The sequence below is a fragment of the Solea solea genome, chromosome 21 (assembly GCF_958295425.1).
Source record: "Solea solea chromosome 21, fSolSol10.1, whole genome shotgun sequence".
NCBI lineage: Eukaryota > Metazoa > Chordata > Actinopteri > Pleuronectiformes > Soleidae > Solea > Solea solea.
In genome coordinates, this window is record NC_081154.1 from 14,573,728 (window position 1) to 14,812,428 (window position 238,701).

The 238,701-nt window shown below is 39.9% G+C and overlaps 9 protein-coding genes, 1 long non-coding RNA gene and 1 other non-coding gene across 14 annotated transcripts; 7 read left to right on the forward strand and 4 right to left on the reverse strand.

Moving 5' to 3' along the window:
* Positions 1-30,433: 30,433 nt before the first annotated feature.
* On the forward strand, positions 30,434-31,327 carry LOC131448784 (uncharacterized). The gene is made up of 4 exons (XR_009234225.1): positions 30,434-30,537; positions 30,646-30,723; positions 30,900-31,010; positions 31,128-31,327. It is a non-coding gene; the product is annotated as an uncharacterized LOC131448784 (long non-coding RNA).
* A 3,415-nt stretch (positions 31,328-34,742) lies between these two features.
* On the forward strand, positions 34,743-40,762 carry LOC131448810 (ras-related protein Rab-5C-like). The gene is made up of 6 exons (XM_058621587.1): positions 34,743-34,897; positions 35,852-36,186; positions 36,971-37,122; positions 37,462-37,584; positions 37,705-37,798; positions 39,924-40,762. The coding sequence occupies exons 2-6, from the start codon at positions 36,018-36,020 to the stop codon at positions 40,049-40,051; spliced, it is 666 nt and encodes a 221-aa protein (XP_058477570.1). The 5' UTR covers positions 34,743-34,897; positions 35,852-36,017; the 3' UTR covers positions 40,052-40,762.
* Positions 40,763-47,406: 6,644 nt separating this feature from the next.
* Positions 47,407-116,529, forward strand: LOC131448976 (zinc finger protein 385C-like). 2 transcript variants are annotated; one of them, XM_058621824.1, is made up of 9 exons: positions 47,407-47,622; positions 75,282-75,560; positions 101,837-101,991; positions 105,226-105,333; positions 110,280-110,445; positions 112,740-113,231; positions 113,700-113,905; positions 114,071-114,169; positions 115,173-116,529. In XM_058621824.1, exons 1-9 carry the CDS (start codon positions 47,580-47,582, stop codon positions 115,401-115,403), a joined length of 1,779 nt encoding a protein of 592 aa, XP_058477807.1. In that variant the 5' UTR covers positions 47,407-47,579; the 3' UTR covers positions 115,404-116,529. The 2 variants fall into 2 exon arrangements, with proteins under 2 accessions (XP_058477807.1, XP_058477808.1); XM_058621825.1 differs by lacking the exons at positions 47,407-47,622; positions 75,282-75,560 and adding an exon at positions 85,770-86,234.
* Positions 116,530-117,905: 1,376 nt separating this feature from the next.
* On the forward strand, positions 117,906-128,430 carry LOC131448963 (dnaJ homolog subfamily C member 7-like). The gene is made up of 14 exons (XM_058621805.1): positions 117,906-118,005; positions 120,519-120,607; positions 121,702-121,826; positions 122,003-122,116; positions 122,454-122,528; positions 122,700-122,818; positions 123,976-124,129; positions 124,761-124,925; positions 125,070-125,161; positions 125,265-125,338; positions 125,433-125,579; positions 125,677-125,832; positions 126,912-126,986; positions 127,080-128,430. Exons 1-14 carry the CDS (start codon positions 117,935-117,937, stop codon positions 127,115-127,117), a joined length of 1,494 nt encoding a protein of 497 aa, XP_058477788.1. The 5' UTR covers positions 117,906-117,934; the 3' UTR covers positions 127,118-128,430.
* A 724-nt stretch (positions 128,431-129,154) lies between these two features.
* Positions 129,155-148,648, forward strand: aclyb (ATP citrate lyase b). 2 transcript variants are annotated; one of them, XM_058620690.1, is made up of 29 exons: positions 129,155-129,293; positions 132,882-133,063; positions 133,175-133,297; positions 133,833-133,895; positions 134,235-134,425; positions 134,874-134,953; positions 135,370-135,500; positions 136,334-136,452; positions 136,644-136,780; positions 137,102-137,163; positions 137,491-137,608; positions 137,870-138,024; positions 138,288-138,381; positions 138,622-138,678; positions 141,243-141,384; positions 141,910-142,078; positions 142,160-142,264; positions 142,842-143,038; positions 143,153-143,234; positions 143,813-143,923; positions 144,016-144,143; positions 144,235-144,328; positions 144,732-144,886; positions 145,010-145,160; positions 145,375-145,518; positions 145,681-145,794; positions 145,913-145,995; positions 146,489-146,565; positions 146,655-148,648. In XM_058620690.1, exons 2-29 carry the CDS (start codon positions 132,905-132,907, stop codon positions 146,747-146,749), a joined length of 3,336 nt encoding a protein of 1,111 aa, XP_058476673.1. In that variant the 5' UTR covers positions 129,155-129,293; positions 132,882-132,904; the 3' UTR covers positions 146,750-148,648. The 2 variants fall into 2 exon arrangements, with proteins under 2 accessions (XP_058476673.1, XP_058476674.1); XM_058620691.1 differs by lacking the exon at positions 138,622-138,678.
* A 137-nt stretch (positions 148,649-148,785) lies between these two features.
* Positions 148,786-156,307, forward strand: klhl11 (kelch-like family member 11). The gene is made up of 2 exons (XM_058620692.1): positions 148,786-151,085; positions 152,749-156,307. The coding sequence occupies exons 1-2, from the start codon at positions 150,514-150,516 to the stop codon at positions 154,331-154,333; spliced, it is 2,157 nt and encodes a 718-aa protein (XP_058476675.1). The 5' UTR covers positions 148,786-150,513; the 3' UTR covers positions 154,334-156,307.
* Positions 156,308-156,993: 686 nt separating this feature from the next.
* On the forward strand, positions 156,994-162,746 carry LOC131448699 (7-methylguanosine phosphate-specific 5'-nucleotidase-like). Its single transcript, XM_058621374.1, has 10 exons — positions 156,994-157,320; positions 157,566-157,640; positions 158,432-158,530; positions 158,918-158,987; positions 159,063-159,109; positions 159,277-159,362; positions 159,560-159,649; positions 159,821-159,983; positions 160,887-161,087; positions 161,176-162,746. Exons 1-10 carry the CDS (start codon positions 157,318-157,320, stop codon positions 161,293-161,295), a joined length of 954 nt encoding a protein of 317 aa, XP_058477357.1. The 5' UTR covers positions 156,994-157,317; the 3' UTR covers positions 161,296-162,746.
* fkbp10b (FKBP prolyl isomerase 10b) lies at positions 162,694-184,413 on the reverse strand. The gene is made up of 10 exons (XM_058621373.1): positions 184,041-184,413; positions 181,772-181,917; positions 180,740-180,929; positions 180,394-180,539; positions 179,375-179,564; positions 179,117-179,262; positions 177,643-177,832; positions 177,406-177,548; positions 164,311-164,474; positions 162,694-163,161 (listed from the first exon to the last, which is right to left on the reverse strand). The coding sequence occupies exons 1-10, from the start codon at positions 184,235-184,237 to the stop codon at positions 162,967-162,969; spliced, it is 1,707 nt and encodes a 568-aa protein (XP_058477356.1). The 5' UTR covers positions 184,238-184,413; the 3' UTR covers positions 162,694-162,966.
* A 1,642-nt stretch (positions 184,414-186,055) lies between these two features.
* LOC131448629 (disintegrin and metalloproteinase domain-containing protein 11-like) lies at positions 186,056-227,839 on the reverse strand. 2 transcript variants are annotated; one of them, XM_058621238.1, is made up of 27 exons: positions 227,416-227,839; positions 226,250-226,383; positions 220,910-220,986; positions 218,785-218,851; positions 208,784-208,866; positions 207,746-207,803; positions 206,480-206,543; positions 205,248-205,387; positions 203,810-203,884; positions 203,655-203,726; positions 200,784-200,950; positions 200,519-200,603; positions 199,423-199,513; positions 198,543-198,594; positions 198,343-198,442; positions 197,957-198,028; positions 197,126-197,218; positions 196,470-196,550; positions 196,341-196,391; positions 196,185-196,248; positions 195,552-195,657; positions 194,579-194,698; positions 193,580-193,748; positions 193,355-193,469; positions 192,565-192,655; positions 190,294-190,311; positions 186,056-189,561 (listed from the first exon to the last, which is right to left on the reverse strand). In XM_058621238.1, the coding sequence occupies exons 1-27, from the start codon at positions 227,459-227,461 to the stop codon at positions 189,552-189,554; spliced, it is 2,301 nt and encodes a 766-aa protein (XP_058477221.1). In that variant the 5' UTR covers positions 227,462-227,839; the 3' UTR covers positions 186,056-189,551. The 2 variants fall into 2 exon arrangements, with proteins under 2 accessions (XP_058477221.1, XP_058477220.1); XM_058621237.1 differs by lacking the exon at positions 186,056-189,561 and having other exon boundaries at positions 189,997-190,311.
* Positions 224,360-224,432, reverse strand: trnav-uac (transfer RNA valine (anticodon UAC)). The gene has a single exon. It is a non-coding gene; the product is annotated as a tRNA-Val (tRNA).
* Positions 227,840-229,909: 2,070 nt separating the features above from the next.
* Positions 229,910-237,241, reverse strand: dbf4b (DBF4 zinc finger B). Its single transcript, XM_058620157.1, has 12 exons — positions 237,098-237,241; positions 236,389-236,559; positions 235,598-235,795; positions 235,267-235,317; positions 235,107-235,176; positions 234,819-234,883; positions 234,588-234,627; positions 234,400-234,445; positions 233,089-233,220; positions 232,867-233,005; positions 232,637-232,770; positions 229,910-232,527 (listed from the first exon to the last, which is right to left on the reverse strand). The coding sequence occupies exons 2-12, from the start codon at positions 236,536-236,538 to the stop codon at positions 231,168-231,170; spliced, it is 2,385 nt and encodes a 794-aa protein (XP_058476140.1). The 5' UTR covers positions 236,539-236,559; positions 237,098-237,241; the 3' UTR covers positions 229,910-231,167.
* Positions 237,242-238,701: the final 1,460 nt, after the last annotated feature.

Here is a 238,701-nt window from a genome sequence, read left to right on the forward strand (position 1 = left end):
AGGGGCTTATCAGTCTCTCTCTGTATTATTCCATACAAAACTTTGACGTGTAACTCCTCCCACAGTTTTGAGAAAACCCCCACACATGTTATATCAAAACGTGCGTCTTGACCGGGACTTGTGTGCTATGACTATTTCAAAGTGTTTCAAGTAACCATGGCGACAACAATCGCAAAAAACTGCGATATAATACACATGAATGGGAAACTTTGAAAGGGTGACTCCACCAAAAAGTCCTTCCAAGGTGGATTGGATCCAAATAATGTTTCCCAATGACGACACATGCCGCAAGAACTGCAGGCACCCTCGAAATTTCGGCCACGGAATTGCCACTCTAGTGTTAACTTGTAATCCCCCCTCGCGAAAGTTTGGCACGCTTCTCCTCCCACAGTTTTGAGAAAACCCCCACACATGTTATATCAAAACGTGCGGCTTGGCCGGGAATGGTGTGCTATGATTTTTCTAAGCGCTTCGAGTTACCATGGCGACAAAAATGGCAGAAAACTGCCGAATCACTTCCACTCACACAATAATGGGAAATGTGTGTGTGCTGCCTCAGTGACAGACTCTGCTGAGATTCAGAAATAATCAGAGAAATCTCGAAACAAACTCTTCTCCTGGCCACAATTTCCAACCTACACTGACAATTTTTACATCAAAACGTTGCCACGGCCGTCCTATAACCCTGTATGTGTTTTCATGTTCATATGACTTGTAGTTTTTCTTAAAATCACCTCAAAGCGCAGAGAGTTATGGTCACACTCTGCATCCACCTCAATGTTAAAATGTCTGCTTTGGAGTTGTGGAAAAATCAAGACGAGGGTGATTTTAAAACTGTGATTTCTCTGTCAATTCAAGCCCGTTTGTCACAAATTTTGAGATGGGAGCAGCTGAAAGCCTCCTGACGCTCACAAACCAAAAATGATATCTCTATCATCAACCGTTCTTGAAATATGACAACTTTAAAACATGCTGTTTTCTCTGCTTTCTCTGCTGGTTTTGGAGAGATAGGGACAGGTGCGTGCGTGTGCGTGCGTGTTTGGTGTGTGCGTGTGTGTGCGTGCGTGTGTGTAAGGAGAAGAGGGGACTAGGGGAGGGGCTTATCAGTCTCTCTCTGTATTATTCCATACAAAACTTTGACGTGTAACTCCTCCCACAGTTTTGAGAAAACCCCCACACATGTTATATCAAAACGTGCGTCTTGACCGGGACTTGTGTGCTATGACTATTTCCAAGTGTTTCAAGTAACCATGGCGACAACAATCGCAAAAAACTGCGATATAATACACATGAATGGGAAACTTTATTTTATTATTAAATAAAGGGTGACTCCACCAAAAAGTCCTTCCAAGGTGGATTGGATCCAAATAATGTTTCCCAATGACGACACATGCCGCAAGAACTGCAGGCACCCTCGAAATTTCGGCCACGGAATTGCCACTCTAGTTCCGCTTGATATTCCTCATCCTTCCGTTTTTTGGCGCGCTACTCCTCCCGCAGCTTTGAGAAACCCCCAACACAAGTTATATCAAAACGTGCGCCTTGACCGGGAATGGTGTGCTATGACTTTTCTAAGACTTTCGCGTAACCATGGCGACAGAAATCGCGAAAATGTAAAATAATTTTCACTCATTTCCACTCACACAATAATGGGAAACCGAAAACAACCAAGCCCACTTTGGAGCATCACAGTGTCGTCATACTTTAACGTAGAAACGTGGTTGGAACTTTAAACGGGTCACAAGACTTGGGACTTTTCTGACCTAAGTCAAAGTTTTGATACATGTTACGGTTTTTAAACAATCGCAGTTTACGTTTTGTACTTTTTTTCGACGTTTTCAGATTTTATAATGGGTGTGTATTGCGTTGTGTAGGCGGCAGCTAGAGTGTGCCACTCTAGCGAGATCCAGCAAAATAATCACCAAAAATTCCTAAACAAACTCTTCTCCTGCCCACAATTCTCAACCTACACTGATAATTTTTACATCAAAATGTTGCCATGGGTGTCGTGTAACCCTGTGTGTGTTTTCATGTTCATATGACTTGTAGTTTTTCTTAAAATCACCTCAAAGCGCAGACAACTCTGGTCACACTCTCCATTCACTCCCATGTTAAAATGTCTGCTTTTGAGTTCTGGAAAAATCAAGACGAGGGTGATTTTAAAACTGTGATTTCTCTGTCAATTCTTGCCCGTTTGTCACAAATTTAAATGTGGGAGTTGCTGAAAGCCTCCTGACGCTCACAAACCAAAAATTGTATCTCTATCATCAACCGTTCTTGAAATATGACAACTTTAAAACATGCTGTTTTCTCTGTTCTCAGAGGTTTAGGAGAGATAGGGACAGGTGCGTGTGTGCGTGTGCGTGTGTGTGCGTGCGCGTGTGTAAGGAGAAGAGGGGACTTAGGGAGGGGCGTGTAAGTCTCTCTGTATTGAATTGCTATTCTTCCACACAAAACTTTGACGTGTAACTCCTCCCACAGTTTTGAGAAAACCCCCACACATGTTATATCAAAACGTGCGTCTTGGCCGGGACTTGTGTGCTATGACTATTTCCAAGTGTTTTAAGTAACCATGGCGACAACAATCGCAAAAAACTGCGATATAATACACATGAATGGGAAACTTTGAAAGGGTGACTCCACCAAAAAGTCCTTCCAAGGTGGATTGGATCCAAATAATGTTTCCCAATGACGACACATGCCGCAAGAACTGCAGGCACCCTCGAAATTTCGGCCACGGAATTGCCACTCTAGTTAGTGCCTGCAGCCGCAAGGCATACTAGTCAGAACTCCCTAGAGTTCTCACTAGAATGCATTGCTGCTGCAAGCATCTCTTGTAATCCTCCCGGCGTTTATTCCGCTTCTTCTTCTTCCGCCCGTTTTTCGGCGCGCTACTCCTCCCGCAGCTTTGAGAAACCCCCAACACATGTTATATCAAAACGTGCGCCTTGACCGGGAATGGTGTGCTATGACTTTTCTAAGCGTTTCGCGTAACCATGGCGACAAAAATCGCAAAAAACAGGCCAAAAATTAACATTGAAGTGGATGGGAGACCGAAAAAAACCAAGCCCACTTTGGAGCATCACAGTGTCGTCATACTTTAACGCAGAAACGTGGTTGGAACTTTAAACGGGTCACAAGACTTGGGACTTTTCTGACCTAAGTCGACATTTTGATCCATGTTACGGTTTTTAAACAATCGCAGTTTACGTTTTGTACTTTTTTTTTACGTTTTCAGATTTTATAATGATTGTGTGAGTGGTCTGTGAAGTGTGTAGGCGGCAGCTAGAGTGTGCCACTCTAGCGAGATCCAGCAAAATAATCACCAAAAATTCCTAAACAAACTCCTCTCCTGCCCACAATTTCCAACCTACACTGATAATTTTTACATCAAAACGTTGCCATGGGTGTCGTGTAACCCTGTGTGTGTTTTCATGTTCATATGACTTGTAGTTTTTCTTTAAATCACCTCAAAGCGCAGACAACTCTGGTCACACTCTCCATTCACTCCCATGTTAAAATGTCTGCTTTTGAGTTCTGGAAAAATCAAGACGAGGGTGATTTTAAAACTGTGATTTCTCAGTCAATTCAAGCCCGTTTGTCACAAATTTAAATGTGGGAGTTGCTGAAAGCCTCCTGACGCTCACAAACCAAAAATGGTATCTCTATCATCAACCGTTCTTGAAATATGACAACTTTAAAACATGCTGTTTTCTCTGCTTTCTCTGCTGGTTTTGGAGAGATAGGGACAGGTGCGTGCGTGTGCGTGTGTGTTTGGTGTGTGCGTGTGTGTGCGTGCGTGTGTGTAAGGAGAAGAGGGGACTAGGGGAGGGGCTTATCAGTCTCTCTCTGTATTATTCCACACAAAACTTTGACGTGTAACTCCTCCCACAGTTTTGAGAAAACCCCCACACATGTTATATCAAAACGTGCGTCTTGACCGGGACTTGTGTGCTATGACTATTTCAAAGTGTTTCAAGTAACCATGGCGACAACAATCGCAAAAAACTGCGATATAACTTCCACATACACATGAATGGGAAAATTTGAAAGGGTGACTCCACCGAAAAGTCCTTCCAAGGTGGATTGGATCCAAATAATGTTTCCCAATGACGACACATGCCGCAAGAACTGCAGGCACCCTCGAAATTTCGGCCACGGAATTGCCACTCTAGTGTTAACTTGTAATCCCCCCTCGCGAAAGTTTGGCACGCTTCTCCTCCCACAGCTTTGAGAAAACCCCCACACATGTTATATCAAAACGTGCGGCTTGGCCGGGAATGGTGTGCTATGACTTTTCTAAGCGTTTCGAGTTACCATGGCGACAAAAATCGCAGAAAACTGCCGAATAACTTCCACTCACACAATAATGGGAAATGTGTGTGCTGCATCAGTGACAGACTCTGCTGAGATTCAGAAATAATCAGAGAAATCTCGAAAACAAACTCTTCTCCTGCCCACAATTTTCAACCTACACTGATAATTTTTACATCAAAATGTTGCCATGGGTGTCGTGTAACCCTGTGTGTGTTTTCATGTTCATATGACTTGTAGTTTTTCTTAAAATCACCTCAAAGCGCAGACAACTCTGGTCACACTCTCCATTCACTCCCATGTTAAAATGTCTGCTTTGGAGTTGTGGAAAAATCAAGACGAGGGTGATTTTAAAACTGTGATTTCTCTGTCAATTCAAGCCCGTTTGTCACAAATTTAAATGTGGGAGTTGCCGAAAGCCTCCTGACGCTCACAAACCAAAAATTTTATCTCTATCATCAACCGTTCTTGAAATATGACAATTTTTAAACATGCTGTTTTCTCTGCTTTCTCTGCTGGTTTTGGAGAGATAGGGACAGGTGCGTGCGTGTGCGTGCGTGTTTGGTGTGTGCGTGTGTGTGCGTGCGTGTGTGTAAGGAGAAGAGGGGACTAGGGGAGGGGCTTATCAGTCTCTCTCTGTATTATTCCATACAAAACTTTGACGTGTAACTCCTCCCACAGTTTTGAGAAAACCCCCACACATGTTATATCAAAACGTGCGTCTTGACCGGGACTTGTGTGCTATGACTATTTCCAAGTGTTTCAAGTAACCATGGCGACAACAATCGCAAAAAACTGCGATATAATACACATGAATGGGAAACTTTATTTTATTATTAAATAAAGGGTGACTCCACCGAAAAGTCCTTCCAAGGTGGATTGGATCCAAATAATGTTTCCCAATGACGACACATGCCGCAAGAACTGCAGGCACCCTCGAAATTTCGGCCACGGAATTGCCACTCTAGTTAGGTGCCTGCAGCCACAAGGCATACTAGTGAGAACTCCTAGAGTTCTCACTAGAATGCATTGTGCTGCGAGCACATATTGTAATCCTGCGCGTTTATTCTGCTTCTTCTTCTCGCGCCCCCAAAAAGTTTGGCACGCTACTCCTCCCGCAGCTTTGAGAAAACCCCAACACAAGTTACATCAAAACGTGCGCCTTGACCGGGAATGGTGTGCTATGACTTTTCTAAGACTTTCGCGTAACCATGGCGACAGAAATCGCGAAAATGTAAAACAATTTCCACTCACACAATAATGGGAAACCGAAAAAAACCAAGCCCACTTTGGAGCATCACAGTGTCGTCATACTTTAACGTAGAAACGTGGTTGGAACTTTAAACGGGTCACAAGACTTGGGACTTTTCTGACCTAAGTCAAAGTTTTGATACATGTTACGGTTTTTAAACAATCGCAGTTTACGTTTTGTACTTTTTTTTTACGTTTTCAGATTTTATAATGATTGTGTGAGTGGTCTGTGAAGTGTGTGGGCGGATCGCTAGAGTGGCCCACTCTAGCGAGATCCAGCAAAATAATCACCAAAAATTCCTAAACAAACTCCTCTCCTGCCCACAATTTCCAACCTACACTGATAATTTTTACATCAAAACGTTGCCATGGGTGTCGTGTAACCCTGTGTGTGTTTTCATGTTCATATGACTTGTAGTTTTTCTTAAAATCACCTCAAAGCGCAGACAACTCCAGTCACACTCTACATTCACTCCCATGTTAAAATGTCTGCTTTTGAGTTCTGGGAAAATCAAGACGAGGGTGATTTTAAAACTGTGATTTCTCTGTCAATTCTTGCCCGTTTGTCACAAATTTAAATGTGGGAGTTGCCGAAAGCCTCCTGACGCTCACAAACCAAAAATTGTATCTCTATCATCAACCGTTCTTGAAATATGACAATTTTAAAACATGCTGTTTTCTCTGCTTTCTCTGCTGGTTTTGGAGAGATAGGGACAGGTGCGTGCGTGTGTGTGCGTGTTTGGTGTGTGCGTGTGTGTGCGTGCGTGTGTGTAAGGAGAAGAGGGGACTAGGGGAGGGGCTTATCAGTCTCTCTCTGTATTATTCCATACAAAACTTTGACGTGTAACTCCTCCCACAGTTTTGAGAAAACCCCCACACATGTTATATCAAAACGTGCGTCTTGACCGGGACTTGTGTGCTATGACTATTTCAAAGTGTTTCAAGTAACCATGGCGACAAAAATCGCAAAAAACTGCGATATAATACACATGAATGGGAAACTTTGAAAGGGTGACTCCACCAAAAAGTCCTTCCAAGGTGGATTGGATCCAAATAATGTTTCCCAATGACGACACATGCCGCAAGAACTGCAGGCACCCTCGAAATTTCGGCCACGGAATTGCCACTCTAGTTAGGTGCCTGCAGCCACAAGGCATACTAGTCAGAACTCCTAGAGTTCTCACTAGAATGCATTGTGCTGCGAGCACATCTTGTAATCCTGCGCGTTTATTCCGCTTCTTCTTATTATTCTCGCGGCCTTCCCAAAAGTTTGGCACGCTACTCCTCCCACAGTTTTGAGAAAACCCCAACACAAGTTACATCAAAACGTGCGCCTTGACCGGGAATCGTGTGCTATGACTTTTCTAAGACTTTCGCGTAACCATGGCGACAGAAATCGCGAAAATGTAAAATTATTTCCACTCACACAATAATGGGAAACCGAAAAAAACCAAGCCCACTTTGGAGCATCACAGTGTCGTCATACTTTAACGCAGAAACGTGGTTGGAACTTTAAACGGGTCACAAGACTTGGGACTTTTCTGACCTAAGTCAAAGTTTTGATACATGTTACGGTTTTTAAACAATCGCAGTTTACGTTTTGTACTTTTTTTTTACGTTTTCAGATTTTATAATGATTGTGTGAGTGGTCTGTGAAGTGTGTGGGCGGATCGCTAGAGTGGCCCACTCTAGCGAGATCCAGCAAAATAATCACCAAAAATTCCTAAACAAACTCCTCTCCTGCCCACAATTTCCAACCTACACTGATAATTTTTACATCAAAATGTTGCCATGGGTGTCGTGTAACCCTGTGTGTGTTTTCATGTTCATATGACTTGTAGTTTTTCTTTAAATCACCTCAAAGCGCAGAGAGTTATGGTCACAGTCTACATCCACCTCAATGTTAAAATGTCTGCTTTGGAGTTGTGGAAAAATCAACCCGAGGGTGATTTTAAAACTGTGATTTCTCAGTCAATTCAAGCCCGTTTGTCACAAATTTAAATGTGGGAGTTGCTGAAAGCCTCCTGACGCTCACAAACCAAAAATTGTATCTCTATCATCAACCGTTCTTGAAATATGACAACTTTAAAACATGCTGTTTTCTCTGCTTTCTCTGCTGGTTTTGGAGAGATAGGGACAGGTGCGTGCGTGCGTGTGTGTGCGTGTGTGTTTGGTGTGTGCGTGTGTGTGCGTGCGTGTGTGTAAGGAGAAGAGGGGACTAGGGGAGGGGCTTATCAGTCTCTCTCTGTATTATTCCATACAAAACTTTGACGTGTAACTCCTCCCACAGTTTTGAGAAAACCCCCACACATGTTATATCAAAACGTGCGTCTTGACCGGGACTTGTGTGCTATGACTATTTCCAAGTGTTTCAAGTAACCATGGCGACAAAAATCGCAAAAAACTGCGATATAATACACATGAATGGGAAACTTTATTTTATTATTAAATAAAGGGTGACTCCACCAAAAAGTCCTTCCAAGGTGGATTGGATCCAAATAATGTTTCCCAATGACGACACATGCCGCAAGAACTGCAGGCACCCTCGAAATTTCGGCCACGGAATTGCCACTCTAGTTAGGTGCCTGCAGCCACAAGGCATACTAGTCAGAACTCCCTAGAGTTCTCACTAGAATGCATTGTGCTGCGAGCACATCTTGTAATCCTGCGCGTTTATTCCGCTTATTATTCCCGCGCCCCGCCAAAAGTTTGGCACGCTACTCCTCCCGCAGTTTTGAGAAAACCCCAACACAAGTTATATCAAAACGTGCGCCTTGACCGGGAATCGTGTGCTATGACTTTTCTAAGACTTTCGCGTAACCATGGCGACAGAAATCGCGAAAATGTAAAATAATTTCCACTCACACAATAATGGGAAACCGAAAAAAACCAAGCCCACTTTGGAGCATCACAGTGTCGTCATACTTTAACGTAGAAACGTGGTTGGAACTTTAAACGGGTCACAAGACTTGGGACTTTTCTGACCTAAGTCAAAGTTTTGATACATGTTACGGTTTTTAAACAATCGCAGTTTACGTTTTGTACTTTTTTTTTACGTTTTCAGATTTTATAATGATTGTGTGAGTGGTCTGTGAAGTGTGTGGGCGGATCGCTAGAGTGGCCCACTCTAGCGAGATCCAGCAAAATAATCACCAAAAATTCCTAAACAAACTCCTCTCCTGCCCACAATTTCCAACCTACACTGATAATTTTTACATCAAAACGTTGCCATGGGTGTCGTGTAACCCTGTGTGTGTTTTCATGTTCATATGACTTGTAGTTTTTCTTAAAATCACCTCAAAGCGCAGACAACTCTGGTCACACTCTCCATTCACTCCCATGTTAAAATGTCTGCTTTTGAGTTCTGGAAAAATCAAGACGAGGGTGATTTTAAAACTGTGATTTCTCTGTCAATTCACGCCCGTTTGTCACAAATTTAAATGTGGGAGTTGCCGAAAGCCTCCTGACGCTCACAAACCAAAAATTTTATCTCTATCATCAACCGTTCTTGAAATATGACAATTTTAAAACATGCTGTTTTCTCAGCTTTCTCTGCTGGTTTAGGAGAGATAGGGACAGGTGCGTGTGTGTGCGTGTGCGTGCGTGTGTGTGCGTGAAAGGAGAGGGGACTTAGGGAGGGGCGTGTAAGTCTCTCTGTATTGAATTGCTATTCTTCCACACAAAACTTTGACGTGTAACTCCTCCCACAGTTTTGAGAAAACCCCCACACATGTCATATCAAAACGTGCGTCTTGACCGGGACTTGTGTGCTATGACTATTTCCAAGTGTTTCAAGTAACCATGGCGACAACAATCGCAAAAAACTGCGATATAATACACATGAATGGGAAACTTTGAAAGGGTGACTCCACCAAAAAGTCCTTCCAAGGTGGATTGGATCCAAATAATGTTTCCCAATGACGACACATGCCGCAAGAACTGCAGGCACCCTCGAAATTTCGGCCACGGAATTGCCACTCTAGTTAGGTGCCTGCAGCCACAAGGCATACTAGTCAGAACTCCTAGAGTTCTCACTAGAATGCATTGTGCTGCGAGCACATATTGTAATCCTGCGCGTTTATTCTGCTTGATATTATTCTCGCGCCCCCAAAAGTTTGGCACGCTACTCCTCCCGCAGTTTTGAGAAACCCCCAACACAAGTTATATCAAAACGTGCGCCTTGATCGGGAATGGTGTGCTATGATTTTTCTAAGACTTTTGCGTAACCATGGCGACAAAAATCGCAAAAAACAGGCCAAAAATTAACATGGAAGTGGATGGGAGACCGAAAAAAACCAAGCCCGCTTTGGAGCATCACAGTGTCGTCATACTTTAACGCAGAAACATGATTGTTACTTTAAACGGGTCACAAGACTTGGGAATTTTCTGACCTAAGTCGACATTTTGATCCATGTTACGGTTTTTAAACAATCGCAGTTTACGTTTTGTACTTTTTTTTTACGTTTTCAGATTTTATAATGATTGTGTGTGTGGTCTGGAAAGTGTGGGGGCGGATCGCTAGAGTGTGCCACTCTAGCGAGATCCAGCAAAATAATCACCAAAAATCTCTAAACAAACTCTTCTCCTGCCCACAATTTCCAACCTACACAGACAATTTTTACATCAAAATGTTGCCATGGCCGTCCTCTAACCCTGTATGTGTTTTCATGTTCATATGACTTGTAGTTTTTCTTTAAATCACCTCAAAGCGCAGAGAGTTATGGTCACAGTCTCCATTCACTCCCATGTTAAAATGTCTGCTTTGGAGTTGTGGAAAAATCAAGACGAGGGTGATTTTAAAACTGTGATTTCTCAGTCAATTCAAGCCCGTTTGTCACAAATTTAAATGTGGGAGTTGCTGAAAGCCTCCTGACGCTCACAAACCAAAAATTGTATCTCTATCATCAACCGTTCTTGAAATATGACAACTTTAAAACATGCTGTTTTCTCTGTTCTCAGAGGTTTAGGAGAGATAGGGACAGGTGCGTGTGTGTGCGTGTGCGTGCGTGTGTGTGCGTGAAAGGAGAGGGGACTTAGGGAGGGGCGTGTAAGTCTCTCTGTATTGAATTGCTATTCTTCCACACAAAACTTTGACGTGTAACTCCTCCCACAGTTTTGAGAAAACCCCCACACATGTTATATCAAAACGTGCGTCTTGACCGGGACTTGTGTGCTATGACTATTTCCAAGTGTTTCAAGTAACCATGGCGACAAAAATCGCAAAAAACTGCGATATAACTTCCACATACACATGAATGGGAAACTTTGAAAGGGTGACTCCACCAAAAAGTCCTTCCAAGGTGGATTGGATCCAAATAATGTTTCCCAATGACGACACATGCCGCAAGAACTGCAGGCACCCTCGAAATTTCGGCCACGGAATTGCCACTCTAGTTAGGTGCCTGCTGCTGCAAGGCATACTAGTCAGAACCCTAGGGTTCTCACTAGAATGCATTGCAAAGCAAGCATCTCTTGTAATCCTCCTTGCGTTTATTCTGCTTCTTCTTCTCGCGCCCCCAAAAAGTTTGGCACGCTACTCCTCCCGCAGCTTTGAGAAAACCCCAACACAAGTTATATCAAAACGTGCGCCTTGACCGGGAATGGTGTGCTATGACTTTTCTAAGACTTTCGCGTAACCATGGCGACAGAAATCGCGAAAATGTAAAATAATTTCCACTCACACAATAATGGGAAACCGAAAAAAACCAAGCCCACTTTGGAGCATCACAGTGTCGTCATACTTTAACGTAGAAACGTGGTTGGAACTTTAAACGGGTCACAAGACTTGGGACTTTTCTGACCTAAGTCAAAGTTTTGATACATGTTACGGTTTTTAAACAATCGCAGTTTACGTTTTGTACTTTTTTTTTACGTTTTCAGATTTTATAATGATTGTGTGAGTGGTCTGGAAAGTGTGGGGGCGGATCGCTAGAGTGGCCCACTCTAGCGAGATCCAGCAAAATAATCACCAAAAATTCCTAAACAAACTCCTCTCCTGCCCACAATTTCCAACCTACACTGATAATTTTTACATCAAAACGTTGCCATGGGTGTCGTGTAACCCTGTGTGTGTTTTCATGTTCATATGACTTGTAGTTTTTCTTAAAATCACCTCAAAGCGCAGAGAGTTATGGTCACACTCTGCATCCACCTCAATGTTAAAATGTCTGCTTTGGAGTTGTGGAAAAATCAAGACGAGGGTGATTTTAAAACTGTGATTTCTCTGTCAATTCAAGCCCGTTTGTCACAAATTTTGAGATGGGAGTTGCTGAAAGCCTCCTGACGCTCACAAACCAAAAATGATATCTCTATCATCAACCGTTCTTGAGATATGACAACTTTAAAACATGCTGTTTTCTCTGCTTTCTCTGCTGGTTTTGGAGAGATAGGGACAGGTGCGTGCGTGTGCGTGCGTGTTTGGTGTGTGCGTGTGTGTGCGTGCGTGTGTGTAAGGAGAAGAGGGGACTAGGGGAGGGGCTTATCAGTCTCTCTCTGTATTATTCCACACAAAACTTTGACGTGTAACTCCTCCCACAGTTTTGAGAAAACCCCCACACATGTTATATCAAAACGTGCGTCTTGACCGGGACTTGTGTGCTATGACTATTTCCAAGTGTTTCAAGTAACCATGGCGACAAAAATCGCAAAAAACTGCGATATAATACACATGAATGGGAAAATTTGAAAGGGTGACTCCACCAAAAAGTCCTTCCAAGGTGGATTGGATCCAAATAATGTTTCCCAATGACGACACATGCCGCAAGAACTGCAGGCACCCTCGAAATTTCGGCCACGGAATTGCCACTCTAGTGTTAACTTGTAATCCCCCCTCGCGAAAGTTTGGCACGCTTCTCCTCCCACAGCTTTGAGAAAACCCCCACACATGTTATATCAAAACGTGCGGCTTGGCCAGGAATGGTGTGCTATGACTTTTCTAAGCGTTTCGAGTTACCATGGCGACAAAAATGGCAGAAAACTGCCGAATAACTTCCACTCACACAACAATGGGAAATGTGTGTGCTGCACCAGTGACAGACTCTGCTGAGATTCAGAAATAATCAGAGAAATCTCGAAAACAAACTCTTCTCCTGCCCACAATTTTCAACCTACACTGACAATTTTTACATCAAAATGTTGCCATGGGTGTCGTGTAACCCTGTGTGTGTTTTCATGTTCATATGACTTGTAGTTTTTCTTAAAATCACCTCAAAGCGCAGAGAGTTATGGTCACACTCTGCATCCACCTCAATGTTAAAATGTCTGCTTTGGAGTTGTGGAAAAATCAAGACGAGGGTGATTTTAAAACTGTGATTTCTCTGTCAATTCAAGCCCGTTTGTCACAAATTTTGAGATGGGAGTTGCTGAAAGCCTCCTGACGCTCACAAACCAAAAATGATATCTCTATCATCAACCGTTCTTGAAATATGACAACTTTAAAACATGCTGTTTTCTCTGCTTTCTCTGCTGGTTTTGGAGAGATAGGGACAGGTGCGTGCGTGTGCGTGCGTGTTTGGTGTGTGCGTGTGTGTGCGTGCGTGTGTGTAAGGAGAAGAGGGGACTAGGGGAGGGGCTTATCAGTCTCTCTCTGTATTATTCCATACAAAACTTTGACGTGTAACTCCTCCCACAGTTTTGAGAAAACCCCCACACATGTTATATCAAAACGTGCGTCTTGACCGGGACTTGTGTGCTATGACTATTTCCAAGTGTTTCAAGTAACCATGGCGACAAAAATGGCAAAAAACTGCGATATAATACACATGAATGGGAAACTTTATTTTATTATTAAATAAAGGGTGACTCCACCAAAAAGTCCTTCCAAGGTGGATTGGATCCAAATAATGTTTCCCAATGACGACACATGCCGCAAGAACTGCAGGCACCCTCGAAATTTCGGCCACGGAATTGCCACTCTAGTTAGGTGCCTGCAGCCACAAGGCATACTAGTCAGAACTCCTAGAGTTCTCACTAGAATGCATTGTGCTGCGAGCACATCTTGTAATCCTGCGCGTTTATTCCGCTTGATATTCTCGCACCCCGCCAAAAGTTTGGCACGCTACTCCTCCCGCAGTTTTGAGAAAACCCCAACACAAGTTATATCAAAACGTGCGCCTTGACCGGGAATCGTGTGCTATGACTTTTCTAAGACTTTCGCGTAACCATGGCGACAGAAATCGCGAAAATGTAAAATAATTTCCACTCACACAATAATGGGAAACCGAAAAAAACCAAGCCACTTTGGAGCATCACAGTGTCGTCATACTTTAACGTAGAAACGTGGTTGGAACTTTAAACGGGTCACAAGTCTTGGGACTTTTCTGACCTAAGTCAAAGTTTTGATACATGTTACGGTTTTTAAACAATCGCAGTTTACGTTTTGTACTTTTTTTTTACGCTTTCAGATTTTATAATGGGTGTGTATTGCGTTGTGTAGGCGGCAGCTAGAGTGTGCCACTCTAGCGAGATCCAGCAAAATAATCACCAAAAATTTCTAAACAAACTCTTCTCCTGCCCACAATTTTCAACCTACACTGATAATTTTTACATCAAAATGTTGCCATGGGTGTCGTGTAACCCTGTGTGTGTTTTCATGTTCATATGACTTGTAGTTTTTCTTAAAATCACCTCAAAGCGCAGACAACTCTGGTCACACTCTGCATCCACCTCAATGTTAAAATGTCTGCTTTGGAGTTGTGGAAAAATCAAGACGAGGGTGATTTTAAAACTGTGATTTCTCAGTCAATTCAAGCCCGTTTGTCACAAATTTTGAGATGGGAGTTGCTGAAAGCCTCCTGACGCTCACAAACCGAAAATTGTATCTCTATCATCAACCGTTCTTGAAATATGACAACTTTAAAACATGCTGTTTTCTCTGCTTTCTCTGCTGGTTTTGGAGAGATAGGGACAGGTGCGTGCGTGTGCGTGCGTGTTTGGTGTGTGCGTGTGTGTGCGTGCATGTGTGTAAGGAGAAGAGGGGACTAGGGGAGGGGCTTATCAGTCTCTCTGTATTCTTCCACACAAAACTTTGACGTGTAACTCCTCCCACAGTTTTGAGAAAACCCCCACACATGTTATATCAAAACGTGCGTCTTGACCGGGACTTGTGTGCTATGACTATTTCAAAGTGTTTCAAGTAACCATGGCGACAAAAATCGCAAAAAACTGCGATATAACTTCCACATACACATGAATGGGAAACTTTATTTTATTATTAAATAAAGGGTGACTCCACCAAAAAGTCCTTCCAAGGTGGATTGGATCCAAATAATGTTTCCCAATGACGACACATGCCGCAAGAACTGCAGGCACCCTCGAAATTTCGGCCACGGAATTGCCACTCTAGTGTTAACTTGTAATCCCCCCTCGCGAAAGTTTGGCACGCTTCTCCTCCCACAGTTTTGAGAAAACCCCCACACATGTTATATCAAAACGTGCGGCTTGGCCGGGAATGGTGTGCTATGTCTTTTCTAAGCGTTTCGAGTTACCATGGCGACAAAAATCGCAGAAAACTGCCGAATCACTTCCACTCACACAATAATGGGAAATGTGTGTGTGCTGCATCAGTGACAGACTCTGCTGAGATTCAGAAATAATCAGAGAAATTTCTAAACAAACTCTTCTCCTGCCCACAGTTTCCAACCTACACTGACAATTTTTACATCAAAACGTTGCCATGGTTGTCCTCTAATCCTGTATGTGTTTTCATGTTCATATGACTTGTAGTTTTTCTTTAAATCACCTCAAAGCGCAGAGAGTTATGGTCACACTCTGCATCCACCTCAATGTTAAAATGTCTGCTTTGGAGTTCTGGAAAAATCAAGACGAGGGTGATTTTAAAACTGTGATTTCTCTGTCAATTCAAGCCCGTTTGTCACAAATTTAAATGTGGGAGTTGCCGAAAGCCTCCTGACGCTCACAAACCAAAAATTGTATCTCTATCATCAACCGTTCTTGAAATATGACAACTTTAAAACATGCTGTTTTCTCTGCTTTCTCTGCTGGTTTTGGAGAGATAGGGACAGGTGCGTGCGTGTGCGTGCGTGTTTGGTGTGTGCGTGTGTGTGCGTGCGTGTGTGTAAGGAGAAGAGGGGACTAGGGGAGGGGCTTATCAGTCTCTCTCTGTATTATTCCATACAAAACTTTGACGTGTAACTCCTCCCACAGTTTTGAGAAAAACCCCCACACATGTTATATCAAAACGTGCGTCTTGACCGGGACTTGTGTGCTATGACTATTTCAAAGTGTTTCAAGTAACCATGGCGACAAAAATCGCAAAAAACTGCGATATAATACACATGAATGGGAAACTTTATTTTATTATTAAATAAAGGGTGACTCCACCAAAAAGTCCTTCCAAGGTGGATTGGATCCAAATAATGTTTCCCAATGACGACACATGCCGCAAGAACTGCAGGCACCCTCGAAATTTCGGCCACGGAATTGCCACTCTAGTGTTAACTTGTAATCCCCCCTCGCGAAAGTTTGGCACGCTTCTCCTCCCACAGCTTTGAGAAAACCCCCACACATGTTATATCAAAACGTGCGGCTTGGCCGGGAATGGTGTGCTATGACTTTTCTAAGCGTTTCGAGTTACCATGGCGACAAAAATCGCAGAAAACTGCCGAATAACTTCCACTCACACAATAATGGGAAATGTGTGTGCTGCATCAGTGACAGACTCTGCTGAGATTCAGAAATAATCAGAGAAATCTCGAAAACAAACTCTTCTCCTGCCCACAATTTTCAACCTACACTGACAATTTTTACATCAAAATGTTGCCATGGGTGTCGTGTAACCCTGTGTGTGTTTTCATGTTCATATGACTTGTAGTTTTTCTTAAAATCACCTCAAAGCGCAGAGAGTTATGGTCACACTCTGCATCCACCTCAATGTTAAAATGTCTGCTTTGGAGTTGTGGAAAAATCAAGACGAGGGTGATTTTAAAACTGTGATTTCTCTGTCAATTCACGCCCGTTTGTCACAAATTTTGAGATGGGAGCAGCTGAAAGCCTCCTGACGCTCACAAACCAAAAATGATATCTCTATCATCAACCGTTCTTGAAATATGACAACTTTAAAACATGCTGTTTTCTCTGCTTTCTCTGCTGGTTTTGGAGAGATAGGGACAGGTGCGTGCGTGTGCGTGCGTGTTTGGTGTGTGCGTGTGTGTGCGTGCGTGTGTGTAAGGAGAAGAGGGGACTAGGGGAGGGGCTTATCAGTCTCTCTCTGTATTATTCCATACAAAACTTTGACGTGTAACTCCTCCCACAGTTTTGAGAAAACCCCCACACATGTTATATCAAAACGTGCGTCTTGACCGGGACTTGTGTGCTATGACTATTTCCAAGTGTTTCAAGTAACCATGGCGACAACAATCGCAAAAAACTGCGATATAATACACATGAATGGGAAACTTTATTTTATTATTAAATAAAGGGTGACTCCACCAAAAAGTCCTTCCAAGGTGGATTGGATCCAAATAATGTTTCCCAATGACGACACATGCCGCAAGAACTGCAGGCACCCTCGAAATTTCGGCCACGGAATTGCCACTCTAGTTCTGCTTCTTCTTCTCGCGCCCCCAAAAAGTTTGGCACGCTACTCCTCCCGCAGCTTTGAGAAAACCCCAACACAAGTTATATCAAAACGTGCGCCTTGACCGGGAATGGTGTGCTATGACTTTTCTAAGACTTTCGCGTAACCATGGCGACAGAAATCGCGAAAATGTAAAATAATTTCCACTCACACAATAATGGGAAACCGAAAAAAACCAAGCCCACTTTGGAGCATCACAGTGTCGTCATACTTTAACGTAGAAACGTGGTTGGAACTTTAAACGGGTCACAAGACTTGGGACTTTTCTGACCTAAGTCAAAGTTTTGATACATGTTACGGTTTTTAAACAATCGCAGTTTACGTTTTGTACTTTTTTTTTACGTTTTCAGATTTTATAATGATTGTGTGAGTGGTCTGGAAAGTGTGGGGGCGGATCGCTAGAGTGGCCCACTCTAGCGAGATCCAGCAAAATAATCACCAAAAATTCCTAAACAAACTCCTCTCCTGCCCACAATTTCCAACCTACACTGATAATTTTTACATCAAAACGTTGCCATGGGTGTCGTGTAACCCTGTGTGTGTTTTCATGTTCATATGACTTGTAGTTTTTCTTAAAATCACCTCAAAGCGCAGAGAGTTATGGTCACACTCTGCATCCACCTCAATGTTAAAATGTCTGCTTTGGAGTTGTGGAAAAATCAAGACGAGGGTGATTTTAAAACTGTGATTTCTCTGTCAATTCAAGCCCGTTTGTCACAAATTTTGAGATGGGAGTTGCTGAAAGCCTCCTGACGCTCACAAACCAAAAATGGTATCTCTATCATCAACCGTTCTTGAAATATGACAACTTTAAAACATGCTGTTTTCTCTGCTTTCTCTGCTGGTTTTGGAGAGATAGGGACAGGTGCGTGCGTGTGCGTGCGTGTTTGGTGTGTGCGTGTGTGTGCGTGCGTGTGTGTAAGGAGAAGAGGGGACTAGGGGAGGGGCTTATCAGTCTCTCTCTGTATTATTCCATACAAAACTTTGACGTGTAACTCCTCCCACAGTTTTGAGAAAACCCCCACACATGTTATATCAAAACGTGCGTCTTGACCGGGACTGGTGTGCTATGACTATTTCCAAGTGTTTCAAGTAACCATGGCGACAAAAATCGCAAAAAACTGCGATATAATACACATGAATGGGAAACTTTATTTTATTATTAAATAAAGGGTGACTCCACCAAAAAGTCCTTCCAAGGTGGATTGGATCCAAATAATGTTTCCCAATGACGACACATGCCGCAAGAACTGCAGGCACCCTCGAAATTTCGGCCACGGAATTGCCACTCTAGTTAGTGCCTGCAGCCGCAAGGCATACTAGTCAGAACTCCCTAGAGTTCTCACTAGAATGCATTGCTGCTGCAAGCATCTCTTGTAATCCTCCCGGCGTTTATTAGGTGCCTGCAGCCACAAGGCATACTAGTCAGAACTCCTAGAGTTCTCACTAGAATGCATTGTGCTGCGAGCACATCTTGTAATCCTACGCGTTTATTAGGTGCCTGCAGCCACAAGGCATACTAGTGAGAACCTAGAGTTCTCACTAGAATGCATTGTGCTGCGAGCACATCTTGTTATCCCAACGGCGTTTATTAGGTGCCTGCTGCTGCAAGGCATACTAGTCAGAACTCCCCAGAGTTCTCACTAGAATGCATTGCACAGCAAGCATCTCTTGTAATCCTGCGCGTTTATTCTTCTTGATATTATTCCTCTTCCGCCAAAAGTTTGCCGCGCTACTCCTCCCGCAGCTTTGAGAAAACCCCAACACAAGTAATATCAAAACGTGCGGCCTGATCGGGAATCGTGAGCTATGACTTTTCTAAGACTTTCGCGTTACCATGGCGACAAAAATCGCGAAAAACTGCGATTAATTTCCACTCACACAATAATGGGAAACCGAAAACAACCAAGCCCACTTTGGAGCATCACAGTGTCGTCATACTTTAACGTAGAAACGTGGTTGGAACTTTAAACGGGTCACAAGACTTGGGACTTTTCTGACCTAAGTCAAAGTTTTGATCCATGTTACGGTTTTTAAACAATCGCAGTTTACGTTTTGTACTTTTTTTCGACGTTTTCAGATTTTATAATGGGTGTGTATTGCGTTGTGTAGGCGGCAGCTAGAGTGTGCCACTCTAGCGAGATCCAGCAAAATAATCACCAAAAATTTCTAAACAAACTCTTCTCCTGCCCACAATTTTCAACCTACACTGATAATTTTTACATCAAAATGTTGCCATGGGTGTCGTGTAACCCTGTGTGTGTTTTCATGTTCATATGACTTGTAGTTTTTCTTAAAATCACCTCAAAGCGCAGACAACTCTGGTCACACTCTCCATTCACTCCCATGTTAAAATGTCTGCTTTTGAGTTCTGGAAAAATCAAGACGAGGGTGATTTTAAAACTGTGATTTCTCTGTCAATTCACGCCCGTTTGTCACAAATTTAAATGTGGGAGTTGCCGAAAGCCTCCTGACGCTCACAAACCAAAAATTGTATCTCTATCATCAACCGTTCTTGAAATATGACAATTTTAAAACATGCTGTTTTCTCAGCTTTCTCTGCTGGTTTAGGAGAGATAGGGACAGGTGCGTGTGTGTGCGTGTGCGTGCGTGTGTGTGCGTGAAAGGAGAGGGGACTTAGGGAGGGGCGTGTAAGTCTCTCTGTATTGAATTGCTATTCTTCCACACAAAACTTTGACGTGTAACTCCTCCCACAGTTTTGAGAAAACCCCCACACATGTTATATCAAAACGTGCGTCTTGACCGGGACTTGTGTGCTATGACTATTTCCAAGTGTTTCAAGTAACCATGGCGACAAAAATCGCAAAAAACTGCGATATAATACACATGAATGGGAAACTTTATTTTATTATTAAATAAAGGGTGACTCCACCAAAAAGTCCTTCCAAGGTGGATTGGATCCAAATAATGTTTCCCAATGACGACACATGCCGCAAGAACTGCAGGCACCCTCGAAATTTCGGCCACGGAATTGCCACTCTAGTTCTGCTTATTTTTCCTCATCCTCCCGTTTTTTGGCGCGCTACTCCTCCCGCAGCTTTGAGAAACCCCCAACACAAGTTACATCAAAACGTGCGCCTTGATCGGGAATGGTGTGCTATGACTTTTCTAAGACTTTTGCGTAACCATGGCGACAGAAATCGCGAAAATGTAAAATAATTTCCACTCACACAATAATGGGAAACTGAAAAAAACCAAGCCCGCTTTGGAGCATCACAGTGTCGTCATACTTTAACGCAGAAACATGATTGTTACTTTAATCGGGTCACAAGACTTGGGACTTTTCTGACCTAAGTCGACATTTTGATCCATGTTACGGTTTTTAAACAATCGCAGTTTACGTTTTGTACTTTTTTTTCGACGTGTTCAGATTTTATAATGGGTGTTTGAGTGGTGTGTGGGCGGATCGCTAGAGTGTGCCACTCTAGCAAATCCAGCAAAATAATCACCAAAAATCTCGAAACAAACTCTTCTCCTGCCCACAATTTCCAACCTACACAGACAATTTTTACATCAAAATGTTGCCATGGCTGTCGTGTAACCCTGTGTGTGTTTTCATGTTCATATGACTTGTAGTTTTTCTTAAAATCACCTCAAAGCGCAGAGAACTCCGGTCACACTCTCCATTCACTCCCATGTTAAAATGTCTGCTTTTGAGTTGTGGAAAAATCAACCCGAGGGTGATTTTAAAACTGTGATTTCTCAGTCAATTCAAGCCCGTTTGTCACAAATTTAAATGTGGGAGTTGCTGAAAGCCTCCTGACGCTCACAAACCAAAAATTTTATCTCTATCATCAACCGTTCTTGAAATATGACAACTTTAAAACATGCTGTTTTCTCTGCTTTCTCTGCTGGTTTTGGAGAGATAGGGACAGGTGCGTGCGTGTGCGTGTGCGTGCGTGTGTGTGCGTGAAAGGAGAGGGGACTTAGGGAGGGGCGTGTAAGTCTCTCTGTATTGAATTGCTATTCTTCCACACAAAACTTTGACGTGTAACTCCTCCCACAGTTTTGAGAAAACCCCCACACATGTTATATCAAAACGTGCGTCTTGACCGGGACTTGTGTGCTATGACTATTTCAAAGTGTTTCAAGTAACCATGGCGACAACAATCGCAAAAAACTGCGATATAATACACATGAATGGGAAACTTTGAAAGGGTGACTCCACCAAAAAGTCCTTCCAAGGTGGATTGGATCCAAATAATGTTTCCCAATGACGACACATGCCGCAAGAACTGCAGGCACCCTCGAAATTTCGGCCACGGAATTGCCACTCTAGTGTTAACTTGTAATCCCCCCTCGCGAAAGTTTGGCACGCTTCTCCTCCCACAGCTTTGAGAAAACCCCCACACATGTTATATCAAAACGTGCGGCTTGGCCGGGAATGGTGTGCTATGACTTTTCTAAGCGTTTCGAGTTACCATGGCGACAAAAATCGCAGAAAACTGCCGAATAACTTCCACTCACACAATAATGGGAAATGTGTGTGTGCTGCCTCAGTGACAGACTCTGCTGAGATTCAGAAATAATCAGAGAAATCTCGAAACAAACTCTTCTCCTGCCCACAATTTCCAACCTACACTGACCATTTTTACATCAAAACGTTATCATGGCCGTCCTCTAACCCTGTATGTGTTTTCATGTTCATATGACTTGTAGTTTTTCTTAAAATCACCTCAAAGCGCAGAGAGTTATGGTCACACTCTGCATCCACCTCAATGTTAAAATGTCTGCTTTGGAGTTGTGGAAAAATCAAGACGAGGGTGATTTTAAAACTGTGATTTCTCTGTCAATTCAAGCCCGTTTGTCACAAATTTTGAGATGGGAGCAGCTGAAAGCCTCCTGACGCTCACAAACCAAAAATTGTATCTCTATCATCAACCGTTCTTGAAATATGACAACTTTAAAACATGCTGTTTTCTCTGCTTTCTCTGCTGGTTTTGGAGAGATAGGGACAGGTGCGTGCGTGTGCGTGCGTGTTTGGTGTGTGCGTGTGTGTGCGTGCGTGTGTGTAAGGAGAAGAGGGGACTAGGGGAGGGGCTTATCAGTCTCTCTCTGTATTATTCCATACAAAACTTTGACGTCTAACTCCTCCCACAGTTTTGAGAAAACCCCCACACATGTTATATCAAAACGTGCGTCTTGACCGGGACTTGTGTGCTATGACTATTTCCAAGTGTTTTAAGTAACCATGGCGACAACAATCGCAAAAAACTGCGATATAACTTCCACATACACATGAATGGGAAAATTTGAAAGGATGACTCCACCAAAAAGTCCTTCCAAGGTGGATTGGATCCAAATAATGTTTCCCAATGACGACACATGCCGCAAGAACTGCAGGCACCCTCGAAATTTCGGCCACGGAATTGCCACTCTAGTTAGTGCCTGCAGCCGCAAGGCATACTAGTCAGAACTCCCTAGAGTTCTCACTAGAATGCATTGCTGCTGCAAGCATCTCTTGTAATCCTCCCGGCGTTTATTAGGTGCCTGCAGCCACAAGGCATACTAGTCAGAACTCTATAGAGTTCTCACTAGAATGCATTGTGCTGCGAGCACATCTTGTAATCCTACGCGTTTATTCTGCTCGATATTCCTCTTCCTCCCGTTTTTTGCCGCGCTACTCCTCCCGCAGCTTTGAGAAACCCCCAACACAAGTTATATCAAAACGTGCGCCTTGACCGGGAATCGTGAGCTATGACTTTTCTAAGACTTTCGCGTAACCATGGCGACAGAAATCGCGAAAATGTAAAATAATTTTCACTCATTTCCACTCACACAATAATGGGAAACCGAAAACAACCAAGCCCACTTTGGAGCATCACAGTGTCGTCATACTTTAACGTAGAAACGTGGTTGGAACTTTAAACGGGTCACAAGACTTGGGACTTTTCTGACCTAAGTCAAAGTTTTGATACATGTTACGGTTTTTAAACAATCGCAGTTTACGTTTTGTACTTTTTTTCGACGTTTTCAGATTTTATAATGGGTGTGTATTGCGTTGTGTGGGCGGCAGCTAGAGTGTGCCACTCTAGCGAGATCCAGCAAAATAATCACCAAAAATTTCTAAACAAACTCTTCTCCTGCCCACAATTTTCAACCTACACTGATAATTTTTACATCAAAATGTTGCCATGGGTGTCGTGTAACCCTGTGTGTGTTTTCATGTTCATATGACTTGTAGTTTTTCTTAAAATCACCTCAAAGCGCAGACAACTCTGGTCACACTCTCCATTCACTCCCATGTTAAAATGTCTGCTTTTGAGTTCTGGAAAAATCAAGACGAGGGTGATTTTAAAACTGTGATTTCTCTGTCAATTCAAGCCCGTTTGTCACAAATTTAAATGTGGGAGTTGCCGAAAGCCTCCTGACGCTCACAAACCAAAAATTTTATCTCTATCATCAACCGTTCTTGAAATATGACAACTTTAAAACATGCTGTTTTCTCTGCTTTCTCTGCTGGTTTTGGAGAGATAGGGACAGGTGCGTGTGTGTGCGTGTGCGTGCGTGTGTGTGCGTGAAAGGAGAGGGGACTTAGGGAGGGGCGTGTAAGTCTCTCTGTATTGAATTGCTATTCTTCCACACAAAACTTTGACGTGTAACTCCTCCCACAGTTTTGAGAAAACCCCCACACATGTTATATCAAAACGTGCGTCTTGACCGGGACTTGTGTGCTATGACTATTTCCAAGTGTTTTAAGTAACCATGGCGACAAAAATCGCAAAAAACTGCGATATAATACACATGAATGGGAAACTTTATTTTATTATTAAATAAAGGGTGACTCCACCAAAAAGTCCTTCCAAGGTGGATTGGATCCAAATAATGTTTCCCAATGACGACACATGCCGCAAGAACTGCAGGCACCCTCGAAATTTCGGCCACGGAATTGCCACTCTAGTTCCGCTTATTATTCCTCATCCTCCCGTTTTTCGCCGCGCTACTCCTCCCGCAGCTTTGAGAAAACCCCAACACAAGTTATATCAAAACGTGCGCCTTGACCGGGAATGGTGTGCTATGACTTTTCTAAGACTTTCGCGTAACCATGGCGACAGAAATCGCGAAAATGTAAAATAATTTCCACTCACACAATAATGGGAAACCGAAAACAACCAAGCCCACTTTGGAGCATCACAGTGTCGTCATACTTTAACGTAGAAACGTGGTTGGAACTTTAAACGGGTCACAAGACTTGGGACTTTTCTGACCTAAGTCAAAGTTTTGATACATGTTACGGTTTTTAAACAATCGCAGTTTACGTTTTGTACTTTTTTTCGACGTTTTCAGATTTTATAATGGGTGTGTATTGCGTTGTGTAGGCGGCAGCTAGAGTGTGCCACTCTAGCGAGATCCAGCAAAATAATCACCAAAAATTTCTAAACAAACTCTTCTCCTGCCCACAATTTTCAACCTACACTGATAATTTTTACATCAAAATGTTGCCATGGGTGTCGTGTAACTCTGTGTGTGTTTTCATGTTCATATGACTTGTAGTTTTTCTTAAAATCACCTCAAAGCGCAGACAACTCTGGTCACACTCTCCATTCACTCCCATGTTAAATGTCTGCTTTTGAGTTGTGGAAAAATCAAGACGAGGGTGATTTTAAAACTGTGATTTCTCTGTCAATTCAAGCCCGTTTGTCACAAATTTTGAGATGGGAGCAGCTGAAAGCCTCCTGACGCTCACAAACCAAAAATTGTATCTCTATCATCAACCGTTCTTGAAATATGACAACTTTAAAACATGCTGTTTTCTCTGCTTTCTCTGCTGGTTTTGGAGAGATAGGGACAGGTGCGTGCGTGTGCGTGTGTGTTTGGTGTGTGCGTGTGTGTGCGTGCGCGTCTGTAAGGAGAAGAGGGGACTAGGGGAGGGGCTTATCAGTCTCTCTCTGTATTATTCCATACAAAACTTTGACGTGTAACTCCTCCCACAGTTTTGAGAAAACCCCCACACATGTTATATCAAAACGTGCGTCTTGACCGGGACTTGTGTGCTATGACTATTTCAAAGTGTTTCAAGTAACCATGGCGACAACAATCGCAAAAAACTGCGATATAATACACATGAATGGGAAACTTTATTTTATTATTAAATAAAGGGTGACTCCACCGAAAAGTCCTTCCAAGGTGGATTGGATCCAAATAATGTTTCCCAATGACGACACATGCCGCAAGAACTGCAGGCACCCTCGAAATTTCGGCCACGGAATTGCCACTCTAGTGTTAACTTGTAATCCCCCCTCGCGAAAGTTTGGCACGCTTCTCCTCCCACAGCTTTGAGAAAACCCCCACACATGTTATATCAAAACGTGCGGCTTGGCCGGGAATGGTGTGCTATGACTTTTCTAAGCGTTTCGAGTTACCATGGCGACAAAAATCGCAGAAAACTGCCGAATAACTTCCACTCACACAATAATGGGAAATGTGTGTGCTGCATCAGTGACAGACTCTGCTGAGATTCAGAAATAATCAGAGAAATTTCTAAACAAACTCTTCTCCTGCCCACAATTTTCAACCTACACTGATAATTTTTACATCAAAATGTTGCCATGGGTGTCCTATAACCCTGTATGTGTTTTCATGTTCATATGACTTGTAGTTTTTCTTTAAATCACCTCAAAGCGCAGAGAGTTATGGTCACACTCTCCATTCACTCCCATGTTAAAATGTCTGCTTTGGAGTTGTGGAAAAATCAAGACGAGGGTGATTTTAAAACTGTGATTTCTCTTTCAATTCAAGCCCGTTTGTCACAAATTTAAATTTGGGAGTTGCTGAAAGCCTCCTGACGCTCACAAACCAAAAATTGTATCTCTAACATCAACCGTTCTTGAAATATGACAACTTTAAAACATGCTGTTTTCTCTGCTTTCTCTGCTGGTTTTGGAGAGATAGGGACAGGTGCGTGCGTGTGCGTGCGTGTTTGGTGTGTGCGTGTGTGTGCGTGCGTGTGTGTAAGGAGAAGAGGGGACTAGGGGAGGGGCTTATCAGTCTCTCTCTGTATTATTCCATACAAAACTTTGACGTGTAACTCCTCCCACAGTTTTGAGAAAACCCCCACACATGTTATATCAAAACGTGCGTCTTGACCGGGACTTGTGTGCTATGACTATTTCCAAGTGTTTCAAGTAACCATGGCGACAAAAATCGCAAAAAACTGCGATATAACTTCCAGATACACATGAATGGGAAACTTTATTTTATTATTAAATAAAGGGTGACTCCACCGAAAAGTCCTTCCAAGGTGGATTGGATCCAAATAATGTTTCCCAATGACGACACATGCCGCAAGAACTGCAGGCACCCTCGAAATTTCGGCCACGGAATTGCCACTCTAGTTCTGCTTTTTATTCTCGCGCCCTCCCGTTATTTCGGCACGCTACTCCTCCTGCATCTTTGAGAAACCCCCAACACAAGTTATATCAAAATGTGCGCCTTGACCGGGAATGGTGTGCTATGACTTTTCTAAGATTTTCATATAACCATTGGGATAATATTTACAAAAAACTGAACAAAAATTAACATTGAAGTGGATGGGAGACCGAAAAAAACCAAGCCCGCTTTGGAGCATCACAGTGTCGTCATACTTTAACGTAGAAACGTGGTTGGAAGTTTAAACGGGTCACAAGACTTGGGACTTTTCTGACCTAAGTCGACATTTTGATACATGTTACGGTTTTTGAACTATCGCAGTTTAAGTTTTGTACTTTTTTTCAAAGCTTTCTGATTTTATAATGGGTGTGTGTGTGGTCGTTAGGTGTGAGCTAGAGTGACACACTCTAGCAAGATCCAGCAAAATAATCAGAAAAACTTCTAAACAAACTCTTCTCCTGCCCACAATTTCCAACCTACAGAGACAATTTTTACATCAAAATGTTGCCATGGTTGTCGTCTAACCCTGTGTGTGTTTGTCATGTTCATATGACTTGTAGTTTTTCTTAAAATCACCTCAAAGCACAGAGAACTCTGGTCACAGTCTCAATTCACTCCCATGTTAAAATGTCTGCTTTGGAGTTGTGGAAAATCAAGATGAGGGTGATTTTAAAACTGTGATTTCTCTGTCAATTCACGCCCGTTTGTCACAAATTTTGAGATGGGAGCTGCTGAAAGCCTCCTGGCGCTCACAAACCAAAAATTTTATCTCTATCATCAACCGTTCTTGAGATATGACAACTTTAAAACATGCTGTTTTCTCTGTGAGAATGGGAAACAGAGGGAATTGTGAATCTCTCTCTCTCCCTCTCTCCTGTCACTCCAGCAGTTTGCCCCGCCCCCTCCTCTGCCGGCCCTGATTACACACACCTGCTGACAATTAAGCCATGTGGACTATAAAAACTCCCTGTTCCCCTGTTTCAGTGCCAGTGTGTTTTCGTCCATGCCTGATCACCCGAGCTCCTCGTCACAGCCACAGAATCCTCGTTTTTGATCCTCTTGGTGAGCGATGCTTTATTTTGTAAGTTTTCTTATCATAGCCTGTTAGCTGATACCTTAGTAAAGATTTATAGCTTTTGTTTTCCTCCTTGGGAGAGATTTTTTGTTTGTTAATTTTCACAGCCTTTTAGGAACTCCAATCACTAGGCTTGTGACTTACCTTTTATTAGTTAGATCCAATCATTTAGATTGCGTTTTGTTTTTTATCTCATTCTTAGTTGGTTAAGGATCGCCAATCATTAGGATTGTGCTTTTGAGTTAGCTTTTGTTTTGAAGTGTTTAGAGCCGTGTTTTCCTCCGTTTGGAGAGTTTTCTGTTTAAGTTTTACATGATAACCTTAGTCCGAGTATGTTTCCTCTTCGGAGTGATTTTTTTGTTCCGCGTTTATAGTTCCACAACGTTTCTCTTGTAGAGCGTTGCGCTCGCAATTTGTTATAGGTTTTCATAGCCACGCTTTTGTTTTTCCTCAGTAAAGAGGATCTGCCTTGAGAATTGTTTACGAGTGCCAATAAAGACAATTAAAAGGCCTCTGCGTCTGAGTCCTCTCTGATCCGTCTTGTTATCTCCTCTAAAACTTGGTGTTTTTAAAGGGTGAGTCCACCAAAATACCACTCTGTCTAAATGCTTTTAAAGGTTCAATCCACATTTTTAGATTTTATAACGCAGGTGTTCGGGAGGGGGAGGGGGCATCAGGGAGTGGGAGGGGTTTATGAGTTCTCTTTCAAAGGGTGATTCCACCAAAATACCACTCAATCCTTTACCAGCACAAGTCCTGCACGCGAAGACACATGCCGCAAGAACTGCAGGCACACTCGAAATTTCGGCACGGAATTGCGGAAATCTAGTTTTTATGTTGTCTTGCGAACACTATTTTATCTGGCCGACTGCTTCTCTCTGAGCCTACAAGCCGAGTTCAGCTGCTACACATCACAACAAACATTTGAATGAAAACATGGTGGACACGGTGCAGGTGGAGAGTGAGCAGTTGGTGGCTAAGGAAAAGAATAAAGAACAAAGAGCAAAGCGACGTGATTTGCAAACCGTGCATGAAAAAGGTTACGACAAAAGGTGGAAACACTACAAATCTCATCAGCCACCTGCAGCAGAACACCGACTGCTGTATGAAGAGAGTGTGAAACTACATGGTGCTGCTGTGGCCAAGGGCTCGCAGTCACAGCCTGTCTCTCTCCCTGCCGGTGAGGCCTGCACTACTGTGTACATATTTTTGTTTTTTTTTGCAGAGGTATGCCTGCCTATTACATCAGAATATAGGCTTATGTGTGTATGTTTTTGTTTTCATTTTTTGTTATTTGCACAATTATGCCTATAAGTGTAGGCTATTTGCACAGATTTTCTTTGTTTCCATAATATGTTACATGTTTCAAACAGGCAACACTATTGTTTATACCTGTTGTTATATGCACAGCTGTGCTTTGTTGAGCGAAAAAAACACAAAACTAAACCCAAATAAACGGTTGATGGTGATTAATTCTGGCGTGGAGTTAAAACTACACACTTTACATGTTTTGTTGAAAATATAGTTATAATGTCGTATAACGCCATTCGAACAAAAAATATCGAGATATGACTTTTGGTCCATATTGCCCAGCCCTACTCTCATCCAAGAGGCTTCTACAGTTCTGACTATCTAGTCAAGTCAAGTCGAGTGGGAAGAACCAGCTATTTAACCTCTGAGGCTGACACCGGTCTCGAGAGTCGTTAAGTTGGACAGGTCATTCACGATGGTGAAACCAAACAGCCACTGCATAAACACATGTCACAGCACCAGAAGAGGCAGCTCACCTGGACAGGACTCAGCTGTCCACCTACATCTGAAGGACAAGGGTCACTCTTTTGAGGACGTTCACTTTCTGGCCCGGGAAGACCGATGGTTTGAAAGTGGAGAGAAGGAAGCCATCTCTGTTCACCTGGAGAAACCATCACTCGACAGAGGAGGTGGACGAAGACACCATCCATCCCCCCCATCTATCCCCACTTTTACTCAGCTCATAGCAGAGGTGAGTCAGATGAGTTTCACAATGGAGTAAAACCTTCAGATTTTGTTTGTTTCAGAGAGTGAACTAGAATGTCCACCAAACAAGGAGCAGTGATATGTTTACAGAACCAACCTTTTTATTTACAAATGCTTGTTTTTCTTGCTCTTGGAACTATGAGGCCAATAATAATCATCATTTGTTGCAGTGAAAATTGAGTACTGTATACAATTTGTCTTCCATTTCCAAGTGAAGTTTACTTGTAGAGGCAAGACTTTTTGTTAAAGCTTTCTGGAAACCTGCGTTGGTTCAAACCGAGTTTTTGCCAGCTTTGCGTTAACTAGCATAAGTATTGGCTTCTAAATGGCAATGTTGTTCATCTAGTAAAAAAAAGAAATGTGAAAGAAAAAAACACATTTCATGGCCCAAATCAGAGTTGTGACTTTGCCTGAACACTTTAACAATTTGTCTAAGGAACCGTTCTGTTATTTTATTTCCATTTTGCATTTTTATGCATTTGATTGTGCAAAATTAATTAATTCTGGGTTAGGATCTGGTAGATGTTGCCACACTGACCTGTGCAACTGATAAAAGAACACCATGCAGCACATCTGCCAGTGAATGAATAATCCACTGCCTTTGTCCTAATAAAGATGATTCATTTGAAACCACAGTCCATGGGATGCTAACTTTGTATTTCCCCACTTCAACTCAGCAGGTAGAAGCAGTGATACATTTGTTCTTTTTACTCTTGAATAAACAGAAACATCTGGGTGATCAAAGGTGAGTCAGTTGTGAAACGGTGTGTTTCCCTAAGGTAATGAAACATGGGATTTGCATCAATTGTGCAACAAACACCAGATAAATAAGAGAATCCTGCAAAGTGGCAGCAAACATTTGAGGCATCACAACTCAAGAGGGATAATCAACCAGGTGAGATATGTTTGATTTCTTTTCTGACAGTGTGTATAATGAAAGCAAAGCTCTAATATGTGTTCAACACTGCAGAGTTTGATGTTGTCTTACTTTCTTCACACATAGACTGGTGTTAAGAGACGTGACTTGACAACATGAAGACTGTGATCGTGGCCCTTTTGGTAGTGCTGGTCGTCAGCCACAGTGAGTAAACCTTCACATTGACTTTGTTTCAGAGAGTGAACTCGATTTGTTCACCAAACAAGACAGCTGTGATGTGTTTACAGAACCAACCTTTTTATTTAGTTACAAATGGCAAATAATAATCTTTTGTTGCAGTGAAAATTCAGTACTGTATACAATTTGTCTTCCATCTCCAGGTGAAGCTTTAACGTGTAACTGTGGAGGCAGGACTAGTTGTCCAAGCTCTGGAACACAAACCTGCTCTGGTTCAAACAAAGTCTGTATCAACTTTCGGTTTGCTAACGCCAGTAAGTATTGGCTTCTCAATGGCAGCATTGTTAACAAAAAAATCATGACTTTGCCTGAACACTTGAACAAGTTGTCTAAGGAACCATTCTGTCATTTTTTCTTCCACATCGTCACAGATCTTGGCTACTTCAGGAGTTGCTACGGTGCATCTGATTGTTCAAGATTGGTTAGTTCTGATGTAGGATCTGGTAGATGCTGCAGCAGAGACCTGTGCAACTGATAAATGAACGCCATGCAGCACATCTGCTAATGAATGAATAATCCACTGCCATGCAGTGTTTACTGTAATGTCCTAATAAAGTTTATTCATTTCAAACATTTGTCCACATGCAATATTTTTCTTTTGAACTACATTCAATTGTTGTCACAAATGAGAATTACATTTATGACACTTTCAAGGTAAAAATGTGTTAAAAAAAAAAATATTTCTTGCCCTTCCCTTCCAATTGTGTTGAAGAACCTATGTAGCTTTCAGTGAGCATCCATTTTTTTTTTTGTCCATCTTGGGCTAAAAACATAGTGGTCCAAAATGACAGCCTCAGTAGTGCTGACACAGCTCCTTATATGAATATAAATGGCTCATTCTGGGCTAATGAAAATCACCAAATAATACAATCAGGTGAGATATATTAATAATAATATAGTTAATAATAATATTAACTGAGCACTGTACATAGAGATGATTCATATTTTGGAGGAGGGTAAAACAGAATGCAACATTTTCATCCATTCAACCACTATTTTGTTTTTTAATCATAGATTGTGTTGCCATCTTGTGGCCATGTACGATACACCACATATCACACCTGTACCTTGCCAACTTCATCCTCGTCTCACTCACTCTGCCTAATGATTGTGATATAGTGATATCGTGATTATGACACATTTGTCCTATTTAACAAGATATGAACTTCTTTTTTATTCACAGAGTGAGAGAGAGTAAACTATGCAAATGCAAATATTTTACACAAACTGAATAGTCAATTGTTTTCTCATATAATGCTTACATAAAAATATTATTGTATATATACAGTATATACACACCTATATAATATATATGTATATATATATATATATATACATATATACAGTACATATAATGTACAAAAGTACAAAAAGTAAAAAAGTTCAGTACAAAAGTCAGAATTTAAATTTCAGTTTGTGAGGTCATTTCACAATTTATATAGAGTTGGATCTCATTACAAAAGCATGTAAATATGGGTGGGGTCTGAATAAATGTTGCCTTGTGGATGAGAGATTTGGTCAAAATAACATTCATCATTAGGTCCAGTTTTGTGTCCTCTATTATTACACCAAAATAAGGTAATTGTTATTTATAGTAGTAACAACTTCAAGCCTGTATTTTTCATTTAACCATTCCATAAAGTGTTTACAGAACAATTGAGTATGAGAGCACAAGATGAAGAGATGTTCTGTTGTTTCAATAAAGCAATTTTTACCCCAAAAATCCAAAATCCAAATCTTACAAATTCACTGGAAGGATATTGTTCTGTTTGGATTTATTTTGTTTTTGTGGAACTGAATCTGTTTTTTGTAGGTCAAATAAGTTCATAATTAGTGCCTGCAGCTGCAAGGCATTCTAGTGAGAACCCTAGGGTTCTCACTAGAATGCCTTGCGCTGCAAGGCATCTCTTGTAATCGTGCGCGTTTATTCTGCTTTTTATTCTCGCGCCCTCCCGTTATTTCGGCACGCTACTCCTCCTGCATCTTTGAGAAACCCCCAACACAAGTTATATCAAAATGTGCGCCTTGACCGGGAATGGTGTGCTATGACTTTTCTAAGATTTTCATATAACCATTGGGATAATATTTACAAAAAACTGAACAAAAATTAACATTGAAGTGGATGGGAGACCGAAAAAAACCAAGCCCGCTTTGGAGCATCACAGTGTCGTCATACTTTAACGTAGAAACGTGGTTGGAAGTTTAAACGGGTCACAAGACTTGGGACTTTTCTGACCTAAGTCGACATTTTGATACATGTTACGGTTTTTGAACTATCGCAGTTTAAGTTTTGTACTTTTTTTCAAAGCTTTCTGATTTTATAATGGGTGTGTGTGTGGTCGTTAGGTGTGAGCTAGAGTGACACACTCTAGCAAGATCCAGCAAAATAATCAGAAAAACTTCTAAACAAACTCTTCTCCTGCCCACAATTTCCAACCTACAGAGACAATTTTTACATCAAAATGTTGCCATGGTTGTCGTCTAACCCTGTGTGTGTTTGTCATGTTCATATGACTTGTAGTTTTTCTTAAAATCACCTCAAAGCACAGAGAACTCTGGTCACAGTCTCAATTCACTCCCATGTTAAAATGTCTGCTTTGGAGTTGTGGAAAATCAAGATGAGGGTGATTTTAAAACTGTGATTTCTCTGTCAATTCACGCCCGTTTGTCACAAATTTTGAGATGGGAGCTGCTGAAAGCCTCCTGGCGCTCACAAACCAAAAATTTTATCTCTATCATCAACCGTTCTTGAGATATGACAACTTTAAAACATGCTGTTTTCTCTGTGAGAATGGGAAACAGAGGGGATTGTGAATCTCTCTCTCTCCCTCTCTCCTGTCACTCCAGCAGTTTGCCCCGCCCCCTCCTCTGCCGGCCCTGATTACACACACCTGCTGACAATTAAGCCATGTGGACTATAAAAACTCCCTGTTCCCCTGTTTCAGTGCCAGTGTGTTTTCGTCCATGCCTGATCACCATAGCGCCTCGTCACAGCCCCAGAATCCTCAAGTTTTTGATCCTCTTGGTGAGCGATGCTTTATTTTGTAAGTTTTCTTATCATAGCCTGTTAGCTGATACCTTAGTTAAGATTTATAGCTTTTGTTTTCCTCCTTGGGAGAGATTTTTTGTTTGTTAATTTTCACAGCCTTTTAGGAACTCCCATCTCTAGGCTTGTGACTTACCTTTTATTAGTTAGATCCAATCATTTAGATTGCGTTTTGTTTTTTATCTCATTCTTAGTTGGTTAAGGATCGCCAATCATTAGGATTGTGATTTTGAGTTAGCTTTTGTTTTGAAGTGTTTAGAGCCGTGTTTTCCTCCGTTTGGAGAGTTTTCTGTTTAAGTTTTACATGATAACCTTAGTCCGAGTATGTTTCCTCTTCGGAGTGATTTTTTTTGTTCCGCGTTTATAGTTCCACAACGTTTCTCTTGTAGAGCGTTGCGCTCGCAATTTGTTATAGGTTTTCATAGCCACGCTTTTGTTTTTCCTCAGTAAAGAGGACCTGCCTTGAGAATTGTTTACGAGTGCCAATAAAGACAATTAAAAGGCCTCTGCGTCTGAGTCCTCTCTGATCCGTCTTGTTATCTCCTCTAAAACTTGGTGTTTTTAAAGGGTGAGTCCACCAAAATACCACTCTGTCTAAATGCTTTTAAAGGTTCAATCCACATTTTTAGATTTTATAACGCAGGTGTTCGGAAGGGGGAGGGGGCATCAGGGAGTGGGAGGGGTTTATGAGTTATTCTCTTTCAAAGGGTGATTCCACCAAAATACCACTCAATCCTTTACCAGCACAAGTCCTGCACGCGAAGACACATGCCGCAAGAACTGCAGGCACACTCGAAATTTCGGCACGGAATTGCGGAAATCTAGTGTTATTCTGTTAGACTGAGCAGGCCAGGGTGTAAATCATTTGTGAACAGTGGCAGCGAGTAAGACTCTCGGCTCATTTGATTGGTTCCTACTTTGTGTCACATGACAGACGAATCCAGGAAGTGCTCTTGTCACACAAAGCGGAAGCACAATTTTTTAACTGAACCCCAAAAGTGTTTTGGCAGTCAAGAAGAAAAGAGCGTAAAAGAGGAACAACACTGATATAAGTCACAGTGCACCGCACGGAGAGGAGGTCGTCATTCGTCGCTGGTATGGATTCTAGCGTGATATTTGTCCACTTTCACTGTTTCTTCCTTATAATCCGACGTTAGCAAGGCTAGCTTAGCCTCGGGGCTAACTTCAAGTGGATTTGTTTTTGTCCGGTTACACGGTCAAAGTTGAGGCCTGGTCTGGAGCCAAATGTTGTTTTCATTCTAGTTTATCGTATTATATTATTTTAGTGGGTAACCCTGCCTGTTACATGACAATTTGACTCCCTGACGTTGTAGCTGTGGTTTTAAACGTTTGGACACTTTGAAGTGCCATGTTTCTAATGAACGCATAAGAACAGCTTGTGTGTTGGACGCGGTTGCGTATCAAACTCCTGTTTAAGTGATATAATCAAACACACACGGCATGTATTTGTACTCTTGTGCTGCAGTAAATCATTAAATCATTCTTTGTTTTTTTTTAATCTGGATCCAGCTTTTATAACGCAACACCTAAATGTAAGAGTTGTTGTTCAGACACCTAAAGCACAGTACACACATTACTTTGGACTTTAAATACTTTACCATAAAGTACTTAATCAATTAATCAAAATGAATGCTAGCCTGTTATATAGTTAGAGTTTGTTATAGTCCTTCTGTACTGCAACTATTTGTGTTTTGATGCAACAGTAGGGCTGGGCGATAGTACCAAAATGTTATCCTGTTGCAACAAAATATCTAGATAAATATGAGATGGTTAACCCAATTAATTTAGCTTCTTCTCTGCTTTTGTGGTTAAAAATTATGCACTTTTTTGCACAGAAAGGTATTGCTCAAATATGTATTGACTTGTAAAATATCCTAAATATGTAATAATCTTCAAATAATCAAAATTCCAGTCTGTCAGTTACATCCTCAGTAGCTTCAGAAAGATAGAGTTGAAGTCACAGTTTTTTCCTTATTCTTCTTTTATGTAAGTGGATTGACTGATTTCTCCATGTTTTTGTTCTTTAAGGTAAATTTGGTTACTCCACCACAAGCTGCCATATTTGCTTGTTCCCACTGGAAGACTGATCCTTGACCCCACTGACCACCAAGAGTACCAGTTTGTTCAGAGTTGGCACCTGTCCGTAACATCCTGTGAGCGCATAGTTTCCCTCAATATCAGTCTCTCTCTGTCAATGGCTGGTCGCAGTGCAACAACAACCAGGCCCAATGGCGCCACGGCAACAAACAAAATCTGCCAATTCAAACTGGTGCTGTTGGGGGAATCAGCAGTGGGCAAGTCCAGCTTAGTGCTGCGCTTTGTCAAAGGCCAGTTCCACGAATTCCAAGAGAGTACCATTGGAGGTAAGAGACGTTGGCGAAAGTGGCCTTTTTTCTTCTCTGTAAAAATATAACATCACTCTGTGCTAGTGTCCAAATAATTCCTTCATGTTCATGCTGACACCAAAATTGTGGTTTTGTTGATGACTCTCTACGTCAACAATAATGATAATTATTGTAAAATAGGAAAACAGTCATTAAAATAATGCCTTTGTGAATTTTAGGGGGCGGGATATCACTAATGTGCTCCTGAATCGATTTTGTTCCAATTCTACAAGGTCCTGATTCGATTCAGTAATAAATTATTTAGAGATATTTCAGTTTCATACCAGGTTTATTTTTGCAGAATTAATGCTGCAAATTGTATTACATTTTGATCTCTCTACCTGGTACATCATTAATTAAAAAGCAGCTCTACAGTACAGTTGAAGTTGATAGAAGATGAATGATGATGATTTTCACTCATATTCACTCACTCACTCATCTTCTACTACTTTATCCGCATGAGAGTTGCTGGTGCCAGTCTCAGCTGACATAGGGCAAAAGGCGTGGTACACCCTGGACAGGTCTATTTAGAGTGTCCAATATCCCAAATTCCGAAATCTGCATGTTTTTGTAGATGCACACACAGGGAGAACATACAAACTCCATGTATCCTTGTTCTGCCTGGGTTGCGAACCCGTATCTTCAGCTGACCCCTCCAAAGGCCAGGCTAATTTGAATTGCTACGATAACTTCACCTGAACAGTATCTTTGAGTGAAATGGACACCTTTTACTCTCCTAATATTTATTATCCTTTTCCCTCAGCTGCCTTTCTCACTCAGACAGTCTGTCTGGACGACACCACTGTGAAGTTTGAGATCTGGGACACAGCGGGTCAGGAGCGTTACCACAGCCTGGCTCCAATGTACTACAGAGGAGCACAGGCGGCCATTGTTGTCTATGACATTACCAACACAGTAGGTTTCAGACATATAGGGTAACAAAGAGGGGCAGAGTTTTAGTCATCAGTCATAAATAATACAATGAACTAAGATGGGTTGTTGCTTATATATCAGTTTGATAATGAGTTAGTTTTAACTTTATTGTTTTTTGTGTTTGTTGAAAACATTGTTGGCCATTGCTGTTAAATAGGCAGTGAAATCCTGAGGTAATTGTCCATTGTTGAATACTTAATACACGTGAGTTGTTTTTCTTTACTTAGAGATAAAAGAGACTTTCCCATTTTAACTTACAAGAGCAGTTTACCCCAGGGAAGCAGTTATGAGTTATAATAATAAGGTTACTTGCTTGATTAGGATACTTTTGCACGAGCAAAAAACTGGGTGAAGGAGCTGCAGAGACAAGCAAGTCCCAACATTGTGATCGCGCTGGCAGGCAATAAGGCAGACATTGCAAACAAGAGAGCTGTGGAGATTCAGGTAGGTTTAAGCATACATACAAATCAGTTTTTTACAGCACATTCATTTCATTATTCAAAGTGTCAATTTGTTATATTGTAAAAAAAAAAAAAAAAAACAATGTTGAAATAATGTTCTCAGGAGGCACAAGCATATGCGGATGAAAACAATCTACTCTTCATGGAGACCTCAGCCAAGACTTCCATGAATGTTAATGAAATTTTCATGGCTATTGGTAAGTGTGTTGTGTTACCCTGATGAGTCAAATGTTACTCCACTCTGACCCCACTCCCACAGATCAGTATTTTTAAACACCATGTAGGTTTTAATACGCTCACTTATTTTCCACTGAAAAGTAATATTACAACGAATTCTCACACACACAACAAAACAAAGGTGATTCAGGTTTCCTCACATATTTTGGGCATGTTTTAACAATAACAATAGAAAATACCCCGTTCATGGAGATAAATTTGTAGTATTTGCGCTGAAATAATTGTGCTCTTGATTAACATCGTCAAAGTATATCAATGATTATTTTTATATAGTGATAAAATGTTGCATATATTCAAGTGACATTTGTGAACTTAATATTCAAAGCAAAAGTTCATGGTTCAAAAACAGTAGTTTAAAACGATGTAAAGAATGTCTGTTCCATTTAACAATTGTCAAAATTGTCAAATTGTCATCGTATTAGCTCCACACTGCCGTGTGTTTCTCACTATAGTGGTGTTTAATCTGCGGTGTCGCCCAGTGACATTCCCATGCTGCATGCAGTAAGGGATTTGTTTCATGTCGAGACAGAGGCAGCAGAAACATGCGCTTGTGAAGGGAGATGACAGGAAACAGGTGGGGGTATGACTGAAAACACGAAGAAGCTCCCACGAAAACCTGCTCATAAAAACCTGTTGGGCCCACTCAATGCTGCAGTGCTACTGTGTGCACACAAGCACTCCTTCAGTCGGGTGTGCTAGTATTGCTTGAAAGAGCCTTATTTTCAGATGAAGGAACCAGCAAATGTTATGATTTTTCTGTTCACAAAGACCCAAAACAAAGGCAGAATAACAACAAACAACATAATCAACAACAAAGAAATGACCATAGGCTACACACTAGAGCTTTATTTTAACATCACTATCAACTACTGCTATAGAAATGGCATTCATTTGAGAGTAACAAAGTAAAAGGAAAGGAGGAAAAGGAAAAATTGTGTTGTAATGGCAATTCTTGACCACATTCAGACCTGCTATTAGCGTCTGTCCTGTGAGATGTGATGAGAAGATCATGTGTTCACACCTGGCTTTAAAATACTTCCTGCATCAGTCTCCTGTGACCACTTGTTATCAGATCTCACTTCCCCCACATTATATGCTGAAGCACACAGTCATTTATGTTTCTTCTGTGTGCGTGCGTGCATGCATGCACGATTAGCAAGTAGTGGTAGGCAGTGGAGGCTTCGAAAAGAAGTCCAGACAAAGGGTGTTCAAAATGAGCACTTTTACTGGCCGACATGCTGCACTCTACAAAAAGATAGGAATAGCACTTTGTGTTTGTCTGAGGTTTACATTGAAATCATTTTTCAAGCGTGTGTGAACACTGATTACTTCCTGGCACTTCAGAATAAAACCTATTTCAAAATAATGCATGTCCTCTAAACGCAGTGTATAGTGATTAGCTGAATTAAATCAGAATTTTCTCTCAATCTTAGTATTGTGAATGTATATAATGCTTTTCTAGTCTTGATGACCACTTAAAGCTGCTTTACACTACAGTTTTGCTGACAAAATGTCAGCTGTTAATGTTGCAGACCTTAAAATTGATTAATTACGGGGTTTCAGCGTGGTATAATATTCATTATATTTTGATGTAAAGGATTCAGTTAAATAGGCTATGAATTTATTTAACTTAATGACTGAGACTGCCGACCTTATCTGAGCACTTTTATTGGCGTAAGTATGTATATTTCTTTTCCTTTTAACTATTACATTTATTTAGAAAAACATTTTGAAGCATATTTTGGGTTTTCTAATTCTAATATTTTGTTTTTTGATGCAGCTGCACCAGGGCGCAGCAACAGTTGACCTGCATATCACAGTTATTGTCGTTTTAAATTGGTTCAAATTCAAACACAAATTCATCTTTTTAATTGACAGGTTAAAAAAAAGCCTGACCCGAGTCAGAGGTAATGATGTGGTAATTAAGGCTCTAGTATCAGCCATGAGAAGGACAGATTTAAGTACCAAGCCTGAACAGGTTCTATTATTCTCCCCTTAGCTGTCTTGTTGTCCTGTGAGGACTTACTTACCCATGAGCTTTGAATTTTACATTTGAATATGATTGTGTGCATCTTTTCCCTGCAGCTAAGAAGCTACCGAAGAACGATGCTCAGGGCGGAGCCGGGCAGAGCGGACGAACCCGGACAGGAGTGGATCTACAAGAACCCGCCCCTCAGGGTCGCAGCGGCCGTTGCTGTGGCAGCGGCAATTAGGCAGTACAGAGCAATGAACATTGTTTTAAGGACAACACGTAGCTAAGCCCAGAGAGGCAGGAGAGAGCAGAGCCCCTCGCCACTCCTGCACTTAAACTGAGATTACAGATGAGATTATCTGGATGCTCTTTGAATAAAGGAACATTCTTTTAAAAAGAATCATAAGCTAGAGGGAACTACCAGAATCCCTCATTACTTCTTTCCTGTCTTTCCCCTGTGTATCTCTACCTCCCTGTTACCCTTCACCCTTTCTACCAGCTGATTGAATTCTATCTTTTTGGGGTGATATTGAGGAATTTGTTTTATTGTATTCTTTTTTTCCACAATTTAAGGATGTGTTTTTATGGTCTGCATGTATGTAGCATATACACATACAGTATACATGTATGTGTGTGTGCGCGCGCATAAACACACATACATGCAGTTATTTTTTTTTCCTCTTCTGTCATGTCTTTATCATCATTATGAAAGATGTAAATGCCCCGCTATTAATTATAGCACCGCAATTCTTCTCTTTTGGGACCTGGACTTGACACAGTTAAAAGAAAAGCTGAGCGGCCACACGCTGCAGCTGTTTCTGAACTGTGCAACCGATGCAGTCGTTTAAATTAATTGTACATTGATATCTGTAACACCACAGTTGTTTGCCTTTTTTAAATGAAATGTGAGGGAGAAGTCTGCAAATCTAAATGTAATAAATAACGTACAAGACTTGTTTTGTTTTGAGTTGTTTCAGAATGTATGAAGACTTAACTTAACCAGGCTTACATCACTCTTTGTATTAAACGTGCATGTCGGTATAAACATTTAGGGTTTTTCATGACAACAGCTGTTGAAATTTTCACTCACAGTGTCACTGAATGGGAGCCATTTTAATTTAAAGGAGAATATTTGCTGATTCTGTGAGTGTTTCTATCCTCAGTCCAGTTATGTTAAGGACCGTTAAGAATCATTCATTATTTGGGGAAATGGGCACGTGAGGTAATCAGACGCGTAAAAATATGTGGCACCACTAGATGGCAGCATTACATTTTGATACAACAAGACAATTGAATGCATTTGATCCCATTGATTTACTTGAAAGCAATGTCTTCTAATAAGTCACAAAAGAAAGTGTGTAATAGGTGAAATGATTAATAGACGGACACTGGCACCTGACTGCATGAGGACATTTTTGCACACAGTCAAGTGTTTTCATGCGTGTCTGTGCGTCCATGTGTGAGAGTGGAAACTTTGTGAAATTCCACAGACGTCGTGTGTGCTTCATTTGGACTCACCTGATTATTCTGCAGCTCATTTTAACCTGGGCCTAACTCTGGGTTAGTGCTTTTAATGGAGGTGCTCTGTGTGCTAAGTTAAAGTTTGTGTAATATATACCTATATAGTTTGTGCTTGTGTGTGTACTTGTATTTTTCATGGCATAAACACTGACCATATCAAGACCAGTAGTACTCATAGAAACCAAACTTTGGTCCTAAAAGGCCTTATTTCTGAGGTGCTGGTTAAGTTTAGGGCAAAGATTTTAAATTGAGGTTAGGTTAAGGTCAGGGTCAGGCATTAACTTGTTATTGGGAAGGTTATGGATAACGCTATGTTTGGGCTGTTGATGTAAGACAACGAAAAGCTGCACAAACCATATATATAGTTAAAATTTGAATGTTCACACACACACACACACACACACATTTGAGTCACGCATCATCTGTGCCGAAAGCAGAAGGCTGCTCTATTCGCGCTTAATGATTTCTCATTTGCTGAGCTGTCAGTCAAGATGCATTCTGTCAAAGAGAAAAGAAGGCGAAAAAACAATGATTTCAAATTTGGCCTTTGTGAATAATAATGGCAGGAGAGCGAGACTTAGCCTGACTGTGAAGAAAAGTGCCCTGAAAGCACATTTCTACAGCTACAAACCTTTCACATGTTCACATTCAGTTCCAGTGAGTGTCATTTCTCGGGAAAATGATGTAGCCACTACACCAGGGATTTTCTGATGAGCTTAAAATGTGTAAACATACAGTATGTGTGCTCGAGGAAGCAATCACCCAGTTTATCACCCCGCAAAAAGACAGAAAACTGTCATATAATTCCAGTGGCTCACTCTGATGGATTCTCTCTATCTCCACAAACAGAAAGAAATGTCATTAAATACCAAGGGCAGAGGGACACGATAATCTGGATTACATTCTGCGGCGCAGTCTGCGATTTCTGCTGATAGCAGTAGTATATATGTGATGTGGTCCAATAATTGTCTGTTATCTAAAATGAAACATTGAACTGTGCCGCCAAAGAATGGGACGCTAGTGAGGACTGAGGCATGATAAACAGTTGCTGAAAGGTCATATTTTCTTATAAATATCAAACGGCGAGTTGCTTTTTATTTAACTTAAACGGTGCCAGCAGTGAAGTGAAGCAGTGATCATCGATTTTCACTTACACACATGATCACTTGCTTCCTAGTGCAGTCAAAACAAATCAAAGGAAGAGTTTATATATTAAAGTTATTGTATGAACACGTTTTGATGAGTTTGTCTTTATTACTGCAGGAACCACATTTGTACTAGCAACCCAAGACTGTTGTCCCTCATGATTTCACTGTTTTTTTTTTTTATTTCAATCACTCGACGGTGTCATTTAAAACAAACATGAGAGGTCTCTTTGGGACCTTTTCTGACATAAACACTGACCTCGTTAGGATCAGTAGTCCTCTTGGAGACCAAAACCTGGTTCCAATGAGGCAGAATTTAATTTCTGATCAAAGTTTAGGGCTAACATTCGAAGTGTGGTTAGGTTCATGTTGGGGTTAGACATTCACTGGTTATGGTTATAGTTAGGGACAAGGCTGTCCAAATGAATGGACGTCAATGAGAGTCCCTAAAACGATAGTGTGTGTGATCTTGTATCTTTGTGAGGACCAAACCGAAGGGACTGGGGACATTTTGGCTGGGCCTCATATTCTGTCATCACTTAAAATGACTTTTTGAGGGTTAAGACTTGGTGCTAACTGTTGTCAGTCAATAAACCCTACCTTATGTTAAATTCTGTGTTTTAACAATTTAAGGCACTTTGTCCGTCTTAACCCGGGGTACAAAGACCAGCCAGGGGAAGGTGGTGTCCAAGAAGATGGGAAAACTGATCCAGAAGCAAGCTGTTCAGGTTGATTTAAGGTAACGAGTATTGTCGTTGTGTTCTTTATACTGTATCTGTGTGTAGACAGTATTGAGTTGCCGTGTGTGATTGGTTGCTTGTCTCTGTATGTGGCCCTGCGATGGATGAATGAATGGATGAACGTATGTAGCCACTGTGTGCAGGCTATCCCTTGCCATTGTTACGAAAAAAATATGCTGAACTTGGAGTGAAGTACAAAAAATGTAATAACTTTGCATTTGTCAGTTGCTGAGAGTGTGATACACTGACTTTAATTAAAGCATTATTTTTGTAAAGGCATCTTTGGTCCCAATGCTAGCAATTTTAATTTTGGAACAAATATATAGTTTATCTTTTTTAAAGGATCTAAAACAACTTAGCAGTGTGATAATGAAGACCATACCCATACATATAAGGCCATACGTACTGTAATACCTTTCACAGCAATAAATAGTTTATGGAGATTACAGTCTGAACTTTTAAATAACAGTATAATGGGCGCTAAATTGCTCACAGTATTATACTGTAAAGTTCATATTGTACAGCACAGTACTGTAATATTATTTACAGTAATAGATTGTTGTTTGTGATTACAGTAGTGACACTGTAGATTGACTGAGTGCGTGTGTCTCAACACATATTAAATTATAAAATCACATTCGCTCCCCAGAACAAAACAAATCTACAGCTACGATTAAAGAGTCCGGCACAAATCAGTTGCCATAGGGATCTTAAATTGTTAGTCGCCAGCTTTTGTTCAACTAAAGATCAATACAGCCTTGATTGCCATGATTGATTCTTTCATAAACGTCCTGAAAAAAAGACTTACATTAGTGAAAGGATAAAAACCTTTTTTGAAATGTTCTTTTCACTTCCCAATCATTTCTCACATTCCCATGCCTAACAGCCAATAAATGTAGTTGTGGTCATCTTTTGTTATGCATGGATCAAAAAAAAAGAAAAAAAAAAAAGCCACATCCTGCAGCTGCTGTGGTGCACTGAACGTCACAATTAGGATGATGAAGCCACGCTCAAATACTGATTACACTTCACTTCAAAGAGAGAGAGAGGGAGAAAAAAGAAGAAGGTTGCCATGGTGATGAGGTCAAACTGAAACGTGCGCGCCTCTCAACCAAGTTCTGGATAATTCTGAGACCAGAGGAATAAAAATGGCCTTTAATGAAAGCACTCAAGATGATGATGGAGGCGAGTGCTGGTATTAACTTTGATGCTGGGAACATCGGACTTGAGCTTCACGGAACTGGAGTGAACCAAATAAACCATACGATGAACAACAGCAGTCTGATTCTCCTGTTGTGGGAGAATCCAGTCTGAGCCAGCTTTGTGTGTGTGTGTGTGTGTGTGTGTGTGGCTGTTGGCTCTGTCCACTGGTTTCTTTTGTATCAACACACACACACATGCACACGCGCACATAAGCAGGGCCATGAAGAGCACTTGATGAGCTGTGATATCTTACACCGCTGTCTCTACTTTCATGTGCACATGAGCACATGTGCCCCCTTTATTTTTAGGGTGGGTTGCCTTGTGGTAGGGTCAAGCAGTGTACCAAAAGGACTTCAACGTGAAGGACATAGCTCAAAGTCCAAGTATGTTTCCACCGTGCATCCATCACCATGCAGCTGACAGCTGAGCTGAACGCACACACACACACACACACACACACACACACACACCACCGTGTTGGCCGCAGCACACATGCGCCCATGCCACCGTGCTGCTGAATTCATCCGCAGGCATCTGCTTTTGAACGCAGCCCAACAATGTTAATGAAGGGAGGGGGGGGGATGCAGATGACTGGACACAAACGGGGGCCTAAATGCGAAGAGGATTTGACGTGTCAAAGTGAGTCAACATTTTCCTTTGACTCCTCAACCAGTTTTTCTTAGAGGCCGCTCTGTGGGAGGAAGCTTTAATAGAACTGTTCACAGATATGCTTTATACGCCCGTCCATCTCTCCCTGAGCACACCATTCAATTTCAATTCACGATACGTACTTTTTGGCATCATATCCACTCATAAAGACCTAACAGAGGCAGAATAATCATATTGAATCACGTTGAATCGTTCCTGAATAAAAAAAAACTCTGCAGGGTTTTATTTCAGTCAAGATTCAGAGTGACGCCGAAACTCACAGAATTCTCAGAACCTCACTAACGGATGCCAGTCATTGGATGACCCGTGCCGGCAGTCACAAGGTCTCACTGCACTCCGATCCAATCCAATCCAGCGCCCACCATAACAAAGAAACAGGAGCATCTGACATACAGGAGCCAGGACATGTCAACGTAATGCCATATTTAATGGGCCTTAACTCAGAATGTGAACTCTGCTCATCCCATTAAGTCCTGTAGTGAAACTATACACACACTGTCTTTAATTATGTTGGGGGGGATAGGGTTCACATTTCCTCAGCTTCTTTTTTCATGTATGATTGAGTCTGAGGTGTGTGCATGTGTATCTGTGTGTGTGTGTGTACAAATCTATCATTGTGAGGACATTTTGACCTTGTGGGGATATTTTGTCTGTGCTCCACAACTTCACCGGGCTTTGGTTTTAGGGTTAGAAGTTAGGTTCAGGGTTATGGTTATGCTCTTTGTTGTGATGGTTAAGGTTAGGGTAAGGGGCTAGGGAATGAATTACGATGTCTACGACGTGTCCTCACTGAGATTTAAAAATGTAAAAGCGTGCGTGTGTGTGTGTGTGAAGCGTGAGTGTTACATCTTATTTGTATAAAAAGTGAAACACAAATAAAGACGCATTGATTGGTCATTGGTCATTTAAACCGTGTTAATAAATCAACTGCAGAAATAAATCAAAAGCAACTGCTGCAAGAGCAAGGGTCACACATTTAATTTGTATTAATATAAGTTAAATAATAATAAGAAGAATTGTTTGTTTTTTACGTCTTCGTCTACAAGGAAAATATACTGGTGTAAAAAGTAAATTTTTAATTTATATTTTAAAGGACCAGCATGTAATACTTCGGGGTTGGGGGAGGGGCTGTGTGTTCAAAATCACTTAACAATAAAAACAATTTAGTTTTCATAGCCTTAGAATACTTTTTTTATATATACTCTAGGCAGGGTCCTGTTTTATGGATGCATGTTTCAGCATCCTGACTAGAACAGAACAGAAACTTTTATTGTCATTACTTAATTACAACAAAACTGCAAGTGCTCTCACAAAAGCTTGTTTCAAGGAAGAATATGTCTGCGTCATGTAATATAAATAGAAAATAGAAAATATAAATGCATGTGAGCATGTGTGTGTGTGTGTTTAGAGTTTTGAAACAGAAACTAGCCTTAAAAAATATAGATTTCTAGTGTGTGAATGCAGCCGTGTGTTTATGTGTTTATTGACACACACACACACACACACACACACACAGGATAAATGAAGGGGTTGGTGAAAATCCTCCATCTGTCCATCCAATGCCAATCCCAGCTGACATAGGGCGAAAGGCTGGGGAACATCCTGGACAGGTCACCAGTCTATCACAGGGCCAATATATAGAGATGAACACTCTAGGTCCAGTCCGGGATGTGAACCAGCAACCATCTTGCTGTGTGGCAACAGTGCCAGCCACATGTGCCATTGTGTGGCCCTAATTGACATTAATCGTTCAATTAACTCTATCAATGGGGAGCAATGGGAATTAGGTACTCCAAAACTTGACCTGTTTGGATTTGAACTGTCAACCTCCTGGTTACAATCCATGCTCCCTTTCCACTTGGCAGTCCTCCTTTTGTTATAATTTGCAGTCCTACCATTAGAGGTCACTATTTCTACTGTGGACCTTTACTTGAGCGTGAAGAAGGAGAATTTTCTCAAGAAGTACATCAATGATTTGTTTGTTTGTTTTTAATCATTTGTTGTGTTCTTCAGCTGACTTTGGGGTTGTGGGACGTGTGTGTAGCTGACCACCATGTTCCCTGGTTGATGGTGCAGTCCGACGTGTGTTGAACACACTGAAAACCACAAGTTCACATTTATTTAGAACAAAAAAGACACAGAAATGTATACAAACTATATTTTGTAGATGTTTGAAAGTTTTTATTTTTTTTATTTTTTTAATTGCTGATGACGCATCGGCCTCTACAGCAGACGTCAAACTTTTGTGTGCGTTGAAAAAGTCATTAGCTGTTGCTGCACTGCTGTGTCTTCAGACAGACACACTCCTCATCCTCGCACGCGGTCATTCGGCGTCTTCCGACGCCGACGCAGGAGGATTCGGCAGTGGCACACGCGGCAAACGCGGCACAGGCGCGCGCGCATTGGCCGCGTGCTTCTGTCTTTTCTTGACTCTCTCGCGGGACCGAAAAGCCCGCAGCTGAGCTCGCCTCCTAATCAGTGACAGCTGGAAATGGAAAGCAGCGACGGAGGAGTCGTGGACCCGTGTCAGGCAGGTAGGAAACACGCTCTCTGACTTCTGTGTCGCCGAGGCTGTTTGTGCGCAAATCTGTGGACACGAGTGGGCAGCGCGTGCCTCAGCGTTTCCACGCTGTGTGGCTTTGTTATGAGGTGAAATGCAGTTGTTTTTTGGCTAAAGGTGTCACAGCATTAGCACTCACGTGCGACTGCAGGTGTAAACTTCTTACTTTTTGAATGTTGTCATTGTTAATGTTGCGCCACGGCTGTGTTTTTAATCTAAAAAACACCGGTAGTGTGCTTGTGTGTGTGTGCGCGCGCGCATGTGCGTGTTTAAAGACCAAATATTTGAGGGTGCAAACACAAACGCCCTTCTTTTTTTTCCTTAACCCCAAGCCAGAACATCTTTAATTTAATTTTTTTGTCCTCCAGTTGTATTTTTTGTTTTAAATATTTGTGCACACATTTATAAGAATCATACATTTAAAACAGTGTTTGATTTGTCAACACTGTAAATAGTGACTTTCAGAGAAATACACTTGAACATGTGTTTGTGTATTTAAAAAAAAAAGAAAAGGAAAATGTGATGTTGCCAAATGAGATTATTTCTCAGCAGATGTGATTCTGTTAATGGAGGTCAAAGGTAGTTAATTGACTGACTGGGTTAATGAAGGGACTAATTATTTAAACCTAAAAGGCTTTAAGGCGTGTGTTGGCTGTGCCCACACGTCAGGCTGTGATTGCGTGTGTGTGCGATGATTTTTGCATTAGCTGAATGTAGAATTCAGAGGGAGGGTCAGAACAATCAGGGGCAGCTTTAACTGGAGACGCCACATAAGATGCAGCAGAGTCATTTTCATTGAATCCAACCGAGTCTTCTTCTAGTGTTAATGTCAGGATTTAATTTTTATTTAGTCTTCTCACTTTAGACTTTCCCTTTTGGACCTGAATTCTTCTGTTATTTGGACTTTTGGAGCTTCCTATTGGGACACTGACTTGTATGTGTTGTAATATTTTTTCACATTGTTTATTTTTACCTAATTTAGGGGTAATGCTTTATGAAGCGTGTATTTAAATAAACCCATGATTTTGGAATTTGGAACCATTTCATCAAGTTCTAATCCTTGAATTATAGTTAATAGATGGTTTCCTATGTGAATTTACTCTTTCACACTTCAACACAGTGAGTACTGAAATTAACCTTGACTTAAAAATACATCAGGCATTTTCTCCAAAACATTTGGCCGTAGTTTGTCGTAAAACAAGAGCTGCAACTAACGATTATTTTCATATTCGATTAATGTTTTGACTATTTTCTCGGTTAAAACGAGTATTTGTGTGGTCCATCAGAAAATGTTGGAAAATTGTCGATTGGTGTTTCCCAAACCTTGAAATGATGTCCTCCCATTTCTTCTTTTGTCCACAAACCAAAATATTCCAGTTTTAATGGTTTCTAACAAGAAAATATTCACATTAAAGAAGCTGACAATTAAGAAATCTTCTTTTAATTATTAAAAAAAAAAAAAAAACATCTAAAACCAAATAATCGATGATAATAATAGTTATAGTGATAATTGAATAATTGTCGTAGGCCTAGATTCCATTTAGGTAAATCTTAATAAATAAATAATTTATTTATTCCTCTACTATACTTTTGAGGCAGGGTCATTAAATGTCCTCAGTCCAGGGACTTATTAATCATCTTTGAGCAGGACTATAATGAATGTGTTTAAAATGGCCTCCAGAGAGGGAAAACTGAGCTCTTTCCTGTATGTAATTCAACTAAAATGTGCCAGTGCCGTCTGTAACGTTGCATTCAGTCCGTCCACCTATGCCATAGATGTGTGTGTTACACACGGTCATCATTATGAGTGTCAACATATACTGAGCTCAGCCTCTAATCAGTAGACCCACTTAAACACCCAGCGTCGGCCACATCATCATCACTGAACGACCTTGCTCGCCTCCGTCCCCCTCCGTGTCAGCTCGAAACCTAAATGGCTCTAAATGACGCCCGTCCGCCTGCCAAGCACTGCTGCACCACCAAAGAGATGTTCTTTCCAACAGCGCGCATGCAGTCATTTGCGCTGCGAACAAAAGGTCCTTGATTCATCAAATCCCACGCCTCCCACTGCCCACTCCCCAGAGCGATGCTGTCATTTTCACCAGCACTCCCCCAGAGTGTGGCTGTGGGAGTTTGAAGATTTTTTTTTTGTACCTTTTATTCTGCTGGCCTCTTAGGTGCATACACAGCTGGACCAGACTCACACTCTCCAAAAATTCACGAGAATTGCTGACTTAAGATGGGTAAACTATTTATAGAGCATATTTCGTGCACAAGATGCTCACTGTTCAAGATGCGACAGGAATAAACTGACAATATTTAAAAAAAATTATACATTTAATGCATTTTTTTTTCCAGCAAAGGTGATTGACTCCGACTACCGAGTCGTGCTTGACGTCACTAACACAAACTGTGATCGACCGACGTGCAACACACAACCGCAAAAAAAGTACAGAGAGCAGTGGCAATGTTCCAGTGGTTACACTTAGATATATTTCCCATCAGTGCCTCTTTCAAACGCTGGTCACGGCGCATCGCAACGTCACACTGGAAAATGTGCAGACTGCATGACTAGACTGTGAAAATTAAGGAGTAGATTGAGAAATGTACCTGGGTGTCATGTTTACATTACTGCTGATTGGAGCTGAAAATGGACAACAACTTGAATCTCTTTGCAGTAAATAAATGCCAATTGTGTCTTTTTCTCACTGCAGACAAATGCTGCATGTTGCACGAGGCATGAACGATCTCCTCTAGGTGGTGTGTGCCCCATGAGCAGCCATGGAGGCATTTATGGTCGGTGCACAATGAGCGGCAACATCCTCCTTTTATACGGCTGTTGCATAACAAGGTCAGCTGAACCTGCAGTGCCAAGTTCATAGTGAAAGGTGCTTTGAGGTCAATGTTTGACAAATAAAAATGGTGATCTGTAGAGTCAAAAGTAAGATTGCATTAGTCATCATCTTCATCCTGCACATTATAGTTTGTCCTAACCCTGGCCCCTGTAATGGTGAACTAATTATTTTTAGGTGGTAAAATGGTTCAAGGTCACCGTGACCTCACAAAATATTGTTTCTTCACCAAAACTCAAAAATACAAAGGATGCAAGGAGGGCGTGTAATAACCGAAAGGTTAAAGGCCAAGGTAAAGACTCAAGGTGAAAATGTTAAAATTGTGTAGATCTTCTCTGCTGCCAGATTAAAAAGACATTCTCAATACACATAGTTTTGGACAGATATAGACGATAGCTGCTACTTGGTTGCAGGCAGTAATTCCGGTTCGCTCTCAGTTCTTCAGCTTATATTATGGCCCGCAGGCTTGTATAAAATCTCACAGTGGCCTACATCTCCCTCCCCCTCCTGCACCTGGCAGCAGGTCACATTCACACGTTACCTCTATCCCAAACATTGTTGATGGAGTTGAGTGACCAGCCTTACTTTCTTTTTTTTTTTTTTATTTCTTCTTCTTCTAACTTTCTCTCCCACCTCAGAACCTTCTTTGCTGTAGTTTGGCATTTGGCTGCCGCCGTCTGTCTCGGTGAAAACCATCAGCTGTGAAATTGAGGATAATCATGTGGAACGAGATTGGGATGGGAGCAGCTTGAGCTCCAGCCTTTCACCATCAGTGGACCCGTGGCTCCTGCTAAAGAAGTCCACCAAGGACTGAACAATGGTCCACGATGCATTTTTTTTTTGTTGACGCATGAGGGATATTGCTTTTTGTCATTGGTATGACAGTGTCACGCTGTGTGTCTGCCGTTGGCTCCAACTGAGACAATCGTCTCCATACATTTGGACGTGGTGATGGGATTTTGCTGCTCCGCCTATAATAATTAATCCGACTACTCTCTTTGCTTCTGTCGTGATTACAAATAATTACGAGACGAGCAACGGGCAGTTTATTTCTTAAATTTTACAGCTGTTTCTCAGATCTGTGTCTAGTATCTTGTAAACAGCCACAGATGGGGTATCTCATTAGCCCTTTCAAATACCCTCAGGCTCCTCACAGTGTTTTAAAAGCTCTGTGTCTACAACCTGGCCCCATAAAAATCTTATACGCAGTCATAACATCAAACTCTTTCAATTCACCTAATAGACCTTATCTAAGTGAGAGTCATAGACCATCGGAGGATTGATGATTGAGATTTCTACACCTCTACTCTGCATGTTTTTTTCTTGGACTAAAGGCCTGTGCACACCAGACGTATTTTGTGTGATTTATTCTAGTTGGGAACAATTAATCGTATTTTTTTTTTTTTAAATCGCAATACGTCCTGCTGAAATTTTTCTTTTCTCCTGCTTTTCTATTTCTTAAAGCCAAAATGTGTATCACATGACCGTTTATTACATGCATCCTATTCTCCAGGCTGACGAAAACGTCTTTGTTTCTCACAGATCTGCACAAATATCACACTGGAATCATTTTTAAATATGTTCATCAAATGAAAGTGCAAATAATTATGTCAAAATGACCACACTCTCTCAGATTGCAAATCATATTGCAGTCTCAACTTAAATAAAAAATAATTGCAATTAGATATGTATTCAAAATCATCCAGCCCTAATTTATTCTCATATTAATACTGGTTTTAGAACCTGTATTCAGTTAAAAAAATTTTTAAAAAATCCTCAAATTGTCTGACAGATCCTGAAGGCAAAAATGACTGCAAACAGGCTTTCAGTCAAGCCTTTTGTCTTGTACTTTTAATAATCTATTCCCTTTTTATCGCATCATGCTCTATGTGAATAGTGACATGGCACATCGATCCTGTTTATTTGTCATCTTGTGCCATTTATTCACATTACCATTGATGTGCATCAAGAAAACCTGAATGAAACGGCAGTTAAAATGTCAACGCTGCTCACCTGAGACCCATTTATTCCTTTTTCCAATTTGACACCGGGTTTGCACAACAGACATGATTTGAAATCATATGTCAGTTGGGATGCAAGTTGTTATTTTCCCAGCTTTTTGATGAATATATGATCTGTGGAACTGCTATTTTTATTTAATCACCTATTCAAATAGCTGCAAATTATTTATATATATAAAATTATCTTTGGCAGATGAATCGTTTTTTGGAAAAACCTTTTCATATATACGAGAGTGCAGTGGAATAAAATGTTGGCATGGCTGTGGTCACGTGCTCAGTGTTGCTCTTCACAACCGCCATTTTCTGCCGAGGATTTTTGTCGCCACGCCTCCTCCTCCTCCTCCTCCTCCTCCTCCTCCTCCTCCCCCGTGTTCAACGTGCGTTGTCCGACAGACAAAAAACTGTGTCTGCAAGAAGACAAACGTTTTCTGTCGTCTGTCCGTATTTACCATCGAAAGTCTTTTGAGATGGACTGCAGACAGAGAAATTACAAATCACAGTCATCCTTAGAAGAAGACTTGGGCAGTAAATTGCATGTGCAGCGTGTACCTTATCACAACAGACTCCCAATAGATTGCACCCCCCCACCCCCACCCCCCCGTCCGAGCCTCTCTCTCTTCAGACACACTGAAATGGATTTCAGATTAAGTCCCCCATCATAGCTGTAATGGTTCTCGGGCTGTGTCATTACAAGTCAGATGTCGGTCTCCGTCACACAGCTTAGACCTGCCTCTAGACTGATAACTGTGGACTTTATTTGGCTCCCCGGAGGTGAAGACGGGGTAAAGCCCACCTCCCCACCGCTCCCTGACCTCCTCCCTCCTCAGTGCAGCTTCTGTGAGCTGGAGTTTAGGCGAAAAAAAAAAAACAATCCCAAGAAACATCAATTCAGAGATCGATAAATGACATGTAATGACACAATTCTATCTGGTCAATACTCGGCTGTAATAAACTGAATACTGACGAGAGTCTCTTCTGTCTGTGTGACTCAGTCGGTGTTTACATACACTTTTGTCCCTGTGTGAATACTGACTGTATAAACTTGTACGTATTCATGTGTGCTGGTCCCTGCAAGGCAATTTGTGTGAGGAAGGATAAGAGAAGACGTGTCGTCTTCTCTTATCCTTCCTCACACAAATTGTAGTATAAAATGGCTTCAGCATGTATTGATTAACCAGTTAATAATCTATACGGCTAAATCAATTACCAATTTTTGTGGTCATCAGAAAGATGATTTGATTTTTTTCCTCCTCCCCTCTCTGATTTCAGCTTCTTAAATGTGACATGTGGGAAAACATTTGGTCATCACCTTTTATTTCTTTAATATTTTCTTTTACGTTTTCTGGAAAATAATTTTCCAGTTGTAGCTCTAGAAACTACAAGGTGTGTTAAAATTACGGAGCTATAGAAACGCTATAGTAAACGTGTGTTTTATAATAATATCTCTATTTATACAGCACCTTTCAGACTAATAAATAAATAAACCAAACAGCAAATTGATTGAGAGAATAATTTTATTTACTTTAGCTCTGGGTAGTACATGGTTATTGGGTTTCTGTGTCTCGCCTCCTTTGTTGTTTTTGAAATCTAACGTGACATTGTGTGTCACATGCCGCAGACACATTAATGCTGTTGTCTAGCGTATCACATTTTAACCGCCATTTAGAAACGCTGCTCGGTTCCTGCATGTTTGTGTGTGTGTGTGTGTGTGACACACAGCAGCTCTAATGCACTGTAGTTCTTCTGAGTCCTCGTCATCTGTTGAGAGGGACACGAAGGCGCGTCCCGGTCTGTGTGAGAAGTTGAATTTGTGCACGGTCCATTACCTCTCTCCATTCCTCTGTGGCTGGATTGCAGGTGCCGTTTGAACGCGGCAGGCAACTGTGTGAAAATGCATCTCTGCGTGTCGCACATAGGTGTGTGTACGCCCACGTGTGTGTGTGTGTGTGTGTGTACGCCCACGTGTGTGTGTGTGTGTGTGTAGCTGGTCATGGACACATTCTTTTGTGTGCATTTGTGCAGATGCATGGTTCCAACCTGGCAACATAGAAAATGTAATTTATAATGGATATGAAAAGCATAAATATAGCTGCTGCTAAACAATTGGAGTGGAGACTTGATGCTTTTACAAAATACCAATATTATTTTATTATCTCTGTGAGCAGCTCAACTAAATTATTTTTTTTCAAATCATTCACCTTGTAAGAGAGGGCTGAGCTAATGGAACTGAATCCTTAACTCTTAGGTCTGAATATCTTTGAGAGGGTCACAGGTATATTGCAATTCTTGATGTGGTAATCCAACTCGGACTCTATTTGAAACCACGTTGTAATTCTTTGGGTGTAAGAAGAGGCTGTTTTAACACTCCAAACTGAAATACAATATGAAGTATTACAGCAGGTTGTACAAGTGAAACTCTGTTGTCTTTTGAGCAAATGCTACATTGGCAGCTCCATGATAGGGGACGCTAGGGTACCACCTCATATGTAGAAGAATCACCGGCTTTCTTTGATTTTGAATGTTTGAATGAGCAAGATTAATATTAAACAGTTGGTGAGTAAAATGTATAATCTGCAGTAAAAATATGTAGATTTCTACATTGTTGCTACGAGATGATGAACTTCCTGTCTCAGGGCACAGAAATCTTTGGTCTTTGTGGACTGTACATGCACAGTTCACTCCTCAGGAGCTCGTGAGGATAACATCTATACATTAAGTCGCGTGAGACACAGAAGCAAGAGAGAGTTAGAGGTGCCTTTTATCTGAGAGAGAGAAAGAGCTGTGCAGGACAGAAGGAAGATGGAGAAAGAAAACTCAATTACTGTTAGTCACTAAAAACATGAGAGGAGAACACTGCAGAAAAAAGCTACGAGTGAAAGAACTCTGGACATCAAACATCTGCTGTTTCCAACTTTTTAATTATCAGATTTAGCTTTTTCCTTTGTCATATTTCAGTCATTGCTAGAGACTGGGTCAGGACCCACAGATGGAGATAATATTTAATACATTACTTATACTTTTACTTCATATACTAAAGATATTTGGTTGCACAGTCTGTAAAAGCAGTCTCTGGGAAAACACTTTCATATAGAATTGTAAATAAATGAATCTGTAGGTTTTGGACTGACAGTTTGTCACTTTGGGCTCGAATGGCATATGTTTCAGTTTTTAGTCATTTCCATTTTAATGTAGACGTTATTATTTAAATGTAGGCAAATACAGTGGTGTGATGGACCAGCAGGTGTTTTGCACATACCACTGGTGAAGGTACCATCACATCTGAAAACTGACTTTCACACACTAACCCAACCCTGAGCTGCATACCCTCAGTGTGAGCTAGGGCTCCAAGTTTTTAATCGATTACTAAATTAATTGCAAACTATTTAGTTTTTTTTTACTTTAATAAAATAAAATGTTATCCGACTTCAGCTTTATAAATGTAAATAGTTTCTGTGATGGTAAACTGAATATCATGTTTCTGGACATAGCAAGACATTACATCACACCAGTTCTGCATTTTATTGACCAACAAATAACCAATTGATTTAAAATAGTTACCGTATTTATCAAAAATGAATAAACTTGTTATTTGTAGCCTTTGTGTGAGCGTATGTGGCCATTAATAAAATGCTGCACCAGTGCTGGTGACTCCTCCCTCATTTTCCAGTGGAGGAAAATGTTGCTTTTGATGAAGCCGGTGTATTTATCCTTCCTGCTGACATGCATACTAGGATGAGCTCTTATCTGAATATATAGCCTGACACACTGCAGGCTTTAGATAATGGTGTTAATGAGGAAATGTATTAAAGGTGCGGTGAGGAAACAGTCTTTATGGTCAAATTCTGCCGCATTGTCCAGCTGATGAAACTGAAACAGTTTACAATATTGTTTCCGTCCTCTCCGCTTTTTTCTTTGGATCAAATAACTTTGCCCCTCACTTGATTTTTCATGCAGCCTTTCACTCGGTGAATTTTCTTGCTTTGTTCCGACATTAAATGGTGCGTTCTATTCTCTCTAATGGCCATCACTGCCGAACACAAAGACCAGTCAAGTGAGCTACATTAAATGGTCGTTAATTGAAGGAGCCATTATAGTGCGGCTCTGCTGCTTGCATAGCGCGGTCTGTTTCAATCGCGACTGAGTCACAGGACGCTGATGGATGCTCCAGCCTCTGGACTCCTCTGCCCTGACAATTTATGATATCATCGTCAGTCATCTGTTATTTCTCTGTCATGTAAGGATTTCAGTGATCATATGTCAAGAAGTTTGTTTAGAACAGTTTGTCTGCGACCGTGTGTAGTCTGCTGTTGAGGATTTCAAGCCAATGGTTAAAGTGGAAATGGACAACATTTTGTCTTAAAGATGTCTTTATTAGGTTTAAATTATGACTGCAGTGCTATGGCAATAAAAAACAAGACTGTCCACATTTTTAATTATCCTCTGTAATCTAAGTTTTATTATGGTTGTTTTGTTTTTTTGCTGAAAATTACAACATTTTGACACAACACAAAACAGAATTTGAGTGAAAGTGTTTTTACCTGCATCTTTACATCAGTGAACAGGAACCAAGAGGGGCACGGAAGTCATGTGTTGCCTTGTTGACTAACAATCTACTATTTTAACTTGCCATCCATTGGCTCCACCTTTTTTTATATACAACTAGTAATCTCAGGTCCTTCAGAAATCAAGGGGAGACGAGAGTGGTATACCCACTGGTCTTGTAACCAAATCTATACCCTTGGTAATGTTGCCAGACTCTTACAATAACAATCCGAGCCATTTATTGGTGAAAACAATGGTGGTCACCCCCGCAGCGATCTACTGGACCAATTATGAACTTTTTTGTAAGTGCTCTTCACATACACACCCACATTTATAAACATAGGGATTCCCCTTTAACATCCGTCAGTAAAACTATTGAGACCACTACTTTTGTTTTGTCATAATGATAAATGTTAGTGTTCTTGGATATACCCGATGGCTTTAAAGGCCTCAAAGTCTTTTCTTCTACAGGCTGGTAAGATTTTGATTCCAACTGATTAAACTGACTGATTAATTTGCTTGAAAAGCCACGCAGGTGCTGCTTCACCACCATGAATGAGATAATTAAGGCAATTAAAGCCATTTCACCTGGGGAGTGCACCTAATTAAAAGTCAATCCAATTTAGCCTGTCAGGTTTCCAATAAGAGTTAGCACAGATAAGAAGTTGGGGGATGGATGATTAGGGGAAGTGGAGTGGGAATAAGCAGTGATCTTATCTGCAGTCACCTGTCAATGTTGGTGATGATTTGCTCTGGAAATAAAACACCATTGAATTTCTTCACCTCGTGATTACACACCTCAGCAGTTCTCGCAGCAGTGAAAAGTAATTTAATCTCAAGTTTGTTTAGATAATTACTAATGTAGGTAGCCAATAATCTGCATAATAGCAGAACTTTTAGACTACAGCCAAAGTTGGGAGGCTATCTGTGATTGTGCACTGCCCCTGTTGCTCCTCTTACAGGGTGTACCACATACTAAGACTAAGTCCTTACAGCAGCAGCCCAGGAGTGAGTCTGACCTGGTCCCCTTTGCTGCGTGTCATGTCTATCTTCTCTGTTTTTTAAGGGGATTTTCAGATGGTACATGAGTCTGTCTCATTGTTGTGAACACACCATCTCAGGTGCCCTAAATACCTCTCTTACACATCCACATTAGTCATCCCTTCCTCCATGCTTCCCTCCTCCCACCTCCTGCTATCACTTTTCATTGACGGCGCACGTTTGCCATCCAAGTGGAAGGGTGTTTCGGGTTGTCATGCCATCATTTAACAAACTAATATTAAGTTACACATGACTGATGAGGTGCATGTGTCTGTTACTTGAACGTCACAAGTCCCTGCTTCAGTTTGTATGATCAGGGTCTTGCAGTTGTTGATGTGAGAGCTGTCAGGAGCACAAAGCCCAAAGGGGAAAAGGGTCAGAATGTGGCTTAACCCTGCTCGGCCCAGGAGTCCTTTCCAAATGTAAACATGTGTTCACGCCTCTGTGTCAGTGCCAGGAGAGATGAGTAGCCTTTGACCTTCACGGTTGTTTTTAAATTCAAGGTTATTTTCAGAATTTATATCACGATGTATAATAATGAACCCATCGACCTTGACAGTTGGACATATGCATTTAGCAAGAAGGCATCTGTACTAGCAATGAGTTTTAATTTAAGTAGGTGAAATAACTATTTATAAATGTATACTTCTGATGGAGGAAGGTGGGAGCAGGTGGATCCTGTGAAGACGGCTCCACAGTGACTCACTTGAATCTGTTTCACGTTGTCTCGAAAGATATTTGCTCACTGTTTTCTGTTGAAATGGCTTTAAGTTGAATTCTTAAAGTAGGTCTTACCAGTGACGTGCGGTGAGGTTCATGGCTGATGAGGCGCTGACTCATTCAGGGTCAGGTTTACTGATATGAGAACCCAAAAAGTAGCTTATTCAATTGACAGCATGTTTCGTATCTCATCAGCATTCTTTACACACACACACACACACACACACACACACACACACACACACACACACACACACACACACACACACACACACGCACACGCACGCGCGCGCACACACACACACACACATAGGTGAGGCACATATTTGGCTGAGAAAGAATGTTATATTCATAGCATCGAGAGGGAGAGGGAGTGTACCCTCCAAGAACAGCAGCAACAAGCACCTGTTGGACTCATGTGTCCCTGTCAGCGTTAGCAAGGTACTCGCTGCCTCACCTTGCGCCTTTTCACTGCACTTTTATGTCCCATCAGCAAGACTACATACGTTCTTTAAAGGTAATGGCCAGACTGTGGAAAGTCTGGGTGTATAATAAAAGTGTCTGCAAACATTATATTGGCGACAGAGAGAAAATGATTGGAATCATACAGAAAATAAATTCTATTGAACAAACAAGTGGACTTATTTATTTTATGTTATCATTATTAGTTTTTTTTACTTTTCATGGTGCCATCCCTGACTGCATATCCCTGGGTCAAAGGTCGTTTTCACACCTAATAGTCCGCTAGACTCGATATGATTGGGGACTTTTGTTGAATTGGTGATTGCAACATTCAGCCCTGTCTGATGTTGCTTTCACACCTTTGCACTTTAGTGAAACAAACCAAACCTTTTGAATAACGTTTTCCCCTCCTCGCCTGAGGCGGCGCTGCATCAATAATTACTGAAGGAGAAGACGAGACAAAACTCGCTCATCTGTTGGTTAATGCAGGGCAACCTCTGTTTCCTCCGCATTAGAGCAAAACATGGAGCTGCATTAAATCCTGTCTATCTTGTTTCTTTTTTGTTTTGGTTGTGTTTACCCACAATGCCCTGCGTTGTCATCCACTTCCGGCATTTGATTCGCTTGAGGCGAACCAAGACTTGTGTTTTTAGGCCGACCAGAGTTCGCTTCTTTGGTGCACGTCAGAGTTCTGTTCCCAAACTGACTCCGAGCAAACGAACTAGGATTTGATTAAGGACTGGTGTGAATGCGCCCAACACACCTCGTGCTCTATTAGCTTAAAGAACTGAATATTGTGAAGTTCATGGATGGGAGTAACTCTCAATATGCTACACAACTAGGAATGAAAAGGTTCTTTGTTGTCATCGTACATCTTAAATTGCACAACAAAATGACATGGTCAGATGGAGGGTTGATCAGAGTCGCTGTAACTGAGCATGCCGCCACTGTGGACCAATCTAAACAAATGCGTCTCACATGGTGGGAGGAAACGGATGCAGACTCCACACAGAAAGATCCCAGACTGGGTATCAAAGTTATTCTTATCTCAACTTATTTCTAGAGCACCTTTTAAAAGGACAGCGGTCGACCAAAGTGCTGTACAGAAGGGGGCACAGGTTACATACGAAAATACATAAATAGATGAGAATAAAAAACAATAAAATTGCAGTAATCGGTAAAAACAATAAAACGTCAAATTTGCATTGCTCCTTTATGAAACGCCAGAGAGAAGAAGTGGGTTTTAAGGGAGGATTTAAAAGTCTCTAGGGTCTGGGAGTCACCTTGTTGCTGTGAGGCGACAGTGGTAACCACTAAGCCACTGTAGTCACAGTAAGCCAACAGCGCTGCATGCTCAACCGGAAACTGTCTACTCACAACTTGACTTACTTACTTGACTTAACTGTGCATGAAAACATACCGAGTTAGGTGAGGAAAAATAAAAAATAAGGTCTGTTCTGTGTGTCCATGAAAAAGGTCCTTAACACTAACTTGTGTCAATTGTCAAGAGAAATATGGAATATTGCCCGATAACAATATAGAAAAGGATGAAATCGAAATTGATGACAATAAGTTCAACTAAATAAAACAGATACATTTAACCGTATGAATTAAATGAACTGCAAGTGTGTTTATTTCCCTATCACCAACAGAATAGCCTATTTTCATCAACAGTTACCATCAGTCTTTCCAAATCTATCAAGGAGAGTTGAGTTACTTTAGTTACGTCTCACTTTAAGCCTGGAAGGAAGGAAGCAGAGGATTATATCTGACTTCAGGCCGAACCTTTCAACAGTCCACATGTTTCTGTCAGGAAAAAACAGAACAAGACAGTTGCCCAGTCTAATCCATCACATTGTAATCACCACTCCCTCCCCATATTTGGATGTCCCTCAGACTGCCCAGGCAGGATCTTTGAAACTAGTCGTAATTGATGTGTTTTTTATTTTGTTTATGTGGCAGTTGGTGCTAATACTTGTAGGGAACCTTTGTCTTCCCTCATTCTTACCTTTTTTTTCTAAATTCTCCGCTGTGATCCGTGTTCTTAGGCGTACGATACAAAGATTTCATTTGACCTTTTTTTCTTTTCTTTGCATATGACTTTAGGCGCATGTAAGTGTCCCGACAACGCTGCCGTCATTCATGTATAGGTCACATTTGCTTTCGTGCCCGCAGCAGCTTCAGGCCTCTCCCAGATGGCATGACAGATGCCCACAATTGCTGTTGCCCTTGGTTGGAGAGTTGTTCCATCCTCCAGTCAAGTAGAAAAAAACAAAACAAAAACAAGCCTCTTGAAATTCCCCTTCACGTCCCAGTTCATCCTCATTTTTACTTTCCATAGTTTTATTTTTTTGTCTATTTTGTGTCTCTGCCTCAACTTTGCATATGTATAAAAATAGCTCAAGTTAATTGGGTCCTTTGTCCCATTTTAGTTTTTCAACAACCTCTCCTCTCCCGTCTTCTCCGTCCTCACCAGTCTTTGTTCTTGGCTTGAACCCGTGCCCTTTGCTCCACCTTTTTTTTTAATCTCAGAGCTGAATGCTTACCAAGGGTTTTAGCCACAATTAGCTGTGTCCTTATTGTCCTGTTACTGGGTAACGAGTACACTTTAAAAAAAAGAACCTCTCGGGAGGGACATAATCACTAGCTTTTTTTGACTAATCATGAATTACTTGGTTCAGGCCAATAAGGTTGCATTAACATGGTAGGTTTCTCTCTCTCTGTCTCTCTGTCTCTCTCTCTCTCTCTCCCTACAAACATATATATACAGTTCAGTCACATGGCCTCATGATGCTAGATGACAGAGACTCCACCTGGTTGAAGGAGATTACATTTAGTCAGTCTCGGCAGATCTCATGCGGAGCTTAAAATGACCTCACTGTGAATGTGTCGAGGTTCTCTCGCTGAAAGGAGACTAAATGCACTTCTTTAAATGACATGGTGACTGGGGTTATGCTCAAATGTGACCTGTATTTAATACGAATAGTGATGAGGACAAAAGTGGCCACGCGGTAGTGCGGTGGTTAGCACTGTGGCCTCTCACAGCACGGTCACAGTCAAAATCCTATGTTTCTTTCTACCAGGTTGTACGCTGCCTCTTATTTCAGTGTCTTGAAATCCTCACGGGTAAGATTAATTTGTTTTTTGATTCATATAAAGCTAATATTAAATACCAGTGTTTTTTTTTTTTTTTTAAATAGATAAATTATGGTATTAGTTATACCTTTTGATAAAAAATAATAATAAAATAAGTAATAAGCATTTATTGAAGCACCAAAAGTGGATTCTATGCTGCTGCTGTATACACACAAACGCTCCCTCTGCCAGTTCTGCTAATGCTTGACAGAGCCTGTTTTCAGATGAAGAAGAATGCAGCATACAGGACAAGTCATGTTCCACAATTTCTGGTCGACTCCTGCCAGGAAGCGGTGAACACAGCTTTGTTGTGGCTTCACTTTGATTGTCGACCTTTCAGAAAGTACTAACCGAAGGTTTAAAAAGAAGTGATAAGCTGCCTTGTCCTGCAGAGAAGGTGACAGCTGATGAGCTGTTTCTCCCTTTTATCCTTTATTATCAGTCCCACCATCCCACCGTGATGAAAACTGAACAGACACAAACATTTATTTACAGTGTTTGTGTTGTTTATTTGTTTATTGTCCTTTTAATTTAGCTCATGTTATGTGTGCGGGTTTGTCAGTGTGACTAAAATGTGAGTTGCAGTTAGGTTAATGTAAGGGTTATGAGTGTGTGTGTGTGTGTGTGTGTGGTATCTTAGTCCTCAGATACCAGTGGTCTAATTAAAGAGCCAGTGTATCAGAAACCTGCTCTGCCTCTTTGTTTAACATTGTGTCTAATCTCCTGCTACAGAGTGGTTAGTGTGTGTGTGTGTGTTTTTGTCTGTGTGTGTGTGTGTGTGTGTGTGTGTGTGTGTGTGTGTGTGTGTGTGATAGAGAGAGAGAGGCTTATCTCGTGAATGCAGTGAGGTGTCTACAAGATGGATGCCAGCCCAGTACAGACAGTAGTTGGGAACCCAGCCAAGCTACCCCAGGGGGTGTGTATGTGTTTATTAGTGTTTGTTATCTTGTGAGGACCTTTTCTAGCATAAACACTCACCTTGTCAGGACCGCGTGTGTGTGCTTTGAGTCTGCTTCAGCATCTCAGTCAAACATTTTCTTTCTTTATGATGGAAACCCACTAATGGATGATACTCAGTTTTATTTTTGTGAGCTCTACTCGGTAAAGTACCAGGGAAGCCCTATTATTTCCCAGTGCGTCCCGTATTAAATCAATTGAACTTTAAATGACCCAGAGGCTACTGTGTGTTCTTTAATAACATTCAATATTGAACATATGTATTCAGTACCTAATGTTATTTTTCTGTATTAAGTAAAAATCTTGATACAGTTTCTTTAGTAAGATTGAGAGGAATAGTGTAAATTCAAATTCTGTTGTTTTCCAGCATATTAAGATCTTACTTTTGTGCAATATATCAATGCTTTTCCATTATACAGTTCATGCACTGCTCAACTCGACCATTAGGAATAGTACCTAGTGTTTTTTTTGGACCTGCCCTGACGAGGTTCCAAGCGAGCTGAGCCGATACTACGACGTCTGACACATGCAACAAATCAGTTTAAAAAGACTTAAAAATCCTGAAAACATGTGTTATTCTCCAACATTTAGCAAGGAAATCTCAAAAATCTCAATATTTAACAGAGGAGCCTGATGTATTTAGTGACAGCCCTGCTGAAAGCCTTGAGCCAAATCGCGACCTGTTCATGCAGGAAGTACTAAACGATTCGGTGAACTAATCTTTTGAATAAAGTGATTCTAATGATTCCGTGCACGGAGTATTGCAAGAACTGTATAATAGAAAAGTGCCATACGTTAATGCCACAAGACAACAGCATATCGTTCAGTAGATCGAGTATAGCCGTGTCTATTTAACGGCCTTCATGTTTGCGTACAGCCACAGACTGAGTTTGCAGACTGTGGCTTTGCCCCATGTTCCCAGTGTGAGCTGAGTGCAAGGGAAATGTACAGACTAAAAATATGCACCCTGTTAGCAGCTCCCACTCACTTACCTAACCGAGTGAATCACTGCATTATATCTGAGGAACATTTGCAAATGACCTTGTCATGGAGATCTGACACACAAACGACCACTTACGCTGTGCCAAGATGACGTGTGCCAACAGAACCGATATAGCGTTACACTTACACTTGAGTGTCAGCCATTGAATATTATTAATATCTTGAATACACCTGTGTATCTTTTCCAGCCACATGGGATTGAGCCACACAGGTGAGTCATGCTTCTCTGTGATCCACTTAATTACAGTAAGAGATGGTCCTTTTATTTGCACTTCAGAGGAGCTCAAACTGATTTTTTTTAATGAATTAATTTGACAAAAAAGCACACCTGCTTCTCATGGCCACAGCAAACAAATTATACAAACATTTAATCGCGAGTTATTCTAATAATCATTGATGTCAGCAAATTAAGTAAATGCACTTTATGAGTTTTAATTGTCATTTGTTTAAGAGAAGAAGAATACATTGTTATTCTGTGCAGCCAGAGGATTTTTTTTTATTACTTTTTATTCAACACTCTTATTATATTATTTTGAACTTGGAATGTAAAGCTAATGTTCAAACTGTAACGTCCGGCTTTGAATGCCTGCGTGCTGCCATCTATTCTCTGATCTACTTCAACAACTCGTAACAGCACACGACATACAATTGTTATCAGGCTGCGCCTCACAGTGCTATTGTCAGAGTTCAGTCACCTGCAGCTCTCTGAATACTTAGTTTTGTGTTTGTCTTCATCATCCATTGACTATCCTGTAAGGTGTCATTTTGTCCATTGATTTTTCCCTTCCTACACAAATTGCAGCGTCAATGTGCTGCAATTTGTATGGAAGAGGGTCAAATGTATCTTCACATGGGATGCACAAGGTTGCCGAGTGACACAGTTGTAAGTGACTTGAAGACTGTAAAAAAACTGTATAGTTGCAGGTGTTGTTTTGTGTCACAAGTTTTTTTTTTTTTTTGCACTTGGAAAAAGTTATTATTCAGAGCAGTGGTTCTCAAACTTTTACGTAAAGTACCACCTTTGGAAAAGCCATCGTTTCATCAGTTTGAAGCTTTTTTCATCATTAAAAAAACAAGATTTCAGCTTCTTAAATGTGAAAATATTCTTCATTTCTTTGCTCCAGATAACAAAGAAATCATTAAAAGTGAATCATTTCGGTTTGTGGACAGAACAAGACATTTAACAACGTCATCCTTTCCAGGTTTGACAAACACTGATCAACATTTTTTTTATGTTTTCTGACATTTTATGGACTGAATGATTACTCGATTGATCGTGAAAATAATCAACACATTAATCGATTGATTATTATTATTTCCTTTTAAATACATTCCTCAGCCCCACTCTCAAGTACCACCAGAGGAAACTGGTGGTACATGTACCACAGTTTGAGAACTGTGGATTGAGGGAAAACATCCTACTACCAACAACACACTACGTCCACCCCACTGTCCAGATTTTCCATGCCATGACGGACGCGTCACTTGCTGTCAGCGTAATGGAACAGCGATGACAGGTGTGGCAGCAGCGACGTGACTCGTCTTGGCCTGAGCGGCTGGAGCAGAGCCACGCTTGAAAGAGCATACGCCAAAACATCCCATTAACAGCTGCCTTTCATGTAAACGCTGTAGACCCGGTTAGACCCGGGTTGACCTGTTAACACATCTGGATTAGACGTGATCTTTTTCAAGGAAGTTTCCCAGATCACATAACCGAACGTTCACAGGAGCCCAGGTGAATTTAATAACCCGAAGAGGAGTTGAGTTTTCTCAGTCATAATCTTTAACAGCCTGGTCTGATCAGAGGACGTGGCTTCTGCGATGTGTATTCTTAGGCTTCCCTGTAGTCGCATGCGAGTAATACGACTGATAATAATACACCAGGCAGATGTCAGATTGTGTAATTAAAGAACAGAAAAAAAACAAACAAACATTACAGCGAACGTCGCCTTTATAGTGTCATCGAGCCTATACGCTTTCAGGGAATTAAGAGCAGCTATATTTAGTGACGTTCCACGGTGTACTGTGTCCCCTTGAGGAAATATAGGACAAAGATCCACATGTTGACATGCAATGTAATGTTATCTTGTAATTGAGGCGATGTAAAAAGGGAACGAGAGTTTTTGCATAAAAGTCAAAGTTGAAAGTTTCAAAATGTGTTTGTTAATCTAAGAAAAGTAGGATTGAGTAATTTGGGATTACAATTTAGTTTGTATTTATTTATTTTAATTATATAGAATATGGAACAATAATTATATTTACTGCTTGTGCGATATGCAGAAACCTTGATATTGATTGATTTAATGAACTGTTCAGCCCTATTAAAGAGTCGTTTTCTTCTTTTGAATTCTTAATAGTGCGCAGCATGTGAGGACATTATTACTTAATTCATCAATTAACAGGTTATTGATAAGTAAATTTTTGGACTAATGGTTTTCCTAGTCAAAACAAAATACTCTTTCATCTGCAAATGACGTGTTGTGTCTGCAGCGGTTTCACACCTGTCCCTGGAGAACGCCTGACCTTTCTAAAGCTGTTTGAGAGTATATATTTTTCTACAAAATAACTCTTTTGGAATTCACAGTACCAAAGCTTTTAAAGCTGACAATCCCTCATTTGAGTAGCCTCGGGGTAATGGAGCTAAAACAGCTAAAACAGGTTTCACAGCTTTCATGTGGATATAACTGCTGCTAATGCAGTTTGTGTTTGCTTCAATCATCACCACGTTTTGATGAAGCTGCATTAATGCTGATATAATACATGATACAAATTAGCTACTGCATTTAAACCTTTACACTTCAATGATAATTCTTTTTCTCTTTTTATCAACACTGAAAAACTGGGCTTTAGATTTATTCTCCTAACAGCACTGATGTGACTAAGCAACATTGACCCTATAACACCAAGCGTGTCGCACAAGCGTACTTTGCATTACCCCAATTACTGGAGCTGCAACTAACGGTTATTAATTAATCTGTCGATTATTTTCACGATTGATGGAGTAACTCACTTGGTCCATAAATGTCAGAAAATGTGTTTGTCAAACCTGGAAATGATGACGTTGAATGTCTTGTTTTGTCCACAAACCAAAATGATTCAGTTTTTAATGATTTCTTTGTTTTACGTGGATCAAAGAAACCAGAAAATATTCAAGCTGAAAAAAATCTGAGATCTTGTTTTAATCACGAAAATAGCTTCAAACTGGTAAATGGTAAACGCCTGTACATAGTTTACATTTTTGTGGCCTCAAACAAATATTATTATATATATTGTAGTATTATAGTAATGTTTTATGCTTTTCAAATGTCAAATTGAATACGCAAAATCTGGTGTTTTTTTTTGAATAAAACATTTGAAATTATTAAAACAGTATGTTAACATGCAGTAAATTGTAAATAACTGCCAGATATTGTTGCCAGATAAGTTATTCTGGAAAAATGAGCATAAACACTTACTCACCGGACATTTTGTGGCCCTTTTATGGTTAAAATAAGCACACAAAAAAAGTTCAGACGCACATTTTGATGCTTCGGTGTCAACATTTCACTTATTCATACATTTTCAGCATTGCACACGTTTAATTTTTCAGTCAAATGACTAATCATTTATCATTATAATAGAATGCCCCATTGTTGCTGTTATATAATCATTTATATACTTTATTGCAAATAGTAATGTATATTAAATAATGTTAAGCCACAGCCTTTCTTCCACACTAGAGTCACTGTGTAGGTGTCCACGTGGAGAACACTACACTGCAGCAGGTTAGTGCTTTGATATAATATTTTATAAAGTTGACAGGTCATTTCCACGCAGCTGTCTCAGGCTATAAAGGAAATATGTCGAGCATGCAGTCGGTGTGGAAAGTATAAGTGGCATCATAAACAAAGGGATGACACGTGAAGGCAGGTGAATGATATAATAATGTGTGTTTTTTTTTTTTATTCATCCGCTGTCTTTATGGTTTAGCTTGTGACAAGGAGCTTGAGTAGAGATATTTATTTTACAAGGTGTGGTTTTGGACACTTTCCACTTGGCAGAGTTGTGACACTGTGATGAGAAATGTGGTGAATGTCATTGCTGGTTCTCAGGTGGAGAAGGAAGGTGACGACAGAAGCTGGGAGGTCAAGTGTTTTAAACAAACACTGACATGTTTTAAGAATATTAAAGCGCTTTAGAAGTTCATATGGTAAGCAGGCGGTGGCCTGCTTGTATGTTCGGCAGTCATCGAGCAACATTAGCATTCACTGGGAGTCATAGTCTGGTCATCGTGTGAGTGAAAGTCCAATATTCTCTCTCCTTTGTCTCTGTCAACTCCCGATCACAATATTTGAACTATAAATCATTCCGAACTGCTTCAGTGTAGAAAGACAATTTCCCTTGCCTTTTACATGGGTGGACCTATTTTTATCATATTTTCAGATATCGACGTGAAACAGCGGATCAGTCATGCTGTCAAGTGTGTTGACAGATTTGCTTTTATTTACATTTTGTGAAGAATTAACTCTTGTTTTTCTCCTGCCAGAGAGTAAACACATCCCATATCAATATACAGACAATAGGTGACTTTCAGTAGTGGTTCACTTGTAAGCCTTTGTTTTCATAATCATTAGAAGATGATTTAAAGGACCAATTTGTAGAACTGTGGCAGTATACCGTATATATCCTGGTCTAATTTGTCCATTATATGTACTGTCATATTTGTACAGTAGCCCAGTATCCTCTCAAGGGCTCATTCTAAGTGAACAAACAGCAGTTTTAAAACATATATATATATATATATACATACACATATATATACACACACATACACACACGCTGGGGGTGTGTGTTTATAGGTCACATATTCAGGCTTTAAAAAATTCGTTTTCTTTTTTTTTTTTTCCATCTCCTTATGTGTTGTTGAGTCAAAGTTATGATGCATTTTATATCGCATTTTTAGTAGTGATATAAAGTAGCAATAATTGTGCAGACGTTTTATTTTTGTTCATAAAAAGTGAACTTTGAACAGTTACGTGTTTCCAAATTTCACAAATTCAATCCGATTTAAAACATTTTGAGCACTTTTTGCTCAGGTGTGTATATGTTTTTAAAATTGCATTGGTTGTGCTGAAAACTAAGGATATAAGACACTCTATATTGCACATTCTTATAGCCTTAGCCATAGTAATGGAAAAAAGGCTTGGTGTTCGCAGATGCATCTGGCAACGTTTTCGGCAGTGTGGCTCGTGTGAGCTGCGGTCGTTTCGAGAATAAAATCTCTCACCTCCCACTCCTCGTCTATGAAGTGTGCGGTGACTGTCACATAGGCCTCTGTGACAACTCTGTCGGTGATGGTCGCGCCAGGTCTGGCTGAACGTGAGATTTATTGTTCTGCATGGGTCGTACAGTACGTGACCAAAGCGTTTTGTTTTTCACACGTGGATAGGAAAGAGGGCGGGGCTTGAGTCGCCACGTTTTAACACGTGTATATAAAAAAAAAATAATAATAATAATACTACACATTCTGTAAACAACAGAAACACAAATCACTGATTTGAACACATTACTACGTAGTGCTTTTTGTGCAATGGGATGTAAGGGTGTCTGGTCAAAGAGGCATATTCTAACATGTAGTATGCTGTTAATTTGTTTATGATCATAACCACATAAGAGGCATCAGGTCATGTTGTAGTCTCTCCTTTTCCTGGACACACACACACACACAGAGACACACGCAGACTGATGAGTGCTATGTTGAGCTGCTGTGACAAGATCCAGTCGCCGTCGTTGCCAACAGGACGGCACAACATACACTGCGGTTACAGATGAAGGAAACCTATCGAGTTTCTAATGCTTGAGCTCCTCAGAGCTTTCCGTTTCGTGAAATAGTTGAACAACAAAAAAAATAAAGATCCTGCCATTAGCCTGAGATCATGTATCCTGCATGGACATACCAGGCAAGTTTTCCTCTCTGACTCTCTGCATTATTCATAGAATAAGTGATATGTATGCTGTGTAAGTATCCGTGCGTTAGTGTTTTATCCTCTTTAAGTCAAGTGTCATGGACGGGATGTGATGCATTATTCTGTGTTAACTGTGTTTAGTTGTAATGTCCTTTTGTAGATGTAATACAGTTGGTATACGACATGAAAAAGAAATGCCTCTTATTGTTAAACCAGGTCAATTATTGAAGTTTGTCAGTGGAGATTTTGATATTTTTTGAAGCCTAGATTTGTGATCACCTACTGGCTCCTATTGGACGAGACCAGCTGTCAATCACACTGGTGTCCACTCACATGTGTCGTACTGAACACTGAAACAATGACATCATGTTCTGTTGAAGAAGAATACGCGATTAAAACATCAGGTAAAATGTTAAGTGGCATTATAAATCAAAAGGGAAGCTCATATTCCCATCCACTGCCATTCAAACGGAGTTCTTTTTGGAACCAGTTGCCCCCTAGTGACTGCATGCTATAGCTTCCATGCCTTCCTTGTATGTAAGACACTACACACACTGGTTGACTTTGGTTTATAAGGCTCTTCTTGGCTCTTCTTGGCTCTTCTTCCTGCTTATTTATGCACTTATCTTCAGAGAACCAAGAGCCATTATGCCTTAATTGTCTTGAAATGTTGTACTTGAAGTACAAGTAAAAGTACTAGTCTACTACTACTACTAAATGTACTCAAGTTAAAGTAAAAAAGAAAAGTTCTTTCTTGTGACACAAATGGGACACAAATCTCACAGTTGTTGAGTTGTTTTTAATTAAAAAAAAAAGTGGAAAAAAAAAAGTGACAAAATAAAATATGTAAACACATAATGTATCAGAATGGGTCAAAGGTCACAAAGGCTTTAACTTTCTCCTTAATTAGCACCGATTCACCTGTCCTCATCATTCACTGCCAAAGTTTCCAGTGCATGATTTTTATTTATTTATTTGATTTATACATGCATCCCAGTATGAAGATTAAAATCAGTTGAAAAAGCAGCTGCTCTAATCTGCGCGTTAAGAGTTTTCATTCAGACTCGTGACTAAACGGGCGTTCAGCTGCAGACTGCAGGTGCCACAGTCTTCTCATGCGGCACCAGTCACTTAAGCCATTTAGCGAGTGGCACCTAAGTGAGCTGCTCCCAGCTGCCCACTCAGGTGCCAAATGGGCAGAGTTGTCCTGGCTTTGGTGCACAATCACCGTTGGACACGTGCAGCTGCTACTGTTTGAAGTCGTCCTGTAATGTGCCGCCGTCAGCTGCTGACTCGGCCGACCGCGAGAGGATGAGTGAGAAGAGCAAGAGCTGCTGTTTGGGACAGAGGGTTTAGAGACGTGTGGACAGTATGAGCCTCCATGAGCAGTCTGAGCAGTGCTTGACTCGGACTTCCTCCACTCACAGATAAATAGCATTCAGAGGGCTGTTTATTATCAAACCATTTCTCCCCAAGAGAAGGAGAGGGCAGTACATTCATGTTTCACACTGAACTGTTATAATTTCAGAAATAACAAGTGTTGCATAAAAGCAAAGTTTATTTGCCATCCAGGGAGATATTTCCTCCATTATGGGATGGATGGACGAACTTACGCCATAAAAGAACCCATAATGCCTCTGGCTATATGACTACGACTGAGTATTAGGGCCAAACTTGGGAATTTTGAAGAATAAAGTTGTAATGTTGTGAGAATAAGTCGTAATCTCTCGAGAATAAAGTCTTATTGGAATAAAGTCCTAATGTTATGAGAATAAAGTCATGATATTATGAGAATAAAGTTGTGATGTTATGTGAATAAAGTCGTGATATTATGAGAATAATGTCGTGATATTATGAGAGTAAAGTTGCGATGTTATGAGAATAAAGTTGCCATATGAGAATAAAGTCATGATATTATGAGAATAAAGTTGTGATATGAGAATAAAGTCGCGATATTCTGGACAATAAAGTCACGATATTATGAAAATAAAGTCGCGATATTATGAGAATAAAGTTGCGATATTCTGGACAAAGTCACGATATTATGAGAATAAAGTCGTAATATTCTGGACATTAAAGTCATAATCTATAGAGAATAAAGTTGTAATATTATTGGACAATAAAGTCGTAATCCTACAAGAATAAAGTCGTAATATTATTGGAATAAAGTTGTGATATTATGAAAATAAAGTTGTGATATTACGAGAATAAAGTCGTAACATATTCTCATAATATTATGACTTTATTATTGAATTTTATGTTTTTTTTCTCTTCAGTTTGGCATTAATACTCGTATCACTCATCAGTCATATGACTGATGCTGCTTCAAAGGCACAAAATATGAGTAATCTGACTTCCTATTGTTTCATCCATCTATTTCATCCGTGAACAGAGAGAACCTTTCACTGCAAACCACCACAGAGTGAATAAGAAGGCCCACACCTCACGTCGCTCTGACTGACCCTGTCTGCTGCCTCAACATCAGTGCTGTTGTGATGGCAGATCATTTAGTGACCAAAGAGTTTGGAGCTGAGGGTAAAAAGTCTGAGCGCTTATCCAGCAGCTGCCTGACAGAACCGTGGCACTGAGTGTCACCTCAGAAAGTCTGACAGCAGAATCATTTTTCTGCCTCACACCTGGAGCTTGTTCTGACAGGAAAACAATCATGAAAAATGAAGCTTGCAGCTACGTCCAATGGTGACGCATCGATATTAGCAGCAGTACTGGCTCAAGTAATGCTGAGATATGTTTTCTATTAATTGTTCAAATGTGTTTTTCTCTGTTTGAAATGGCATTAAAACAACAATATTTCACAATTTTTACTGTTTCTGTCAAAATAATCAAATTCTTATTTATAGGCATCATCATGGTCAAATATTTATGTTATGAGTAGATGTGATAGCTAGTTGTAAAGGGGTTTTTAGTAAATAAAAGTGGTATTGAACATATTGAAATGTTGTGAAATTGTGAAATGAAAACAATACAAATCAAACTTAATATACTGTTGAAATTAAGAGTGAATATTTGTGTGTTTTTGACCTGGTTTCAATTGAACTTAACTGTTAATGATCATAGGAAAAAAAACATTTTTTTTTTCCAAAAATGCTTTTTTGAACCATACATATCATTGTGCATCAAGAGATGTATAAAGAATATGGAATATACTGTTATTCATTTGAACATAAAAAACACAGCATTACCACCTTGTGACCTGTCATACACATTAACATTCGCCCTTTATGTCACAAAAAACCCAAACATAATTCGATCAGCAAATCTATTTGCTATAGCAAAGGATTTTTTTTTTTTTTTTTTTTTTTGCCTTCGCATCAACTGAACATGCTCTTCACATTTGCCTGCGTGCCATTTATATGTAAATTCTATAGTGAAAAGAAATTAGGGCGTAACAACCCTGCCAGAGTTTGTGGAGCATTCATGATGTGTTTGACTGCTTCTCTGCAGGCTCTGCATTTATGCACCACTAGCTTTTGGAAACCGTCCTAGGTGTGTGTTTGTGTTTGTTGTGGTCAGTGTTAGGATTAACACCTTGTTGTATTGAAATCCTCTTTTATTCCCTCACCATCTTCACCAGTAGTTACTCACCCAACGGCAGAATTTTTTTTTTCTCCCCCCCTCAAATAATTGCGTTGATGGGCTGCAGCTTTGAAGTCCGTGTTGCTGGTTGGAGGCAGATTGATTCCAGCGAGCACCATTTTCCATTACACTTTCATCTTTCCACCAGTCAAATTGAATTTTTATGACAGCAAAGATTTTTACAAATAATGGTATCTGTTGGCGGCGGCAACCGCAGCAGTTGTGGTGGTGGGAACATTCAGCGAGGCAGAGGATGAAATGTACAACACAATGAGGACTTAATTGATGCCATTATCATATGAACAGCACCAAAAGCAAAAGAATCCAGTCAGACTTTGGGTGACATTTCCACATTCACAGTGAGGCCTGATTCATGCTGTCAATCTGCCATAACTGCTCAGCCATTACAGGTATTAAGGCGACACGTGCTCACAAAGAAAAACGTCGCCGTGTGTGTACCCCGGGAATCAGCTTTTATTATCTGATAAATAGAAAGACACTGGAAGCAGATACTTATCCGCACACTGCTGTGATGCTGTGTTTGCCGCAGCGAGACAGGTCATTCTTTTCAGCTAATGGATGTCTCATTCAGGCCTTTTAATGGGGATGTCACCGATTTCTTTTTTTAAATACATGCATTTGGACACACTGAAGTGTGAATGTGCCGACAGTTAACACCGTGGACAAATTATACACGAGTGACAAACGTCCTTTTGTGTGGCTTTTGAATTCTCTGTGTTCGGTTCTGTGGGAAATCGGTGGCTTTTCAATTGTAGTGCAGATACAGTAAAATTGCAGTGAGTTGGAAAAAAAAAAAAGGGCAGTTCTACTCGTCTTTGAATGGATGCTGCTCTATTGCCCCCCTGTGGCGGCATCAGGAACATACATACAATACACTGGCTTAAATGATTACTTATCATTGCCTCGATTAACATTGATTTCTCAACATAACCTTTTATTTAATCAATTATAAATCCTCTAATTTATGCTCTCTAGAGCTGCAACTCACGATTATTTTCATAATCGATTAATCGGTCGATTATTTTCTCGATTAATCGATTAATCATTTGGTCCATAAAATATCAGAAAAAAAAAAAATATTGATCGGTGTTTGTCAAACCTGGAAATGATGATTTTCTCAAATGTCTTGTTCTTTGTTATCCAGAGCAAAGAAATGAAGAAAATACTCACATTTAAGAAGCTTAAACAATCAGGAATCTTGTTTTAATAATGAAAAAAGCTTTGAACTGATTAATCGATTATAGAAATAGTTGTTGATCATTTAGTAATCGATTAATAAACGATGAATCCATTAATTGTTTCAGCTCTAATGCTCTCCGCAACCCACTTTTCTGCCTGCAGATATGAAACGCCCCAAAAGCCCTGACCTGCTGGACAGCAGCCCTCCCCACAAGACTCAGGAGGTGAAGGAGGAGGAGGAGGAGGAAGAGAATGGGGAGGATGGAAGGAAAGTGGGGACCGGGCACAGAGCCAAGCGGGAGCGACGTCACAGCACCGCCAGCGCCACCATGTGCCAGATTTGCAACATACAGCTCAACTCCAGTGCTCAGGCCCAGATTCACTACAGAGGGAAGACACACCAGAGGAGGCTGCGGCGACTTGCAAAGGCCGTCAGTGCAGGTAGGGACACACTGGTTTTCAATGAGAGGCCACACAGTGGTGCCTCACAGTAAGTGTACGTGTCCACCAGTGAAGGTTTGAGGTAGAAGGGTTTGCTGTGCTTCCCAACTGTGGAAAGCCTCTGTGTGGTGTCCGATAGATGATTGACAGGTGCCTCCTACAACCAAAACACTGGCTGCACCTGCACAGGAGGAGGGCTTTCACTCGTGCACAGCTGCTTGCTGCCAGTTTATAAGCCAGACCATAATGGCAGCCCCTTTCTGGAAACTTGCCGTTTGGTTCACTGAACTATGTTTTCGATGGAATCAGTCTGTTGCTGCTTTTGTTTTATTTTGAAAAACCAGTAGTTTAGACTGAAGTCTGATTTGCATAAAGTCGCCCGGGTTTCAATTCATGCAAATGAGCAGCGGCCAAAGAGACACCCCCATATGTCACAATGCACTGAACGGCTGTTTACGTAGACAGTGAATGGAAAGAGTGCAAATCACTGGACTGGTGGTGTGAAGCCATTTGGACAAACCACAGACAGAAAATCAGATGTGATTCATCACTTTAATGATGGCTGTGTTCCGTTTTAGCTTTTCTCAGTTCCACGGAGCATGTGGGTCCACTTGTCTCAGGCCTCAAGCCCAAAAGTGGATTTTTAAGCATATCCAGATTGTATCTAACTTGATTTTTCTGGCAGTCTGGACAGCTAAAAAAGAAAACACGAGATCCGACTCGAACGGCAATAACGTTAATTGGAGGCGCGTTAAACGGTTCGATGCAGTGGAAGACAATAGCCGCGGCTCTACATGACCATTTGGAACAGAAACAGGCACAGATTTCTGTCGTCCATTTTGTTTAAACTACAGGTTTTTCTGGGGCGTGGCCTGTATCTATAGAAATCCACGTGGAACAGCACACGAGACATTGTCAATATGGACACACACAGATCAGATCTGATCTCTTACAATATATGATGTGCACAGTTGGTCAGGAAGATCAGATTCTGATGAGGTTTGCTTACATATCTGATAATAACCAGGCCTCAGTGTCCTGAATTACATGAACTGCAGCATTGTTTATGTGATCACTAACACTTGCACTTGGCAGCTGTGTAAAGAGCCCATTTGCAGCCGTTGATGTTACTCATCTCACTTGTGTTATGACACATTAAAATATGCATTGATTTTACATTTCTCCTCAATTCTGACAACAATTGATATTTGCTCGCTGCACAGTTTAATGACTGACCCTGAACAAAAACAGCATGTACAGTTCAACACATTGACACTGATAGATGGGCTGCTGCTTGTCAGTGGTACTTTTTTATTTAATGATCCAAAGTATTGATGTTTTAGTAGTACTTATTTTTCCCCCTCGTCAAATGTGAAAGAAAAAAGGCTGCAAGACACTATTAGCTGCAAGAGAAGCTCCTGTTTTCTTCTTGGCAATTATTGATAAGAATTGAATCAACATGCAGATAAAAGTGGATAACTGCGATAGCATTTAGGGCGCAAAGAAACACCAGGGTAGTGTTGACATCAGGACTAACCGGAGCAGAATAAATGCATTGTTAAACAAATTAGAGTCGTGTGGACGCAGCGTCACTCTCACGGAACACATGGGAGCCAGCGGGGACACAAGGAAAACAGATTTTATCCCCTTGACAAAAAGGCTTACCTACTTCTAAATCTGCTCCTGATTAACTATGTAACTAAGTTATCTAAAGAGTATATTATTAGTTTAGCACTTTATCTCACTGTGATGCTGTCTCAGCATTTATAAGTCACAGGGACATGGGAGCTGCTGCTGCTGCTGCTGCCTCGTTTGGTAGGTTTATGTTTTTTATGGTAAATCCAAATGAAGGACTTATGTCACAAAAACGTACAGCAGTGGATAAACAACTCCTGTGAGCCGTGATGATAAAATGAGTGAATTTCTCAATGGATTTTGGTGTTTATAGTTTATAGCCTTCATTTCCTGTCTATTGGTGATGTATAGAGGTGAAGGATTTTGTAGTACTAAGCAGGTATACATTCAATAGGTGACAATTTTTTGAAGTTTTTTTAAAGTAAAGTTGAGTAATTATAATAATAAAAATAATTATTATGAGTGTGAGTGCTTGGGCCCTAATAATAATATATATTTATAAAGTCCCTTTCACAAAACCTAAGGTCGCTGTACAGTTGAAAACCCAAACGGCATAGACACAAATAGAAAAAATAGAAAAGCGGCGACATACACACCAGCGTCCTCACACACCGGAAGCTACTAGTAAAATCAGTTTTTTCTCCCACTGTCAGCCATGTCTGTGTCAGGAAGGTTCTTGGCACAAGGAGTGCTCACGTTGCTAACTGTGGGACAATACCTACTTCAACCACACTTAAAAAAAACCTTAACTATCACTTTAAGGTACCATCCAATGACAAATTCCATCCATCCATCTTCTACCGCTTCATCCTCCATATGAGAGTCGTGGGGGTGCTCCATCACAGGACCACATGTAGAGGCAAGCAACCATTCAACAACCAATTTGCCTAATCCCGGAGAAAACCCATGCACACATGGGGAGAACATACAAACTCCATGCAGAAAGGCCCTTGTTCCAACCAGGACGCAAACCCAGGTCTTCTTGCTGCAAATGCAAGAGTGCTAACCACTACACCAACCCTCCAATGACAAAGTCATCGTTTCTGAAATTGTCAACCAAACACGTCACAACTCGGGAACGTCAGAGGTCACAAACTCTACACACAAAACCGAACAAAACCCCATTGACCGGACAAAAACTAGACCCAACACCGGTGTTTCTTCATGGTGACACGTTTTCTCTGTGTCGCGATCTCTTGTCCACATACGCAAACAACGCGGAGGGGGAAATTCTTATAGAGTACGTTTATTCCACACAAGTCCCTCGCGGTTTCCAGGCGTTTTCTGCACACCTGTTTGGACACGGGTCCATTAATCACCCTCGCTCTCCACCACCTGTCACTACTCTGCCACACTGACCAGCTTGATCAGTCACAACGGAGAGAAAAGTGCCACTAATTGACGACCGGGCCAATTAGATGGCACTTTTTAATGCTGATTTATGAGCCTGTCACTCTCTGTAAGCAAACCACACATATTTCAGCTTTACCAACACACAAATTCAGTCAACACTGTGCCCACTGTTCCTGATTTCAGCCTCATTTTGTTATCATCAGAATGTTATTGACTTTTTCAGTGTGTCAGATAATGGCCTTTGCAGATCATCACTCATGTTTAAAAGTGTAAAATTATATTTTTGAATGTACTTATGTGGGTCAGCGGTGAACTGGTTGAACACAAGTGCAGGCGTTACCTCTATTTTAACAGATGAAAAGACGCAGCTGGTGAGTCTAAAGTGGAGGAGTGGAGGAGTACTAGTTTTGTAGAATGGAAAGAAACAATAGAGTGTTTAGTGTGTGTGAGTGTATGTATATGAATGAGGGTTTTTGTTGAGTCATAACAGAAATAACAGTATGTCGGGGTTTTTTTAAGGTAACCTCCATTTTGTTCCAGTTCCAGTGAAGACAAGTAACATTATCTTCTGTCAGATGAGTTATTATGTTAAAACCTACAGTATATACAGAGGCTATAACTCTATAAACACAACTGAGCAAAAAGTACTCAAAATGTTCAAAATTGGATTGAATTTGTGAAATTTGTGAAATACGTCACAGTTCAAAGTTCACTTGGCTCGTTTTTATGAACAGAAAGAAAAGAGAAACGGTCTAAATTGTGTGATTTCTGCACAATTATTGCAACTTTATATCACTACTATAAAATGAATCATAACTTTGACTCAACAACACACAAGAAGATGAAAAAAAAAGCATTTTTTAAAGCCTGAATATGTGACCTATAAACACACCTACAGGATGTCCATATAAGGAGTGTGTATTATTCCCACAGGTGCACATCTGGTACAGATCTGTGCCCCGTGAGCACTAAGGGTTAAACAAATGAATGTCTATAAATGTAAATATTATACATCACTACAACCATTCATTTGTGTATTTCCTCTTTATTGCATGTTGATTTTAATAACCACTCCCCAAGATTTGATGTATACATCATTGACGTCAGTGCCCACCACCTGCAGTCCGCGCTGTCAAACCATCTCATCCGTTAAGTGTTAGTTAAGACGGGACTGGCTCACTGGTCACTTGTGTCAGTCCTTCACGGTGAAGAGCCTCTCATTTCCTCACACAGTGATTTAACACCCGCCTTTGTAAGCCAGTTAAATGAACCCTGCAGGATTTGACCCCTTTTGTTTGGGTTGTTTGTGAAACTGTCGCTAAATATCACAGCCAAACGGAGCAGAACTGCAAACAAGTGCCTCCACTAAATTTAGCTATAAATTGGTTTATTTAGAGCGAGAGAGAGAGGGAGAGAAAAAAAAAACCCAAGCAAATTGACCGATAGGAAAATAAACTGTAAAGTGTATTTTGAAGATGCAGATTTCCTTTAAAATGACATATTCAGGGCTCTCAATGCATTTATTTCTCTCATCAGTGATTATTCCTCAACTTTCCTGTTGAGTAAGTGTTCAGTCTATGTTTTCTGAAAGCTCAGAGTCCAGTATTTTAAAGCCAGCTGAATGTGACCCTGTGGTTTTACTACTGTACGTTCAGAGAAAGCCCTTCTTTATCCAGACAGTGGCCGTTATATTCAGTTAATGAATAAACTAATCGCTTTAATTTTGAAATATAAATGCTACAGTCTAAAAGGACACACAAAGGATATCTGGAACCCATGGGATCTTTTACATTAATTTTTCTAGACATTGTGTGTATTCTAAAACACTAGAGATCATTTTTTGCATTGAATAAAACTCTTCCTGTTTGCATTCAGACATTCGTTAAATAATCCTGGTAAATTATAATTATTTTAATTCCCTTCTCATGATGTGTGTCAGTTTTGGGCGTAAAGTTATGTAACGAACTCCGATGACAATAATGATGGAGTTAAATTGTGTAAAACTCTATTTTGGGGTTCAAAAAATTTGAATTTGAGTTTGAATTGTAAAATAATTACAGCTTACAATGTGAATTGAAAGCCTAGGACTATGATTGTAAGTGCAATGGTTTTTTACAGGCTATTCCTTTTTCAGTCATTGGCATATTTGTGTTGAATGTTTACTTTTTATATGAATGTAACCGAAATAAAGATATGCATTCATTTACATATAACGACATAATTATAAATATTTTAGTAAACCTACATAACCATGTATTTATGATTATGTTTGGCAGCTGCAAATGTTAGCTAAGAAAACAAAAAGATTAATATTTTATGTTTATTTAATGTCGGGTTTAACTTGTTTGTAAAGACATTTATAATGAAATATAACATGTATAGGATCAGTGTGCAGTATTTTTTTAGAATTGTATTATCATAATCTGGAGCGTTTATTCAATCTGTAATTCAACACTTCTGTGAGATTACAGGGTCAGGAGTTGTGTGGCCGCTTTGCAAATGGCAACATTTTACATGGGCAGTAAACGCTCTGGTCGCGTGATTTTCAAGGGCAATTTCAGATGCTTCAAGAGCACTAACACATATTTGGATAAACCCTGAAAACAAACAAGAGGGGGAGTTATAATATTAGAGAATACAGTTTATTCTGGTTGAAAATGTCACAGTGGAGGAAAAGGAGGAAGAGCCAAGTTGATTAAGGTGACTGTGAGTGTAAACCAGACTATTAATACACGTCCCCTTCACACAGCTGAGCTAACTGTTTATTTTTCTTACATGAAATGAACGCTCAAATGAAAAGTGGGTGCTCCTGACTGGGGACCTTTTGGGAGAAGAAGAAGAAAAAAAAAAGAAAAGAATAGAGAAAAGCACTTACCATTCCTGTAGTTTCTGTTCTGGGGTTGTGCCTTTTTTCATTATTGGTTTGATGTGTGACATTTCTGTTTAATCTATGAAGGTGGCATTTTTCCGTTGGCATTAGATATGGTGACATTCTGCCTCAATTCATGATACAAGCCTCTCTCAGACATGCACTCCAGCATGGCTCTCTAATGTTAGCACTTGGGTCACGCTCTTTTTTTACAGCGTGTTTGTACAAACACACTCACCTAATGCAACATCTCAAGAGTGTGTTTGCCACTTTATCTCACCATAACACAGCCTTTTCTGAAAGTCTGAAGATGCTCACTCTCCTCCACCAAAGTCCATAGAGAAAATCATTGTGTCTAGCTCATTTGGACACAGGAGCTGCTGGTCTGCCACCTCCTCATTTAGTCACTTTGGGGCACTGAGGTGAATCCAAACAGAGGATTTAGAACACCAAAATCACACAATAAAACATCCAAACTTATTTACTGGAGGCAGCAGTGAATCAACAACTCCTGTGTGCTTGGATGTAAAATCGTAGATTTTCTCTATGGACTTTGGTGCAGGGAGTGAGCTGTTTACAAAGCAACAGTGAAAGCCACAGATTAAATCAAAGACTGTAACATGATTGTTTGCATACTTATGCTTATACTTATTTTAGTACCTGCTCTGATAAGGTTCCAATCGAGTTCCAAAGCGAACAATGCCGAACTGTAGATCAATGAAAAAAACTGAAAAATCCTGAAAATGTGCGCTAATCTCGAACATTTAGCACGTAAATATCTAAAAATTGGTGCACAGAAATTAATTTGTTCACAAAGCATAAATTGGATTTTTCAGTACCGTTTCAGTACAATTTCCCCAATTAATATTTCTAAGGGAGACACCATAGTAATTGTCCCAAGGGGAAATTAAGCATTTTATTTCCTCCTGGAACAAACATTCTCCTCACTAGTGTAACGTCTTAAAAGTTCTCATTTGAGCTTGATTATAGAATGTCCTTGCTTGAGGGTAGACTTGTTCTTTGTCCTGAATGCCAACACACAGGAGAAAGATAAAAATGGCCACATTACATGGGCATTTTTATGTTTTGTTTTTAGTTTTTTCCCCCTCAGCCTAATTTTATACACTTTTTTTAGACATTTTTACATCGACATAAGAGTCTGAAGGCATCCTGGAAAAAAATGTAGTCTGGAAACAGAGACGCAGGGACAGAATAAAAGTAGGATGATGGCGGCCATTGTCACTCTGCTGACTCATAATGACGGCAAAACCCTTAAGGACTCAAAGCCTTTTTTTTTTTTTTTTATGCAGACACTTTTGTGTTCCCAAACAGCTGTGTCATCTAAACGGGTCAAAACTTTCCCTGTGAGCTGTACCTGGATTTTAGACTGGAATAAAACACAGAGAGAGTTCCTCCTTTAGTATTCCAGTGAGTGCACTGAGGTTGTGTCATTATCCTGCATGTGAAACAGGGTCACATGGCTGAGCAGTCACTGAATATATTTGCTGAAAACATGTTGCTCGATTTATCTTGGCACGATCACTTGTGAGATTTTTACCGAGATAAAATTTAGGAAGTTACGTGATTATTTCAATAATAAGACAATTTCTTCTTCTGGGTCTGTAGGCTCGGCTTTGAAATAAATAGTATCTTCCCTCACATCGTGATTTACATAAGTAGCGCGGCATGTCGTGTACACACTCAGAGTCTACGTGTGTTGAGGTATGTACGGCCAATGTTTGGTTGGTTTCTCAGCGTTGTGCTCGAGGCCGTCTCCCTGCTCTTTCATTTGAATGCAGCAGCCTGAAATCAAGTGTAAAACTGTCAGGACTGGTCAGCGTTGTGTTTCTACGCCACGCTTATTCGAGTGGACAAGGAGTCAGAGGGAAGAGCACACAGGGTCGACACTCACTCTGTGTGTGTGTGTGTGTGCGCGCGCTCTTGTATGTGTCGCTTTGTGAGGACCAAACAAAACGTACAAACCATTGGGAGTGAGGACATTTTGTCTTGTTTTCACAACTTTAAAAGGCATTTATGGGTTAGGTTAAGGGTTTGGTTTGTTTGTGATGGTAAGGGTAAGTGGATAGGGGATCAGTGTCCTCAGTAAGAACGCTGTGTGAGAGTGTGTGTGTGTGTGCGACATTCAAGACCTGGTTTTCAGAGTACAGACTGAGATATTTGTTGTTATTTGAAGTGATTACAGTGACTGTGCGGTGAATAACAATGCAGGCCTGCGCTTCTCAGTGGTGCACACAAGTGCCTCTGTGTCCACTTTACAAATCTCAAACAATGCGATTCAGGATTGGGCGCAGTTTGCACGTCCAGTTAAAATCTAACTTGCCCAAAAAAAGCAGTCAGTTTTGATGCAGATGTGATGGAAATGTACACGTATAACAATAAGCAATACAAATCCTGTAAAGTAAAATGTGTTAATAGTCAAATGTCCTTGTCTCCACCTTAAAATACATTATATTTTAACAGTATTGCTATTATTCTCTGGTGCATTACACATAATGAATTCAAAATATATCAGCATTGTATTTCATGGTCACTGTCAGGCTTCGTAGAGCACATACAAGGCTTTATGTAGCTTTATGAGTCAGTGAGTGAGCTGGAAATGAGGGAGAACGACCTCCAGTAACACACAACAGACCCAAACTCAAACCACGGACGTGATGATTCAGAGTTGACACTTTTTATCCCACGGGTGCAAGAACACACTGTGCAGCAACATGTTTTCATCGTGCAAGGCAACCGTTGAAGGTGCACTGTGGAGTTTTCTGGTAAACAAACATCATTTCTATTATTATATATAATTTAAGATACATATTTTCCACGACTTTATTGTCTTGTGCTGAAAGCAATTTCCCCCTTGAGATGTAACCGTCTCATTTTTGAGAGCACATCACAAAACCAATGTGACAAATGTGGCGAGACGTAAACATAATACACACAGAAAAATAATAGAGACATGATCAGTTTTGTGGTGTCGTAATAGACACGTGCGGTGCATCCTTCATGAAGAAGGCAGGACATTGTTATGAGTGAAGTTTTTTAAATGTACTTGTATTCAAATCCGTTGTCAAGTAAGTTCACACAATTCTGAATAATCCTATCGGCTCTAAATGCCTCTGTTGCTTTGCTCAGTATATTTACAGTAGATGTAGATATTGTGTCGCCCGGTGACATTCCTGCACAACATCCTGCAAAGGAAGTGATGTTGTTTCATGCCAAGACAAATGGAGACAACTTGCGCTAGTTAAAGGGCCACTTTAGCCACAAAATATACAGGTTTTTTGTTTTTACCAATTTCCAGAGATAAATGTGTTCTTCGATCATCAGACAATCATGTCTCATTCACACAACAGCAGAGGAACATTTTAAATTAAATTGACAAAAGGTCGACGTCAAAATTCAAAGAAAATAAAAGCTCTTCACTGAGTTTCAGTCAAGTTTTATGAGTAAAAGTAATAGAATGTGATTTAAACAAACACAGCAGCATCAGAATGATTTTAAGTTTATTCATCGTTTGACTAAGTGGGAAAAAAATGGGTGAAATAGCCCTTTAAGTGAATTCTACTGCTCAGGTTGACTTCTTCAAAAAGGAAAGTGGTTAATTAAGGTGAATTGTGAAGACAGTCATGTGTTTTTTTCCCCTTAAATGCAGTGGTTCTTTACCCTAACCCAGTGTTGATTCTGACAATGAAAAGCAGTTAAGGTCATCTTCTTTATGACACAATAAATATGGCATTTGAAAGACAAATCTAAAGAGAGCACCAAAAAATCATAATCTGATATTTTTTTTAGTTTCTTTAAGGAGCAGTTTATTGTCTATCAGCCAGTTTTGTAGAGTGTAAAAAAGAACACTGTGTAAAGCTGACTGAATTTGAACGCGCATGCAGAAATAATTGTTCACCACCAAAATAACCTCGCCGGCAATTATCACAAACACTGAACAGCACTTTGAATCACAACAACATCCAAGCCCAACATACAAGGTGTTGCCGCGTGTCATTTTGACGCTGGATTCAAAGCTTTTAAACGTTCTTGACGATTTTAATTCTTTTTTTCTTCTTTTTATTTTGCCCTTAAACGCCGCGATGTTGAGGAAAACACAGCTGGCGGCGGCGCAGCTGCATTTTAAGCAGAAATGTAAGCAGAATGGAAACGGACTGATAAATGGTGCCTATTGTTGTCATGACAGGAAGGAAATTACATCTGAGTGTCCTTAAGGGAGCAGGCAGGTGTGAACCCTGAATTGGAAACAGTGCTGGGAAGAAGGAGGAGAAGTGGGAGATGTGGGATGTTCATGTTGTTAATAGCCAGCACTTTGCCTGCTCTCTCTCTCTCTCTCCCTCTCTCTCCCTCTCTGTCGCTCTCAGTCTCACTCTTCTCCCTCATTCTCTCACACACTCTCCTACATGCGCGTATACACACATACTTGCTCTTCAGACTCTCTCAGCCTCTTTCCCCCCCTCTCTTCTTTTCTCTTGTGCGTCTCGTTCGTGGAGGGGGGAGCGGCGGCGTGATCAGCGGAGCATAAGGCTTTTAATCGAAGCACATATGTGTCATTCTTCAGCTGCAGCAGTTTGGATCGTGGCCAGCATGTGTCACTGACTGACAGAGGGCGGCCCGCTTCACCTCGCTCACAGAGTCAAAGCAGTGGAAAGAGAGACGTGGAGATGATGTGCGAGGCGTCACTTTGTTGGTTTTTGTCAAACTTCTCTGATGGGAGATAAACTGGCAGGAGGCGACTGAGTCCGACACGCAAGACAGCTGCAAGCAGAGGAATCACAAACACGTGGAGATGCTCTTCGGTGAGACTCTGTAGCTGCTGTTTTATTATGTTTTATTCAGATGTAACGTTTGTGTGTGTGTGTGTGTGTGTGTGTGGCTGCGTCTACTAAATGCATGTGCGCTGATGTGATGCTGTGTGACTTCTTATCATTGCTCAAGGGCAGACAACCATCTGGCCCCTCTTTCACTTCCTCTGCATCCAAAAACGTGTCCACGGCCCTGTTTGTTTTTCTAATTGACCCCTTTTGATGAAGCCAAGTGTGGAGTTGGTATCAGTGCAACGCCGTCCCGTCCCATTGAGTCCCAGATGTGTCAGGCCCCATTTTTAATGCCCCTCAAGAACAGCGCGGATATCATTGTGTAGATTGCCCGCAATTATGTCTCCACCTCCCGAGGGAAATATGCCCAGATTAGCTTCTATAATTGGAGCCTGTTTGAGGTAAAAGCAATGCTGGGATTTTTAGTCATTTGTGTATGTCTCTGTCTGTGTGTGTGTGTGTGTGTGTGTGTGTGTGTGTGTGTGTGTGTGTGTGTCTTTGTATTTAGGGTTTTTAACTTACAAAACCACATATATGGATATATGTGGAATGGAAATGATCAAACAAGTGTGATAGGGATTAATCATCACAAAATGTGAGATTTTCGTACTTCTAATCTTCTTTTGAAAACCATCTTTGGCCTCTCGGCGGTTGCAATAAGCCATTTTTATTGTTTTCTGACATTTTCACGAAGCGCAAAAAAAAAAACCCAGAGAAAATGAGCAGAACAATAATTGTTGTCGAATTTAATCCTCGGCAGAAATTGGCACTTCTCATTTTATAGATTTAAAGGTTTGAAGTAGGCCACTGTATGTGCTATATATGCATTTTGTGAGAGGCTTATGGACACACACACACACACAGTGTACGATGTGAGCCTGGATAGAAAGCCTAAGAAGAGTCTGTGCAGCAGCTGCGGATGCTTCTTTCTTTAAACGGCAGATTATGGAGATCAAAGGAAATCAGTTGGAGAGGAGATAAGTGTAGAGTTTTGCCTGGTGGCCATGCTGCAGATGTCCTCACCCCTCCGCCCCTTTGCCAAGAACACTGTGCCGAAGCGGCCATGACAGACAACACACACCATCATTCTCCAGTCAGTATCGTAAGAGATGTGACTCTGAAAAATTCCTCTGAAGAAGCCCTTTTCTCAGCTGCGAGATACATTTTTTTTGTCTCTCTGGCCTTTTTTAAAGAAGTCGAATAGAATAACACGAAGCTGGAGGAAGAAGGAATTGGTCTACTAAAGCAAATTGGTGAAAATCATTATAATAGATCACAACGGGAGCACAATAGTGTAATATACACACTGGGGGCCCTGTCTCCATGTGTTATGCCTCATGCAGCAAAATAGCAGTCGCCTCACCTACAGCACGACACGGCGACTGGTTTTGGTAATTACGTGATCCGAACAATTGGCCCACCCCAGTTGGAAATTAACTGCGTTCAGCGGCGTGAGACACCACGTCGACGCCACTGCGGGGTCTGGCTGGAGGTCTCTGTGAAAATATTTGTAGAGCTCTCATTACAAAGAGAGAGAGAGAGAGAGAGAATGTGATGAAACGTAAATAAGCATGTGATAAGCCAGGTAACACAACACAGGATCCTAAAAGCATGAAAGGAGAGTTAATTAGATTTTTAAAGGGAGAAAAAAAAAAGAATCCCCAAATAATATCAAGAGGACACACCAAAAAAATGGCTCAAAAATAATGAATAACCCTTTTATCAAGATTTAAAACGTCAAAAGATTTTCCAACACAAAATTAATTTATTCAGACCTGGCAGAATAATGTATTCCAAAGCTTTTGTGTGTGTGTGTGTGTGTGCGCAAATTGTCTCATGAGTGTATTTGGCTTGAAATGGGTTGTAATGGGGTTTAATATGTTCACATCATTTTGTGACACAGACTGACTTGAGTGGCGCAAACTCTGCTCTTTTCTTTCCCCTGAAGCAGAATTCACAGTGAACTTATGTCGTGGTTGTGTTCGTGCAAAGCTCTGCGTTGTAAAATCATAAAATCCTGAAATGCAAATTACCACCCACACACACACACACACACACATACCTATTTACTTTATATCAGAGGTTGGAAACACCAGAGAATTTCATTTACCACAAATGATAGTTGTCTGATCAGCCTCAAAATAACAGTCTGCAAGTCACAAATGACCTCAATGATTGTTGTTTCCTGCTTTGTTTGTCTTTCAGGAAAATCTCATTTTGCCTTGTACCAGCCACAAATGCAACACATTTTCTGATATTATCCAAAGTGGTTTCATATTTTGGGTGGGAACACACAAGTCAAACATTTACAACACAGTCTATCTCAGTTAAGGCGAAATGCCAGCCCACCCTGACATATAACCCACAGGGTTGTGAAGTTCTTTTTTTAATCAGTTAAGTATTTCGACCAGAGCAATAATATTGGTGTTTTGAAATTAGAAGAAACCATGGAGGACAGTAGCTCAGTCTTTCAACTCGAATGTTGTGGGTTCGGGTCCCGGCTCCGCTATAGTCTACATGCCGATGTGTCCTTGGGCGAGACACTTAATCCCACGTTGCAGCGTGTGAGTGGGTATGAAAGATGAGTGATTAAAAATTTAAAAATGAGTGTTTTTGAAAGTGTGAGTGAATGGCAAAACTGTAGTGTAAAGCAGCTTTGAGTGGTAAAAAAGCTATATAAATACAATATAAATACAAACATTTACCATATTTGGACTGACTCACAGCTCACCCACTAAATATCCGTCTACTCCTGCAACCGAACACCTATTGAACCTATTGTTCCAATACTTTATATCTATTTGACCTGAAATGGGACAATCATTTACAAAGTAGATATCATGATGTATTAAAGAACACCTGAAACTAGTGATAGAGACCACTACATGCCAGATGGACATATTTTAGACTTGATATAAGCCCCTTTTCCACCGCAGGAACTTTTTGAAAAACCGTGGCGCGTTTCCACCGAAAATTACCCAAAAAGAAGTACCTGCTCACGAATAGGCACTTTTCCCATTACCAGGAGGTGTAGAGGGTTGTGGTTGTGTGCTAAAGGTGTAACACATTTTTCAGAAGACCTTTAAAAAGAAGAAGGAGAGCAAAAGAAATGGACGTACGATAAGTGGCTCTTTGGAGCATATTTGCAGAGGATGAGGTTCAGCGGGACTTCCAGTTGGAGATGTAGTTGAGTTTCTTATACCACTCCCCCGTATGAATACATTTTCCAGAACTTTGAGGTGCGATGGAATACCCTGAATTCTGTTCCCCAGGTAAATAAGTTCCTGGTAATAAAAGTTCCTGGAAATGTTGGTGGAAAAGGGGCTTATTTTACGTTGCGGCCTGACTACAAATCCTCTCCCTGTTGGGGCCATGTCAGTGAAGAATTAAACTAAAGTTCATACAACGGTTAAAGTATATCTACTGTACTTAGTTTTAGTTTTTACGGTTTTAAAAACAAAATGAATCTATATCTACTTAGGAAAGAACATGATAAAGAATCTTACAGAAGTTGAAGTCATGCAAATCACTTTGACTTCAGAATAATGTGAAATAGTGGCTATGAGACAGTGACAACTGGTCTGCTGGAGCCTTGTTATTGGCAGGAGGAGCATGTGTGCTGCTGTGGGCCTGAATCAAAAGCAAGGCTTCCCAAGACTCCGACGCTTTGCACACTCATCCAGCGTAGTGCACTGTGGAGTTAGAGAGACTCTTGTTTTTATGCCGTGTTATTGAAAATGCTTTCTTTAAAAAAAAAAATGTTTCCAGAGCCAGAAGTTAATGAATCAGTTTAATGGATCCATTAATTTTACGTCAGGGGCTCATATTCACTATCCACCAGTGTTAATGAGTCATTATTTTAATCACGGGGTAATGAATACGGCACAGTATGATTTTAATTGCAATACGTATAGTGCAGGTTATCTCGGAGTAAATTAAATGAGTCTGCTGTATTGTGACTCAGTCGGTGAGAGAGAACCTCAGTCAAGTTTTTAAAAAAACATCATGATGACTTGACATTGACAATTTTTTTGTTTTGTTTAGTTTTTTACCAACCCCTTGAGAGAATGAACCAGCCTGTCTGTAAGTGACAACATATGCTAATTGAGCACTTTTGTCAGTGGTAATACTCAATTATTTACTTAAGAGATAGTTTTAGATTTTTTGTTGTTTTTTTGTGTGTTTGTTTTTCCGAGTGTCCCTACTTTTTTATTATTTCCAGGTCACGGGGTGGGAACTGTAGCACATGTCCACGCAGTACAACTAAATCTTTACATGCAGTAGTAGCTCAACTCCCTATTGGATTGTCTGGGTGTGAAATTTGATTTAGGTCAATTCCAGTTGCACTAACATGTTTTACATTTTCCCCTGTGGAAGGCAGGGGAAAACACCCACACACACACATGGAACTGTCCCTTTAAGGTATTCAAAGTGTATACAGAAATGTAAATGATAACACATTATAATTGTGTGACAGTAATTACAGTCTGACACATTCTCCAGGAGAAACTACCAGACGTGCAGGTGTTTTTAAAGCTAGTAAAAATAGCTCTGGCTGATACGAGGGGTACATTTGGCTCATTGATGAATGAATGAATAACAACCATGCATGAATTGTGAATTAAACCCCCCCTAAAATCTAATTTTACAGGTGTTTACAGAGACTGACAACCCCAATCAGTCACTGTGAAATGTTGACTGTGATTGTCCTGAATAGTAATGACTGGGACACACGTGCACCTTTGTGTCTTAACCTTAAAGTGATTATTCTGGTTTTATGAAGTGTTGTTTGTATGCGGTGGTGACACATACTGTATATCCCATTCCCACTCATCAAAAAAACCCCAATGGAATTCCAGGTTTAAATTAAAGTGTGTCCATTACTGTTGTGTTTAATCGGCAAACATACTATTGTTGTTGTTTTCTTCTTACATTGACTCCTTTTTCCAGAACGTCCGTAACATCACAATCACGCACTGGTAGTTGAAGTGGTGTTCTTCACCTTTTATTTAGCAGCTTCACCTGGGTTTAAAAGTCTCAAAAGTGTTTTAGTGTGAAAGAGGCTATAGTGGCTGCACTGTATCCACGCTTTTCCACTAAACAGTCCTGGCACGGCACGACACGGCACGGCACGGCAAGACTCCATGCTTGTTTTGTTGGCTTTTCCATTAGCTCCTGTGAGGTTCCAGGTGAGCTGAGCCGATGCCAGACTTGCCATCGCCAGACTGCCGTCCACTGATTGGTCAGAGTGTCGTCACTCATGAGGCGTGAAGCTGAAGTTTGCACACCGCTCACTCTCATGCACCAAAGTCCGTGCAGCAAATCAGTGTTTTTGGTTAGTTTGTGTCACTTGGAAACATCAAAATCAAGAATTTTACAGGCACTTTCCAGGTTCTGTCAGGCTGCTTTCTCAGTGGAGTGGCCACGCAGAGATCCATCCCCTGTATGTGTCATGCAACTGTGCTTCAAAAACCTTGCACTGGCCCTTTAACCTTCAGCTACAAGATCAATTTGTGAATTTTGCGATCGTCCCTATTTTCAACTTTCAACGTTAGAAACATTTTATTTAAAATGTGCTTTGTGTGACCCATAATTGAGCTTCAAGACCTCAAAATATTGGAACTTGTGCAATGAAATCATTTCGGAGTTCATGTTCTCATGTCCTGCATCAAAATGGTTTATCTGAGCTGTATGCTCAATGACTTACTACATTAGGCCATTTTAATGATTTAGACACATGCCATGGATTTGTGTCATATTCTGGATTTGCCAAGAGCTCATGCAGCCTTAAGATATCAGATGACCAGGGATCTGCTGCAGTCCAGCATCAGACTATTCTGAACCAGGGACTGTGAGAAGCTGATCTCATGGCTATGTTGAGGCCACATGGATCCTCAGAGAGGAGAGTAAAGACTTCTTTACATCACCTGCTCTGGGGCCTTTATGATTCAACTAAAATCTGATTATTTTATGGTTTCAAAAAAATAGCCCTTTGAATCAGGGCCATTAGAAACATATTAGAGAAGATATTTCAGAGTAGATATGTAGAAATAATTTTCTGACTATCAGAGAAACACGGGGGAAAGATTAGGACAAGGCAAACTGATTAAACCTGTTTTTCATCCTCTGTGGATCCTAATAGGAACGTCTCTATCGCCGAGACGCCTCAGATTTGACCACTTCATACCTTCCCTCGCTGCTGACAGTCCGTCCATCACTCCAGAGCTCAGTCATCCGGCCCATTATGCCCCATGATGTGGTTTCCCACAGCGCAAGAAACCATTAACATGTGTCAAAGAGGCTAAAACAAGACGACACAGCCTTCCAAATACCTGGGGATGCAAATCGAAGCTGACAAGTTTAATGTCAGAGAGCAATAACTGCGTACCGTTCTGGCATAATCCAAGGGATCTTTCTCACCAACATCAACCTGATGTGACTCTTTTTTTGCTTTTCCTATGCACTGACAATTCACACGTGATGGCTTAATATTAACACACACACATACAAGATCAGCATGGAGATTGTGCCCCTTATGTGATCACTAATAAGTGAAATGAGCTGTCTGTGTTTAAATATTAAGTAAGTTTACATCTTACCAGATGTAAACTGTGGATAGAAACTGTTTCCTTCCCTTCAGCTTCAGGCTTGTTGCTCTTGTTAAAATCCCCTCAGTGGTGGGAAAAACAGTTGCCACTGAGCTAATGGTCATGGCTGACAATGCCATTCTCATTCAGATTTGGACTTTGTATTTGATTTGACTTGTATTAGTAGTATGTAGTAGTAAGTATTAGCTATATGTAATCATAGAGAGTATTGGTGTCCCACCCCTTCACTTTTAAATAAAAATGTATTTAGCAGGATAAAAGTTTGTTTTTTTTCCTTGCCGGACTTTTATAGTCATAGATGTTTCTGAATTTTTGTTAACCAACTGTATGCTGAAGGATATTTAACGCAATACAATGCATATGACATGTAACTGATGGCTCCATTATGCTTAAAGAAGTAAGCAAGCAAGTGGAAAGATAAAATCGTCTCTCTCGCAGCTTGATAATGAACGTATAATACGCGATTGAAGCACTGCTTTTTGTTTGACTTTCACTCAGTCATAACAAGGACTTTGTTTTCTACCATAGCTACACAAACCAATGTTAGTGTCTGGGTCAGAGCTGAGGCCTGGTTCACACTGGATGCTTGGCATTTGTCGCGTCTGTAGTCTATTTCTGAGTTCAGACGTCGCGCCTATTTTGTCGTGAGTGACGCTCGCGGTTTCAAGCAAATAAATACACGGAGAGAAGATCTGTCGTTAATGAAATTGACTTTACGCCATGCACGATTACACAAAACTGACACTCGCTGCAGTTTTAAATAGGGTTATAGGGTATTATCGGTTATCGATCTGGCAATTTATTTTCTTTAATGAAAAAAATTAGATTTAATAATAATGTGCTGCGTCATAGAGTATGAAGATAGTATGTTAATTCCACTACAAAAGAGTTTACTGCAGTTGGGCACAGGAAAAAACCTTTCTATATACTCTCTCTCTCTCTCTCTCTCTCTCTCTCTCTCTCTCTCTCTCTCTCTCTGTGTATATATATATATATATATATATATATATATATATATATATATATATATACATACAGATACATGTATGTATATATCAAATATCGTGCAGGACATAGCCAGAGGGTTATCACTTATATTTATCAAAGGTACAGTGTGTAAGATTTAGCAATTTCACTAGGTGAAGGAGCCTTTAATCTTTCCTTCCAAGCATGTGGGAGAACTTCAGTTATGATCGGTCGTCTTTCAACTGGAGGGTTGTGTGTTTGATTCCAGTTTCTGCTCGTCTGCATGTCCTGGGGCAAGATACTTCTCCCAGCGTTGCTCGTGACAGCTGCGCCGACAGCGTGTGAATGCGTACGAAAGATGTGTGATAGAAAATGTGCTGCACATAGAGCATGGATCACAATGAGCTTTGGTCTGGTATTGGGTAAACGGGTGAGTTAACGTACTAATATTGCAACCCAAATAAAGAGTACACTTCTTTCTCCTGTGCTCTTTTGGTTTTGCTGAACATTTTCTCCAAACTATTAAAAATGCATAACTTTGTCATGGAGAAGAGCCAAAGCTCAACCCGTCTGTCAGTTGTTAAACTCTTTTTCCCCCCCCCATCACAAGAGCCTTGAAAACTCTACACAATCTTTTATAAACAGGTTCAACCAAAAGAGCACTTTGATAATCTATGACTGCTCGTTGCTCTTCAGTGATGAAGCGACTGCTAAACATCTCTCGAGACACACCGGTAAGCAGATACCCTGCGACTGTCATCTGTGAAAGCCACTAATGTGTGATCCTTCAGTCTCCCCAGGCAGCCGCGGCGTCTCTGAAGCTCGGAGAGGCGCGATGAGACATAAAGCCGCTAATTACTAAGTTCATGAGGCAAATAAAGATGCACTCAGACTCCACATATCGATACATATTCTGCACATCTGCTGCCTGCCATTCAGCTGGTCTGATAGGGGTCGTGCTTATCTTAATTCAAGCAGATGGCGGCGGTTTATTTTAAGTGTGTTTGATACAGACGTGCAGAGAGTAATAGATAAGGGCAGGGAGTTTGTACAGGAAACGGCTCTGTGTCTGCAGCACTGTGCTCATTTCCCTGCCCATCACTTTTATCTTTATAGTGTTTGTTTATTTACAGACAAACATTTTGAATCACTCCAAAACTATTGTTTTGTACATAAAATCTTCTGTTTCTGTCCTTTGGTCTTTAATTTTATGAATCCCCCTTTCATTTCCAATCGTTCCTTTGCAATAAAAGCTTAAACATGTTGTTGATTGTTAATTGTTGGCGTTCAAGAGTGTTGGAGAACGGTTCCTTAAAGAGAACGGAAAAATTAGGAAAAACCAAATAATCCCATTGACTTTTGGAGCATATCAAATTAAAGGATGTGTACAGAAATCTTTTGCCCTGCCTTTAATGTCGCTTTTTGACATTTTATCCATCCAGACTTTATCTCTCTCGTTCATTCGTTCAAAATACACTCTGGCCTTTCAATAAAGGCAATAAAGAAAATAAAGAACAGAAATAAGTGTTATGTTTGTAGGGAAAAGGCTAAGTGGGGGTTGTTGGTCACAGCAGTGTTGGCGAGGGCGTGCTGACCACCTCCTGTAAAGGTCAAATTAATTAGAGCGTTACATTAGCCGGCTGATCCACTGTTCTTTGCCCCCTCTGTGGAAGAAAATGTCCAGTTTGGACATTAAAAGCTGCCACTTTTCATGTCTTTTACACAACAGTCACACTTTTCTTTATTTTTTCTTTTTTTTTTTCTTTGACCCAAAGACGCCAGTCCTGGATTTCAAGCTGAACCAATTCAATTGAAGTTTATGGATCCTGAGGTGAAAATGTTGAAAGTAGGACACATTACCGTAGGGAGTCTGATCTGGGCTGGATGGTGCCCCGCAGGTACAAATGATCACAAAGCTGTCGGCTCCGTCCAGCTGCGGCTGTACGAGTTTAAATAGACGAGGCAGTCAGTGGGAGAATTTGCTTGTTGGTTGCCACCCGTGGCCTCAGTGTACTTTGTCACAATAAAGATGATTTATTTAAAGACCACACAGTGCAAGGTGGGGGCAGTGATTCAAGCCACTGTGAAAATGTGGCTCTCCGGTCTTTCGTTTCCAATAGAGAAAGCTTAGTGCAGCGGTCAGTGGCCTTTGATGGAGGCTAATTCATCCACCAGAGCTCATCATAAATGCTTATCTCAATGCCTCTAGTGTAAAGTAATGAATTGGATCATCATTAGTGCAAATGCAGTGATGCACTAAACACTAATGTTTTATTACGCAGAAAAGGGGTGTGTGTGTGTGTTTAATGCACTTGTGGTATGGAAAACATTCTGTTCAGTTTTACTAAGTGTGTTGTGCGGGATTAACAGAAAGAAGGATTTTTAAATGCGTTTTTAAGCATTCATCGGCTTTCATCCTCTCGCCTATTTGATTAACCCGTCTGTTTTGATTGAGTTCACTGTGCAGCAGGGATTCGAGTGTCTTTATATCATCTTTAAATAAAAACTCCTTCAGTGTGTGTTGTCGAGGGTGGTTTTTCAAGTTCTGCAGTCACTGCTAATGTCATTCGTTTTACGCTATATGACCCAGAATCAGCCACCAGGTGAAATAAAAACAGGCCTGTTCCTCCCACATGTCTTAACACATGCAGAAGTTAATTGGACACTCTAAATGAACCAAAGGTGCAAGTGAGTCAAGCCAAATCAAAGGCTTGAAAAAAACATTCAATTATCCATAAATGTGTTGTCATAAACCTGAAATAATGATTGTAATTATTTTAACATGCATAAATATGTCCTATTTAAAGAGAAATTACAAAAATATAGTTTTTATAATGTAAAATTACATCAACTGGGGGAAAAGTGATCTGTTCTATATCCTGCAGTTTCTGTTCTTCGTGAGAGTACATCTTGCTGTAGAATCAGCGATACCACACATTCCCACTAAATGTGCTCCCTTCATTAAATCAGTCACCAGAGGGGAAGCATTCATCCATTTTTTTTTTGTTTTTGTTTTTTTTGATTTTTTATGGTAATATTGCAGAAAACCATTTGGATGTTAAAAGCCCAGTTAATCGGTGGAAACTGTTTTAATGTCACACAGAGACGACTCACTGGGGAACAGTGGCAGCATGCCTCCATATCACGTCGCCGTGATTTTGTTCAGATTGAAGAAGGAGAAACTGGCTCAGACAGATGATACTGTGAAATACATTCACCATGAAATGAGCCAAAGCAGCTTTCCCTCTGATGCTTTCTGATTCACTGCTATAAAAGCTCCTCACCCCCCACCCCCCCCATTTTCCACGCTTTGTGGAAAGATGCCATTTCTCTTCCTCTTTGATTGCTATGATGTTGAGTCACCCAGAGACTAATCCTAGACACAATAGCGATTAAGCCCCCCAGTTATTTTTATTTTCAAGGTGCTATAATTTCTCCAGCTCATCATCTTTTATCCATTTTCAATGCAGAAAGGCTGGTTCCTGTGACCTATACACTCCCAGCCACTGAGAAAAATCCATCTTCCTGCACGGAACAAAGAGAGTGAATAAAGATTAGAGAGCAGGAATTGGCTCACTTTAAGTGTGAGAAACTGCTCACATGAAGTGGAGGGAAATGAGCAGCGATACAAGCGAGTGTTCTTGTCTGCTCCAAACCTGGAATCATTATCATATGAAAACTATCTATATTGATACCTACGACCAGAACCAAGCCTCAGATCCATGCAGGGCCAAGTTCCTTTTGTCCACAAATAGACGAGATATAAGCAAATTTAGAACTTAATCATTTTTGAAAACGGGCGCAATGAAAATTCATACATTACAAGCAAAACAATGGAAGGAGGAGTGAGTCCCCGGGTCCTTCAGTCCAATTGTTTAATGGAGCTTTTTCCATTATACAGTTCTAACACTATTCGGCTCTACTCTACTCAGTTTGGTTTGAGTCGTTTGCCAAAGTGTGTGTGTGTGTGTGTGAGGGACTGGGAAGAAAAACTAGGTCAACTCAGGACCGCAGTGTTGTGGTTATTACTCAGAGGTCCACAGGGGGCGACAGTGGTTCCCACACTGGAACTTTTATATGTAAATCAGCTCAGTCACACTTCTAGTAGTCGCTCCTGCCACGGCCAACTGTCCTCCTCTATCTCATAATTGTCACCATCCTAGTTTGTTAAGAAGCATAGTGCGACTACCTACGTACTTTAACTACCTACGTGTAGGTGATGCAGGGCAATGCGGTGATCGATCGTTTTTCTGAAAATCTAAAACAATGAAGTGATTATAATTAATTCAAAGTTACAGTTGTGCTCATAAGGTTACAAACCCTGGCAGAGTCGTTTGGCCGTTTCTCTGAGAATACGAATGATAATACAAAAGCCTTTCTTTCACTCGTGCATTTGTGTCTATACTTAAACAGTTCACTTATGTCGTGTAGGGTTCAAGCTGAACCCAATAATCCTCTCGTCTGGTACTCATGATGGTTCACTGTTGTGTGCATGATGTAAGGCGAGTGCACAATGTGGACACTCAAAAGAACGCTTGTCTGCTGCTCACCCGCTTTCCTTCTGCACACAGATCCAGCTCCTCTTGAGAGGAGCATTCTTTACAAATCCTCCATTACCAAAACAAACCCACCGAGGCATCGTTGAAAGACTGCACTCTGATTGGCTTGTCACGTGCTGCTCCTTAAACCTATGACTAAGAAACAGAATAATTATAAACCTTGCACCTGGTGTTACAGTTGTTGCACTGATATACTTTAAGTCAGTGAAGGATGGGGAGATTTTCACAGGAGGTGGCAGTGGTGCAGTAAAGTGCTGGGCGATATGACCTAAAAATAAAATCTCAGATTTTCATAACACCAAATTAGAGTCAAGATTTTTTTTCTTTCTTAAAAACAAATTATACAAATGACAAAGAAATGAAATTATATTTCATATTTCCCTTTAAATTTCCCTTGGGTTCACAGTGGACACAGTGGTTGACTCAGTCTCTGCAAAACTAAACCAGGTCTTTGCTTCTTAGGGAAGTAAATCTTCTGAGGAGAATTTGAATTTCAGTGAAAACAAATCTTTGTAAATCATTCATTTGAATTCATTGATTAAATTCTGAGAAGTCAGTTTTCAGATGCCAGGTAACCATGTATCACACCATGTGTATTTACGCCAATTTAAATTTAAATGCTCTGCTTGGAACAGTGTTTGTCTGATCTTGCTTTTCCATAGAAATTAATTCATCTTCATTCATTAAACTTTTTATTCAGGCACCCAGTTTCTTTTAACATGACATGAACTGTCTGACCCAATTAAAACACCTGATATCATAGGTAAACCAGACATTTTAAAGAGATTCATTGTCGAAAATTGTATTCCATGCACATGTTATTCAATAAATCTTAAGTAAGAATTCAATACAGCATACAGAAGCAGCAAAATCTCATTTAAGAAGATGTTTGTAGCTTTTCCCTGTTGCTCTCCAACTCTCTCCTGCCTCTGTCTCTGACCAAATATTTCTGCGCCCCAGACAGGAAGTACATCACCTGTCAGCGACTTTAAACAACTACAACATTTTAGATCGATGTATGTATTGCCGATTATACATTCCAATCGAAACAATATATCTCAAAAATATTTTCAAAGTCAACAAAAGTGATTCCTCTCAATGTGAGACTGCCACTCGTCTAATTGGAGCACACAGTGTGGATGCAGCCGAGACGCGGAGTTTGAAAGGGAAGAGCCGCAGCGCGTTCCTCTTCTCACCTGACAATGAACACACTTCCCCGCAGACAATGTCAGCGACTCGTTTGCTCGGTGAAAACTGCAGTTGATTAAACCCTGCTGTGCTTTGTGAGAATGTGCGTCAGAGATGAATGAGATCAATTTCAGATTTGTGTAGGACAGGGAATCAATGTTCCCAAAAGTCATACTGACAGGCAGATTAAATACATTAGCTCAGCGACACAGTCGCTGTTACTTTCTCTCAACTCAAGTCGTTCACTGTGTTTTCAATATAAAGCAATTAAATATTCCTAATTGCCTTCAGGGGAACGTGAGCAGTCCTGGTGGGACGTTTAAACGAAAATAGAATTCATCAAAAACAAATTCTGTCAGTAAACACACGCAAATTTGTATGTTCTCCAGTGGGATGTGAAAATTACAAACGCAGGATGAAATGTAATAATAATTAGAATCACAGAATCATTCAAATTTCTCATCTAAATACTGACAGAGCTACACAGTGGTGGCTTTACATCGCTTGAGTCAATAACATGTGGACTGTTTTGAAATGATAATGTAATGCATGCTCAAATTTGACACTTTTTGGCACTTTGTGTTCATCTTTTGTCTTCCTGAGCCGTTGCACAGTTGTTCTTCTTCTCCTCTGACTGCTTATCAGTCTCCTCTCTGCAGTGAAAAGACAAGTCTCACACGTAAACGTAGACTAATGTGAGCTGTGTCCTTCAAATGGATCAGTTAAAACACTTGGTACTGTGTTGTTTATTAAGGTGTTCGTTAACACCTAAGCTTTTTGGAGATGAGTTCAAGTGTCCTTGACTCTTTGGATTGAAATGTCCATAAAGTAGATGATTATGTATGTGAATGAGATACTAATACTACTACTACTACTGCAGTGCTGCCTTCTTGCTCTAGTAGCACAACCAACCAGAGCCTGTGGTTTCTTAAATATCTAGTAGATGATAGGATTCCCCTTTTTAAAAGTCAGTTCAAACCCAGGCAAACCCCGGCCCGCCGGCCTATCACGGCCCTCGTGAGATGTTGTATGGCCCGCAGCTCCAGTGTTATGATGTATTATTTATGGCCAGGGACGGATTTGGACAAAAAAAATCAAGAGTCCCGAGTTCAAAAACTCACCTGTGACAGACGGATATATGCACTCATCTCATATTATGTTATTTGACTCTAGATGTGGAAAGAAAGGCAAATTTTCTTTTCATTTTTTCACTCCTGCGTGGCTTAGATTTGGTTACATTTCCATTTAGAAATGATAATAGTAACAATGACAAATACATTTTGTATGTGCATTTGTATGTAAATGTTACTGTTAAAAAAAAGTGGTTACATACTGACAATTTATATTCCGACTGCTGCCCGTCTTGCACCTCAATTAAAATCCCTTCCCTGTTTATCTTGAGTGACCCATTTGGAGGAAGAACGAAACCGCACAACTGCGCACGCCGGTGCTGTGTTTAAAGGCCAGAGACATTTGTCAAAATAAACGATGGACATGTGAAGTGAGGAAAAGGCCACACTGAGGCTCTCACCATTTATCCCCAGTTATTACTGCAGTCATTAAAGCTTCACTGAGTGAATCATTCACTGCAGGGATTGGTGTTGAGCGCATATGTTATCTGCCGTCTTTGTCTGCGTGGAAGGATGTGTAGCTTGTAAAAAAAAAAAAACAGGTTCCCACTCTTAAAACAGGTTCTTGAAGAGTGGGAATGTGTTTTTAGTGGCTTCACTCGGGGTTATTTCACTAATATTTAGTGTGAAAAAGGCTTTAGAGCCCACAGGCTGGATGCAGCCCACCACATAATATCATCTTATAATGAAAACATGGCACGCAACCTCCTCTTCCTTGTAAACACAGCACGTGTGGCTGAGGCACAGCTCCCAGTCACGTGATAGAATATAAACAAAATAACAATAATAATAACAATAATACTTACACTAAGACATAGTGTATTACACACTTTTTCTTCATTATTATTTACATATTTTTCTATCCATTTTGCATTATAAATATGTTTTTATTGTGTACATCTTTCCATATCAAAACAAGCACTTTTACTTTTGAGATTCTGTGAAATATTATCATGTATACCTTTATTGTGATATCATGGTGGAATACTGTGTTGTGTTTTTCCCCACTTATTTTTCTGGACTGACCTCCTCTTGACCAGACTAGACGCTCATTGGTCATTTGAGTTTGACACCACTGCTTTTACAGTAGTTGCAGCGATGTGTTAACGTACATGTGATCTTCTCTGCTTAAGGTGTACTGTCCCAGAGTCAAGTCCACCCGCTCCTGGGATCCCTGCCTCTGCCGGGTCGACCCCTCCCGTCACCGAGTCACACCCAGCTGGAGCACTTCCTGCCGCTCAGGGTCAACGGCTCGTCACCGCTCAGCCTCTTCCCCAACTTCAACACGGTGAGATACGACCTCACATTTCACTAGAAGGTGGTACAGTGTTTCTAGCCCCAAAAGGTACTGATATATTCAGCTGACCATGTGACTGTGCTCTGGGCGACAGATAGATGAGATAAGATATTCTTTTATTTATCCCGCAGTGTGGAAATGTACATTGTTATAGCAGCAAAGACAGTAAAGATAAAGATAGTAAATAATAAATGTGCATTACCAAAAAATGAACAATATGTATAGATATTAACACTAAGACTATAAAAAAATGAGTTAAAATAGAACATAGAATGTACATTATAGACGGTTTGCAGAATGTACACAGTATGGACTTGATATATACAGTATAAATAAACAAAGGTTGAACATGGGAAATTATATAAGTATAAGCATAAGTATACAGGCGCAAGCTCAGTGAAAACATGCCTGACATCAGAAAAAAAAAAAGATTTTGGATTTTGTTTTTGTTTTTCAAATAAAATCTACTAAGTGTGCGCTATCTTAAGAATTACTGCTTTGTAAACCACTCACTCTCCTGCACCAAAGTTCATAAAGATAATCAGCGTTTTTAGCAGTTGGTCTGTTGCTGCCTTGTTTTTGTAAGTTTGTGTCACTAAAGTAAACCAGAACAACTCATTTGAACTCAACCCACATGTGCTGTGATGTAAACATCTTTGGACTTTGGTGTGAAGGAATGAGCAGTAAAATGAGTAAGATAGAGCAGCACACATAGTCATATGGCAGTGTATAATAATAATAAGTCTGTGTTGAGTTTATTGTTTTTTTTTTGTAGCTAAAATCATTTTTTTCTGACGTCCCAGTTGGAAACTCTGATCCAGTTTGATGTTGACACTGCTGACAGATAATCATCACTTGTGATTTTCTCCTCGTCATAGCTTCATGCCAAGTAGAGAGAACATGAAGTGCTGACTCCTCCCCTTTGTTGCTCTTTGTTTACTGTGCCACGTTCTTCTTCTTTGTGGAATTTATTGGCAAGGTGCACTGTGTCACGCTGGTACGACATTACGCTATTTACGCAGCTGACACTGGCTCCCGATTAATCTCGGAATTCAATTCAAACTCTACGCCTTCAAGGCCGTCCACAAACTCGCCCCTCCGTATCTCTCTGACCTTCTCCACATCGCCACCTCCTCCCGCTCCCTCAGATCCTCCTCCATGTACCCTCCGCCCACATCAGCATCTCTGGAATTCACTCCCGCCTGATGTCCGGAACTCTCCCTGTAATTTTTACTGTTCCATTCTGTTTACTTTACACAGACAAACAATCAAAGATTGTTCTTTAGTGTTTGGAAGGTGCACATTTGTCCCACTGACCCTGTGGGGAAAATGCAATTCAGATCAGGGTGTATGTTCCAAACCCCACTGCTTAGTGGATATGAGGTATATGTTTTCACTGAGCCTGTGTCTGAGTCCTGGATTGAAGAATTTATGTGCAGGTACTTCAGAGAAACAAATTATCTATTGAATGAGAAGCTGTTTTAAATTTTAAAACAAAGTTTTTAATTAGACAATGCAAGAACCAGATTAGCCTCTTGTGAGTTTCCTGGTAATAGTTCCCTTGAACAAGATTTTGCACAACACAAAATGACAATAGGCATGACATGTTTTTTTTATTTTTAATTTGTAAATATTTAGGGCTTGTTTCATTTTGAAATTATGTTGTTCAAGTCTTCTGATTTGTACTGTAAAAAAAATCATGAACTTTATTTAAGTGTGCAATTTGAAGTCATTTTATATTGTAAAATAAAGCATTTTATGGCTGCATTGGCAGGTTCCCATATTACCCAACTCCACTCAGTTGTGAGCATATGCTCAAGACATCCCACATGTAACACGTCTCTCTCTCACAGACACACACACACACACACACGCGTCCAGTACGTAGGTTTGCTGTGGCAGAGACTTACATATGGTCTACATTTATTTTTAACCCCTAATGAGACAAATAAGAGGAGTGAGCTAAATGTAGGGCTGTGGGAGGGTGTGGGAAGATTCCTGTCTAACACCTAGAGGATAAAAATATGAATCTACTCACACGGCTGCACTGTTGGGATTTACACTGTGAATAGAATTCATCAGAAAGGGTTATTTAAAAGTGTAAATTGAACTGTGCTTTATTCTAACACTATATTTATGTGTATGTGTGTGTGTACCTGGAATTCCTTATGTTGTGGGGACCTACATCTGTTTACACAGTCATATTATGGGGACTTTTCTTCCTTATGGAGACAAATTCAAGCCCTTGTAATGTTAATAACTACAGTTTAAGGTGAAGACGTGTTTTAAAGTTAGGGTTAGGGTTAGGATTAAGGCAGTAGTAGTTATGGTTAAGGTTAGAGTTAGTCTCCAGGAAATGAATGTACGTCAATGTAATTTCCGCTGAAGTTATGGAAACCAGTGTTTGTGTGTGTGCGTGACAAGCCTTCCCTTCATCAGAGAGAGCATTACTTGACAAACTAATAATCATAATCCGTTCAGTCTCGGGATTAGTTATATTTAGCCAGGCAAATTACACACACGTCACCACTGTCAAACTGTTTGTCACTGACCTGAGATGTGTTGACCGTAGTGTGGATAATTATATCTGGGCCCATTCAAGGGTAACTCATCATCCGGAAGATACAAAAGATATTTATGCAATTCCACATTGAACAAAACAGATAGATTTTTAGTATCTCACATTCATTTTCCCTTAAATTCTACATGTTTAACATTATATATGAATGCAGTTTTTCTTATGATGTGTGTAGTTGTTCCTCCCACAGTCCAAAAACATGCAATATGGGGATTAGGTCAATTGGACACTCTAAATTGGTTGTTTGTCTCTATATGTGAACCCTGCCTGTCGCTCTATGTCAGCTGAGATTGGCACAGCACGCCGTGACCCTTCTGTGGAGGATAAAGCGCTAGAAAATGGATGGATGTGTGTAGTTGTATGAAAAAGCAAGGTTCAGTTATCTGTTTCTGAGACACATTTTATCTTTATGTAATAAACACGACAGAACATTTAATTCATTCATCCATCCACAGACTGACTTCTGAGGTTTTTGAGCAGAGATTTCAGGAGGAGGCCAACAGGGGGGGGTGCTTCTATAGAGGCTTCTGTTGACCTATATTTAACTGCTTATTTTGAACCAAAATGTGCCACACTCTTGATTCTTATTGTATTTAAGGGTCAGTAATAGAAAACATGATAACATGGTTGTGTGTTTCTCCTGCTAGATGGACCCGGTGCAGAAGGCAGTGATCAACCACACCTTTGGAGTGGCCCCGCCCAAGAAGAAACCCATCATCTCCTGTAATATCTGTCACCTGCGCTTCAATTCCACTGTAAGTCAGACAACCGTCCACACTGCCGTTGCATATTCAATCTAAATTTAAAAAGTTGAAACGTTAAAAAAACAATTTAGTCTGAACAGGCAGAAATCCAGACCATTTTAAACAATAACGCAGTGAAGCGGATTTGATTATAAACTCCTAAAAGCCCCATTAACACTTACTTTCACCTTTGACTTCACCTTATTAAACCTAATTAAAGAATCCCCTGCACATTTGAAATTAGATAGGTTTGCTGAGTCATCATCATTCCCAATTCTGTTTTCCTGTTTTCTTAAGTATTAGTCAGGAACGCCGCGTCATCAGTGGTTGAGATGACTCACCGTTCCCAACTGCATTTTCTGAGGAGTCAGTAGTACTTCCTGAAACTCCTTAGTCCTGAAACTAAGTAAACAAATTTCTGTTTACACTGGCATGTACTGTAGATGTCTGCCGCACCTGAATGGTCACATGATAGACTGCATATCTTTAAGCGGATAAGAGTGAAAACTGTTCTTATCTAAAAACACAGGTTTCGTTATGAAAACCAAACCAAATCAGCCTGCGAGGCATTTCTCTGCGACAAGATGAAAGGACTGCTAAACCAACTGCATCTCTCTTCCAATCATAAAACATTTCAACACTCTCCAAATTGTCTCCAAACTATTATCTTGATTTTTTCATCTATGCAGATGAAAAAATCAAGATAATAGTTTCACATTTAATGCTTTTACATCCTAGTGGTTTAAAAACAGCTTTTTTATCAGTCCAATCTTAAAGCTTCTTTATTTTCTTTTTTTTCCATGAAGCGCGGGGTTCTTAAAAAGCCAACCAGTCAGATAATTCTGTGGCTTTTTTTTTTTTCTTCTTCTTATCTCTCCTCTCTCTTTGACTTCATTTGGCTTCCATTCCTATGGAGTTTATTTAGACATATTAGCATTTATATTGTCAGGAGCAACCTGGCAGAATGACAATAACTCTTCTTTGTGTGAATTCTGAAATGTCCAGGAAGTGGGACACTGATGTGGGACCACCTTCACTTCCTCATCTGTCTCTCTCCTCCTCCTCCTCCTCCTCCTCCTCTTTGTGTTACCTGCAGCTAACCTGAAAGTGCTGGAGAGGTGGATGCCAGGGTGCAGGCAGGTACCAGGTCCCAACACTTAGTGGCTGGAATCTGCAAAAAGAGATTTGATTAAAGGAATAGTTCAGAATGTTTGAGGTCTACTTGTATTTTATTGTCTTGGTAGATAAGGAAGAAGGTTTTATAACGCTTTTTCCACTACATAGTACTGCCTTGCCTTGCTTGGCACGGCACAGCTCAACTCTACGCGGTTTGGTTGGTTTTCCATCACAATATAGTACCTACCTCCTCAACGTGGGTGGGGTCGTCACAGCATGGCTGCATGAAACTGCTGTGACTTTATACGCGACACACACAAACTAGTGCCTTGTAAAGCAGCTGTTTTCAGTGTACTCAATCAGTAGAATCAGTACTTCCTTCATGATCGGCGCTTGCGATCACCGGCTTTCGGCACTGCTATCGCTAAATAGACTCCTCTGTTCAATACTGAGATTTTATTTTCAGTGCTCAATTTTGGCGAGTTTTCTGGATTGTTAAGTCTTTTTAACTGATCTACAGGTTTGATTCTTGTGTTGGACGTCTTGTTCATGACTCTTCCAGTCAGGAAACTAAAAAAACGTGCCGTGCTGAGGCGAGGCGAGGGACTATGTAGTGGAAAAGCACCATTAGTGTCATTGACATCAAACCTTGAACATGCAGCTTCAGCTTGCCAAGGCTGGAAAAAAAAAAGCTTTCATGGATGAGCAAAATTTCACTTAACAACAATCTGTTATGCTTGTTTTATGTGGTCATTTAGGTTGATTGATGTTTTTATTTGGTACATCATTACAAATTACTGGTAGGAATTAATTATTAAGTTCTTTTTATCAATTTTCTATGTACAAGAGTCAAAAGCAAGTACTTTCTTGTAACAGCTTCACAATAAACTGTCAATTTAGAAGCAGGTGTTATGAAAGACTGCTTTACATTTTTTACGCTGAGGTTCAAAACAAGAAGCAAAAACATCCGAGAAGGTCTGAGATCCTACACAAAGCCATACCAAAGAATGGAATGATGGAACGCTGATCCCTGTGGGATCAACATAATCTGGCAACTATGCAAGCACTAAATACTAAAGAGAGGTTGGTACAGCTGAAACTGATAAGGTAACTAAGTGAAATAGAAAAGCAAGAAGTTTAAGAGACAAATTGAGTTAATTTAGTTAAGAGACAAACTAAACTATAGGAAAAAGCAATATTAACACAATCCAACTTTTCAAAGGTCCTAATAGACAAACCTCAAAGTCCAAAGAATCTTAAAAGCCTTAAATAACTCCAGCACGCAGTGGAGCAATGCAAGCAGATCTTTTATTGCTATATATAGTTGGTGGAGGCTAGAGCAGGTCAGAAAGGGGGAGTCTTCAAATGTAATCGGCTGGATGTCACAAAGGTGTTAGAAATAACAACTATTTATGGCTTTAATACAGTGTGTCAGTGTTGCATTCACTGCTTGCTGCACTAAAATTAACAATGAGAAATTGCCGTCATGTCCTGTTAGCCGTGGCTGGGTAGAAGAGGGTATTTAAAGGGGAATATTAAAATGAAAAGCTGAAGCTGTTCGTTCAGTGTAAAGACAAACCTTGTTGAATTGATGGCACGTATACAATATAGTAGAATACAGGTTTCTCTCTGATATCTTAAAGGTTCAGTGTGTAACTATTTATTGGCTGAAGTGTATAATCGCTTCAAAATACAGCAATTGTATGAATGGACAAACAAGCCAGAGGATGCATTTCTATGCAAATGAAGAAGAGGAACATTCTTTTTGGTATGAGAAAAGCCACCATAGTTCCGTGATGTGCTTGGGAAAGGGAGGGGGTGAGTGTATGTGTCGCTGCGCTGGGATACTCATTACACAAAGTTACTATGGTGGAACATAGTGAACCCATACTACGCTGGCATGCCGGATAGTTTGGTAGTATGCAGATGATGAGAGCAGCTTCATCCCTCTGACTCAGTCGATTATGTCGCCGAATGCTTTCGTGTGCGCTGACATTCAGCGGAGCCAAAGGGGTCGTATGCCCTTTGCTCCACCGCACACTCTGAGTCACGGTGGTGCCCTTTCTGTCCGTGTTGCATGCTGAGCTTTATGCAAAGTTAAAACCTGCGCCACTTCTACTTCTACTCTATGCACACTTAACTTAAAAAATTGAGCATGGTCAAATTATCATAACAGCCTTGTATGAAGCCAGACACGTAAAGTCCTGTTGATCCATGTTGATTTAGGTGAGCAGAAAGATACTAGTGTTGCAGAAGTGTTCTTGTTTGTATTAAAGTCACATATGGCTGAAGTGGAAAAAAAATCTTCTTTAAGCAGAGCTCAACAACTGAAAGCTGAAACGAGTAAATGGACAGTTTATTGACAGAAGGAAAAGTGAAGTGTGTCGCGTCACCTGCCTTATGTCCTTTAAGACTGCTGCTTGTTCTGTGAACTCGATGTTGTGAACGGTGTCAGATGCTGAAGCGATTGAAACGTTTCCCCTTTCGGCAGATGTAGTTTGACATGGCATTTTAGTACAACTAACACTTGAGCTTTTCCTCAATCAACTCAAATCAGTTATAGTCATGTAGCCCAAATATCAGTTTGTCTCCATGGGCTTCACAATCTGTACACAAAGCTCTTACTCCAACTTCACCAACCACTTTTGACTGGGTTTTCATCTGCCTCCGACCTCATCAGTACATAGAAATTGCTAGATTGATATGGAGATTTGCATGTTGCAATGATTCTAGGAGCTCAGTTGTTGGGGGATTTGTGCCCCTGGTAGGGTTACTGATGGTAAACAGGTCCAAGGTGAGGGACCGGCCAAAGAGCGGTTCAAAATGACCTCTTACGAAGAAAAACAAAAATGGACCACACTCTCCCTTGCCTGGATGCGGGTCACTGGGGCTCGGCCGGGCATAGCCTGAAGAGGCCATTTGCCTCCGTTGTTGAGGTGGCTGACCAGTGCTGTGGTCATAAGCGAGAGATAACGTGACTCTAATAATTATTTATTTTACTTTTATTTATTTTTTTGTTATTTGTTTCATTTTCTATGCACTCCAGACCAAATTCCTCCAAGCTCTACTCTATTATCTCTACTATTTCTGATTTTCCTCCAAGTACCACCAGAGGAAGCTCACGTACCATGGGTGGTACACGTGCCACAGTTTGAGAACCATGGGTGTAGCTCATAGTGTATGTTGTGGTGAATTATTTGTGGTCCATAAAGACAATTCAAAATGTATAGATTTGAAACCGTGTTGATTGATTGGATTACAATATAACTGTGTTTTGTTTGTTTCTTTTCAGCTGTTGTGTTTCAGTGCCGGTGCACTTGTGTTTGCTGCTCGCTGTTGTCCCTCTGTAGAGTGCATACTTACTTCATCTACAGCCATTCACAGCCATTTTGGGATCCCAAATCTGCATGCATCTGTTGTCACGCTGCCACAAAATGTGTTTGCGCTCGCTGCACACGGCACAGAAGTCATTTTGTGTCGCGGCAGAACGGACACGGGCCATTCTGTGTCAGAACAAATCAGTGGAAAGATGAGCCAGTGGGCTCAGAGGATGGTCACGGGTCCAAGCAATGCTCATTTGAGCGCAGCCATGATGATGATGATGATGATGGAAATGGCGACGTGACTCTTCCTTTGAGTCAAATCAATCACATATGATTTGCTTCAACCCCACAGAAGCATGTAAAGCCAGGGAACTGGAAGAGATGGAATATTTACAGTTTACTGATTTCATGATGGCCTTTTAATCACTTTGTCAGTGATTCAGTGCATATGCAGTCCTGTACAATGGCTTTTACTCTGTGCTTGTTTAAATGTACATATTTTTGTATGTGTGTGTTCAGAACCAGGCAGAGGCGCACTACAAAGGTCACAAGCACACTCGCAAGCTAAAAGCCCTGGAGACCCAGAGGAACCGGCACAGGAATGGACACAGTGCGTCCACTGCAGCAAAAGACAGAGAGAAGAGGTTGATGGGAGGAGCAATGGTGCCCTCATCAGACAAACAAGGTATATGTTTTTCTTTTATCTTTTTTTTTTTTTTTTTTTAAAAAGCACATTCTCATCATCCTAGGAGTAATTAGTGATGTAATTGGAATGACAAAAGCACTAAGGCTTGGTTGCTGTCACTCAGCCGGCTAATTTGCAACTATTACCTATACGACTATCATTGGCCCTGTCAGATAGGTAATTACTCTCATCAAGCTCAGACAGTTTGCGGGATGAGAAACCTTAAAGCACTTAAAAGGGAAGCGCTGGTGGCTGCATTCTGACGAAGACTGCGATAGAGTTATTTTCCTTGATATTGATTTGTGTTGGTGAATAAACAGATCCTCGTTGAGTTGTTACTTTACTGTCAAGGGGAGTAGGGATGAACATTAGCATGGCTCCAGCGTTGAAGGGAGGCCGTTTCACAAACAAAATAAAGTTTTCAAGGCTGATGGCCGCAGCAGCTGTTAACAGGGGCGTTTCAAAGTAGGTCCATGCGGGTCTGCTCAGACCCCACACAGACAAACACAAGCACACCTCCAATCTGAGTCCACGGGTCCACTAAGCATACTACAGAGGGAGGGTGCTGTAGCACAACTCTTTGCAGTCCAGTTTCTGGGGCGCCGTTGTTCTTGGTCTAAAGAAACAACAAAGAATGTGGTAACCATGGAAACTTGCTTTAAGTCATGTGAAGAGGTCTGCCACTACCTACACATGTACGAGTCAGCGCTCCAAAAAAATACAGGGACATAGTACAAAAAGAGGGTGATCTCCTGCTGAGTAATCACATGATTGGAAAGCCGTCGTTGCACATGTGGAGTGGTTCTCCACGGACGCCGATCATGGTAAATGGGACCGGGCCCTAAAAGCTCCCCTTAAGTCTGAAGGCCTTATTTAAATACATCATACATTTTCCAATCCTTTTGAGCCCAGTGCAGTTATTATATGCACAAACGCAAAGAAGCACTTTGATTTCCCTCTCAGACCGTATCATGTTTGTAGATTGTGCCCAAAAAAGAAAAAAAAAGACGTTAAAAGTTAATGATGTCACAACAGCTTTTTCTGCTTCTCACCTACAAAAGAGCATCTTTTAGAATTGTCAGTGATTTGTCTCCCTGCATCTCATTCTGCCCGGGCTGAAAAAACTGATGTCACCCTCCATCCAGCGCTCCTCTTCATTATTGATCTCCCGCACCCATTTTCCCTCAGCGCCTATCAATTTCCCTCTAACCACATAATGATAAGCTTGTTACATTCAGCCGTTGCCATGGTTGTTGATTGATGGTGACAGAGGGAGCTTCGGAAGAGGGAGAGAATAAATGACAGAGAGGCAGAGAGATAAGGGAAGGAAGATTTAGATGGCTGGAGAAAAAGGGGGGGGGGGTAACAATGGGAACAGTAAAGAGGGATGAGGACAATGAAGATTAGAAAAAGTATTTTTTTTTAACAAGGTCATTTGAAAGAAATACAACAAAGAATGAAACGACCGGTCAGTCATACAAAATGATAACAGAGAGGAAAATTTGTGTCGCTTTACACAAGAATCTGTATTTATACTTTGTGTAGAATTAACGTATAGTCCTCGTGTTATCAAATGACCTTCACGAGTGACATTTCCTCATGTTCCTCAGCTCATACATTACATTTTCAATTCAAATCAACTTCATTTATGCTTTTCCAGCCATGGACTCTATGTGATACATGCCGCTGTGTACTAGGGCTGTCACAATTATTCGAGTAATCGATTTCTAAATTAGTTGTCAACTATTTTGGTAATCAACTATTGGGTTTTAGTAATAATTAAATCAAGCTTTCAGATCTTTCAGCTTCTTTAATGTGAACGTCTTCTGGTTTGTCGATCCATATGACAAAGAACTCATTAAAACTGAAACATTTGGCTTTGTGGACAAAAGAAGACGCCTGAGAACATCATCATTTCCAGGTTTAGGAAAAAAACATTTTCTGACTGTTTTATGGACCATTAATTAAGAAAATAATCATCGATTATGAAAATAATCATGTATGTTGCAGTAGGTCAAAAGGTAATATTCAGTAGATAAAGAAGAAAGATACTCTCTTAGTGCTGTTGTGTTATGACATGATACACACCCTTGTGTGAAGATATTTGGTGAATGCTGTTCTCTTCATATTTGGGTACAGAATTAAGTAAATAAATAATAATAATAATAGCAAAAGGAGTCGCTTAAGCAGCTGGTTAAGTCAGTACATTTGGTGATATATGAAAATGGCCTCTGTCTATTCATTTAGCTGCGATTGAGACTCGCATCATATCATAACTTGTGTTTGTCTTTCAGGCCCGAGTGCCTCCTCTCAACCTGCACAGCAGCTGCAAACTGAAACCATCCAGGGCAGTTCACTGGTAGCCACCAACTCTTCACAGCCTTCACCTATGGATTCCTCACTCCGCTCTCCTCAGTTGTCCCCACAGGTCTGCCATGGCTCTCAGGGTTGTGATAAAGCCTCAGAGAGTTCACCTGTGGACGGCTGCAGCCTGACCACCAGTTCAGACACACCCTGTGACGTTCAGGGAGGCTCCGGCCTTCAGGGAGGCTCCGGTCTTCAGGGAGGCTCCGGCCTTCAGGGAGGCTCCGGTCTTCAGGGAGGCTCCGGTCTTCAGGGAGGCTTCGACCTTCAGGGAGGTTCCACAGGAGGCGAGGAGGGGGTGGTCAAGGCAGAGGAGGTGGTCACGGCAGAGGAGGCTAACGGCAACAAAAAACTTCAGCTCCACTGTCGTACCTGCAAAGTGACAGTCAATTCCAGCTCCCAGTTGGAGGCTCATTGTAGCGGTATGTACTATACCGTATCAAAGCGATTCTTCTAAAGCTGTGTTTCCATCATGGTACGGTTCAGTTTGGTACAGTTTGGAATGGTAAAGCCTTTCCACTCGGCTTTAGTGTGCGACATGATTGAAAGGTTATCATAACGCAACAAATAGAGAGGTTTTAAATTTCAATTTACTGTGAGATATTAATAGTAAAACTGTTGATTTGGTGTGAAATTATGTTTATGAATAATTTCAAATTAATTATAAATAAAATGTATTTATAGAACTGCTTTGTTTTGTAACGTAGATATGCATAGGCCTGATTCCAAAAAATATTTTTACCAGATACCATAGCTTGTCAGTTGATCATATTTAAGGTTGTCGTGAGCTTCAGAAGATTTTCAGATTTCAAAATGTGACATTTAATACTAAGTGTGAGTGCTCTATCCATACTACCCCCCCCCCCTTCTCTTCTGTGTGGCTGTATCAGGAATTAAGCACAAACAGATGCTAAACGGTCACAACAGCAGCCAATCACAGCGCAGGCTCAAGACCACGTCATTGCCCAGACCCGCCTGCCGCATAAAGCAGCGAATGGCCAGCAAGACCCGAGCGGTTGTTCAGCGTGTGACTAGCCAGCCATTCCACTGTGAGCTGTGCCAGGTGTCTGTCAACTCAGAGACACAGCTGAAGCAGGTATGTGGCTGATCCAAGTGTAATGATTTGAATGCGGCTAATTTTACTACTACGTGAAGCAGCGACGATTAAAAAGGCGATGCCGTCGATGTGCTGGCTCTTTGCCCTGTTAGTCGGATTTGTTCTGGCTGAATCACCGCTCTGTGTATGTTTATCCCCTTTTAGCACATGAACAGCAGGAGACACAAAGAGCGTTTGGCTGGGAAGCATGTCAAGGCAAAGTTCACCCCCTATAATAAACTACAGACTAGTGCTGTCTTAGCGGTAAGAATCTGTCCCACACACACACACACACACACAGCTAAAACAAAGCCTTATTCCTAACCTCAGCCATAACCAGTTCACGTCTAACCCTAACTTTAACACAATACAACAAATCTTAGACCTAAACTTAACCAGTTCCTCAGAAATGAGGTTCTGCCTCATTAGGACCAGGTTTTAGTCTCCATGAGGACTCCTGGTCCTGACAAGGTCAATGTTTGTGCCAGAAAAGGTCCAAAAATTGCACACACACACGCACACACACTTTTATTTTGGCACATGTTGTAAACGGGCAATAAAGAACAGTATATACAGTACTAAAGTACACACACACACACACACAGCAAATGCAAATAGTCAAGATGTACTTATTTTTATTATATATTTTTATTGCCAGGCATTGAGAATTTTCTCAAAGTTGTGATTTAGACTATTTATTGGTACATATTTGTCGATAAAAAGTCAATAACTGCTTTTACAGTTAAAAAACGTCACTTCTTTTGTGTCACTTGTTTATTTGTATAAATGTAGCTTCCCGTGCAGCTCTTCCTGTTTGCCGGAATGGCAATCATGGCTTCATGCTCTGATTGTAATCCACATGCATCCACTATGAAGCGTCGTGGAACCACTTCCTATTCACATTAAATAAATATACATTCAAATCTCAATAATCATTATGCAGCACATCAGATCCTGGGTTTGTTTCCAGAGAGGTTTTAATATTGTTAATAATATTTTATTCTTACTTTCTTTATCTTAGTTAAATGTATGTTTACATTGCATTAGAATACAGAGTCCTCAGATCTATTAGAGAGTGATTATTTAAAATGAAGTTTGACCAAAAGAAAATCACGTATAAAATCATATTTTATATCAATATTTGTCAGAAAAGCAATTACGTATTTTCCCAAAAATCATTTAGCCCCAGTGTACACATTGTTTGGTTTAGGAAATGTTGCAGAATTTCAAATGTGACATCTTATAGTTCTTTTGTCTTGTGTGTCAGACTAAACTGGCTCTGCAGAAGCATCTGTCTAAGACCCTGCCAGCAGGTTTCCTGACAAGCCCCCTCAGTTCGGCCGCCTTGTGCACCATGGCACCCGGACCTTTGGCGCTGAGGCTGCCGCCCGGTCCCGCCACCATCATACAGGGTCCCCTGATCAGCCCCACGCTCTTCAGGCCCGCCCCGGGACCTTTGAGGGCCACACACACACCCATCCTCTTCTCTCCTTACTAGCCATGAGCCAAACTTTGCTGGAGGACCGACAAAGCAGGGGGAGAATCCACGGTGTGAACAGGACACTACGCAGCAACAGCAAGTGCACATGTCACCATGTTCAACTGGGCAGGTCCAAGTCATGAGGAGAGTATGCACAATCCCCTGGTGCAGGTCAAGATATCAGCGCTGACTGACCAGTGTTACCTCTTTAAGACAGAGGGACCATCACTCGGCTGTTTCCCTTTCAACAAACTGCTGAATGCATGTTCACTGCGGTCAGGGGAACATGGAAGCCATAACAACAGACATCTTTTACTTTTACAATTACATTATAAAGGGGGGTGTAAAATGTTAGTGAGTATTTATTGCCAACTTTTTTGTCAGGAGAACAAGTACAGTACTTAATCCTGGTTTCATAACCAAATCAAGATGAAGAAAATTATGATTTTATTACTCTCTCATTTTAATTTACTTCACCCATGAGATGACAAAGGACAGAGTGCCTTTGGATTCTGTATCTCATCAAGTTAAGAGACATTATTTCTTTATTTGGATGCTTTTCATTGTATTATTTATGTATTCAATTATGTATTTATTTATTCTTTCATTTATTTATTTGTATTGTCTTTCCCTCTTGCTCTCTGTGTTATGAGATGACAATCAACCACCACAATGATGATGACGATGCCAAGTCTACTTGCTATATGTGAAAAAAAAACAAGACCACACCTGATGCACACAATGAGATGGTTACATTTAAAGCTACAGAGTTTGACGTTGATCATGTCCGACATGTCATGCTGTTACCACAAGCTCTTCAGGTGATGGTTGGACGAATACGACTCTGCAACAGCTTGATGCTGTTTGTGCAATATGAAGAGTTTAGCCAAATCTGTTTGACAATATTAAATGTTTTTGGTTTTTTTGTGTAGAGTTGTATTTATTAAAAAAAGAAACTGTCATTTCATTTTAGAATTCTCTCTCTCTTACTTGACTGTGCTGAATCATCCTAAGCAATATGTATTTTTAAAGTGTCCCCTTACTTGTATAAAATACTGACTAGTGTAAATGCATCAAGTGCAATAATGTAAATTATGTGTTAAAAAATGTCAATACTGTATTCTATATAAAGTTATGAATAGTACTGTTTTTTTTTTCTTCTTCATGAGTCTGTTTTCATGAATCATTACAGGTCCACAAAACATATACAATACTTAAGTTAATATACTTGTTGACGGTCATATCTATTCAATACACATTATGAGGTCACACAATGATTATTTTAAATTGAGAAATGTACTTTTAATGTGAATCAGCAGGTGACAAACAGCAAGGTGCTGAAAATATGACATAAGTCATAAGTTACATAAAGGTGATGGACTTGTACATGTGAGAAATGACTAACCTATTTTAAAACCTGTGGACCAATAATAACCACCAGCAGAAATACAAGAAAGTCACACATTAATCCTTTCGCCAGAGTCAAAACACTCTGCGTGCTTGAGCTTGCTTATATTTAATGGTGCTACACTGCCCTCTAGTGGAATATAACAAATTTGAATGGTAGTTGTCTTATGGTATACATCAGCTGTTATCACAATTATAAAGGTGTGTCTATGTGTGAGTGAGTGGTTGACTTTGACTTAAAAACCACACAAAGAGAGGACATTTTGGGAAAATTAGAATATTTTACCTGGTCCTCAGGTTTAAAAGACCTGTTTCTAGGTTAGGACCTGGTTTTAGGGTTGTAGATCAAATAAGGGGTAAGATTAATAAGGTTTTAGGTTTAGTGTCCTTTAGTGTTCTTTATTTACAACATCACTTCATTAATCCACAACCCTTATTATAATATTTTACTATAAATTAAGATTTAACTGTACTTTATTTTACATTGACAATAATCATTTATGTTAATTTGTTGACAAAAAAGCTCTGTGCGAAACATTCTTGAACTGATTTACAATCAATATAGCATATTTAATAATGTTTACCATTATATCACATGTTTTTATCACATGTTTCAAAAACATGGTAATAATATAATTAACACGGTTAACTGTTCTTTATAAAACACTCAGAGGAACACAAACCTGAGGTCAAGCAGTTACACACTGCTTAAATTAATAAATACATACAGTTCATATTATATTTATATAGATACTGTACTGTATTTTCTTGCTTTTTTGTGTTATATTATTCATGATTGAATTATAGCCCATCCTTATTATTAACTATGAGTATAAGACATATGCACAGTAATATAGTATATATTTTTGAAAAAAAGATAAGATAGTGTCTCATTATTATGAGGTAGTATATCATAATTATGACTTAGTATCTCAATTATGAGATACTTTCTCATTATTATGAATTAGTATATCATTCTTTTGACTCAATAGCTAATTTTTATGACTTACTTATATTTATATGTATTTTTCAAGTGGCGAAAATGGCCTTTCATGCTCATGACCTCAATTTATATAAAACAATAAATAAATAAATAATGTTCCGGAAGTGACGTACGTTCTTGTTCGTCCTTTCCAGAAAAAATGGCAGCTGTTGACATGGACGTGCCGGTGGAGCCAGAGTCCCATATTCCCATGGAGGAAGACCTGGAGCGGTAACTAACCAATTTCATAGTTTCCTTTAATTGTGCTGTGTGTGTAAGTCGAATAATAGCCCGACTGAATTCAAGCTTTCACTCGCAGGCGAGGTTCAGACGCCTGAGCCCGGAGACGAGCTAACAAGGCTAGCATGCCGAGAGTCAGACGGCAGCAGCGTGTTTTTCCAGAAATCTTAATTGTGTCGGTTTCTGTTCAATGACAGGCGATTAATTAATTCTCTTTCTTGATTATCTATGTATGAAATGTATACACCATGCTTTAGACTACAAACGTTTTCTGACGTAAGAGTTGCCGACCGGCCCCTCATGACAGTATTGTCGAGATCATTTTCTAGCTGTTGCCGACATCCAGAAACAATTATGTTTTGACGTTAATTGAGGTAACTGTAGGCTAAATAACCTTTAAATAACGTTTTGAAAATAAATGTTGAAAATGCTAACATTGCTCCCTTAAAGTGTCTAGCTGCAGTTTGTAGCGCCAAGTCCGGTTTCGATTTTCGAGAAATATCGATATGAATGTAGTTGGGGGGCCTAGCGGCGAGCTAACTCAACTAAAAATTAAATCGCAAAGATTAATAACTTCCCCAGACATATGTAATCGTCACCTTGTTAAAGAAGTTGTCTTAAGACACCAGAGTTCAGAATTTAGAAAGGTTGTGTATAGTACACTATCATAAGATGGTGTCAGTTTTTAAAAACACTAAATGTACTATACTTGAAAAGAGAATAATGGTATTGCTGTTCTAAGTACAAACTGAAATTGTTCAGTGTTTACCATGTGACCCAATGTTATACATCTTTTTTCCCTCTTTTGACATTTAAAAACTTCACCATGTCAGACCTGAGATAAGGTCTTGTGTCGCGGAATTGAACATTTACACAGTAAAGAGCTTCGTTGAGTAATTTGTCAATGAAACAATCCTTGGAACCAGAATGGGGAGTTGTAACTTCTTCGACACATACATACATAGTATGGCAAGCGGTTTTAACATTTAATCTGTAGACAGGATATTCACTACTGATATCTGCAACGTCACTCTTACTAGTCAAAACTAAGGTTACAGATAAACGTAATTCAGTTTTTACTAGTTAGAATTATATACATTTTGGCCATTCATGTGTGTGTGGTTTGTCATTGTAGATATCTCTAATTCCAGTTTCAGACTGATTACATCACAGATATCACAATGAAATTACAACTAGTCAAAATGACATAACATATATGTAATGGTAATTCCAGATTCTGAATGTTAAAAATGTCAGAAATGTTATAAATGTGTGCTATAATCATAGTGCTACTGAGTTGAGCAAGAAAATAAGGCTGTTGCCAAGACAACATGCAAATCCTCTAGCAATTCTTCAAATTACAGATGTAGCATTTTGCAAAAAGCAAGTATGAATGTAACAAGCACTTATATAATTATAAACAACACCACTGTGTGTAGAATAGATATTAGGTGAATTATGTTATCTGCAGTGTTTTTAGTATAGAATAATGTCGTTCCATTGTATCATAAATCGATTTGCCTCTTTTAGGCAAAACATGTGATCCCATTGATCAAGAGAATAAATATAAATGCAGATGTTTGCATTATTTACCATCAGTGTGTTAAAATTTAAAACAAAAATCAATAGGTTGTCTCCTCCGGCTTTGAAATAATCTATGAATTGTTAGACTATATCAATATCAAATACACAATGTGAAATAAAACCTGTTGAACATGGACAGAGTGACACATTTATTCTTTTAAATACATCCGGGCTGTTGAGATGATTCAGAGAATCTGCTGTAGCTTTATAGAACACCACATTACTTTATTATAACACAATTACCAGTTTCCATAGGACAGACCAGAATTAGAATCTCACTACTACATTTCTCTAGTGATCTTTAAATTAGCTTTTTATCCTTGTGCTACAGGTTCACAATTACAATAACATTCTGTGCTTCAAAAGCTCTGAATACAGAGCCCTTTCCATTAGACAAATTGTGTGAATCTTTCACATAAATGACTTGAAAATACTGTCAGCATAACTGTGACATAAAGTTTTCATATCGTCCCATGCCTACTCCTGAACTGTCCTTTTGCACCCAGCCTTGTTAAGTGACGTGTTATAAGCTGAAGGGAAAAACCTGCTGTGATGACCACAATAGGAGGCCTGAATTTTAACTTCCTGATGCACATCAGTGTTGACTTACCTTTTAGCACCTGGTGTGTCTTGACTAACCTGCCTCAGACAAATTTTACTGCTATGTTTAGTTCTGAAGCTGTCGAGACTGCGAGTACCCCACTTTGCTGTCCCAGTTCCTGGTGGAACCTCTTAGTTTAGTCCTCTCAGACAAACTCAATGTCTGCCCTACACACCAGAAGTTACCCAGTAGATGAAAATAACAAATCAGCTGGTTTTGTGCAGAGTAGTTTGTGGGGTTTATGCCTTTAGTTGTTTGTTTTATGTTTGTAAAGTACTCCGTCCACCTTGACCTTTGCTTCTGTTTCTCCTCTCTCCAGTCAAGCTGAATGCTTCAAAGAGCAAGGAAATGCACTCTACAGCAGGAAAGACTACTCTGAGGCTTTCAACTACTATACCAAAGCCATTGGTGAGCAGCAAGAAATCAGTTTTTACAGGGGTTGGGTTAAAGGCTAGTAAGACACATTAGCTAAAAGAAATGGTATCTATGCCTATTTCTGTGGGAGGTCCAGGGATTGGGCTGGCCACTCCATAACTTTAATTTTGTTGGTCTGGACCCAAGATGTTGCTCGCTTGCTGGTGTGTTTGGGGTCATTGTCTTGTTGAAACACCCATTTCAAGGGCATTTCCTCTTCAGCATAAGGCAACATGACCTCTTCAAGTATTTTGATGTAGGCAAACTGATCCATGATCCCTGGAATGCAATAAATGGGCCTGACACCATAGTATAGTAGTATTTATCGCATACCAGGATTTTGTGCTTTATTCACATTTTTAAACACTGCTATTATTTTGAACACAACTGTACATCACCAAATATTTAGCTGAATAGCAGGAACCACCAAAATTTAGGCTTGAACACAAATAGACGGACCTGATCCTCAAATTAGTAAGTTTAGCCAACAACATTTGCATTTTCGACAAGAAGACCACAGTGTGTAAGCTATGTTATGTGCGTGAAGCAAAGCACAGGACATCTTCACGTGCATCATAAGGACATAGACGTGACACAGGCAACTCTTCTGTCCTCATTTGGAGCAAAACGTCCTCAAAATTCAACTTGTGCTAAAGCCATAACTAGCACTATATACTTGTTGTAGCATCAGACATGTGACCTTACTCAGTGGTGGAAAACCCTGGATTTGACAATAAGGCCTTAGTGTGGTACATTGCAAACAAATGGACATTATATCACAATGAACAAAAAAAAAAGGGCTTACTAATGATCTTAGACTAAACTAGACAAGTCTAAAAATGGCAGACCCATCTGCACTAAAAGAGAGAATAAAGATTGAGAGTCAAATCAAATTGTGACCTTAAAACTTAAATTTGCCACAAATAATGCTTTCTTGCGTCTTGCGTATTTTGGGTCTAATATGTTCACCATGCAAAACGTAGTGTTAGTCTGTCAATAGTATTGTCTGGTCATTTAAGGAACGTTTGAATAAAGTTGTCATTGCCCTCCATGTGTTTTTTGTTTTTATTTATTTTTTTAATTTTCAGATGCTTGCCCCAGAAATGCAAGTTATTATGGCAACAGAGCGGCCACCCTCATGATGCTCTTCCGTTTTCGAGAGGCCCTCGAAGATTCCCAGCAGGCTGTACGACTGGATGACTGCTTCATGAAGGTCAGGTTGAACAGCCTCTTAAATCAAGGAGGTCTGCAATCTCAGCTTTTAACACGTCTTCAGACTTTGTTTGCACTTGAATGACGGAGTTCCATATGTAGATTTGTATTTATTTATTTATTTATTTATTTACGTATTTTATATTGACATACAAATTTGCCCATCTTGTCACACAGGGTCATCTACGTGAGGGAAAGTGTCACCTGTCGTTGGGAAATGCCATGGCAGCCAGTCGCTGCTTTCAGAAGGTTCTAGAGTTGGAGCCCAGCAACAGAGAGGCCCATCAGGAGGTGGGCATCGCAACGTTTCTCACAAATGTCAAAATGTGTGTTTTGTCGTATAGTTGTATTGCAGAGCTGTGTGCAGCTCGTTCAGTAACATATTGACCCATTTGTCATAGCCTCGGCATACTCTGCATAATGTTGTATCTGCTTTAGCTGTGTAGTTGCCTTTGATGAACATGCAGTTCTGAGCAGACGGGCACGCCTCAGCATTGGGCTTGTTCTCTCTCTAAGTCATTTAGGTGAACATGGCTGCTGCCAGGAAGAATCTACTTTTGTGAGAATTACTGTATCCTCACGCTCATCTTGGCAGAGACATTACTGATAGATATCTGTTTTATTTTAGAATAAGAACGCAGGGACTCTCCTCGAGTATGAGCGAATGGCTGAGTTTGGCTTTGAGAAGGGGGATTTCAGAAAGGTACTTCACACACATTCTCCAACTGTTTCCTTTTTTTAAATGGCAAATTATATAATCATAAATTTGACTTTGGTATGTATGAATAAATTATTTCAAGACATCCTACCTCAAGATCCTACCTTTTATCAGTTGAAAAAGATATATATAGTTTGTTTTTTTGCTCTGATTCAGGTGGTGTACTGTATGGATCGGGCTTTAGCTATGGCTACTGCCTGCCACCGCTTCAAAATCTTCAAGGCTGAGTGTCTGGCTCTGCTAGGACGCTATCCAGAAGCTCAGTCTGTAGCAAGGTGGGAATAATCAAGCTTTTATTATGAATGAAATGGTATTGCACTCCCTACTTTCTAGAACTAGCTTCTCATCTTCATAAAGTGTTTTAAAGCAACACAATGTAGTTCCTTTTAATATCATTTTGATGGTGCGCAAACTTGCATATAGATTTATATGAGTATGTCATGATCACATTGCTCCTTAAACATCTGGTTTTCAAATATGTAATGCGGGAGTATTATGTAGAAACTCTTTGCCGCTTTGCAGCAAAGTTGCACACCAGCGGGCGGAGTTAACAGCTAGCTGTGAGGAAAAACTAGTTTGTTCTTTTCTGTGTGGACACCAAGCCAGATCATTACCAGTCCTAACCCCTAACCTTCATTATCAGTCAACATGTTACTTTGCAAAACTTGTGCTTATAACATTGATACCATTAAGTATCTGGGTATTGATTAAACATTTTCATAGGATATTGATGAACCATTTCCTGAACAATACATTTTTCCATTCCAATTCTTTGATCGAAAAATTACAGGCGTTCTTTAGTTTCAGTCGGCACAGTCTTCTTTTCACAAACGCAGACCAACTTTCTGCTCTCACATTTATTCCATGAACTATCCAGTGTCTAATTAAATTTGTAGTGTCACTCATTCATTGAACAATCACAAACCTTTCAAAACACAACAAAGCTTCACAGGGAATGAGCTCTGTCTCCAGTCGTAACTTCCCACATACCCCAAGACGACCAATTACACACACCGCTATATCTCATTCAAACAGCATGCTGCATGCTTATTGGCTCACTGACACATATTAGATTATCTTCTAATATGTGGCAGCAGAAGGACACCCAAACACTTAAATAGATAAAAGAAACACATGTATACCACAATTCCTTTATGTATGTACAGTTAGTTAGTGCTGGGCGGTATGGCCAAAAATGTACATTATGGTCTTTTACCAATTATTAACCGTTTGCACCGCATACGACTGTATTTTTTTTTTTTATGCATGAGAGAGATAGCAGTGAATCTGAGTGTGTGTGTGTGTGTACGCTTAGTGCAGCAGCTGAGTGTGTTTGTGTAGATGTGAAGCTGAGAGCAAATATTACATATTGTTTATTTTTTTACATATTAGAACAATGTGTGTGGACTTAAAACAAAACCTTCTGTTACAGTGACATCCTGCGAATGGATTCAACGAACGCAGACGCACTATACGTTCGAGGTCTATGTCTTTACTATGAGGACTGCATTGACAAAGCTGTACAGTTCTTCATCCAGGCTCTGCGGATGGCACCTGATCATGAGAAGGCCCGGCTTGCCTGCAAGGTAGAACCCTCATTTTTGTAGGTTTGTTGTGATAAACAAGGGTTTTCATCATCTACTGCTTTATCCTCCACATGAGGGTGGCAGGGCCACTGGTGTCAATCCCAGCTGACAAGGGGCAAAAGGCAGGGTACACCCTGGACAGGTTGCCAGTCCATCGCAGGGCCACACAGAGACAAACATGCATTCACTCTCACACTCATGGTCAATTTAGAATGTCCACTTAACCTGCATGTTTTTGTACTGTGAGGAAACTGGGTTATTTTAATTAGTTTTGATTTAAAACAGATTATTCTCCAGTGGACCATAGCATCTATTAATTGTGAAGTGTGCATTAACTGGTTAACAAATTTAAAAAGCCATCTAGCTTTTTGACTTGATAAGTTGTGTGGTCATCCTCCATAATTTATGTGGAATGAAATGCATGTAATATAAGCTGAACTGTTTTTTTGGGGGGTTTTTTTTCAAGAGAACTCCACAGACAACACTGTAAAATCTGAAATCTGATTAATTTAGTAGACAAGTGAACAAGGGAATATGGAACAAAAATCAAAGGGGACAGACAAATGGTTAATATAGATATCTTATATTTCAAGTGCAATTAAATACTTGTTTTTCTCTCTTTCTACATTAGAATGCCAAAGCACTGAAAGCCAAGAAGGAAGAAGGCAATCAGGCATTCAAGAACTACAACTATGACGCTGCGTACCAGCTGTATACTGAGGCCCTGGCGATAGACCCCAACAATATCAAGACAAATGCTAAACTGTACTCCAACAGAGCCACAGCAGGGACAAAGGTAAATGCAACGAGACCTTCAAAAAATGGTGCAACATATTTGTGGTCCTGAATAGCGCTGTGCATTTGTGATTTGATCTCTGAGGGTGGATGTTAACTCTGTGTCTTATCACTTTACTGTCCATTAATATTTCCTCATCAACAGCTGAAGAAACTAAATCAAGCTATTGAAGACTGCACCAGTGCGATCAAACTCGATGACACATACATCAAGGCCTACTTAAGAAGAGCTCAGTGGTATGTTATACATTCAACATGAGTTTGTTTTTTAGCATTTTTTTGTCCTGCTGTCAAGTATTGTGCAGTTTTGATTGACTTTGACTTTGTGTGTGACCTGTAGTTACATGAACACAGAGCAGTATGATGAAGCTGTCCGTGACTATGAAAAAGTTTACCAAACAGAAAAAACGTCAGGTCAGTGGCTGTTTACTTGTCTGAAACGATTCTCGGGCTTGTCCTGTGCACACACACACACTCATGTGGTCCGATGTGTATTTTCTTACTGTAGAGCATAAGCATCTACTGAAGACAGCACAGCTGGAGCTGAAAAAGAGCAAGAGGAAAGATTACTACAAGGTACTCGGGGTCGGCAAGAACGCCACAGAGGACGAGCTCAAAAAGGCTTATCGCAAACGAGCCCTTATGCACCACCCAGGTAACCCATTGTCTCTAAAACATGCATTCAGAGTGTGCATTTAGATTTAATTTAATGTTATACATGGTTCCTGCTGTATTATATCAATATCTTGCAGACCGCCACAGTTCAGCGACTCCAGAGGTTCAAAAGGAGGAGGAAAAGAAATTCAAGGAGGTCGGTGAAGCCTTCACTGTGCTCTCCGACCCAAAGAAGAAGGTCCGCTATGACAGTGGACACGACCTGGATGAAGACAACAGCTTTGATGGTGGAGGTAGATACTTAAGATTGTTGCTTTTCTTTGGCTGAATTTACATTCAACCTACAGGTCAGTATTTGGATGGAAGAGAACTGAGTTTAATACAAAGGATAAACACCTCAGTTTGATCTATTGCAATGTTAACAGTTGCGACAGATGTGCAACCGAGAATTCTCAGTCATTGACGGCTATTTTTCTACCATGACGGATAAATCTGAAGGCTGTCTGTAATTGTGACAGATTGAACACGGAGGTCACTCTAATGTAACTTGAAATAATTCACACACAGCACCGCCAATAACCGTTATGGTGCCGGCAGCACCATGCTGCGGGATTTCCTCCTGCTCAAGCGAGTGCCTGCAGGATCGGGAAATCCCACATTTAGAGAGTCATGCCGACTTGTTATTACTTCTCTTGGAGAAATGTTCCTGGACTTCAAGACTGTGGCCGAAGTGGCGCTGGTAATACCAGTATTGATTGCGGCATTCTCCCTTGATGCGTTTGATTCCGCTGAAGTGAGCACAATGTTAAAAGCAGGGGGAAGTTCATTTAGGACACTGAGGGCAGGCTACAGATGGTCAGTTGAGTACACTTGTAAATTGTTGACTCACTTTGACTTTTAATTGTGATCGTCTAATTCTGTATGCATTATTCTTTGCTGAGACATTGCGCTGCACTGTTTTCGTGGCCTCCCTCAAAAATTAAATAGAATAAAGTTCTGTGCCTAAAAACACCCTGTTGTGGACGGGATTATTTTTGAAAATGAAATATTATTAAATGGGCTATATTTAAAAAAAAATAATAATAATAATATGAGCGAGTAACGTTAAGCAAGAGAGCAAATTACCTGATCTCTGGCTCACCAAAGAAAATTAGAAAGACAGTCTTGCCCAAGATCCTAAGGACAATCACTTGACCAAATGCAGTTGGTCAATTGATTGCAGTGCAAGTGGTAAAATGTGAGAAAATATTTTACCACTAGTAAAGCACTATTGTGTTAAATTCAGGTACTTTTGGTACTTTTTGATACTTTTTCCTCCTCCTCCTTGAAAGTCATCACCTTCTAACCCCATATTTTCTTTTGCTTTCTCTAGATTTTGATGCAAACAATATCTTCAGAGCTTTCTTTGGGGGCCATGGTGGAGGCTTTAGTTATGATAACAATCAAGGTTTGTTTGTTTGTTTATTTGTTTCCTGGTAAGGTTTATTGAGAAACACTCTGCAGAGGGACATCTCATTGACAAGTTCCTTTCTGATTTCAGACTCTGGACCTGGAAATTTCTTCTTCCAGTTTGGCTAAAGTTAAAGCAGCATGTGGGAAGATGCAGCCTGGCTGAGGACAAAACCAATTTGGACCAGGTCACCCTGTGATGCTCTTACTCCTGAGTGTCACTGTTTTAAGAGTTTTCTGATTATTGCATTCACTTCTTAATTGACTCGTTACATTGACGTTAACATCCATAGGGAAGGATAATTCAGAGACTCTAGATGTGAATTAAGACTGACAATAAATAAGTACAAAAGAAACCTTTAGAGGAAATTTGGGTCATCTGATTCAGAGCATGTCACTATTGCCAAAATCGCATTTAGTAAAATGTAATCATGTGAATCTGCCTCAACTTTCTTAAAGGTGAGTAGTAATAAGGAATGATTTAAATATAAGGTTTTAGATAACATGACATACATTTTTAAGGTTCTACTGGGTCAGCAGGTCTGTACTGAGTCAATGTACTGTATGAAGTTAAATATCAAAATTGACCTCAGGAAAGACTTAAGGACATCACTGGTCTTGTGTGTCCGGGTTTTATTGGCTCTTGCCAAATGTAGAATTGCCTCGCTGGGTTTTTTGTTTCTTCACCTCTTTTCCATTCTGCATTATAACTTTGACTTGAATGTAAAGCGATTAATGTCAGTTTCTTTTTCTTTAATCTTCTCTCGACCTGTTTATATTTATTGTAATGTGAATTCTAACCCATATGCAGCAGAATGCCATTGTCTCCCCCCTTTTGTAAGAGACGTGTATAAATGTTTTTATATCATAATCGTCTTTCTCAGATTGTGCAAACCTTTTTTTTTTTTTTTTTTGAACAGTCCAAAATCAGCACACACACACCCCTGCAGGTTGTCCTCTGTTCAAAGCACCAGTCACACGTGTTGTACTGCAAATTCAAGTGGTGCCTTACCAGATCAATTAACCTCACATAAACCTACATGAGACACTGTTCAGACAACATCCTATTTGCAACAAGGTCATATTTGTACAGCACATGTTTTTGGTTTTTTTCTTATGTTTGTGGTCTTTCATAGAAAAAGCAGTTTTTCTTTCCGTTTAGCTAAATTTTGCTGGTAAATTACTCATCTTGCTAAAACTCGAAGGAAGTTGATTTTCACGTTGCTGTCCTGGTTACACCCAGCTGACTTGCACCTACGCTCATGCATGTTCAGTCAGTGCAGCCCTTACCCTACTTGTTCCACCTGTTTAAAGGGATGCTGAAATTTGGTTGGGAGCTTCAGTTAATTGTTTTGTCACTGATCCATGAATCATTTGTAAAAAACAGTATTAAGAACACATGCTTTTCTTATTGCATAAATAAAGGCTCATCTTTTACTGTACTTTTGGTCTCCTAAATTTATTTGAACAACTCTCTTCTCTTTACCAGCCACAGAACGTATTTGTGAAATGTAACTTATTTAAATGTTTGCTCTGTAAATAATACAATAGCACCATCTTTAGGCAATTGACAAATGTTTCTATTTGTATGTCTGGAGGGAGTTCTTTCAGCCATCAATTTACTTTAACATTTTATATAGCTTTCTTTATTTGTCATAAAACTAACCAGTTTCACAAGAGCTAATTTGTGCGTTTACTATTTTTTGGTAAACACATTTACATGTTATTTAAAGTGTAAACACACACACATCTTGTGTACAAATCTGTAAAAAAAAAAAAAAGCAAATTTGTGAGTCTTGACAAATGTACCAGGTAGTAAAATGTAAAGTAATTAAGTTGGAATTCCATGTGTTTGTTACTCTTTAAATTTAAGCGAAGTTTTAAACTGAGATTTAGACACTATTCATAGACAATTTTGTTCAAAACAGCAATATTTCAACTTGATCACAACCAATTGATTACATTTTTGTGTTTCAGCATTTTTATTTGTTTCTTTTTTACTTGGAAAAACAGAATCAGTATGAATTTAAAATAATAAAACAATATTTTTTTTGTCAGTTTATTAACACACTGGTGCTTTCTTCTGTGTGGCCTCTCGGGGCGTTACGAATTGTTACGCGTGACCTTTTCCAACCAATCAGGATCTTGTAGTGACGTGTATCCATGGTCAGATAATGGTGTGACGGGTTGACGGCTGGCAGTAGCAGACTCCCGGTTAGACAAGAGGACGTGACTCCGCTGCCGTGTCATTTGTCACCAGGACACCACTCCCGTCTTTCGACAAGGCGTAACGTTCATTTATAAGGTAACTGTTTTTGTTCAGGTATTTTAACACAAGACGTAATGTTTGTAACTGTATAGCAGTTAGCTAGGCTCCGGCGGTTAGCTTGTCAGTTAGTGAGGAGTCCAGTTCAGCGAGTATGAGATGCTGCGAGGTTTCACAGATAAAGCTGAACACAGTATCATCTTGTTAGAGACAAAGATGTTTTATATATATCCTCCATTTTATCATACGTAGATCGTGGCCTTTAAAAGGCTTTACATTTAAATGTCAGTGATGTAGTTACCCCGCGGAGTTTTTGTTAATCAAGCTAACTCATTAACCTGACAATAGTTAGCAGCTCCTGCCTCACCGCGTGTCTCATTCTGTAGGTTTTGCTCATTGTCCCCGTGTAGGAAGTTGTGATTCACAGCTGGGTACTAGCACAGCTGAATTTACCGTAAAGCTGGTCTTCAGGAGTGGGTGTGGTAGTTGCCACAAGGGGGTTCATTCATTTTATTACTGGCCTGACGCAGACGATCATGGTCGAACTGAAGCACTTTCCTCTGGTTCTTGCTACTGCCCCCAAATTCTTCATCTCATGAAACCGTGGACTGTGACACATTTCACCATTCAAACATTGGACTTGACCCCGTGGTTTAGAGAAACAATGGGACGTCTACTCATCTGCTTAAAGACGTTTTTGGTGAAATAAAATAAAAATGGCTTGTGTTCCGGGAGCTGTAATAAACTCATGAGATACCATTGTTTTTACTGAGGCACATAAGATACGATTCATGTTATCAAGGCTCACTGCTTATCACTGTTTGGTTTATGGTGGAGAAAGTAGGTGCGATTCATAAAAGGTGATGCCATGCAACCTGCTGGTGTTCAGCATGTCTCTGAATTGGCACTGAACCAAGACAAGCATGACCTGCACTTTGACATACCTTTGCAAATAGCTATGGTGTGCAACCTGCAGAGTAACGATGAAGATGAAGGAGGCACATGTACATACTTATGAATGCCAGCTGCTGTAAAGTTAAAAAATAGGAAAGGAAACATGCACATTGAAATGTTTTTGCTCCTGTCAGCTTAGGTGACATTGGCAATGATGGGTTGGTTGAGCAGGTTGAACAACATTGTGTGATCACTGTGATGTCTTGAAATGGGAATATCAGGACCATTGATGCAGTGTGTCACATTTGTGTTGGCTCATCATCACCTCCTTTATGTCTGATAACTTTCACAGACATGTTGGATGTCATAGCATTTTTCACCCTGTTTTTTTGCATCACCGCTTGATTTTGTTAATAACTTTGGCTTAAATGTGAGTGACTTGTTTATGTTCTATAGTTAGAAGTTACGTGCGTTTTTTTTTATTGTTTAATCTGCCAATTATTGTTTCAGAGGCCATGTCTTCAGTGTTTGCTTTGCTCCACAAGAAATTCCTATCATTATGGATTATTATTATGAAACGGAACACTGTTCACTGGAACCAAATATGAATAAAATAATTGCTGATCCTAAAAAATGTTTGCCATTTAGCGTTGAGCAGTTTTTGCATCTTTGCTCTGCAGGGCAAATATCAACTGGCACTTAAAAAAATAATTTTAGGGTTTGAAATAGTTACATATATTAAAATATTATTCACTAGATACATTGAATACATGCAGGCATGTCTTAATTATACATAATTATAATATTATTATTTTGATGATTGATTAATCAGTTTTAATGTTTGTTATATCATTTATAAAACATCAAATTTGTAGCCTCTTAAATGTGAATGTTTTCTGGTTTCTTTGCTCCATATAACAAATAAATAATTTAAACTGAATCATTTTGGTTTGTGGACAACACAAGACATTTGAAAAACACTTTCTGACAAAGATTATTTGATTAATCGATAAAATAAGGGACAGATTAATCGAGTATGAAAATAATGGTTAGTTGCAGATCTAGTATTAACAGTCAGGTATTGGATATTGGGTTAAAAGAAATGGCTGCTTCTCTGGTCTTCATGAACTGACCTAGTACAGACTCATTTTAATGACCTCTAGCTTCTCTATTAACTTTCCTGCCAGTTAGTCTGCTAATTTAGCATCTTTAAATATTGATGGCATAATAAAGATTTTTTGGCTATTGATAATTCCACAATCAAAATACCTTGCTTTCTGGTTTGTTAAACAGTCTACTAAATATAGAAGTTTACAAAATCTCCAAGCCTCTATGCAGTTTATATTCAAAGTTTGACTTAACACCAACTTGTCTCTGTCTGTGGATTGTGAGATACTGTGGTGTTGTGAGGGTTATGAGGCCACATTGCCAAAATCTTCATAAATAGGGAAGTGTACATTTCAGCCTGAGAAAAATGTATTTAGTGGCTGGTTAATTTGTGCAATTCAACAAGTTTTTAAGAGTCTTAAATTTGACCTGCAATGTCTGGTTTGCTCTTGTTTGGCGAGTGAATTTTGTGGAGTTCAGTTAAATGTTTGCTCTCAATTAAAAGCCATGAGGTGGGGGGATCTGACAAGCTCAAATAGTGGTTGTTTGTTGATTCCACACTTAATCCTCTACTGAAGTGACATATGTGATGATCAGTTTTCAGTTTGTAAACATGAGTTTGTCACACAAACGCACACACATACAGTAAACCGAGTCACAAACGAACGAGCTGTGGATGTTCAGTGCAGCTGACTGTGTGTGGAACAATCACTGATCTGTTTTGTTTATTCAAGTAAAAATAGGTTTTGTTTTCTCGTCTTTATTTTACAATTCAACACTTTTTTTTTTACCCCTTGTGTGAAATCTCTAAAGACAGGATGTGTTCTAATGATAACAGTATCTAGCATCTAGTATCTTTTCAACCTGACGTTGGTTACTATTCATATACACTGTCACGATCTCCAAACACAAGACAATGAATGACAGCGCAACTACTGATTATATTCATAATCGATTAATCGAGTTTGTAAAATATCGATCAGACCAAACCTGGAATTGATGATTTCTCGTAAAATTGTTTTGTCCACAAACCAAAATTATTCAGTTTTAATTAATTCTTTGTTATATGGAGCAAAGAAACCAGAAAACATTCACATTGAAGAGTAAAAATGAGAGCCTGTTTCAATTATTGAAAAAACACTTTCATTAATTAATGGATTATCAAAAATAGATTATCAAAATAGTTGACAAATAATTTAGTAATTGATTAATAATTGAATAATTGTTGCAGCCCTAATCATGATCATTGTGAATCTTGGATTTTTAGGTTTGGACAGATTGTCCCTAGATGATTAATATGCACATTTCCCCTCGGCTAACAAAGGTATCACTTACATTTAAATAGTCAGTCAAGGGCTATGTGGGTGTTAGCAAATGCTTTTATAGTTTATCTCAGTTCGGCACTTTGTATGAAGAGATTTGTCACTGTTAAAATCTTATACCCAGATATTTATTGCTGGCAAGTAATCAGATATCTGAAAAAGGCTGCTGTTCTTAAGGGTAGTCGATCTTAATTTGTCTAACGTTACTGTGTGATTGTAATTATTTAAGTGAGGCACATTTAATCATGTTATGATATCCTAACTGTGGAGTTGCATTTGTCTCTTTTCCTCTCTCCCCCAAAAGTTACTGTGCTAACGAATGCTGAAATGTCAGCGAAAGCCATCTCAGAGCAGACGGGAAAAGAATTCTTGTACAAGTACATCTGCACCTCGGCCGCTGTTCAGAACCGCTTCTTCTATTCCAGAGTCACCACTGAGACTGACTGGAACCGCCTCACTCAGGAGCACCCATGGCTGCTGACAGAGGTAAGACTGCTGTACTGCTATTCAAGTTGACTTCAAAACTCGCGTCCTATCAGGGTAAATGGCTTTTGTGTACTTTGTGGTTTATCTGTCTTCCCCTTGCTCTTCCTGTAGCGGCTGGTGGTGAAACCAGATCAGCTGATCAAGCGGCGTGGGAAGCTAGGGCTTGTGGGCATCGACCTGGACCTGCAGGGAGTCAAGGAGTGGCTGAAAGACCGCTTCATGAAAGAGACCACTGTAAGCTGACTGTCATCTTTCTGTCTGTCTGTGAAATGATTTACTAAACTCTAAACACTATTATTTAAAAGTGAGCTCATAAGCATAAATGCAACCTGAGATCCTCTTCTTGTCAAGTGCTGCAAACTTATTTTAATAAGCACCATGTCAACTTTTAGTAGTAGAACTAGTGGTAGTAGTAGTAGTAGTGGCCCAGTGTATGTTGTGGCCACATGCTTATGTTTAGATCTGCCAGGTCAGAGGTGATTTGGATGGTGGAGGAGGGCAATCTATTCTGGTCAAACATATGTACAGATATTCTCTTACCCTTCAGTCAGACAGAACCACATGAGAGAGGAAACTTGCTTTTCTACTCGTACTCATTTGTTTTTCTTTTTTTCTTAAATATTTTGTCTTTAAGATGAGATTGTTACTGTCCTTGACACCACATTTGTGTTGTGTTCACCTATGCACGGAGTTATTTTCCAGTCTAAAGTATAACTAGGTTAAACTTACATGCTTGAGATTTGTGACATTGAGTGTTTGTCTTGAATAGGTGGGCAAGGCAAAGGGTGTGCTGAAGAATTTCCTCATTGAGCCATTTGTTCCACACACACAGGTAATGTATTCCATTTTTCCAATGGCCTTTTCCTCCATATGCCCCACAGCAACAAAGAAAATGAACTCTCGGTCCATTCAGCAGGGCAATAAAACCACTCATTGAGAATTTGTTTAGGGTGGTAAATTACTTTATATCTTTGAAGCAGACACACCGGGGGTAAATTATGCTGCTGTGTTGTGTATCAGTGGAAAAGTTCAAATTTCATGTTAAGAAAACCTAGATGTTCAACCTAGAGTTCTACAACTCATAAATCAGTAATAACACACTCTGCTGTTTGCAAACTAAATCTATGGAAACATCTTTGAGTGTTTTTTTGTTTTGTTTTTTTGTCTGCAGGAGGAGGAGTTCTATGTGTGCATCTACGCCACACGTGAGGGCGATCATGTGCTTTTCCACCATGAGGGAGGAGTGGAGGTGGGCGATGTGGATGCCAAGGCCCAGAGGCTGATGGTTGCAGTAAATGAAAAGCTGACTGAGGACCAAGTCAAAGAGCATCTCCTCACAAATGTTTCTGAAGATAAGAAAGGGTATGGCTGCAAATGTTGTTCTTTTTTTTTTCATATAAACATAGGCATCTATAGCACTAAAACTAGGGTGGCACGATAACACTTTTGTTCTTTGTCCGATACCATAAACTCGAGTATCTGGTGATACAGTTGGTACCACCACCAACTGTCATGGGGGAAACTGTTTATGGTAGATGTTGCCAGTTGAATAGGCACTTTTTTCTTTCTTTTTTTGTATTTCTTGTATCTGTTACTGTTGTGTGGCCTTGCATTTTGTTCCCTCCCTTTTCTAAACAGCATCAGAGAACATAGTGTTCTCTCTTTTATACTGTCTGATTTAACTATGTGGGACTAGTTTAACCTTCGAGGGAAAGTACACCACTGAGAACTCTGTTTTGCTATAATATTTTAATTTGAGATTTAAGATTTGACTTTGTCCTCCCTTTTTCTCTTGTTTTTCTCCCTAAAGAGTCCTGTCTAATTTTATTGTGGGCCTCTTCAACTTGTATGAAGACCTCTACTTCACCTACCTCGAGATCAACCCTCTTGGTAATTTTTTTATGTCTTTACAGTGAAATGTATTTAACTCAGTTTCTAGAAACAAGATCCAATATTAACTTTTAGAATAATTTTTCTTTTGTAATAGCAACTTGTGCTCATACTCAATATTTATAATTAGAATTGGTTATTTTTGCACACACACACACAAATTAGTGATAGTGAATTTGACCTCTGCATGTAACCCATCATTATCACACACCAGTACTGAACACACACAAGCCAGGCGCAGTAGAAGATTGAATGCCTTGCTCAGGGGCACCCCAGCTCTTGGCCTATCCTGAGATTGAACTAGCAGCCTCCCAGTTATGAGCCCCATTTCTTTACTACTTGTTTTAGAAAATCTCAAACTAATGATGGCTCTGTTTTTTTGTTTTTTTTGTTTTTTTATTTCTTCTATCTACCAGTTGTTACTGAAGGTGGAGTGTACGTACTTGACATGGCTGCTAAGATCGATGCCACAGCGGATTACATCTGCAAGGCTAAATGGGGGGATGTGGAGTTTCCACCACCTTTTGGTAGAGAGGCGTATCCAGAGGTGAGACCTGAACCGCAATGCATTCTGGATTGTTTCTATTAAGACAAATTATCTTATGATGTTCTCATTTGCAGTATATTCATAGACGATACATGGTTACAGTTTTGTACAGCAGAAGCTTTTCATATATATATTTTTTTATCTGTATTAGTCAAAATCTGCCACAGATTTTTCTTTTCTATAGTTTCATCTCTGACACACTTATGTACACACTCAGGTACACACTTATCAGAATTGTTGCTTTACAAACAAATAGGACCTTCCTCAGATCTTCCCACTGTCTGACAGACATCCTAAAGTCGGTTCAGAATTAGTGAAGTGACTAGGTTTAGGTTCCTGATCAAGAAAACCTGCTTCTGTTACAGTGTTGGCTGTACCCTGGCATTTTTTTGTTTTTATGGAAATGACTAAGCACCAGCTTATCACTAGATGCTGACTCAACCCATTTCCTTCTGCAATTGTTTTTCTTTTCTGATTAGATTTGCACCACCCTTAATGCACACAAAGAGATGATTTGTAGATGATTAAATGTTTGTCGTCGATGTACAAAGGCCTGTAGACTTCACAGATTAATTTTGTTTAAGAACTGCATACGTCTCAAGTCATTTAAATTTTAAATAATTCCAGAGCTATATCAGATTTTATCATATCCTTACTTAAAATGCAATGGTAGCAAACATTTACTGATAATCATCAATAAAATTAAAACATAAATGCATTTATGCCTGACATTGTGCATCATTCACCAGACAGTATATGTTTCCCTGTTATGATATCCATGGTAGCAAACTACCCCTTGGGGAGTAATAAAGTGAATCCTATTTGTCTTACAGGAGGCATACATTGCAGATCTGGACGCAAAGAGTGGTGCCAGTTTAAAGTTGACATTGCTAAACCCTCGTGGCCGAATCTGGACCATGGTGGCTGGAGGAGGGGCTTCAGTTGTCTACAGGTAGGTTCCATGTTTGATTTCTCAGCAAACGGGAACCAACCACTTGCTTTGCTTCATGCCTTAGACCTAATATTTGCCTTCAGTACATGACTGTTTTTATATTTGGTTTGGAGCACTGACGAATAAGCAAATGTTCAGTCGTCACACTGCGATCAGGAAATACTTGACTGTCCATCTTCTGTCTTGCTCAGTGACACCATCTGTGACCTGGGCGGAGTGGATGAGCTGGCAAACTATGGAGAATATTCCGGTGCTCCCAGTGAGCAGCAGACGTACGACTACGCAAAAACCATCCTATCTCTCATGACACGTGAAAAACACCCTGAAGGTGAGTGCAGCCACATCACTTCAGTGCATATTTCTCCCACTCCAAAAAAAAACATAGGCCAAAGGTTAAATGCTGGAAAGAGGAATTTACCTTCAGTCTTGACTGCTTTGAAAGACTTGGACATGTTTTTGCATTTTAAAGTGTTTTTTTAAATGTTCTCTAATGTGGCCTTTGTTTTTCCTTCAGTGTGTCTCAAGGTTAATATTCTCGATGCATATGTTGCCAGCAATAAATAGACTTCACGGCTGTCACTTTAACTTTGTCATTGGGTGTCACATTTCACTCATGGCGGTATCACCCCCCCATTTCTTCGTCCTGCAGGGAAAGTGCTGATCATCGGAGGAAGTATTGCCAACTTCACCAATGTAGCAGCCACATTCAAGGTGAAAAGCATTCATGTGTTTATCTCAAACACCGTGAAGATTAAAATATCAACACTGTCACATTTCCACGTAGTACAAGTTTGTGAGGAAGTGAAAAGCCACCTCCTAATCTGAAAGCATTTACTTTGTTTCCAAACCTAAGAAAGAAGACACTGTCTGTATTTCTAACATGTCAGTAGAGGCTAATCAAATTGTTAAATTAGGTTAATTACGTATACCCACAGTGGCTTACCATATGTCATTGAGCAACACACACAAGAATGTAGTTTATTTTTCAACAGTCTGCAGTGTGTTCCACATAGCTGACCTGCCTGTGTTCCCCCCCAGGGCATTGTCAGGGCCATCAAAGACTACCAGGGTCCTCTGAAGGAACACGAGGTCACCATCTTTGTACGACGTGGTGGACCGAACTACCAGGAGGGCCTAAGGGTGATGGGGGAAGTTGGTGAGTGAGATGAAGCAGATGGGTATCAAGAAAAAACTCAAATTTTAATATTTGGATTCATACAATGGAAATAGTTGTGCATTAAGCAATTTTTAGAAACTCTTGAAACTGTAACTATTATTTATTTTGTTAAATGTTGCAGGATGTAATTGATTCATTTATGTTTTTCAAAGTGTGCACAAGTGGAGAATACGCGTGCATGTTTTCACTTGAAACCTCTGTAGTGGTGTTTTAATAAAGTTTGACTGTTTTCCTCTGAAGGTAAGACCACGGGCATTCCTATCCACGTGTTTGGTACTGAAACCCATATGACGGCCATTGTCGGTATGGCCCTGGGCCACCGACCAATCCCTAACCAGCCCCCAATGGACGCACATACTGCCAACTTCCTCCTTAATGCCAGCAGTAGTGCAAAGGTTTGTATTTTTCCCATTAACTTACACTTCCATTAACTTTGATTGGATCTCAAATGCATCCTCACCCCGATCTGTGAAACATCCTCTGACCCACTTCTGGTTCAAATTGTCAGTGTTTACCATGGAGTGATTTACTTGTGACCACGGCCATTGTCAATACTGGCCACATCTTCTTTTTGTTCCTGCTATTTAAAAATAGTAATATCAAATTTCATTGTTATTAAATATCCTTCTGGAAAATGTTACTTTCTTATCTGCACCAGACTCCAGCTTCCACAAGGACAGCTTCCTTCTCTGAACCCAGGTCACCCACTGACGCAACTCCAGCAAAAAAGTGTAAAGCAGGTCTTCCAGCAGGTAACCAAAGCTTATATACTCACAGCTCCTTTTATCTTGTCAACAACACTTCACGTACTCATACACTTATGCCTTTTAATTTTTCTCACTCTCACTACCTTTTATTTCTCCCTCCCTGATGCTGTCACTGCTGCATTTTCTTTTGACTTCTCCCCTTCCGTTACATCCTCTCCTTTTTTCTTTTAATTTGCTGCACACACTATCCTCACCCTCTGTCTTTTTCATGCTTGTTTTTCTAAGACTATCTTCATACTATACTGTGGCCTCTGAAGAATGTGGTCACAGCAGATTGGAAAGGTAAGTGATAGGTTTGCCCTGCACTGTGTTCACCTGCACCCCCCCAAACACACTGCATTGTTTTGCTTGTTTTTCCCTTTTACCTCTCACATTCTTAATCTTCACAGAATGGAGTGTGCTTGTGTGTTACACTTACATGTACAGCTGTGTGACGTGACCAAATTCTTGTATGCATACAGGTTGTTTCATATTCTGACACATCTCACTATTCTTGCCTTTTTCTGTTCCATGTAAATTAAGGATATGTATTTGCAGATGTGAGATGGCAGCAGCAGCTGTTTTCTCCATCTTCATGATTCTGTCTATGTGTTGCCTCTTGCAATTTGAGTGTTTTTTTATCTTTGTTTATTTTTATATCTCTCGGCTATGTATGTGGCTCTCTCGGTGGAGGTTAATACACACCTCGGCTCCAAAAAAAGATGCTAGAATATTATAGCTGATTATGGTACACATTTAAATGCGACTTTGACAGTTGCTGATCTATACCTCTTGCTGCTTTGTACGGCAGCAAATCAAATGCTCTTTAGCCGCTCAGCTTTGCATGTTCCTTCCTCTACCAGGCTTTTTGTTTCAGAGAAGAGAAGGACGTAGTTGCCACAATGCATTGACGTGTGTTCAATGAAAAGAATAAGGTTCAGATGAACTCCTTTTCTCTTTTTGTGCTCATTTCATATCTTGTGTTTCCATCCCATGGGGGTCACAAAAGCACAAGCTTCTTCAGCCTGCAGTGGAGGTATGGAAGGGTGTGAAAACCTGTCCTCCTGTCCTCTCGGTCCTCTCTCCGCTTCCCTCTGCCTTCCCATTGTTGTCCACTCTGTGAGATGTTTTGGCAGTCTGTCTTTTTCACATATTTATGATGCTGTATTTAAAGCGCGCTGCTTTTATATCACAGAATTTAAATTTAATCAAACTCAGTACGTTTACATGAGATTAGAAAGAAATAAACAAGTAATTGTGTTGACTTTAAACACTCAAAGTCAGACTATGACATACCCAGATAATGTAATTGGAAGTCAAACTACTCCTGAATGTCTTCAGTCAGTCCAGAGTCAGACTCGAGCAGGACTGGGTGCTCTTTCACCCTGGCTTTAAAACTGGACATAATGGAGGAAGCCGCCGGCATACAGAAGAATAAGACAACAGCCACAAAAAACATCATGAAATTCAGTCTGGTACATTTCTTTGAGTGTGGAGGAGACTGATTTGAAAGACTTAAAAGTTCATGGATGGTAGGAAGACTCAAGATGGCACTCAAAATGCTAACCACTAGCTTCCAGCTAAACCAGAAACGGAGGCAGACACAGTGCAGGACAGCAGTCCAATTCTAGTCGAGCTACAATCATAGCTTGACTTAATTGTGCATGGAAACGTACTGACTGATGCGTAGAGTTTTCTTAATTTTGTTCGATTAACTTGGGAAATGCTCTAAAATCTTACCAGGGCAATGTAACATGGAATTATACTTAAAGACAAAACGATGAGTTTTTCACGGTTTGTACAAATTGATTATTTCAAATCGCAATATGTGATTTCACTAGCTTCTTCCTGAAACATGACTCTTTCTTGGTTGAGGTTCACTCTGTTTAGAGTGCAGTGAACAGTGAATGATCAGATATTAAAACAGGGAAGTCTATAACAAATGTGTGAAAACATGGTGACAAACAACAACGTGCTTCAAGCCACGTTCTGACAATCTGCTTTCAAAATAGAGCAATTGAATTTAGAAGAGATTGAATAGAAGTAGTTTTACTATGCCTGACCTCAGTGGACAATACATCCAATTGTAACCCTTCACATATGAGTTCATATTACTACCAGGTAGCTGCAGTATTGGCCCTGAAGATTTTGAAATGTATGACTTCTACATTAAGTAAGGCTGTGTCACTGTCAGTGTTATGTCTTCCGGATAGATTTACATGGTGTTCCAGATGGATAATGCAGGTATTTTCTTCTAACTTACAGAAGAAAATCTTTGCACAGTTTATTCCTAAAGAACTGAAGTAAATCCATTATTGGAATTAAATATTGAAAAAAATATCTATTTTATGAGAAAAAAATAGTAGTTGTACTTTGCATGCAAGAATACAAAGTTTGTCCCCTCAGTTTCCTTAATACAAATTCAAAAAACATTATGAAGCTCCAAAAGAAGGATTTTATTTTTTAACAGTGTGACCTAGAGGGGGTGGACAAAATAGTGCACCAAGTAACTTGATTGCACGTTTTTTAAATGGCTAATTAGCAGCATATGTTTGTTCACATGACAAAACATTTATACTCCGATTTATAATGCCCATATCAAATAAACCCATGGTATTTTAAGCAGGGATTATGACAATCTACAGTACATCCGTTATAGCAGTGTTTTGTCTTTAATCATAAAGGGTTATTTTCTCTACCTCCTGTCTCTCTCATCATAACGAGCTTATTCTGTACTCTGCTTGTTACCATCCCCATTCCTGGTGTTTTCCTGAGCCAGACCTCCTCCTCCTCTAGATAGTGAATTTTATTTTTTCCTTGCTCCCCTCTGACTTTAATATCTCTTTCTTTCTGCCTTCTTCTTTCAGCCAAAGCCACTACACTCTTCAGAAAAAACACCAAGTCCATTGTGTGGGGGATGCAGACGCGCGCCGTGCAGGGCATGCTGGACTTTGACTACGTGTGCTCCCGGGAAGAACCTTCTGTGGCAGCTATGGTCTATCCCTTTACGTAGGTTCCTCAAAGCTCCAGCTCTGATGTGGGAAATTTAAAAGGGTTGATACTCAATGTTGTTTCTATTGAAAACCGTTTCTATTCATTCAGACGTATGGTTTGACCTGTTGGTGTATGTTTTCCACAAACACATACTGACAAGGTTTCTACTATGTGTGAAATGACTGTTGGTTAAACATATTTTCCTTCAAAGTTGCAGTTGTTGCCAAGAATTTTTAAGTTTTTACAAATATCCTGTTTTAATATACTATTTTCTTGATTAAATGTGCTGTGTTTTTTCCACAGATTTCGGTTGTAGTTGGTTCAACTTTGATATTTTAAGTAGAAAACGAGTACTAAAGATCTAAGGGCATGGAAATAATTGTACTATCTTACTTGCAAACAATAAATATACAGTTGAAGCAGTTGGTTACATTGGTGAAAACCCAAATCAATATTGTTCTATAGGTTAGTAAAATGCTTTTGTGAAGTTCTCCTGAAATAACACTTGGCTCTATTGTTTTTTGTTCCTGTTGTGTCCAGTGGAGATCACAAGCAGAAGTTCTATTGGGGCCACAAAGAAATCCTGCTGCCAGTCTACAAGAGCATGGCTGATGCCACAAAGAAGCACCCGGAGGTGGACGTCATGATCAGTTTTGCGTCGCTGCGCTCAGCCTTCGACAGCACAGTGGAGGCCATGCAGTACCCACAGGTAGAAGGTCATTCTGTATGTCCTGTAGAAAACATGCAAGTCAGACAAAGTTTAATTTCTTCAATTAAATTGTGCTTCCAGATTCACACCATTGCCATTATAGCCGAGGGCATCCCTGAAGCACAGACAAGGAAGTTGATCAAGATGGCGGACGAGAAAGGTGTCACAATCATTGGTCCTGCCACGGTATGCAGCTGCATCACACACAGACAATCACAGTACTCATTCATTCACCCTAATTTAGTCGTCATCACCAGGTCTCTAGTGTTTCCTCAAACATTGTTTACATGTGTTGCGACAGAATCAGCAATTACGTTTTTTTTTAAAACACAACGCATCGTTTCATACGTTGTGTTTTTCATTTCCCTGCCCAGCCATTCATTTTGTTTATTGTGTGTTTGTATGCTGCTTTATATTCATATAACCTCCAGGAAACCGTCAGGGTTTTCCCTGTTTATCTAACCAGGCTTTTAATGGTTGTGTTTGTTTATGTGTACACACACTGTATGTACATAGCACAAAGCAGTTGAAGACAAACGTTTACCTACACCGTATTCTTGTTTTCTTGTTTATTCTTGTTCACAACCATTTACATACGTGTGAATGTATATGGGAAATGACAGAAAGGCAGCCCTTAAAATTGTGGCGCATTGGAAAAATTTGGTGTGCACCTAAACGAAAAGGTTAGGTGCAATCAATGCATCAAAGTTGGTACAATCACAAGTCACTAATGGATTTGATACCCATTATGTGTGTGTCCCAGGTCGGTGGCATCAAGCCAGGCTGTTTTAAAATTGGAAACACCGGTGGTATGCTGGATAACATCCTGGCTTCCAAACTGTACCGTCCAGGCAGCGTGGCCTATGTGTCACGCTCTGGAGGCATGTCCAACGAGCTGAACAACATCATCTCCCGCACCACAGACGGCGTCTATGAAGGTGTCGCCATTGGAGGAGACAGGTATAAGAAAGGAACTTGTTGAAAATGTTAAGATTTTATCTTTGCTTCTCACAAATGTTTTGTTTATTGAAGAACTTTCTCATGGGAGTACTACTAATTTTATTCTTTGCGCAGATATCCAGGCTCGACCTTCATGGATCACGTTCTTCGTTACCAGGACACTCCAGGCATTCAGATGATAGTGGTGCTGGGAGAGGTAAGATCACTGTTCATCACTGTTTTAGCTTTAATACGTGGCTGTCCAAACATTTTTCATAGAGGGCCAATGATCCATTCAGACATTATTTTTAACAGTAAAAGTTACATTCAAAGGCACTATTTTATATGATTTTTAAATGGCAACGTCAGCAGAAGTGATCAAATGAAATAAAAATAAATAACAATTCTGCCTTTCTTTCAAATCTGAAGTCAGACAACATAGTAACAAAGTAATATCTACAGGTATATAATAATATATAATATTTGTAACAATTTTGCTGTTGGTGAATGCATATATCCATCTGTCACGGCTATGATGCAAACCCTGATATCGCGGCTCCTTACTGGCATGTAGTGGACTTGTCTGGGCCAATTTTCTGTCCCAGTCCGTCCCTGGCCATAAATAAAACATTATTAAACTAAAAGCTGTAGGCTGTATAAAATCTCAGGGCTGGACTTTAGACATTCCTGCTTTAATGTATTAAACTTGGTGGATTTATGTGTAATTAATTAAAATTGTGTTTTGGTAAAAGATGTTTCTCTTTTTTTAATCTCTCTTTTAATCTGACCATCTAGATTGGAGGCACAGAGGAGTACAAAATCTGCCAAGGCATCCAAGAGGGCAGGATAACCAAGCCTGTAGTGTGCTGGTGTATTGGAACCTGTGCCACCATGTTTACTTCAGAGGTTTGTTATGAAGAGAAAAATGCTTTGAACTCAAAATCCCTGACCCCTCACCGTTACAATATTATACAGAGTGTGACTCTTGTCATCTTCAGGTTCAGTTCGGCCATGCAGGGGCCTGCGCCAACCAGGCTTCAGAAACAGCGATGGCCAAGAACCAGGCTCTGAGGGACGCCGGGGCTTATGTTCCCAAGAGCTTTGACGAGCTGGGAGATGTCATCAGGTTAAATGATTTTCACTTAATCATGTTTGTCGCTGATTTTGTTTTCGGAATGTTTCACTCATAACACATTTGCATATACATATTGAAACAGGACTGTTTATGATGAGCTGGTGGCCGATGGTACCATCGTTCCTGCCCAGGAGGTTCCTCCTCCAACTGTACCTATGGATTATTCTTGGGCTAGGGTAAGAAAAGATTTAGGGTCCATTCTCATTTATTATTTCAAAGATTGTTTGACATACACATATATCAATACAGTCTATAGATAAAGATACAGTATGTGAGTGAGTATAGTATTTTGGCCTAAATAAAGAAATGTTTATGATGTGGAGTCCTTCAGTTTAAGTGTTGTGACTGTGGTATTTTTTAAGCTAAACATTTATAGTCAAAATATAAACTTGTTGGTGCTCTCTTGTGGACAAAACATGTAATGACACTGCTTCTCTTTTTTTTCTTTTTTTTGGCACTGCAGTTTAACCTACTTTATGGATTTCAATACACTTGGATACCAATCTTTGCTTCACACCACACTGTGTCCACTTACCAGTGTTTAACTCCATCTCTTTGTCACTGTTGGATTTCCTCCAGGAGTTGGGACTGATCCGTAAACCAGCGTCGTTCATGACCAGCATCTGTGACGAACGAGGCCAGGAGCTCATCTATGCCGGCATGTCCATCACCGAAGTCTTTAAAGAGGAGATGGGCATTGGAGGCGTGCTGGGTTTGCTCTGGTTCCAGCGCAGGTGAGTCTGTTAGTGAGAGATACTGCTGTGGATCACTTGCTGTGAGGATAAACAATTGCTCATATATCTTATTATAAATGTATTTCTTACTGTTAATATTAATATAGTGGTTATTTTGTTTAGGTTGCCCCGCTACGCCTGCCAGTTCATTGAAATGTGTCTGATGGTGACGGCAGACCACGGGCCCGCTGTCTCTGGTGCACACAACACCATTGTCTGTGCTCGTGCAGGCAAAGACCTGGTGTCAAGCCTCACCTCTGGCCTGCTCACTATCGTTAGTATTAATGACTCACACACAAGCACAATTAACACTGTCTGCATCGAGAGAAAAACACACACATCCAAAACACTTTTGAGAAGAAACTGTCCCGTACCCTTTTGTTTTTCTACTTGCAATTTTATATGTGGTCCAGGACAAAATGTTGATGGATGATCTCATTTCTTTCTCTTCTTTCTGGACTGAAACATGATTTCTTCATAAATTGCAGGGTGACCGTTTCGGAGGTGCTCTGGATGCAGCTGCAAAGCAGTTCAGTAAGGCCTTCGACAGCGGCATGCTGCCCATGGAATTTGTCAACAAGATGAAGAAGGACGGGAAGCTGATCATGGGCATCGGCCACAGGGTCAAATCGGTACGCAAGGACTCCACTTCTCTCATTCCCCACAAGTTACAATTATCATGTGGCCTTTTTTAAATGAAAGCAGGAAGTTGATAAGATTATCTCTTGTGAGTCACTGAGTTAACTCATTTATTCACGCCCGTGTAAACAGGATATTTTGTCTTATGTTTACAGATCAACAACCCAGACATGCGGGTGCAGATCCTGAAGGACTTTGTGAAGCAACATTTCCCTTCCAGCCAACTACTCGACTACGCCCTGGATGTCGAGAAAATCACCACTTCTAAGGTATTTATCAGAATTAGCTATGGTTTAGGTATTTATGGTTTAGGTATTTACATCTTTGATGAACATGCAGAATCTTTTCTCCTGTATTGACAATATTTTACTGAAATGTATTTTTCAGAAACCCAACCTAATCCTCAACGTAGACGGTTTTATTGGTGTTGCCTTTGTGGACCTGCTCAGAACGTGTGGCGGCTTCACACGGTAAGAATATCGGCTTTGAGGAGATGCATTTTATCATCTGTGCATATTATAGAGTGGTTACTAAACAGAAAAAAAACACCTACACCAATACATATTAATTTGTTACTGACTTGAGCTTTTCATTCAATATTAAGATTAAAAAGGGAGTCAGCTCATTTTTAGTAGATTATTTTGCAAATAAAACAGTCTCTGATGCAATGCATAAAAACGTCACCACTCATTTAACAGTGCTACATTTAGCCTTTATTTTACAGGAAGTAGCAATGTGATTCAAATCTGTTTGTTTAGTTTAAAAGAAATTTAGTTTAATTAAACTGTCCCACAGACACTGTAAGTATAAATAATATTGCTAGAATAGATTAGTAGTTACTAAGTAGGTATTATAAGTGTTAATCTTGTATACATTAAAGTGCATGATCTGTTGCTCTGTGCACTGTTGGCAAACTGACCAGTATTGTTTTTTTTCCCCACATGAATGTTGAACTGATTCCAGAGATGAGGCTGACGAGTTTGTGGAGATCGGTGCACTAAATGGCATCTTTGTCCTCGGCCGGAGTATGGGCTTCATCGGTGAGTCTAATTCAGTGTGACTATGTGACACCAACTATGTGCAAAATGTAGTTAAGTTATCTAAATTGTGTCCCATCTTGCATCAATAGGCCATTACCTGGACCAGAAGCGGCTGAAACAGGGACTGTACCGTCACCCCTGGGACGATATCTCCTATGTGCTTCCTGAACACATGTCCATGTAAACAAAAACCACGTCCCAGACTGGGACACCCTCGTTTCACTCCACATACATTTACTCTCTGGTTATGACAATAGCTGTCTCTTGGGAAACAAAGGGCAGGATGACTCTGGAAAGTAGAAGTATCATCTGGTTTAGGGATCTGGGTAAAGTTTTTTTCGATCTAGTTTTTACGGAGACAAAGGGGAGTATATTTTTAGATTTAGTTTTTGACAAATAATTTAAAAAGTCTGAGATGTAACTTATTCAGTTTTGAAGAAAGAGCCAAACCAATGCAAACTCACCCGGTACTTCAAAGGTGCAAAATCCAAAACTGAGCGCCAGCATGTCGGACCACAACAAGTATACTATCGTGATTGTGCACACATAGTACATGCATGTGTCGGCCATGTTGTCAGGAAAACGGACACCTAACACTTGTGACCTGTAAGGGAGGAGGGCTCGACTGAGCAGCTCTTCTAGTGCTGTGTTTAAGTGTAACACGCACACTCGAAATTGTGTAAACAACATCTCCATCTGAGTTTTTAGATAACTTTGAACTTAATGCACATCATTAATATGATGGGAACATTAAAGCTAAGAAAACATCGGTACTGACTACATGTTTACGTAAATGATATTTGTTTCCTGACATCGCGTGAGGCCAAATGCTGCAAATTGCACCTTTTTTATTAAAAAAAAATTATTAATAATAATAATAATAATAATAATAATGAAGGCTTGTGTTACATAGTTGGCTTAAAGCACATTTAAAATCTGACTCCTGATTTTTATGGGGTCTGATGAAAATGCAGGAGCAGCTGCTGCTGGGAAATGTGTTCACCAATACACTCGTATTGTCTTCTTTGTTCTGTTTGCAAACAATATTTCTGATTTATTTGAACATGCATCTGCCTGTTCCAGTCCACAACAAAGTGTGCTTAAGTATACTTCCTTCAGTCTTGCACCTTAGTTTTAACACTAGTAAATGTAGACCTACTGTGGGTTTTCTAATTTATTTCTGACTTTCACTCCTATTAAGAAAGATATAGATAATATTAAACCAAATTGGTAGATATAAACCAGTAGTAGCTATGACAGGGTGTATCTAGATCTAACATTTTGAGAATGAGGCATTAACAGATTAAGCAAAGACACATACCCAGGATCTAAAGCCTCACTTCCGTTAAGCAGTACAGTGCAATTTGTCATGATAACCCTGCGCTGGTTTGCGTTTCCACTACAGGTTAAAGTTGTACAGACTGCAGTGTGTTTAGCTCCATCCCTAAGGAGCCGGACCGCTGTGCTTGATACCCCAACATTAGTGTGCCAAACACTGGGTCACTTGTCTTGGTGCTCAACTTAATGTTTGACAGTGAAAACACAAATAATTGAGTAACACTGAAGTGAACCGGACTGTGCCACTTTGTGGAAACAGGGATTTATCAGTAACATTGACTTTCTGTTTACAACCCCTGTTGTAGACAAGTAATTGAAATTCATCTACTACTGTAAATTTGATGCAGTTTATTTTACACTACTCAAATTAATTTACTTGTGCTGCAGTTCAGAATATCTATTAGGAAATGGGAGAATGTCGAAGCAGGACAGAGGAAACGCTTCATGAATGAGCCCTATGAGTCTTGGAAGCATCTATAGTGAGGGACCATGAAAGCACTTCACTTTATTCTGGGATGTTATTCTTGTAAAATGGGAGAGATGTTGACTCGGAAAAATAATCGTTCACTAAAAAAAAAAAAAACTTGACACCAACTCAAAGACCTTTGTAACTACCCGCTCTGCAGCCTGTTGTGTTTGGTCCTTGTTTTGCTGTTTTTATTTAACTATGAAAGAAATGTTTGTTTTTGTACTATGCTGTCATATAGTATAATAATAATAATAAAGGGCGTATTGTTTTACTTTTCATGTTAGCTGTGTCCGTTAATTCTGTGCTAGAGCGAGCTGACGCAGAGTAGAACAATGATTTCAATGACCCTACTTAAATAATTACAAATGGCTTTGTGATATCAGGGTCCTCACTTTGGTGAAATTTAATCAAAGAGTAAAAATGGCATAGAGCTTGAAGCTATTCCAAAGAAATGATGAGGTGAAAGCTAAACAGTGTTTTACTTACAAATATGGTATGAAAGGAAAGACGCCCAAAGCTGTTCCCCTGTGACTTCAGTAGCATTTGGTTGTTTTCTTTGTTCACTCATCTGTTATATACATGATCTTCAATTTATGGATTGCAGACTAAAAATTATAAACCGTTACAAATTTAAAGAGTCTGTCGAGCTGTGTGCATCACTAAAAATAGAATAAATAAAATACTACAGTACATTTTAAATATTGATGGTAAAAAAAAAAAAAGTGTTCTGCCTGTTTACACAAAAAACAACTTCCAACACCTTGTAAACGAGATGTTTTGTCTATGTTTTCAGATCAACAACCCAGACATGCGGGTGCAGATCCTGAAGGACTTTATTTCATAACAATACAGTTATCAATCATAGTGCATTTCAATACATTCACTGCTATTTTCTAAGCCACCTGCATACATTGATAAACCATAAACACATGTTCACTAAACTAACAACTCTGCAGAGAAAGGCCACTTAATATCATGTTATAATGAAAACATGACCTGTGGCCTCCCCCTCACTTTAAAAACAGCTAAGACACTTGGTTGTAATGATCACATTATTAATTGTATTACACTCAACATTAAATTATATATTATATGTGCATAAGCTTGTTAAGTGTTTTAATTACAGTTCACTTTTTTTTTTTTTACATTCTTCCATAGCAAAACAAACACTTTTACTTTGAAATTCTGTGAAATGTGTTTTAAATTTTAAATCCCCCCGACCCCTCCAGGTCATTTGAGTTTGACACCCCTGTTATAGGAAATTTGTTTTCACAGTCTTGCATGTATATTGCCTCACACCAGCTTTTAACAGAAAAAAATGCTTGAGGTGACACACAAGTGTCAGTCAAAAGTGTTGGACACACCTGTATTGTTTTCTACTTTGTGGCAAATGCTACAGACATCAAAACACACATGGAATCATGTAATACACAAAAAAAGTGTTAAACAAACCAGAATATGTTTTAGATTTTTTGTGTTTCTGTGTTTTTGGCAAAACTGCTTCTGTGTGTGTTAGAGTTTATGAAGGACAGTCTTATCTCATCAGTTGTGTCAAACAGAGTTGTGTACAGTAAATAACACTAGTTGACTACTGTGTTAATCATGGCAAGAACTAATCAACTTCACATGATATCATGGTTCTTGTGGGAAATGTTATAGGAGAGAAAATCCTTATCATGAGTCCACTGATATCTAGGGGCAGGGATCACAATCTGGCAACCCAAAGGAACTGATCAACTATGTTAATATTAATATCTGTAAATAATAAATCATCATTACTGGCATTGGCAATTTATTTCATCCGTGTTACCGTGACAGTCTGACCAGTTGTAGTTATTACACAGCTGATAACAGGCACTCAGTGTAACTGATGACTAACTGATAACTCTGATTTGTGCAATAACCAACTAGCACGTAGATAAATCCCTACACGCATGCGCTATAACGACGCATCCCTTTAACTAAGTTACATTTAGTGAATGTTGGGTTATTGTGTTGTTAACTATTGAAATAACACCTTAGACTCCTTGTTATCTGCGTCAGACCTGTGAACCTCAGAGCCTCCCACTGACACGCGGAAACACACGGAAGTGAGAGCTCCAGTTTTTCCGCTCACTCGGGACTGAAAACGCGTCGCATGCATGTCAGTGTTTGACTGTCTGTTCACGTGTGTGTTGTATGCTTATGAGTTCTTCCCGCAGATAACTCAGAGCTTTCGTTTGCCTCTGAGACCAGCGTCCAACTCCCCCTGCGTCATGGCAGCGGCAGCGGAGGAGACGGAGGAGTGCGGCCGGAGAGGCGGCGGCGGAGCAGCGGCACAGGCAGTAACAGGTGATGGAGACTCGGAGGAGGCCGAGGAGTTCACCTGCTCGGCCTACTGCTCAGAGCTCTCCCGGCGGCAGAACGAGCAGAGGAAGACGGGGTTGTTCTGCGACGTGACGCTGGCGTTTTGCTCCGGAGGAGCTTCCAGCGCGGAGAGGGTCCAGACCCTGTCCGCACACCGCACGGTTTTATCCGCGGCGTCTCACTATTTCACGCTGCTGCTGGGCGGACACTTTTCCGAGTCTCAGTCTGCGCGCGTGGAGCTGAAAGCGTGGACATGTGAGGACGGACTGGACCCAGAGACTGTGAGGAGTGTCGTTCAGTTCATGTACACGGGAGAAATCACAGTCACCACTGCTAATGTGCACCAAGTGCTGGAACTTGCTGACAGGTGATATGAAAACAACAACAACACACAGTACATTCAGTGTGGAGCGGAATTAAAAACGTGTCACTTCCTTAGATAAGAGAGGTCTTTGTTTGTAGCGGTAAATAAACCACACCTTTGTCTGGATCCACATTAGATCCGCAGGTGTGATCACCTGTGGAACCTGACTTACCGTGACCCTTAAGTCAGGTTACAGAGGGGAAAGCACAGTAGAATGAAGTAAATACTTACTGGCTGAGTCCCATTTAGTTTACTCAGTTTAAGGGCACATGGAAGCTCACTGTCACACTCTCCTGACTTATTAAACTGAACAAAGCCATCATAGGAATACTAACAACACCTGTGCATGTCAAAGTGTCTGTTGTGATTAAGGTTTGTTTCCTATTCTATCAAGTCTACTTTATTTTACAGAGAAAAATAGTCAGCAAATTGTATTTAACAGAGAAATTAATTAATTAATTAATTAGAAAAGATCATTATTTGACACTAAAATCCTTTTAAAAGTCAACGGCCACACATCACAGAGCTGCTGTTTGTGGTCATGTTGTGTTTACATTCACCTGTTGGTGATGGTTTTGTTGTTTTGCATCTGTTTGTACCTGCGTTTGTTTTGCTCAGTGATTATTTTTGCATCTGTGGTTGCTTTGCATCTCTTGCTGCCATTTTGTGTGTGTTTTTGTGGCTCTTTTTCCCCTCCTCGTTCATCTCTGTTACATTTCCTTTTGTCTTGTTCGAAGGTCTCTCTGGGGTTACTTTGCAGTTTGTCTTTGTTGTTTTGGGGTCACTGTGCGTGGGTGCAGTACAGCTCTTCAGTAATCCACCAATGCGGTTAATCTAGGGCTACAATTAGCTTTTTGTATATTTAAAATGTATAAAATACAGAACTTTGTGTTCATATTGACTTAAAAATGTTCTTTGTCAAATACAAAGATCGTAGGAGTGATTCTGCTGGGAGTATGTGAAACTTTAGTGTCTCATACATGATGTTTATTTACCATACACGTCCATGTTGGACCCACTTTCCATTTTGCTTACAGTGTAAACAATGCACTGGAAGGACAACTCTATTGTTCTGCTGCACATGTTTGGGGCGTTGTGTGTCTTACGCTTGTGCTTTTTTATCATTACATAGACGTTTTTGACATCATATAATTGTTAACGTTATTATTATTACTGCTGCACCTAACTTGAGTAGTAAGCACAGATGTTCATGTTGGCTATATTTCATTTAGCTGCTTGAGTTAAATGACCATGTTGTCCTGGGACACTTATGTCATTAGCAATTTCACATGTTTTTCTTTCCGTGACAAGTCATAGACGGTGACATTTAATTACACGAGTAATGCAAATTAAAGGGCATTTTTAAGTAGTAGTTTGAGATGATTTATGTTCATGCAAGTCCAAGAAAGTACAAGCAAACACTTAGAGAAGGTTATAACCCATCAAGGTAGGGAATTCATGTGCTATGCATGTGTTATTACAGCTGTTTATCCTCTTTTGGATGTTAATGTTTCAGTGTTGTGTATTCATCCATTCTTAAAGTGAATGAAATTGCAGAAATTGTTAAGTGTGACACTTTTACTATGTGCCACTGACACATCGTCCAATCTTTCCCTCTCATACATCCCTGGTAACCATGATAACTTTGGCTTTTTGTCACTTCTAGGTTCCTCCTGGTGCAGCTGAAGACCTTCTGTGGAGACTTTCTAATGAAGAAGCTGAACTTGTCCAACTGTGTAGCCGTGCACAGCCTTGCTCACATGTACACCCTGGACCAGCTGGCCCTGGGAGCCGCCAAAACGATTAGGATGAACTTCCACAAAGTTATCCACAATGACGAATTTTACACACTGCCATTTCACCTGCTGCGAGACTGGCTGTCGGACTCAGAAATCACAGTGGATTCTGAACAGGAGTTGTTCGAGGCCATCGTAGGATGGGTGCACCAAAACACAGAGGAACGAGAGAAGCACTTTGAAGAGCTCTTTAGGCTTTTAAGGCTCTCCCAGATAGCTCCTACTGTCCTGACATGGGTGGTGAGAAAGGAGCCTTTAGTGGAAAATAATGCCTCTTGTCAGAAGCTGGTGTCTGACACCCTTGAGGCTCACGCTCTTCACTTGGAGGGCCTCAAGTCAGCGGATTTGGAGCTCTGTGCTTCCTACATGGCGGCGAACCAGCCACGTTTTGGCCAGATCATGGATGTAATCATGGTAGTGGGTGGTGTTTCAGAAGGTGGAGAGTACGTGAGTGAGTGTGTCGGCTACTTTGTTGCTGAGGACCGTTGGGTCAACCTGCCACACATTCACAACCACCTTGATGGACACGCCATCGCGGTCACGGACAACCATGTTTATGTGGCAGGCTCCATGGAGCCAGGCTTTGCCAAGATCATGGAGCGCTACAACCCAAACCTCAACAGCTGGGAGCAGGTCTGCAGCCTCAGCTCTCGCAAGCACTCCTTCGGCTTCACATGTGTCAAAGACGTATTGTACAGCATTGGTGGTCATGGAAACTTCAGTCCGGGCTTTAGAGATATTACAGTTTATGAGCCTGAGCTGGACAAGTGGCACAGTCTTGAGCCAGCGCCAAAGATACTTCGAGATGTAAAAACAGTAAGTGTGGAGGATCGCTACGTGTATGTAATGGCCAGGACCCCTGTGGACATGGACCACGAGGATGGACTGAGCACCGTGACCACTTGCTATGATACAGAAAGTCTCAAGTGGCAGGAAGTGGACTCCTTGCCGCTCATCGACAACTACTGTATTTTTCAAATGGCTGTCGCCTCTACTAACTTCTACCACACCGCTTCCTGTTGCCCCAAGAACTACAAGGTAACAGAACAGGCCGCTCAGCAGAAAACAAGCAGGAACATTTCCGATGATATCCTCGACAGCCTCCCTCCAGAGGTGCTTGGTATGGAAGGTGCTGCCATTTGCTACCTGGATGAAGACGTGTTTATCATTGGCGGCTGGAGGAACAGCAACAACATGGACAAGCAGTACCGCAAGGAGGTCTACCGTTACTGTGCTAAGAAGAAGCGCTGGATGCTGCTGCCACCGTTACCTCAGCCTCGCTGTCGAGCAGCAGCCTGCCACATTCGCATCCCGTACCAGTATCTGCGCGGCTGCCAGCACTACCCCATGCCCCTGAACCTGGCTCGTCAGCGGGACCGGATGCAGCAGATGCAGCAGCTCCATCGACGCACCCTTACTCTGCGGAGACAGCTACAGTCTCAGATCGAATGTTGAATCGGATGCTGTGCTTGGTCTGTGTGGTCTTGCCTTGTCTAGCACTTCATCCGCTGTTAGATGTGTTGTAATTTTACCCACATAATTATTCGTGTCGTGCTGTTTGCATTTACTGGGGTGAGGCCTTCACGTTCCTGTCGGGGATGTTTCAACAGGTTAGGCAAAGAGGGCAGTTACTCCGGGGCTGAGCGGTGCCTCCCAAGGATGTTAGCATCATAATTTCAGAGCAGAGCAGAATGAACCACAAAATGTCATTATGCTTCAGGGAGTCCAAACAAACACAAAAGAAAACAGTGAAGGCAAGAGGAGGAGGAGGAGGACGTGGAGAAAAACTGCTGTGCCAAATATTTAATTTGCTGCTGCTGCAGAAAAATGTGTTGGATATCAAGTTAAGGCAAACAACAGCAGGTGTGTCTGTTGGCAGGTACATCTTAAATGCTGTTTATTTCAGTTTAGTATCTTGACTTTTTTTGTTGAAGTCCCTTGAAATACCCAAGCTTGTTGGTTTACCAGGGTCTGAACCATAACATTATATTGAAAAAATGGACACAGCCTTGCTGTTTGTAGATGTGGATGTTTGTAGACAAATCACAAAGTAAGAATATAATAAATAACCACTAGTGGGCGACTCTGTTGACTGCAAAAAGAACTATGTTCGAATGGAAGTTCACGGAGATATGAGCCTAATTCTCACATGATTTACACTATCACTAAACATTTCCCTGACAAGTTAATGGTCTCAATCAGTAGTTTCAGGTGTTCTTCAAGCCTTGGTGTCAGTATAGTTAATCATGTTCTCATTTCATGGGCAAGGACGCATATCATGAGGCTACAAAGCGGGAGGTCAGTTTCTTATGGATTCGTATTACCACTTACCACTGTTCAAAAATGGCTAACTAAGTTTTTAGTTTAAAATTATCCTTATCATTTAGATCTCCATATTGCAGCATGATTTTACCCATTTTTACTTCACATCTTTAGTTTTAAATCTGTGGTTGATTGTGTCAAGATTCTCTGACATAGCTAAAAAAAAATGTATTGAGAAAAGCACACACATACTGTAGACCAGTATATTTTGTGATATGTCACATCCTAAGTCACTTTTAAACCTGCATTTTACATTCATTTTTGCACTAAAAATAGATTGCAACAATTCCACTGAATGTGGTTCAATTGAGTATGAATTTCTTCAATACTTCTACAAAACATTTTTGATTTCCCAGGTCATTGCATGATGTTTTAGTATATAGACTAAACAGAAACAAATATGTACAGAAGTAATTTTTCCTGTTGGCTTATGAATTTAATTGCCGATATTCTGTTAAATGTCAAAACAGCAACCAAAGACAGTGGCTTTGTTGAGTTTTTTTGTTAGATTAATATTGTTGTGTTTGTTCTGTATCTTCCTTTGACTAAGGGACAAAGAGTGCATGTTCGCACGTGGATAATGAACTGAGGAATAACTATGCAAGGTGTTTACTATGTTAAACCAGGAGGTTGTCATTGTTGCCAGCTGTAACTTGCAGTCAATTTGATTGCATTTCCTGCACCAAAGGAACCTGGATATTAACTTCCAGTGATTGTTTTGTAATCCACTTTGTTGCATAGTGTTGTGTGGACTGCAGTGTTACACTGTTACTGCTGAAATTGCTAGTGCCTGTGGCAATGCCAGCCAAATTTACTATAACTACGATCTAATTTTGTGATGTTAGTGAGCCTAACATATTGTGCATTATGTGACAATGTACCATTGTATGTATGGAGGTTTTTCAATAACATGAGCACAGACATATGCAGATATTGGCAGTTATATCACATGTGTGGCTCAGATTCAAATTCATATTTTTTTATTTGACATGACAATACATTAGATTCCATGTGGCCAAATATACTGTACATACTGTTTGACATGTCATGCATTTATATGTAAGAGCTGCAAGTGTGAAGACACTGCAATAAAAACAATGAAATACAGTTTGTCATCTCTGAATTAACTACTAGTAACACACACACACACATATGTATATATATATATATACTTACATACAGCCACAGCCAAACTGTTGGCAATTTTTTAATTCTTGCTTACATCATTGTATTTATCAGTTGAATTGTGATTTTTCTTAGTCTCTTGGCAGATGTCTTGTCACAACGAAAGACCTCAAATACTTTTATTTACAATACATTTTCTAAATAATAATTGAGAAAAAATTTAAATATCCAGAAAACAATGTAATAAGGCAGAATTAGAAACTTGTCTGGTGATTATTTATTTATTTATTTATTTATTCATTAGTATCAAAATCGGTGGATACGGGTGTTTTACCTTCATTTTCTAATTTAAAGTTTCTTGTAAAAGTTAATTCAAGAACAGACCTAACATTTTTGCAAAGCAAATACTAAAAAAATAAAAAATAAAAATAAAATAAAAATAGACATCCTCATATGATAAATGGGTGTTTGAGCTCAAGTGAGTTGGAGTTGAAGTTCAAATCAGGTAGTGCCATAATCACTTTAGAAAATATGACCAATCACTGTCTCATAGTTGCCGTTCTGGACATAATGGGATTGTTTGTATTATTTTAGTTTAAGGTTGTACAATTAAAATCTTATTGTATTATGGGAACCGTAATCCCAGAACCATTTTAGCATTTAATTATTTTGAATTATAATGGTAAGATTAATTGAAATACAGGCTGCCTGCAGTGTATTTGTAGTCATTTGTGCCATTACTTTCGGGTAGGAACTTATTTACCTCGGAACCTTGTGCGTGCTACAAGGATGAGCGGGGACGCTGCGAGTCCGTCGAACGCGTGGAATGTAAACAAACGACTTGGACTACGCTGGGTTTCCCCCCAATACACTTTAAACATTTTAAATATCAATGTATGTTAATAATATACGTTTAAAAAAACGAATGGGCTTTTAACGGTGCACAGCCGCACTCCACTCTGCAGCTCGCCGACTCATTTTTCTGATTAAAAATGGTAAGTTGCTGTCAGTCAAATTTACTATAAAACTTCAAACATTTTCAGATTTTTGTTAAAGTAAGTTAAATTAAGCTAATAATAATAGTACTATAGAGATTTGGATACAGTGGGTGAGGAAATATAATGTATTTTACAGTTTAATTGTGGAACTGAATTGAATAATTCAGTTATTTTGGGCATTACAACTATGAAATAAATAATTTCTGAAATGAGGTTTCTGCTTGTTTCTGCTTGTCATGTAGATACACCAGATTCCCTGGATCTACACACCTGTGCGGACGGTCCTGGCCTTCTGGCAGCAGCTCACCAAAACCCAGGTAAACTAAGCTGAATACATTTTTACACAGAAATGTGTTATTGTGAGCTAAAAAAGAGAGTTTACCTTCCTGGCTAAAAATGTTATTATAATAATAATGCAGGTCTTCACACATGAACATTACACTTGTGTTAGAATGTATTAATGTGTAATCTCCTAAAGAAAGACACATCTTCTCCACATGTAAGAAAAACAAATGGATTCTTCTGTCCGTCCATCCATCTTCTACCGCCACTTTATCCTCCCCACAAGGGTCTGAACTTGATATAATTATCCAAAGACCTGAGGGCAGCAGCACATATTGATTTTTAAAAAAAAAAAGCAAATTGAAGACCTTTTTTAACCTCATTTACTTGTCAATTTAATTGAACCTAAAGTTTAGTTTGTTTCGCTGTTTGAGTCATATTTTTAGTTTTAATTACAATTTTAGTTCATTTTACTTAATCAATACACCCTTTTTATTTTATAGTAATCTATTTACTGTATTGCCATTATTATTTTCCTTTTTAATTATGCTTCAGATTCTTCAGATTTTTGTTCAGTGTTTATCGTCTCATTGCTGATTGTTGAGATTTATAATGGCTTTTGCATAATTTGCTTTGTATGTAGATAGGAGTATGTATTTTCTGTTATTGTAAAAAAAAAAAGCGCTGATTAATGACTGATGAATTAATTAAGCCTCCTGGTATTCTATCTTTGCCACTGTCCATCTCCCTTTCTCTGCTCTCTGTATTCCTATAGGACTGTGTGTGGATAAATGTGCATTTTAAAACAAAACTCTCCTTTGTTCAGATCCCAGAGCTGACCAGTTGCTCGGTGCTGATGAGGGAGCGCAGCCGAGTGGAGGAGACCATCTACGCCATGCAGCGGGCAGGTGCAGGCAGCCTGCAGGTGAGAGCATCGAGTAGAGGGATAGTCATCCCAAAACACAAGGCACTTAACTGTCATCATGATGTCCACATGTACTGTATATAGAGCATCAAAGCTCACTAACTCCATGCCCCTTATGTTAACACAGTGGTGTACACTGTTTCACTAAAGTTACACTGACTAGAAGAGAAAATTGATCAATTACTGAAATAATATCTGAGAGTTGTGAGCCTTTATGGATAAGGAGTGTTTAGTAAGAGTCTGACAATGTTACTGAAGCACTAGTGTCCCTGGCGTCGAGGTGTTGCAGGAAGAGGCAGCAGCCAAATGTGCTGCACATTTGTTTTGATCATGAAGTTGGAATGATTCATGAGTTGAAGACTTTTATTTTCAAATCATTTTTCCCAGGTAATCTCGGACTTTGACATGACACTGAGCAGATTTGCCCACAATGGGAAGAGAGTGCCCACCACCCACAGTAAGCACATGTGAATACTCTGTATCACACTGTTGTGAAACTGTTACAAACAAACCTGTTTTCCTTGCCTCGCAGACATCTTGGATAGCCGGTTGTTGATTGATAAAGACTGCACTAGAAAGGTAAGTGTGTCATATGTCATCAAGGCATTAATTAGTCTATTTTACACCGATGTTGTTGTTCCCAATGCAGTTGCTTTTCATTTTTGTACAATATCATGGACATTTCACTTCACATGTGGAAACACTGTGTTTTCTACTCTATAATGCTGCATGACACTCCTTTATAGATGAGGGAGCTGCTGAACATCTACTATCCCATAGAGATTGATGCAGGCCGCAGTGCTGAAGAGAAGCTGCCTCTTATGGTAGAATGGTGAGAATCTGTTTCATTATATGTGCAGTGGTCTTGGAAGGTTTGTGGAGGCTTTGAAATCTTTTCGTCGTGTGTGTAGAGAAATATCAAACACTTGAAAAATACTCTTTTAAAACTCACAGTTTGCTTAACAAAGTTGATTCCAGGGCTGGGTCCTTCCAATGTTGAAGTCTTGAAGTGTGTGTTGCTCTCTACAGGTGGACAAAAGTTCATGATCTACTGATTCAGCAGAGGATTAGAAAGGACATGCTCGCACGGGCTGTCATGGAATCAGACGCTATGCTCAGGTACAAGCAGCTCTAATGACATTAAACATTTTCTCATTCCACATTATCATTTCAGTTTGATGAGCAGTTATGCACAAAACATATCCTTACTGATGGTTTATTTATGTATCATATTATTTTAATCTTATTTCTTGTTTATTTTACTGTATATCTTTTTGTGTATGTCTTTAGGGATGGCTACAAAGGGTTTTTCGAACATCTGGCTGAGCACCAGGTTCCTCTGCTGATCCTCTCGGCCGGTGTTGGAGACGTGCTGGAGGAGGTGATCCGACAGAACAACGTTTTCTATCCCAATGTCCACATCATTTCCAACTACATGGACTTTGACCAGACTGTGAGTAAATTACACCACTCCATCTTCCCATTGGTTCACTGATTTCATTGCATTTAATGTTAATTAGATCAATGCAGACTGGACTGTAACAATTCTCACGTTTATCAAATTAATGAAAAAGAACACTTGAGTTACTCAGGAAGTGGAAAAATATTACTTATTACTTGGTATCAAAAGTAATAGGTTACATTACTCATTATATTGCTGTATTACTTTTGTAAAAGCAGTAGGGCTGCAACAATTATTCCCTTAATCGAGTATTAATCAACTATTTTGATAATTAATCAATTTGAGTGTGTTTTTTTTTTAAATAATTAAAACAACTTTTCCGATTTTTCAGCTTTTTAAATGTGAATATTTTCTGGTTTCTCTGCTCCATTTGACAAAGAAATCATTAAAACTGAATTCTGTTTGGTTTGTGGACAAAACAAGACATTTGACAACATCATAATATCCAGGTTTGAAAAACTGACATTTTATGGACCAAACAAGTTGATTAATTGAGAAAATAATCGATAGATGGGTCAATTATGAAAATAATCATTAGTTGCAGCCCTAAAATGCAGTCAACAAGTGATTAAAAAAAGAACTGTATCCACTGTACTGGTAAAAAAATAATTTAATAAATGCAGTCAGACTGTAAAACTGCAAACACTGCAGCCTCAGAGTTAAAAAAAAAAATATCACTCTTTCCCAACTTCAGAGGGAATGGTGAGGTGAGCGATATTCACCTGCAATATGCAGATTCACCAGTAGATGTTGCTAAATCCTGCACTCTGTACCTTTAAAAGTGCAATTCTTTCAGATTTAAGACCAAGCAAAGACTCTTGATGTTGTTACTCCAATAACTTCAGTCTCTATATAACAGTGTGTTTTACTGTTTATTGTTGTTTTGTTGATTAGGGCATCCTGCAAGCCTTTAAAGGCCAACTCCTCCACACTTTTAACAAGAGAGAAGGCGCTCTGTCACACGCTGTCAACCTCCAGGAGCTGCAGGGTCGACCCAACGTGCTGCTGCTGGGAGACTCGTTGGGAGACCTAACCATGGCCGACGGGGTGACTGATCCCCAGAACGTCCTGACCATTGGCTTCCTGAATGACCAGGTCAGACCACTGGTGTGTGGTGCTGGGATTCCTCACATCCGAGTTGAGGATGCCGAGTTTCTCACTGTGATTTTTGTGTGTCTCTCAGGTAGAAGAAAGGAAGGAGTCGTACGTCAACTCCTACGACATCGTGCTGGTGAAAGACGAGACTCTGGACGTCCCAAACATCATCCTTAGATACATTACCTCATCATCAAGAGTCAAGTAAAACACCCACACATACATGCATGCCGGGACTTGTGCACTCCACTGACAGTGTTGATTATTATCACTTACCTTAAACAAGAACTCCAGACTGGGTTTTTTGTGAGTAGAAGTGGTTTATTAAGTGAATCAAAGATGAGAATCGACTGTATTTTATTCATTTCACTCACATTTTTCTTGATTCATTTCTAAGGCAAAGTCAACAGGATTTTAGTATTTTTGACTTATTTCAGCCTTGCAGCCAAACACACTACTGCTGTTATTTGAGGCTACACTTGTTTGTGTTTAACTTTAATATCAGTTTGAATTGTATTTTTTCATAAGTACCTGCAGCCGTTAACCGTCTTTATTAAATTATTTTATTTCCTCTCCTCTTCTTAAGATGGAATAAAGACCTTTTGGTTTTAATTTGTTATTATGATATTAAAAGTAATTACACAGTTAAATGGTGAAAAGTGTCTAAAGTACATTATCTACCAGCGTGTTTCTACTGCTGCGGCTGTACAACAGTGACCAAACAGGACCCAGGGAAGTTTGTCTTCTCTTTGTTTTATTCATTTTTAGGTCAAACACTTTTTTTTTTAACTTTGCTGTTTAACTGTACAAAGATGCATAATATGATCATGAATGGAAAAAAAGATAAAAACACATGTGTTTATTAATCTGTGTCATGTTCACTTCGGGTGTATTTTGTGTATACTGTATTATACTCTGTGTACTTTGCAAGTACTCGATGTTCAGCCACTACACATGCACATGCACTGTCTTTGGTTCTTCTACTGTGATAATAAAGTTCAATACAGAAACACCAGCACAACACATGGTACTGCACAGTCCGGCTGTATCTGGTGTGTGTAAGCTTGTTGTACTTTATTATAGGTGTAATATTTAAGCAAAGGAAATGTGAATATGGAAAAGCTTGTGATGAATGTGCTCTCTTAAGTGTTGGATGTAGTCCATGTTTAAAAAAAAAAAAAAAATGTATTTAAACAATGTTCTCCAGGTAAAACAGATGCGATCCACTGAAATCCTTTTTGTTTTTCTAATAACCCATGATTTTAGTCGCTACATTTGATTTCACTGATCCAAGTTTCACAGAATCATGAATAATATACCAATAAGTGACACAGATATTACCTTTGTTTGTTTTGCACTGTGAGGTGTTTTTGTTTGTTTTATCTTCTCTGTCAAAACCTGGCATCTACATTACCCACAATGCAACTCCAACTGCTGACAGTTAAGTCAGAGTGTTATAGGTGTATTTCCCCTTTCAGTGTGACATTGACACGTTTTTTAACTGTGTGACGCAAAGGCAGCTTTATCTTTTGTCATCGCTGCATATTTTCGACCTCTTTTTTTATTTTCTGTCGTGATGCATGTTGTGGGAAAAATTGGAACCATGTTCGTTTTCTGACATTTTAATGACTTCAGGGACAAATAAAAAGGTGCTCCGTCGATTGTCTGAAAAACAACTGTCCAACTCAAACACTCACACAACACAAAAGCTACGCAAGAAGATTCTCCACACTATTTTCTTGTCATATCAAAACATGTGCAATATTAAAACATTGACGCCTTGAAGGAAAAGTCTCTCGTTGCTTGTTTTTTTTTTTTTAAGGTGTTGGGGTTCATCCCTGAGAGAGAGCGAGAGCGTGTAAAAGCCTCAGTCACCTCATCACAACTCCTCGTGCCTCATCTCTTCCCGTTCCTTGTCCTCTTCTACCTTTAGTTTGAGCTCGTCCGCCGTTATCAAGCCGTCTTTGTTCCGGTCCTGGTTTTCGAACATGTCGACGACAACCTGCTCCATCGTCAGGTCGGGCTTGATGCGACCTTTGCCCTCTGCCACCTGCCGCTTGATGAACTCTTCGAACTGCACAAGGTCAAAGAGGTCAATTGTCATTTTTTTGCTAACAACTGTTACAATTGTCATTATACACTTAAATACAACATAACTAAACAAAGATGCTTCACAAACAGTGTGTTCGATCATAAAAAGAAAGCAGGGGAGAGTATGTCAGAATTATATGAACATAAAGAATATAATTATTATTTGTTTTCAACTTTACACTCGGGATGGGATGTTTGACACTGAGCCTGTTTCGCTCTATTGAAGCAAACTGGTTGGAAACGCTATGTCGAGGCTTGTATTAACATCTCCCGTGATCATGTGACCAATGGTGTTTGAGGCTTTATGCGTAACAGTGAAACACTGGTAGTGAGGTGACTGATTGGAATCTTTGGCACTGTTTCATTTGTCAAGGAGAGGTGGAATGCTTGGTGTTGAATTGGAAATATAATTATGAGTCCTAACAGGGCAACACATTTAAACATTTTATTGGTAAATTTCCATTTCAAAATGTTGTAACACCATTTATTGATTTTGTGTTGGAACAGGAAGTTTGTGGCTGCTATAATTGCAGCTGACCACTAGATGTCACTGGTAGGGTCTGTCTTTGAGGCTTTGAAGCTTCAACTCTTTTTTTCAGTACAATCAGGAAGAAGCCTCACAAGGCTTCATCAACCTATCTCTATGTTATACAATGGTAATTACCACATTTAGTTCATATGAACCATTTTCTAATGAAAGTATTACACTGTTGGCAGCCTGTAGTGATTCTAATGACCAAGCTATCACCTGCTCATTACAATAGAAAGAAGAGGGTATCAGCATAATATTACCTCCCTATCACTCTAGTATTATGTTACTAATCAACTGACTGACCACTTAACACATGGAAGCAACAACATTTCAATTGACCTACCTGAAAGCAAATATGTCATAAGTGAAGCTACTGACATTTAGAGAAGAGCAAAAATGGATTCCCAAAAAAAAGGTTATAATCGCACTAATTGAGCCAATAAAATGTGACACAGTGGTTTCTTGTGTATGAAATGTCTATGGTTATAGTCACTGAAGTCTTTTAGTGTTTATCTCCCTGTTGTTGCCGTTACGTGATCTGTACCTCTGTGTCTGATATCAAGTGAATGGATGGACTGATTGTGAGCAGCAGTAACTCACCTCCTCCTGTGTGACCTCGTTGTCCTTGTTTGTGTCCATGACTTCAAACAGGTTTGTAGGAGAATCCTCGAGCCACACAAACAGGTAACCAGGGGGGACGCCCTTCTGGAAGCTCAGCATCTCGATGTCAAACACCAACACGGCACTACTGGGCACACCAGTGGCTAATGGACAGATAATAACATGGTTAGAGTTTAAATTTTCCTTAACCTACTATAGTATGACTTATTTGACTGACTTTGGACGACATGCTATACTAGGACTTTTTTGACTGATTTTGGACGACATGCTATACTATGACTTTTTTGACCGATTTTGGACGACATGCTATACTATGACTTTTTTGACCGATTTTGGACGACATGCTATACTATGACTTTTTCGATCGATTTTGGACGACATGCTATACTATGACTTTTTCGACCGATTTTGGACGACATGCTATACTATGACTTTTTTGACCGATTTTGGACGACATGCTTTACTATGACTTATTGACCGATTTTGGACGACATGCTATACTATGACTTTTTCGACCGTTTTTTGGACGACATGCTATATACTATGACTTTTTCGATCGATTTTGGATGACATGCTATACTATGACTTTTTCGATCGATTTTGGACGACATGCTATACTATGACTTTTTCGACCGATTTTGGACGACATGCTATACTATGACTTTTTTGACCGATTTTGGACGACATGCTATACTATGACTTTTTTGACCGATTTTGGACGACATGCTATACTATGACTTTTTTGACCGATTTTGGACGACATGCTATACTATGACTTTTTCGACCGATTTTGGACGACATGCTATACTATGACGTTTTTGACTGATTTTGGACAACATGCTGTAGTATGACTTTTTTGGGTTGTTTCGGATGACATGCAATACTATGGGGTTTTGCTGTCATTTAGGACAACATACTATAGCTTGTGTCTACAAGGTTGGTGTAGTGGTTAGTACTCTTGCCTTTGAAACAAAAGATCAGGGTTCAAACCCTGGTGGGAACAAGTACTCTGCAAGCCCGAGATGAATTGGTGTTACTTAGGACGACATGCTATACTATGACTATTTTGGACGACATGCTATACTATGACTTTTTTGACCGATTTTGGACAACATGCTATGCTATGACTTTTTTGACCGATTTTGGAGCGATACTATGACTTTTATGACCGATTTTGGACGACATGCTATAGTATGACTTTTTTGACCGATTTGGGACAACATGCTATACTACGACTTTTTCGACCGATTTTGGACGACATGCTATTCTATGACGTTTTTGACTGATTTTGGACAACATGCTGTAGTATGACTTTTTTGGGTTGTTTCGGATGACAGGCAATACTATGGGGTTTTGCTGTCATTTAGGACAACATACTATAGCTTGTGTCTACAAGGTTGGTGTAGTGGTTAGTACTCTTGCCTTTGAAACAAAAGATCAGGGTTCAAACCCTGGTGGGAACAAGTACTCTGCAAGCCCGAGATGAATTGGTGTTACTTAGGACGACATGCTATACTATGACTATTTTGGACGACATGCTATACTATGACTTTTTTGACCGATTTTGGAGCGATACTATGACTTTTATGACCGATTTTGGACGACATGCTATAGTATGACTTTTTTGACCGATTTGGGACAACATGCTATACTATGACTTTTTCGACCGATTTTGGACGACATGCTATACTATGACTTTTCGACCAATTTTGGACGACATGCTATACTATGACTTTTTCGACCGATTTTGGACGACATGCTATACTATGACTTTTTCGACCGATTTTGGACGACATGCTATACTATGACTTTTTCAACCGATTTTTGGACGACATGCTATACTATGACTTTTTTGACCGATTTTGGACGACATGCTATACTATGACTTTTTCGACCGATTTTGGACGACATGCTATACTATGACGTTTTTGACTGATTTTGGACAACATGCTGTAGTATGACTTTTTTGGGTTGTTTCGGATGACATGCAATACTATGGGGTTTTGCTGTCATTTAGGACAACATACTATAGCTTGTGTCTATAAGGTTGGTGTAGTGGTTAGTACTCTTGCCTTTGAAACAAAAGATCAGGGTTCAAACCCTGGTGGGAACAAGTACTCTGCAAGCCCGAGATGAATTGGTGTTACTTAGGACGACATGCTATACTATGACTATTTTGGACGACATGCTATACTATGACTTTTTTGACCGATTTTGGACAACATGCTATGCTATGACTTTTTTGACCGATTTTGGAGCGATACTATGACTTTTATGACCGATTTTGGACGACATGCTATAGTATGACTTTTTTGACCGATTTGGGACAACATGCTATACTATGACTTTTTCGACCGATTTTGGAGGACATGCTATACTATGACTTTTTTGACCGATTTTGGACGACATGCTATACTATGACTTTTTTGACCGATTTTGGACGACATGCTTTACTATGACTTTTTTGACCGATTTTGGACGACATGCTATACTATGACTTTTTCGACCGTTTTTTGGACGACATGCTATACTATGACTTTTTCGACCGATTTTGGATGACATGCTATACTATGACTTTTTTGACCGATTTGGGACAACATGCTATACTATGACTTTTTCGACCGATTTTGGACGACATGCTATACTATGGCTTTTTTGACCGATTTTGGACGACATGCTTTACTATGACTTTTTTGACCGATTTTGGACGACATGCTATACTATCACTTTTTTGACCGATTTTGGACGACATGCTATACTATGACTTTTTTGACCGATTTTGGACGACATGCTATACTATGACTTTTTCGATCGATTTTGGACGACATACTATACTATGACTTTTTCGACCGATTTTGGACGACATGCTATACTATTACTTTTTTGACCGATTTTGGACGACATGCTATACTATCACTTTTTCGACCGATTTTGGACGACATGCTATACGATGACTTTTTTTGACCGATTTTGGATGACATGCTTTACTATGACTTTTTTGACCGATCTTGGACGACATGCTATACTATGACTTTTCGACCAATTTTGGACGACATGCTATACTATGACCTTTTCGACCGATTTTGGACGACATGCTATAGTATGACTTTTACGACCGATTTTGGACGACATGCTATACTATGACTTTTTTGACCGATTTTGGACGACATGCTATAGTATGACTTTTTTGACCGATTTTGGACGACATGCTATACTATGACTTTTTTGACCGATTTTGGACGACATGCTATACTATGACTTTTTCGATCGATTTTGGACGACATACTATACTATGACTTTTTCGACCGATTTTGGACGACATGCTATACTATTACTTTTTTGACCGATTTTGGACGACATGCTATACTATCACTTTTTCGACCGATTTTGGACGACATGCTATACGATGACTTTTTTTGACCGATTTTGGATGACATGCTTTACTATGACTTTTTTGACCGATCTTGGACGACATGCTATACTATGACTTTTCGACCAATTTTGGACGACATGCTATACTATGACCTTTTCGACCGATTTTGGACGACATGCTATAGTATGACTTTTACGACCGATTTTGGACGACATGCTATACTATGACTTTTTTGACCGATTTTGGACGACATGCTATACTATGACTTTTTTGACCGATTTCGGACAACATGCTATGCTATGACTTTTTTGACCGATTTTGGAGCGATACTATGACTTTTATGACCGATTTTGGACGACATGCTATAGTATGACTTTTTTGACCGATTTGGGACAACATGCTATACTATGACTTTTTCGACCGATTTTGGACGACATGCTATAGTATGACTTTTTCGACAGATTTTGGACGACATGCTATATATACTATGACTTTCTTGACCAATTTTGGACGACATGCTATACTATGACTTTTTCAACCGATTTTTGGACGACATGCTATACTATGACTTTTCGACCAATTTTGGACGACATGCTATACTATGACTTTTTTGACCGATTTTGGACGACATGCTATACTATGACTTTTTCGACCGATTTTGGACGACATGCTATACTATGACGTTTTTGACTGATTTTGGACAACATGCTATAGTATGACTTTTTTGGGTTGTTTCGGATGACATGCAATACTATGGGGTTTTGCTGTCATTTAGGACAACATACTATAGCTTTTGTCTACATGGTTGGTGTAGTGGTTAGTACTCTTGCCTTTGAAACAAAAGATCAGGGTTCAAGCCCTGGTGGGAACAAGTACTCTGCAAGCCCGAGATGAATTGGTGTTACTTTGGACGACATGCTATACTATGACTTTTTTGACCGATTTTGGACGACATGCTATACTATGACTTTTTCGATCGATTTTGGACGACATACTATACTATGACTTTTTCGACCGATTTTGGACGACATGCTATACTATCACTTTTTTGACCGATTTTGGACGACATGCTATACTATGACTTTTTCGACCGATTTTGGACGACATGCTATACGATGACTTTTTTTGACTGATTTTGGATGACATGCTATACTATGACTTTTTTGACCGATCTTGGACGACATGCTATACTATGACTTTTTGACCAATTTTGGACGACATGCTATACTATGACCTTTTCGACCGATTTTGGACGACATGCTTTAGTATGACTTTTACGACCGATTTTGGACGACATGCTATACTATGACTTTTTTGACCGATTTTGGACGACATGCTATACTATGACTTTTTTGACCGATTTCGGACAACATGCTATGCTATGACTTTTTTGACCGATTTTGGAGCGATACTATGACTTTTATGACTGATTTTGGACGACATGCTATAGTATGACTTTTTTGACCGATTTGGGACAACATGCTATACTATGACTTTTTCGACAGATTTTGGACGACATGCTATACTATGACTTTCTTGACCAATTTTGGACGACATGCTATACTATGACTTTTTCAACCGATTTTTGGACGACATGCTATACTATGACTTTTCGACCAATTTTGGACGACATGCTATACTATGACTTTTTGACCGATTTTGGACGACATGCTATACTATGACTTTTTCGACCGATTTTGGACGACATGCTATACTATGACGTTTTTGACTGATTTTGGACAACATGCTATAGTATGACTTTTTTGGGTTGTTTCGGATGACATGCAATACTATGGGGTTTTGCTGTCATTCAGGACAACATACTATAGCTTTTGTCTACATGGTTGGTGTAGTGGTTAGTACTCTTGCCTTTGAAACAAAAGATCAGGGTTCAAGCCCTGGTGGGAACAAGTACTCTGCAAGCCCGAGATGAATTGGTGTTACTTAGGACTACATGCTATACTATGACTTTCTTGACAAATTTTGGACGACATACTATACTATGACTTTTTCGACCGATTTTGGACGACATGCTATACTATCACTTTTTTGACCGATTTTGGACGACATGCTATACTATCACTTTTTCGACCGATTTTGGACGACATGCTATACGATGACTTTTTTTGACTGATTTTGGATGACATGCTATACTATGACTTTTTTGACCGATCTTGGACGACATGCTATACTATGACTTTTCGACCAATTTTGGACGACATGCTATACTATGACCTTTTCGACCGATTTTGGACGACATGCTATAGTATGACTTTTTCGACAGATTTTGGACGACATGCTATACTATGACTTTCTTGACCAATTTTGGACGACATGCTATACTATGACTTTTTCAACCGATTTTTGGACGACATGCTATACTATGACTTTTCGACCAATTTTGGACGACATGCTATACTATGACTTTTTTGACCGATTTTGGACGACATGCTATACTATGACTTTTTCGACCGATTTTGGACGACATGCTATACTATGACGTTTTTGACTGATTTTGGACAACATGCTATAGTATGACTTTTTTGGGTTGTTTCGGATGACATGCAATACTATGGGGTTTTGATGTCATTTAGGACAACATACTATAGCTTTTGTCTACATGGTTGGTGTAGTGGTTAGTACTCTTGCCTTTGAAACAAAAGATCAGGGTTCAAGCCCTGGTGGGAACAAGTACTCTGCAAGCCCGAGATGAATTGGTGTTACTTAGGACTACATGCTATACTATGACTTTCTTGACAAATTTTGGACGACATGCTATACTATGACTTTTCGACCAATTTTGGACGACATGCTATGCTATGACTTTTTTGACCGATTGTGGACGACATGCTATACTATGACTTTTTCGACCGATTTTGGACGACATGCTATACTATGACTTTTCGACCAATTTTGGAGGACATGCTATACTATGACCTTTTCGACCGATTTTGGACGACATGCTATAGTATGACTTTTACGACCGATTTTGGACGACATGCTATACTATGACTTTTTTGACCGATTTTGGACAACATGCTATGCTATGACTTTTTTGACCGATTTTGGAGCGATACTAGGACTTTTATGACCGATTTTGGACGACATGCTATAGTATGACGTTTTTGACCGATTTGGGACAACATGCTATACTATGACTTTTTCGACCGATTTTGGACGACATGCTATACTATGACTTTTTTGACCGATTTTGGATGACATGCTATACTATGACTTTTTCGACCGATTTTGGACGACATGCTATACTATGACTTTTTTGACAGATTTTGGACGACATGCTATACTATCACTTTTTCGACCGATTTTGGACGACATGCTATACTATGACTTTTTTTGACTGATTTTGGATGACATGCTATAGTATGACTTTTTTGACTGATTTTGGACGACATGCTATAGTATGACTTTTTTGACCAATTTTGGACGACATGCTATAGTATGACTTTTTTGACTGATTTTGGAAGACATAGTATAGTATGACTTTTTTGACCAATTTTGGACAACATGCTATACTATGACGTTTTTGACTGATTTTGGACAACATGCTATAGTATGACTTTTTTGGGTTGTTTCGGATGACATGCAATACTATGGGGTTTTGCTGTCATTTAGGACAACATACTATAGCTTGTGTCTACAAGGTTGGTGTAGTGGATAGTACTCTTGCCTTTGAAACAAAAGATCAGGGTTCAAGCCCTGGTGGGAACAAGTACTTTGCAAGCCCGAGATGAATTGGTGTTACTTAGGACGACATGCTATACTATGACTTTCTTGACAAATTTTGGACGACATGCTATACTATGACTTTTCGACCAATTTTGGACGACATGCTATACTATGACTTTTTTGACCGATTGTGGACGACATGCTATACTATGACTTTTTCGACCGATTTTGGACGACATGCTATACTATGACTTTTCGACCAATTTTGGACGACATGCTATAGTATGACCTTTACGACCGATTTTGGACGACATGCTATACTATGACTTTTTTGACCGATTTTGGACAACATTCTATGCTATGACTTTTTTGACCGATTTTGGAGCGATACTATGACTTTTATGACCGATTTTGGACGACATGCTATAGTATGACGTTTTTGACCGATTTGGGACAACATGCTATACTATGACTTTTTCGACCGATTTTGGACAACATGCTATACTATGACTTTTTTGACCGATTTTGGACGACATGCTTTACTATGACTTTTTTGACCGATTTTGGACGACATGCTATACTATGACTTTTTTGACCGATTTTGGATGACATTCTATACTATGACTTTTTCGACCGATTTTGGACGACATGCTATACTATGACTTTTTTGACCGATTTTGGACGACATGCTATACTACGACTTTTTCGACCGATTTTGGACGACATGCTTTACTATGACGTTTTTGACAGATTTTGGACGACATGCTATACTATGACTTTCTTGACAAATTTTGGACGACATGCTATACTATGACTTTTCGACCAATTTTGGACGACATGCTATACTATGACTTTTTCGACCGATTTTGGACGACATGCTATACTATGACTTTTTTGACCGATTTTGGACGACATGCTATACTATGACTTTTTCGACCGATTTTGGACGACATGCTATACTATAACTTTTTTTGACTGATTTTGGATGACATGCTATAGTATGACTTTTTTGACTGCTTTTGGACGACATGCTATAGTATGACTTTTTTGACCAATTTTTTTGTTCGACTTGCTATACTATGACTTTTTTGACCGATTTTGGACGACATGCTATACTATGACTTTTCGACCAATTTTGGACGACATGCTATACTATGACCTTTTCGACCGATTTTGGACGACATGCTATACTATGACTTTTACGACCGATTTTGGACGACATGCTATACTATGACTTTTACGACCGATTTTGGACGACATGCTATACTATGACTTTTTTGACCGATTTTGGACAACATGCTATGCTATGACTTTTTTGACCGATTTTGGAGCGATACTATGACTTTTATGACCGATTTTGGACAACATGCTATAGTATGACTTTTTTGACCGATTTGGGACAACATGCTATACTATGACTTTTTTGACCGATTTTGGAAGACATGCTATACTATGACTTTTTTGACAAATTTTGGACGACATGCTTTACTATGACTTTTTTGACTGATTTTGGACGACATGCTATACTATGACTTTTTTGACCGATTTTGGACGACATGCTATACTATGACTTTTTCGACCGATTTTGGACGACATGCTAAACTATGACTTTTTTGACCGATTTTGGACGACATGCTATACTATCACTTTTTCGGCCGATTTTGGACGACATGCTAAACTATGACTTTTTTTGACTGATTTTGGATGACATGCTGTACTATGACTTTTTTGACCGATTTTGGATGACATGCTATACTATGACTTTTTCGACCGATTTTGGACGACATGCTATACTATCACTTTTTTGACCGATTTTGGACGACATGCTATACTATGACTTTTTTTGACTGATTTTGGATGACATGCTTTAGTATGACTTTTTTGACTGATTTGGACGACATGCTATAGTATGACTTTTTTTGACAGATTTTGGATGACATGCTATAGTATGACTTTTTTGACCGATTTTGGACAACATGCTATACTATGACTTTTTTTGACTGATTTTGGATGACATGCTATAGTATGACTTTTTTGACTGATTTTGGAAGACATAGTATAGTATGACTTTTTTGACCAATTTTGGACAACATGCTATACTATGACGTTTTTGACTGATTTTGGACAACATGCTATAGTATGACTTTTTTGGGTTGTTTCGGATGACATGCAATACTATGGGGTTTTGCTGTCATTTAGGACAACATACTATAGCTGGGAATAAGTACTCTGCAAGTCCGAGATGAATTGCTGTTACTTAGGATGACATCCAATACTATGACTTTTTTGGACGACATGCTATACTATGACTTTTTCGATCGATTTTGGACGACATGCTATACTATGACTTTTTTGACTGATTTTGGACAACATGCTATACTATGACTTTTTTGACCGATTTTGGACGACATGCTATACAATGACTTTTCGACCAATTTTGGACGACATGCTATACTATGACGTTTTTGATTGATTTTGGACAACATGCTATAGTATGACTTTTTTGGGTTGTTTCGGATGACATGCAATACTATGGGGTTTTGCTGTCATTTAGGACAACATACTATAGCTTGTGTCTACAAGGTTGGTGTAGTGGTTAGTACTCTTGCCTTCGAAACAAAAGATCAGGGTTCGACCCCTGGTGGGAACAAGTACTCTGCAAGACTGAGATGAATAGGTGTGACTTAGGACAACATACAATACTATAACCTTTTTGGACGACATGCTATACTATGACTTTTTCGACCGATTTTGGACGACATGCTATACTATGACTTTTTCGACCGATTTTGGACGACATGCTATACTATGACTTTTTTGACCGATTTTGGACGACATGCTATACTATGACTTTTTTGACCGATTTTGGACGACATGCTATAGTATGACTTTTTCGACAGATTTTGGACGACATGCTATACTATGACTTTTTCGATCGATTTTGGACGACATGCTATACTATGACTTTTTTGACCGATTTTGGACGACATGCTATACTATGACTTTTTCGACCGATTTTGGACGACATGCTATACTATGACGTTTTTGACTGATTTTGGACAACATGCTATAGTATGACTTTTTTGGGTTGTTTCGGATGACATGCAATACTATGGGGTTTTGCTGTCATTTAGGACAACATACTATAGCCTCTGTCTACAAGGTTGGTGTAGTGGTTAGTACTCTTGCCTTTGAAACAAAAGATCAGGGTTCAAGCTCTGGTGGGAACAAGTACCCTGCAGGCCCGAGATGAATTGGTGTTACTTAGGACGACATGCTATACTATGACTTTCTTGACAAATTTTGGACGACATGCTATAGTATGGCTTTTTCGACCAATTTTGGACGACATGCTATACTATGACGTTTTTGATCGATTTTGGACAACATGCTATAGTATGACTTTTTTGGGTTGTTTCGGATGACATGCAATACTATGGGGTTTTGCTGTCATTTAGGACAACATACTATAGCTTGCGTCTACAAGGTTGGTGTAGTGGTTAGTACTCTTGCCTTCGAAACAAAAGATCAGGGTTCGACCCCTGGTGGGAACAAGTACTCTGCAAGACTGAGATGAATAGGTGTGACTTAGGAAAACATACAATACTATAACCTTTTTGGACGACATGCTATACTATGACTTTTTCGACCGATTTTGGACGACATGCTATACTATGACTTTTTCGACCGATTTTGGACGACATGCTATACTATGACTTTTTCGACCGATTTTGGACGACATGCTATACTATGACTTTTTTGACCGATTTTGGACGACATGCTATACTATGACTTTTTTGACCGATTTTGGACGACATGCTATAGTATGACTTTTTCGACAGATTTTGGACGACATGCTATACTATTACTTTTTCGATCGATTTTGGACGACATGCTATACTATGACTTTTTTGACCGATTTTGGACGACATGCTATAGTATGACTTTTTTGGGTTGTTTCGGATGACATGCAATACTATGGGGTTTTGCTGTCATTTAGGACAACATACTATAGCCTGTGTCTACAAGGTTGGTGTAGTGGTTAGTACTCTTGCCTTTGAAACAAAAGATCAGGGTTCAAGCTCTGGTGGGAACAAGTACTCTGCAAGCCCGAGATGAATTGGTGTTACTTAGGACGACATGCTATACTATGACTTTCTTGACAAATTTTGGACGACATGCTATAGTATGGCTTTTTCGACCGATTTTGGACGACATGCTATACTATGACTTTTTTGACCGATTTTGGACGACATGCTTTACTATGACTTTTTTGACCGATTTTGGACGACATGCTATACTATGACTTTTTTGACCGATTTTGGACGACATGCTATACTATGACTTTTTCGACCAATTTTGGACGACATGCTATACTATGACTTTTTCGACCGATTTTGGACGACATGCTATACTATGACTTTTTTGACCGATTTTGGACGACATGCTATAGTATGACTTTTTCGATCGATTTTGGACGACATGCTATACTATGACTTTTTTGACCGATTTTGGACGACATGCTATACTATGACTTTTTTTGACCGATTTTGGACAACATGCTATACTATGACTTTTTTGACCGATTTTGGACGACATGCTATACTATGACTTTTTCGATCGATTTTGGACGACATGCTATACCATGACTTTTTTGACCGATTTGGACGACATGCTATACTATGACTTTTCGACCAATTTTGGACGACATGCTATACTATGACTTTTTTGACCGATTTTGGACGACATGCTATATACTATGACTTTTTCGACCGATTTTGGACGACATACTATACTATGACTTTTTTGACCGATTTTGGACAACATGCTATACTATGACTTTTTTGGGTGTTTTTTGTCGACATACTACACTATGACTCTTTTGGGTGATTTTGGATGACATACTATACTATGACATTTTTGTCACATTTTGGACGACATACTATACTATGACTTTTTTGGGTGTTTTTTGTTGATATACTATAGTATGACGTTTATGTCTTATTTTTGGACAACATTTGGCGACCCTCTGGTGGAGGATAAAGCGGTAGATGATGGATGGATGGATGGATGGGGATTAGGTAAATTGGACACCCTAAATTGACCATAGGTGTGAGTGTGAGATGGACACACTGCCCTGCGATGGACTGGCGAACTGTCCAGGGTGTACCCCGCCTATCGCCCTATGTCAGCTGATATTGGCACAGCCCCCCCCGTGACCCTCTGGTGGAGGATAAAGTGGTGGATGATGGATGGACTATACTATGACGTTTTTGTCACATTTTGGACGACATACTATACTATGACTTTTTGTCACGTTTTGGACGACGCATAGTACTTATTCAGCTTGCTTGGAACCCTGCCAGAGCAGGTACTATGCTAGTGGAAATGCAACTTAACCGTGCTGAGGTGAGGCGAGTAGAGCTAGTGGAAACATGCCTTACTGTATGTTATGAGAGTTTTAGGTTTAGTGTGACCTGCTTAATAGTCAGAGTGATAAGCTTTTATACTAATTTATATAATGACTTTTTTTCACTATCATTTAATCAGTCAGTTATTTCCTTGATTAACTGATTAGTTTTTACAACCAAAAAATGCAGAAAATAGTGTGACATTTATTTAAAAATGTCAATGTCAAAAAGAAGACAGCCTCAAATGAAAACAAGATATTCAGTTTACTGTCATGATGATGCAAAATATATTCAAATTTAAGAAGCTGTAATCAGAGAACCAGATATAGTTTTATTTGAAATACCCAAACCAACTATCACATTGGCAATAAATTTATTTAGTAATCGATAACTAGGGCTGCAAGGAGTAATCAACTAATAAGTTGCCACTGTGCTACAGTCCAACCCTCCTAAATTCTACACACTGGAACCTTTAAGACACAGAAATCTACATTTACGACATCAAACAAGCGTCTCCAGTGTCCTGGATGTGTCCCTTGTTGAATACTATTGAAACCTGATTAATAATGCAGTGTGTGAAGTTTGTCGGGGCTGAAGTCTCACCTCCTTTTTCTCCGTGGCCCAGATGTGGAGGCACCGTCACCAGCCTCCTCTCTCCGACACACATTCCCCTCAAACCCACGTCCAGCCCGTCGATGACTTTGTCTGCCCCCAGCACAGCGTCCTGGATGTTCTCATAGTCGTGTCTGAACACAAAGAGTTCAAATGAATAGGGACATGGCAATACATGTTAACGTTGATCTAAATGTACGACGTCTGAGGGACGAGAGAGCGACTTACGAGGAGAAGAGCAGCGTGCCATCCATAAGCGAGCAGTTGTAGTGATAGTGGACGCGGTCGTGCTCCGCGGTGGTCTCGTTGCACACTTCTGGTTTGTGGGTGACCTGGATGCCCACGGTGTCGTTGGGGTTGTGGAAGTCGATGATGTGAACGTCGAAGACGAGCACGGTTGAGGGAGGGATGACGTCACCTGTGATGATGATGATGATGATGATGTCACAGACACAGGTTTCATCTCTTTGGCCACTTGTGACGCTTTTACTAAAACTACGTTACAAGTCCATTACAGTGTTTTTCAGCTCAACAAAATAAGCTCAATAAAAGTAATGTTTGTTATCCAACAAAACCATCAGATCCAATATAACAGTTTATAACAGATATAATAACAAATGATACACAAATACTTGACTTAAACCCTTACAGGTCTGTGTGCATTAGCATGTGAATATGCTGCAGTGCATATATTTATATACATATATATAAAAAAATATACATTTATATATTTTTAATAAAACAAATATACAGACTGAATGCATAAAACAGGTCATCAAAAAACAAGGCAAGTCAACTTTTTTGAAAAAAATGTGTCTGTTAATGTTAATGTGCAGCATTTATCAAGTCAAGAACAACAATGTGTGAACTAACAGCTGATTAATTAAATAATAATGATGAAAAGTGGCAGAAATCGGCCCAACCAATTAATCAGCACTTTATACAAACAGTTAACCTTGGCTCAGTTACTGCACATTTATGAACTGCTCCACAGTGAGTTCTATGTGTATTCATATCATAGTATCTTGTGTCCTGTTGTCAGTAGTAATAACAATAATCAAATTAAAAGACTTAATTTATAGAGCTCTATTCCTAATAATGCTCCAGAGAGCTTAACCAAGTCAATTAAATACGAAAATGATCATGTATAAATACACAATATTGTGTGTGTCACCTGCTAAGGGATTTAAATTAACAGCTCGTGTATACTGATGTTCAAATATCTTCATTAATATGTGCTGTCCCCCTGAAATAAACATTAAATAAAACATTTTTTTTAAAAATAAATAAAAAAATGGTCTACCTCTAACCATAATGACAGGCAGCAAATGTTTGGTATTTGCTCAACAAAACTTCTGATGATGATAATTGATTCATTTTAGGAAGTTATTTTAGTAATTTTACCAAAAAAAATACAATTAAAAGACCTGATATAGACAATGTAGTTGCTGTACAGTATAGTTATAAACCACTTCATTTTACACTATGAAAGGTGGAATTATTAGATCAATAACACCAAAAATATTTTGCCTACTGTAACTTTAAAGCCAGTTTGAGGTTTTTATTAATCACAATTCTAGGTTATTCACATTCACAAGGGGATAGTGCGAGATGGAGGCAGATGATCCGCTGTGGCGACTCCTAAAGGAAGAAGCTGAAAGAAAAAGGAGAAGACGACTCTCTGGATTTCACAATAACTCACCTGCTCCTTGTTCTCCATAGGCCAGGTGAGGAGGGATGATGACTCGTCTTCTCTCCCCAACACAGACTCCGAGCAGAGCCTGGTCCATGCCCGAGATCACATACCCCATTCCGATGTAGGTGTTGTACGTGCTGTTCCTCTTGTAGCTGTGGACAGTCACACAAACAAAACTTCATTTTAAAAGCCAAACGCACAACAAATTCAAAAAAGTTATAGAGTTATACAATAATCTTCTCCTTCAGCAGGACCTGAGCTCACCTGGAGTCAAAGGCTTCTCCGTTGAGGAAGGTGCCGTTGTAGTGGTACCTCATGTAATCCCCAACAACCGACGTGCGAGTACACGACTCAGGCACCACCTGGTTCTCAATGGTGATGTTGTCCTTTGGGTTATGAATGTCCACCAACAGGACGTTGTACACCAGGGTGGCCTGGGAGGGAATCTCTGTGCCTGGAGAACAGGGAGCGGAGAAACACACAGACATGTACAGAAAGGTCACAGGTTTGATACAGTAGGAGTTTTATTTTTGGTAAGTTAATTCATTTATAACTGTTGTTGCCAAATAAAAGCAATGCTAATTACTTTAGCCAATTATGGCCTTGTCCTACAGTCAGGAAATAGTTTAACACATTAAAGGTATGAATAAGGTTATTTAAAAAAGGACTGATTTTAGCCACTTAAAAAAGGGTCACCTAACAAAATCTATGCCTAGTTTTAAGTCTAAGATATCTTAAGAATAAGTTTGCTGCTGTATGTCACTGTTGTTCAGCTTTTTCTGACTGGGAACACAAGTTTTATAACCTCCCACTTTCCCGCACCAAAGTCCATAGAGATAATCTGCGTTTCTAGCTTGCAGGGACACAAGAGCTGCTGGTCTACTGTTGCCTTGTTTAGTAAATTTGTGTCACTTTAGTGAATCTGAAGAAAGGATTTCAGAAGTCAACACAGAAGTCACACATTAATACATCTGAACTTGCCGACAGAGGCAGCAAAGTATCGACAACTCCTGTGTGCCGTGTTGTAAAATCGATGATTTTCTCTATTTGGCTTTGGTGCAAGGAGTGAGTGTGGGTTTAAAAAGTGGCAAAAACTTTAGTTTCCATTCAAAAAAGGCTGCTTAACAGTGAGATAAAGAGGCAAACATATTCTTAAGATTTAAGGAGGGGTATTATTGAGCAGATTTATTTTTGCTAAGTAAATAAAATCATTTTTTTCTTTGTTTCCATGAAAAAAACATAATTCTATGTCTTCTTTCTCATCTCCTGTCATTTGTACTCACCTGATCCCTTCTCCCCGTAAGCCTTGAAGGGCGGGATGACGATATGTCTCGTCTCTCCCACGCACATGCCCAGCAAACCTTCATCCATGCCCTTGATCAGCCAACCCTCACCCACTAAGGAGTCTTGGGTCTGCTTCCGGGTGTAGCTACGTAGGGCTCATACAAGCTCAAAGTCAAACACAAGGTCACACAGACAACATACCTGGGTGACACAGTACAAAACACACAAAGCTGTCATTCAGATGGTGCTTTGTCACACACACAACACACACACACAACACTGTGTATGCTTTGTGTTTCATTAACAGATCATTCAGTTCTTACACTCAGACAAACCAGAAGTCACCTGGAGTCAAAGACGGTGCCGTCGAGCAGGGTGCCGTTGAATCGGTAGCGCACAAAGTCTGTGCGCATCACGGACCGTTTGCAGTCTTTGGGCGTGTTGATGGTTTTGGTGACAACAAGGTCGGCTTTGTTCCACAGATCCACCAGAAGGATGTCGAACACCAGAGTGGCATCTGGAGGAACCACATCACCTGAAAACAATTGGATAACAATAATAATAATACATCAATTACAGACCAAAAAAAAAACTAAATTCTGTACAATATTGATCACTAGCTTAGGAAACAATGGTGAAAATTTGGATCACAAATTGTGTGTGTGTAAATGCCTCACTGTTATGGCTACACTGTTTGAATTTGAGTTTTCCTTTCAAATTATATCTCTATAACTTTATGTTTTTAAGTGTGTGTTTCCCTTCCAAGTAAAGTATGGATCAAGTTTTCTCTAGGATTTGAATGATCTTAAGTTGCTTTTATTCACTTTATAGCATTTTATTCAACTTTATTTTATTTTTATCGGGTACTTTCCTTTTAAATTGACCTCAAACCTGTAGTCAATACAGATCATCAAAATTAATCAAAATCCGGATATAAAAGTATAAAAAACTTTAATTTTAACTTTTAATTTAAACTGTGCTGGTGCTTCTGAAGGCGAGATACAGACTAGAATCTTAAGTTCACATCATGAGATAAATCAAAACTATGAATTATGAGCTTATAAATAAAATTATGAGATAAAAGATAAAGATATAAAGGACAGAAAGTCATAATTATGTTCAAATGAAATATTCACAATTATGAGATACAAGGTAAAAAATCATAAGATAAATGGTCAAAAATATGAAATTAAAGTAATAATTATGATAGAATGTCTCAATATTCTCATATGTTTTATTCTTTTATGGTCATTTCCCTGGTTGACAAAGCAGCCATAATGAGAAGAGTCTCAAATAATAACAAACCCACATTTTTAAAATGTACCTTAAACCTGCTGTCAATAAACAATTCCCTCTCTTTATGACGTTATTTTTTACCTGCACCGGTGCTTCCATAGGCCAGGTGAGGGGGGACGGTGACTGTCCTGCGCTCATTCACACACATGCCCTGCAGACCTTTGTTCATGCCCGCGATGAGACGACCCTCGCCGATGAGAGCGACCTTAGCGTCGCCTCTCTGATGACTGTGGAGGAAAACAAGAGGATGTGACAAAGTGACGAGCCAGTGGATCTGCAGCTGTAGAGCTGACACTATCAGGGACGTTTGAAAGGACTTTAGGGCCCCGGGCAAGAGACCTTGATGTGGGGGGGGGGGGGGCTGCACTGACTGTCTTTTATTAACTATATTATGTATTAATCTGTTACCCTTATTAATTCATACTTTATATTTCAAAGGTTGAGTGCATAGTATTTTGGTGAAATCTTTTAATTTGTACAACCACCTGATTGTATGATTTGATTTTCCCAGAATGAGCCTTTTATATTTATATCAGAACCATGTCAGCTCTAAAGAGTCTGCCATTTTGGACTGCAGTGTTTTTACAGTAGCACTAATGCTAACTGAACTTTTACAAACGGACAAAATACAGGCTATAGTGGCTCTAAAGGTCCAGTGTGTAACATTTGGGGGGGGGGGGGGGGGGGGGGGGGGGGGGTATTGGTGGAAATTAAAAATATAATGATAATATCCATAATTATGTTAGTATAAATGTATATTCACGTTAAAATTAAAACATTTGTTTTTCGTAGCCTAAGAAGAAACTTAAGGTCCTCGCTTTTTTTTCAGAGGATGCCATCTTGTGATGCCATGTTTCTACTAGATCTGCTCAATGTGGTTAAAAATAAAATAAATAAATATTATGCATAGTGATTTTTTTCATTTTTGGCTTCTGTCAACTCCAGTTTAATTTAAAGAACAAGATTTCGGTGCCAGCAACATAGAATAGAATTCAATCATAATGCTGTGGTTATTTGTTTTACATAATTTATATCGACACAGATCTGGATATTGCACTTGGTCATTATATTATTTTGATTATTTTGCAATTAATTGTGCAGCCCTTGTATCTAAAGCAGCACAAATGAGCAAACCAGCCACAGCTTGTTTTTCCATCAAAGTAGGAGTTGACAATGCATACAAAGAAGAATGCCATCTTCTCTGGAATGTGGTGGCCACTGTAGATCTCTACTTGTGAAAGAGAGGGGGTTTATCACCGTTAGGTGTCGCTAAGCACTCACTGCATTCCGCATCTGCAACGAGCTGCTTTGTGTCTCTGCATGTGCGTACAAGCCGGCGGTTCAATTCATTCTCAAGGGTCTGTCACTCCACACATGCACACGCAGTCTTATAATCTGACTCTAGAGCTGTGATTTCCCACCAGGGGTTCACCCTCATTTGCATGTCCTCATATTCTTTGGGTGTTGACTTGTACACGTGTGGCACCTACTCATAATCTCCATGGTTACCGACCGTCTTCTTCGTTGTCTCTTTTGGCCAAGAACACGCCAAAATGACTAGAATAGGAGGCTTGAAAAGCTGCTACCGTCTTGACTTTTACGATAGCGCCCCCTACAGGTATTATTTTTTGATGCTTATTCATTTTGCACAATAGAATAGATATGCTATATCCACATCTGCTGCAACATATGTAAAATATTATGATATTATGACATACAGAGGAGACTTAATGGCAAAAAGAAAGACATATATATATATTTAGTAGTATTGGTTATCGGCCTAAGCACTCCATATATATCGGCATATCGGATATCGTCAAAAAGTCAATTATCGTGCATCCTTACCACAAACCACAATGATTCAGTTTGAATGATTTCTTTGTCACATGGAGCAAAGAAACTAGAAAATATTCCCATTTAAGAAGTTGGAAAATCAGAGAACTTGTTTTAACTATTAAAAAAAAACAGGAACAACATATAACAGTCAATAAGAACATAATAACTGATGGGATTTAAAACTATAAAAGTCATTTTGGAGGTTTGAGAGGGGTGGAGGTCCCCCCCCCCTCTCAGTTTGGGGCCCCAGGGCAAATGCCTGCCCTATAAAATGTAGGACGCCCCTGTCCACAGTGGCCTCTACTACACACTATAAACTTGTTATAACGTGCAAACTCCTCATCTGAGGGTTTTTACATAACTGTGCACAACAGAAGGCAGGCCTGTGTGTGTGTGTGTGTGTGTGTGTTTGTGGGCAACACTGAGCTCTAAATAAACTACGGTTAAATAAATCAAAGTGTGATAAATAAAAAGTGTGATACATTTGAGATGATAAAGCGAAAATCAAGCTCACCTGGAGTCAAAGGCTTTGCCGTCGACAAACGTGGCGTTGTAGTGATAGCGGACAAAGTCTCCGTCCTTGGTTTCTCTGCCGCATTCAGCAGGGATGAAGACTCTGTCCACGACTACATCTCCTAACACTGGACTGGGATTACAGTCCACGCAGCAGCGAACACAGAGCAGGAAAACGAGCAGACAGCAGGAAAACATCTTTACACACTCACAAGTCACTAAAAAGGAGAGTTAACGATAAACAGTGCAACAGTTTTTCACGAAGAAACGCAGAGTGCTGACGCCGGGGCCGGGACTGCAGCTGAGGGGCAGAGAAGCGGAGACTGAAGCTGTAAACGTGGACAATCTCCAGGCTCGTCAGTGGTGGGAGACTTTTTTTTCACCTTTTTCCTTTCTTTTTTTTTTTTGGGGGGGGGGGGGGGGCTGGAAGGGGGGTGCGCCTTCTTCAAAAACTCACCACAATAAGAAACGAGAAACACTTCCGGTTGGAAAAGTAAGAGAAGCAAAGGAGCTCAAATCAAGTATGTGACTGTTGGAAAAAGTCAAAGTGATTTACACACACACACACACACACACACACTGGAATAATCTATGGAAGCCCATAGGTGCAAGTCAAGGAAAGCATAATAATAAAACACTTGATTGAAACATAATAATCATATAATCGAGATTCAAACTTCTAACTGATGCGACAAAGTCATTCTTATGAGATAAAATATCAAAAACGATTATGATACAACATTGTCTAAGTCACATGATAAGACATAATTATAAAGTGACATTATGAGAAAAAAATCGATATTTTTAAAGTAAAACGTCGAAATTAAGTCAAAATGATGAAAGCAGAAATTGGGGTAAATCACGATCATGAGATAAAAAAGGATAATTGAAATATTAAAATGTCAAAATTGAGATTAAAGCACATTATATATGAGTATGATTAAAAAAAATTGTGATAAAACAACAAAGTAATGGAAAAAGTGCTGCATGACCTCTTGATTTGTCATCTCTCCATTTTTCCACTTTTGTTTTGAAAGGGCAATAGTAGCACAGCTGTGCACATCTGCAGGAAGCAGCAGAGACTGACTGTCAGTCTGGATCAGCCTCAGTCTGAGGCCTCCACACTCTGAGCTTTAACATTAACGTATTGTATCATTAATGTGTTTGTGACATACAGTATGCATGAATAAACAGTTTAAATAAAGTTCTGTCCTGTCTTTCATTTATGCCAAGAGATTCTGCTTTACGTGAAATAAAAGTCAAGCAGCTCAACCTCAACAAGTACCTTAAAGGGAAACTTGAGTAAAAGAAAAATGACCAGAAAATACATTGGTAGAAGTTGAAGTCACTTTTTTATAATATTACTGAAGTAAAAGTTGTAAAGTCTATGACATTTACTGTACTTAAGTATCAAAAGTCATTTTCTGATATAATATGTACTTAGTAAAGGTATTAAAAAAATAAAATAAAATAAGAAGTGAGGAGTAAGAATTGAGCCATGGTGGCTCAGTGGTCTTTCAACTGGAAGGGTGTGGGTTAAATTCCTGGCTCTGCTAGTCCTATGTGTCCTTGAGCAAGACACTTAACCCCATGTTGAAGCATGTGAATGGGTGAAAACTATAGAGTAAAGCTGCTCATCAAGACTAAGAAAGCTCTACAGACCAACTCTTCTTCTTCTGATTTTATTTGGTAGTAACAAAGATAGCTAGAGGAAATGTAGTAGAATATAAGTAAAAGTTGCTAGAATTATAAATAGCAAAAAAGTACAGATGTGTGATTTTTATACTTAAGCACAGTGTTAAATTGCAACACTTACCATCTTGACGCGATACAAATGGATAGTATGATAGTATTACTTTACTGTTTTTGCTGAAACACTAAACTGTCATCAACCAAAACCTTATTCAGTCTCTCACACACACATATCCCACAATATTTTTTTAAGAAAAAGCAACAAAAACTGAAGAATAAATAGAGGAAAAAAAAAAAACCTACATAGAATGGACCACAAAGTCATTGGTATTCCGATATCTTTAATGTATTTGTCACTGTACAGTTTTATAAGTATTTACAGTAAATGTTAAACCTTCTTTTTTTACACCAGACAATGTTGCGTCCCATACTGTGAAAGGTAAATGTTTCCAAAGTCCTTTGAGGAGCGACGATGACAAAATGCAGTGGATCCTGAGCGTTCAGCCGAGTCTGTCCTTGAGTTTTATTGTTTTATTTTTTTATTTTCAACACAGTGTTCAGTTTGATCAAAGTGACACATCATGGCAGACATTTAGTGAGTGCTGTCAAATTCTGATCATTGGAATGTCAGTGATGTACCTGACCTTCACTGAAGACGTCTGTCTGTGTCTGTGTCAACATGTTCCTCTGATGCTCCTGAAGTTTGACTGGCAGTGTAAGTTGGGTTTTATCTCGTCTGGCACCTGTGCTTTTGTGCAGCTCGTCAAAAGTGGTGAAACAAAGATTCTCAAGCTCTCTCGTGCCGTATAATCCTCTGACATAAGACCTGATAGATACACGGAGACAGTGATGCACATTAAGGCTGCAGAATTTGACATAAAGGAGACCAGATATCAACTGATTTTCTTTTACATATGTCTCGCTATGTATTGGACCAGATTTTTTTCAGGTTTTCAAGAGCATTATTAGACGAACGTAAAATGCTAATATTGTGAAATGTAAGCACAAGTGTGAGTACATGAGACGTTTGTATAAACTTTGGGTAAGAATTTTGCAGTGTAGTCCTAATCAGCGTTGTTCCCTAAAACCTGCAAAGCTTTAAAATTCACACTCACTAATTAAATCTTTCAAATGAGCAGTTTGAAGCTGAGAGGCAGGACGTGTTCCGTTTTTGTTTCTTTTCTCGTTCTTTTTGTGCTTCCATTCAGAGCAAATCGATCGACCCTATATGATACACTATGTACATCAGCACCCGTGTGGAGCACACCTGTATGCATATTGTTCCTATATGGATTACATAAAAACATTCAGTGTGTGCACAGTCCGTGCAACTGTGGACCAGGATTTGGCGGCGGCAAAGTACAAAGTGCTCTGATGTCATCAGCAGCGAGTTAAGCTTTCCTATCGTACATTCATACATTGATGCATATTATGTGTGAGCGTTGATTCAGGGCGGGCGTGTTAATGGAAGATGACACAGGAGGAGAAATGGTGGCTGTTACTGTGGAATGTTATGTCCTTAAAGCACGCAAAAAAAATAACTCGGAACATCAACATTCACTATTGATTATATTGAGACGCTTCTGCTGCAGTATTACAGTCACACTCCTGAGGAGAGCTGGTTGTGTCCTCTATGAGGTTATTAAATCAGAAAAACTATTTTTTAATAAAAGGCTTCTTGGTACCACGTTATAATAAGACTACACTTATGAATAATTTATTCATAATTACATGTAACAATTCACATATCTGTACTTTACTTGGTTATTTATATTTCTAGCAACTTTGTTACTTGTTACTACCAAATACAGTCCGAAGAAGAAGAGTTGGTATTATGGTCTGTATTTATATAGAGCTTTTCTAGGCTTGATGAGCTGCTTACACTATAGTTTTCACCCATTCACATGCTGCAACATGGGGTTCAGTGTCTTGCTCAAGGACAAATATAGGACTAGCAGAGCCAGGAATTGAACCCGCAACCTTCCAGTTGAAAGACCACTGACCCACCATGGCTCAATCCTAACTCCTCACTTTTTTTAAACTTTTACTTCTAAAACTTATGTACATTTTATATCAGACAATTACCGTTGATACTTAAGTACAGTAAATGTACTTTAAGACTTTACCTTAAGTGTTATTATAAAAAGTGACTTCACCTTCCACCAAAGTCATTTTCTGGTAAAGATACTTGAACTTTTACTCAAGTATCCCTTTAAGGTATTTTATACAAGACTGAAATGTAGTCACTTGGCAGATGTTTGTATCCAAAGTGACATACAAGTGATCAACATACAGGTACTACGGTTAAAATGTCAGCAGAAACATTCAATGTTCATAGACAATATTAATTAAAAACTACAATTTATTAGAGCTGCAGCTCAGTGAGAGAGCATCAGGAGGAAAGACATGTGGTAAGACAACTGGTGGTGAGAGATTTTAGAGAGGAGGCAGCGAGTTTTCTCAAGGACAGAGAGAGTCTGCGGCTCTGATAGCAGATTAAGGAGCTCGCTCCACCAACATGGAACCACAAACGAGAGCAATCTGGACTGAGATTGGGACGGAGAAACGCAGTGGTCGAGACGGAGCATATGCATCATAGTCTGTGGGCACATAAGTGCCAGACACAGAAGTGTAACCCTTTAACTAAGAAGTAGCTTTTGGGCTGCAGTGGAGGTCGATGAGCAGTGACATGTGCTCTTTTAGGTTGTTAAATGATCTTTTACAGTGTCTTACACAGGCCTTATTTTCCTGATGTTGTGCAGTGTGAAGCGACACGACCAGGTGACATGGAGAGCTGCTGTGACACCTACGTTTATTCCAACCTTGGTTAAGGTGAGGAAAAAATAGTTTTATAAATCATGAATATGGTTTGATTACACATTTGACTGTGGTTTATTGCTTTCTATAATATTGAGCCCATATTATACCTGTGAGCCTGATCAAATGTATGAAGCTACAATCATTTAAAACCGCTTCTGTGTAAAATATATAAACAGTAATAGTCTGCCCTTCCTGTTTATAAACAGTACTTTATACGACCATATCACATGTGTGAAAACTGACGGCTTAACAGCTTAGGGACAAAGCACATTTGTTATTTGCTGCTATAATATTATGAATAATCCAGCGGTCAATGAGGTCGTCCTGACAGAACAGAACAAGAACAAAGAACTGCAGGACTGCTTCAAATCAAATTCTTATTATATTATGTTTACACTACACTGTTTAATTTATATTAATTTAAGGAGAAAATTTCTTTCAACGTGTCTCTTTTCTTTATATTGTCTTTTGCAAAGCATTTTATATTTTTTTGTAAACCTTGAATTGCCAACGGTTTAGTTTCTCCTTGTAACTATAGTTAGACATGAACAAGGTTGTTTACAATAACTAATTACAGTATAAATCCTTTATAAGGTTGGTCTTATCATAACGTGGCACTCAGTACAATTAGCCTTTTCCAGTGAAATCACTAAAGAACAATAACAGTCGATATGGCAGAAGATCAGCTGTAACCTGTGGTTAAAGAAGAACTAATGACACTTCTGTGTCCGGGACACAAACGTCCTTTCAGGTCACAGCAACGTGGACGTTTGTGGACATTTGTGTCTCCTGTTTTCTGTATCACACTTTAAAAATGAACAAAAACAGTCTTTTCAGAGGGAGAGAACATTAGCTGAAGAGAGAGAGAGAGAGAGAGAGAGAACATCAGGAAAAGCCAAACAGGGTGGAAAGAAAAGCAGGTGGAAGACAAGTCTTTTTTTGTCTCCTCAGAGTGGACTGGACACAGTGTGAGGAAGACAGGACAGATCAACAGTCAAACTCATGAAGATCTGGAAAGAGAAGAGGAAAAAAGAAGTGGAGAAGAAACTCAGCATCGAGCATAAACCAAGTAAGACAGACGTAGATTAAGGCAACAATAAATAATTATCTTATCTTAAAGAATTTCTTTTTTTTTATATAAGTTATATCAACAATCTTAAACATTACAAATGTCCACCACAAGGTCCTAGTGCCATTATGTGTCGTTTTGTCCAAAAATAAATGTTCCACACTTTGCATGACCATAAATGTTGTTGCTGAAAAGTAGTTGCTGGTTTATTTTTTACCTTAAAAAAAATCAAACAAGGAAGAATTGTCTGATCACTAAAGCTCTAAAGTAGAAAGATAATAAAAAAGTAAAAATAACTGAAATAAATGAAAAATAACACCATAAAGCCAATATTTCAAAAAAAAAAAAAACACAAATGAGGAAAACTAACATGCACTGAAATGTTTCCATTAGCATTTATTATGTTTGGTATTTTCAACATACAAGAATTATATGTAGCGTATATTAATGTGATATGTGGCAGCGCCTCATTCAACTGTTTACTATGCAAATAAACATGAAATCAAATGTGTGAGAAATGACATAAAAAAGAGACTGGGTGAGCCAGAGATATAGTGTGTGTGTGATCAGAGGATTATTATAAAACAAACGGCGTTAATGTATGTGGACCCAAAGGCTGCTCATTCATGACTGACAGTGTGTTACGGATCAGGACTGAAACGCTGGATCATACCTTCCTCTTCGGATGTTTCTGGATCCGCAGTGAGGGAAAAGAACAAAAAAAAGACAGAGGACAAGTGAAGTAGAAAGACAAGTTAGAGCGTCAAGTTTTCTGCTTATATCAGAGTCAATGTGTGAGCCAGTGTGAGTAAACATACAGCAAACGCAAGGCCTTAAAAGCAAAGCAGTAAACAACAATCGTCTCCTTTTTTAAAGTTGAGGGTTTTTGAAGTTTGGCTGCATTCATGCACGAATGCGTTTGCTGCTTCATCGCACAAGCTTTTTTCCCACTGGAAACTGAAGTTAGTATTGTTTGTAAACGGCTCACTCCCCCACACCAAAGTCTGTGGAGAAAATCAGTGATCATCACAGTACTCAGGAGTTATTGATCCACTGCTGCCTCCATCAGTAAATTTAAATGTGTTATTTTGTGCATTCAGTGTTCAAAATCTGTCCTTCAGATTCACCTCAGTGACACAAACTTATCAAATAATACAGCAGTCGAACCCCCATGAGAAAAAATTGCATATTTTTTCAATGGACTTTGGTGCAGTCGAGTGAGGGGTTTACAACCATCAGTTTCCAGCTGAAAAATCTTGTCTAACAATTAAATAAAGCAGTAAACATATTCTTAAGATATCATACAATTAAGCCGTCTTAGATTTTATCAGATGAGCCTTTTGTTAAATGGCTAAAATCAATTTTTACTTGCATCCCTGATAACACTCATGTTTTGTGTCCTGGGCTGGATCCACACAGGAGGTGAACACACGGCACAGTCAGTATAACCACATGAACTATAACTTTAAACTTAAATTGCCAGGCTCTTGTCAGGCAGATCAGATGATGCTATCTTACCAGCTACAGTCAAACGATACCAGGCAGAGAGTTTGCATTTTTGTTTGTAAGGCATGCTTCAGGCATGCCACAGCAAAGCCAACATGAAGCCAAAACAGCCTTGTTGAGTGTGGGAAAAAGATAAGAAAAGCAACCAGGAGTCAAATCCAGCTGCACAGAGGAGACAATTTTACTGTGGGAAATCTGCCCTTTGACCTGGACATGAAATCTGGTCATATTCCCAAAGAAAGCTGTTTGATGAGGTTGCATGTGCGAAAACTATAGAGGTTTGCCAGTTGAAACTATAACCAGGAAGTAAGAATAAAATAACTCTATTTGAATGGAAGGCAACGGGAAAGTGAGCTTCTACTTGATTTATATATTATCAGTAAACATTCTTTGCTCTCCAATCACTAGTTTCAGGTCTTCTTTAATAGAACATGATGCCAGTTTTGTAAGTTATGTTCCCGTTTAATGTAGAAAAAGACGATACAGTAGCACATACGAGTGGACGCCAGTGTGATTGACAGCTGGTATCGTCCAATAGGAGCCTGGTTTTAGGTCATGCTTTGTGTTTCCTGATGCAAAATGTCAACATGGCGCTGGTCAAACTGTAGAACTGGAGGTCAGATTGTCATGGGTGATGTCTGTGACCACTTGGTGAGAACGCAAACGTCTGCATATTTCGACCCAGATATTTTCCTGGAACTTTTTCTACAAGCAAGAGTGTTCTGCTTCCAGCATGCACCGAATCTGACCCAGACAACCTCCTGCTGCAAATGTTGGGACCACAACTTCCAAACATTTATGTCTGAAAATGACTCCAGATTATCATACTCGCGATGGAAAGTTCCAAAAGCAGAACCTTAAACCATGTCACAATCTACTTTTTCCCACTAGGACCTACATTACCCACAATGCCACTTCACCCCTGACTGAGATTTTGAATTGTTACACTAATAATAATAATTATAATTTATAGAGTGATTTTAAAGAATTTTATAGATCCTTTATAGTTAATATCACAAGATTAACATCACCTGGTACAGACCTAACTGACACAGTGAATCAAGTAAATACATAAATACTGTCTATTAGTTAGAATGATACCTGTGACAATAGCAAAAATTTCTTACAAAAAACAAACAAAGTAGGGTACCACTCATATCATGCCATTTCTGAAATTTCATTCAGAAACGAAGCAGCCAGAAGAAACAGTGAAGGTTTAATGATCATGCTTTCCTCCGCCAACCAAACCTCCACCTGTGAAAATCATTCAAAACGAGCAAGAAATCCATACACGTGAGTGAGTTTATGGATCAGCCAAGCAGAGCAGCGTTCAGCAGCGAGCCGCAGGCATGTGTGTGTGTGTGTGAGAGTGTGTGTGTGTTAGCCGTTAGAGGAACACAGCAGGCGCACACAGACGGAGGCACGACGCAGCTCTTACTTAAATCCCCAGCCTGTTCCCCCCAGGATGATGGCTGCCACCAGAATTGCACCAGCAACCGAACCTATTATGATATTGGTGCCACTGGGACCTGTTGGAGTGAAGAGGACAGACAAACAGCATCTCATATTAAGTATATAAGTATTTTTCAATGAGTGTATTAGAATAAATCTACAAAATATATTTGCTGCACACACTGTAAAATATGATATATATATATGGGTTTGGTTTTTTTTGTTGCATTTTTTCCCCAGTTACTTCTATCTAGAGGTCGGCTAATGTGGGTTTTTCTATGGCTGAAGCTGATATTGAGCTTTAGAAATCAGGGATGCCAATATTTTTGGTGCATATGTTCATTTCTTTCCGCCATCTGATAAGGAAATGATGCACACACTCTCTCCAGCCTGATTGTGATTGCACTGCTAAAAAATAGTGAAGAAATTAAAGTTGAAATACATGAAATCAATATATAATCCAAAAACAGAAAGATTTAGAGACTCGGCATTGGCATTTATTAAGTTTCTGAGAACAAAATGTAACTTATATAAATAGGTAATAAAGTAACAATTCTAATACGCCGACATGATTATTAAAAAAGGTAAACTTCCATTACAGCTCCAGCTCAGTGTTTCATACATATTCCAGGGTATGTACAGAAAATATCATATCAATACTTTTTATTATAAGACAATTTTTTCTCTGCAGGTTGCATATAATCCTTCTTTCCTTTTACAAAGAGTAAAACAGTGACAGTACTGTGGTGGAAAAGTAAGAGAAGTAAGAGAAAGACCTTTGTGCTTTTCTGGACCGTCTGGTGCGGTTGGGATGGGGATTGGGTCAAAGACGCTACAGTCTTTCCCGGTGAAGTCTGGATCACAGATACACTTCATCTCATTACTGCATGTCTGAGGCACAGAGAAACTGAATTGAAATGTACGACCACCAAGCTGAACGGCAGTGGAGGTTACATATAAAACAACAACATCTGGAGAGGGGACAGCAGGGTCAGACTCACCCCGTGGTGAGAGCAGATACGGGAGGACGATGAACCCGGGCAGGTGCTGAGGTTGAACGTGTTCACGGCGCTGCAGCGGCGCTCCGTGCACATCATGTTTGGCCCACATGGCGTCCCGTCCTCCACGTAGCCAAGGTCTAAACCATCATCCAGTACAGCATGGCCTCCCCTGCCACATAAAATAATTATTTCGCTCTCTTTTCCATTTGCTTTTAAATTGACTTCTAAATCCAACAAATGAACCATTATCTCTTTGCTCAATTTATTCACAGGATGCCAAATATTTCCCTCCCTCTGACATACTCTCATAAAAAGTCTACTTGAAGGAAAACTGAAGTGGTTTTTCAAAATATTGTACAGTATTAAACAGGGGGAAAAAACACTTCTACAGGTTAAAGTGTCAAATATTTAATGTGACCTACCCTTACATTTAAAAATCACTCAACCCTGGCTCTCTTAAACCGGGAGTGGAGGACTAATTAATGTTATTGGTGCTGTGAAAAAGGTCTGTTACGTTAAGTTTAGTCAAGACATGCCTGAGCTTCTCATCGTGGGGCTGCACTGTATTAATATTTTTTTTCAAATATAAAAAGGTACAAAGACAAAAGCGGTCCAAACATGGTTGAAAAACTCTGTGGCTTCCCAAGGTGTGACCTTCTTTGACCTTTTGCTTTTGGGCCTTGCACATGTACTGTAGGTAAGTGCAGCTGCAGTGAATACAACCTGTGCCCCCTAGTGCACAACCTGTGTAACTGCAGCAGAGTCCACACAGCTCACCACACACACAGTACATTTTAAATTTGGCAAATTTAACAGTGTAAGCACTGTTTACATATAATTTTCCACTGTTGTTTAGTTGGTTGTTTAGTTTTACTTTTAAGTTTGTATTTTAAATATATAACTGAATATCGTTCCCTCTTCCTTGCTGATGACCAGAACAAAAACACAAGATCCACAAGACAAAACGTCCTCAAAAGGATGTGGTAAACACTGCCTCACCTGCAGTCCAGGTATCTGTTCTGATGGTGGATGGTCAGACTCGTGAGCTTCCCGATCAGCTCGCCAAACCTGGGCTTCTCTGTCAGATTAGTGCACAGCAGCAGACCACACAGAACGTCTCTGAAGGAGGCAAGTGAGAGGAGATACAGCCATGAAGAGATAATAAAGTCATAACGTCATAATACAAAGAATTATAGTAATTCAAATAAATAAAAAATGAATACAGAACAACATCATGAGAAAACCTGAAACAAAACTATATATAAAATGTAAAAAATGAAAACACGACAACACATCGAGCAGCACTGAGCACATACTTAACATAACATATGTTACACATGTAAAGATAATGTGTAAATATAAAAGATACTCTCATAAAAAAGATGGAATGAACTCACACATAATAAGTGTAAATATTGAAATGTATGTAATGGTTGTAAAGCAAGTGCAGCAATTGAGGAGGATTGGCATAATACAACATAAAAAGTGATATAAAAGTACAGTAAATGTAGCATGAATTGATGAATCGATGAATCGATTAAATCGATTCAATCGATTAAATCGATTCAATCGATTATTAATCGATTCAATCGATTATTAATCGATTACTAATCGATTACTAAATTAATGGACAACTATTTTGATAATCGATGAATCGGTTTGTAGCTCTTTTCATGATTAAAACAAGATTTACGATTGTTTAAGCTTCATAAATGTGAATATTTTCTTAATTTCTTTGCTCTGGATAACAAAGAAATCATTAAAAGTGAATGATTTTGGTTTGTGGACAAAACAAGACGTTTGAGAACATCATCATTTCCAGGTTTGACGAACACCGATCAACATTTTTTAAGGTTTTCTGATATTTTATGGACCAAACGATTAATCGATTAAACGAGAAAGTAATCGACAGATTAATCGATTATGAAAATAATCGTTAGTTGCAGCTCTATAGCTGATACTCTTTACTCACTGCTTGTTGCACGGCATCCATCCCTGACCGGAGGAGTCCGGGCCACAGTTTCCTTTCTCTGTGCCCTCAGAGTTCAGCTTCTCATAGCAGAACCTGTCCGCGGAGTCTGAGACGAGAGAAGAACAGACTCGCTCAGTTAACTCACTGCAACCTGTGGCTTTGTGCTCTAATCCTGACAGAGGAAGTCTAAAGGTTAGTAGTTGTCAGAATATTTCACTCTGCAAATTCAAATAAATCAATAAAACACAAAATTATAAAACCGTGAGGAGGTGGAAAAACATGCTTTTTCAGCAGTTTGACAGTTTAATCCCTTCTTGTCTCCGCCCGCCCCTGCACTGCCACTGTATACACACACAAACGCTCCCTCACTCAGGTCTGATAGTATTGCCTGACAGAGCCAGTAATCAGGTGAAAGACACAGCGTATAAATAATGTTCCATCATCTCTGTTCATGAAGAAGAAAAATCACCAAAACCTTTACAGTGCAGCTTTAAAAAGACTTTAAACCCCTGTAAATCTAAATGGTTTCTCCTTAGGTGTTCTTGAGATATCATGTTCCAAACAACAGGATGGACAGTTTCAGTTTAAAGCCTCAGAATGTCAGTGTAAACTCAGTATCTAATGCAAACCTACTGTAGCCCCACAGAGTCCTGCACTGGCTGTCTCTGGTCTTACAGCGACCTCCATAACAACGACCCTGAGGAGGAAAGAGGAGAGGGAGTCAAGACATGATGATGATGAGAAGACGTTTTCTTTAAGGTGAACAAAAGGAGACAAACGTGACTGTACCTGGCCAGCATCGCACGTGTAGCCGTCCAGTTTGTGGACATTATGAGGACACTGAAAGAAGCAGAGGGTCACAGTTGCTTTTTCATGTTTACAGGTGTCTAACAGATGAGTTTGGGGAGCTTCTTCTACCTGACTGGAGTCTCCTGTGCAGGTCTCAGGGATGTCACAGTCATTGACGGTTTCTCGGCACGTCACGCCTCTCAGCTCGTACTATCACGTGATCACAGCAAAAGAATGTTCATCATATTCTAATTAGACTTTTTAATCTATACAGTATTCATAACAACAAAACAACACCCTACAATTCTAACCACAAACCATAAATACAATATACATCTAACAAAAAACAGAGAGCTCAATTCCTCTTGAATTTGGTTTAATTTTTTTTCTCCAGAGCAACAATTCTGGAGGTAATCCAGTTCCATGGATAGCTCGCCCTTAAAATGTATTTACTTTTGCTCGCCATAGTTTTCTATCAGACCAAACGTTCTGTATTTGACTGCATTCAGAAGGTGCATGACATATTGACTGCTGAGTTCTACATATAAGATACAGTATATATAGGATGCTCTGTATCTTGTGCAGTAGGTAAGAAAGTTTATTTCTATAGCACATTTTAAAACTACGTGCTGCCAACTATACAAACACAAACAAAGGCAAAATAACAGAAGACAAGTAAGAAGACAAGAGAAGACATCATTGAGAACAGATAAGGCAAAACATTGGAATGGAAAGTTTTGATGATGAAGGCATTTAAAGGAGTTATTAAAATAAAAGCAGTTTACCTTACAGTCCCTGCAGCAGAGTCCGTTACTGCACATGGCATTGTGGGTAAGTGTACACTTTTTACAGCAGTTGGCTCCACTGCGAGCACAATCCTACAAGACGGGGAGGGTTTATAATACATAAGATATTATAATAGGAACATATATGATATTATTATTGTATAATAATAAAAGTGTGTTTCAATATGACTTTACAGATGACTATGAGGTCAGCGCTGATTACAGTACGTTTCAGTACCTGTCACACTTTACTAAACTTGAACTATACTTTTAATCTGTTAAAAAATGTAAGTAATCATTTTGTAATAGGCAGTAAAATCATGGTAATACTTACCTATCTTATTTCCAATACAATTACGATGTGCAGAATAACTATGGTCATAGTGTAGTAATCATGAGATAATTATTACAGTAATACAATGTTGAAGTAATATCCAGGTGAAAATTACCTGAGTCCACAATACGTTCAAATAAAATGTCTGATAATATCGCAGTATTATAAAATTAAAAATAAGATGGTACCATGATATGATGTACTTTTATTTTATTATTTCTATACTATTACCTTGGTGTTACTGTGCTGTGAGTTACTAAATCTCATCTTAACCAACCATTAGAGCTGGAGGATGTGGATAAAAACATGATCATAACTGTTATTAAATTGACCTCAATAATTATAAACATAAATTAATAACATCTGTGGGCATAAAACAGTCAAACTTATCACATATAAGAGGTGAAATATTCATAGCAATTGTGTGTTATGTCTCATTTGTACCTGCTCTTAAATTCTCATGTTTCAGTGAGTCATTAGTTTTTTAATTTACTCACCACTAGTGATCCACAGTCACACTCCTCTCCCAGCTCAACATATCCATTACCACACTCTGGTGGGTCAAAGAGCTGCGGACAAAACAGGTTAAAGTTATAGAAAAAAGCTTATAATGTAAACATAACGTGCAAACAATGCAGCACTTTAAATATACTAAACTGTGGCTTCCTTTTACTTATTTCTTACAGTTCAAATAGGAATGTTTTACCAATGCAGAATAGGTTTTACTGGTGAATTTTTATGAATTTATTATCAGACAAAATGAAAAATAAAAACAAATCATCAGCAATTTGGAATGAAAAAGCACTCACAATAATTAATTTCCATGATAATAATTGTAGTGAAGGGCCACAACATGGTAAATATGACCGGGTCAATGTCTCACCTTGCTGGGCTTGTTGAAGAGACAGCTGCCTCCTCCCTGCTGGAGGAAGCGCAGGTACTCGTCTATACTGCAGCGAGAAAACTTCCGAGGCAGGTAGTAACTGAGGGAGAAACAGCAACAGCAGCAAAACACAGTTCACCGACTGAAATATGACCACATCTATGGTCAGTGAGTGAGTGAGTGAGTGAGTGAGTGAATACCCTGTATCCTCCATGATGCAGCCCAGCCAGGGATCTGGACACCTGCAGTCTCCTGGACACACGGGCAAAGACACATACACACGTTTTAACAGGTGATGAGGTAATGCTGACTTCTCACCACTGGAGGGCACTGTCAGTACAGTAATGGTGGCAATGTTCAACATAATCGACACATTCTCAGATGTAGAAAAATGTTATAATGACAGGTTTGCAGTTGATGTTGTTGGTGAAGCTGTTTCACATCAAAAAAAAAAGTATTTAATTGAACATGAAACATCTATGAGTGTGTTCAGTTTATAAGATTAAGCTTTTATGATGAGTTTACTTGAGTCCAACGCTGTACTGAGCCAGAGACTTTGTAATTGACAGTGCATATTCATAATAACTATTTCTAAAAATAGGCCAGAGAATTATTAAACTGTAACAGCAATAAAAATGACTTTGTAGGACCTGCACCACAAGAAAGAGATAAAAGAACAACAAGACAACAATCAACAACTATGAAAAAAGCTAATCTTTGTCCTTTTCGGCCATTAAAGATCGATAAGTCCATGATAACCTTTTAGGATAATGCAAATAAAGTGATGAAATAAAGCAATCTGAGAGAGAATGACTCTTCTAAAATCCCTCTCCTAGCACTATGGCAGGCTTTGAACAGTTTCAGGTGCTCTTAAAAAAGAGTCTAAAAGAGAGTTGGACAAGAAATGCAATAAAAAACGTGTCAGTATCAGCAGAGAGTTTCAGAGATGTACAGACTGAGTCATTTATCCAGGCAAAAAAAAACTACATTTGGTTATTTTAATAATTCCAAATGAAACTCAACAAATACAGATTTTTCCACCAATCTTGCCCACTGCAGCTTTAAATGCAGATTAGTTACCTGCAGCTGGTCGCTCCTTATTCCTCAGCATGCCGATGTTCTGACCAAGACTCTGACACAATGTGATGGCCATGGGACCCACACTGCCAAACTGAAGATGTGTTTAAAAAATCAAAACAAGTTAAAGGTAGATTACGCAGCATTTTCCTACAAAACAAAGTATAGATTAAACCAAAAGTAACCCCTGTCAATCATCCTTAGAAGTATGTGGTGGTAGTGTTATGCCGTGTTGCCATTATGGTATGGTTTGGTTTGGTACAGTACAGTTTGGAAAGGTAAATCCCTGAGTCAGGCTTGGATTTGGACTGAGAACATCACTTTTACTTCTAACTGACGGATGCGTTGGAACAACTCTTTTTTTTCCCCTGCTCAGTTTGAGGCCACTTGTCTCAACAAGACGTCAGATTTTCTATTAAAAGAGACTGCAGGTGTTGAAGAAACACAGATCGCAAGGAAGTTACATTTTTCTGTTACCCAATCAGCTGACTGAGCAGGTCTAGCGCCACCGAAACTGTACCGTTCCATTTTACTCTGGTACCCCAAGGGAAGGGTGCCAAAATTGGAACGGTTGGGGCCGATTATTCTGGTACTCTTCCTCATGGAGACTCGAAAAATACGTACCATACCAAACCGAACTCCTCCACTCAGTGGAAACACGGCCATATATGCAGAGTCATTGCCGTCTGTTGTTATGTTTACAAACATTTACAGGATGTTTCTGGACAGCAATGTTTGGCCAGTATGTTTAAATGTGTGCAGTGTGCAGCTTTGAATCATAATGAGCCACCACTGCAGCTAACTGTGTCTGGGTCTGAGCTGGTGTGACCAATCTAAGCTGCTTACATGCACATCCATGAAAAGCCATTCCAGGCATAGTGCCACTGTGTGCACATGTGGCCTGTGAGGCCCAGATGTTTGTTAGTCTATTATCTGAGCTACTGGTAGCGAGCAAGGGGAGGAGGGGCCAACATGCACATGTCCAGCCTTTAATGAAAACTAGAAGCAGAACATAAGAACATGATTGTAAAAGTTTTTTGGGGGGAAAAACATGGTGTTTTGTCACCAGTCTCTCAGATCCAAACAACTAAGGTCTCACCTCATTAATGCCTCCCCCCCTGCTGAGTGAGCAGATGCCCCCGATGAAGGCGGCCTCACTGCGGCTGCTCATGAACGTCCTCCCACTGTAGGAAAGACGGGCAGAGTCTTAGACTAACAGCAGCGGGAGGAGGAGGTGAAGATGAAGGATGGAATGGAGAAGAAGAGGGAGAGGTAATAAAAGAATGAAGGAGGAGGAAGAGGAGGGAAGGTGAAGGTGAAAGACAAGGAGAAAGCAGACAAGGTGAAGGTACAAAGGAACGCACGAGAAGAGGTGCACAGCGTCGCAGCGCTCCTTGATGCTCTCCTTCCTGTACTTCATGAAGTCTCGCAGGGTGAGCAGAGCATCGTCGCCGACAGAGATTCTGTTTTCAGACGACCAGGTTTCCATGGAGACCAGGACGATGCGAGTGTTGAGCTGCTCCTTGTAGATCTGGACACATCAAAGGGGGGGGGGGGGATTGCAAACATGAATTATACAGCAGGTACAGACGGGTGGGACCAAAACAACATCAGGGGTTTCATCTGTTTGGTTTCAAAATAAAAATGAATGAGAGACAAACAGATGTGTGTGAGTTTGATGATGGTTCTGTAAGAGAGTAAACATGCAGAGAAAACACTGATAATGACAGGGAAATCTGCTTCCTCTTCACACTACATTACTTCCCTATTTACTTCCTTCTGTACTTTATTGCTTATTATCTTGCCTCATTACTTCCTTATCTACACCCTCCCTCCTTAAACCTTTACTTTCTTAATTACTTTCTTATTACATCATTTTCTCTCCCCATTGCGTTCTTTTTTTCCTTATTTACTTATTTTTGTCCTTAGCGTCTGTTATTTCTTCTTAACTTCACTCTTACTTCCTGCTTCACTTCCTACTTCCAATACAGATTTCCATACTGTTAATGCTTTCAAAATACTTCCCTCATTAGTTCCTTATTTGCTCCCTTCCTTTCCTTGCTTTTGCTTTTAGCTCCTTACTCCATTCCCCACTTCTTCCTTACCATACTGTTTCACATTATGTTCCTCTTTTCCCTTCTAAACTTCCTTTCTTTCTTATGTCCTTGTCTAATTGCCCTCTATCTTGTTGTCTTCTAAACTAATCTGATGTCTCTGTGGGGTTAACTCATGAGGACAATAGTTGAAAGTGCTTTAATTTGATATATTTACAGGAAGAATTGATGCAAACCACCAAAAACATTATATTGTACTGAAATATACATATATACATGTCAATTCAGGCTTTTCAAGCCTTTGAGACAGTTTAAATTAGAGGCAAAAACAGCGTCATTCACATGAAACAATACGATTAAACATTTTAAATGTCACAGAGACGAGGATAAATACATTTGTCAGGAAGGAATTTTCACACGCACACACACACACATGTTAAGCCATACAAATAAAACAACAACAAAAAAAGAGAAGCGCAAAGAAATCTGAGCTCAACAGACTCTACAACATATTCCCAATGAAGGGTTGCTATGGTTACAAAAAAGGTGACGATAGCAAGAGGAAACCCCACAACCACGGCTGTGTCCAAATTTACCCACTCATTCCCTGATGAGTGGGTAAAAGAGTGGAAAATAATTAGCTGAATGAAAAACCCACATTCATGCACTACTCGCGTCACATTAGTGGTCATGTAAATAAATGCTTGTATCCGTGTGATAAATATCTATATTTCCCCATATGATTAAATGACTAATGTCTGTTAAAACCTTTTTTTAAGGTAAGGCTGTTCCATTTACTGCAATATTTTCTTAAATCAAATCTCTCTTATTCTTTTTTAACCTTATCCTTTAATTGGACCAAAATCTCCCTATGTATGTTTATTTGTGAATCATTTACACGTGAAACATATCATTTATCAATTATCTGTCAGAGTACGCCCCCTCCTGGAGAAACATAAATATCCTGCCAATGTCCTCTCTCTTCTCTCCCCTGTTAGACTTTTTAGTTTTTCATACAGTGGGAGCACATTACATGATGGTCATTATTGATATTTAACAACTCTCACTTAACCTCTGGACAAGGTTTGAGGCCACTTTAAAATTCTGCAAATCGTCCAAGGCCCACACGCACTTTTGTACGTTAACAAGAATGTAGCACAACACTAAAATCAACAGATAAGATTGAAATAGTCCAATAATCCTAAATGATCATGATCTCAATATGGATCACAATATTCCTGCTTACTGTTTTTGCCATAAATTAGACACTTCATGTTGCGTACACAAATCAAATTGAAGGTCGCAGTGCCAATCACAGCTGACATAGGGTGAAAGAGTGACATAGGGCATATAAATATAATAATCTAACAATAATAATAATAATATTATTATTAAAATGTGAAGAGCTTTATGAGGCATATTTTAATTGTTTCTTTAAATCAAGAGTTTTTAAGATACAGTGAATCTATCTATCTATAAATTGCGGGAACGTCTGCCTGTCAGTGTGTCTCTCCGTCTGTTATCGTTATCCGATTGATTTCAAACTTGACAGGTGTCTTGCTACGGGCACGAGCAAGTGCGGTGCCAAGTTTGACGTTGTTTGGATAAGTAATGCAAAAGATGTCATTAAGTATATAGGTAAAAGAAGCACACATTGGCTTTCACCGCTCTACTGTAGCCACGCCCCCCTCTCACTCACACGGCACTGTGGGCTGCAAGTTAAAAGGCTAAAAGTTAAGCGAGTGCAAGATGTGTGGGTGATTATTATTATTATGTCTGACCTCAACAATAAAGACTCCCTTGAATGCGGCGTGCCTGCATTAAAATGAGTCAGCGGACTTTGCTAAATGCGGTTTGCTTGCATTACAATGAGTCAGCGGATTTTGCAACAAACTCGCCAACAAACACAGGTAGGCAGTGGCTATTCAAAACTGTGTAAAACATGATGTGCAGTAAACTGACATTTAGAATAGCCCAGCCTACTTTGGACAGTCTTAAGACGTTGAAAGGTCCCGAATTCAAACGAGCGATGATGGTCCCGAATTTAAGGAAATTTCAGAGTCCCACACATGCAAAGCACAACAAGTGGCAGACAGAATAGCATCTTTGAGAAGCACTGTACTACAGTATATAGTGTATAGTGCACTTCTGTCCATTGTGTTACACTTCAAAAGCACTCACTGCGTCGGCCATGTTCACCACTGCTTTGGCAAAGTTCTTCGTCTGTGTGGTCGAGCGGCGGAGCTGCACAAACTGAACAGAGTCGGAGAGAAACACTGTGTCAATACCTGATCATAAAGTCTCAAAGACGTTGAGACAGAGAGTTTCCCACGTACCAGCTCATGGTCGTTCACCACCATCAGCTCGATGTACTTGGTCTCGGTTTGGACTGTGCGCTGGCCTCGCCGCACCTGGAGGGGGCAAAAGAAATCCACACAGCCTGAGTTCTGATTTCACTGCTATAATAACCTTCACACAGGTCAAACACACACACACACACACACACACACACAGAGCCAGCAGGTGAAACTGTAACTCAGACACAGATACAAACAAATGCTGATGCTAGTGAAACTTTAGTCTTTGTCCTTGAGAAGGAACTTCAACAAGAGAGAGACAGAGAGCAACAATCGCTCACTCATGTAGCGGAATATTCTTCTGTATCTGAGACGACAAACAGCAACATCTAAACCAGATTTTAATGGACAAACAAAAACGTCATGATACCGAGTATCTCAGAGTGAGTGCATGCGCCATCTCTAGTTTTGCAAGTCATCAAACGTTCATGCTCGTGAGAGCAGCTGAGGCTCATGGGGAAGTTATTTATTTCAGGTATTTGGTCATAAACGCTCTGAGTCATGTTGACATTCTGACGTTGATGCAAAGTGAAGAGTTAAGGGATTCTCAGAGATAAATCATCCATGAATAAGGGGGGAAAATAATGCCTAACGTTAGGAAAACGACACAGTGGTGGCTGACAAAGGTCAAACATGATGACTATTATTGTGGTGTCCAAACAAGGAGTCAGAAAATTAGACCATGTATAAAAAGAGGACAGTTTTTGGGTTTGCTAATTGAAGCTAAACAGGAAGTAAGAACATTAACAACTCAGTAATAAGACTTCCTTGGAATGGACGTCTATGGAAAACATTTTCATGCAGAGCTGACGGTCTTAATCACTAGTTTCCAGCATGTTTCAATAAAAAAACATGATTAAGTTTGTTCCCAGGTAGAGGAAAATAGATGATAAAGCATAACACATATGAGTGGACAAAAATGTGATTAACAGCTGGTAGATGGGAGTTCACAATCTTATAGGCGATGTCACAACCAGTTGTCAATCGGGTCAGAACAATGGAGGCATTCAGGAATAGGATTTTAAAAATATCTATTTTAGTCATAATTGTAACAAAAGATAGAAAAGGGTGATTATGAAAGACTGACTAATAACATCATTATTGATAACACTCTGATGTGATTAATGTCCTTTGAGATAATGAGGGCTCTGGCACAATTACTTTTGGGGATGAAAAATTTAGGAGCTGTTGCTGTATTAACATTCCTGGTCTGATAACACCTATTGCACAACTTTCAAATCCCAAAGCCATTAAATTTGCTGCTGTCCCTTTATTCATTTCCTTAAATTTCAGAAAGCTATGTCTCTAAAATAGTAATTGTGTTATACTATACTACATATGTCTTCGTGGCAGGTGAAGCTGTGTGCATAACTACATGCAGGTGTGTGTGTTTCACGTGGGCTGTATGAACACTGACTTGTCTCTTTGAGCGTCTCAGTCGTCCTGCAGCGACGGGCTTTCCATCCTCAGACCACTCGTCTCCTTCCCTCAGCTCTGTGTCTCCTTCACTGAGGCCATCTGGGTGCTCCTCAGGCCGAGTGCTGTTCACAGAGCATCCTGACACACACACACACACACACACACACACACACACAGATTTGTGCATGAATTCACTTGGCCAACACTAAACAAAGGATTATACCTAACCTTAACCCTAACCAGTTAATGACTAACCCTAACTGTAACCTAAACACAATTCAAATCTTTGCACCAAACTTAACCAGTTCCTCAGAAATAAGGTTATGCCTCAATAGGACTCATTTGGTCTCCGTGAGGACTACTGGTCCTGACAAGGTCACCGTATATGCCAGAAAAGAGGTCACAAATGCAAGCGCACACTCTCACATCACCAAGTAAGTTAGAGAGAGATAGAAAAGTGGCTTGTCATCAGTGCATGGATGAATGGAAGCTTGTTCTACAGTCCACTGCTGCTCCAAAAGGAGAAATCAATATCACATAACCACAGGAGAAGAGAGGAGGAAAGGATTGAATGACGGACTAAATGGAGAGAGAGAGAGAGACAGAGAGCGAAAGAGAGAGACAGAGGTGAGGAGGTACAGTGAGGGAATGGATGGATGAGATTGAGTAACAGGAAAGAGGGAAGACGTTCAATCCAGAGAGTGTTACAGGGACAGAGAGGAGCAATGCTCCCAAATGAGACATTTATCTGGGGCAAGAAGGGCAGCTGGAGAACCTGAGGACGACACTACACTAAGACCTGGTTTTAGAGCTAAGTTAGCACTTATGATGGTTAAGGTTAGGGTAAGGGGCTAGGGATTCATTTATGTCAATGATGGGTCCTCATGGAAATATAAAAACAAGTTTGTGTGTGTGTGTGTGTATGTGTTTGTGTGTTGGCCATGTCTCCTCTAAACAAGTAATGACAGGCAGCCTTTAGGAGTGTCAATAACAAGCTGCCTCCTGCCAGCTTCATCACAATCTCATTTTGATATTTTGACGTTTGACTACAGCAGCCACAGTCTGTCAAACACTGACTAGATCTGAATGTGTAGGCATCGGATTTAGAAAAAGGGAGGGCGACAAGACAAGGACACCTTTTGTTTCTTTCCATTTATCAGTAGGGACAGGAACAGTTTAGCAGCTGAAAAGAAAAGTTACTTTGAAAAGTGATCTGTTGGTCCTACTTACCTGGACACGGAGGTTGGAAGAGGTCAATGCCTGGCATGCGGTGCACAGTGTGGTCATTGTGCTCCTAGAGGGTGTCAGAAAAAAGCATTACAGATGTTTTTAATATGTGATACAAAAGGAAAAATATCACAAATATGCAATGTACAAAACGCTCTGTGCAAATCCTAGAATTAAGTAACAAAAGCTATTTGTTCAAAAGCAAACGCAACAAATAATCAAAGCCATCAGTCCTCAGAAAAAAAGTTCCCCTTCTGTGCGTCCTTTGTCCCAAGAGGCTGTTTATTTTTGTGATTTTTAATAACCAAAATGAATTTAATGTCACACAGCACCAGGCTTTTACCAACAGAAGTGGAATGACCAAACGGTGCTTGAATATACTGATCCGACAACAGGACTTATTTTGTACTATTAACACTGAAATGCAGCTGTGTATCAGTGACGCTCTCTCCTATGCATCACGCGTGCCTTGAAATGACTTTCCTCATCCTGAGCTTAAAAGCTTTTCTCCGTGCCTCGTCCTCTGAGGTGCAGACCGATCAACATGGAAAGAAAGTGCTCGGATACATAATGAATCATTTACTGGGTTGTCATAATAGCGGCAACACTGCTGGACACTGTGGTACACTTGAACTGGGGATGAATACTTTATGAAAATGAGCCATCGGAGATAGAGAGAGAGAGAGAGAGGCAGAGATGAGCTGGGAGGCTATTGATCCATCTCTCTATGTAACAGAGCTGCACTTTGATTATCGTGAGTCTTAATGGGGGGAAAATGCTCAGCCACTTGCACTAAGTTCTATATACTTCCTTTCAATACTAGATCTACTAAAAATCGGAACATTTTTGAATGCTCTTAAAGCTTCTTCTATAAAAAATCCTTATACTGTCACATGAATCATCATCATCACGCCGTCTGTGTATCAGGTGATGTCTGCCGTTAGATACGAGACAGGAGGAGATGGATTGCATATCAACAGCTTAGAGATTGAGTCACGCGGTGTGGAGTGGCTGTAAGTCACGGAGAGACGAGCACAGAGAATGTGAGACCGAGGGGGAGTGGATTCACCGCCGAGATTTTCAAATCTGTTCAGTGAGTTGGTAGAAAAGCGGCGCCAATGTTTTGACATCTTTACAACATGACCTTGCTCGCTCTGCTAGGTTTGATGACCCCGGGGGTAGGAAAAAAAAAAAAGATAAGTGTGTGTGTGTGTTTACTAGTCATGCAACTGTCTGTCGCTGATCCATCCCACTGAAGCCCTGACTCACCTCTCCACGGCCAACTGGCTCAATCACATAAGAGAAGTTCCCATCAGAGAACATCCCACTGAAAAAAAAGAAACGCAGTGGTTACAGGTTACAATGTGCTGTACACTATTATTCCACGTGTGCTGTTGGTACAGAAACGACCTACAATGACAGAATGAGGTCGTTAGATGCTGTAGTTTGAGTCTGACACATGGCGGCCAAGTGGAAAACAGACTTAAGCCACTTAACAAAGGCTAAAATCCATGTCCACTTAAGTTTACTTTATCTCACCATTACACAGCCTCCTCTTACTGGAAACTGTGGTTTTTGTCTCTTTGTAATCCACGCACTCCTCAATACCAAAGTCCAGAGTATTTTTTAATGAACAATGAACGATTTTACAGCATGGCACACACCAGTTATGTTGCCTCTATCAGTATGTTCAAAAGTCTTATTTTGCCAATTTAGTGTTTGAAATGAATTTCCGATTTATTTAATTGAAAAAAAAACTATCAAACAGGGCAGAAGTAGATCAACAGCTTCCCTGTCCTCATGAGCTTAAAGTTTATATATTGTAGTATATATTCTGAAAAATGCCTATAATGTACATTCTACATTCTATTTTAACTGTACTTTTTTTGGAAATGCATGTTTATTATTTATTATCTTAATCTTTACTGTCTTTGCCGCTGTAACAATGTAAATTTCCCCACTGCGGGACTATAACAGACTAATTTATCTTATCTTTTCATGGGGGCATGCACAACACAGTCAGCACTACCTATACAGCAGTATTTTAATGACCACACTTCATAAAACATGAAATATCACTGTTACTACTTGAGTATTGAAGTGCTACCAACTTCATGAGCTTTTGATTCCATTTGCAGCAATCTTTGAACATTTCATACACGTAAACAAAATCAACTTTAGGGCCAAATGTCAGGTAGAATGACAAGGTAAGAAATTGCTGCTGTAAACATGCATGTGTGGAACACCAGACTGACATGGACCTGTGGATGTGGAGTGTGACAAGTATGACTCAGCTCTTAGACTCACCGCAGGCCATGGCAGGTGGAGAGCGCGGCCCAGGATCCGTGTATCCCTCGCAATTGCCCGTGGTAGTAGCAATGCTCTCCCCCCTGACAAATAAATCACAGATTACACAGTAAGAGACCAAACCACCACCATCCAGAAACAGGTTCATGTAAATGTAAAAAAAAAAGGAAAAATAAACGCACATGGACTGTTGCTGATCCCCTACACAAACACAGAGCAGGTATTTGCTGTCACAGAGGGGCCTATGGGCGACCTGGTGGGCCCGACTATTGGATATCAGCGACTATTGCACAGCTCAGGGAAAACCTACACCCTCAGAAGCGGACGCATGCATGCATACAGTACATGTGTGTCGAGTAATTAAAGAGCAGGAAAGCCAGGGATCAAATGGAAGAAATGGAACAAAGGGAATCTAGTTCCACTCTAGGGAAGGGGACATCCAGATTTCCACATCAAACAACACAATTTAGAAAAAGAAGAGTCAGGAAGTGATATTTCAGAACCAGTGAGAGCCCAACTCAAGGCTGTAGTAATTCAGGACATGTGAAACAAAGATAACAGTAAGTGTCTGTGACTGTCTCTCTCTCGCTCTCTCTCTCTCTCTCTCGCTCGCTATCTCTCAATCAAATCTTATGTTATTTAATTGTAATAGAACGTGTTACCCATACTCATTGAGATAACCACAAGTGGAGATAAGAATCTGAATTTTAGTTTTGAAGCCTCTAGAATAACAATTGGGCTGACACTATATAGACATTTTGTAACCCACATTTTTGCAGGTTTTCTCCTGCAACCAGGTTCTTAATGGATAATCCCTGCTGCCAATCACACGTGTGAACACGTGTTAGACATATTTGGTCAGGTTGGTCCCTTGTGGTGCAGTGGCTCTGATCAACCCACATGTACCATTGTACCATTTTTGATACAAATGGATACAAAAACATACCAGAATACCAGAAAACACACACACACATAAACCCAAACACAATTATTTAAGTATAGTGTAATTTTGGTTATCATCAATTAATCATTGTGAAATCAAAATGCAGTTTAAAACAACAAAATTACCAATTTAAAAAGGTGGCAACTTAATTGTTCTACATTTTTCGTTCAACAGTTGTTGTTTTTAAGTTCTCATGTGATAATGCTCCATCTCTCTACAACACAACAAATACTGCACTGAAGTGTGACTTATATATATACATATATATATATATATATAGTATATATAATATATCGCAATTCTAACCATAACATTTAGTAAAGTAAGTAAGTAAATTTACTTTATAAAGCACATTTACACACAGCATAAGCTGACCAAAGTGCTGTACAGTGAAAGACTAAAAAAGACACAAAATAATACAAAGTAATACAAAAAACATTTGACCAATAGTCATCATTAAATAAGATAAAACATTTACCAGAAACATTGCAATGTTTTACCCCTAATCATTCAGCCTGAGTCAGGATTATCCCTAATAAGTAAAATAAATTACATTTCCATAAACATGGAGGATATACCAGAGACAGATTTAAAATGGGCATTTAAAAAAATAAATAAATAAAAAAAAAATCAATGCTAAAAAAGCAGAGCTATCCTGGCTTTCAGGAACTGGCTCATTCTCTTCCCAGCATGGAACTTGATAGTATCTATCGCCCCCGAGATGAGCTGGTAAATCAACAACAAAATAATGACGACCCACAGGAGTGCAGCAGCTTTTCACATTTGATCGCTACTTACACCGTCGTGCAAGGAGCGTGAGTAATAAATGACGTGCTCCTCATGTGTCGACAGAAAGACGTTCAGAATGACAACAAAGGCACCGTCAACCTTAAGCTATTCAAAACTTCATGCCTCCTATTTGTGACATCAATAAAAACAACCTTTCTGATAGTAAAACCATACTTAATGAAATTATAACTACTAATAATTACTGTACAGTGTTAAAGGCTCCACCTACATGATCATGTTGGGAATATAGTGTTTCAATGATGCCTTGCTCGTTACAGTCATGAGACAACACAACGACACCTGCTGTGACTTACGTATGTGAGCGATCAATAACTGAGGAGAAAAAAACTGTACATTAATGTGAGCAGGATTACAGCCGGAGGGATTTTAAATAATCAAACAGCCCTCAGAAAAGTAGGAGGAGATTACAGCCACATGTTGGAGTGAGGACGCTGTGAGAGAGAGAGAGAGAGAGAGAGAGTCATAGAGAGGGTCAGTTTCAGGTGTTTGTAATGAACTCCGCTCATGTCATGTCATGTCTGCCACTTGAGACTGCAGTCGTCTGCCGTGACCTTTAATCCAAAAGTAGTTTTGCAGGTGTACATCTCTGCTTTCTAACCCTAAACTATGAAAACTACATTAAGTCCAAAAACAGGTGCAATAAAAACATTTCTTGTAAATGTACAATTTATATTTATTTATTTATGATATTTTGTTTCTTAAAAGATTCATTTTTGAGCAGACATTAAAATCCATATTGTTATTTTTAATAAATATTGTATATTGTGTGTGTGTGTGTGTGTGTGTGTGCTGTGCTTCATCATTAGTAACTAGTGTTCACTGGGGTCCGTCATGATGCTGCTGGTTGGGAAATATGTTTCTGTTTGACGGATTATCTGCTTTATGTGAATTATAAACATAGCAATGAAAACTGCATTACTTGCCATTAAATAATGGTTGTTGGTCATACAACCGCCGATACATGACTTTACTACTTTCATGTAAGCTCGGCTTCCCATGTAACTCAAGCCCAGCTCATGTGCGATTAAAGTGGTCAGAAACAAATTAAGCCTATGAGAATTGTTATTTGACTTTATCACAATATAAGGAACCAAACTATCTTTGTTGTCAGTATACAAATAAAATTGCACAACGGAAGAGTGGGTTGATCAGAGCCGCTGCACCAAAAGGGACCAACCTGACCAAATATGTCTAACATTCTAACATGTTTTGATGGTGGGAGGAAACCGGAGAGCCCAGAGGAAACCCAAGCAGACACGGGGAGAACATGCAAACTCCACACAGAAATGTTTGCCCCCCCCCCCCAGCGCATGTCAAATTCTGCCTATGCAGAGCAACGTCGGAAAGCTCAGCACGAGTGAGCCCAAGCAAGACAATGAATAACGTTTTAAATTTCTGAATTTCTGTTCCACTCTGATCTAGAAAGGATGCTGGAGTAGAGCAGCATGGCTTTGCCAGTGGCCGTGGTGTGAGGCAGCATTTGTGCAGCAAGACATAAGTGATGAAGGAGTGTTACTTAGTGAGAGTGTGGCTGGAGCCTGACTCATTGATTGTGGTCCGGCGGCTGTCAGCTGTTTATATCTGGGATGTACGACTACTGTGTCCTGCACGAGCTAACGCACACACCTTTATTTATTGAAACACAAACTATAGCTATTAAAAAATGTAGCAGATTCATGAGATGACACTCTTTGACCATCAAACTCTCATCCTTAAGTTCAGGTGAACGCCTCTGATCGCAGACATACAGTATGCAAACTCTTTGATTAAGTCCAGGTATTTTTTGAAGCATACTGATATTAAGCAGCGCTACATCCATTTAGGAAGAGATAGACTTTCATCTTCATATTGCCAAGTTAGGCGCACAGCACTTAGGCCCGAGACAAGAGCATAAATAAATAAGAGGTAGGATTACAGGGCTAAATGGAGGCAATCAAATTGCCTGACACAACAGACGCACGCCGACTGTGAGTGACTTTCAGACGAGGTGCACGGGCTCCGGCGATAAGTGTTATCATTGCTCAGAGGACAAGGACCCCCCCCCCCCCCCCCCCCTTTGAAATAAAGAACTAAATGAATGAAATAATAATCTGCTTGTACAAACACTTAAGACAAATAAACAGTAATGTCCCAGAGCAACAAACAAATCATTTATAACTGTAGGTGAATCAGATAAGCTGGACTTTTCATGTCTCGACTTTGACGCAGCATTTTGAGATGAGACAACTGAAAATTCAACGTCCTGAAAGAGCAAAGAGAAGCATGTTTATTGCATTGATGCTGCATACACAATCAGACACGTTATATATGTTTTTATACGACTCATCTATAAGTTGTTATGACCTACATGATGTTTTAAGTAGCACATGAACTCAGGACCACAATGGAAAAGAGTCCTGTCACTTTTTTGTGTTTTTTTCTGATGAATTTCATGACTGTATTTACAGTTTTTTTTACGCACATGGACTGTTGCTGATCCCCTACACAAACACAGAGCAGGTATTTGCTGTCACAGAGGGGCCTATGGGCGACCTGGTGGGCCCGACTATTGGATATCAGCGACTATTGCACAGCTCAGGGAAAACCTACACCCTCAGAAGCGGACGCATGCATGCATACAGTACATGTGTGTCGAGTAATTAAAGAGCAGGAAAGCCAGGGATCAAATGGAAGAAATGGAACAAAGGGAATCTAGTTCCACTCTAGGGAAGGGGACATCCAGATTTCCACATCAAACAACACAATTTAGAAAAAGAAGAGTCAGGAAGTGATATTTCAGAACCAGTGAGAGCCCAACTCAAGGCTGTAGTAATTCAGGACATGTGAAACAAAGATAACAGTAAGTGTCTGTGACTGTCTCTCTCTCGCTCTCTCTCTCTCTCTCTCGCTCGCTATCTCTCAATCAAATCTTATGTTATTTAATTGTAATAGAACGTGTTACCCATACTCATTGAGATAACCACAAGTGGAGATAAGAATCTGAATTTTAGTTTTGAAGCCTCTAGAATAACAATTGGGCTGACACTATATAGACATTTTGTAACCCACATTTTTGCAGGTTTTCTCCTGCAACCAGGTTCTTAATGGATAATCCCTGCTGCCAATCACACGTGTGAACACGTGTTAGACATATTTGGTCAGGTTGGTCCCTTGTGGTGCAGTGGCTCTGATCAACCCACATGTACCATTGTACCATTTTTGATACAAATGGATACAAAAACATACCAGAATACCAGAAAACACACACACACATAAACCCAAACACAATTATTTAAGTATAGTGTAATTTTGGTTATCATCAATTAATCATTGTGAAATCAAAATGCAGTTTAAAACAACAAAATTACCAATTTAAAAAGGTGGCAACTTAATTGTTCTACATTTTTCGTTCAACAGTTGTTGTTTTTAAGTTCTCATGTGATAATGCTCCATCTCTCTACAACACAACAAATACTGCACTGAAGTGTGACTTATATATATACATATATATATATATATATAGTATATATAATATATCGCAATTCTAACCATAACATTTAGTAAAGTAAGTAAGTAAATTTACTTTATAAAGCACATTTACACACAGCATAAGCTGACCAAAGTGCTGTACAGTGAAAGACTAAAAAAGACACAAAATAATACAAAGTAATACAAAAAACATTTGACCAATAGTCATCATTAAATAAGATAAAACATTTACCAGAAACATTGCAATGTTTTACCCCTAATCATTCAGCCTGAGTCAGGATTATCCCTAATAAGTAAAATAAATTACATTTCCATAAACATGGAGGATATACCAGAGACAGATTTAAAATGGGCATTTAAAAAAATAAATAAATAAAAAAAAAATCAATGCTAAAAAAGCAGAGCTATCCTGGCTTTCAGGAACTGGCTCATTCTCTTCCCAGCATGGAACTTGATAGTATCTATCGCCCCCGAGATGAGCTGGTAAATCAACAACAAAATAATGACGACCCACAGGAGTGCAGCAGCTTTTCACATTTGATCGCTACTTACACCGTCGTGCAAGGAGCGTGAGTAATAAATGACGTGCTCCTCATGTGTCGACAGAAAGACGTTCAGAATGACAACAAAGGCACCGTCAACCTTAAGCTATTCAAAACTTCATGCCTCCTATTTGTGACATCAATAAAAACAACCTTTCTGATAGTAAAACCATACTTAATGAAATTATAACTACTAATAATTACTGTACAGTGTTAAAGGCTCCACCTACATGATCATGTTGGGAATATAGTGTTTCAATGATGCCTTGCTCGTTACAGTCATGAGACAACACAACGACACCTGCTGTGACTTACGTATGTGAGCGATCAATAACTGAGGAGAAAAAAACTGTACATTAATGTGAGCAGGATTACAGCCGGAGGGATTTTAAATAATCAAACAGCCCTCAGAAAAGTAGGAGGAGATTACAGCCACATGTTGGAGTGAGGACGCTGTGAGAGAGAGAGAGAGAGAGAGAGAGTCATAGAGAGGGTCAGTTTCAGGTGTTTGTAATGAACTCCGCTCATGTCATGTCATGTCTGCCACTTGAGACTGCAGTCGTCTGCCGTGACCACGAAGAAAAGAGGCAACAGGGAAATACTGTACGTCATGTATCACTGACCTTTAATCCAAAAGTAGTTTTGCAGGTGTACATCTCTGCTTTCTAACCCTAAACTATGAAAACTACATTAAGTCCAAAAACAGGTGCAATAAAAACATTTCTTGTAAATGTACAATTTATATTTATTTATTTATGATATTTTGTTTCTTAAAAGATTCATTTTTGAGCAGACATTAAAATCCATATTGTTATTTTTAATAAATATTGTATATTGTGTGTGTGTGTGTGTGTGTGTGTGCTGTGCTTCATCATTAGTAACTAGTGTTCACTGGGGTCCGTCATGATGCTGCTGGTTGGGAAATATGTTTCTGTTTGACGGATTATCTGCTTTATGTGAATTATAAACATAGCAATGAAAACTGCATTACTTGCCATTAAATAATGGTTGTTGGTCATACAACCGCCGATACATGACTTTACTACTTTCATGTAAGCTCGGCTTCCCATGTAACTCAAGCCCAGCTCATGTGCGATTAAAGTGGTCAGAAACAAATTAAGCCTATGAGAATTGTTATTTGACTTTATCACAATATAAGGAACCAAACTATCTTTGTTGTCAGTATACAAATAAAATTGCACAACGGAAGAGTGGGTTGATCAGAGCCGCTGCACCAAAAGGGACCAACCTGACCAAATATGTCTAACATTCTAACATGTTTTGATGGTGGGAGGAAACCGGAGAGCCCAGAGGAAACCCAAGCAGACACGGGGAGAACATGCAAACTCCACACAGAAATGTTTGCCCCCCCCCCCCAGCGCATGTCAAATTCTGCCTATGCAGAGCAACGTCGGAAAGCTCAGCACGAGTGAGCCCAAGCAAGACAATGAATAACGTTTTAAATTTCTGAATTTCTGTTCCACTCTGATCTAGAAAGGATGCTGGAGTAGAGCAGCATGGCTTTGCCAGTGGCCGTGGTGTGAGGCAGCATTTGTGCAGCAAGACATAAGTGATGAAGGAGTGTTACTTAGTGAGAGTGTGGCTGGAGCCTGACTCATTGATTGTGGTCCGGCGGCTGTCAGCTGTTTATATCTGGGATGTACGACTACTGTGTCCTGCACGAGCTAACGCACACACCTTTATTTATTGAAACACAAACTATAGCTATTAAAAAATGTAGCAGATTCATGAGATGACACTCTTTGACCATCAAACTCTCATCCTTAAGTTCAGGTGAACGCCTCTGATCGCAGACATACAGTATGCAAACTCTTTGATTAAGTCCAGGTATTTTTTGAAGCATACTGATATTAAGCAGCGCTACATCCATTTAGGAAGAGATAGACTTTCATCTTCATATTGCCAAGTTAGGCGCACAGCACTTAGGCCCGAGACAAGAGCATAAATAAATAAGAGGTAGGATTACAGGGCTAAATGGAGGCAATCAAATTGCCTGACACAACAGACGCACGCCGACTGTGAGTGACTTTCAGACGAGGTGCACGGGCTCCGGCGATAAGTGTTATCATTGCTCAGAGGACAAGGACCCCCCCCCCCCCCCCCCCCTTTGAAATAAAGAACTAAATGAATGAAATAATAATCTGCTTGTACAAACACTTAAGACAAATAAACAGTAATGTCCCAGAGCAACAAACAAATCATTTATAACTGTAGGTGAATCAGATAAGCTGGACTTTTCATGTCTCGACTTTGACGCAGCATTTTGAGATGAGACAACTGAAAATTCAACGTCCTGAAAGAGCAAAGAGAAGCATGTTTATTGCATTGATGCTGCATACACAATCAGACACGTTATATATGTTTTTATACGACTCATCTATAAGTTGTTATGACCTACATGATGTTTTAAGTAGCACATGAACTCAGGACCACAATGGAAAAGAGTCCTGTCACTTTTTTGTGTTTTTTTCTGATGAATTTCATGACTGTATTTACAGTTTTTTTTATTGGATAATGACATTACATCATACTTTGTGATAGGAGAGATGTGATAGAAAGGGGCCTGTCAAAAATTGAAAATAAACATGTGTTTTAAGCCGGAAACTGATACAACTATAGAAGAGCTTCCATCAATTCCTAGTCACAAACTCAATTCCTCTTCTCGTCTGTGTCACTGTGATTCAATCCAAACGAGACAGTCACCAGCTCAGTGCAAGAGTGCAGATCCACAGGGACCAATAACTAAGTGACACACAAAGGCAGGAGGAATTTATTGGCACGTCAATAAAACGAAATAAATCAAAATGGAAACGGCCTTTTTTATGATGAATAGCCCTACATCAAATTAGATCTTCATTTTAAAGCCTCTAGAACATGTTAAATCATCAACTTTTTCTGACATAATCTGTGTACTTGGTTGTTAATTTCATAGAGAAATATGAAGAAATAAATGTGTGTATATAACAGTTTCTACACATGACACATTTTCAAAGGTCAGGCCAGGAGTTGGTTGCAAAATATGGAAAAATGGACATGATTTCAAATCCCGTCACGACATGACAATGTAAACCCACCCTGGTGCTGCTGCTGCTGGCTGCTGGTTACCACGGCAACCATTTACTAATTGGTCAGGTGGTCTTTGGCAGAGAAAAGGGGACGGAACGGGAGAACAGGCATTAGCGAGACAAAGACCGAGAGAGGGACGGACAAAGACCAAAATAAAAGCAGGAGGACACAGACAAAAGGTGAATGTCAACCCCAGACGGTGTCGACACTCAAATCTGTCTGCACTGACTTTCTGTCTTTGGCCGAGACACTGTGAAGACGCGAGACTCATGAACATAATTATACTGCTGCTGCATGTCAGAGAGGAGAGCATGTCAGCCATCCCATCATTGGTGCTCATGCAGCTACAGCTAAAATATATTTCAGGACACATTTCTACAGCTTGAGGAGACGACAGCAGAACAAACAGTGGGCCTGCACACACACCTGAAGCAAAACCTCTCCATCACAATTTACAGAAACTACAGAAAAGTAATAAAGCTAAACAACTCAGTTTGAATAGAAGTCAATGACTTTCTACTTCTCACTTGATTAATAACAGATGATAAAACAGAGCACATATGAGTGGACACCAGTGTGATTGACAGCTGGTATCATCCTATAGCAGTCTGATTGCAGGTAGGGCTGCAACTAATTATTATTTACATAATCAGTTCATCTGTTGATATTTTTCACAGATGAATCGAGTAAATGATCAGTTTTTACCAAACCTAGACATGATGATGTTCTTCACAAACCAACGTTATTTAGTATTCATGATTTATTCGTTGAAAATAGTCACATTTAAGAAGCTGAAAAATCAGAAAAGCTTGCTTTAATTATAGAAAAAAATCAATGGACTGATTGAACTGATGAATTAATAATCGATTAATTGAATAGTTGTTGCTGCCTTTGTTGCAGGTGACATCTGTGAACGTACGTTTTCTGAAAAAATAACTGCAAATCCTGAGGTGGTAGTTCAGATTCTTCACAACCACTTGCTAATTCTCACTCAAGTTAAGTTTTTGATAAATGACTATCTGTTTTTTCCTTGCGTCCTTTTTTTTTTTTTTTTACAGTGTTTACAGTGAGCGTGTGCCAAAGCCAGAACTGTCCCTTTAAATCCTGGTCATTAAAAACAAATAAAGCCCAAAACCATTTATGTAACCTACCATACTTTCTGACAGCTGCCCGTCATCCTCATAGTGCCGCTCCACATAGTCTGTAGACAGGAGATTACTGGGAAGAGAGAGGACAACATTTAAAGGTTTCATTCAAATCATATTTAAAGGCACAGTGTGTCATTTCCTCCTCTAAGGGTTTCTCAATCAATACAAAAACAAAAGTTTGATGATTTAGTTTTATAAAATTGGGAAACAGCATAGGATCATGGGAATCTGGTTTGGTTTTCTTGTGAGTTTGTGTGAGTTTTATATATTTATATGCAGAAATGCTACCTACTACTGTATATCTGTAAATTCTTCCTTGTTTCATTTTAAAAGCACAAAACTATAGCAGTGGGAGACTCAGTCATACAGGTCCTCAGCACAGAGTGCTATTTGTGCAAACGCTATTTAGACTTGCACCAGTCGAGATAAACAAATCACTGATTCATAAGTAAAACGGCGCGTGAAGAATTGTTGATTCTCAGAACCAGGCACAGGTGTTTCATTAATCCAATAGATGTAAGTGGTAGACCAGCAAGGACTGCGGAGAGGAAGAGAGGAAATTAAAATTGTATTTGTTTTATTATGTGCACCAGTGATTCCCAAAGGAGGAATATATAGGGAAAGGTCAAAGGTCAGAGACCAAACAAAGGAGCCAAACTCCCTGGATTCAGGGAGAATAAGTGATGACAGTGTTAAAATGATGATCGCTGCCAGGATGGAGACAATGTTCTGACCGTGAATATGAGCCAAGAACATGATGACCTTAAAACACTGGGGAGTGTCAGCTGTTTTATCATAATAACAGGAAAACATTTGGAGAAATGTGGGGAAGAATTCCTAATATCACACACACACACACACGCACACGCATTAAGCAATGTAATACACTCATGTGGAAGGACAACACTGTAAGTGTACATAGAAAGTGGTCAGATCTGAGCTCAGCGAGGCTATTTGACTGTTCCACTGCTGTTTAACATCCATCCATCCATCCATCTTCTACCTCTTTATCCTCCACATGAGGCTTGCAGGGGTCTCTGGTGCCAATCCCAGCCATAATGGGAAGGCTACACCATGTGGAGGTTGCCAGTCCATCACAGGGCCACAAAGAGTCAAACAACCATTTACTCACTCTCACACTCAAAAAATCTCACAATTTTGCCTAATCCTAAAAATCTGCATGTTTTAGGACTGTGGGAGGAAACTGGAGAACCCGGAGGAAACGGGGAGAACATGCAAACCCAGGTCGTCTTTGCTGTGTAACGTGTAGATTGTAAATAAAGCTTTGCCTCGCTCAGGTTGTAAATACTTTACATCTGTCTGCATTGTCGATTATTTTCTCCACAACAGTCGCAGTACACACGCAGTACCACTAGTGGAGAGTCTCTGTTGTCCTATTCTACTTATTCTATCATTTCTGGGTATTTGTGGAGATTGTGGTGCATGCACAGAACATGCAGGCCAGCCTCTTTTCTGACTTGACTGAATGTATGGACGCAGCAGTAGCTCAACTCCAAATCGCATTATCTGGGTGTGTTAGTCTGACTTTGAGAAATTCAATTTAGTTCAATTTCAGTAGAGCTATCATGTTGGCTAGGAAAGGTCTCCAGAGGCTCCACTTCCTGAGGAGCCTGAAGAAAGGCACGACTCCCACCACGGCTGCTGTTCATCTATGGTACAGGTGCAACCATAGAGTCAGTAATCACATACTGCATCACAGCCTGGGGCTCTGGCTGCACCTCGGACAACAGAAAGACCCTGCAGTGCATCGTTAAGACTGCCCAGAGGATCAGCGGCACCCTGCTTCCAACACTGGAAGAACTGCACAGAAGTTATATATATATATATATATATAACATGCAATATTCATCTCACTTTATGCACTTTATCATGCAGTTATTGTTTTTACATTAGTTGTATTGTATTTATCTTTTACTTAAAATGAGCATGTGGTGATGACGATTGTTCCAAACGACATCTCATGGTACTTGTACAATAAAGGAATCTAATCTAATGTTCAAATGTGCTTTAGCTAGTTAGTAAATCGTTGTGTTATTTTTCTAATGTCATGTTAAGATAGTGAGTGGCAGCTGTATCCAGTTGGGTCAGTGTGGATGTGCTGACTTACTGGTTGAGTTCCAGGTCAAGGATGAAAGAAGTGCCAAAGGCCTTCACCAGGAAGCTGCACTGGGCCAGATGGACCGGCTGAGGAAGTGACAGAGAAAAAAAAAATGGAAATACGAATGAGAAAGTGACAAAACTCGTAGTTTAACTGATTTAGTTTTTCTTTAATTCTGTTCATTAATCATCACATCATTTTAGAATAATCCCCGAACACTCTTATTTTACCCAAGCAGCTTTGAGGTAAAACAAAAATCACTATTTTATTTTATTTTTCCGACATGTGCAGCCCATGGCCAAGAGAATCACCAGTTCAAATCCCAGGATGGTGCCCCTGAGCAAGGCATCAGCTCCCCCACTGCTCATATGTGTGTTCAGTACTGGTGTGTAATAATGCAGAGGTCAAATTCACTAACACTAATTGATGTGTGTGCAAAAATAACTCTATTCGTGACCATTATATTTTCTATCAAGAGAATAAAAAGCGTTTAATACCAGCGCCTCCATGTCTATTTAGTGACTATACTAACATAGTGCTAGTTTAGAAATACTCATTAGCTGCTCTAATAAGACATTTTTAATTACAAAAATCAAACCAGTAAGTCAGATGGCTTTGAAAAACAGTACACAACACGCTTCAAATACACTTTTTTTAATTGGATATAAATAAATTTGAAGGGGCAACAGAGGTGAGTTAGATCTGCAACCAACTTGTTAGGACTCGCATCGCAATGCAAAATGAAAATGATCTTTGGGATTTTTCTTTTCACTCTTGCATTGTTTATATTTTCTGCTTGGCCTTGTTAATTTCATTTCATCAACATTTCAAGTGAAAACGTGTTGGTTTTTAACAATTTAAATCGTCACAAATGAATAGATTTTTAAATTCTACATCAAAACGTATCATATCTTTTTGTACACGGCTGTCATTTTTGTTTTTCCATTTTATTTGGTGTCGATTATTACTGTTATTCTTGATGAGCACTGGGTTTTACTCCCATTCTCTGCCCCAATGCTGTGCTCTTTGTTTGGTTTAAGTGACATACAGCACATATGCTACATGAATCAGGAGGGATCAGTGTCGAGGTCAATTTTAATGCTACACTTGCTCACATATGTCTTAGGGCTCCTGTCTTCTACAGGGACATTGGAAGAAAAATATTAATATAATATATAAAAAGCACAAGTTTTAAAACAGTGCTTGTGGGCTTGATCTACTGTATTTGCTTCTTTTTAAAAATGTAATTCCTATACATTTATTTTGACCTTGAAAAAGAGCTTGCTCTCGAAGGTCTTTCCCCAGTTTACGATATAATATATATGTTTGTATTTGAGTATTTATGACATGGGAAGCGCACTTTCAGATGAGTCAGTTGTGCGCCTGTAATTCCTATTCCTACGGCGTTGCTCCTCAGTGACACAGACAGGTGACTCACACAGTTTGTCAAGTATGTCATGGTTTTGATGAAACTGTGAAAAAGACATTGTTGAGGGAAAAAAATAAAAAATAAATTTGGACCAGAATATGATGAAGACGGAGTGGAGGAGGGAAGTCAACTGATGGAGGTTAAATATGAAATCATTTAACAGCTTGAATAGAGGAGAGAGAAAAAAAGGACTGAGATGATAAAGAACGACCTCCTCCAGCAGTAACCCCTCCCTCGCTCTCTCTCTCTCTGAAGACGGCACAGTCAGTCTTATCATCCCGTAGGCTTTTTGGATCAAGTGTAACCTTGGTCCAAGGTGAGTCTCATCCTCATGATGAGATGGAGCTCTGTGGTGGCTACCATCAGTGGGCTCCGGTACTTTGCCAGCAGAAAGGCAAAAGGCTCTCATTAGCATTGATGCGCGCTCTCTGCAAACCTCTTAGACCTCGTTCAGACCGCCAGAAGTGAGGAAGATTTATTTGCATATCTTGATTTTGTCCGGATTAGTTTGTGAAGGTGTGGACAGCAGAGACCACATGACATTGTTTCCGCCCCCCTTAAATCTAATTCTTGATAGATTTGAAGGTGGTTTGAAACACCTTCTTTAAATTAGCAACTTACATTCCTCAGCACAAACCTAACAACTGGCAAATCACAAAGGCCTCTGTGTAATTCTGGCATCCATCATTTGTCTGCAGAGTGTTCCTCATTATATCTTTGTTGAACTGAACTTCTCTGGGGCAAAAGACCGATAAGTTAACTACGCAGTCCTCCCCAAGGTCGACTCTAGGTATGACGCCTCTCTCTCCTCTCAACCCAAGATGCCTTGACTCTGAGATTCACTGGCAGAATGACAATGACAACTGTTAATGTTCATGTTTGGCATTGTCCCACGTCTCCTTGGATCTGAGCAGTCTTCAATAAAGCCTTTCAACTTAACTCCAGAAACTCAGTTCTTGGTCGTCTCACCTGATAATCAAAAATCTGTGCAGCACAGATGTGTCTCCATCTAAACACTGAACACTGACTGGGTTTCAGACACTCTTTTTTGCATCACTCTTAACATAACACACAAGGTCATTGTGACGTAAAGCTGGCCATGACGACAGTGGGGAGCACTGCAAAACAAACATAACAATGTAACTGCAATCACGTGCAATTAACACTACAAAAATGAAAAAATCTGATTTTCCTGCAGGTTCACATACTAATAACTCTCTGTTGACCTATCAGTGGACTGCAGGCCCACCCCACTGTGCTCAACCTGGGACGTATGTCCGTTATTTTGGTCTTGGTCCCATCTCGACTTTAGACAATGGAAACACAAATAACTGTGTAATCAACCAAACTGGAAACAAACTGTACCCTCTATTGGAAACTGCTTTGTTTCGCTGTGACCTTGAAAGTCCACAGTGGATTTATCGCTACAAGCAACACCTTCCACCCGCCACCTTTCATATTACACATACAGTTGAATATATCATCAGATCCAGCCATCCTTATTTCACACCACATGTCATTCAAGGGTCAAGCGAGCTGGAGCCAATCTCAGCTGACACTGACAGAGGTCACCAGCCTATCACATGATGAACATACAGACCATTTACACACATATAATGAGTAAGTCCGCAATTAGAATACTCACTTTTTCTTCTACTATTTATTCCTGCTGGTGTTTTTTTTACTATAAGAAGAGAAAATCCTCAAGGAATTTGCTCCATTTCTACAACTGACTGACAGACAGACACCTTAGTGGAAGTATCTGTGGATTATCTCAGTTAAATGGAGGGTAACAAGTGTCTGTAAACCGTGAGGACCTTGCACCTGCAGCTGTGAGGCCCAGGAAGGAGGAGGATATCGCTTGATAGAATTAGCTTTTTTTGCACACACCAATTAGTGATAGAGAAGTTGACCTCTGCATTTAACCCTTTACACAGCAGTGGTGGAAGTGGGTAAGAAACAAGGGATCTGCAATCCTCCACTTATAAGCTAAGTCCTTTTCCTCTTGGCTATGGACTATCCAAAGAAACTGGTTTCACTGGGGTTCGAACCCAGGACCTTCTGCGTGTAAAGCAGACGTGATGACCACTACACCATGAAACCAGTTAGTGGCTCCGGCTGTGTCCTCCAACCACAACCGAGCTGAAGCTGTCACTCTGTGGAGTTCCCTACATTCCTACAAGATTATAAATAACATTTTTACACTTAATGAAGAAAGAAACATGTGTGACTAAAAAAAACATCTGTTGCTGCCTCTACAATGTTTGCTTGAACATGGAGGAAGAAGAGAAAAGAACAAATGTTACAGAGTTTGGAAAATGTTTCCACCACAAGAGTTTTATGGTCAAACGAAGTTTTCATTTCCAGTCATGCAAAAGTCAATTAACAAGTAACGTGTCTCAGAGGGTGACGTTGCAACATCATTGGTTACTTTTTAACGGCAGTAACTTTGTAATGTCACTACTTCACCAACACTGATCGGCAACTGTATTCTTCACAAAATAAAAAAATAAAAGTTTGTTGATTTCAGATTCTTCAATCTGAATAATGTTGTGATGATTGTTGGCACTGACAGAAAATTGAATATAAAGATCATAATCTTTTAGAGCCGATAAAGAAATGTTTAACATTTCCTACATTTTAGGGACCAAACTACTTCAAGATCACGATCAAAAGATGAATACAAATATTTATCATAATTACCAACGTTCAAACCAGTCAATATTGATAATTATCACGACACAATGTCTGATAGATAAAGATTTGTGAATGCTCGACAAACCAGTGGCTTTAAACTTCAATAAAAAAAAGAAAGTGGTCTACAAACCTATAGAAAAAAAGTTGTTTGCATAAACTTCATTCATTCATTTAGATGTTGCCATCTGAAGAAACTAATTTTAGTGAATTATTTCTAGACCTAACAATAATCTTCTGGACCAACCAGGACTCGAGAACCTTCTTGCTGTGAGGCACCACGGCTAACCACTGCACCACTGTGTCGCCTACCTTTCTTCCATTGTCATTATAAAATAACCTGCTCTATAAGTACTACAGTGCTTAATGTATTGTATAGGTTACTGCTAAAAGGATGCTGCACAGACTCCACCATCCAACATAGAAATGAAAATGATGAGGACACTTAAGGAGCACATAATATTCTAGTCTCAGATAAGAGAGAGCAAGAGAGGGGGAGAGGGGGGGGAGAGAGAGAGAGAGATAAAGGTCATGAGACAACGTGTTGACCACAGAGGGCGACTCAAAGGCAGAACGGTGTTATTTCCACTGCTCGGCCTGACGCTGACTGACAGGCAGCTTTTATGGCAAGGGTAATGAGAGAGGACAGGTAGAGGCATGAAATATAATCTAACAGAGTGGAGAAGAGCAAGTTGGCTGACTTTGTTTTTTCCCCCCATTTGTCTTGCTCCCTATCGTGGAAGCTGGGCATCCGGACAAGAGGTGTCACTAGTGGGTGCTGGTGGTGGTGGGGGTAAGACTATAGTGACACATGACCTTGAAAAACACAACGTGACAGAGAGCAGCTGATTGTTTTTTAGAAGTAATCACATGATACTTCTTTAAATATGTTTTTTTTTAAGTTTTAGTACGTTAGAAGCATCTTCACTTGACTAAAAGGGTAATACAGTACTTTGATAAAGTCTGGTTATATGGTTTTAGAACAACTGAAAGAACCCTCGTCTTTATTCTTTGTTTGTAGTGGCATGGACACTTTCACAGGGAGGATGAATCTATGCCACTCTGATTGCCCTGCTTTGGTCTCTGGTTTGATGTCAGAGATGACTACAATGAATGTGCACTGAAGTGAAAGGAAAAGGTAATTAATGTGTGCTGAGTGAGGGCACACACACACACACATAGACACGTGGATGTGGAGGGGAGTCACAGGTGCAGGCAGCACTCACCTGCTCTCCGGCGCTGTGGTTTCGGACTCTGGTGTCCAGGCGGCTGTGAAGCAGCTCCTCCTGTGAGTAGATCTGATGCAGGAGCCGCTTGGGCTGAACGACCTCGTCTGCGAGAGGGAGCTCTCCCTGCAGAGCTGCAGAGGACAGACGCACCGGGAAAGGTTTAGTGTAAGGCGATGAATAACAGAACAATCCAAACAGCTCAGTTAGAAGAGCTGGCGCCCCATAGGGCAAAGAGTCCAGCTGCAGTGACCTGCGTTCAATTCCACCTGTGGATGTTGTCTTCCCACTTGTTCACTGTCCAATAAAGCCCAATAATTTTACTTAAAACAAAATTGCACTATCAAAAAAAAACACTGCAATCGTTTGATAGAGATGAAATATGTGACAAAAAAAACCATTAAAATGAAGCGCTGCAGGAATTCAACAAAATGTCAAAAGATTTTTAGTCAAAAAGACAGTAAAACTGAACCAAATAGGAAATCCTACTGCAATTTCACAATATAATTTGTTTATAGTATTGTGCAGCTGTACTTCAGTGCACACTACAATAAAAAGGACCATAATTGGCTTTCAAATATAAACTGCAATTTGAAAACCGGCTGCACATTCCACATTGTACGGTTTAGAGATTATTTTGACATATTTGATCAATGTTTTCAGTATTCTATGATCATTTGTTGTTATTTGTCTGTCTGTGACGTCTAGACTCTCAATTCTCTTTCCTGGTTAAGTAAAGGTTGTACATTATCATTTTATGCCAACTAAATACATACATAAACATAAAGCTCTCATTCTTTGATAGTGTTATGTGGTATAACGCGCCATTCCCATCACAGATGAACTTTGTATTGAAATGAAACACCTTGGAAGCTTTTTTTTTTTTTACAAAAAATCAGAGAGGAAATGAAATATATAATATAATATATATAGGTGGAAAAAAGGCGGAATTATTATTGTTATTATTATTTTAATCGAAATTGTGTCCTCGTGCACACGGGAGGATCTACCATATCTTTTATTCTGTAAAGAGCGCTCATCCTAAAAAGCAACAACACAGTCGTTGTTGGGTAAACAGTGACAGTGAACGCACCATCTCTTTGTGATCGTGACGCGCAGCAAACTAAAGCCTGACTGAGGCGATGGAGGAAACACAGCGTTGTTACCTGTGGCACACGCTGCAGCGAACAGCAGGCATCTCACCGCGAGCATGGTGCTCACATAGTCCCACTGATTGATCCGGTGCGAAGCCGTTAAATGGATCGATGGGGAGCGCGGTGCGCGCCACAGCAGCAGGAGCGACAGGAGGAGCAGCAGGAGGAGCAGGAGGAGTGAGCTTCACGATGAAGAGAATCACAACAGCGCGCCTCCTTCAGACGCTGCGCCCGCATCTCTCACCTCTGTGTCCGCCTTCTGCCAGCTCTGAGCGCCCTGAAGAGACTCCTGCGCTCTGATCCTACAGCACCAACAACATGGTGTGTGTCACTGACACTGAACTCCACTCTTCTCTCCCTCTCTCCCACACACACATTAACACACGCTCACTTATGTCTCAGCCTATAACCTCACTGGTCCTTTCTCAGGGCTGCGCGAGGAGCAGATGATATTGTGACATATGGAGCACGTGGGGCTCGACAGACCCACCCACTCCCACTCTGATGACATTTCAGGCCCCTGATTTAATTAACTGCTCAAACATGCGCAATAACGTCCTGCTATTCATCATAATTTAAATTAATTGGATGTATATTATAGGTTTAATTTTTTTTTCTCCCCAACCACTGGCCCTTATTAATTCTTTTCATCTTTTTTTTTTTTTTTAAAAGCAAAACAAAACAATTTTGACTGTGTTTTATGTATTATTGTATGTTTTGTGATATTTTAAAACTTCAGCGTCTTTTCCTATGATACTGTGTAATGAAGTGTTGGTAACTCACTCATCTTCTACCACTTTATCCTCCACATGAGGGTCGCAGGGGGTGCTGGTGCCAATCCCCAGCTGACATGGGGCAAAAGGTGGGGGTCACACCCTGGACAAGTGACCAGTCCATCACAGGGCCACATAAAGACAAACAACCATTCACTCTCACTCTCACACCTAAGGCCAATTTAGAGTGTCTAATTCACCTAATCCCCAAATCTGCATGTTTTTGGGCTGTGGGAGGTAGCTGGAAAACCCGGAGTAATCCCACACACACACACACGGAGAGAACATGCAAACTCCATGCAGAAAGGCCCTTGTTCCGACCGGGGTCAAGAACCGGTCTTCTTGCTGCAAATGCAACAACAAATAAATTTTGTTGCAAAGAGACTCTCGCACACGGTCTAAACTTGCAAGCATGATTTTATTGTTGCAGTTGTTGTTATGTTTCGGTCCTAGACCTTCATACAACGTTAAAGTCATCCGACCCTCATGTGGAGGATAAAGTGGTAGAAGACAGATGGATAGGTTATGAAAGACAGAGGCAACAGCAACTTTATCCTAGGAAAGTGAGTTGGCTGCAAACAGTTGTACTCCTCTGGACCCACTCACCCCTGCTGTCCACAACAAACCATCCCTGAGCATATGCACTCAGTCCAAAAAGACCAAAAGAGCCCCAATACAATTCACAATGGCAATTACAGAAAATGAGATACAACAATTAAAAAAAAAATGATTGCAAATGGAAATAACTTCAAAGAGAAAACCTCAGAGCGCGACCCGGGTTAAATTTCACCCACAGTCATTTACTGTGTGCTCTCCCCTCCCTTTCACACTTCACTATACGGTCCAATAAAGGCAAAAATTATATTTAATTTCTGCAATTAAATTATTTCAACATCATTTTACACACTAGAGTACATTTTTTTTTCTTCATTCACACTTTAGGCTTAAATGGTCCAAATCTGAAATTTCATGTTTTTGCACTCTGATGTGACCACTTGAGATAATCTACTTTCTGTTCACGTCATAAAGAAAACAGAAACAGTACGGTCAAACTCACATATGAGCCAAATAAATCAATAAATCAAGATTTGACTCAGCATGGAGTTTGTAAGCAGCCACAGTTGCAGCTTTTGTGGCCTTCAGAAAAACATTTCAGTCTTTATTAAAAGACAACGGTCAACACGGACCATCCAGCTGCAACCTTTCAAATAATAATCTTGACAAAAAGGAGTCCGAGTCAAGAATGCTTGAGATTTTTAAATTTCTACCTAAATTTAAAAAAAAAAAAACACCTGCTCACTGCCAGACAATCTCCCACACTGCTTTGCATTTACCAAAGAATTCCGTTACACACGACAGAAATATCAGGAAACCTCCTAAACTGAAGGTGGGATTATTTACCTTTCGTGCGATAAGCAGCGGTGGTTTTGTCCACAGACACTCGCACACAACGTATCATGTAATTACAACAATCTATAGCATATACGGTTATGCAACACGGCCTGGAGATTACATATCAAATATTGTTTATGTCAGCTGAAACCTCCGAGCCAAACAGGACACAATGACCCAGTGTTGCCCTTGCCTCCCTATTTAGCTCTCGCTGCAAGCAGTGTCAGCATTTATTAAAGAAATCTGGGAAAAAAAAAAAAAAAAAGAAAAGTTCAGCATCACATCAAAGTTCTTCACTTTGCTTCAAAAGTATTTCCCTAAATCATTCAGCAGGAAATGTGTAAGGATAAAAACATTTATTTAAAAATAATGTACAAGACTTCACTTCACATGATACTGTGTCCTTCATGTAATGAATGAATTCAAAAGGTGGTGTTATTTCTTTGGTATGCGATGATGAGTCTTTAAAAGCAACACTATGCAACTTTTGCAGGAAATTCTCTCACTGTAGCAAACGTGCCACAGTGAAAGCAGACGTTTTTAAGACGTTTATCCTCAATTTATTAACTTTTTTGACAACTTCTAATTTACTCTGCCATCGTCAGCATGTGACCACATAAGTACAGCCTGCTCTTTAAGCTACTAAATTTCACTGCATCACTCTAAGCTGTACTGATTTTTACGCAGTACCAAAAGATATTCTGCAGAAGCATGACATGAGAGGGAAGTGTCAAGTGAGTAAGTATGTGTACATTTACAAGTTATGCGTGAGGAAATGAGGCTAAAGTGTTTTTAATTGTCCTTGCTGGGACTGTTTGTAGCCGTTTTGAGTCTCTAAACGAACAGAGTGCAGTAAGTGTGCAGAGTGGGAATAAACAAGTTTGTGACCCGTCATAATAAGTCTGATGTAAAAGGTTGCATAGTGTTGCTTTAACGGTAACTAACAGAGAGCAGACCATAAACCCCTTTCAGCTGCTGTACATGACTAAAATGTTCATCTCTCTAAAATAACAAAAAAAAAAAAAAAGAAGCTGTGAGATCAGATCAGACACGGTTTGCCTCACAGGTTGTGCGAGGCTTCCATTCCATCTATGCCTCGTCTCGCCTGCTTGACCATCAGCGCTGGTGCGGTTGGGATCTGATCCAGAAGATGCACTTACACTAATTGAGTAATGCCCCCTTCAGAAAAGCCTCATTAAATACTCAGCACGACCGTGTGTTCCCGGACATGGCTGCTGAAAGACCTCAGTCAGCACAACATACAGATATTGCTGGAGTTCTGTGCACCAAGAAGAGTTGGGGGGGTGATAATGGACGCTCTTTAAATTCATACGCAACATCCAATATGCACTTACTACCACAGAGAATAAAAATAAGCTTTTCTAAAAACAGCTGAGCATTACATTTTAGTTTGCACTAAATTTTAAATATTTATTCAATGTACACGTCAGTGGCTTATTATAGGGTTTAAGTGCTGCCCATTGCCCATTCTTGATGTGGGAAACACAGCCGAAATGTCCAAGACTTAGTACTCCATTCTGTGCCTTCCAGCAGTGGTTTTTCCAATTATTTAACTTACATAAAAAAAAGAAACAAAGATCAGTGCTGAACTTCAACAATCTGCACCACCGTCCTGGAGAACACCGACGGGTCCATGTCTCGTGATGTTGCTGCCGTTGGCGGCTGAAGGACAGTGTGCAGACACGACTCGTAGCTGGTGTTGTGTATCCAAGTGCAAGGCTTGTGGAGGAGTTCTTTGTTAAGCTCGCAGCTCTGCTCTGCGGGCGACAGAGGTGCGGCCGAGGCCGTGTCCAGCCGCGACAGCAGGTCACAATCCCAGTCCGAGTCTGACGATGACGGCGAGAACATGGCCAACTCTGGGATGAAGGTCGAATCGATGCACACTGAGGTAGAGTGGGACAGTGAATGCCTAGAGTCTTGACTGGAAAATCCACTGGGACATTTTCCATTCTTGAACTGCAGTGGAGGATTAGAAGTCTTTAACTTTGAGGGAGAAACTGTGGCAGACGTGTGACTATGACCCAAAATGTCCATTGTCTGCACAGAGGGAAGACATGATGAGGTCAAATCCTGTTTTATATCATATGCTAAACGGAAATCAGATTTTGCCATAGTGTCACTTTCTGGCGTTTTAGATTTATGCTCTTCTTCAGTCCATGTACATTCGTTAAATGTCACTCCTGCCCTCCTACTCCTCTTCTTGCTGTGGACACGATCAGCGCTGTCAGATCGACAGCGTTTTTTGGGATTTTGCACTGTAGTCGGCGACCGAGGCAGAGATCGTGATCGGCATGAATCAGATTTCTCGTGCTTCACACCGCTGCTAGAAAACATGATCCCACTTGATACGGAAAAGCTATCCTGGTTCATTTGTTCTGCTCTTGTCACAGCCTCAGAGGAAAGAAGTGGGATGGAGACAGCCGGGACAGACTCAGACAAATTCTCTGCAGTGTCCATTTCACAAGCAACTCCTTCCACAGTTTCCTCTGCAAAGTATGGCTGAGGACTGAGGACAGGAGGGTCCGAGTACAGGCAGTTTGTCTCCATAATGTAGGAGGAATAAGGGACTTGTGGACTGAGGACTGGGGGTAGGGAGTACGGGTCGGGGGATGAACAACGGGTTAGCTGCTGGCTGGTTGAGGTGTGGGCTGGCGGTTCAATATCTAATACAGGCATAGTGGGGCTTGAAGCGCGGGGCTGGATGTCAGGAGGAAAAAGGCATTCTGTGGGATTGATGTCAGCAGGTGGTGTGGCTGAATTTGGGATGGGACACTGATCTCCTGGTGATAGGACGGCAGGGGCAAGAGAAGGAAGACCCCCAGTAAGAGTATTGAATGATAAACTTTGTATGCGCAGGGCTTGAACAGCACGCTCTGTCTCACCATCAGTGAGAGGCTCCAGTTCACAGACCTCCGGGATAGGTAAAGGAGTTAGTGGTCTAGAAAAAAAACAAAAAAAAAAACATTACGAATATTAAACCCACTCACTTGCAACACAGAGACTTAATTCTGGTCATTTAGATATTGCTCGGTGAAAATCCAACTCACCTGATCAACATTTCTTCCAATTGTTGAGATGGACTGGGATTGAATCCTGGAACCATTTCAGCAACAAGTTGATCGACCACAGTGTAGTTGGAAGGATCCAGCACAAACTTGCGGTGCTGATCAGAGTGTAAGTGCTGCAGAGACCAACAAAGACTCAAATAAAGGCTCCGTCATATTATGCAAAGTGAAAAGAACACGATACTCTGTAATCATTTCGAAATTATTTCTACCTCCTCCAGATTAGTGAAAGGTTGATGACAGCATTCACAGTACGATGTGTCCTTTTTGCGAGGCCGCCACGGTGAGGGGTTACAGTTGAGAGGGGTCAGGGACTTGTCCTGGATACTACCTTCAACACGTTTCTTCTCACTAATAAACAAAGAAAGTAATGTTTTGTTTGTTTTTTTTAATTATTGCAGACGTGTTTTCAGCATCGAGTTTATCATCCTTACCTCTTAATCACTCCTTCCTCTTCTGTGTGTTTTTCAAACAGGGGAGGGGGAGGGGATTCAAACGGACTGAATCGGCCCAAGTAGCACAGTGAAGGGAATGTCACAGCCTGCATATGCAAGGGCTTATATTTCCTGGTGAGAAAACAAAAGAGAAAAATAAATAAAATGACACTGCAAATATAAAAGACAGATCATTGTCACTTTTATCATTAAAGGCATAAAAGAAAACAGTGATGGATTTGACGTGATATATTCTTTTTAAAGTGGAGCATCAGTTCAGTCATCACTGTGATGAACCATTACCAAGATACAACAAAGACATCCACTATTATACTGTAATTTAACATTCCTGTAAAACAAATTCAGCATTTCTTGTCTTCACACATTATATATGTTAGAAAATAGTGGATGCTAGTGAGCTGAGAAGTATTTGTCCTGAAAATGTGTCTTTCCTGGATGTAAAACCACACAAAAAAGCTCTAAAAATTTGTCTAAAATTCCTAAATATGAGGAAATGGGAGCAGACTCTGCAAGTGCTGCTGATAAAGTAAATCTGTTCATGTGCAATGTTGTTAAACTACCACCACAATGGCGAAAATGTTGAAAGTGTTTACGTTAATATTTTACCATTTAACTTGAAAGCAATTAATTGCTCAATATGAATTATCAGCCCTTTTTTGGATTCTGCAAAAGTGAATATGAGATTACACAAATGACTTTGACCCCAGCTCAGCCCAAATTCAACCGTTTCAGGTGACATGGGCTCAGTTTCTCTTTGTCGTGGCCCACGCATTTAGCACAGCACTTTCAATCAAGTAAATAAGAGGGCAAATGAAAAGACCTGTTAGCACACAGAGATCCCCTGCAGCAGCTGGCACTGAAGCTCATAAAGCCTCACCCAGCAGCAATCGTATCCACCTCAGTGCTCGGCTCCTGGGGAGCAGCATCAGCGCAGAAGGGGGGCTTGTCATGTTACATGATGTGACTCCTTAACAGGCTCATGTAAGAAAACTATCTGGACTGAAAAACAAACCTGCAGTGCTCTGTAACACCCAGTGGGGTATGAAGGGCAAAAACAGATGGTTGGATTCTTGGTTTGCTATCATTATGCTTCAACTGACAAAACATTAAATCTGATAATTATATAAACCCAGGCAGACCTAAAACACACCTTCTAAGTGCTTTGAATGGAATGAAAAACAGAAAAATAATAAATATATAGGTTTGGATTGAGCTGGAGAGGATGTGTACTTGGATTCTAATCACACTCCTTTGCTTGAGAGTAAAAACACTGAGAGGGCAGAAACTCACTTGCTGAAGTCTTCGATCTTCAGATATGGAGACCTTAAAGCTGCAGCTGTCGTCCAGGAGGAGAGTAACATAATAGAGAGAAACAAAAAAAAAAAGAAACAATAAAATATTAATTCCAAATACTTATACCAACAGAAGTATAGTTTTTTGGGAAATAAACAAACTGCAGCACTCAAACCAAAACCAACCTTTGACAGCAGGAGAACCTTGTTGTTTACTGCAAGTCCTCTGCAATGAAAAAGTTGACATGCTCAGTCAGATGGACATTCATTTGTTTTTATGTTATTACCCATAACAAAGTTTGTAAATGTATCGTTCTAAAAACAAAACACTTGTTTTTTACTTAGCACTCGTTATTTACTTGCTAGTAATACTTTAAGTATAAAATGCCTTCATTAGAATGTCTGGGGAACTCTTACCTCTTGCCTCTTGTGTTTCACACTGACGCTCTCTCGACTCACTTGTTTCAGATATAGAAGCACATCTGATAACACATTAAGGAAAAAGGAACCAAACGCTGTTCTGTGAAATGTGACATTTCAGTCTCATGAGCTTATATGAATAATCTAACACTGAGCAATGAGAAAGAAAATAAGTACTTGTATGGTGCCATCTACTGTGAGAAAAGCTTCACAGCAGGACAAAGCCTGATACTGTGAGATTTATACCAAGTCATTTGATCCTGTTCACTTTAGACAAAAGGATACCATCCACGTACAGAATCTTCACTCCCCATGATCGAGCATTGGCCAAAACATTGTTCCCCTGCAGTCGTTCCTATAACACAGATCCATAAGAATAAAGTCAAGATTAGAAACCAAGTCACTCATGTTTTTTTTCTCTCCTTAAATGGTTACGTTGACTTACATTGTTGCGAATGGCTTTTTCAAGCAGAGCCTTCCCTCGACTACCACAAGCCTGAAGAGAAAAACACACCACAGATTTACAATATTTCTCTCTTATAGTTCAATGGTAATATTCACTTATATGCTGAATAAATGAAATAATATTTAAGTAACATTTTGATTGTACATCAAGATAGTAAATATATATTGACATGGATGTACTTATGAGGGTTTCTTTACTCAGAGAAACAGTCTTATATATAGTCTAATATTTGAATATTAACAGCCTTTATAGCTTGAGCAGTGGCTGTGAGAAGGTTTTACTGTAGATAGATGTGATTGATGAGAAATACCACTGGTCGAGGGGTTCCTGGTTGCGGTTGCCTTTTTTCACTGCTGAGGACACTCTCTTGCCGCTTAATAGGTTGCTGGACCTCCACATTTGTCCCCTTTACCCGTCCTTTGGGATCAATACACTTTTCTTCCTTCAGACCCTCTTGACTTCCAGTCACAACAAAGTTCACGTCCTTGTGTAGGAAACTCTCAATTCTCTTTAGTAAGGAAAAGAAAAAGCACATGCATTAGTTTTTGCTTAAATGTTGAGAAATGTAATTAATTTTGGCACGGGATGGACCAAGAACCTATCATTAGTGTGGATAATAATAATAATGGTTCGATTACTTAGAAGTGCAAACTTTATGCCATTTTAAAATCTTTTCTTACACAGAGTGTTTTCTGTTTGTGAGCAGCACTACTAAAAAGGAAAAAGTGAGGGTGATGCTGATATGGAAACTTGAAAGACTTGGTGGACATCGCAGCTCAAATTGTGTGATTTTGAGTTTATTCTAGCACACAATCAAAAACTACTACATGTCACAGGCTAACATTTGACGCTTCATGCATGTTTTTCATGTTTGAAGAAAGTGGTGTCACATTGGTGGCGTGCGTAGCATAAAAAAGAGCCTTACAACTAGCACAATATTTCTTCCTGTGGAAAAAAGAAATTGGGCAAATGCTAAACTTTACAGACTTTCCCAACAAAGCAAGGCACATTACAGCAACATTATAGATGAAACGCTGATTAAAAAAGCAATAATTCAAGGATGACAGAATGTGCAAATAATGTATAAAATAATTTTCTTACCCCTCCTAGAAGAGATATGGCCTCCAAAAGCAGTGCTGTTGGACGTTTCTTCACATTATCCAGATAAAAGATCTTTCCGGCCAGCTTCCTCTCCCCAGGACATAGTTTGCCCAGAAGGCCTTTCCCCTCTGCATACTGCTGCTGGTGCATGATCCTGGGGCAGGATCTTACCTAAAAAAACAACAAATAAGTAAATAAATAAATGACTAAACAAGATGTCAGTGAAAGTCTGTCAGTCTATATTAAGGATCATTTAAATCAATAAGATATTGTATGACGTGCCTACATCCATTTGTTCTATTAAGAATTTCTAACTATCCTGCTATATTCTCATTTAATTCAGTGAATGTAAACATGGTCAACAAAGTGAACATTTCCCAGTGTTGTACATCCATCCATCTATCCACATGTTTATCTAAAAACGACAAGTTACAGACAAAATTGAGGTAAAAGTTATAACACGAAAATAATTTTACAACATATAATTGTTCTACAGAACAAACAAACATTATCATACAGACAGCACAGAGTACCCGCATTGCCTTGTTGGTTAGCATTGCGTGACGTTTGCTAGCTTAGCCTCTGATATAGCAGAGGACGCCAGGACAACAAAATGTGCTTTCGGTTCATTTATATGAGGATTTCATCGGCTCGTACACTTGTTTCTATCCAATCGGGTAAATAAAAGTTCCAGAAAACACAAACTTACTTTTTCTAACAACACTGAGGGACTGCGGCGAAGATAAAGTAGATATCCATTCACGAAAAGGTGGAGAAGCAACCGCCGCTTTTTAAAAACACTGGCGTAGACGTCAGCGTAGCGCCTGTGTCACTTCCGGCTAAATGCTGCCTCCAGTATTTTGTTTTTTATTTATATAATAAAAAAGATAACGCTTAGTATTGTCATAAAATACCGATGTTTTGTGATCTACTGGAAGCAAAACAATGAAAATAAATTATCGGTCATAGAAATAGAATATACTTTATCAGTGTCCACGTCACTCTTGAAGCTGTATTTTGGATTTTTACACACAGCTGACGCACTCCTTACGAAGGTTTTTACGGTAAAAAGCCTTCGAATCAAATTAATCAAGCCTTAAGGATATTAACATCCGGTTTTCAAAATAAAACACCGAGAGCACCGTATTTCTGAGTGTGTGTTTAAAAGCACATACAAAATCCTATAGGTTTCAGAGACATTACATGTATAGAGTTCTCTAAACAAGACTGATAAAGTTGTGTTCAGCATATTGATATATAGCATAGTGTAAATCAGACATTTTTACTGTACAGTAAATTTCAAATGAAATGTTCCACATTTGCAGTTTTTACTCAAAGAAATTCTCAACTTTGAGATACAATAAACCAAACACACAAATGTTATCCTCTGATGTTTCTCTTGCCTTGTGGCATCACTCTGTTTATGACAGCAGTAGAGTCTGTGGACGGCTACACTATGGACCACAACCAAATTGTTCAGATGTAATCAAAATTTGGCTAAACTTGCACCACTTTCCACTTTCCATAGGGTGGACCTTTAACTGTGAACCACCCCCTACATCTTCATGGAGACTATTATTGACATTAATACTTATACCAGCTGATGTTACGGTTATTGTAAGCATCTGCCTCTCTATCTTCTCTTACAAATTCTGTTATTTTCTGCATTCTACATACAAAGGGGCTGTGTAGGCTATAATGTGTAAAAAATATATGTCATATCCCCAATGAGACTAAGTGACTTGAAAGCAAAAATACCCCCTCAGCCAGGTAGGGTCATGTTACTGGAATCATATGTGACCTGCCCACTCTAAGCCTGTGTACCCATTCTGGGCTACCATAAGTGCAGTCAGTGGTTTTGGAAATATTAAAGGACAAAGGATGTTGAAGATGAGGAAAAGAAAAAGACCACAGAGTAGGATCATGGATGTTGTAAAGGAGGACATGAGGACAGTTGGTGTAACAGGAGAGGACACATTGGACAGGACAAGAGAGAGTCAGATGATCCGCCTTGGCAACCTCTAAAGGGAGAAGCCAAAAAAATATTTTTATTTAATTTTATTGAAAATATTTGGACATTCCTTTTTATAGATTGTGGAGCGATTGCAGCAGAAATTCACACATCGACACAGATCAAAGTTGCCTTTCATTAACTAAAGAACTGAGGGAGGAGTTGTACTGGCATTGATGGAACCCATGATGTCTTTATCATGGGTTAAACCTAAACCTGCTCCATCCTGCTTCAATGACTATCGCCCTGTGGCACTGACCCCCATCATTATGAAGTGCTTTGAACGGCTAGTCATGTCTCAC

What these genes read in the sequence shown, in the direction of transcription:
- LOC131448810 (XM_058621587.1), top strand. Translation starts at nt 36,018, where the DNA reads ATGGCTGGTCGCAGTGCAACAACAACCAGGCCCAATGGCGCCACGGCA. An exon ending in CCAAGAGAGTACCATTGGAG is followed by an intron (nt 36,187 to 36,970) that starts GTAAGAGACGTT and finishes CTTTTCCCTCAG; the next exon opens with CTGCCTTTCTCACTCAGACA. An exon ending in TGAAATTTTCATGGCTATTG is followed by an intron (nt 37,799 to 39,923) that starts GTAAGTGTGTTG and finishes TTTTCCCTGCAG; the next exon opens with CTAAGAAGCTACCGAAGAAC.
- LOC131448976 (XM_058621824.1), top strand. Translation starts at nt 47,580, where the DNA reads ATGGAAAGCAGCGACGGAGGAGTCGTGGACCCGTGTCAGGCAG. An exon ending in CGTGGACCCGTGTCAGGCAG is followed by an intron (nt 47,623 to 75,281) that starts GTAGGAAACACG and finishes TTCTGCCTGCAG; the next exon opens with ATATGAAACGCCCCAAAAGC. An exon ending in TGCAAAGGCCGTCAGTGCAG is followed by an intron (nt 75,561 to 101,836) that starts GTAGGGACACAC and finishes TCTCTGCTTAAG; the next exon opens with GTGTACTGTCCCAGAGTCAA.
- LOC131448963 (XM_058621805.1), top strand. Translation starts at nt 117,935, where the DNA reads ATGGCAGCTGTTGACATGGACGTGCCGGTGGAGCCAGAGTCCCATATT. An exon ending in ATGGAGGAAGACCTGGAGCG is followed by an intron (nt 118,006 to 120,518) that starts GTAACTAACCAA and finishes TCCTCTCTCCAG; the next exon opens with TCAAGCTGAATGCTTCAAAG. An exon ending in AGCCCTTATGCACCACCCAG is followed by an intron (nt 125,580 to 125,676) that starts GTAACCCATTGT and finishes AATATCTTGCAG; the next exon opens with ACCGCCACAGTTCAGCGACT.
- aclyb (XM_058620690.1), top strand. Translation starts at nt 132,905, where the DNA reads ATGTCAGCGAAAGCCATCTCAGAGCAGACGGGAAAAGAATTCTTGTAC. An exon ending in GCTTCATGAAAGAGACCACT is followed by an intron (nt 133,298 to 133,832) that starts GTAAGCTGACTG and finishes TGTCTTGAATAG; the next exon opens with GTGGGCAAGGCAAAGGGTGT. An exon ending in AGAAAATCACCACTTCTAAG is followed by an intron (nt 145,795 to 145,912) that starts GTATTTATCAGA and finishes TGTATTTTTCAG; the next exon opens with AAACCCAACCTAATCCTCAA.
- klhl11 (XM_058620692.1), top strand. Translation starts at nt 150,514, where the DNA reads ATGTCAGTGTTTGACTGTCTGTTCACGTGTGTGTTGTATGCTTATGAG. An exon ending in GTGCTGGAACTTGCTGACAG is followed by an intron (nt 151,086 to 152,748) that starts GTGATATGAAAA and finishes TGTCACTTCTAG; the next exon opens with GTTCCTCCTGGTGCAGCTGA.
- LOC131448699 (XM_058621374.1), top strand. An exon ending in AGCAGCTCACCAAAACCCAG is followed by an intron (nt 157,641 to 158,431) that starts GTAAACTAAGCT and finishes TCCTTTGTTCAG; the next exon opens with ATCCCAGAGCTGACCAGTTG. An exon ending in TTGGCTTCCTGAATGACCAG is followed by an intron (nt 161,088 to 161,175) that starts GTCAGACCACTG and finishes TGTGTCTCTCAG; the next exon opens with GTAGAAGAAAGGAAGGAGTC.
- fkbp10b (XM_058621373.1), bottom strand. Translation starts at nt 184,237, where the DNA reads ATGTTTTCCTGCTGTCTGCTCGTTTTCCTGCTCTGTGTTCGCTGCTGC. An exon ending in GGCAAAGCCTTTGACTCCAG is followed by an intron (nt 181,918 to 184,040) that starts GTGAGCTTGATT and finishes TTTCCTCCACAG; the next exon opens with TCATCAGAGAGGCGACGCTA. An exon ending in ACGAGGTCACACAGGAGGAG is followed by an intron (nt 163,162 to 164,310) that starts GTGAGTTACTGC and finishes GACCTTGTGCAG; the next exon opens with TTCGAAGAGTTCATCAAGCG.
- LOC131448629 (XM_058621237.1), bottom strand. Translation starts at nt 227,461, where the DNA reads ATGCTCGCGGTGAGATGCCTGCTGTTCGCTGCAGCGTGTGCCACAG. An exon ending in CGCTGCAGCGTGTGCCACAG is followed by an intron (nt 226,384 to 227,415) that starts GTAACAACGCTG and finishes TGTCCTCTGCAG; the next exon opens with CTCTGCAGGGAGAGCTCCCT. An exon ending in AACAGATACCTGGACTGCAG is followed by an intron (nt 193,749 to 194,578) that starts GTGAGGCAGTGT and finishes TTTATGTGGCAG; the next exon opens with GGGAGGCCATGCTGTACTGG.
- dbf4b (XM_058620157.1), bottom strand. Translation starts at nt 236,538, where the DNA reads ATGCACCAGCAGCAGTATGCAGAGGGGAAAGGCCTTCTGGGCAAACTA. An exon ending in CCATATCTCTTCTAGGAGGG is followed by an intron (nt 235,796 to 236,388) that starts GTAAGAAAATTA and finishes TCCTTACTAAAG; the next exon opens with AGAATTGAGAGTTTCCTACA. An exon ending in CAGGAACCCCTCGACCAGTG is followed by an intron (nt 235,318 to 235,597) that starts GTATTTCTCATC and finishes TTTTCTCTTCAG; the next exon opens with GCTTGTGGTAGTCGAGGGAA.